This window comes from Xiphophorus hellerii, chromosome 2, assembly GCF_003331165.1.
Source record: "Xiphophorus hellerii strain 12219 chromosome 2, Xiphophorus_hellerii-4.1, whole genome shotgun sequence".
In the NCBI taxonomy this organism is placed as follows: domain Eukaryota; kingdom Metazoa; phylum Chordata; class Actinopteri; order Cyprinodontiformes; family Poeciliidae; genus Xiphophorus; species Xiphophorus hellerii.
Window position 1 is genome coordinate 22,077,332 of NC_045673.1, and position 268,681 is coordinate 22,346,012.

General features: G+C 39.0%; 16 protein-coding genes and 1 long non-coding RNA gene across 43 annotated transcripts; 11 read left to right on the forward strand and 6 right to left on the reverse strand.

Moving 5' to 3' along the window:
* The first annotated feature begins 1,278 nt into the window (after window positions 1-1,278).
* On the forward strand, window positions 1,279-6,327 carry LOC116737622 (shaker-related potassium channel tsha2-like). The gene is made up of 2 exons (XM_032590902.1): window positions 1,279-3,004; window positions 6,214-6,327. The coding sequence occupies exon 1, from the start codon at window positions 1,543-1,545 to the stop codon at window positions 2,980-2,982; it is 1,440 nt and encodes a 479-aa protein (XP_032446793.1). The 5' UTR covers window positions 1,279-1,542; the 3' UTR covers window positions 2,983-3,004; window positions 6,214-6,327.
* Window positions 6,328-6,529: 202 nt separating this feature from the next.
* LOC116737628 (uncharacterized) lies at window positions 6,530-8,943 on the reverse strand. The gene is made up of 2 exons (XR_004342871.1): window positions 8,800-8,943; window positions 6,530-7,285 (listed from the first exon to the last, which is right to left on the reverse strand). It is a non-coding gene; the product is annotated as an uncharacterized LOC116737628 (long non-coding RNA).
* A 232-nt stretch (window positions 8,944-9,175) lies between these two features.
* On the forward strand, window positions 9,176-16,432 carry LOC116737618 (potassium voltage-gated channel subfamily A member 1-like). Its single transcript, XM_032590887.1, has 2 exons — window positions 9,176-9,291; window positions 9,943-16,432. Exon 2 carries the CDS (start codon window positions 10,219-10,221, stop codon window positions 11,692-11,694), a length of 1,476 nt encoding a protein of 491 aa, XP_032446778.1. The 5' UTR covers window positions 9,176-9,291; window positions 9,943-10,218; the 3' UTR covers window positions 11,695-16,432.
* Window positions 16,433-33,738: 17,306 nt separating this feature from the next.
* On the reverse strand, window positions 33,739-47,056 carry cnot4a (CCR4-NOT transcription complex, subunit 4a). Of its 3 annotated transcripts, none has more exons than XM_032588189.1 (13): window positions 46,916-47,056; window positions 43,184-43,409; window positions 42,833-43,030; window positions 41,383-41,469; window positions 41,119-41,220; window positions 40,555-40,680; window positions 40,317-40,441; window positions 40,019-40,225; window positions 39,878-39,935; window positions 39,532-39,787; window positions 37,861-38,364; window positions 37,443-37,676; window positions 33,739-35,763 (listed from the first exon to the last, which is right to left on the reverse strand). In XM_032588189.1, exons 2-13 carry the CDS (start codon window positions 43,355-43,357, stop codon window positions 35,432-35,434), a joined length of 2,403 nt encoding a protein of 800 aa, XP_032444080.1. In that variant the 5' UTR covers window positions 43,358-43,409; window positions 46,916-47,056; the 3' UTR covers window positions 33,739-35,431. The 3 variants fall into 3 exon arrangements, with proteins under 3 accessions (XP_032444080.1, XP_032444070.1, XP_032444087.1); XM_032588179.1 differs by having other exon boundaries at window positions 46,806-47,056; XM_032588196.1 differs by lacking the exon at window positions 33,739-35,763 and adding an exon at window positions 36,305-36,994 and having other exon boundaries at window positions 46,806-47,056.
* Window positions 47,057-47,861: 805 nt separating this feature from the next.
* On the reverse strand, window positions 47,862-56,711 carry LOC116735995 (pseudouridine-metabolizing bifunctional protein C1861.05). 2 transcript variants are annotated; one of them, XM_032588213.1, is made up of 18 exons: window positions 54,962-56,711; window positions 54,754-54,868; window positions 54,478-54,652; window positions 53,935-54,046; window positions 53,543-53,649; window positions 53,279-53,405; window positions 52,851-52,971; window positions 52,313-52,398; window positions 52,014-52,144; window positions 51,872-51,931; window positions 51,725-51,788; window positions 51,539-51,633; window positions 51,321-51,449; window positions 49,490-49,604; window positions 49,264-49,383; window positions 48,952-49,118; window positions 48,783-48,865; window positions 47,862-48,686 (listed from the first exon to the last, which is right to left on the reverse strand). In XM_032588213.1, the coding sequence occupies exons 1-18, from the start codon at window positions 55,038-55,040 to the stop codon at window positions 48,491-48,493; spliced, it is 2,082 nt and encodes a 693-aa protein (XP_032444104.1). In that variant the 5' UTR covers window positions 55,041-56,711; the 3' UTR covers window positions 47,862-48,490. The 2 variants fall into 2 exon arrangements, with proteins under 2 accessions (XP_032444104.1, XP_032444099.1); XM_032588208.1 differs by having other exon boundaries at window positions 48,332-48,686; window positions 49,264-49,401.
* Window positions 56,712-56,741: 30 nt separating this feature from the next.
* Window positions 56,742-62,065, reverse strand: LOC116736010 (interleukin-17 receptor A). The gene is made up of 11 exons (XM_032588223.1): window positions 61,860-62,065; window positions 61,745-61,766; window positions 60,681-60,815; window positions 60,323-60,441; window positions 59,556-59,673; window positions 59,279-59,326; window positions 59,039-59,184; window positions 58,303-58,371; window positions 58,144-58,213; window positions 57,958-58,044; window positions 56,742-57,875 (listed from the first exon to the last, which is right to left on the reverse strand). The coding sequence occupies exons 1-11, from the start codon at window positions 61,980-61,982 to the stop codon at window positions 56,941-56,943; spliced, it is 1,872 nt and encodes a 623-aa protein (XP_032444114.1). The 5' UTR covers window positions 61,983-62,065; the 3' UTR covers window positions 56,742-56,940.
* Window positions 62,066-64,620: 2,555 nt separating this feature from the next.
* LOC116736020 (troponin I, slow skeletal muscle-like) lies at window positions 64,621-69,490 on the forward strand. The gene is made up of 8 exons (XM_032588232.1): window positions 64,621-64,788; window positions 65,666-65,694; window positions 66,776-66,779; window positions 66,882-66,929; window positions 68,431-68,562; window positions 68,642-68,731; window positions 68,820-68,990; window positions 69,079-69,490. The coding sequence occupies exons 2-8, from the start codon at window positions 65,684-65,686 to the stop codon at window positions 69,163-69,165; spliced, it is 543 nt and encodes a 180-aa protein (XP_032444123.1). The 5' UTR covers window positions 64,621-64,788; window positions 65,666-65,683; the 3' UTR covers window positions 69,166-69,490.
* Window positions 69,491-69,840: 350 nt separating this feature from the next.
* LOC116736029 (troponin I, slow skeletal muscle-like) lies at window positions 69,841-72,639 on the forward strand. The gene is made up of 8 exons (XM_032588245.1): window positions 69,841-69,974; window positions 70,618-70,639; window positions 70,764-70,767; window positions 70,848-70,889; window positions 70,990-71,121; window positions 71,351-71,440; window positions 71,648-71,821; window positions 72,188-72,639. Exons 2-8 carry the CDS (start codon window positions 70,629-70,631, stop codon window positions 72,272-72,274), a joined length of 540 nt encoding a protein of 179 aa, XP_032444136.1. The 5' UTR covers window positions 69,841-69,974; window positions 70,618-70,628; the 3' UTR covers window positions 72,275-72,639.
* A 1,119-nt stretch (window positions 72,640-73,758) lies between these two features.
* On the forward strand, window positions 73,759-76,851 carry LOC116708885 (troponin I, slow skeletal muscle-like). 2 transcript variants are annotated; one of them, XM_032547015.1, is made up of 9 exons: window positions 73,759-73,887; window positions 73,982-74,069; window positions 74,535-74,565; window positions 74,677-74,680; window positions 74,764-74,805; window positions 75,163-75,294; window positions 75,389-75,478; window positions 76,134-76,307; window positions 76,389-76,851. In XM_032547015.1, exons 3-9 carry the CDS (start codon window positions 74,555-74,557, stop codon window positions 76,476-76,478), a joined length of 543 nt encoding a protein of 180 aa, XP_032402906.1. In that variant the 5' UTR covers window positions 73,759-73,887; window positions 73,982-74,069; window positions 74,535-74,554; the 3' UTR covers window positions 76,479-76,851. The 2 variants fall into 2 exon arrangements, with proteins under 2 accessions (XP_032402906.1, XP_032402896.1); XM_032547005.1 differs by having other exon boundaries at window positions 73,874-74,069.
* Window positions 76,852-77,395: 544 nt separating this feature from the next.
* On the forward strand, window positions 77,396-81,494 carry LOC116708878 (troponin I, slow skeletal muscle-like). The gene is made up of 8 exons (XM_032546992.1): window positions 77,396-77,783; window positions 78,038-78,079; window positions 78,179-78,185; window positions 78,505-78,549; window positions 78,645-78,776; window positions 79,604-79,693; window positions 80,326-80,499; window positions 80,728-81,494. Exons 2-8 carry the CDS (start codon window positions 78,069-78,071, stop codon window positions 80,812-80,814), a joined length of 546 nt encoding a protein of 181 aa, XP_032402883.1. The 5' UTR covers window positions 77,396-77,783; window positions 78,038-78,068; the 3' UTR covers window positions 80,815-81,494.
* Window positions 81,495-82,807: 1,313 nt separating this feature from the next.
* On the forward strand, window positions 82,808-87,051 carry bpgm (2,3-bisphosphoglycerate mutase). The gene is made up of 3 exons (XM_032546978.1): window positions 82,808-82,920; window positions 83,596-84,204; window positions 85,534-87,051. The coding sequence occupies exons 2-3, from the start codon at window positions 83,604-83,606 to the stop codon at window positions 85,707-85,709; spliced, it is 777 nt and encodes a 258-aa protein (XP_032402869.1). The 5' UTR covers window positions 82,808-82,920; window positions 83,596-83,603; the 3' UTR covers window positions 85,710-87,051.
* A 6,044-nt stretch (window positions 87,052-93,095) lies between these two features.
* Window positions 93,096-108,057, forward strand: cald1b (caldesmon 1b). The gene is made up of 17 exons (XM_032549951.1): window positions 93,096-93,591; window positions 93,850-93,953; window positions 94,928-95,053; window positions 96,547-96,871; window positions 96,990-97,571; window positions 97,689-97,796; window positions 97,922-97,957; window positions 98,854-98,921; window positions 99,049-99,295; window positions 99,407-99,532; window positions 99,893-99,936; window positions 100,034-100,109; window positions 101,925-102,059; window positions 102,146-102,283; window positions 103,503-103,571; window positions 103,855-103,900; window positions 106,609-108,057. The coding sequence occupies exons 2-16, from the start codon at window positions 93,880-93,882 to the stop codon at window positions 103,885-103,887; spliced, it is 2,187 nt and encodes a 728-aa protein (XP_032405842.1). The 5' UTR covers window positions 93,096-93,591; window positions 93,850-93,879; the 3' UTR covers window positions 103,888-103,900; window positions 106,609-108,057.
* A 1,399-nt stretch (window positions 108,058-109,456) lies between these two features.
* tnnt2d (troponin T2d, cardiac) lies at window positions 109,457-115,698 on the forward strand. The gene is made up of 12 exons (XM_032588289.1): window positions 109,457-109,586; window positions 110,174-110,228; window positions 110,370-110,380; window positions 112,132-112,153; window positions 112,248-112,305; window positions 112,402-112,518; window positions 112,622-112,699; window positions 112,810-112,920; window positions 114,737-114,849; window positions 114,974-115,064; window positions 115,183-115,220; window positions 115,395-115,698. The coding sequence occupies exons 2-12, from the start codon at window positions 110,191-110,193 to the stop codon at window positions 115,438-115,440; spliced, it is 723 nt and encodes a 240-aa protein (XP_032444180.1). The 5' UTR covers window positions 109,457-109,586; window positions 110,174-110,190; the 3' UTR covers window positions 115,441-115,698.
* A 124-nt stretch (window positions 115,699-115,822) lies between these two features.
* On the reverse strand, window positions 115,823-128,927 carry dnm1l (dynamin 1-like). 4 transcript variants are annotated; one of them, XM_032588255.1, is made up of 20 exons: window positions 128,548-128,927; window positions 126,189-126,333; window positions 125,878-125,907; window positions 124,447-124,493; window positions 123,915-123,986; window positions 123,738-123,824; window positions 122,302-122,464; window positions 122,040-122,160; window positions 121,795-121,926; window positions 120,665-120,871; window positions 120,453-120,573; window positions 120,207-120,362; window positions 120,020-120,109; window positions 119,847-119,939; window positions 119,683-119,736; window positions 119,435-119,506; window positions 118,661-118,837; window positions 117,925-118,034; window positions 117,654-117,813; window positions 115,823-116,267 (listed from the first exon to the last, which is right to left on the reverse strand). In XM_032588255.1, the coding sequence occupies exons 1-20, from the start codon at window positions 128,647-128,649 to the stop codon at window positions 116,211-116,213; spliced, it is 2,196 nt and encodes a 731-aa protein (XP_032444146.1). In that variant the 5' UTR covers window positions 128,650-128,927; the 3' UTR covers window positions 115,823-116,210. The 4 variants fall into 4 exon arrangements, with proteins under 4 accessions (XP_032444146.1, XP_032444156.1, XP_032444162.1 ...); XM_032588265.1 differs by lacking the exon at window positions 125,878-125,907 and having other exon boundaries at window positions 128,548-128,921; XM_032588271.1 differs by lacking the exon at window positions 119,435-119,506 and having other exon boundaries at window positions 128,548-128,921.
* A 912-nt stretch (window positions 128,928-129,839) lies between these two features.
* dnajb9a (DnaJ heat shock protein family (Hsp40) member B9a) lies at window positions 129,840-132,737 on the reverse strand. Of its 2 annotated transcripts, none has more exons than XM_032588300.1 (3): window positions 132,575-132,737; window positions 132,064-132,294; window positions 129,840-131,154 (listed from the first exon to the last, which is right to left on the reverse strand). In XM_032588300.1, exons 2-3 carry the CDS (start codon window positions 132,278-132,280, stop codon window positions 130,733-130,735), a joined length of 639 nt encoding a protein of 212 aa, XP_032444191.1. In that variant the 5' UTR covers window positions 132,281-132,294; window positions 132,575-132,737; the 3' UTR covers window positions 129,840-130,732. The 2 variants fall into 2 exon arrangements, with proteins under 2 accessions (XP_032444191.1, XP_032444198.1); XM_032588307.1 differs by having other exon boundaries at window positions 132,566-132,735.
* A 337-nt stretch (window positions 132,738-133,074) lies between these two features.
* LOC116736085 (calcium-independent phospholipase A2-gamma) lies at window positions 133,075-156,580 on the forward strand. 3 transcript variants are annotated; one of them, XM_032588319.1, is made up of 10 exons: window positions 133,076-133,257; window positions 133,489-134,737; window positions 135,286-135,435; window positions 136,474-136,625; window positions 136,780-136,874; window positions 137,755-137,926; window positions 138,656-138,713; window positions 138,818-139,012; window positions 150,269-150,464; window positions 154,043-156,580. In XM_032588319.1, the coding sequence occupies exons 2-10, from the start codon at window positions 133,556-133,558 to the stop codon at window positions 154,309-154,311; spliced, it is 2,469 nt and encodes an 822-aa protein (XP_032444210.1). In that variant the 5' UTR covers window positions 133,076-133,257; window positions 133,489-133,555; the 3' UTR covers window positions 154,312-156,580. The 3 variants fall into 3 exon arrangements, with proteins under 3 accessions (XP_032444229.1, XP_032444210.1, XP_032444219.1); XM_032588328.1 differs by having other exon boundaries at window positions 133,077-133,257; window positions 133,675-134,737; XM_032588338.1 differs by lacking the exon at window positions 150,269-150,464 and having other exon boundaries at window positions 133,075-133,257; window positions 154,043-154,242.
* A 6,564-nt stretch (window positions 156,581-163,144) lies between these two features.
* On the forward strand, window positions 163,145-259,826 carry LOC116736101 (neuronal cell adhesion molecule-like). 17 transcript variants are annotated; one of them, XM_032588369.1, is made up of 34 exons: window positions 163,145-163,306; window positions 170,059-170,120; window positions 204,352-204,431; window positions 227,623-227,776; window positions 228,272-228,283; window positions 228,841-228,946; window positions 230,656-230,849; window positions 231,203-231,325; window positions 232,220-232,390; window positions 232,933-232,989; window positions 236,044-236,155; window positions 236,235-236,419; window positions 236,554-236,688; window positions 237,544-237,687; window positions 237,794-237,905; window positions 237,990-238,156; window positions 238,981-239,128; window positions 239,232-239,321; window positions 239,425-239,549; window positions 239,803-239,832; window positions 240,507-240,608; window positions 241,793-241,990; window positions 242,720-242,790; window positions 242,993-243,215; window positions 243,371-243,486; window positions 244,965-245,169; window positions 245,495-245,617; window positions 246,007-246,183; window positions 248,619-248,678; window positions 249,708-249,827; window positions 251,871-252,029; window positions 253,780-253,911; window positions 254,206-254,284; window positions 257,014-259,826. In XM_032588369.1, exons 4-34 carry the CDS (start codon window positions 227,692-227,694, stop codon window positions 257,258-257,260), a joined length of 4,008 nt encoding a protein of 1,335 aa, XP_032444260.1. In that variant the 5' UTR covers window positions 163,145-163,306; window positions 170,059-170,120; window positions 204,352-204,431; window positions 227,623-227,691; the 3' UTR covers window positions 257,261-259,826. The 17 variants fall into 17 exon arrangements, with proteins under 17 accessions (XP_032444260.1, XP_032444241.1, XP_032444324.1 ...); XM_032588350.1 differs by lacking the exon at window positions 170,059-170,120; XM_032588360.1 differs by lacking the exons at window positions 163,145-163,306; window positions 170,059-170,120 and adding an exon at window positions 197,256-197,386.
* Window positions 259,827-268,681: the final 8,855 nt, after the last annotated feature.

Below are 268,681 nucleotides of genomic sequence, written 5' to 3' on the forward strand. Positions count from 1 at the left end.
ATTATGAAGTATTGTTACTTTTACTAGAGGATAAATTGTGGGTATTTAAGGAAGAACAACCTTATTATGACCAAAGATTCACAGACACACACCTGCAGTTTTTGTTAAAGCTTCATATTACACTTTTATATTGAAAGAAATTGATTTGGAAAAATGTTTCTTTTGCCATCTCTTTAGACATATTGTAATTATTATTACATTTTCATCTATAAAATACCAAAATTTCCATACAACTTTACATTTTGGTCCATTTGATGATGTAATGTTTAAATATTAAATGAAGTTTTGATCAGACTTTTTACCAAATACTTCTTTACTCTCACTCGAGTAATTTCTTGGACGACTACACTTTTTACTTTTACTTGAGTGAAAATACGCTGAAGTAGTGCTTCTCTTACTTGAGTACAAATTTTGGGCTCTCTACCCTCCTCTGCACAGAACTACGAAGACCAAGCAAAACATGTGGAAGAAGGTGTTCTGGTCTAATCCAAGCCTCAACGTTTTAGTCTACATGCAAAACACTGTGTGGTGTGAAAACCAAAGTGTAGATGCGAAGACCGATGAAGCTAAAAGCAGAGTATTTTTAGGAGAAAACCTGCTTAAGGCTGCAAAAAAACCCCCATAAAACTGGGTCTAAGGTTCACCTTTCAGCAGAACAACACTAAACATACAGCCATAGGTACGAAGGAATGGTTTAGATCAAAGTACGTTCTCATGTTAGAACGGCCTAGTCAAAGTTCAGAGCTAACAAGATTCTATACATGTCAACATTAATGTTTACAGATGCGCTCCATCTAATTTGGCTGAGCTTGGTCTATTTTGCAAACTTCAATAGGAAAAAGAAAATAATAATAATAATAGCTGTAACAACGTTTTAAAGAGCCATGCGGGATTTCATTTCTTTTTCATGATTTTATTTTTAGCTTGTGTTTGTCACATGACAATATATGGATATAAATACTTTTGCAAGGCACTGTAAACCAGAGGTCTTTGAAGCAAGACACTGTAAAGAAACCGCAAAATAATTTGGAAAATTGTAATCAGTAACCCCCCCCCCCCCCCTCCCTAAAAACAACAACAAACAAACAAAGCATCCTGGTGCATTCACTAAAATGAGACAGAAGGAGAGGGACAGCAGCAGCAGCAGCAGCAGCACCAAGTGTCACCCGGTCCTCCAACACGGGGAGGGCTCTGGAGTTTAAAACGGTGTGAATATGATAGCCCATCTGGAGCCTTTGGTCCTGCTTATGCAAGTGGAGATCTCCGTGCACGATTCAAAGTTGTCAGTTCGGAGGCACTAATCTGACAAGAGGTCGGTGTAAATAAACAACAGACAACGACTTTTGGATATCCTCAAGTAAGTCGATTGGAGAGGAAAGTAAAAAAAGAAAAATGAGAGTTTGATTTTATCTTGGAGTGGAGGCCCCGCATGAGAGATAAGGTTTTGGAGGACAAAAAAAAAAAATCAGGCACCAGGGAGGTGAGTGGCGGATTTACCCTCAGAGGGGGTAAAAAAAACCCCCAACAACAACAAAACAAAACATGACTGTGGTGTCCCAGGACAATAAAGAAGAGGCTGTGACGGTCACTCCTTTGTTACAAGATGCTGCTGACTTGGAACCGGCGGACCAGGAGTGCAGCGAGAGGGTGGTCATCAACGTATCGGGCCTGCGCTTCGAGACGCAGCTGAAAACCCTGTCGCGCTTTCCGGGGACGCTCTTGGGGGATCCGCGTAAAAGGACGCGCTTCTTCGACCCGCTGAGGAACGAGTACTTCTTCGACAGGAACAGACCGAGCTTCGACGCCATTCTCTATTATTATCAATCGGGAGGACGGCTCAGGAGGCCCGTGGGTGTACCTGTGGACATTTTCCTGGAGGAATTAAAGTTTTATGAACTCGGGGAGGAAGCCATAGAGCTGTACAAAGACGACGAGGGCTTGCCGAGAGAGGAGGAGCGGCCGCTGCCGACCAACGAGTTCCAGCGGCAGCTCTGGCTCCTGTTCGAGTACCCGGAGAGCTCGGGACCCGCGCGGTCCATCGCCATCGTGTCCGTTATGGTTATTTTGATATCCATCATCATATTCTGCTTGGAGACTTTACCGGAGTTTAGAGAGGTGCCCCCAGAGCCAGAGCAGCACGCCAACGGAAGCGCAGACAGCAAAGCGCTCAGTCCCTTCACGGATCCCTTCTTCATGGTGGAGACGCTTTGCATCGTGTGGTTCTCCTTTGAGTTCACCATGAGGTTCCTGTCCTGTCCCAGCAAAGCGGCCTTCTTCAAGAACATCATGAACCTGATAGACGTGGTGGCCATCGTGCCCTACTTCATCACCCTAGGCCTGGATCTGGCAGAGCATGAAGGCAGCAGTCAGCAGGCGGCCTCCCTGGCCATCCTGAGGGTCATCAGGCTGGTGCGCGTCTTCCGGATCTTCAAGCTCTCCAGACACTCCAAAGGCCTGCAGATCCTGGGCCAGACTCTCCACGCCAGCCTCAGGGAGCTGGGGTTGCTCATATTCTTCCTGCTCATTGGAATTATCTTGTTCTCCAGCTCGGTGTATTTCGCCGAAGTGGAGGATCCCGAGTCGACGTTTTCGAGCATACCCGACGCGTTCTGGTGGGCCGTGGTGACGATGACCACGGTGGGCTACGGAGACATGTATCCCTCCACCATCGGGGGGAAATTCGTTGGTTCCCTGTGCGCAATCGCCGGAGTGCTGACCATAGCTCTACCTGTTCCCGTCATCGTGTCGAATTTCAATTATTTCTACCACAGAGAGAACGAAGAGGAGGAAAATGTGCAGTACATCCACGTGACCTGCGGGCAGCCGCAGCAACAGAGCTCCTTTGGGGAGACGGATTCCACAAAAAGTAACCAGTCCCTCTCCAAAACCGAGTCCTATCAGGGGAGCGACGACCTTGAGGTCCTGACTCATCCAAACGCGACTCAGCCGGAGGCTTACACAGGAAAGCTGACGGATGTGTAAACAAGACAAGTTTTTGTTTCTGGTGAGTTTTAGTTGCGGAGGGGTTTTTACGATGCACGGCCGGTCCAAGGTTTTATGGGGCCCGAGGGAGAGTTTCATGTGGGGTTCCATTACAAACTCCAAAACACGTAGACTTTTCCAGATCCGTTTTACTGGGGCGCATGTGGCAGCATTTGTCTTTCTTAATCAAATATCAACAACAGAGTCGAGTGTCTGAAGATCAACTTTATGAAATTACAAGACATTAGAGCTGCTTGGATGAAAGGAAGAAAAACAAAGAGAATAAATTATGTATTTTATTTTACAAAGCAGAATGCAATGTGAAGCCACTTGTGCATCTTTAAAATCTACAAAAGTTCAGGATATCTTAGAAATGTTGCATAAAGTCAGCTCCACTCAGTCACTTTATTAGTTACACCGATTGGGCCAGTTTTGCCTTAAGCACTGCTTTCATTATTTATTTGTTTTTATGGTAGAGATTCAACAAGATGTTGAAAACATTCCTCAGAGATTTTGGTCCTTATTGATATGAGGACATCCATGAGTGGCTGCAGATTTTGCAGCTGGACATCTCAGAGATGTAACCTGGTATATCTGGAGGCCAGTGGATACACAGTGAACTCCGTAATAATACTGAGGTAGACTGTGGCCTTTAAATTATTCTCAGTTTGTACTAATAGCGTATTTTCAGGGTGCCCCGAAAATATTGGCCGCAACATTTTGCCACCAGCAGCAGCCCGAACCGCTGACCTAAGGCATTATGGAGAGTTACTTTCGTGCTGTTTATGCCAAATTCTGACCCAATCGCCTTGATTGCTGCAGCTGAAACCAGACCAGGCAATGTTTCTCCAATATGTTGTTTTCCCATTGTCCTGAGCACGTGGAAACTGTTGCCTCGGTTACCGCGTTCACAGCTGACAGGAAACAAACCTAGCATGTCCTTCTGCTGCCTTAGCACATCTGCTTCCAGGTTCAGAGGCGGTAATCTGCATGCGATTGTTGACCAGATTATTTTACCTTCTGACATCCTCAATATTTTTTAGACAGCCTAATAGTGCATGTTGTCAATTACTAATATATAACAAAAAATGTATAGTTTTGAAGCACATTGCAAATGTGAAACCACACCCTTTTATTGGTGCATCTCCATGATTTTGAAAAAAGAAAAAAGTAACAATAATTACTGTAATTGTAATTTTTGGCCTAAATGTTTGTGATTTAAGGGCGGGGCTATGAATGAGTTAAAGAGATTTAGAAAGAAGTACTTTAAAAAAATAAAAGTAGAATACTGGTTTAAATAAATAGATAAATAAATACATAAATACAAAAGCAAGTATTGCGACTCAGAATGTTGTGTTTTTCTCCCTTATGCATAAAAGCTTGTCTGACCAGAAGAGACCAACTTAATTTTTAAATGTGGCGATTCTTCAACCTCACACCTCACATTCTGCATTTAAAATGATTGTATTCGAGTTTCTTTTAAAAACACACCCGTTCTCGCTTGAGTAACTTCTCCCCTTTTCCCACACAGTGGGGTTATTGTTAGAAAAACTACATGACATCATGACAGCGCATATAAATAAGCGTGCCATTTTTGGCACATAGCGCGTGTCATGTCTGTGCCTTTAAGCTTTTCTGGTGTCATTTTACGGTGTTAAGTATCAGGCAGGCCATTTTAAGGCGTTAGAATGACGTTCAGAAAGTTTTCAGGGTGGGGCAAGGCTTTAGGGTGGGCGTCCTTCCTCGAGACTGCAGCGTCAAATATTAACATGAAAAGAAAAAAAAAAGGAAAAGAATGTCGACGAAATCAAATTATGAGACCCAGACTAGTTGGGGAAAAAGTAAAAGCAGAAAATAAACTAATAAAAAATGGATTACTGCTAGCTAAAACTGATAATACTTATTATCCGTTGCTGAAAGTTAGGCAAAAACTATCTTTGCGTGTGTGTGTGTGGGGTGGGGGGGTGTTTGCCCGTCTGTCGTTCCATGTTTGTGAGTAATGCGCGGCTGAATTCTGTCCTTTAACAAAGATAGTTTTTCACCCAGTTGTGTATTTATCACTTGTGGGGACGTCACATTGACTTCCATTAATTTCTACAGCCTATCCCTTATCATAACCCTAAACCTAACCATCACAGACCTAACCACTAACCCAAAAACAACAATTTCCCTCATGGGGACCAAGAAAATGTCCCCACAAGGAGCAATGGTCCCTGTAACCCCACATTGTAGACAGAAATATGTTCCCATAAGGATATGAAAACCTGGTACCACACACACGCACACCCCCACACAGACACACACACTCTACAATGCCAGTGTTGTGTCCTAGCGCTGGCATTGAAGAGTCCACGGCTTATTGGTTTGCGGCCTGCATGGGACTGCAGCTCCCTTGCAGGTTACAGTATGTCGTTTTCCCCTGCATGTCTTCCAGCATCATCACTCTCCCACATGTGACGCGTTCGCCTGTGCAGCATCAAAGGCTTCTAACTTTAGGATGGTGTGAAAGTGTTAACATTTTTCTGACGACGTTTTTGAAGCACGATCATCACATCTAATTCACCCAACCCAAGAAAATGTATTATTTACTTAATTTATTATTTTTTATTTTAAAGTGTTCTCCAAACTTTTTATGCATTTGGCTGACAACATGAAAGAGTTGCAACCCCTCTACTACTGGCCACATGGACATATTTATCCAAAAATAAACAGTAGATTAGTTTATCAATTACAGCATCACGAAAGTAACATGAAAGTAATTAATGCTTGCAATCCTGACGAGATTCACTGACCTGTGTTACACCAACATTTATAATCAAAGAAAACAAAGAATACAGATTATCATTAATCAAATTAACTTTCAATATCTTGTCTGTCAAATGCCACAATTTCAGAAAAACTGCAACTTTATTTTTTGAAAGGTTGACTTTTTTATGTATGTATAATCAATGATGAGTTTCACTGATATTTCCCAATATTTTATGGATATTGCTAAAGAGATCTTGCAGTGAGCAGCCGTAACCCGACCAGTGCTGATCTGATAAGTGGTACTTTAGCGCCACTGTGTGGCCGATTGATGCATCTACAAATAGCAGAACAAACTCTTGAACATCTTTGCATTGTTGAAGCGTTGACTGACTGAATCGCCTGTGTTAGAGACGATCCGCATTGATCTAGAAATTATCTGTCATCTATGCAAAGTTAATTGAATAAACTTTTGCTTATTTGCAGGAGACAGAAGACTACATGAAGCTTTTTTTCCCCCTTCAGTCACAAGACTTACGTGTGGCATTCTCTTTGAAATTTCATGGATTTTATTTTTTAATTTGAACTTTTGTGCACTGCAGAGACTTTAAAGTGGACGATCCTGGGAAAAAAAAGCTCCTGTCAGTTGTCATAAACATCATGTGCATTATTTGTGTAAAGTAACACTATTTTGTTTTGGCATTGTAAATTAATTTATATGAAAATTCTAATGTATATACATTCTAATTTTGTAATATTCAAATGTCACTTTCTTATGCTTGCAATGCAACGTGTACCTTGATTTTTTTATTTCTTTTTTTTTTTTTGTAGGTTTTTGTTGTTGTTTTGCAACCAGCCTTAAACAAAAAACTCCTGGAGCCGTATTGTGCCAACATGCATGGCATGCATTAACTGTAACTTTTTAAATGTAATAAAAGACGTATATTTTTCTAATTTAAACACAGATCCGAATGTATCTCATGTTTTCTTATTTTTTTTAAAGGAATTACTGTGAGTAAGATATCATCATGACTCCAGTTTTATTATTTCTACTGGTGCATCACAGTCTGAACAAGAACCTGACATACAGATCCATTTGAATACATTATAAAAGGTTCATTTACTTCAGTAATTCAATACAGAAAGTGAAACTCACATTGATTAATTACAAGAAGTGACAATTCTGATAATTATGACTTACAATTTACAAAACCCCCCAAAGTGGCTTTCTCAGCAAATAAGAATATCACATAACACAAATACATTACATAGCAAAAATAAAAATATTTTAAATACAGAAATATCAGCCTGCTGATAAGCATGACCGCCTGTTTTGATGCAGTGCAATGTGGAGGTGGTCAGTCTGTGGCTCTGCTGACATGTTCAGGAAGCCCAGCTGATAAAGACTTCAGTTTTGTCTTTATCGTTGGCTCTGGTGTCTCTCATCTTCTCTGTACATTTTCTATGTGGTCAGGTCAGTTTTTGGGTCAAGCAACCTCAGTGAAGCCATGGTTAAAGCAGATGTTGGCGCTTCCTGCAGTTTGGTTCGGTTCAAGTCCTGCCAAAAAAAAAAACAAGAAATCTCCATAAATCATAATGAGGACTTATCATTAATTTCCTGCCTGATGACTGAGTTGACTTTGGGCCTGCGGAAACAAACCAGCAGCACCAAACAGCAGAAACTCCCCACTGGACCCCAACCAATTTGAATTTTGTTCCTCTCCGTTCTTCACCTGCAGTGTAGTACCTTGATTTCCAAAATAAATGCAAAATACACTAAATATGAAAAGAGCACTAAAGTTAAGAAGTGGCTTACTGCGAGGAATGCCACAGTTGCAGCCAATATCCTGTGGTATCAATGAGTCTCTAGTGGGCAAATGTTAAGTCCACAGTTTTCTCTATTATTGAGTGACTCACACCAAATATTTCGGCATTAAAAATACTTTTATTGGTTTTATTCAATAACTTTCAGAGAAGCCGAATTGTGGATTAGCTGTAAGTCACAAGTCTCTCTGTGAAATTAAATAAGTGAATAGAAAATATCAAGTTGTGTAAATTGATTTAATAGATAAAAAATATTTTTGGACTCAATTACTGACATAAATTAACGTTTTGATGATGCTCAAACTGACTGAGATGCTTCTGTATAATGTAAATGTTTGTAACAGCTTTGGTGTCAAATGATAGAAAAGAAAAAAACAACAGAGGAATCGTTTGATTTGCATTACTTTAATAATAAAAAGGAAAGCCCTCAGTGTGATGTCATAGTGTCAGGTGGACATATTTTAGCAAAAATGATCCATAGTGGATTTTTTTGTTTGTTTGTTTGTTTTAAAGCTTCGTTTAGAAAGTTTTGAGTCAGATTTATCTGGGGAACATTTTGTGGTTTTCTGAGTAGGAGCCATGATTTTCGCTCTCCGTGGTCCTGAAAGTCTTTTGTGTCCTCTGCAGAGCGTTTTTCTTTATCCTCTCACGAGAAATGCAACAATATTCTTTCGTTTAAAAAAATACAAAACAAACAAACACTGATATGCTTCAGTCAGTATCAACAAAACCCAACTATGTATAAATGTCAGCTGCAACATCCGCACAGCCAATCAGGATGTTTTATTCCTCCTGACCAGCTTTCTCCGAGCACAGATCTGATCCGAGCTGTCATACTACTGAGACTTCTCGGATGATCTGTGTGTGCTTGCAGTCTGCAGTGCTGGCACACAGGCGTTGGTGTTTTTGTGCTGTGTGGAGAACTTCTGGCGGCGTCCTTTAGTGGAGCCGGTCTGCATTGCGTCGAAACCCTCCAACTCCTCCCCTCCTCCACCCCTTCCTCTTCCTCCTCCTTCCTCCCCCCGCAGCCCCCCCTGCTTCCTCTTACACTTGCATGTTAAATGATCAAGCCAAACATGCTTGACATTGCTGAGAAACCGTGCGGACGTCGATGAAACCGCACTCGTCTGTTTCTCAGCCCTCATTTTTAATTGTGTGTGTGCGTGTGTGCGTGTGTGTGTGTGTGTGTGTGTGTGTTTATTCCTTTCTTTAAAAAATAAAAAAATAAGAAAAAAAAATCGCGTTCACCGTCCTGCGCCGGAGCACATCCTGCCCGTCATCTCGTCTTGTGGCAGATTTCTGCTGATGCAGGGATGTCTGGGAATGCCAAGGGCTCGCTCGTTGCCCCTTAATGCATCTCTCTCCGAACTGCAGCGCAACATCTCCTCCTGCGGTTTGCTCATATGCCGTTTGCTCTGCTCACCACCGTGCCGCTGCCAAAGCAACCTTGGGGCTTTGCAGGATAGCAGTTCCCCCTTTTTTCGCCCTTTTATTTATTTATTTATTTATTTAAAAAAAAAAAAAAAAAATCCACCACCTCTCGTCTTTAAATTACACAGCTTTCCTCTTCGACTCGTCTTATTTTAAGAGTGCAGCTTAGATGACGCGAACTCTCGGGTGCTAGGCTGGTGCAACTTAAAAGTTTCACACCTTAAACGCCTCTGCTGCTGCTGCTGCTGCTGCTCTGCTGTTGGATGATTCTGCTCGAAGCTGATCAGGACCTCTCAAGATCAAACCACGGTAAGTCTCTTAAACTGAATACAAAAGTTTATGTAGAGCTTTAGAGCTGTTTTGTTCCCCAATACCACCCCCCCCACCCTGCAAGACTAACACACTGCTGCAGTGCTGTGCCCCTTGCTTTATCCATTTGCAAATTGCCACTAGCTTTGTAGGGTTAAAGGCATGCAGAAACTGTACAAAAAAGAAAAAAATAAATAAAAGGCTATGCGTCACAGTCCAACTCAGACTGGTGAGTGTGGCGGAGCATAAATTGCTGCCTTAAGACAAGCTAAAACAAACATTCTTGCAGAGACATGATGTGACATGAGGACAATGCTACCTCTCCAACCAAAGCAACAACAAATAGTTTTTTTTTTTTCATTTTTGGCTTGAAAACCTTAGAGAATCGAAGGACAGGCACTCCGAAGTTGCACATAGAGCTAAAAATGTTTTCCCCTCTTTGAAACAGCATTGAGAAATTCTTGTTGAATGAGATGTGTTTGCCATCATTACTAACTGCTCTAATTGCAGCCCCCAGGGAAGAAGATGACTAAATAAATAAATAACTAAACTGCAGAAAGTGCTGAGCCAGCAAAATATCTCGGCTGTTTGATTCCATTATCCCCTCCGTCCCTCCCTCCATCCCTCCCTCCTTCTCTCTTTGGTTGACAGAAGCAGCAGCAGCGACTGCTTCACATGCACTGGGGAGCTGCAATGGTCAAGTCAGCGAGAGCCGCAGTGGAGCCGCACTGAGGCAAAGCAGCCAACCGCCCCCCCCCACTCGCAACGGGGACGCCTCCAACGATCTGTGGGGTGTGGGAAGCTGAGGAGTGGAAAAATTTCTCCCAACCGTGAATGCCTGGCCAGTCAGACTAACGGACACCCCTCCGTGATTCCTGCTCCGTCTCTTGCTCCGCTGCATCCTCCTCCACCTCTTTCCCCCCGAAAATGACCGTTGTAGCGGGGGACAACATGGACGAGACCTCAGCTGTCCCGGGACACCCTCAGGACACCTACCCCCCGGATCACAATGACCACGAGTGTTGCGAGAGAGTGGTCATCAACATAGCCGGCCTCCGGTTCGAGACACAGTTGAAAACTCTGTCACAGTTTCCAGAGACTTTGCTCGGTAACCCCAAAAAGCGGATGCGGTACTTTGATCCCCTGAGAAATGAGTACTTCTTTGACAGGAACCGGCCCAGCTTCGATGCAATCTTGTACTACTACCAGTCAGGGGGCCGGCTAAGACGGCCGGTAAACGTGCCCTTGGATATGTTCTCAGAAGAAATAAAATTTTATGAGCTGGGAGTGGACGCTATGGAGAGGTTTCGTGAGGATGAGGGTTTCATCCGAGAGGAAGAGCGTCCGCTGCCTGAGAAGGAGTTCCAGCGTCAGATCTGGCTTCTTTTTGAGCATCCAGAAAGCTCAGGCACCGCAAGAGGGATCGCCATTGTGTCTGTGATGGTGATCCTCATTTCCATTGTCATATTTTGTTTGGAGACTCTACCACAGCTAAAAGAAGACCCGATGGGTCGAATCGAGACATTCGGGAACATTACAATACGCTACAAACCAAATATTCTTACTGACCCCTTCTTTGTCATTGAGACTCTCTGTATAATCTGGTTCTCGTTTGAGTTGATAGTACGCTTCATGGCATGCCCCAGCAAACCGGCCTTCTTCAAGAACATGATGAACACGATTGACATTGTGGCCATTATCCCATATTTCATTACACTCGGCACCGAGTTGGCAGAAGACCCAGAAAACGAAGGGGTGGGGGAGCAAGCGACTTCTCTGGCCATTCTCAGGGTGATCCGTCTGGTCAGGGTGTTTCGGATCTTCAAGCTGTCGAGACATTCCAAGGGACTTCAGATCCTGGGGCAGACCCTCAAGGCCAGCATGCGAGAGCTGGGATTGCTGATCTTCTTCCTGTTCATTGGAGTCATTCTATTCTCCAGCGCCGTCTACTTCGCCGAAGCCGAGGAGCCGGGTTCTCACTTCGGCAGCATCCCGGACGCCTTCTGGTGGGCTGTCGTGTCCATGACAACTGTGGGTTACGGGGACATGGTCCCAGTCACTATCGGGGGCAAGATTGTCGGATCTCTGTGCGCGATCGCTGGAGTCTTAACAATTGCCCTCCCAGTGCCTGTCATTGTATCCAACTTCAACTACTTCTACCACAGAGAGACGGAGGGAGAGGAGCAGGCCCAGCTTCTCAATGTCAGCAACCCCAACATCCCGTCCGAAACCAACTCCAGCCGCCGTAGCTCCTCCACCGTCAGCAAGTCAGAGTACATGGAGATTGACGGAGACATCAACAATAGCATCGACAACTTTAGGGAGGCGAACCTTAGAACTGGAAATTGCACTATCGCCACTCAGAACTGTGTGAACAAAAGCAAGCTGCTCACAGATGTTTAGGCATCAGCTAGGAACTCTTGGTCATTTGTGTCACACGGGGAGCAGACCATCTGATAGGAATGCTTCATTTAGCTCCCAGAGCGCTCTACTGGCATTAGGCCTACAACTATCCTCAGCCGAAAAAAAAAAGAAAAGAAAAAGATACACAGTTGTTACAGTATATACCAATGTAGATAGAATAATTAATTTTATTGATCCAATAACTATAATGTTAAGGAAACATTGATTACTACACATATACACAGCTCCTTAGAGGACACAGAGCACACCTTGTCTTGTCAGATGATGGTGTGATAACTAAAAATCTTATGCATGCACTACAGATAACTGATCAGCAAGCTGCACAATGCACCAGAAATGACTGCAGACATTCAAGCCTCTAAGCCAGGTGGTTTCCGCCAAGAAGGTAGATGACCCCCCCCACCCCAAACCCTTCGCCTCCCCGCTCCCACAACCCCTTTCCCTCTCCCCCTGCAAAGGATCTGCTACTCAGCAAAGCACCTTATAGTAGGAAGACTGCTCTTCTCTCGTGTTTTTGGATGTAAACAGATGGTGAACTGCTTGCTTCACGGACATCTGCAATGCTGCTGTTCACGCAGCAGCTGCCGTAATTGTGTTATCACCAAGTGATCCGATGCCATGCCCTTTAGATGCATCACAGCACAACTTGTAAAAGTGAGCTTCATGCGAGCATGATTTTAGAGACTTTCCATTTGATACCGGCATGCATGAGGCATATGTCACAAAGTAGGGGAAAGGATGTTCTTTTGGATGTCTGCCTCCATTTCCCACTTCTCCCTATGTTGCCATACAGAGTGCACTGGATGAGTTCTTTTTCTTTTGAACTGCTAATCATTTAGAAGTATACAAACTGAATGTTAACTCTTAAGGGAACAGTACATAAATGAGATCATAGCATGAAAAAAAAGTAACTTGCATCATGGCCTAACCACTAAGGTACTTCTGTATCCTGGTATATCTAATGTACGATGTATACAGCATGATGTATACGGCTTGTTGCGGTTCATGCGTTTCGCAGTTCCCCGTCGTCGGGGAAACTGAAGGAATCGAAAAATCTGGGTCTTTCTGAATTGTGGTCAGATTTACAGAAATCCAACTGTTAGGCTGCGGAGTTTCTCATTTAAAAGTAGACAAAGAAAGTTACTAAGTAATATTGGAAAATGCATATAATCATTATAAGCACCAGTTACAGTATTAGTCAATAGAGGAGTGCATGGACGTTCTTGGAGAACAAAAACAGTTTATATATATTTTCAGTCATTTCTTTTTTTCTGTCTTCAACCACAAAGTTTAGTAGAAAAAGAAAACGAGTCCACAGAAAAGAATCATGTTTCATAGACGTATTCTGAGATTAGTTTCCAGTGCCTTTTATCCCTTCCACCAACAGGATCAGTGAAAGTGCCTCAGTGTACAAACGGTGTTTGGGTAGATCCGGTGTATATCAGTGTCAAACATTGCCAGGTGTGATGTTAGTGAATGCTAGATGAAGTGAGGTTCACACAGCAGGTGACTGTGGTACGTGCACAACCAAATGTTCGTGCTGGCATGCGTTTAATGATGCCATTAAGCAGCAATGGATTGTTCTCTGCATGTTTACCATATTCATTCAGAAAAAAAAAAAAAAAAGAAAGAGTCTTCATCCACTCCTGTTTTACTTCTTTGTGCACCGTGCATCCTTTCAGGGTTTCTACCTCAGCGAGGTCATTGCAAACTTGCGGAGCTGAAGGCTTCAATGCAGGGCTTCCAATACCTATACCTACACATGCACATACACTTACAAAATATATATATATATATATATATAGTTAGATAACAAAAAATAGAACCTTAAGTGTAAACTGCAGTCATGCAATATTGAATGTGAGAGTCCCAAAGCAAAGCCTTTTACACAAGCACTTACATGTATGGGGAAAGTAGGGTGTTGCAATCCTGCTTCTTTTTTTTCTTTTTTTTTCCACTAAAAGCTGCGCACAATCAGCCCGTTTGTTTGTATGGAGTTCGTAGAGACGGCGCGACTCTCTCTCCACTGACTGTTGTAAGTGTAAGTTATATTTGAAACAGTGCCATGTCAAGTGAAGTGTCGTCACAGGGGAAACAGCTGAGTGCGTTTTGTGTAAAAGAAAAGCTGAGAGCTGCCATATTGCAGCAGCAGTCGTGGGGCATTGTAATGCACAGCAAAAAAATAAAAAATAAAAAAATGCAATCCATCTCTTTTGCACAACCGCTTCCTTCCATTGCTGAAAAAGAAAAAAAAAAATTAAAATACTGGTTCTGATTTGTTCTGTCACAGTGCTGGCTCACAGGAGAACAGCAAGCAGATTTGGTACAAAATGTGCTTGAAACTCTGCAGCTACTGTACACCAGTCTGCTCTCCGTACTGGGAGGAGTTCATCCATGGAGTAGTAAGAATCGGTACTGTACTGTAACGCTCCTTCTTCTTATTTAACACTCTCCCAACAAAGATCCTTGGGACAAAAAAAAAAAAAGAAAAAAAGCTGCACTGCAGTGCTACTCGAATGTCTTAGCTGTTTCTGCTGGTGCAGTGGCCATCCTTTGTGGTGCTAGTACAAGACTACCACTGTTGTGTTGTTCCCACAACACAATCTGAAGCAGAAACGCGACGAATTACGCTCTAAATGCCTTTTTTTTCTTTTTGGAAGCAGGAAGGTGGCTCGGTGTAGGAAACTGTCGTTTTGTTTGAAACAGATCTTTGTACTGTACTTTTGAAGAGCGTCCTCCTCAGGCAGAGTGAAAAGTCCTACTTATTACAAGTTTAAAACAGAAAAAACAAACAGAGGACGTGACTCAATTTGTCTTTTCTTTGTAGATTAGGATGACGTATATACCGAATAACATAGAATACACAAGGAAAGTATATCAGCCTCAAATGCAGCTGCAAAGAAACTGTTTGCTGTCATCACATTTTTCACGGGGGGGAACAAAAAGCGCAGCGATGAGGAAAATACTGATGATCTTTCTAGCAGAGAGGACATATACAGATGGTGCTATGCATTCAGTTACCCAATGAAAAGTGCATCCTAACGAGCAATAGGACAACATATAACCTGTTCATGTTAAAGACTGTACCAATCTGTTACCACAACTTGGTACCGACAGGGACTTTTGTCCTCAGATGTAGTTACTATTATTTTATTTAGAGAAACACATACAGGGCTTCATTGAAGCAAACAAACAAAAAAAAGAGAAATAAATAAAAAGCTGCTAAATGGCTCAGTCAAACCTGCAAGGAAGAGCCAACAATGCACTCAGAGAAAAGTTCTTGAGGTCGTTTATGGTGTGAAAATAAGAGAAGGTGCCTGAACATGTGTGTGTTTGATAATATGCTTCTGTAAACAAATGTAATCAGAGCTAAATATAGCCAAATTGAACAAAGAAACAAACGAGAAAGGGAAAAAAAAGCTTTTTTGATGCTAACAAGTTAGAGAAAAGTAACCAACATGTACTGAAATTATGAGAAAAAAGAAGTAAAATGCGTTATTTTCTGGGTTTTTTGTTTATTGTTTTGTGTATGGTGGCACTGTAACATGACTGATTTAGGACAAACAAGCCTTATATATCGGAGAAAAAAAAAGAATGTGTTCCTCCAGCAAGCCATGTTAAATAAAAATCACTGTACAACGATCACTTCCTGTACATCCGATGATGCAGACGGTTATGAAGACACAGCTGATTTTTGTTATTGTAGTTTCAAAACGAAGAAACAAACAAACAGGAAATAAATGAAATCATTCCTGCTGTTCATGTTATTTTGACCAAACTTTACTCCTGCTGTAACGTATCTCTACAAAAATCTACTAAATGCAAAAACATAAAAAAAAAAAAAACAAGCAAACAAAAAAAAAACAAACTGCATGGGCGATGGAAGACTGCATGAGCTTTACCTTTCAAGCTGCGGATTAACTACGACACAGTTGCATCGTTTTTTGGAAAAAGAAACCCTTGCTTTCATCTGCAACCAAACTCAATCGTGAAAGCTGTTGTGATTTCTGAAAAAGCACCTTAGCGCCCGGACGGACGGAGCTTGGCGTCCGATGTGGGATTGATGTGCAGGTCGGTGCTGAATGTGAGCAAGGACAACAAGGGCTAGTTTCTTAGACTCTTAACAGCTCTTCAATGTGACACATTGTCCACTGTTATCTCAGTCAGACTGTATTGTGAGTGTATTATGTTGGGGGGGGGGGACATGTGAAACACACAATCCTCTGTTCAGATTTCAGGGCATTCTGGGTTTTAAAAAGTGTTGATGCTGGACTGCTTTTTATTTATTTATTTATTTATTTTTCACCTGCTGTAGAAACACTGAACTGGATCGATCTGTTGGGGTGTTGTGTACCTTGCTCCAGGAGTTCCCGTTTGTTTTAAGGAGGTACAATGGCTACGAATCTGTGTTTTCTGTCCCGATCGCACATTTACCTGCTCTCAAGGAGCGCAGCGCCGAAGGACTGTCGAAGCATTCTGCTCCTCTTTCCATCCACAAAGCAAACCAAACTCTTAACTGTGTTATTTAATCCAGCTGTCATTGTCATGTTGTGTTTACCAAGGATTATGCTGGAATGTGTTCAGTTTGTCAGATGATGACAAAAGGCATGGTCTGTGATCTATGCAAGGGTTTTATGTTCCTAAGTTCTTATGTTTCTGTTTCCTATATCACCTCTGACTACATCTTCCATTAACCTGAATAAATTTTTAAGGATCAGCTCGTGTAGGCTTCGATCATTTCTGCTTGGGGCTTGGCCGGTGGGGGTAAATTCACTCTCAAATTCATGGATTCAGTTCGGGGTCAGAAGCCTGCATACGCTCATCATCGGCATGAAGGTCGTGTTAAGTTTCACCTCTCGCTTTTGAACCGGTTTGGTGTCGTGGAGTACTGAAGGAGCAAGTTCAAACATTTTAATCTGTTGATTTTTTTTAAGGCCTTCATTTGGGGAATAAAAGAGAGGACAAGTTTAAGCCTTAAAGTCTAAAGTTTTGTGTTGTTTTTATGATTTATCTCTGTAGCAGAAAAATAAATGAATTACATGTAAACATCAAAAGTTAACCCTGTTTTGCTCATTAAGCAAAAGATACAATCAAAGAAGTGTTTTCAAATTCAAGAAATAGTTAGCTCACCCCTAAAAGCAACTATAAAGTTCCCCTTTCTGTCTGTGGAAAGTATTGACAGACTGCTCACTTTCAGCTTTGAGATGTTTGACTTATTTTCATTTCGTGCGCGAGACACAGGCAGCAAAGCAGACCCCTCAGCCTGGTGCTGCCACCGCTACGTCTAACTGTTGCTACGTTTGAAAGCCTCACACTCACTCCTGAGATCAAATGATGATCACTCTCAATCTCCTTTAAAACTCATTTGAGAAAGGCTGTTGTTTCTGTGGGCAGCTGCATGTTTCAGCTATACTTGCAGGTGTTAAATTTGAAAAGAAGGAGAAGAAAAAACCGCTTCTCTCCTGGTTTGCACCCTCTCTTACTCTCTGTGGATGAGTGGAAAGTGGCTGGGGTGTTCCAGTATTTTCCAGTTGAATCCCTGCCTGATTCTTCCTCATAGCTCCAAAACATCCCGACAAACAAGTTTAAGAGTTTGGGTCAGACCTTCGACACGTTTGGGTGTCATCAAAGTGTGTTGGAATAGACAAAGCAGATTTTTAATTGACTAAAGCTTGTTGTGGGATCATATGATCATTAAAAAGTACCATTAATATTACCTCGGAGCTGATGATGAGTGAATGTAAACTTCAGGTCGCCGCCATGTTGTACGCGGCTCTCTCTGCGCGACGCCATAGCAGTAGAAATATGCTGCAGTTCTGCAGAAAGTGTCGGTATCCCTCTACTACAGTTCTCTCTCCTAGGAGCCATTAGCGATGACTGATGTGACTAAGGTAATAGTTTCACTCTAATCGTCCCGTCCCAGCAGGGGATCATTTGCCTCTGTCACCTTTTGCAAGTCGACTCACACCTCTGACGCCTTCAGAGCTTCTGCCTCTGCCCTGGTGTAGCAAAAATCATTAACAAAAAAAATAATTAAATAAAGAGTAGCATCTCAAATCTTAGAAGCTGCAGCAAAATGTTATTTTTGACATCTACTTGTTGGTTACTTTGATTCTTGTTGAGGGTTTGTTTGATTATTTTAGTTTGTGAAAATTGTTTTCAGGAAAGAGCAAATATTGCAATTTTACTGGTGTGAAAAAGGTCATAATTATGCACACACACACACACACAGAGAGAAATTAATGGAGGGGAACCGGTGAGCCATTTCGTGTTCAACACAGAGCCACGGTTCCCCTTTTTGTTTTCAGCGAGAGGGCAAAGTAGTATTTCCTCCGGAAGCCTTCCCAGATTAAAATGCCTGGGAAAACCTTCCCTGATGACCACAGGTTCTCTGTGAAAACCGTTTTACTGGCACCAAAAATTTGTCTTATACTTAATTAGACACTAATGTTTCCTTTCACTGCAGCGTCTTACCTAACAAGCATACAACATTTTGAGATTTCTCAGTCACAGCGGTTTTACTCTGAGGAGAAACAATCGTGAGTGTATTTTGTTTGGCATCGTTTCTTCTCAACATTGAATTATCTACTCAAAGACAATATTCGGTAGGAAATGATATTCAGTGTGCCATGCGTGCAGATTTTACATGGCAGCAGAGTTTATGGCCGGTGGTTTAGATTTTTGGTCAGTCTGTGCCTGATGTATTTATTCAGTAACCATTTAGCTCAGGTGGCAACGTTGTGATAACAGATGTATAGAAAGTAGGAAAATTGTGGTTGATTGTAAATGATATTGCAATATTCTGTAAAGGTATTGCAATGAAATGCTTTCCTCATTTCTGACAGCTCTAATAGCAATGCATTTCTACATTATTATTATTATTATTATTATTATTATTATTATTATACAAAAAACAGACAGGAAATACAAATTACAAAGTATTCACTAAGCTGTAACTTCGTTCGGTTGTATTACATTCACTCTCTTTCTGGTGCTAGGCTAACAGCTAGGCACAGCCTTCATCTTAGCATAGCTAATTATTTAAACTAAATAAATTATGTTGGTATTTGTTGCATACAATGCTGTAATTATGATGGTAGAGTCTATCTCAGGTCTTAACGACTTCATTTCCAAACAACTGCAAGACCAGAAACAGCACAGAAACAGCCCATATTTAATGTTTTAAGTCAAACGTCATTAAAATTCAAACGTTTCTCCCGGTTCTTGTGAACGTCGATTGAAATGATTGACAGCCGGTGCAGTTGGCAACTTGGACTTGTGCAACTCAAGCCTGGTAACAGATTGCTCAGCTGGGAAAACAGCATAAGCTTAACAAAGGTCTCCTGTGACAGTGAAACTGTTTAATATCCAGTATTATAGATTTCAATGTTTGATTAGACTGTGGCTGGTCGACTGAACAGCAATCACTCCGCCCAAAACGTACAGAAAGACATTTATATAAAAAGTACTGCAATATGTTGTTTGTTGCCATATAATCATCTACTACCTGTCAGTCCTTAACAAGCTCTTTTAAACGCACAGATGTTATAATTTTAGGTGGCAGTTCTCACTTGTCTTCACCAATTTTCAATAATTGCAATAATTTTTTTTGTGTTGTTGACTTCTATCCTGAGGGCTGAGATCAGGATATAAAGAAAGAAACTTTTGCTCCGACTGTTTTGTGACATTGAATTTGTTCAAACCTCTCTGTATTTTTTTTTATGTGCCCCTTTGATGCTTAAAGTTCCTTTGTAATATGATGGAAGCGGTCCCACAGCATGATACAGCCTCAACCATGTGTTCTGTATCACTTACAAACAAACAGCTCTATGTTGGTCGTTTCTGTGAATGCTTGATTCATTTAAGGTAAAAATGTCATCTTTTACTTGCACTTATGGGGCTGCAAACTCTGCTCCAAATGGGTCACTATTAGCTCAACGCTCTCGAGATAAAATTGTGTGATTTTTTTTTCACCTTCACATGCAAAAGATAAATGATATTTTTAACAACAATGAAACTTTGTAGTAATGGGAAGGTAGCTATTTCAGCTGGTTTGGTTAAAATACTGTAAAAATGTAACATCTGTTACCAAGAGGATTAAATGAAAGATCACCTCTTGCTCTCATCAGCATATAAAAATAAATACGTAGAAACAAATCAGTAAAATCACCATTCATGTTAAGCACTGGATCCATTTAGCTCAGGTGAGTCCTGTCTGTTGTCTATTGTTCGGCATTAGTTTCACTAAAAACCCTGTCATTTCTTTTTGCAAAATGAGGAGATGGAAACAAGTCGCTTGCCTCCGTCCTTCTCAGGTGGCTGCTTTTGTTTGTTTTATAGAGTGTGGTGACCTGAACAGAAGCGAACCTCTTCCCCCTTCCTCTGCATTGCCCTCAGGAAATGCAGCACTCCTCTCTCTGCAGGCAGCAGCAGCAGCAGCAGTAAGGGTGGGGTAGGTTGGCGCTGGGCCCACTCTTCTTGCACCAACGCTCTCTGTTACTCTAACTCTGTTTATATCTCACTCTCTTCCTCACTTTACATCTATTGAGTGATTTCAGCACCTACTTGCCATCTTCCAGATTCAGATTTTCCATGATACAGCAGAGCAAAGAACATGGAGTACTGATATTTTTCTCCTGCGTTTGTGAGTCGATTGTTGCAGCTGATGAGCTGATCTGCTTTAAAGTCTTTCAAAACGATACTGAGGCTTTCTGTTTATCTAGCGCTAATTAACTTTGTTAGAAAAGAAATGCCCCTTTTTTTGGCAGCAGTTAATCTTTCTGAGTGTTTTAAAACTGTCAACATTACATTAAAGGGGCCGCATTATGTGAAAGGTACTTTTATGAGCTTTACGTCATGTTAGAATGTTATTCCCTCACCAAAAACATACCTGGTGTGATTCTTTCATGCATGCTTGAGAAGTCTTGTAATCTCCCATGGCAACTATTCAGCTGTGCTAAACGCCTGGGAGGACCAAGCGCCGCTTTCGAGGCGCAGTCCCTCCTCGAAGTTTGCAAGCTTCCAAGTTTCCGCCTCACAGAGCAGCCCTCCCACACTCAGCTCCTTGAGACTAGCCAGCAGCAATTAGCAAACACAGCGCCTCTGCTGAGCTCATTTTATGAGCTGCTTCTCTGTGCAACACTGATTAAAATGTTGTTAAAGGGTTAATAGAGGAGCCATGTTGTGATGACTTCCTGAAGGTGGAGTTTCAGAAAGAGCAGGAGTTTTTAAAGAGACAGAGACCCAATTTTAGGGCGTTAAATTACAAAGTAAATTGTTTTTAAGTCACATTTGATATATATAACGTATTTAAAACAACTGAAGAAAACATAGTTACATGATTACGCTATAAAACAGCACTGTGTGCCTGGAAAACGCATAATACTGCCCCTTTAAGAAAAAAGAAATTACACATTTTTGAATTCATTTTCTTCTGGAGCTCCTCCCAGTAGCAGGCTACATATTCAGGACTTGTCCCCAGTTCAACCCAGACTAACAGACACACGTTCACTAACTTTCATTCTGCAACAAAAGGATATATGAGTTTCCAGGTTGCTGGTGGAAAAACCGAAGCACCCAGAGAAAACCTCACGAGGAGAAGATGCCAAATTCAAGGAAAAGCTTCTGTGAGCAGCAACGTCCACAATAACAGCATCCTGCAGACCTGATGAGGTAATAAGTGAGTATTATTTTTTTTGTTACTCTAAGCTGTCATTAAATTGTGAACGTAAGATGCTTTTCAAGCCCCTTAAACTTTTGCATGTTTGTCACACCACAACAGGAAACCTCAGTGTATTTCCTGGCTTTGCCAACACAAAGTAGTGAGTGATTGTGGAGTGTAATAAAAGTGAAGCCCAGTTTTCATTCTAACACAGTAACATGCTTTGCTCTAAATCACAGGTGTCAAACTCCAGTCCTCGAGGGCCGCTGTCCTGCAGTTCTTAGATGTGCCACAGGTACAAAACGCTGGAATAAAATGGCTTAATTACCTCCTCCTTGTGTAGATCAGTTCTCCAGAATCCTGCTAATGACCTAATTATTCTATTCAGGTGTGGTGCAGCAGAGGCACATCTAAAAGTTGCAGGACAGCGGTCCTCCATGACTGGAGTTTGACACCTGTGCTCTAAATCATTTTAATTTATCTCCCCAAGTAACACATCATCTTCCATCTTCCCAACAACTCAGTTTCCCCGTTCCTCGTCTACAGCAAGCATCCCCACAGCATGATGCTGCCACCACCATATTTTTACTTTAGCGTTATGTAGTGTACATTTTCCAATACACGTGAGGTTCTGCATATGTAGTTGAGTTTGAGTCTCATTTGATCCACTTTTTCTAAATGTTTGCTGTGCCCTTCCACAGGGTTTATGGCAAACTTTTCTTTTTAATTTTTCTCAACAAAATAGTTATTTTTGCCGGATTTCCAAATTTATTGCGTTTACGGGAGGGAAGGGAAGTTTATTTATATGGCACATTTTCAGCAACGAGGCAATTCAAAGTGCTTTACATGAATTAAAAGGAAATACAAACAAAATGACAAACCAATGGAAAGAGCAAAAGAAGAAAGATAATCTAATAATATTGATCCATAGTATATTAACTAGATACTCCAGGCATAAGGAAGTATTCCCTGGACTTTCTAAGCAAGCTCTAAATTTGTAAAAATAGAGAGTAGTCCACAGTTTCTAAGTAATGATAAAAACTAAATGTTTCTGTTCTGGAATAATCATCTTTTCTTTTCTGGGTTCTAAGTTCATTCTAATCCCTTTTCTGGGTTTCAGTAATAGGAGTCTCTCTGCATAATAATCTAAAAAGTATAATATTGGTCTAAATAGTGATTCTCTGGATACTAAGCTTGTTCTGATTCCTTTGGGTTAATAGTGACACAGTTTCTAACAAGTAATAAAATAAAAGGAGGAAAGGACAGAGTAGGGAAATATGCACATAGCAACATTCAGACAACAAAAAAGACCCGGATGGAAGACGGTGACAATAATTTACTAATTAAGTGACTTCTGAAACAATTATTTACACCAGAGTTTGAATGACTACAAATAGCATGTTCAGATTTTTATTTGTTAAAAAAAAAAAAAACACATATAAAAAAAAGTAGAAATCATGCCTCCCTTATTTCCACTGGCTTGTGTTGGTTTGTATGCCATGAAATCCCCATTAAGTGAACTGAAGTGAACATGATAATTCAGATAAGGCTGGTCCTGTGTGATCATGGGTTTGTGCAGCTGGCGTCACAGAGTCACCTGCGATGCTGGAGAGCAAAATGTTCTTTGTGGTCATCGTTTTTCTTCTTTTTTCTTTTTTTTCTGTCAACTGCTGGCAAATTTATCCCTCTGTGCTGTTTTGAAAACCGCTGTTGACCGAGGCTCTTGTTTGTTCTCTGAGAATGTTTTTTTCCTAAATGACAGAGAGTTATTTTTTCTCCCAAGGAGCGAATTATTCAGAAACGAACAAACACATCGTCGTTTAGTAAATTCAGGTCTCATTTCCACCAAGTTTAGAGTTAGATTAATGCCTTTTAACGAGTTGCAGAGAAACCACACGTCTTCGTAGCGGTAAGTAAGCTTATGGTTCACTCCAGTTGGTTGATTTCTCTGCATGAACGCAGCCTTTAAGCACAGTTTTTAACAGCACTGAAGTTGGGACCATTTCAAAACCTTAGTCTTAGTCTCCTTTATTCATTCCCAAACCAATTTGTGTGCTTATAATTGTCTGATTGGACCATGCAGTTTTGTCCAAGTTTATGATCCAAGAACCACCATAAATTTGAAGCCGGGAGAACTTCAGTGTCACTTTCCACAGTAAAGGAACTTTACATCACCGTGTGCTGAGCCGGTGCTGATGGCGAAAGAAGCGCTCCACAAACGTAAATATAATTTCAAATCAGTGGCTAGGTGATTAAAACTTGGACACAGATGGGTGTTTCAGCAGGACACTGATCCCACACACATCAGGCTGGGTTTTGGATTAAATGAAGCAGGCTAACACCGAGGCTAAAGACCACAGTCATAATGAAGATTATGGAATTTCAGATTTATGAAGATTTATTTAGATTCTTATCTGTGCCAGGATGCCATGAATAAAATCTGTTAAGACATAGGTCAAATATTCTGAAATGTGTATATTAGATCCTGTACGTCTAACTTTAGCCCCGAGTGTATCAGAGAAAATCCACAATAAATAAAACCTTGTGCATCTTGTGCGAATGTAGATTCTGGCCAAAGTACAAATTGTTGGTATTTTACTTTTTCTCAAATGTTACTCGCAACATAATTTTGCGCTTTGTCTGTTTTTTTTTTTTAATCTTTGTGACACATCAGTTTTATCAGCTAAGCTGGTAAATGTTTTAGTTTGAAAGGCTCCAGCCTGAAGTCGCAGCAGTAATGAAACTTCTTAAGTTGTTTTTGTGCTACATGCAGCTGAATAAGCATTGGTAGCGTTATCTGAAATAATAATTTCTCTCTATTAAAATTTTTTTTTTTAAATCCTTGTATGAGAAACATGACATTCTGTAGTATTTTTATCTAAAAGTTTACAGTTTAATCATTTGGTCCCTGAAGAGGAACATTTGCTTTTTGAATGAGCTGCACATCATCCTTCTTTTTCTTTGTGAATGCCCGTCTCAAAACGTCTCTAACATTTTTTTGTTTTTAATGGAAAGCCACCTATCAGCTGTTGAGCAGGAGTGTTTAAGGAATGAAGGCGCACAGTGAAAATTTTCCATGCCTGCATGTGCAAATCACCTCTCTGACTCACTGTCCAATTTCATTTGCTTTCACCTTTACACACTCGTACAGACCTGAGCACGCACACGCACACCCACCCACACACACACACACACACACCCACCGACACACACACACACACACACACACAAAGAATGGTCAGTTTGCCTGAGTCAGGCTTCTTGATATTCCCAGGTCGATTTCTCTGAAGACAGATGCTCATCCCATATCCTTTGTACAGAAGTGCCACGCCATTCCTGTTGATGTCATCCAAAATGCCACTCAGGAGGCTTTTTTCGCTGCGACCCAATCAGCTGTGCATGCACAGTATCATATGATTATTCTAGATCAAATCACAAGTGTCCTCTGGTTGTGACTTTATAGCCCTGTGAAGCCAAATTGCAGAGTTGCCGGTGCACATTAGTCCTAATCTCCAACAGCTACAAGCATCTTCTGAATGTTAATAACGTCCAAAATAGCTTTGACAGCAATATTGGATCTCCAGCGCTTCATCCCAAATCTCTGGGGTCTAAAGCTACTGTACCCTGAGGTCCGAAACCCACTCTCCTTGCTACACCCTCCGTCCCTAAGGCCTGCTCTCTGCCCCACTTCCTCTTTGCATTACCTCCATCAGGCCAGGCTGCTGACACACTTGTTTAATAATTAAGGGCAGGTCCATAATTTTCTCGTCCTTGTGGAAGTCCACAAATGGTTTCTGCGAAACTCTGGACCTCTTCAGACTACTGACAGCCCTCCGTCTCTGTAGTAAATCACCAAATGGATATGAAACCAAGTGAAGCATTACCTGGTTGACAGAAAGTTTCCATTGTATCACCAAAGCTGATGAGACTCTGGGAACTACGAATGTCTGGATGGACATCTTCAGAAAAAAAACAAAAGACTTTAAAACAATCGAAATATTTGCACCTTAAACCACCAACATAGACGAAATATACATGGCCTTGCAAAAAAGTATTTAAATACCTTGAACACTGTTATATTTTGTTACATCGCGACAAGAAACTTAAGTGTTGTTTAGTGGGATTCAGTGATAGTCCAAACCAGAGTAAATCATATTTGTGGTGGTTTGTGTCATATATTCAGTCTGTGTTTCTTTGATACCCCTAAATAAATTCTGTTGCAATCAGAATTACTGGATCACCTCATTGGTCCAGTAAAAACATTCCACCTACCTATGGCACAACTCCAACCCTATACCAAAACATTGCCATCACCCTGAACTCCCTGACAATGGAGCTGATGCTCTCCATTAAAACTGATTGAGTTTGATTTTCATCAGAATAATGAGCAACGTTGTAATGCCTAGATGTAATAAACCTCAAAAGACCTATAATTGCAGGAAAATGCACATCCCACTTGTTAGATTTTGTATTATTTTCCATTTATGTCACCATGACGCCTACTTTCTGCTCCCTACTTTAGCTACAATAAAATACTCTGTACTTTAAGGTCGTAGCGTAATAAAGACGAAGCTCAAGAGGTGCGAGTCCATTTTGGAAAATACTGTAATTAAAATCAATCCATCCCTAAAACGTTCAACATCGTCTCTCTATGCATCCTGTTGTTTCATCAAAGTTCTTATCCTGAGAACGTCCTTGTAGTTTGGGGACGATGTGGATCTCATCTTACGTGCTTCAGTCGCTCACGGTGCAGAGTCAGCAAGCTTGTCTGGGTGAGAAACTGTAAAAGTTAACATCAACGAATCCGCCGCTGTGACCTTCCTGCTTCAGTTACATCACCGCACGGCGCTCAGGCAGCCTGGCAAACACAAAACCACAAAAGCATATCACAGTGAGGCACGAAGGCCCTGCTGAGATACGGACAACATGAGCACGGTTTCTGCGTGCTGACTGGAGACGTGAGAAGCCCTAGCAAAGGTCACCGGCTTTATTGCTGCAAGTGTGTTTCGACAGAACAAACGTGCTGCCAGACAAAGTGTGAATCTCATGAAATGATCTACCAGTGACGTGTTTATGCAGAAGTGAAATCAGAAGAAGAAGAAAAGTTGTATTAGTCTTCGATACATTAAGGAAGCCTGCATGTAGCATGTGTTAGCATGTGCTAGCAAAGGCTCTCTTTGTGGGACTTCAGTTGCGGCTGATAGAACATGCTCAGTTGGGAAATATTTGTCACTTTATATCAGAGTTGAAGGGAATGATTTGTATATTTAAAGTGAAGTTCAGTGATATTATTTATTATCTTGTTAAAATGCAAATAAACCCTCAGATATACAGCATCTGATTTAGCTAAACCACTATAAAACAGCTCAAAGTGCAAATGTTTGTATCAGTGGGAGAAGATGTAGTGTTTGCAGATAGTAAGTCTACTATTCTTTTTTTTTTTCGCTGAACAACATTTGTGTTGATTAAGCCCGCTGACTTCATCAATACATCTGGTCATCTGCTACGCATCAGTTTGCCCAACTTATAGATTTTGAGTTTGACTTTAAGTTTTTGCCTTAAAGTGCTTTCCCAGCCTCATAGTTGTTTCAAAATGAACAAGACTGACCAGCTGATTAAACCAACCATCTTTTCCCTGATGAATTGTAGACTGCTATAATCTGCCAGCCTTCTTTTCTCATGATATGAACATTTTCAGTAGGAGTTATTTTAAAGTTGAAAGTCAGCTAAAAGGAGACGGAGTAAATCTGACTAGATTGTTAGTTTTCCACCAGTCTAGGGATTTATTTACTTTCCAACAATCTTTCTACTATCTGTAATGAAACTGTTACTGATAATTTCCCAGAACTACTCTTGAAACATCTGAACTGACCAATTGGGGTCACCCATCAAACCCATTTATAACCAAATGCAACAAACAGCTCAGAATGTCAATTCTGCAGCTATTTTGACTTTTTTTTTTTTTTTTTTAAGTGAGTGGAATGCTATTCAACTGCAGAGCTGTGTAACACTGACTGCTCTCTCTAACACACAGAGCCTCCAGTCGCTTTCAGTCCTGAGAAAAAAATAATCATCCCTCTCAAAAATGCTTCTTAAAACTTCTGTAGCGTCACAATAAATTAGCACAATTTTTAAACAATCTAAAACATGAGAGTAGATTTTAGTTTTTCTCTGCTGAGAGGCTGGAGTCGGCTGTTATGATATGAAAAAAGACATTTATGCATTACGGCACGTGTCTACACTTTTAAAGTGTGCAAAAAATAAAGAAAAAAAAGCTAATCAGCTAAAATATACTGCAATTCTCTTTAGCTGTCTTTTATTTATAGACACTGCTGTGTCATAACTTGGAATGTGTTTCTACATTTTCAGCGATAAACAGAGGGACAACTCTATAAATTTGGGTTTTTTTGAAAACGGTTTTCTTTTAGTGCAAACATTTTATTAGCAAGTCAGTCCTATAACATTAGTTTAGGCATCTTCATCTATGAAATGTTTGTAAGTTTGTTTAATGTCCTTCAGGCTGCAGACATCGCAGCTTTCCTGCAAACCTTATGACAAAAACTGAAAGCCTATTGCTCTTTTCGACCGTAAGAATGTGGATATTTTTGCAGCAGATTTCTTTTTGATTTGTTTGTTTTTCAATGTCTTAATAAAGAAACCAACTATGCTTAGGATAACAAATTCAAATCTTGTCAGATAATCTCTTAAACTATTCGCAGAAGAAGAAAAAAATAAAAGCAGCTAAATTTCCTGCCCAAAATCCTTCAAAAGTGAATATGCGACAGGAGTTGTCTCTCTCTTACAGGCAGAACTCATCGTTGGATTTAAAATGCTGTTCATGTTACATTTAAAGGATAGAGTGGTGATGGAGCCGCAGGTCAGTTTTCCTGACCAGGACACATTAACTGGACCGCTGGATGAATTTACAGTAAAGGCTTGTGTGAGCCAGCGGGGGAGGAAGACATCTTCTCAACATCTTGGGTAAGTACAGACTCATCAATGTGAGTCAAAAAATTGCTCCTCAATGGGGGATGGAGGGAATGACAGAGATTTGTTCCCTTCCTTTTTTTTTTTTTATCAACGCCAACAGATTTGAAGAGCTGACAGCCGACGACGGCGAGGTGAGACGTGGAGTCAGATTCCTTCATGGACACGGTAACGGTTGTCATGGTTTTCACAATATCACTCCTGCTTTAAACCATCATTTCTGATCTCTATTAGCTATTAATGCATCTTCCTCTAACCATAAAATCATTGCTCTACTCCAAAGTGAAAATTACGATTGCAAGCTTTCCCATTTTTCTTCCAGAAGAAATCTGAATTTTGTGACCGGAAGCTATGGAGTTCTTTAAGAAAAATACAGAAGCCATTACACCATCATCTGTGCTTCCCAAACTTGTTTAAAGGCATCCTGACTTTGGTGAAGGCTCTGAATTTGAAGAAAGCAAAAACAAATCTCTCACTATTTAGTACATCATTTAGAAAAATATAATTAATTTTGGTCATTTTAAGTGACCTTCGGCGACAAAAACTTACAGTATTTTCACATAATTGCAGATTGAGAAACTTTTTATGTTTTTGCAGTCTATGTAAATACCTGGTTTCAATTGTATAAATATTGTTTTTGATCTAATTTTTCATTACGTCTAAAAATGTCCTAAATCACACCGGCCTCGTTTCTCAAGCTCGCTTTAAGCTACTTTTTTTTTTACATACATTAATCTTGTGGCTTTCACGGTTTGTCAACCATTTTCATTGTTCAGCTGCCAGGTATTGTTTAAACCTGCCTCGTCTTTCCCTTCCTGTAGGCGCAGCTTGCCTTCTACACCAGCCACTGCAGTTCCTGTGCCCTCCAAACATGCCCTCATCCGGTAGCTGCAGTCCTCAAGGAGCGCACAGCTTCAGCAGTTTAGCAGGCCGAAGCCCTGCAGAGGGCATCACAGTGGAAGAGAATGAAAACCCGACGTAGCGCCTCGACGCTGTTTGTACTTGATTTATTGCGCTTTAGTGTAGATCTAATCGCTGGATGTGAGAGGACAGCAATTTAAATATATCTGAAGGCTGTAAATAAATACTCTGTTATTAGTAGAAATTACAAAAAAAAAAAAAAAAAACTCAGCTTATTTTGTTCAGTAATTTATTTGTGTCCTTTAAAAATAATTAAAAAAAAAAAAAAAAAAAAAGCTAAAATACACAGTTTCATTAAAGACGATCAATACTCTAGTCATTATTAAAGGTTGGCTTCTAAAGACATGCTTTGTGCCGGTTCCGATCCCACCAGAACCGAAGCTCTGCTGCTATTTCCTGCAGCTCCATAAATTAACAGATGGCATTTTTTTTGTGTACGTCAGGCATGCATCATCTCCCCGATCACATAATCAACCCCCTACTACTCCACTCCCTCCCCCTCCCTCCCCAAGCCTCCTCCACTGTATTGCTGACTCATTGTCATGGCCCCTGAATCTGCTGCCTGTCTGCATATCTCTGCCTCCGCTGCCGCTGCTGCCTCTTCAGCACCACAGACCCGGACCAGATGGGGCTGCCCCGGCCGTCCTGCGCTGTACGTTTATCTGTGTCTCGTTACGCCGTAAACAGCCGACTGCCCAGCGGGTGTAATTGTTGTAAAAATTGTCATCATGCATTTCTTTTCCTTTTTTTATTTTTTCAGCCGTGTTAGCTATTTCTTTTTCTTTGCTGTAAGGTCTTATAGTTACGGAAGAGGATTAGGGATTAGGGCCACCGAAAAAATAAAAATAATAATTCTGAGTTTAAAGTCAGAATTCCGAGATTAAAGTCAGAATTCTGAGTTTAAAGTCAGAATTCCGAGATTAAAGTCAGAATTCCGAGTTTAAAGTCAGAATTCCGAGATTAAAGTCAGAATTCTGAGATTAAAGTCAGAATTCCGAGTTTAAAGTCAGAATTCTGAGATTAAAGTCAGAATTCTGAGATTAAAGTCAGAATTCTGAGTTTAAAGTCAGAATTCTGAGATTAAAGTCAGAATTCTGAGATTAAAGTCAGAATTCCGAGTTTAAAGTCAGAATTCTGAGTTTAAAGTCAGAATTCTGAGATTAAAGTCAGAATTCTGAGATTAAAGTCAGAATTCTGAGTTTAAAGTCAGAATTCTGAGATTAAAGTCAGAATTCTGAGATTAAAGTCAGAATTCTGAGTTTAAAGTCAGAATTCCGAGATTAAAGTCAGAATTCTGAGATTAAAGTCAGAATTCCGAGTTTAAAGTCAGAATTCTGAGTTTAAAGTCAGAATTCTGAGATTAAAGTCAGAATTCTGAGATTAAAGTCAGAATTCTGAGTTTAAAGTCAGAATTCTGAGTTTAAAGTCAGAATTCTGAGATTAAAGTCAGAATTCTGAGTTTAAAGTCAGAATTCCGAGATTAAAGTCAGAATTCTGAGATTAAAGTCAGAATTCCGAGTTTAAAGTCAGAATTCTGAGTTTAAAGTCAGAATTCTGAGATTAAAGTCAGAATTCTGAGATTAAAGTCAGAATTCTGAGTTTAAAGTCAGAATTCTGAGATTAAAGTCAGAATTCTGAGATTAAAGTCAGAATTCCGAGTTTAAAGTCAGAATTCTGAGTTTAAAGTCAGAATTCTGAGATTAAAGTCAGAATTCTGAGATTAAAGTCAGAATTCTGAGTTTAAAGTCAGAATTCTGAGATTAAAGTCAGAATTCTGAGATTAAAGTCAGAATTCTGAGTTTAAAGTCAGAATTCTGAGATTAAAGTCAGAATTCTGAGTTTAAAGTCAGAATTCTGAGATTAAAGTCAGAATTCCGAGATTAAAGTCAGAATTCTGAGTTTAAAGTCAGAATTCCGAGTTTAAAGTCAGAATTCCGAGTTTAAAGTCAGAATTCTGAGATTAAAGTCAGAATTCCGAGTTTAAAGTCAGAATTCCGAGATTAAAGTCAGAATTCTGAGATTAAAGTCAGAATTCCGAGATTAAAGTCAGAATTCTGAGATTAAAGTCAGAATTCCGAGTTTAAAGTCAGAATTCCGAGATTAAAGTCAGAATTCTGAGATTAAAGTCAGAATTCTGAGAGAATTAAAGTCAGAATTCTGAGAGAATTAAAGTCAGAAAGTCAGAATTCTGACTTTCTGACTTTAATCTCAGAATTCTTTCTTTTTTTTTTTTACGTGGCCCTAATCCTCTCCGTATAAAGTAGCTGTTTGGCTGAAAACTGTTTGCACCAAGGCAAATCTTCAAACACTGTGCAACACTTATTGCTTGAGGAAAAAATATGGTTTGATTATGTAATATGTTTTAGTGAAGTCCAGCTCCACACAGCATGCTGGATCCTCCTCCGTGTTTTAGTGTGGCGTTTTCTGGTCACAGTAGTTTTTGATGCTGGAATCTTGAGACAGCAGGTCAGTGATGACATGAATGGCACCCCAGCAGGTCGACTATTCCTATATTTTTAGAGAAAACTAAAGTTCTATAATTTTGCTTTAAAAAAAAAAAATCAATGTAAAAAAAAGAGAAAAACGACAGCTGCATATTTCTCTGTGTATCCTAGCTGTCGTTCTTTTGAGCAGTTCCTTTTAAGAATGAAGTTTTTGTGAATCTCCAGCGATGTTTTAATGATTCTTAGCCAGTAGAAAACTGACATTTTAATCTTTGAAACTGTGGAAAAGCTTTTGGAAACAGGCACTCAGCTACCAGGATCAGTAAATAGTTATAACTGCTTATGGCACATTTTTTATTGTCTGGACATGAAACTGAGATGTTTTTTTGTTTGTTTGTTTTCTTGAGTGCCAATATTGTCCCATGATTGAATGACACCCTGGGCGGTGAGCCACATTACCCACATTGAACACAGCCACCAGTGCAAGTTCCCTCTGATTATGAAAACATCATTACAGACACTGTTTGATCTACAAATGAATGTGTTTTACTCTTGTGGGGGGTTTTTCTCAGTCTACAAGCAGAGCCGTGTCTTCATCATTTTTGCCATGTATTTTACAACTCTTCACTACATATCTCCTGGTCAGCCTCAACTCTTATAAAACAAAGTTTCAGTCACATTTTAGTGCGACATGTATTAACGTGATCGTCATTGTAACATTGTCCAACCTGATTAAAAGCAAATAAAAAGGGCGAGTTGTCTGGTCATTTGTGTATGTTTTGATGCAATAATTCTGGCGAATGCTGAAGATTAACAGGAATGAATGAATGAATGTAAACTCTGCATTTAAGTAGTTTTTGTTGTAATTAAGTTGAACTTTTAGTCCAATTTTTGCTGTTACAATAAGCAGCATTAAGGAACACATTGTACTCAGTTTCTGTAACATCGGCTTGAAAATTCGTTAGTGATTTATTACTTTCTTCTTGGCATGAAGGGGGGGCAGGCCCTTTTTTTCTCTCTCAGGTGCTGCTCAAAATGGGAAAGACAAGAAAACTTGCCATTGAATTGATGACGTCTACCTGGACTGTGACTGGAACTTGACAGAAGACTGATCGTTTCATCAACACACAAAGTGGTTTTGGTTAGAAACGCAGGATGTAGTTGTGGAAAAGCACCTCCTGCCTGTTGATGTGTAAATGGTTTACGGACCAGTTTCTGTTCCAAAGTCCATAAGAACCCTGTTAGAGTGAACTTTTTGAGATACAGGGGCGTTTTGGAGAGAAATCAAATGGTCTCTGCCAGAAAACCGAAAGAAAACGAGGTACCTGGCCAAAAAGCAATCAGATCCAGAAGGCTGCTGCTCATATTCTCATTAAAACCAGAAAAATAGAGCAGATGACCCAAGTTTCAAAGTCTGGTTCCCTTTAGCTCAGAGAATAGCCTTTAAGATACTGTCTGCTTATTAAAAAAAAAAATCACTGAGCAACTTTGCACCACAATACAGTTTGGGGCAATTGAAGACTATCCATTTTAAGGTTTTAACATGGATGCCACTGTGCAATTACATAATTTTAAAACTATGAACCACCAAATATATCTGATATCATGTCCATAAGATACATTCACCAGGAAGAATGCAGAGCTGCAAACCAAAGTACAGAACATGCTCTTCTTACTGCAGCGCTGCCACCCTGAGGGGAAAACGTCACGTCTAATTAAAAGATAATTCTGATATGCATTTAGGTGAGCAACTAAACAGGACTAGGAAATGCGCCATCTAAAATATCGTACTATTAAAGTCATTCGCCGTCACCTTGTAACTGCTGCAGAGGCTAAAACTATGAAAGGCAACAATTTGCCTCCTAGTGGCAACCAGAAGAAAAACACCAGATTGATCTTAATCTGGATAAACTTCCCCGGATCACCTTCAGATGGTTTCTACCGAGACGGTGCAGCACACTTTAACGGAAAATATTCAGGATTAGAACAAAACATCAGGGAATCACAAGCTCTGAGTTTTCAGTTTTATTTAAGGTTTACTTTTCCAGACCTGCAGAGGACAGTTCATTTCCGTTAAGCGCCTCAAAGTTGTTGGTTTTATTTTTTCCTTGCAACATCATGTTAAAAACCCACTGAATGACGACTGTGTTGATTTCTCCTGGATGAATTTGTTCATCTTTGTGAATACTGTTAAATAGGGAACAGCGAGGGAGAGACGGTGGGAGGTGGGAAGGGTGTGGGGGGGGAGGGAGAGAAATGGGGGCAGGGGGCAAGAGAGAGAAAAGACAGAGCGAACACAAATCAGAATTAAGACTTCAAAAAAGAAGGAAGAAAAAAAAGGCGGCGGTCGGAGAGGTTGATCTCATTTCTAAAGGCTGAGGGCTCCTTGATTTATTACTACGGTACTCGGTACGGTCTTGCAGCACCTCGCTTTGGGATGCGCGCTTGCATACAGCTGCTAAGGGTCGTATGAGAAATTGCGTAACTCTCGGCAGTCGCTCCGCTCTCTCTCCCACTTCTATTTTTAAGGCCTCGTTTGAAAGCCCTCGTGGATCAAACAATGGGACCCGCTGACCTCTTTACTACCCTTGTTTGGATCTCTTGACGTTTCCTCTTCCATCTGGTCACTGGCTGTCCACCCCCATCTTATCTGGTGGCTGTTCGTGTTAGGGCTAGCTATTGTAGGTACCACACAGTGGCACTGTGAGTAAAGAGTCTAACCCTAGTGCTCAGGATGTGTGCCGTGATTTCCCACAGCCCCTGGCTCCCTGCGGTAAGACACTGCTCTATCCTCTGATACAGAGGTTCAGCAAAACTCTCCCTCAAGCAGAACGCGAGGGCCCATGGGAGCCCCTTTACTAAAGAGAGTATGAGCCAAGCGGCCTCTGATGCGGGCCATTTGTGCCCGTACCCAACAGGGAGCCCATGCATAGCCTGTGCCCTAAACTCCTGCAGCATCTGAAAACGCTCTCCAACCCGATCTCTCCTTTTCTCCCTCCCTCCCTGCCCTTAATAGTTTATAAAACCCACTCTCGTTTAATTCATCTCTCTCTCTCACCTCGACCGATCCCCAACGAGGCTGTAAGGTTGAACCGTTTCAGTCTCCTGCTCAGACGGGGCGGGAAGGGGGGAGAGTGAGCTTCTTTGGGGCAAAGCTTCAAAGAGCAGATTCACAGCTTCATTCCTCAAAAAAAACTAGTCATGACTTCGACTTTCCAAAAAACACAAATGTTATCATGCGTAATCATGTTAATTTATTCTTTTTTTTAATATATATGTTTAAGAAGACCTCACTTCTGTTAATTTGTTTCTTTTGCCAGTTTGTGGAGTTAGCTCGTGTGTCACCGCTGGGCACTTTAATGCTCTACTGATTCTTGTGCTTTCTGCTGACGGTAAAGCTACACAACGAATCCCATGTTACGCCCAGAACTAGGTCTAAAGGGGTGGTGATGGCGGCAGACGAAGGGAACTGGATAACTGTGTGCCACAAAAAATCAAACAGGCCTTCAGAGTAGACACAAAGGAAGGAGGAAGAAAAAAAAAAGAAGAAAGCAAGTTTGTTATTTTGTTAATTTTTCATACTCTGCAGATTGGTGTGTATTGCATTGGGAGAGAAGGGAGAGTGGGACAGGATAAGTGGGTATAAAGTGGGGTGGGAGGGTGGGGAGGAAGGGAGGGGGGTGGGATGTCTGCTCCAGTCTATTCAGTGGCGATCCACGGCGGCACTCTGTAGTAGCTCTGTGGCGGGCTGTCCTGGGGGTCTGAAGGCGGTCTGGAAGCCTGGTGGAGGGGAGTGGAACTGACCGGTGGGGTTGGCTGTGGGAGGGGGCAGGTAGGGAGCCCAGCCGCTGGGGGCTCTGTGGTGGAGGGGGAGGTGGCCGTCGAGAAGGCCGCTGTGGAGGGGCTGTGGGGGGGCGGGCGCCGCGGAGCCGGCAGGACCGTCCATCTCTGTTAGCGCCTGCAGGGACTTGAGCCAGTGTGGCGGGTTGTCGTCTTGGAGACAGTCTAAACTGCTGCTGGCCGAGGCGGGGATGCCTGCGGTGGAGACAAGTGACAACGGCGCTTCAGACTTTTGACTGGAACAGAAAAGCCGGTCTTTTCAGTCACGCATTTTGAAGAAAAACAAAAATGGCTGCGCAGTTTTTACACCGTAGAGTCGTCTGGGGTTGATGGCGACTTAAGGAATATGAACATCCAAACGATTGACCGGTAAAACAGGAAAAGATGTAATTTCCTTTAACCACAGATTTTTTATTTTTTAACACCAATTCTGTTTGGAAAAACAAAAGATGAGCAAGTTGTGTGGCTTGTTACACCTTCATCTGAGCATAAAAACCACTATATATATAGATATATAGATATATATATATATCTATATATCTATATATATATATATATATATATGAACTAATCAAATCTGGATCAATTATAGATTTTACGGGAGTTTTCCTCAAAATATTGTTAAACTCTCATCTCCTATTGTGGGTTTATTCTTACAAATACACAACCAATCAAAGCTGTTTCTTGAATCATGAATGAAAAATTTGATTACTGGCAACAAAAAAAACAGCGTTGCTGCAAAGACCAGCAGAACTTTATTAAATCTGTGGCAATGTGTCCATTAATTACAGAGTAAAATCTGTTGTGCTGAGAATGAGATGATAATCACATAAATCAGTTTGCATTTATCTGTTTGTCCATTTACTACATGAAGTGAGACACAACGTTTTATGTGGTCCAATTTGAAAATGGCTTCTGTTCTCAAATCTAAACTTTTACATCTTTTCCATGAATGTCAGGCGACTGGAAATACAGCTGAAACCAGGTTTTTACATACGCCTTTGTAAAATAATAGTAAAAAATAAAAGGCTTATCAGTTTTTTCTCCACTTTCAATCAAGGCTAAAAGTCACCTGCTTAGAGTTGACTTCGATTCGTAACTGGAACATTGATCAATATGTTTAATGTATATTTGCTTAATGATGGAATTTGAAAAAATGTATTGTTTGTTGCTTGTTTCATAATTATTATGTTTTTATGGTGTAAATCACTTTGAACTGCCTTATTGCTGAAATGTGCACTTGACTTATAACGTGACCAGAGTTTAGGTCAAACTGCGAGAGAAAAAGGGTTCGTCTCTTTGTTTGGGTTGTCAATGTTAAAGCATGTGATTCATCGAAAAGATTTTAATATTCAATAATACAGATTAATTGTTTTACCTGCTCTCATCGTACATAGTTCAAAGCAGCGCCTTACACGGTCTTGTACTGCGGTCAAATGCAGTCACAAACACAAGTGATAAGATGAGGAAGGAGAGTCACATGTTGTGCTCAGCGGCACATTTTGCTTTCAAAACCACAGCAATGAACGTTTAGCCCTCCATGCAATGGTGAAATATCCTTCACCAAAGCTCAATCAGTTTATAGTTCACATTTCCAAATGACATCTCAAGCAATTTTGAACCCTATTTTAACCTTACTAAATATGACAACCTGAAAACCCGAGATGTTTGCTTTGAAACAATAAAACACTTTCTTATTGTTTTGAAAAAGCAAGTTTTTACATCTCCAGCTGACAAAGCCAAGCATAGTGATTAATCACAGCCCTAGAGTGTGATTAATTAGATTAAATGTTTTAACAGATTCACAGCACTGTACTTCATACATAATGCATAGGATTATCTGTTCAGAAGTCGAGTCCAGCCGACATTTTTACCTGTGATGATAGCAGGATCCATCCAACTGGCCGTGCTGTCCCAGCTGAGGCTGTGCGAAATGCCTGCCGGCCCCGTTGGCCCGCCGATGTGGTTAACACTGTTGGAGGACGAGGAAGATGAAGAGGAGGAGGAGTTGGGGAGGCCACCGAAGTTGATATTGATGTTGGGCAGGAGAGCTCTCAGTCCGTCCTGCCACTCTTTCACATTTAAGCCGTCTATAGAGCTGCTGTTTTCTGCAGGACGGGACACAGGGACACGGAAAACAATCAATACTCGCTAATCAAAAACACCCATCTTTGTGTTAAGCAGAAGTGTTTGCGTGTTGCGATATTAAATGTCTTTCTAATGTGTCTCGTCTAAATTCTGTCTCAACACGCACTACCTCTGTGGAGCACATTAAAGCGGCCTGGCTGGTACCTGAGATGGGAATCCCGCCCAGCCCTGTGTTGTGCTGAGGGGGCAGATTCAGGTCCAGGATGTTACTGTGTGAGGCAGCACTGGCTGAGTGGTTCAAATGTGCGAGGTTATTTCGTGTGGGGATGCCCATCCAGGGGTGTCTGGTGGCGGGGGGCTGCTGCTGCTGCTGACCGGCCTGGCTGTTGTGGCCGCCGGGGAAACTGAAGGAGCTGTAGATGGCTCTGTGGTGGAGCGGGTGGACGCGCGGCAGGCCACCGGGGAAGTGGTGGGATGTGCTGAGATTGGACGGCGGCAGGCCCGTACTGTGACCGCTCCCATGCGCGAGCGGCCCGGGAGACGAGGGGCTCTGATCCTGAACCGATAGCTCCTTCTCTATCAGGTCGGCTAGAGCCTTGCGTGTGACGTCGAAGGGGTCGAAGCCCAGATCGTCGTCCTGCTGTTTGCTAGAGGAGCCGAAACCGAAGGCCGCTTGCCAGTCTGTTGAGGAAGACACTGGTATTGTGTCTTTCAAAGGAGAAGAAGGTAGTTAGTTTGATTACCAGATGCCAAAACTTTAATCAGAAAGGTACATTTGCATTTCAACAAAAGTAGTTTTGTTTATTTACTGCATCTCCTCTGACAGTCCAACAGCCACTGTGTTAGGAAGACAGAGATGCAAAATAAAGCATTTGCACGACTAGACAGTGTTTTGTAAAAAGACCCTTTTCACATTTCATCACATTATAACTACAAACGTTAAATTTGCCATGTGCTGGGATTTCTTTTCTGGTTGGTCAACACAAACTAGTGTAGCAGAAGAAAATGTGATGGTTTTCAAAGTTTTTGTGCAGCGTATACTTGTATTCACAAAACAATGCCTGCCCATTATTCTCGACAAAACACCAAAAGCTCAAACAAGTCTATCCTTTCTTATTGTCACAGATTCTGCAGATAATTTATATCTGGACTGTGGTATGCTTTGAGCCAAGTTTAACTGTAGCTAGTGTTTAGTGTACTTCTGGAAGGTGAAAATCTGACTGCACTGTGTCAAACCAACCAAACCCTTTGAAAAGCCTGTTCCTCCCCCTCGCCTGTGGAGGCACTGTACTAAGAATCACTGAAGGAAACAACACAAAAACCTCTGATGAAGACACTGAGCAACTTCCTTCTTCACTAAATGTAAACACAAATGGTGTAGTGTCACATTTTAGCGGTGGTACGTTTTCTCGTTTATGTTTGATAAAAGACCATGAGCCATTTCTCTCTCTAGATTAGAAGCTAGACTCACTCTGAACGTCCTTTGTTTTTCTCCACACATTCAGCATGCTGACCACAGAGTTTAATTTTGGTCTCCTGTTACAGGACCAATTTCTTCCTTACAGTTGTCATTTTCTCCAATTGTGGCAAACTGCAGAGTGGGACTTTTTATAGCTTTCCTTCCTTCCAGATTCTTGGAATCCACAAGTAATAGTTAAATACTCCCACCTGAGCTCTGGATCTCTGCAAATTGTTCTATTTTGTGTTGGACAAAATAAAATCCCAACACTGAAGTGTGTGGTTGCCACATAACAAATGTTAACACATTTAAGGACAATTCTGGTTTTGCATAGCTAACAGTAATTTTTAGGATGCAACTTTAATGCCCTCAAAGTTTAATGAAAGAATTTACAAGATATTCAAACTACTCAATACCTGATGTGAAGAGTATCTGTGGTTCTGGTGTCATGGGCCAGTCGGAACTGCCCCGGGAGGAGCTGGGGAAGGGGGGCAGGCCAGCAGGGAGAGGGTTTGGGTGTCTGAAGTTACTGTTGTCTGAAAAAAGTGACTGGGACTCTGCCGCAGCACCCTCAAAGGGCGAACGGGCCGAGAGGTCCGACATGCTGATGGGAACCACCAGGATGGGTTTCGTTAGACCCGGAGGAGGGGAAGGGGAATCGCTTGTGGGCATCTGCAGAATGAGAGGAAGACAAACTGCACATAAGAGATCCGACTCCGTCTGATTCGCTTTGGATCAAAGGAACAAGGCTGCTTGCTTCACCTGTTGTAAAGTTTCTCCATTGACCATACCAATTGATTCTGGAGGTTTGTCATTGGGACTGCAGATAGAAATTGCAAAAACAGATCAGGAAAAAAAAAAAAGTTTACAGCAGAACAGATTGGTTTGAGGTCTCTCCATTACCTATTACTGTCACAGTTGGAGGAGAAGGGGGATAGGGTGGGACGCTGGCCTGGACCCAGCTCTGATTCTAGCCCATCTGAATTACTAGCTTCCTGGTCTAGATAGTCTAACAGCGGAGGGGACTTGCGGTCTTCTGAAAGTCCGTTGACCAGTTTGTTGTGCCCCGACAGCGTCGGCCAGCCTTCTTTACCGTTGCTACTGTTAGTTCTGTTATAAAGCAGGAAAAAAAAAAAAATTCAACCATCAAGCGCTACGCTGGGAGAAAGCGGCACAGAAGATAAATAAAAACAGGACTAACCTCTGTGCCGAGTTGGGTTTACTCTTTGACTTTTCTGTTCCACAAGCTGGAGGTTGTAGAAAACCAGGATTTATTTTGTAGAGGTCTTGGAGGAGTTTCTGCTCATACTCTTGATGTTTCCCCGCCTTAGTACAAGTTTAAACAGATGAATACAACAAACACATAAAAGAGTCACTTTAAGCAAGAAATCTAAAAAAAACACACTTTACATATTTTAATAAGAAAACCTTAATCTCACCTGCATCTCCTCTTTAGTAAAGCTAGCTGCTTCATCTCCCAACTCATGTAGATACATACAATCAGGTTTGGGACATTGCATACTTTTGAGGAAGTAACTGCAGTATTTTGTTGTGCCTAAAGAAGCCTGTAAGGGGGAGAGAGAGAATCAAATCCTACTGTTAATACACAAGCGTTACAATAGAAAAATATATATACAGCTCTGGAAAAAATAAGAGACCACTGCACTGGTCTCTTACACTGGTGGACAAACCTCATGGTTATTCCACCAAATATTGTTTGACCATTGACCATTTCTCATTTTCTGCAAATAAATACTAAAGTTTTGATTGGAATTCCAGAGACATATTGTCAGTAGTTTACAGAATAACAGAACAAGGTTCATTTTACTCAAACATATACCTATAAAAAGTAAAATCTGAGGAACTGATCATTTTAAGTGGTTTCTTAAATTTTTCCAGAGCTGTATATACATATCTGATGGCAATACAACTTCTGATTACATTCAACACACAAAATGAGAATTTATAAAACCACAGTGGGCAGTAGAAAACCCAAGGATTACCTTGAGTGTTCTCCCGTCGACGACCACATTGTTCACACACTGTATTGCTCTTAAAGCGTCTTCGGAACGGATGTAAGTGACATAAGCGCTGGCACTGGGCCCCTGAACGGCAAACAAAATAAAAGCAAACAGATTAATCAAACAGACCATTCACGGCTGTTTTAGGCTCATGTGATGCCAACTATTGGCTCAGTTTGCTTCCAACTGATCACAGATGTGTTCATAAACACTGAAGCTTTAAATAAACCATGATTTATTCCTCACCTGTGAACCTGCGTACGATGTGCTGTTGTTGATGACCACTTTATGGATCTTCCCAAATCGCCCAAAATACTCTGGTCGCTTTAGGACCTGTGAGGAGAAATCAACACAAAATGTGTCAGTTCTTTCATAAACATGCTAATCATTTACAATCCTACAAGAAATTGTGTCCAGTGAGAGGAGAGAAAAGAATCTGACAATTTTCTCTTAACCTTCAAATTGAAAACAGAAAATAAACCAGAATTTTTTTCCATTATTGATTTCTAAATGCATTAACCAGCTGCATTTACTTTCAAGGTTTATACACTTTTCCCACAGTAAAATTCAAGTACTTTTCAAGAATGTCAAAGGTCAGTTTTCAAATGTGTCCAGCAACACAAATGAACTAAAGAAGACAGTTTCAATGCACCATTTTATGATATCATTTATTAATGTTATTAATGCTATTATAAAAATTGAAATGTCTCTCTCACACACACTATACACCTGACTGGTCCAAGAACGAAACACTAACTTAACAAAATAAAATCCCCCAATTTCAATAATGTTATTAAATGTATAAAATATAAGACAATTTTTTATTTCAATGACACAGACACAGCATTGAGCCATTAGGAATAATAAATATTTATCACATTGAAACAATCCAAACAAATTGTGTTAAGGTAAATGACCTTCTTGATCCAATTAAATCTTTTTAAACACAATATACAAAGAAAGTTGCAAAACAAAACTCTAAAAGCTGTTCTCACTAAGTTTTCTGTTATTTAGTAAATATGAATAATTTTGGTAAATCTAACTGACCTGAAACAAGACACGATTGGTCTCATTTAACTTCAAACGGTGAGAAAAAAATGTTTGTGTCTTTTATTCTGCATATGACAATATCTGGTTTCAACTGTAAATAACATTTTTCCAAATTTAGACTTTTAAATCAAGCGTCAGATTGTACTTTATTACAATCTGATGCTTGCACAGTTTGATTATCAATCACTTTCAAGGACTTTATACAGAAATCAAACATTTTCCAAACCTTGAAAACACCTTGAAACTCAAGCCTTTTGACGGATTTCAAGCATTAGTATGAACCCCGTAATTTGATGCATTTTTTCATTTAATTTTATTCAAAATTAGATAAAGGCAATGGACATATATGTTGATTTATGAATTGCCAAATCTTGAAATCCCTTTAATTTCTATTGGATTAAAAATTATGCGAGACTGTTTAAAGGTTCTTGGAAAAAAAAAAATCTGAAATGACAAGAAATCAGTACCAGCAAGAAAGATCCTAATAATGCAGTAGGACGCCACCTAGTGGTGACTATTTTTTTAGTATGTGACAAGTGTAACAGAGAGCAACTTTGGTTTATTACACATCATCTCCCTAATAAAATGTTCAACCCAGCATTAAGGCACAGCATATTCACTTAAGACTGTAAACTGCTGTACTCACTTCAGGATCAGCGAGCCGCTGCGACAGCCCCACCACAAACACCAGGTTCCTCTGGACCACTCTGACACTCGCCAGATGCTTGCGATTTTCTGTCACCTTCTGCTTTTTCTCGTTTTGTTTCTGCTTCTTTTCATTCTTTATCCTCTGGATTTCCTCCTGTGACAGAGGCTTGTACACGGCGGGGTCCTCTGGGTACGGCTGCGCGACAAACAGAAATCAGATAGTGATTTATGGGGAGTGGAGAGTGTATAACATGATGAACTTAGGAGAACAAAAAAAAGAGCGTTTGGGAGCACTAAGCAATCAGTCCTGCAGATGAAATTCTCTTTTGTGATAAATCTCTTTGTGCACCTTTCTGCAGGCGGGGCAGAGGCCGTTCTCGTCTGTGCGGATGCGGTGCCAACAGAAGCGGCAGATCTGGTAGCCACAAGTGCAGGGGAAGAAATTGACGTCATCAATCTCCAGCGGCTCCATGCACAGAGGGCACTCCATGGGGTCGTCCTTCAATTCAGGGCTGTGGGACATCCTATTGCACGGCGACGTTGAGAAGTACTGAAGCTGGTCACAGAGCACAGGGCTACGAGGAGAGAGGAAAAAAAAACGTACAGGAACTCCATCTGGATATAGATTAAAAACAGCCAGTATATGTTGCTTAAAGTGTTTACTTGCAAAGGAAATGTTAGCTACTGGCTAGGTCAGTTTAATAGGTGACGAGATCAGTGCTGCAGTTTCTATTGTGAGATAAATTTGAGGTGAATTTGAATGACTGTGTTCAACCAAAAAAGCTGACTAATCTACAGTCTTCTCCAGAACAGCAGAGTGCATTTAAGCTTTTGTCTTTTCAAACAGGATGCTGTGTAGATGGCATGAAACTTGTCAAAATTTTCATCAAACCTACATGCATAAATTAGATTAAAGTACATTTTTGTACATTCAGCACAAGGACAAATGTTTACAAGGGAAAGCAGACACATTTTGGTCACTCCAACATGCTTAGTAGTAAGCTTTAGCATCCTCAGGAAAATAATAGGACAGAGCAACCAATGTGTGCATTTGCAATTGGGGGGAGAAACCAGCTTTAAACCTTTACACCAGGGGTTTCAAACTCCTGTCCTCGAGGGCCGCAGTACTGCAACTTTTAGATGTGCCTCTGCTGCACCACACCTGAATAGAATAATTAGGTCATTAGCAAGACTGGAAAACTGATCTACACAAGAAGGAGGTAATTAAGCCATTTCATTCCAGTATTTTGTACCTGTGGCACATCTAAAAACTGTAGGACAGTGGCCCTTGAGGACTGGAGTTTGAGACCCCTGCTTTACACCATTTAATTTTTTATTAAAAAAAAACAGACCACCTTGAGTAACATGAAATCAGCAGGTGATGTTGATGTCAAAGTGACAAAGATCTACTCAATTTTCAATTGCTGAAGTGGGAAAAAACCCACACAGGGCTAAATATTTCATGTAGCAGTCTTGATAAAACTGGAGTATCAACTAGGAAACAAACTTCACAAATTAAACTGTTCAGAAACAGAACGTCAGCAGAAGTGGATGCACAAGTATAAAGCGATCTACCAGCAACATTTCAAGGGCGGAGGTCATCAAAAAAAGGGACCGAAATGACAATGAGATTTAATACACGTGGTTTATCGGGTCTTCCCTGGTCCTTTGAGATATTCTGAAACAGAAAACAACACACCGGTCTGCGTGTCTTTGGAAGTGTCAATACGTGCAAGTCACTGAACGCAAGCAGACCCGAACAACAAGTCTTTCTCTCCCTTCTATACGGTATTGCTAATACAACCAAAAGCTTCACATTTACAGATCAGCTAAAAGACAGGACAGGAAGTTGAGAACTAATGTTACCCCAAAAGTAAGAAAAATCAACCTCTATGGATGTTCATTTAAATGTTATTAATTTCTGTTAGCTGCTCTTGAGTGAAGAAATCCTTTAACTGTGAAAATAAGGCAACTTGGAGCGTAAAACATATACTAGGATGCAACTTAAGGAGTACCTTTTTTTAAACTTATATTAGTGGCAGCTCAATCAAGTCTTAAAGTGGTTTTGTCCAGCATTGTTCAGGCTTTTGAATGTTTTTTTAAGCTTCAATTTAGAACTGAAAAGCTAAATTTCAAAACTCTTTCAGCTAAATCACAGCAATCAAACTCAAAGTACAGTTCACCTGGAACTACTTACAAGAGCAGCATTAGCCCTTTCTAACACAACTCTTACTGCCCTACAGACAAATAGTCTTTTCAGACTCAGCAGCCTCTGTTTTATTATTTGGTGTAAAAAAAAAATAAAAATAAAATAATTTAAAAAAATTACCAGAGATGTTACTGTGTTTAGGTTTTCAACTGAGATGCTCATGTAGAGGTTGAATTTTAAAAGTGCTTTGCTATTAACAGCTGGTGCCAAAATAATCACTGCATAAAATAAAATACATATAGAAGAGGAAGAGTGAGAATACGCCCATGTGATTTTACAGATGTTTTTTATAGGCACTTACAAACAATGCTAATATGGGCCAGTTTATAAAAAGTTATGATTTTAAAATGATCCAAGTTTATGTCATGCAGTCACTACAGTTTAAAGTCATTAATCAGATGTGAAGTCCTAGAGTGACCCCAGTAACTGTTGTGTTCCTGTTTCCAATAAAATCAGTATTTTTCTGCAAATACCAATGATGGAGTGGTATTTTTTACTCAATGTTATACGCTGAGAATCTCGCCCATGCCTACTCCAACATTGTGCAAAAATAATGCAACAAGGAGGTTATGTAATAATTATGGTAGGCCTAGCTGACATAAACAGAAGCTCTCCCTAAGAAAGCATTAAATACATCTGAACATGAATTTTATCAGACAACTAAGGCAATCTGAAAGCATTATCTGAGGACGTGAAAATCTGTTATGGGTCTCACTTCACAGCACAGCGACATATATATGTGTATATATCAAGCAAAAGCCATTGTAACGCTGGTGGGGTTAGGATTTGCTGAAGGGACTTCATTTATGCGGGGTGGGTTAAAACGACCGGCTCACATCACCAAAAAACGAGCTAAAAACAGAACTCAAGCATTTAGGTGTTAATGCGGATGTTGTAAACATCTCTCGTGGGTTGACAGTGCCTGACACGTCATAATACACGTTAAAGGGAAACGTATAACAAGAGAGTTCATTTATACAGAGAAGGAGAGAAGGAGAGAGAGAGAGTTTTTAGCAGATGAACACCAGCGGTGGGTTCTTCGTGACAACACCACTGCCAGCAGACGCACTCTGCGACCAACTCGGACCGACAGAAGCTAAACGGGAGGAAGTTAATTTAGACGAAACGCAAACATTTCGGATGCTTTGGCAGCGGTCCGCTAATAAACACATATTTACAAGTGTATCACCATCTCATTGGCTCGATTATAAAGTCAAAAATACACAGATTTAAACCCCCGGTGGGCGACTTTACAGGCTCTGTCAGAGACCGACTCTGTCTTTTGGATCTGACGTTATGACAGATGTTATTTGACTAACGTTGAGCTAAGCTAACATTAGCTACGTATTGGTAAGAGAAGCCGGTCTGCCTGTTGGCGCGTATCCAGCTCGACCGCAACAATAGTCACAAAAACAACTCACAGTAAAATTTAGTCCAACCTAATAAAGACGTTCGCGAATAATGAGAACGTGACATGACGTTACAGAGCGCTGAAAGTGACAGCTTGGGTAATGCTAACCGCTTAGCCTGCGTGCTAACATTATCACCAGAAATGTACGACGCGGCCTATAGAAGCTAACACTGAACCACTGGCCTTATAAACAACTGACATTGGTCTGAGGAAACACAAATTACCTGGACAGTGATTCGCTGGGTTTGGAAAAAAACTCCAATCACTTCTTAAGTTTGAAACGGAGCCACCTATCTTTTATTCACTGGATGTAGGATGAAACCCGACTTGGCTAACGTTAGCGTTACTTACCCTGTCCGTATTTAGCTTAGGATTCCACTCCAAAGGAGTCACACCAAACTGGGCGGGGGCTGCAAGCCAATGTACCTGAAATGGTGAAATTTCTAAATATGGTCACTTACGATAGCGGTAATCGTGGGGTTCTGTTCTAATCGGGAGGCTGTAAAGATGTTTTGCCCTTTCTTTTCTTGGTATTGTTAAGACAAATTACGCTCAAACCACCATCTTAGCTAGCATTATAGTAGGGAGGAGGGAGTGGAGCAAGTATTCGGTGCCATTGAGTCTGCGCCGATACAGGACGGCATTATGGGAACACGAGTTTTTTAGATTTTACACGCCCTTTTACATTCAAAGCAGTAAAATAGTACAGTAGTTATGCAATGTAAGGATTTTATTTTATTTTTTAGCAACAATACATTTCTTTGAAAATAACGTACATGAAAATGAACGTAAATGCATAAAAAATTATTCCAAACAACTGTTCACCTGGACTACTTCCTCATGAAAAGTCAGCACTGGTTAGAATTATTATTCTGTAAAAACATGAGCTCCATACCAAATGTTTATCATTCATGTATTTCTGAGGAACTTTACAATCAAATGTATAGACAATTTAACTGATTCAAGACATTCAGTTACAACAGCTTACACTGTTCTTTGAGTTTCTACAGGAACATGTGGCTCTAAGTGTAATAATAATAATAAATAATAATAATAATACTTTATTGCACATGAGTACAGTTTGCACAACAAAACATTTTGTAACTATATGCTTTCAACCTTGTAGCAAAATATGACTTTGTTTTTATAATTCTGTATCCAAATATGCTTAATCATGTCTGTCTCATTCTTATAAAGTTATCAGTGACATAATAAAATTGTCTTGTTCTCTAACATGTCATTAGGCTGTAAAGAGAGGGATCTTTGACCATTTCTCTACACAATGTGTCTTGGTTATTCAGAGTCCAGAGTCATCTCTGGTCACTCTATTTCTCAGTACTGAGGTGGTTCTATGTTTTGGATCTCTATCTTGCTAAAAAAAAATAAAAAAAATCCACCATATTCAAGGACATTTGTTGTTCCTTTTATTTGTAGAGACAACCAGATTCGTTTTGTTAAAATTTTCTGTAATTTGATGACATAAAATTCAAAGTTTCCAAGGAGTTTTGGTACAGAAATAGGACATTAGTATCACATAACCCTTACTATACTTAAAAGTGGGTTTGATTTTTTATTTTTATTTAATTCAGTCTCCTCCTTTGTTTAACATCAGAAACACCTGGAGTGTTTGTTGCTGAAAAATATCAATCCTCATATTTTCTGCAAAGCACAATTATTCCTGTTAAAGTCCCAAATAAGTTTAGCAAACTGTGTTTATAACTGTGGTGTTAGGTCGGAAAAGTAATTTTTTTCTGGCCTGCCTCCCAAACAAGTGCATTATATGTATACAAATACCCTAAAAGCTAATATTATTAGAAACCAAACTTGAAATTGTGAGGTAACAAAGTTAAAAATAAGAAAGTACAATTCAGTTAAAGTACCTTCAAGTATTTTATTATAGAATAATAAAAAGGTAACATACACATTTGGATGAAAAAGCTTTGAGAAACAGGTTGTCTGGTCAAACGTTATAACAGTTCCTTGAATAATAATTGTGAGACATGAAAAGACACAAAGAAAACTCTGGAATTTAAATCTCAATCGAGCCAAACAAAGCCCGGCGTGGGCCATTTTGGTGCCTGGACTTTGCTGGGATCCACAGAGTCTAAGGTGAGTGTTGGTGAGATGGGATGTGGTGATGACAGGGACATCCTCGCGGCCAGGAGGCCCATCCGAACGCAGCTGTCTGTGTCTTTTTTCTGAAGAATCCCTGCCGTTAAAGCACCTGCAAAACTGCCAACACAGCAGGAACAATAACTAATTATGAATAAAATGAAAACAAAGTTGAAGTGGAAGTACAATAAGTAGGGTTAGGTAGAGTTTTTGCACCTGTCTCCTGCTCCTGACACATTCATTGTCTCCTCTGGAGTCACGGTCAATGCTGGGTAGTGTAGCGCACAAAGCTGCCGCTTCTGCAAATCCAAACCCAATAAATAACATCCTCAGTGTTGATGTTGTAAATATCTTCATTATAAAGTTGCATTTAAAAGGCACATACGCTTTTTTGTTTCCTTGGCTGCAGGTCAACTGAGCCTGCTTCGTGTTGGCCACACAGCAGCACACCATCAGGCCCAAGAGTCACCACCAGACAGTGAAGATTCTCCAGAAGAGGGCGTGAGAGAGCCACGGCAACCGTCAGGATCCCATCAAGAGAGGTAGGCAGCTCTGGCATGAAATCAACCACAACCTTAGCTACCATCAGATAATGTGCCTTCTTCACAAGAACTCTTAGCCGTGACTGGTGTGGGGACTGAGGGAGAAGAAGGGGAACATCTACAACTTTTAATGCTGGTAAAAGATAAAAGGTTACCTTCAGGAACCGTGAGACCCAGAGTTTTGTTCATCATGCACAATTCTGCCAGGTTTGGAGACGAATAGGACAAAGACTTCCAAGCATCTGAGAGGAAAGGCTTACAAGCCTTTTCTGCATCTGTTGGTTCATACCAAACTGTGACAAACACAGAGATCACTGCTTAAATAATGGCAAAAGTGTCCATCTATGATCATTTATTGGGCCACCATCTCTGTATGCTTACTGTTTAAGTTGTGCTTCCCAGCAAGAGAACAGACATAGTTGATGGTGGAGACGGGGATGTTTCCATCAAGGCACACAAGTGAGGCGGATGAAATCTGTTTTTCAAACTGTGAAACCTTTCAAGACACATTTAAGGATAGATAGTAATAGTGCTTACTAAATTTTCCAGGTGAAATAATAATAATAATAATAATAATAATAATAATAATAATAATAATAATAATAATAATAATAATAATAATAATAATAATAATAATAATAAACAATATGGTGTAGAATTACAAGAATTTATCAAACAAAATGCAAATTTAAAGGATAAAAATAAAAATCCCAGATAGAAGACCTGCACTTAATTAAATAAAATGTAGGCAAGTCATTCAAAATACAGGATGAACAAACAGTCCATTTCAGTTTTTAATAAGCCAAATATAGATTTTTAAACATAAATTTTTGTAAAGGACCTAAAAAGGATCACTTGATAATCTGCAACACCCACCACAATAGGACCCTGACTTATGTTTAAAAAGTAGAAAAATAAAACCTTCTTTATTTTGCATTATTATAGCATAATACAATACAGAAAGCTCAAAACTTTGATTTAAGTACATCTACTAAGCAAGAAAAAAAAAATCCTGTCTCATAGTTTAATAAAATTTTTTAGCTAAACAACTAGTGCCATAATTACAGGGAGTGCTACTGTTGATATTTCCCACAACCTCCTTTTTACCCAAAGACACAATTTAATTTCTGCTACAACAATTCACATGGTTGGAGAATTCAGAGAGAATGTTCTTTAACTTTTCCTCTCTGCATAACTTCTCTGGATGCTGCAGACAGACACCTGGTTCTCCATCATTCTCTCTTCAGATCAACCCAAAGATTTTCTAGAGGATTGTTACGGTATGACGGTGGGGGAGAAGGGGTTTATTTTGTCTGTTGAAACATTTCTGTGTTGATTTGCCTACATCTGATCCTCATTATGCCGACAGATCCAATAACAACCCATCTTTAGTTCACCAGATTTTTATTTGAAATCTCTTGGTGTTTCAACGAGTTTATAATGAATAAATGAATATTTAGCTCACGACAAATTATTTGTTGCTGAAAAGCTGAACGTTAAGGACCACATACTCAGGAATAACTGAAAAATCCAGTTTGGGAAATCTCGAAGTTCGTTCTTGACACATAACTGAGAAGACTATTTTCCAGAAATTTCAAGTGGGCGTTATAAGACTGATGTACTGTGCAGTAGAACAGCTCTATGAGGATTCCCAGTTTATTGTGAAGCATGAAATGTCCTGATTAGAAAGAACTTTGTACTTCTTCTGGACTCCTCCAGATAAAGAACGCCTTTCCCTGTTTACATGGCGTATGTGCAGGTCTTTTGTCTGACTAAAGCTCATGATTCCTCTTAGTTTGTGGTGCTAGTATGACAAGAGCCTCCCAAATGACTTCTTTTTGCATTTAAAATGGTTTCTAGGGGAACTTGCTGAACCCAGTTTGTGCTACAATTTACTATCAGAAAGCTTAAGAGACATTTTTCTTTATCACATTTACCGTCCTGCTCTGCTCACCGTGCATGGTGGCAATATGGGGTTCCAACCTGCTGAGTGATCAGTTGCTAAGAAAAAGTTGTAAAAAAGGTTCAAATACATTTAAGAATATTTAGAGGACCCATTACCTAAAAATGATGCTTACCGATCTAATGCTACATCAAAATCTGAGGCAGTTTTCAGGGAATGATGGCAGGTTTCATTAGATTTATTTTTTTTTTGCACGGTCAGTAAGGCACTCAGTCGCACACAAAACCTAATCTGCCAGCAGAAACTCACATAGTGTTCTGTAATTTGCTGATGAATGTCCATGTCTCCCAAGCCAAGACTCAGTTCCCCATTGTCGTTGATAACAGCGCAGTACGTTGCTGTGCTCTGCTTTTCCAGTCTGGCCACACCACTTGTGTTCTAAAAGTAAGTTAAAAACATTGTGTTTTAAATTCGCATTCAAGAGTCCAACAGTACTGACTTTTAACTAGCTGTTAATGTTGCCTTGCCATATGTTTGCAGTGGTTAAAGACTGCATCACTGTTTGCATCAGCTCCAGTGGCGGAGATGAACAGCGGCGTCTTTTCTAGCCTACTCAGAGAGTCTGGGAGGACAACACAGGAGATAATATGTGAGAGACAGTCAGACGTATTGATGAAAACGTTTGCACACACGATCAGATAAGGAGAACCAACCAGCGATGTTCCGTCCCACGCCCCCAAACGACTGACAGACGCTTCCTGGGTTTGTCTGTCCAAACTGTGAGACAAAACAGATTCTTAGAACTTATTTCCCTCCGCTGTTCGGAGGTATTCGAGATAAATGCGTGTCGTGACGCTTACATGAAGTGTTTTTGTTTTCCCTTTGGCAATAAAATCAACATTTATTCCTCCTATAACAACCTGTGCAAGAATGCAGGTCTTTATTTGACTCATTCTTGATTAAAATGTTAAAAATATATACACATAAATTTTTTATACTCACAACTTCTGAGCCATTTGGGGGTTTTCCAGGATGCTGAGCTTGACTTTTTGATCTTTTTTCACTCATCTGCTTTGACAATGCACAGGCTATCTGACTGCCGACTTTAGCATTGTTGTGAATGAGAGCAATGTCTTTAAACATGACATGTCAAGGGGAATATGGCAGTAACCCATGATTTGATCTAGAAAGCTAATAATCTTTGATATTTTTAAGGCCATATTCTTTACGACATCTTACATTTTCCACTGACGTATTTCCGATAGTAACTTCTGAGAGATTTAGAGGCTTCCAAAGGATACTGGCCTGCAGGGACTTTCCTTGAGTCAACTCGTTGACCTTTTGAAGAATAAACGGTGTTACGTCTCTGCCTGTAATACCTTCAGAACTGAGAAAATCAGAGAGACGACACAAAGAGATGAGCAGACATCGATATGCAGGAAACCAAAAATAGACTTTACGTAAGTAAATAAGTAACATTTTATTTGAGTAGAACATTTCCCAAATAAAATTGAAAAACGCTTAACAAAACACAGAAGAAAAGCACATCAAATGTATACATCACATTAATTAAAAGCTTTTCTGTACAAATATATTTTTAGCTGCGTTTTATGATGATCAACATGACGTGAAAATAATGGGAGAGATCCACAAACTGGGTGCAACGACCTGAAACAACCGAGTTTTGCGGGTCTTAAACTGAGTATGTGGGGCCAACAACAAACACTTGATCAGCATTTTGGCAGAAGACTTCGGCTTAACCAAGTCCAAAATATTTTGGGGGTGCTTGTTGATTACCATGCTAGCTGAACGCAAACACATATGAGAGACGTTCTGTACCTGACTGCTGTCACTGCAGCTTGCATGGCTTCCTGTATCTGATGGCCAGTGGCTGCATGCTCCTCTGGGATGGGTACTGCTATCAGGAGGCCACTTTCAAGACCCAGAGACAAAGTGCTTGCTGGAAAAACCAAGCAGACGTACACATAAACAATGTTACTGTATCTGTGTAATATCTGCACACTGGCAGTCAAGTCAAGCTAAGTATACATTTAGGTCAGAAGATTACATCCCGTCATCATCAACATGAATGTGACTTTAATTTTGGTCTTTTAACGATGAACCGCTCTTTTCCCACTGCTGACTGACTATTGGACAAACTCATTTAATTACTTGTAAAAAGCAAGAACACACTTGTGGATATATTTCATCATCATCACGACCCTCAATGTTTAATGAAAAGCCAATTTATTTCTGCAATATATTACCAATAAGTTCTGCAGCCTCGCTAGGATTGCGGACATTACACGCAGAGGTGAATTCACTGTTTGGAGTGAAGAATGCTGGGAAATCTTTAGATTCACCATAAGTTGCAACACACACACCTTGTGTCTCCTGTAGACAAATAAGGAAAGAAGTACAGGCTAACCTTCAGCCACACATTACAACCACAGCTATAAATAAATAGTAGGCATGTTTGACTTTATGCTACAAGTCTGCTGAGCATAACAGAATAATGCATATTTCCTCACAAGGAACTCCAGGGTGCGGCCGATGTCCAGGATAGACTTGACTCCGGCAGAGACGACAGCGACGGGAGTTCTGCCAAGCTCTGTTAGATCTGCGCTGATGTCCAGACCTCAAGAAGCATCATTTAGTCAGCGGGAATAAATGTTTTGAGTTTGATTCGACTTCACAGCTAGACGTCTCAAACACTGCACCAAATCAGACTGGGAGATGTTTTGATAACTTAATCCTTCCAGTTTAACAAACTATCGCGAGGTTTTCTTTTTCTGAAAAGAATTTTAATTTAAACTAAATGACAGGCATGTCAGAAAACAGCATTTCTCCTCAAAAAGAACCCTTGTTAGAGAATATTAAAACCCTACAAGTTTATTTTGCAGTGAAGTATAAGTTAGCTCACTGTTCTGTCCATCTCTGTGGACTCCTCCGATGCCTCCTGTCACAAAAACAGGGATCCCAGCTCTGTGTGCTGCAATCATTGTGGCTGAGACCGTTGTTCCCCCGGAGAGACCCTGAAAAATGGTGACACATGTCTGAACACTTTCAAAATAGCAGTAATTACAATAGATTACAAAGTCAAGATGTTTCCAGAAGCTTATACACACAATGCCTTGCAAATGTATTCATAGCCTTAAACTTTTTTATGTATTTTATAGAATTTTATTGGGATTTTACATCAATCAAAAGTAGCATTTTATGGTGATGTGGAAGGAAACTGGTGTAGTTTTGCAAATGAAAACCTCAAAAGTGCTCAGTGCTGAAATCTTCAGACTTAGTTATAGTTCCTCTGCCACTTCACCATTATGCATTTGTGTTGTTCTTCCACAAAACATCTCTTCAAAATACATCAATGTTCGTTGTTGTAATGTCACAAAACGTGAAAACACTTAGGAGGCCTAAATAGTTGACATTTCTGTTAGGGATTCAAAAGTAGCATCCTCACTTTGCTGACAGCATAAGGCAGATCCCGTCGAGACACCTTCAGGGGGCTTTTGGATCGAGCAAGACGGTCAAGCTCGTCTGACGACAATCCGACACAGATTTCCCCTTCGACGACGCCGATCGTGGCAGGAGTGGCTCCTTCGGCTCGCACAATGGCCTCAACCTCCTTTGCAGTGCTGAACAGAAACAGCAGGCGAGCTTATCGTTGATTTGTGAAACTCACCCTGAAAACTTTAAACATCTGATAGTGTTTTGACCTTGGCGTCATACTGGGTACCTCAGGTTGTGTGGGTAGGGCATGCCATGGGTGATAATTGTACTCTCTAGTGCAACCACCGGCTTGTTTTGTGCCACAGCCTGAGACACAGACGGATGAACGTTGAAGTGGAAATCTGAAAGAGAAGAGACAATCAGCATTACCAGCCTGCAACAAACAATGTGGACCATTTCTCAGTGCTGAAGGTTTAATGAGGAAGTGTGTTCACCTTTGCTCCTCGCAGTGTTTTGATAGAGCCTCACGTCTCTTCTGAGGATGAACTGGAAGGCTCTCTTCAGGTCCTTCATTCTGCTGAGATTTTTGTGATAAAACCTGATAACATGCAGACTTTGAATAAAGCAGTCTAAACTCTCACTCTAGTCAGTTTCATTAAATCAGGTTTTAGGCAGCTGGAACTCAGATTTTAAACCAATTAAACATATCACTCCAACCTATATTGCTACTTTTCCCAAAGAAACAGTTACAAATTTAGCTATTGTTACTGTTGAGAAACAGAGGAAAACGCGTACCAGCTGCTAATTTAGAATTTATGAGACAATACAACTCAAAGATTAATTGATGAAGGAAAAAAATATCAGAGGTCAAGTTTCAAAAGACTATAGCTATCAAAAGTGTAAAGCAGAAGATTTCTGGAAAATGATATTCAGAAAATATCTGCCATTATTAGAATGAAGAACAATTTTACCTCAGATTCTCAAAGAGAAAACGTAGTCCTTGGCTTCTTGCAAGTATTTTTCCAGCTTTCAAAGTGGGTTTGCCACTACAAGGTACAGATCCTATTCAGCCATTGTGGGGGCTTTTTTTTTATCCCAGTTATCTGGCACAAACTCCCATCACCCTTTTCCCCTTTTCTGGGGCCACTCTCACAAATAGACACACAAATACCCAAACAGGAGCGCTTTCATTTTGCTTCTTCTCCATGGCACACAGCAACAGCAACAAAAGGAAATTCTTAAAAACTGCACATTGGAGCAGAGATGTAGTTTAATTGCCACGAAAGAAATCCTCTTTAGCCTCTGTATACAGAACTAGCTTGAAAACAAAACCAGTTCTTTGGGTTTTAATGCACGTTTTAGTTTTGAGGATATTTAAAAACAATAACTTTCCAAAGGGGAAACAAAAAAAACATATTTAATAAAGAAAAACAAGCTGTGAAAAATAACTAATACAAGAAAGATTTTTTGAAAGGAAAACAAAAACTTTGTCCAATAACATGAAATAAATACCTAAATCCAAAGTAGTTATAGAATAATAGGAACATACAGTACATAGCAGGAGACCACATTTTGCAGCTTATTATTATTATTTCCTCAAACCAGACCTTTATCAAAAACAGATTCTCCAGAAAAGTTTGAAGCTTACCTTCTCTTGTCCAACGAAAATGCAACAAACTTTGGCCAGGGAGCTAAACTTTGACCCAAACACTATTTACACAGCCCACAACCGTCAAGCACAGATCTCTACTGTCTGAGCTGTAACCTGCCAAAAAGACTACAATCACTGTGATATGGAAAAACAATGCAAAGAACAATCCAACAACCATGCTCATATAAAAAATGTCCAGTGCTGACTGATCTAGAGAATGAAATTATATTTATTAAACCAACACGTTTCTGGTAATTAGACAAGTGTCTCTCAAGAGATGGAAAATCTATTTTTTATTTACATTTTATTAACAAAAGTAAATAAAACAAAGAAAACACATGTCAAAAATTATTTATGCCCTTCTCAATGATGAGTGAAAAAATCTTTATTGGCTTTTACATCAATTAAAACTTCATAATTGCTGAGCAGCTTACTTGTTTTCAAGACTGGAAGGCTTCCTGGCCATCACCCTAATCTTTAACTTCCTCTACAGATTCTCAGAAAGGTTCAAGTTGGGATTTATGCTTTGTTACTCCAATATATATATATATACTGTATATATGTGTGTGTGTGTGTGTGGGTGTGTGCGTGTGTGCATGGGGGGACGGGGGGGGGGGGGGGGGGGGGGGGGTGTATGGGGGTTTTTAATTCTTCCTGTCACAAGAAACATTTTAGGAAAAAATTTTAGGAAAATTAAAAGTGGACTTTAACCCCAAACCGGCCAAGGATATAAATAGCGTTTACCCTGTAAATATCACACAACAGATTTATATGATTCTCCCTTGAAATAAATGGGGAGGTGAAAACCTCCAGGTAATCTTGTTAAAGCAGCTGAATGCCCTGTACAGTGTGAGAGTTGAACTCCAGCGTTGAGCCCATTTCATGCATTTCAGCCAGCTGAATCTTTGTTTCATTTATTGTTACCACACTGTTTTGGATCTCCATGTCACTGATGAGTTGGACCGAATTGAACACACATGCTAAGTGGTCCGTAATTCTTATTTTCTGTTCATCGCATTCCTCTGTGGCCTCCAGGTCCTCCAGCTCGGAGCGTTCCAGTAACTCCTCCTGGAACCAGTACGGATGCTCCAGCTGATACTTGCGAAAGGCCTCTACGGCATCTTTTAGGGCGCCCCCTGAAGGACACTCGTGGTATTTGTCCTCCGAGAGCCCGTTGATTTGCTTCACTCGGCCCGGTTCGTGTTTTTCTGTGTTCAGGATTCTGAAGAAGACCTCCTCAAATTGCTTCATCAGCTTGTAGCGCACTGTAATCTTGAAGGGCAAGGGGATGTCTTCTTCGGAACAAACGTCATCAAAGTACGCCACGATATACTTTTCAAACGACGCCGACCGGATAAAATATGGCGTCAGGAGCGTGAGGGAGGGAGTGAGCGTGTCACCGATGGGAGAGAGAGCGTCCTCTCTCAGAAAAACCTGTTTGCCTCCGCACATGGCTCTCCATTTAGCTTGGACTCCTCTGGAGCAAAGAATTAATATTTTATCCGATGACCTCTCGATTTGCTCTTTGTGCCACTCAAGCCACTGGATGCTGCCCAGTATTCCCAGTCTGGTTGAATCCAGCAGGTCAACGACCACGTCTGTGCCACATTTTGCCGCTAAGAAGGCGGAAAACTTCAGCACGATGTTCTTATACAACAGATGGTCGAGGGAGTAAATGACGAGGACACGTTTTCTCTCTTGAACGTGAAAAACTTCCGGTTGCTGCTTGTCAGCCGAGGCGGGAGTGACTGGAGCCGCTGAGATACAAACTAAAGTTACCATTTATTTGTTAGAGTCTCCTGTTATACGTTTTTATAAGTGCATTTAAAGGAAACTAACCTTTGCGAGATGCTTTCTGGAGTAAATATACAAGAACACCAACAAAGATTAACATCGTTCCCAAACAGATCTTTATAGATCTGCTGCCTGTCATTAAAGGAATATCAAGAAACGAAGAAAAATATTATTAAAAGAAAAAGATGAGCAAAAATATTACATTTGAAAACTTACAAACATGAAACTTACTTTGACTTCTTGTTATGTTTTTCTTAGCACTCTCACAGTTATTTTTGCAGCCAATGAAATATGGTTGGATCTGTAAAATAAAGTGAGATAAACACTTAAAATGTTCTCACGGCAGAAAGTATTGTTTCATTAATATTTGGCTCTGGAAATCTGACTCACCGTTACTTCATATTGTGACAGCCGAGACGAAACACACTCCAGCGTCACATTCAGACGCGTCCTGTTTTCCTGTTGATTTACCAAACAGAAAATAATTCATCCTACATAAGGAATATAAGAGTTATTACACCAATCTTTTACTTTCATAGACAATATTCTTACAGGGGCATCTAAAATAAAACAAAATAGTTGCTTAAAGTTAATTTATTTCAGCAATTTAATTCCAAAAGAAAGACCTCATACATTGAGTAATAGAAGGACGGCAAAAACAGCAAATATCTCTAAAGGGACCATAGGGATTAAATTTACCTCAGTTGTTGTTAACAACTGAAATAGTCCACATCTACACAAAAGTTTAATCAAATCTGTCAGTAGACCAAGATCAGATTAAAATTTTAATCCTCTGCCTTTTCAGTTTTTCCCCCCAAATGCTAAGATGTTGATTTCAATCAAAATGCAAAATTCACTTTCAACTGAAAAGAGGATTTTGGGCCACTGAGTTTAATTCCAGCTATTTAATCCACAGTCAATTGACTCTCACCAAAATGCCCAAATGGACTTTACTTCACAGTCTTCTCCAGGCTGCAGTTATCTGTGTTGCTTGTGTGGCTTTTACATGTTTTCCTCACACTTAACTTGAGCAGCATTAAGAAGCTACTATTTTTGGATTTAATTATGGGAATGCGTAAACTTTTATAGGATGTATTTTATCAAGATGCGTCTGTGGAGGTGCTACCTTATTGACCAATTTGGAACAATTTACACTTCCACTCTGGATGGAGACCAGGTAGCTCTCTGAATACTCCGCCGAGTCAAACTCCACGATAATCGAATCTTTCTTCTCAGTGAACGCAGCAGCTATCCTGGGAATCCATAGACTACCTAAATTATCCAAAGACAAACAAAATCAGCTGTATTTTAGTCCTTGAGCTCCCCGTGTACCACATTTGAACTCAAGAGAAGATGAAACATTTACCCTTCTCCTGGCACAGTTGGGAGTTTTTGATTCTGGGGTCTTTACATCCTGGAAAATATAACAACTGATTAGAAGATTTTATATTTATTGCTATTATTGATGACATTATTTAACTATTATTAGTTGTAGTAGTGGGAGACAAAATTTTGTGACATCACTGGACTGCAGAATCTTATGTTAATAAAAAATAGGCATTTTTCTCTGTTCTAAATTTGATTCTATTAAAATAAAGCTCATTCAAAATAAATGTCACTGTCTCTATGTAAAGGCGAATCACCTGGTACAGGAGTTTGGTTCACAATCCTGTAATGTCCGATGTCAGGTTCAGGGAAGTGAAACACTGTGATGGTATACGTATGGGTCGGTTCTACCACAACATCCAAGGAAAAAGTCCACTAGCAGCAATAAACAAAAGGAGAAAGAAATAGTGATACGATCAAAATGAATTCTTAAAATTTCAATCAGTTTAATTTGATATGTAACACACAGTCAAAGTTTAAAAAAAATGTTTTTTTCTGAGCCCACGTTCATGAGAGAGAAATATTTCAATAAGACCAGAGACAGAAAACAGTCAAATTACACTCAAAGATTTTCTTTTATTTCTTTTGTTATTTTTGTTGAGTCAATACAATATAGAAACTGGATTATTTCTATAATAAATAAATTATAAATACAGACCTGTATTTCTCTAAAACAATAAAGAAAAAGTAGAGTGCCAGGCCTTCAAATAATTTAAAAAGAGAAGTAAAACATCTGTTCTCATATTTTAAAATATGCCTAAGCGCTGTTTTGCTAAGGAGCCGAACAGAACAGCTTTAAAAGTAATGTTTTATCAGGAAGCCAGACGTTCTATGAGAGTCAATAGATGGCAAAGGACGTTAAATAACCAAATGGTTTGATTATTAAAATAAAAGCTGTGTTTTTGAAATCCTCCTCAAAGAGACCGATAGAATCGCAGGAGAGCATAAACCCGATCGTGGAAACAGAATGGTATAAAACAAAACAGTAAGTTTGATGACAACAGAAACACTTGCTTGCTCTTACCCTTTCCTCCTTTGAATTTTCCATATTCTTAACAGAGAAATGAATCTGCTCACACACACTTTGATTTGTATTTTCATCTCTGATGTTTATCTCTGAGCCACGAATTGCTCTTAAGGACCCTGTGAACACACACACACACAAGTGCACAGCTCATGAGGAAGTTTGTGACTCTTTATTTTGCTCCATCCAAACAGGGTACATAATCAAAAAACAACAACAAAAACTTGTTGTTGTTGTTGTTTTTAACAACACAGATTGTTAAATCTGTGTTGTTAAAAACACAGATTTAACACAGATTTTTTTTTTTGTTTGGACAAAAACACAGATTTTTTTTTTTGTTTGGACAAGACTTACTCACCGTCACTTCGTAGTTTCCAAGCCACATTCACAACAGGAGCTGATCCATCCTTGCTGATTTTTATTTGTACAGAATCCCACTCTGGACCAGTAGAAGCTTTCATCCGAGGAATCTTTTCCATGTCTGAGCAGTTGGCTGACATTGGAGGGTTTTATATTACTATATGTCATCCACTGTGGCTCTTAACAGTGTTACATTTGTTGAGTGAGGGGTTTCTGGATGTTTGTGACCTTTTGCTACTTTACTTACTTTAAAGTAGCAATATAATCCATGTTGTTTACTAATAGAAACAGGGCTGTGTGGCTCCACACAGCCCTGTTGTTGTGTCATATTGTTTTGTGATTTCTAAAAATCTAAAAAAATGACATTTCTGTATATCTTGCTTTAAAAAGCTACAGTCCCATCTGAAGAAAAGAAAAGCCTCATGCTGGTATTCCCCTCCCATTTCACTGAGTTTATATTATAACGTGTCAGTGTTGTGCAGCATTGGTTTTGTGCCATACATACATTTGGAAATATGGTCCCAAAAGTAAGTGCTTTGTCAGGCCATAACACGTTATTATCGGATGGGAGATTTTACCCAAGCCTGGATTATTTCTTTAGAAAAGAAATGCCTCTGTCCCTAACCCTAGCCTCATTTCATCAAGTCCTTGTTGTTCCATCAGTGGAGTTTTTTGGTACCTTTCTCCTGACAGATTAGATGTACGATTACGATGTACGACCCACTTAACATCTCTGCAGCAGTCAGAAAAACCCTAAGATAGTTCAACTTTATCTCACATCAATCAGGTTCACTATTATCAAGTGTGTACTCTCTCAAACATGGTGCAAACTTTTATTTATTTGGGTTATTCCATATTTTTTTCTCTCTGAATTTCTTAACTGAATTGTACAGAATAAATGTCACATTATGGGTGGAAAGGGACAATAATTTAGTATGGTTTCATCTTTTTACATCACAAGAACCTTTATTAACAAAGATGTACAGACGTTTAGGAGGCACTGTACATTTAAGTGACCAGTTTGTCAATGGTTAAACAATTTAAAGCAAAAAATATACTTACAAACTCTGTAATTGTCAAGGCCCTGCAAATAAAAGAAAACATACATGCTTTTGAGTAATGCTTGCTCATTTCAGTAGAACCATCAGTAGATTTGAAGGCAGTATTTAAATCTCACCGTCTGATTGCAGTCCTTTGTCAAAATCCTAAGAGATGACAGTGATGTTGATGATGATGCTTTGAGTCCAGCCATCACACTGAAAATTAAAAAAGACAAACTGATCATTATTATGTAGATCATGTAGCTCCTGAAAACTTTACATTTATATTTTCAAGACAGTGTGGAAAGCTTCAAGTAAGACAAGAGCTCAGAGTTGTCGGCTGTCAGCCTGTGTTATTTGTCTGATTTTTATCACCTTGTGACTTCTGAATAACACAGGAAGGAGGTGTTCGCAGCTGTGGTTAATGACTTCCACTTTCATAGAAAAGAAAGCACTATGTGACTGTCTTGGTTGTTACTCATTTCTGCACATATTTAATTGTTTTTCATCACTGCAGAGTGCACTGTGTAAATTAGTGCCAGAGGGCACATTTAGCTCTGAAGAGGCAGCCCCACTAGAGGGCAGTAACTAACATATTTATACTAAGAAGGTGATCTGATTTTACAGGTCAAAACGATCTTTCTTATTCACACTCTGAGCAAAATCAGAAAAATAACAGCATGACTGAGTTAGGAAGATCAATAAAGACATTTTTCAGAGCTTTTGAGATTATGACAGCTAAATCTATTCATTCTTCCTTCCCAGTGCCTTGCAAAAGTTTTGAGGACCATGACAAGTTTCACAAATTGTCATGGTGCAGCCAAAACCTAACATGTTTTATATTAAGAAGCTTTATGTTGCATCAAACACCAGGAGTCAAACATGTTGCAGTCACAGACAGCCCGAATGCATAGTATTTAGTTAGTTCACGCTTACTGCAGTACAGGAAGTTCCACATATTGCATTGCATCAGCAAGAAACTGGAACGTGATAAACCTACACTACACACACTATCTGATCTTTAGTGAAGAATGGACAGGAGTGAGTTGGTGAAAGAAAACCATAAGAAGTTCTGTCTGAAGTCTGGTACAAGACTTGGAGAACTGAAACATGGTGATGTTAGCATCCCTCTGCAGGGCTGCCTTTCTTCAACAAAGACAAGGAAGCTGGTCAGAGTTTAATGGAAGATGGATGCAACTAAACACAGGGAGCTTATGAAGGAAAACATGTTAGAAGCTGTATATTAGAATGACCCAGTCAAAGTTCAGACCTAAATCCAATTGAGAACGTGCCAAGAGATGTGTTTGGAAGCCATCCATCCATCCATCCATCCATCCATCCATCCATCCATCCATCCATCCATCCATCCATCCATCCATCCATCCATCCATCCATCCATCCATCCACCTCATTTCAAAGCCTTGGGGTCTCCTTCTAGTGAAGCCCTCCAAACGGAGGCACCCACAGGGCATCTTGATGCCTGAACAATTTCAACTGACACCTTTTGATGGGGAGAAGCAGTAGCTCTAGTTTCAGCTCTGAGGTTCCTAGATTCAGGAACTGCAATCTGGAAACTTGTACTTTCGGCATGATCCATATTTCCTGACTAAAGTTGAGGGTTGGAACATTGACCCACTGCAAATCAAGAGATCTCTATCTAATCTGATTAAACTTGAACTATTCTGCAAAAATAAATAAATAAAAATTGATAGTTGCGGTAAATGTGCCTCTGTATATTTTGGGATTAGAGGGACTGATAGTAGGGGTGCACCGATTGCAGTTTTCTGGCCAGTAACCGATTATAGATTATTTCAAAAGCTTAACCTGCCGAATCCGATTTTGGCCAATACCATTTTTTTTTGTCTGAAATGTTGCTCAATATAACAAGGAAGTTGTTGAGTTGGCAACAGTGAGGTCACTATTGTTAAGCTCACAGACACAACTTGGTGGGCCGGTCTGTCATTCAAACCTTTCTCATCGGAGAGCAAAAGAGGACAGGGTTGATTCTTAGACCTTTTCCAACCTAGATAAGAACAGTGGACAAGATCAGCTTCATATGTAAAAATTTCCCAAAATTAAAAAAATCAGCACCAATCAGCTGGCCGATATAAATAGGTGCATCCCTAACTGATAGCAAAATTTTTAAAACTTGTGTCATTTCAATTTTAGAATAGAACATTATTTTGCTCTTGAGAGTAACCACAGGATTTTATTTTATTTTTTTATTTTTTTGGTTGTAACGAGACAAAATACAACGGGTGTGAATAACTTTGCAGGGGACCATGGAGAGGATAGCACTGTGGCTGTGGGAAAGTGTTAATTCTTATCGCCTTGTCTCTGAGTTATTCTGTCTCCTACTGGACTCTGTGGTCAGATGTATCACATGTCACCGGACCGACAGATAGGAAGGTCTTTTGAAACCCTTTCAGAAAAAAGGGTATGGGCTATCTCCCTCTACATAAGAGGTTAATCAAGGCAATTATAAGTTAGATCAGAAGGGAGCATTTAACCAAAACAGTGTTACATTTGTTGAGTGAGGGGTTTCTGGATGTTTGTGACCTTTTGCTACTTTACTTACTTTAAAGTAGCAATATAATCCATGTTGTTTACTAATAGAAAACTGTAGCATTCATACAGCATTTGCCTTTTTTGTTGTATCTTATACTGTACCATTAGCATTAAAAGCTTCCTCAGAACAACAAGTCTTTGAAACAATCCTCTGGCCTCTGCTAGGCAACACCATGCGACCAGTTTAAAAGGAACGCATGCTCCGAGTTCATGGCCTCTGGAAAGAGAGTAGCTCAGCTGTCATTGCAGAGACGTGTGAGGTGTGTCCTTGTGCGAGACAATCACATGAAATAATTGGGTCACGGGTTGAGGGCAAATCAAAAAGGCATTGTGGATTGTGATGTGGGAACTGTCAGGTGGACGGGGGTCTATTTTAATGAGCCAATAGCATCATTGCTTTGAATACGCAGAACTTTCACTATTTATCATAAAGTGCTTTTCCTTCACATGACCTACAGCTAACCTGCTGGCCCGTCTGTTTTTCGCTCATCGTCAAAGGTAAGCGCAGCAATCAAAGACCTTTTGTCAGTAGAAAATAGCAGTCAATTAAGCTTATTGTGAACACTGCTTAGAAAGCTCCAACTAGCATTGTGAGACGGAGAGAAGGCAGTGACTGCAGCCCAGGAATCTACGTAACATTATCTACAATATTTGCCTGGGTCATGTCAAGTCTAACTTTGCTTAAATAATGAAGGCTGCATTCCCTGAAACTTATACTGTGCTGGTATTTATGTATGAGATGCACGCACAGGTCGTTACTTCTGTCAAGGTCTTTATGTGACTTTTTGAACATGGCAGCCTAGTTTTGACTTTCACCTCCAGCTACTTTCTGAATTCTCGATCGCCTAAGTCAGCCAGCGCAATATGAGACTAACAAAATTATGGTTATTGATATGACAGCTGATAATGATTAACCTTTATAAAATGGTTGGCAAAGCTGAAGACTATTTATGGTGCGAGCTCCCTTTAAGTAGTGTGCTTTTTTTGTTAAAATGTGCCCTTCACTGTTAGAAAAACAAGAATAGAAATAGACAAAAAAAAGCAAATATGAAGGCATACATCTTGTTTACATACTGCAGTTCATTTGTATCTTGCCTGGATTCATCAAACCAGCGATAGCATGCAGCACTCAGGAAAGAATGGTGACAATGTGGTCAAATATAGCTGTACAACAGGCTCCAGGCTCCACCTCAACTCTTTTTAACAAGTGCCAGGAAGAGAACTGAAACTTATTTCAAAATTAACAAGATTAAATACTTGCATATAGAATTAACTCACATGAAATACTAAAACATCTGGGCCATAAAATGGTTCTAATTGAGACATAAATGTAGTGAGTTCAAAATGGTTGGTGAAACACTTTGTCTCTTCTCAGGAACGATACACTGCTGTGATGTCTGAGGGGTGAGTAATAACCTCATAATTTCTTCACAATTAATTACAGTGCTCCAAATAATACTAAAAAAAGAAATGCAACCTAATGTGAGTATAAAAAAGTGTTTTCATGCCCAAAAGAGACTCTGAAAAATCACTTCAAACCTTTTTCTACACACAGTGTTAAGTGTATTCTGTACAGTTGAAGTGAATTCAAAGTTAAAATTAAAAAATGAAGAAGCAAAACATAAGAATACCCCACATTTGCAAACCCTTAAAATGAATGATTTGTTGAAGCACCTTTTGAATTAATCTTCTTAAGCACACAGCAAGCATTGCTGTGTGCGCTAAAAATAAAGTTTGGATGTCCTAACATTGTTTCTCTGGCATTTGCATCTTTTAGTTGAAGTTGACAGGTTTAGATAATGACAGGTTAAAAAGGAAGGATAGTACAGCCAATGATAAGGGTACAAAAAAATCCCCAAGTATCAAATAGAAACAACTACCAAAAACTGGAATAAATATGGAACAACATGGATGCCACAAAAAACACGTTTTCTCCTTAACTAACGAATAGGTAAGATTGATAAACTGGCCATTGATGGCAAGAATGAATCAAATTTCAATAAGGCCTGGTTGTGTTGTGCATCTTGCAACTATTTCCGGTGTCTTTCACATGCTTCGACTACAGCACAGGACAGAATTCATGACACTAAAGTCTGGCTAAAATTTTCCCGAACCTTGTGGGGGAACTATGTAGTAAATGTTTTCAAATTAAGATGAGGCAAAGTGAAAGGCTACTACCAAAAGGGCCTTTAGCAGAGTCTTAGTTTAAAGTTGTACAGACTAATGCAAATAGTTTATGGCACTTTTTAGTATTTTGTTCTCAGATTTGATTGTTTTTTAGTTTAATTGAATGTCTTAAATGTATGGAAAAAGTTTTGAAGCAATGAATCATTGTCTCATGTTACTCAATGAAGAGTTACATGAGAATAACTGTTGGCTTCTCTCTTTTTTTATTGCTTTATTACATGTTTAAAATGACTATTTCTGTGGTATTAATTGTTTTTCTTCATTTTGTGATGGTTTTTGATCTTATGTGATGATGAAGACCGGTGAGTCACAATGTTATGAAATGAAATGTACATAAATCACAATGGAAAATAATTCAGAGTAAGTGATGCAGAAACCTGCCATGTTTCTTTTTTTAATCATAGAGAAAGCCAAAAAGGAAATTTGCAGCCACACGTCGACTGCTAATAAAAGTAAGTCTTGTAGCTCTGAAAGCCATATTTTTCCAAAGTGTATAAATGATGCCCCAACACAATCTCAGGTTTGGAGCTCTTGTTTGATGAGTGAAACATGATTTGCTTTGTTGTTTACCTGCAGCTAAATGTCTCTCTTTCCCAGATATAAATAAAAACTGACATTTCCTAATATCTGGAAAAATGCAGCTGAAAGAATAGTCATAATTTTTAAAAATAAACTCTTTGTTTCAGAGATTTGTCCGCATACAAGTCTAGTTTCTTGCGTTTATCAGGTGTTGGGTCGTGGAGTTAGCAGCCTAAGTCAAACCTTAGGCCCAGACTTCCCTCTCCCCAGTCACTGGGACCAGCTCCTCCGGGGGAATCCCAAGGCGTTCCCAGGCCAGCTGAGAAACATAGTCTCTCCTGCGTGTCCTGGGTCTTCCTCTGGGTCTCCTCCTGGTGGGACGTGTCCGGTACACCTCACCAGATGCCTGAGCCACCCCAACTGGCTCCTCTCGATGTGAAGGAGCAGCGGCTCTACTCTGAGTAGATTCTGACTGAGATTCTCACCCTATCTCTAAGGGAGAGCCCAGACACCGTACAGAAAAAAACAATCTTGACCGCTTGTGTCCGTGACCTCAACAAAGCTCACGGGCTGTGACATTATCATGTGGAGGGGTTTGAATGTCCCAGTGATCCTAGGAGCTATGCTGTCAGGGTCTTCATGCCCCTGGTACGGTCACCCAAGACAGACAGGTTCTAGGTGAGGAACCAGACAAAGTGAGGCCCAAAGACCCCTTATCATGCACACAATCACTGCGTACGGATACTCCCTCATCCAGGGATGCCCGATTGACCCCTGGAGCTCAACCGGGCACAGCCCAAAGAGGAGACGTGGGTCTCACCACCTGTGAGAGGGGCCAAAGCAGAGTGAGATAGGTTGTGACCGAGGGCGGGGACCTTGGCAATCTGATCCTCAGCCACAGAAGCTGGCTCTTGGGACATGAATCATATCAACACAGAGATTAAATGTAATACAATTAGGCTGGCACTTCAGCAAGTGCTAAAAAGTGAGTTGCATCTGTGTGAGTTAAATTATGTCCAGTCAAATATTTTGTTGGAAAACAAAAGGGTATGTGTCAGAACATTATAGTAGCTTTGCTAACATAGTTATTGTTGGAGCAGCATATTTAGAATGAATAAATAAATAAATATGCTATTATGAGAAAACTGTTCATGTCGGGGGAAAAAAGCACATCTATGTTAACATTGATAAGTACCATATCCAAATCAGTAAAGTGGAGCTTGTAGCAGCAAGGAACGTGGATTTACTTACTTTGATGCACTTTACAGCTCATGTGATTTTAGAAGTGTGTATTGTTTTGATTCAAGCCCATTTCTAAATGACACAGATTAGTGTCAGCAGGAACAATAATCAAAACATTCCAGTTTTACAATGCTTTCTGAAAGTCCCAGTTACGTTCACCAGCTCTTTAACTGTGGCCTCATTGTATCTTAGGGTAAGCTGCTGAAGAAGGCAGCTTCTATGCTGGTTGCTGAAAGTCAAGAGAAAGAACTGGAGAAAGAAAGAGTTGTGAATGAGAGCGTTCCTCCGCTGAAGCTGTCAGGACTGTCAGTCCAGGAACTCCAGGTAATCTAGCGGAAAATACTGCTAAGCAACGCGTCACTATTTGACATCCTTTTGACTGCATCCTCTCCTTTTTTCACAGGAACTTTGCAAAGACTTACACCAGAAGCTGGACGTCGTTGACGAGACGCGATACGACATGCAAACTAAAGTTGACAAAAATGAGAATGAGGTACACAGAAGGTTTGAGTCACGCTTTAATCGGTAGTCATGCGTGTAGACGTTGCTGTCCTTCCTAAACGGGGTTGTGTGTTTGGTAGATTGTGTCACTGAAACAGAAGATCATCGAGTTGAAGGGGATGAAGAAGCCCAGCCTGAAGAGAGTGAAGAAAACCACAGACGACATGCTGGGCGCATGCACGGACGCTACCAAACTCAAGAAGGCCGACTTCAAGGCAAACCTCAAGACAGTGAAAAAAGAAGACGATAAGGTAAAATGCCAAAAATCCACGCAGATATAAAAAGATGACAAAATTGCCCTCAATCATTTATTTCTGTTTTCTTTTCTTCTTCAAACAGAAGGAAGAAGTGACCGACTGGCGTAAGAATGTGGAGGCCCTCTCTGGGATGGAGGGCAGGAAGAAGCTATTTAATGCAGGACAATGAAACAATGCACATATTAAATAATCAGTAATTTCCTAATGCTAACGTTACAGGATCGCAATCGTTGGGTGAAATCATATTGTGAGCATTTGAAAAGTTTTAAATTTCATGCTGAAATGAAGCGATTATAGCAATGTTTAGTCGTGATTAAATGTAAATTATGATACCACTGCAGAAGTAATAGCCATGGTTTAATGCAAACTGAGAAAAAAAAGAAAAAAAAAAGTTTTATGCTATGGAAGTGCAGTATTTGTAGTGGACAGATGATGGTGCTGTCTCCTTATTTGTAATACACATTAAGCTGAATAAAGCACCATGACCAAATGTTTGAATTCTCTCTTTGTCTTTACTTTTTTAGTTTTGAAAGATTAATCACTCAGTTTGACCATCTAGATGTCCTTTTTTTTTACTAAACCTTTACAACTGCAGTTGTCTTAAGGCACAAAAATAACTTACTGTTCCAAAATATTGAACTTATGTCTTTCAAAATCAAATGCATAACCAGATTCAGAAGATTTTCAAATACGTATGACTTTCTCTGGGGAAAAAGTTTGATATATATGTATATATATATATGTATTTATATCATGTTGAGACTATTGTGCCCTACAGTACAGCCACACACCTGGCATAGGGCGATGGGAGAGAAGTGATATACAGTTTGTCGACTGTCAGGACAGAAGACGCTATTTTAGTTGGCCACTCACAGAAGGCAATAGGAGCTATTAAATTTGAGACTTGAGCTTAGTTCTTGTTATTTAAAGTCAGAGTCATATCATATCAACTTGTTTTCCGCAGAGATTAAATATAAGGTACGTTAATCTCTTTGTTTGTTTAATGATGATGTGGCATAGATGCAATCATTTTCAGATCAATTTCACCTACTGCAGTATGGTTTAAAAAAACAAACCAAAAGTTTGAGTTTAGATTACATTGGCATATTTAGCAGGAAGCTAAAATTTTGTTTACTGTTTATACATTAAAGTGCTGCAAATATACATATTTTTAAACCAAATTTAAATATTTTAGACAGTATTGTGACTTTTTATCCAAGTAATAGCCGAGATTGCAAATTAAAGAAAAAAAAAAAAATCCTAACTTGTGCTATACATTTAGTTTACACAAACTAAATCTGAATGTGATTTTGAGATAGCTGCTCTCCACTTGGACAGAGCCCAGATGGGATTCAAAAAGGAAAATCATTCCAAGTATTCACAGCACTTGAGCATGAAGTGTTACTAATTTAAAGGCTCAGAGTTAGTTAATGACGGAGTTCCAAGGTCTGCATGACAAAACTAATGTCGATAAAATAACTGCAGAAAAACTTCAAAATACATTTTATTTGATCAAATCGACATGCAAATAGACTGATTTTATACTGCGATAACCATCAAGGCAAATGAAGTAACTATCACCTGAACTGATGATAATAATAAAAGTCTAATCTTTCCATAGGAGCAAAAGACATGTCTGAAGCGTAAGTGATAATGCTTTCTAATATCTGTGAAAGAATATTTATTATACAAAAAAATTATAGAAATTGTCCTCACTACCTTTTTCCTTCCTTCCTTTTTTTTCTCACATCATAATGTCCAACACAGACCGGTAAGAAATTAAGATATTTGTTGCAGCTCAAATTAAACCAAAATAAGAATAAAATGACTTTTTTCGTTTTTGTCTTTAAGAGAAAATCAAAGATCTCTGCATCTCGAAGGCTACATCTTAAGGTAGTGTCTCCTTTTATGAAGTGTCTGTATTTTTTTTTTTTATCCAAATGGAAAATTCTTTGATCTATTTTATTTATTTATTTATTTTTTTGCCTGACAGACCAAGCTGCTGAAAACAGCAGCTGTGATGTTGGAGAAGACCAAGGAGGAGAGGATTCAGCAGAAAGAAGTTACTCTCACAGAGAAAGTTCCTCCTCTCCAGCTGTCTGGTTTGTCTGTTCAGGACCTCCAGGTGAGCGCATTGGAGGAAGATTCATTTAGGTGTTTTGCAAACAGTTAAATCACTGTGGCGTAGGTTATATTCGACACTAGCTCTAACTGTAATCATAACATTAGAAATGATCTAAAAAAAGGTTTGTGATAGCCAGTTCCCTGCAGCGTCATGCTAAATGCAATTAATTATACTGAATAATAAACACAGGAACTTTGAGGAAAAGTTGCTGATCTCTGTTTGTTTCCAGACTTTGTGCAAAGAGCTGCACCGCAAGATAGATGTGGCAGATGAAGAACGGTACGACGTCGAAGCTAAGGTGGCCAAAAACATCAAGGAGGTCTGGATTCATTCCTTCATTTCGTCTAGTTTATGTGTCAATAAATTCTGTTTAGTATTTGTTTTTTCACATCAATGATGAATGAATAGATCTGCAAACTTCTTTTACTTGAACTACTGTTTGTCCGATCAACAGAGTCAGTAAAAACATCAGCAGATTGAACTAAACGTGCTCTTTGTACTTGAATTTTTACATTTGAATCCACAGATTGAGGATCTCAATCGGAAGGTCTTTGAGCTGAAGGGTAAGATGAAGCGACCTGCTCTGAAGAGAGTAAAGATCTCTGCTGACGCCATGCTGGGAGCTCTGCTGGGTTCAAAGGTTAAAGAGAGTGTGGACTTTAAAGTCAACCTCAAGACTGTGAAGAAAGAGGAGGAAAAGGTAAATGACCGTATCTTAACAGCTACAGTATCTTCAGTTATGTGAGAGAACTGTTAAGACCCTATCACTGAATCAGTTCATTACTCAGAAATATTCACATGTCAAATTCTAATTATACTTTCAACCTTTGGAAAAGAAAGTAATTTAACTGCACTTAGCAAGAATTCAAATAGTTTTCCCCATTTGTCACAATTGTGGCTAGCAATAATAATGGAGATGTCCTGTTTTATTGCTTGCTTTTTACTCATTTGCAAAAATCATTCTACAATGTTTTACATCCATTATTTTGTCCATACTAATATATGTATAGTGTGTAGTATTTCTCAAAACTGCTGAGACATTTTTTTATGTTCTTTGCCTAATCAGAAGGAGGAAGTGACAGACTGGAGGAAGAACGTGGAAGCCATGTCCGGAATGGAGGGCAGGAAGAAGCTTTTCGATGCCAACCCCTAGATTTGTCTTTGTGGACATTTTGATGATAAATGCAGTTTTACAGGGTAAGAAGTTATAGAAGACCTTGAAGGGATTGTTCTTCCATAGAATTAGCAAACACACGAGACAGGATTCAGCATGCATGACTGTATCTGCAGACTTTACATGCAATATTCAAAGTTACTTAGATTATTCAAGAAAAATAATTGCATCAATCCGTTTTTTTGTTTTTTTTGCATTAGGGTTAATTGAACTGTTTTGTTTTGTGGTTTTTGCTCTTGTAAAACATTTGAACTGCTTGTATGTCCACCCTAAAACAAATGTTTCTTGACCTTAAAATGCCTGAGAATAAGAAAGTTAATAAAATGTTCTGGTGAAAACTTAAAGCTGATGCTGTAGTTCTCTTTTTTATGCCTATTTTATGAGGCTGACAATAACAACGTGGCCACATGAACCAAGAACTTAATGTTCTTGGCTAAAAGAAGAAACAACACTCACCTGCAAATATCTAAATCCTAAACATCACTGCAGCAAAAGACCACAGAGGCAAGAAGAGAAGAGTCTTTCTACATGCAAGGATCTGTGTGTGTGTGTATATATATATATATATATATATATATATGTGTGTGTGTGTGTGTGTATGTACTTATATACATATATGTGTATATATGTGTGTACAAATATACATGTGTGTATATATACAAATATATGATAAATATATATTTATTAAATCACCTTAATAAATAAGGTGATTTATAAGTCACCTTATATTTATGGTACTTATAACAACAATATATGACTTTTTATAAATATAAGGTGACTTATATTTATTGTTAAATTCTTATTCTAAATTCTTAAATGTTCTTAGTTATGTAAACGTGTGTATTCTTTGGTGTGTGTAAAGGGTTGCAGTGTGAATCCAGAGCCAAGCTGAAATCACATTGGCTCAGTTTATAAACCATCAAGCTCCACAGACCACCTGTCCTTGTTCCTCTGCAGGCCAAAATAAAACCGAGTTAACCTTTGGCTTTTGTCTTTCCTCAATGCAGTCTGTGCAAAGTGTCATGAGACTACTGCCATAATATGCAGCTGCAAATATAAACAAACATTGTGACAAAATTTGCTAATGGAAAATGCACGTAATCTATAAATAAATATCTGTTTTACTTTGCACGGCTAGAGAAAGGAAAAAGACATTTTAAGGAAAAAACATGAATCATTTTGAGTCAATTTGAAATATTTGGGAACGAAACACCAGATTTAGTTGATATTAATATCAGACGACTAAATAGACCATCTGGGATAGTCTATGTTACTTCTGGACCTCTTGAACCATGCAGTTTTCCTATAAATAAGAACACTGCCCAAATGAAGGAGGTAACTCTAACTTCTTCCCTTCCGCTCGACTCCCTGACATCTTCATCTAAACTTTTCCAGCTGGCCCCGCTCTGTCACGACTCCGACCTTGACCCTCTCTAAGGACACGCTGCCATTTCCACTAATAGGTGTCGCAGAAATCATGTTTAAACATACCCAAATATCTGAACCCAAGGAGCGGGCTTCATGACGCCCCCTACGCAGCTCAAATATTGTTGTGAACCCCTGCAAATGTCACTGTTGGTGGACGGACAGAGGTAGTAAAACAGAGGCGACTCTATTTTAGTGAGTCATGCTACTTTGGAGGAGACACTATAAATTTGAGACATGTGTTGTTGTTGTTTTTTTCAGAAAGTACAAGGAGCTCCTTGAGGTTGGATCGCTAGGCATTGTGTTGCTTGCTCCTATTGGTACCTGTACTTTCATTGTTTGACTCAGTGTGAGTATACTTCTCTTTATTTCATAGTATCTAACAGCGACTATCACAGTTCTTTACGTCAGAGTAGCATCTTGTTCTCTCAGGCCATTTTAGCGGGCAGCAGAGTTATTGTTTAACATTAGCAGCTGGCTGAACAGAGTCTTCTCACATGCCTGCGGATTATCTGGTCACTGAACTGCTTTGTCACCCGTGGTGAACCTCTCATCAGATATATTAACACTTGCACTGCTTTGACTCTTCAAAGCACATTCGCCTTAAACCTTTCCAAACGTTTTAAAGACTTACAATTCAAAACTATTTAGCTTTAGCGATCAAATACATTTGTAATTTGCAGGAGTTTTTAGACTTGCATTTAGCTTGCAACAATTAATTGATATAAAGCGTGCAGAATGTACTAAAAGGCAGTGAAGCAGCAATGTGTTTAACAACAGATTTATTTTAATGGATTCATTTTCCCCATTCTAGAGCGGTGGTTTAAGTCAGCCATGTCGGACGGGTAAGTGCTATCACCTCTCGTGTGTTTTTCCACTGGTTATTGCACTGAGATATGAGATATAAAATTATAAAATAATAATATGCTTCATTTCTCTTATGAATGTCCCCAAAGACCGGTAAGTATCAGCAATATACATTTTACTTATGTTTTGTGCAAGACAGAAGGTGGAAATAAATATTATTTATGTGTGAATTACAGAAAAAATCTAAGATCTCCTCCTCCAGAAAGCTGGGGTTAAAAGTAAGAGATTTATTTTGTCTGTGTTATTATTATTATTTTTAATGTTTGGCTATTTATTTAGTTGATTTTATCCTCTAAGCTTATTTCATTTTCATTGACGTTAACAACAATGTTGTTAACTTCTCTACAGTGCAGTCTGCACGCTGCAGTGTACAGACTGCAGTATGAGAAATAATAGGTTTATGATTGCCTTGAGACACACTTATTCTTAAAGGCGTACATTGCAAGCAGATTTTTAAAAATGAAAGCTATGCTCTTTTGCATTTGTCATAAGTATTGCGTATACTTACAAGTAAAAAAAAAAAAACTGGGAAAAAAGAGGATAAATGCTGCATTTTTATGGATTTTCACTCTTAGATCAAACTCTTGGCAGTTGCTACTCAAATGCTGGAGGAGGAAAAAAATCAGAAGATGAAGGAGAAAGAAGCCTTGCTAGCAGAGAGACTTCCTCCGCTGAATCTTTCTGGTCTGTCTTTACAGGAACTGCAGGTATTTCTTTTTAATCACCAAAACGTTTACTTTCTGATTAATACCAGTCTCCCTTCAGCAAGTTACTCACAATGTTATTTTCTTTTTATTATAGGATCTGTGCAAAGAATTGCACCGCAAGATTGATATTGTAGACGAGGAGCGCTACGATGTTGACCTGAAAGTTTCCAAAAACGATGTGGAGGTGAGATCATTAAGACAGAACAGCAATGCAAGATGAAGGTCTGTTCACTTGTCCATGTATTTTAAGCATTGAATTAAGCATTAGCCTCCAAAATACCACTAAAATAATTACTTTTAGCCCGATAACACACTAAAGCAAAGCTTGAAATGAAACTTTGTGAAGGCAAAAATCCATGTTCATTAGAGCCCTTAAAGACACACTAGTATTTTTGCACATGCTTTTAAATAATGCCATAAACTATTCCGAAACACAATTTACAGTGGCTAAATAAAATGGCGGCCTTTTTTTTTTCTCCATTTATGCCAACTTGGTTGCAATTTGAGATTTATACCACAAGATGTCTCTACATCCTACATTTTTGAAAGCAGCTGAAAACCACACAAGCATGTTCACAAATCAGACATTACATGATGGAAGCAAAAAAGTAAAAAATTAAAAATAAAGTCAATAACTGAAGTCCATCCCATTAGAACTGCATAGCTCAACTGGAAACATCCTGCAGCCGCACCACGGTGGTATGACGACATCTCACAGATTGATTGTACATTATGTGAATCTTAAATACCACTGAGTAATATACGTATGACAGATGCAAATGACATTATCTTGAGTAATGATGAGGTAGAATGACATAATCATGTGCTCCGTTGGGCAGATTGAAAACATGAAACTGAAGATTACTGAGATGCAGAGCAAGTTCAAGAAGCCTCACCTGCGGAGAGTGAAGATCTCAGCTGAAGCGATGCTGAGCGTTCTGCTGGGCTCCAAACACAAGGAGTCGTTTGACTTCAAGGCAAACCTCAAAACTGTCAAGAAGGAAGAAGAAAAGGTGAATCTGGTTTTTATCCACCTGAATATTGTTTTCTGTCTTTTTAAATGTTTTTGTCCCATTTGTTTTGTTCTCTATCAGAAAGAGGAGGTTACTGACTGGCGTAAGAATGTGGAGGCCATGTCTGGGATGGAGGGCAGGAAGAAGCTCTTTGACGCTTCTGGCAACTGAAGACAAAAACACTAGCTTTTCTGTTTTACAATATTTCCAAATTCTGTAATAGGCGCTATTATGACGTAATATTGTCCCCACATTGTATTGCTGAATGCAAAGAGACACTTCAGGAAGACTCAAGGTTTAGGGAAACTATTGCCGCATCAACAATGCAGCAGAATTGTGCTCTTTGTTCCAGCAGATGGCAGCAGAGCTCTTTAACTTTTAAGCACCTCAAGAAACTTTGGACGTTCAGAAAAGTTTGGTGATTTTAAACAATATTGTTTGCTATTTAGAAACAGTCCTCAGTTGTAACAAACTGATTTGATGTGGTACAGCCATAGAAGTAGCATTGGCCAATAAAAATGCTTTTAAAATTCAAAAAATGATATTACTGTTAGTTTCTGTCTATTTCTATCCTCCACAAAAAAAGGGGGATTATGTGTTATTTTCTATTTATATTTAGAAATCCTCCTTGAAAGCATACTTAATAAGTTTATTTTGACCTATCATGATAAAAAAAAGTAAATAAATAGATAAATTATACGCTTTGTCACTTCTGGGCTATTAATTTAAAAATGATTTGGTGTTTGAAAATTATTTTAATCTAACCATACATATCACACAACTTAAGTTTGCCTTACAGATGCATAAAAATAAATTAAAATACAACTAAAAATCCCATTATTCAGTTGGGAAAAGTGACACTTGCTAAATAGATTAATAATAAGATTGATATATAATGTCATGTTCATTATAAGTATTATGGCCTTCTTCGTTCCCTCAACTTTCCCTTTTATCTGCAAGTTTTCTGCTCTTATATACTTCCTAAACTTTTCCATAAGGTAAGCCATAATAAAGCCATAAATAAAAAATAAATAAACGCGTTGAATAAAATTTAAAAAACAAATATATAGAAAATATTTCTCCTGTATAGGGAACACAGATTCCAAAATGGAAAAAATTGGGGAAATTCTTTAAATAAAAAAAAGAAACCTTTAATTTCTAGATAATTCATAAACCCCAGGAAGTTAAAGAGGATGTACTTTGATTTTCTTTTTTTTGCGTGCCTGTAAACTGAACCATCAGATGTGACCTGCTCCTCTTGAGACAAACTGAGAAAGCATCACAGGTGAACCCTCCTCAGAACCTCTAAGAACTTCACACCTCATACATGTGAAGTACGAGAGATGGAGTCTAAGAATGGAGAATCTATTTCAGTGAGCCACTCACATGAGCCCTGAAATCTATATATCTGCCCTCTTTCATCCCCTTGAGTCACACACCAGGGGACTCTTGAGCATTGAAACCTCACTTTTAAAGGTAAGAAAATCTTTTCATTAAAGAAAATATTGTTTTGTGTATCGGACAAAAGACACATTTTAAAGTAGTTGTAGCAGAAATAGTCTCTATTTCTACCCTGAAAAGTTTGAAGATTAAAGTTTATGTTTTCTTATTTTTCATTATTTGCATTTTAGTTGCAGTTTTAAGCGATCTTCATTTCTAATTTCCAGTGTTTATAGTCGATATGGAGAAAATTACCAATGCTTTTTACCCCATCTGTCTGACATTCACAGACCTAACAAGGAGGAACTAGGAACTTCTATCATGTCTGGAAAGTAAGTTCAACCCCAGAAATCCTATTCTTCACCACTAATTGACAACAATTAATCCATTTTTCTTCTTTGCACTATGGACACAAATTTTCCCCTCAACAGCCCTTCGGTGAGTTTAAATGGTTTCTATGGGTTCATGTTGATTTTCTTTTTTTTTTTTTACAGACATGTCAGCAACTAAAACCAATGTATCCTAACAACTTGGGCCTTTAATTCCACAAATACATTGTGAGAATTAAGAAAGTACATGTACCCAAATAGATGCCAATCTACTGCATTTGGCTATAAGAAAACTGTTTGTTTTATGTTTAGCTTTTGTGCTTTAAAGCTGCGTCTACCGTCACTGCACAGAGATTTTTAGAAGCACACAAAAAGTGATGCACACCTCAAAAAATGTAAACTTAATCTTTTTTTTAATTCTGTCACAGAAACCTAAGCCAAAAATCTCTGCATCCCGCAGATTGTTCTTAAAGGTATGCCCTATATAAATAATGTCCAACTTTGCTAAAGTGTATCCACAACCATTAAGCAGAGAAAACTATGTGTGTGTGTGTTTTTTTTTTTCCAGACCAAACTGTTAAAGAAGGCAATGACTATGCTGGAGAATGAAAAGCAAGCCAGAATAGCTGATAAACAGAGGATCCTTGACGAAAGACACCCAACCCTCCAACTGTCAGGCCTTTCGATGCAGGACCTACAGGTACACTTATCACCTTTAATTTAGTATATGATGATTTTTAAGGTTGAAGATGTAAAGAAAAATTGCATGCATTCCAGCTTGCCAATTTTTTTAATAGATCAGTTGCTCCAAATCAATTGTTGTCTTATATATTTAATACCTGGTCATCAAACCTCAAGGCAATTAGTTATGGGTTTTTATTTATATAGATGATTAAAATGGGCTCTTCTCCAAATCATTGAAAAATGTTCATTTAAAAACTCCCAGGAGAGAAGAATATTTATTAAAAAAAAATAAAATAAAATCCTTAAACCTAAGTTTACTTGATACATCTTCCCAAATATGTCATAAACATCCTTAAAATAGATCCAGTTCATCATATAATAGAAGTCAGAACATAAATTGTTTTCATCATTCTTTAACCTTTTTACATATTGTCCCTTTGCAACTGCATTTTATAATACATTTCATTAGTATGCAATGCGACAGGTCGGAAAATAAAAATAGTGTATAATGGCGAAGTAAAAAAAATATCTGACATAGATTCACAGCTGGCCTTACGTCTGGACTTTGACTGGGCCAGTCTGACATATAAAGATGTTTTGATCTGAGTCATTTTATTGTAGCTCTAGTTGTCAACTAATGGTCATCGTCCTGATGGTCGAGTAAACCTCGGCCACAAATTCAAATCTTTTGCAGCTGCTAAGAGGTTTTGCTCCAGAAAGTTGCTCACATCAACTCTCTTTAGCTTCCACATCTTTAATCTCTATTTTGTTGTTAGTTAACTTATATTCTCTAAGCCTAAAGTCCTTTAATGAGTCTGTTAAACAAAATGTTTCTGTCCACAGAATATTTGCAAAGAGATCCACCAAAAAATTGACAAGGTCGATGAAGAGCGCTACGACATTGCTAGCAAAGTGGCAATAAATGAGAAAGAGGTGAGTGATTCCAGTAAGTACAGCAACATCCACATTTATTGGGCGTTCTGGTAAAGACGTGCAAAATGCTTTGAAATATTTTCATCTTCTATTGAAGAAGCAAAAGATCTAACATATTATTATTTATTCGTTTTGTGAAAAAGAAAAAAAAAGGAAAATAATTGTTGTTAATTAATAAAACTATCCCTGCCACATTTACTCACATTCTAAATAATTATTGTAAAATAAATGCAACTGAAGCATTTTCTTAATTTGGATAATGCATTTTTGATTTTATCAGATAATCTGAATTTTTACACAATAATCCATTTCCTGGGACATGAAATGTAATGTGACAAAGAGGCCCACTATCTTGTTCATGAACTTGTTCATTAACTTTCAGAAATTAGAAAATAGCAACAAGAAAAAGAAAGAAAATCTCCAACACTGGCCATTACGGAACCACAACAAACAGGGACATCACGGTGTCACCAAGGCTCCACAGCAAATTCATTTTGAACACGTTTCCTAGAGACGACTTTCCTTCTCCAAAAGCATACATCTATAAGAGACACATGCGATCGACGTACGGTGGAAATGTGAAACCTTGTGTTTAATTGTAAAGAGGGGTTTGTGGTTTGTTTTCCACAAAGATACAGAACTTGTCTCAAAAGGTCTTTGAGCTGAAGGGCAAGATGAAGAGACCGAACCTGAGGAAGGTGAGGGTGTCTGCAGGAGCCATGCTGGGAGCCTTGCTGGGGGCGAAGGTAAAAGAGTCAGTGGACTTCAAGGCCAACCTAAAGACCGTGAAGAAAGAGGAGGAAAAGGTAAGAGCGCAGGATGTACACTTGTATGCTAGGTCAAATGTTCATTTAAGCCACTCAGAGTAAAAACACAAATGCATGCAGAATATAATACTAATCATGGAGGAATAAAAAATGTTATGTAACGCTGCAACATTAAGCAAGCGATCATCCACATCTCACTGACATTAAAATCATCTCAAGTGTTTAATCAGGATAAACTGATTCAAATTTTCTGCTTTGATGACACAGAAAGAAGAAGTCACTGACTGGCGTAAGAACGTGGACGCCATGTCTGGGATGGAGGGAAGAAAGAAGCTGTTTGATGCTGCCCAGTAGGTTTGTGATCAATGTCACTTTGATCACTGCCGTAAATTAAGAAAAGTATAAATGCTGACACTGCTTGGGTTTGCAAGTGACAAAGGTGACAATGAAAACTTTGGGATCATTTTTGTTGGATACACATGATTGTATCATCTGTCTCTGCTCCACTTAAGTAATATTACCTCACTATTTCACCCCACCTCTTCTTTGTCTTCTTTGTCGTCATTGACTTCAAGAAGAAAAATCTATACATTTAAAACAGTCTTAAGATCGTCCTAAAAATCTTATTCTCCTTTAATTTTGGGGGGGGGACTGAAAGGACAGTGCATATTTATTTTTTATAACAGTTCAGGCTGTGACTAGCCGATCATGTTTCAACACTGAGGTGCTTACCCTTGAAATTATATGGAAAATGATTGTGCATTTTTGGAGATAAACCAATCTTATGATCTCTGTCTAAAAGTACATGTGAAACATATTCAGAATGCTATTGTTTTTATTGAGGACACTTACAAAATATCAGTATATCCTCAAAAATACTTGTAGTACCTTCACTGTATTTTCAAGGAGTCTTACATAAAATGCTTTAATTCACACATTAGAACTGTTTTATAACAATATGTCCAACATTGTTGTAGGAAAACCAGTTTTTTGCTCTCTACAAAAACCTTAATAAATCACATCCTTATTTCTGTCTTTGTCTGCTTCGTTACACAGTTATTTGTAGAAGTTTTCTTGAAGCCTGTAATAAATGGCATTTATGAGACTATCACATACACACAGTACTTTACATACATGCTGCATCCACTAATAGACTAGACTTAAAAGGTCTCATTTCTCATTGCTGTCAGTGATTTTGCATTTTTAGGGGAAATATGGATGTCTTCCAATGACGTGACTAATAAACACTGCAAGACAAACTGCTGTAGGCTAAAAGGTAAGTTGGCAAGTGACATGTAGGCTGGTGTCTTGTTAGCAACTTTTAGTTCAGGACAAAATTCGAAAGGCTATTCCAAGATCTTTTAAAGAGCCTCTGACGTGTGGCAAGCATCTGTTGCTCTCAATTAAATTCAAAAATATTTTATTGATCCCAAAGGAAAATTAAATGTTAATGTTAATATGTTAATGTAAATATTTACTTAGCCAATACAATGTAAAACTACGTTTTGCTGTGACTGCAGCTGCAAATCTTTAACGGTTTGACAGCTTTGGAATTAAATATTTACTTGAAGCCGTTTTATTACAACTTTGATCAACTCCCTTGTCCCTGCTGAAGAACAACCTCCCTACAGATGGTGCCTATCCCCAGCGGTAATCAAGGAGGAGGCATGGTACACCACACAGGATGCCAGTTCATCACAGACATCACAAAATTGATAAATATCAATTCATATATTTTTTCAGTACATGTTGAAAGATTGATTTAACAGTTAAAGAAAAAGAGTTCAGAAATTGGAAACATTTTAGATTTCTGCAACTTCTGAACTAATGTTTATGCGAATCTGAGCACAATTTCTCAGCCTTTTCTGCATGTCACTGTTTTATGCATTAATAAGTTTGGCTATTTTATTTCAAAGGTTATATAAATGTTTGTTCATGTGTTTATATTAAATTAAAAGCCCGATTTCTCCTCCCCCAGCTAAATTTTTCTGAAGTCGGGGTCTGTGTGTTGAATATGTTGGCTTTTCTTCCTTGTAAGTTAAGGAGGGTCTCGCCCAGGGCGCCATTATCGCTAGAACTGCCCATGTCCGCTACTAGTACTGACATGACTATTAATGTACTGTACTTCTACTTCTACGGGCAATATTGTAAATATCTTTACAGAAACGCATTACCCCTCTAACTCATGGAAACACAAACAAATATGTTCACAGTGCGGTAGCTGCGACCTCCTCTTCCTCTTGCTCTCTGTTCTCCTTCCCCTACCGCGAGCTTGCCTGAACCGTTGCTCCCCCTCCTAATATGGGCAATAACAGACACCGGAGGGAACGCCCACAAAGGATTATACAGCTCTCCGATTGGACGACCGCCACATTACTCACCAACGCACCGAGCGGACGTTGCTGCGGCCTGGCGATTCCTGGCCGAACAATTTCTGTCGGGGTTTTTAACTCCACCGGGGTAAGGCGACGCATTTTGCTTAACACAATTCGGCTGTTTCTGGTAAAGATGAGAAATTACATGCATACACCGGCCTTGTTGCTTTCCTGAAGGGCTGTGCAGCATTAACTGTGCCGGTGTTCTGTTTATCTGTGCTACTGACAGAACACCGGGTCACCCATCCTCTTAGCTGCACCATTCATCAGTAATGCTCATGTTATAGACGAGACCGATATTGTTGTTTTGATTCTCTTTTTCAATAAGGATAATTGATGAGCCGATGTCGACCCCTTCGGCAGGTCTCTATTTTATCTAGCATCGACTCTTAAGAAGTTCTCACTACTTTTGAATTGAGATCACCGACCTATGATGTATTTTTATTTTTTTTTAAAACCTTTCTTTCACCAGATAAAAACCCATTGAGATCTCAAGACCTCTTTCTCAAGGGTGACCTGGCCGAGAAGGGGAGCAAATGCATAGAAATACACATTAGAAATATATAAAATACGAACAATCAAAAAATAAAGTGCAGTAGTTGTAACAATAATAATATTAATAATAAAACAATGGCTACTTAAAATTGGAAACACAGGCACTGTTGACAGGATATCCCTTGTCTGTTTCTAAAAAATTGCCAGCCGCACCCAGCTTTGTTTTGTTTCCATTAAGTAATATGCATGACTCCTCTGCTTCTAGTTCTTCGGATGTCTAAGTACAGACTGGTTCTGCTGAGGCATGGCGAAGGGGCCTGGAACAAGGAGAACCGCTTCTGCAGCTGGGTCGACCAGAAGCTGAGCGAGGAAGGGGTGAAGGAAGCCCGGGACTGCGGCAGGCTCCTCAAGGAGCAGGGATACAAGTTCGACTTGGTGTTCACCTCACTACTCAGCCGCTCCATCCACACGGCATGGCTGGTGTTGGAGGCCATGGGCCAGGAGTGGGTCCCCGTCGTTAAGTCGTGGCGGCTTAATGAACGCCACTATGGAGCCCTGATCGGACTCAACCGGGCAGAAATGGCCCTGCAGCACGGAGAGCAGAAGGTGAAGCTGTGGAGAAGGAGCTATGACATCACTCCGCCTCTGATTGATGAGTCCCACCCCTATTATATGGAAATCTACAACGACCGCAGATACGCCACCTGCGACGTGCCGAAGGAGAACCTCCCCCGAGCGGAGAGCCTGAAGGAGGTTCTGGACAGGCTGCTGCCGTACTGGAACAGCACTGTGGTCCCAGAGATCCTGAAAGGCAAGACTATCCTCATTTCTGGTCACGGAAACAGCTGCAGGGCCATCCTCAAACACGTGGAAGGTATGCAGTATGCCACTGTGTTGAGCTTTTCTTTCTTTTTCTTTTTATAGATATAGTGAAATCATCTTTAAATATCCCTGTTGCTCATCAGAGTCACTGAACAAGGAAGTACATAAAATATTTCAGGTCCAAAAATGGAAGCTTGAACTTGTGCGAAAAGGTCAGCAAGTTTATGTTACATTTAAGTGTAATATGAAATCCATGCTGACCTTTTACTACACTTGTAAAGGTTTGAGGGTTTGAGGGGGCCATGTCTCATTCATCAGCTTCAATATTCGTAATCATCATGAATTTTTACAGGACCTTAACATTCCAAAAATATTTAGCATCATTAGTAAGCAGGAATATTCATTGAACGCATGCCAGTGGATATGAGGAGATTCTACGTATTGTGCAAAATGTACTTTTTTTTCGTCATGTTTTCCCATGCAGCCTCTAACTGGTTATCTTCCAGGATTGTCCTGGGGTAGCTTCTTCACCCTGGCTGAAGTATTCCCACAGCATAACACTGCCACTACCATGTGTCACGCTAGAGATCGGGTGTTCAGGGAGATGTGCATTGTTAGATTGCACTCAGCACAAACCAAAACGTTCAAGTTTGAGCTCATCTGATCGTTTGCATTTCAGTTCAGGTGCAGGCTTTGTTTTGGTCTGTGCCGTAACGTCCATGAAAAGGTTTCTGGTTGAAATGTGACAAAATGTCAGAGGAAGTAAAAAGGCGTGTAATTATTTTCTCAAGCCACAGGAGACACTTCCACCTCCCACTTATGAAAATATGAAACTTCCACAACCTGTTATTGCTACCACATTTATTTCAGTTCATACTGTAAGTGATGAGTCTCTTGATCTGGTTTGCCACGTAAGGTTTTGCTTTAAACCACCGTCTCCATGGGAACAGGGGACTTTTCAACCTACATAAGAGTTCACCTGCCCACTGCAGTCATGCTTTCAGTCACTGAGTGTGTAGGGGGAGGGACAAAAAGATATTATTACATAAAACTATTCAATTTGACTCAATTTAGCTTGTTTTTTTTTAATGCTGATGCTAAACAAAAAGATCATCTCACACAGTTTTGATTTATATACAAGAATATAAAGCAAGTCCAATACAGTCGGTAAGCTATATGATTCCTATAGGATAAGCTTTATCAAAATGGAAAGTACAAATTTAAATTTTTACTTTCAATTGTCGATTTACTAAAATGGTCGTTAGTTTGCGTGCAACGTACCTTTGACTATAGTTGACGAAGAAACATTGTGATAGATTAACTGTGAACTGACAACAATTTACTACGTGAACCATTTCAATTAATTGACTTCTTTCAACAGGTGTTTCGGACGACGATATCGCCAACGTGACTTTACCCACCGGGGTACCTGTGCAGCTAGAGCTGGACGAGAACCTCAAACCGGTGAAACCTCGCCAGCTGCTGGGAGACCAGGCCAAGATTCAGGCCGCCATTAAAAAGGTGGAGGACCAGGGCAAGGCTAAACAAGCGACTTGACCACGTGCGCACACACCGCCTTTACTGCCTGCTGCCTGGATTATTACATCCGGCGAATAGCCACAATCTTAAACAGACTTGAATTATTCTGTATAGCAATATTAGCCAATAATAAGAACAACAACAACTCGTTGCAGTTGTGAGGTTCCTAGATCTCAATGTTACACTTGCAACAACGTGGGATTGTTGGCTTAAACAGGATGCACTGGAAATGTGGGAGATCAGGAAAACAATGTGTACTCTAAATGTTTTAGCAAGCTGCTGGACTGTGTGCTGTGTGTAAATGTTGAGGGGGAAACTCTGCTCCTTGTCTTAGCTGCCTATTTGTTGACCTTAATTTATTTACTTATTTTTTTCTACAGAAAGTAATGAAGCAAAAATAAAATCTGTGAAAGCTCATATTAGTCTTTTAAGTACATATCGCTGTTACATTAGGACTCGTTTCCTTTTTTTTAAAAACCTGTGTTTTTGGTATTTAACCTGCTTTTTGTTACTGAGCTTCAGATAGTCTGCTTATTTATGAAATGACGCTTAATATATTGTTAAAATATGCCATTGCAATCCCACATTTGTATGAAATAATCATACATTTGAATTTCACAGTGGTTTATACAGTGTGTTTACCTCTTGTACAGAACAAAGATGTGGATCGCACTCCTGCGGCTCATTGGTATGAACTGGTTGTGATCTGCACTTTTAGTAAGAAGGCTTTCAAATTTAACTTACCTTGCTGAATGTGCCAATTGCGAAAAGTAAGTCTTATTTTGTGTAAATATACGAATTGGTTAATGTAAGCATCGTTAATGGTTTTTTTTAAAAATAGTTTTCAAGTCAAAAATGTGAGTAACGTACAAAGAGTGTATACTCATTGTCATAAAGTAGAACTCTGTTTATTTTATGCTGTCTCACATCTCTTGTTTGTGGGTGTAATTTGTGCAATACCTGTATTTTCATGTTGAGTTTCACCGTCACTGTTACTTTGTGCCCTGAATTGCTTTGCCACAACAGGAAAAAGACAAGTCATGGATTTGCAAATACTTGGGTGTCGGCAGCACTGATGTTTGTAGTTTCAGATCATTTTAATCCTACAGATGTTACTGGATGAGAGGTTATCATGTAATAATATAAAAGTTCTCATTTTCATTAATGTATATTTGTGTGGTTTTTTTTAAATTTATGTTTTTTGCTAAGCTTTGTCACATCAGGAGTATATTTAATTTATGGTGAGGCAAATGATACTGGAAACAGATCAGAAAACAGTTGGATTGTTTGGGTCGTTCATACGTTGGATTCCGGTCGCTTACAGAAGCCTGGAGGCAATAAACGGCAGTGGGATACAACACATGGACCCAGACCAGTGCAATCATTTCTGTGTTAACAAACCTTTTTTTTCCCCGAGGCACAAAGGAAGTCTTCACAGGCTGGTTCAATGTACTGTATGTCCGTCAACTTTAAAAAAAATAAAATAAAAAATTCAATCAATAGTAAAATGAGTGAATGGATAGTTTAGTGTCTCAGAAAACTCCATCTTTATGGACGCAAAGTGATGCAACAGGTTTGATGTTTGGAACAACGAATGTGACGAGTTATTATGCGAAGAGTAACCTTTTACATCTGGACAAGTCAGTCGCATTACTGAATGCAAACTTGAATTTTATGGGATTTTATGTAACAGAGAAACACAAAGTAGTGAATAATTATTAATTGGACAGACTGGGCCTTTGCACAACATAAATATTCTTCGATCTAAGCCATTTGACTGCAGCTCTGGCTCTGGAAAGTGAGCCTGTGCTCCTGTCTCAAGTCTCTGCACCCTCAAACAACTTTCTTTGTGGATTGCACCTTATTTAGCTACATCTATCCTCTCCTCAGCTTTTATAGCATGTGTTTGAGGTGATGAGCAGCATCCAGCATTTTGCTTCCACGTCAAAACATTCCAATTGTGGATCAAATCGTTTTCTTTTACCTGTCTCTGTATCCTCTTTACGCTCTCTTCTTGCCACTCCATCCATTGTCGACGTCCGGGTTACACCCTGCACAGACTCCCAGTCTGTCACTGGACAGCCGCTCTCCCACAAAGTCCAGATCTGTCCTCAGATTCCCAGGTAAACAGACTCAATGATTAGGTAACTTCTGAAAGCAATGGAATGCACTGGCTTGTATTTTGTGGCATCACTCCAAATGGCCAAATTACAAATGTCAGCTAGAGTTTAAAGATTTTTAAAGAAATCATACTTTTCTCTTCACTTCAACTATACACAACTAAAATTAATACAGTTAAGTTTTTTGCTTAAATCTTGACAAAAAAAACATCCAGGAGACATTAATGTTTAATGAATTCATGACAAATGCATCCACAAAACCTCAGATTTAAGCTTGTACAAATAACACCTGCCATATTCCATACATAAACTACTGCAGCTTCAGCAGGCGGAGCTCACCACCTTATGTCCTGCTTATAAACCCTCCAGCTGGTCTTCATCTGCTGATTTCCAGCAGGACCAATCGCTTCGTCTGCACCCTGGTAAGTTTGATTGTTACATTTGGTGCACTAGTGTGTGTTCTGTGTGAATAGTAGCTTTTGCATTTACTATAGTTAAAAAAATATATAATGTTTTCAGTCCAAAAAGGTTTTCAGCTTCTGTGCCTGTTTCTGAGGACAGAGGTCAGAACCTGACTGGTAAACATTACGAATGACAGACGACCTTAAAGAGGATCAGTTATTTAGATAAACTGTTGCATCTAATGAGCTTAAGAAACTTTTTGTCCATCTCATTTATTTTGAAATATACAACTTAGCCATTTCTAAATATCCCACATAAGGAATGTTTTTACATGAACTAAGCAGAGCTAATTCTCGTGTTAGATAATGATGTGGAAACATATCGACGACATCGACAGGAAGAGATGAGATGAGTGAGGAATATTTGTATTGTTTGTGTCAAAAAAGCATTGCATTGAAGCATAAATTATCTTACCATGTTTAGCAGAAGCCTATTAAAAAATGTTACTGGATTATTTTCACTTTGAGAATTCAAAAACATGAAAAGTTGACTTGGGGGGGGGAAAAATAAGTGTGATATATAATTTATAAGGAATAATTCTAACAGCATTAAATGTAACATGTGAAACCTTGAACATGAAAAACCCAAAGTAGTGGCAACATAATTTTTCATTTGCAAAAGCTGCAAAAGTCAACATTTCGTCCCTTCCTCCTCCAGATCTGACTTGTTAGCACGGGTATCTGCTCTGTCCAAAACGGGAGTCAGGACCATCATTTTGTTTTTAAAATCTGTTTCTCATACACTGAGCAGACGTGTGGCTGTGGACACTCAGAGGTGGACATGCCAAGTCTGGTCTGACTTCTATTCCATAGATGGTCTCAATTGGGACTGAAAATGTGTTTGGGCCTCCGGAGCCGACTCTCTCGCTCCTGGTGATCGCTGAAGTCGGATTGTGTGGAAATGTAAACGGCTCTGCGTGTACATAACGGTCGGCGGCTGTTTAGTGAGCCTCGCAAAAGTAGTAAAAGCACACTTTTTGAACTTTCTCACAATGTCAATGTGTGTCATTGGGATGCTGTGTAATAGATCAATACAAAGTAGTGTTTGACAGTGAAGTGGATGGAAACGGATACGTAGTTGTCACAACACTTTGTAATACAAATCAACGCTGTCCGACTGAAACGTTGCATCTCCGAAAATGTAATTTATAAGGAAATGAGAAACACACCTCACTCCTGAATGTAAATTCATAACATTAGGTCAAAGCTACATGTTCTATGATACTTTCCACTGTAAATGCATTCATACAACCACTAACAGAAGCTGAGTAAGATTTTTTTTAGTAAAAAGAAAACCCAAAAATTGAGATTTTAAGGTTTTTGCCCAACAGCAGCAACATCTGAATAGTGTGGCATGTATTTGTAACACGTTCTAGTCTAACCAGGTGAGCTCAGAAATCATGCCATGTCTACACAGAGTTCACCTTTGAGTAACTTATAAACAGGTAGACATCAGCAGTCCTTCAGTGCTTCAACTGAAATTAGAAAAACGTGGCACAACTCCAAACCTACAAAAACCTTGTAGTCTATCTTGATTAACAGATATTAAATAGTCAAGATGAGAGCCATTTGTATATATATATATATATATATATATATATATATATATATATACGATATATACATAACCATGTCAGAGCATGAAGAGGCAGGTGAAGGATCCTCCCTTTGTACCCACAGCGCCCCTACTGGCAGTTAATTTGATGCAACAGGTGTGCTCAGTCATTGACAGCAGGTTTCATTCATCCTGCTACATTTACTATGAACACAAATGAACCGGGTGACACTGAATGGATTGAAGGGCCGGTTTCTCTTAGGACCGGACCCTCTACATGGGAGAGGAAGTGGATTTAGACACTAGCAAACCACGGGAGGTGGTTCGTACTTCACAAGTGGATTCTAGCTAAATCAAATACAGCTAGAATCTGTGCTTTAAATTCCCATTAATATTAAACCAGCTGTTATCAGCCGCTGTGGTCCGTCTATGCACAACATGAAGCCAAACAGCGGCGTTTTGGGGAAACCGATTCCTGGTAAGAACAGGGACAAGTTATTTTCAGGTTGCCACTTTTCACAGCAGCAGGTATTTCCTAAAGTAAACGCCGCTCACGTTCTGTGGCTTTGTGTACCACTAGGATGGGGACTCTACAGCTGACTGTGCCTGTGTGCTTCCATAAAAGGAGGCTAAGCACGCAGCCACCGCATGCCGTTTATTTCCACTCGACCCACTGTTGTGGAGTGAATCACAGCTAACTATAAAATTTTGGTCTTCCCATTTTAAAAAAAATCTACTTTGCATAGTTGTGTCATGAGAAAAGAGATAAACTGTCCCCCCTCGCAAAAAAAAAACAAACAAAAAAAACTGTTGAGAAATACTCCTGTAATTTTAAACATTAAGACAAAAATGCACTGGAGTGTGCAAACAGGAAGAGTCTGAGCGTCTTCTCATGCTCACCGAAGGGCAAGATATCCTTCTTTTTTCTAACTGTACCTGCGCTGCGAAACGAGGCAACAACCTGTACACAAACAATCAGAGACACCGCATAAAAGGTCATCGCTGCAGCAGGCCGCGGCTCATGTACTGTGAGGAATTTCCTACCCTGGTCGGGGACTTTTTCATGCGTGACCATGTTTGGTCAAGTGGAGTAAGGAGCTGCAGCTTCTTGATTGATTGCAAACGCCTCTCTGGCAAGTGTTTATCTACTATATTCATGTTAAAGTGCTTTCCCCATCTATTACTGAGAACCTCATCTGGTAGGGGAGTAGGGTCAGCTGATTAACCACGTACTGAATGTCCCCATGTTTACATCTATAACATATCTGATTAATTACGAGGAGAGTATTAAAACCCTTATCCCTAGAAAATACAAAAACGGCAAGGGGGCGTTCCACTGCATGTTAAGGGGTTAAGAAACCCTTGTATGTTGTAGATTATTATTATTATTTTTTAAATTAGACCATCTTGTGCAATTTAACTGGAAACAAACGTCCTGACATGTCAGTATTTGACCCATCTACCTTGTAAAGCTGAAAGATAGACCCTCTCAATCAGAAACCTTAAGGTCTTCAGTCAAAACTGAAGGTTAAAGTATAAAACTCTTACAGCTTCACCAACGTCTTCCATGAGATCTTTCTGATGCGTTACAACCTCTCAGTTAACGTTGGCTTCAGCTAGTGTAGTGTTAGATTTACTGGCACACAGTTGAGGTTGAAGTCTGAATTAAACTCAGCGTTGTGGCAGTGACTAATAAGTGGAAAAGTCAGAAGTACGAGTGAAGCCATAAAAACTGGAATGCTGTTGTAAACTAACTTGTTAATGAGGTGCCACAGGCAACAACTACATGATTGTGACTACAGCAGTAGACGTCAACAGTCCTTCAGTCCTTCACCTGAAATTAGAAAAAAGTGGCGCAACTCCAAACCTACAAAAACCTTGTAGTCTATCTTGATTAACAGGACCAACACAGAGCAATAAAAGAAAAGCAGTCAAGAGTTTTATCATTGGTTTTGCTCTTGATCTTGTCCTTTTTAGTGTTACGATTAAATGCTGAAGGATTCTCTGGCTGGCTTGACAGAACCAACGGGCCTGAACACACCGTCCTCTCTCTGCCTCAACGCTTTGCAGTAATTATTCACAGCTCACGGTTCTCTATGTTTTTCAGGATTTGCTGTGAAAAGCTATCAAAGCTGTTGGACGTTGATGCTTTCCTTGTTAAATCTGGTGATTGTAACTTTCACTGCATTCTTTGAAACGCCACCGAACGGCAACAGTCCTTTGTGATGAATGCCGCTTTCTTCATAAACATTTACTGCTGATTTTAATCTTTGGTGCCCTGAAAAAGTGTCTTCCGCCTTACAGATTGTTCTTTCTTTTTTTTTTTTTTTTTGCTTTTTTTTGTCAGTATCTGAGCTCATCAATTGAAAAAAAAAAGCTATGCTAACCAACCAGACCCTATGTGGAAAAGTAAACACCCTAAGCCAATAGGTGTGTGTTTGCTATCAAACCTTTGCGACAAGCAGTTGTGAGTCTTTTATCTAGACTTGCCATATGAATTTGAGTTTTCAGTCTTAATTTAACCCTGTGATTAAATGCTTGGTTTAAACAAGATAGCTCTGTACACTGTATGAAATACTGGGCCATCTTTGTTTTTTAACTTTCTTTGATGAATGTGAAGGTGATCTGGCAACAATCTGGACATTTGACCTACATGTTGTGTTTTTATTGTGAATGTTTCAGATTATAAATAAATAGTCTTTTCATAATAATCAAGTCCATTCATGGATATTATTTTAGAATTATATATTTAAAAAAAATATATATTAAGAAAACAATATTTTTCCTATATTTCAGTGTGTGAGGGGCAGCACAGTCACAGCTCCCGTTTTTACTCCAACAAAAATGATAGAGTCAGAGGCAGATTATATCACATGTTTACAGAGTGGAATAAACTCTAAAATCCATCAGAAAAATACATTTTCTTAAACAATTTTTTTTCCAATGTGCATCACAGTTTATAAAATTGCACAGTTCTGAAGTGAAAGTTAATTTTTAGGGTATTTTTTTATTAATTACATCCCTTCATGCCATTCAGGTTTAACTTTATCACTAAAGCATCAAGTTCGAAGAATTAAATTAATACCAACAAACAGGAAATGAACGTTTTTGTTTTTCATTCATCCTCCTAACGGTGAAACGGTGATGACTGATAGTCATCAGTCATCAGTCTCATACGTGTTTCAAGATTATTTTCAGTAGCATCGGTTTTTCTTAACTCGTCTTTATAACTCGTAATTCCACAATATGTGCCTTAAAGGCAATGTGTTTTGGGTTTGTTTTTCATCCTTGGACACATTTTGAACCCTTTTTTATTTGATTTTATTATATTTTTCTTTTACATGGGTAGAAAATCCTCAGATTTGAATGGAGTTTTAACTTTCCCACTAAATATGCTGAATGAAGACCCGTCAGTCATCATGTCAGTTCAGCTTCTGTTGCTTTCCCCACCTTTGAGCGGTAAATGCTGAAATGAAGCATTCCCTTTTACCTCTTCTGCCAGAAAACCCTCTGTAAACACTTGCGAAACGGGGCTTTTGGATTTAGAGCAGGAGTCCGGCTGAGGAGGAGAAGGGAGGATGAGAAAGAAAACGAGGAGAGCGGGGAGGCAGGCTTTGCCTTTTCTGGTAGTTAAAGTCACTGAAAGAGCAAACAGGAATCCTGAGAGCTGCAGAACGGCTGAGATACAAACCAGATTGCGAAGGCTGATTCATGACAAGGGAAGAGTCGCTGTTGCTTATGGACTGAACTTCGTAGTCGCTAAGGTACTGTAAACTAACGTGCACTGTAGTTTTTATCTCTCGCATACATCATCAAGCTGTCTGGAGCCTCATGTGTCACATATAAGAAGCTCCTTGTCTTTGATGCTCTCTTTCAAATGTTTGGACTGTGATGATAATTTCCACAGAACTGCAAAAAAAAAAAAAAGAAAAGAAAAGAAAATAATGTGCTGGTGCAAATACTCAACTGTAAGATCAAGTGACTGACTAGCAACATGTAAGAATCGTGTTTGTGTATTTCAGTGAGTAAGAGAGGAAAATCCTCGGGGCAACATGGATGATGACTTTGACCGCCGCATGGAGCTGAGGAGGCAGAGGAGAGAGCAGATGCGTCAGGATGCAGAGAGGTGAGTGAAGACGTGGACACAAGTCAAAGGTTTCAAGTGCAAACATGAACTCGGTCGTACATGGAGAGTTCTGGTCAGAGGTTTGCAAAAACTCAACACCAGGGGAACGAATGATCTTTTAAGTTGGGGTCTTTTAACGGGAAATCTATTGATGCAACGTACAACCTTTATGTGTATCTAAAAGGAATTGGCTCATATTATATTGTTGAAGTTGTTGTGGGTTTTGTTGTTCCGATCCACACAAAGTCAAGACCGACTTCGACTTAGACTTGATGACAGACTGGAGCTCCTCTGTGTCATCAGAGTCCTGGCAGAAAGACTGTTCCAGCTGTTTTCTCACAGTCTTCCTGCCAGCTGCTGCCAGGCGGGTCAGCCCGGCCCGCCCTCCAGCCCCTCGGCTTCTCGTTTCTCGAAAAATGCCAGACTCTGGAATGTTTTGACTCTCATTCTATTTCAGCACACGATGACTCGCTCTGATGCTCTCGAGCCGTTTTAGTAATGTTTGCTCTCTTCATCTCTTTCTCCTTCTCTCTCGGCAAACAAAAATATAGAAAAATAAAAATCTAGACGTACTTCTGACAGTTGGAGCCCTTCTGTGTCAAAGGGCCTTTACTTTTTTTGTTTTTTAACATCTTACTAAAAGTTTGGAGGAAAGGAAGAAGGACATTAGCAAAATAAAAGAGAAGAAATTGAAAAGATGTAGTGAATTTGCTTCATGTTCAGGTTTTTATTTCTATGTCAAAGAAGATGGTGATACTCATGGTTTTTGTTTTAGGAAAGAATACATTTTGTTTAACTCCACAGAGACTCACTGATCTAAGTAACAGCTCACAAGAGTGAAAGCCCTTCTCTCAATGAAGAGGCACAAATCTTTGCTTTCCGTCCCATGTCTTTTAACTGCCCTCGTTTCAATAAACTACTCTGAAACAAATAGATTTTTATGTAAACATGCTTCATCTGGGGCGTTTTTTCAGGGGCGTTTCCACAAACGATGACGATGAGGAGGAGGCTCGAGAGCGAAGGCGACGTGCCAGGGAAGAAAGGAAGAAAATGAGAGACTCGGACGAGTCTGAAACGACGGACACGGCCAACAGTAACAGGTGCCTGACAGCCACACAAGACGACTGAGGGGATTCACATTCTGAGTGTTTCCAATGCAACTGATGCCCACCGTGACAAAAACACTGTCAACATGTTACAAACAGGCAGGGGAAGTTTTATTGAGGGTGCTTGACAATCGTGTTTGTGAGTGTGACAGGGAACGTTTCTAACCTCCTGTGATTTTAGCCTGTACAAAACAAACAGCAAGCATTTCCCCTGAATTATTTTTGTAGCCCTGTTGCAGCATTACTTTGCAAGGACTGGCTGCAACGTACAGTATGTTTCCAATTGGAGAAAATTTAGAAGTAGTGTTCACAATCCAAATGCTGACAAGATTTTGTCCACACAGGGTGATGCAAAGGCTTAAAAATGACGTTTTTTAATAACTTAAGTTTTGTTAGTTATTAAAAAAAGAAGAAAACTATGCTGGTTTTCAGTGCAGAGACATGAGAACCTCTCAAATACTTTGGAGAAACCTTCACATGACTTTGACTTGTGTTTTCTTTTGTTTTTTTTTCATAGAAAGGTAAATTTCATCTGTTTATTTTAACTCTAACCCAGGCCAAGCACTTGCAGGTTACTTCCCCAGACATTAGAGAGTACTTTCTGGGACATTTCAGGATCTTACAAGGTCCTTTCCCAAACTTACCAGGAATAGTCATTATTCCTGGTAAAATTCCTGGGAAAATTAATGAAACTTAGCAGGTACTTTCAGGAACTTATTCATCTTCCACAACGTCTGTTCGATGTTTGAAGCTCTTAAAATTTCTACTTAAAGGAAGCAACGAGGTATTTTCCAAGAACTTCCATTGCTCTATGGAACTTATCACGTACATTCTGCAAAATTCTGTTTCTGAACTTTCATGAAATTCTCCCAGAGCTTAAATGTTACTTTCCGGAAACTTGGAGGTTATTTTTCAAAACCTTCATGTAACTTACTTGGTATTTTTGGAGATTTCATGACACTGATATGGAGTTTTCTTGGAACTTAAAAAGTTACTTTCCAGCAGCTTAAGACTGCTTTCCAGTACTTTGATGAAACTTTGATGAGGGGTTCCATGAAATATTCATGTATGTTTTGGAAGGTGAATGGTCAGTCGTATAAAAGTCCCTGGTAAGTGTTTGGTAGGATCCAAGAAAGTACCAGGAGATGCCTAGTAAGTTTCACCAAAAGAGTTCATGATAAGGGTTGGGAAAGTATACCTGGTCAGTTGTATGGAAGTTCTGGAAAGTACCTGAAAACCTTCAGTAACATTTCAGAGAAAGTAACATCTGAATTATTGGAAGTTACTGATATTCTTAAAAGCTTTCTCCAAAGAGGTTTTTTATTGTTATTATTTTGGCAATAATAGTTTATTAATGTCAATTTTCTTCCTCCTTTTGACCAAAGCTGACAAAGCATCCACTCATTCATATGAGATTTAATTTTAGTCAAATGTGAGCCTACGTCAAAGTTTCCAAGCCTTGTAAAAAAGATTTCGTGTTTGTTTAGCGCGATGGAGACCGAATCGTCTACGACTGTTCCTGGAGGAGCGGAGGATGACCAGGCTCTGCTGGAGCGCCTGGCCAAGAGGGAGGAGCGCAGGCAGAAGAGGATGATGGAGGCGATGGAGAGGCAGAAGGAGCTCGACCCCTCCATCATCTCCAGCAACGGCACGGACGGCAGCCTGCAGGAGCAGTCCCCCGTTAGCAACGACAGCAAACACACAGAGGAGGAAGAGGAGAAAACAGAGGAGAGGTCTGCTCAGGAGGAAGTCACAAATACTGAAACAAACTCATGGGGGAAGGAGGAGGGAGAAGAAAAGAAAGAGGAACAGGTGAAAAAAAGTGTTTTTTTTTCTTTCTTTTTATTAATAATAACAAAGAAGAAGCAGCTTTTGTCTCTTTGGAGGTGAAAGAACATTCACAGGATGTTGACACACGATTTGTTTTTAGGAGACTGAGGAGAAAACGGCAACGACCGAAGTTGAGCAAGAGGACCCTGATTCAACGATGAACCACAGAGAGGAGGAAGCTGTTCCAGACCAAAACAAGGAGGAGGAAGAAAGGAAGATGAGAGAAGAGGAAGAAAGACAGCACGAAGAAGAAAGAAAGCTGAGGATGGAGGAGGAAGAGAGGCAGAAAAAGGAACTCGAGGAAAAAGCAAAGATGGAAGAGGAAGAAAGAAAACTAAAGGAAGAAGAGAGGAAAAGGGAGGAGGAGGAACAGCAACAGAGAGAGATGGAAGAGAGGCTCAAGAAAGAGGAGGAAGAAAAAGTGAAAAATGAAGAGGAGGGAAAAGAGAGTAGAGAGATTGAGGAAAGACAGAAGAAAGAGGAGGAGGAGAAACAAAAGCGGGAAGAGGAAGAAAAGCTGAAACGGGAAGAGGAGGAAAAGCACAGAAAAGAGATGGAGGAGAAGGCGAGGAAAGAAGAAGAAGAAAAACAGAGGCAGGAAGTTGAGGATAAAAAGAGAAAGGAGGAAGCCGAGAAGCAAAGGAAGATAGAGCAGGAGGAGAAGAAGAAGACAGAAGAGGAGGAGAAGCGGAAAAAAGAGATGGAAGAGAAGAAGAAGGAGGAGGAGAGGAGGAAACGAGAAGAAGAGGAGAAAAAGAAGGAAGAAGAGAAGAAGAAGAGGGAGCTGGAGGAGAAAAAGAAAGAGGAGGATGAGAAGCGGAAAAAGGAGGTGGAAGAGAAGAAGAAAAAGGAGGAGGAGGATAAACGTAAAAAGAGAGAGGCTGAAGAGAAGAAGAAGAAGGAGGAGGTATGACTGTAGTTCTCACTGTGGTCATTGTATTATAACAGTCATCAGATTTATGTAATAATATGATAACATTAATATCATGTTTACATCATTTCCCTCTCTGTCTGACCTTTTTCTGATTGAAGGAGGAGAAACCTAAGAAACTTGGCTTTAAGGAGAAGGTAAAACTCAACTAGCACTTCTTTGCCACCGACGTGTTAAATTTTGACTTTTAAGTACGCCTTTGAAATTTGTCCATTTTCTTCGTGGAATAAATATACCTGAATATATGCTATGAAGATACATTCAGTTATTTTAGAAATTGGTGTGGAAGTTTATTCTGCATTTTCTGTAAACACAAGAGTCCTAAATATTCATACAGGAGGAACTATACACACCTCCAGTGATATCTGCAAAAATGCCCATTAGCAAGTTGCAAAAGGAAACACACACGTCAGCAAGCTTCTGGCATTATTCAGGTCAGGTATGATCACTACTGGGTAGAGCAAAACCGACCCCACAGCGTAATGCTGCCACCACCGTGTCTGGATGCACCTTCACTCCTCCAAGCGTATTTTCTCAGTTTAGGCCAAACATCGTCATAAATCTTTTCTCCAGCGCAGCACTTTTCGACACATGCAAACTTTAACTGAGCTGGAAACGCATCGATTTTATCTGCAACTTGCAGCCGGACATTTATTTAAATGTTGATAAATTTGTAGGTGTAACTTTAAACCAGCGTAAATGAGAGAAAATTCATGGACTCCAATTTGCAAGACAGTTTTTGCCTATTACACTCAGTCAAGTTGTCTTTGCGTCAAAATGATCAAAATAAATAAAATAAGAAATAAATATATTTATATATTAACAATATATGAAGCTCATGCCTATGATGAGTGTATGTTAAATTCTCACTTGTACCGTATTATATATATATATATACATACATATATATATATATATATATATATATATATATATATATATATATATATATATATATATATATATATATATATATATATATTCTCTTTCAGTTAAGGTAATATGTGTAACCTTTTCTTCCTCTCCATTCAAGAATGAACCTGCCAAACAGAATGGAGCCATCTTTGAGAATAAACTGAAGAAAACAGAAAAAACAACAAGGTAAAACTTGAAAAACCTCACCTTGACATAAAACAAAATGAAAGCTAACCAGACAGAAGACCCTCCGCAATCCCATATTCTTCATTGCCAAGTGCTGCTGTAAATAACGGCTTCGCTGTGCGAGCAGGGACGGCGTTCCTTCCAGCAAGGCGGAGGATGCCGAGCGACGGGAGGCCGAGCGCAAGCTGCTGGAGCTGAAACAGCGGCGGAACAACGCCGAGAGCCAGGAGATCGAGAAGATGAAGCAGAAGCAGCAGGATGCGGAGGCTGAGCTGGAGGAGCTCAAGAGGAAGAGGGAGGAGAGGAGGAAAATCCTAGAGGAAGAGGAGCAGCAGAGGAAGAAGGACCAGGAGGAAAAGAAAGCCAAAGAGCAGGTGATCATGTGCTTCTGTTAAAGGAAGTATCTGCAGTTTTAGTTGGAGGCCGAAACGTTTTGCTGTTTCGACAATTCATGCTATTTGGTTGCACTGTTGCGTTTCTAACAGGAGGAGAGAAAGAGGATGAAGGAGGAGATAGAGAGAAGAAGAGCAGAGGCTGCAGAGAAGAAGAAACAAATGGGGGAGGAAGCAGCAAAACCTGATTTCACCATCAGTCCAAAAGGCTCCTCTAAGGTGAGATTTGGAGAAAAAAATGGTTAACTTTAGCACGATTTCAAAACTTACGGCATGTAGTTAATGAAAAAACGTTCCAAATGCTTATCTTGAATACTTTTTAGTACTTTGGTGTCTATCACCTCAGCATATTGTTGGCTATGCTGACTGAAAATGAGTGAAAATGAAAGAAAAGAAGCTCAGAAATTATTACAGTACCATCGGAAAGTCTAAGACGACACTGAAAGATTTCTGGAAGACAATCTCCCTTTCTTTAATAAAATATTGTACAAATATCTAGATTGCTGACTTTCTAACTTCACAGGTCAGGTCAGGTTGACATGTATTGTTAATTTTGAGCAACGCTGTCTCATCCTACAGATTGGGGAAAAGGCAGAGTTTCTGACCAAGTCTGCTCAGAAGAGGTGGGTCAGACGACAAATAGCACATGAACAAATATAAACAATCAAACATTTCCCGCTTTATATCGAACATGCAGAATGTTTTTCATCCACTCAACAGCCCAGCGAGGGTGTCACATACTCCGCTTGTGCCAAAGATTGGGAACAGATTGGAACAGTTTACCTCCGCTATGCAGGTGAGGCTTAATACGATCAAATTCACCCTCAGTAAATGTAAAAAGGGAAAAAGAGGCATTTCCAGAAATGTATGTAGTGAATTCTTGCTGAAATTAAAAGCGGATAGAACAAGGGTCTGCAACAAATCTAAAATTGCTGCACTGTGAATTTTGAAAAAAGTTATTTTCTTTCAAAGACTCACTCTCACGCTCTAAGCAAATTTGTGTCAGCCAGTCGGAAGGCAAGAACGACTCTATTGGCAATAATAGCTTATTCCTGGTCTAGAAAGAAAGCTAGTGGCGGCATGAAGTGCAAAAGTGTGGATATTTACTACAAACTTCAGAATAAAGGAATGCACTACATGTTCACAAATAAAACTGTGGAGAATCTTAAAGCAGAGTAAAGTTATAAAACAAAATCCCAAGCTATAAACATCTCATGGAGCTCTGATCAATCCAACATACATCCACTAATAAAAGGCAAATCTCCTTCAACATGTCCTCCACCTAAACCAATGTTTCTCAGTATCACTGCCCTGCATGTTTTAGGGTGTTTCCTTCCTGACAACAATCGAGACAACAATGCTGAACATGCAGTCAGCTCAAAGCACATGTCAGAGTGTTAATTCCTAAATCCACAGAGAATCAATCTGTGGCAAGACTTTTAAATTCACGCTTCCAGTTGCTCTCCATCCAGCCTGTCTGGGATTGAGGTGCTTTCCAAAAAGGATTGTATGTCAATTTTATTTGTGGAGACAGAAAGCAGCATCCCTCAAAAGAGGGTCAGAAGGTCAGAAGTAAAGTGAATGTAGATAAACTATTGACTCAATGAAGGCTGAATCCAGAGGCATGACTGGCTTTTTAGATTTAGCCTTCTTCTGTAAGAAAGCACACACACGTACTAAACATTTCCTTCACAAGCCAACGAAGGATGGCAATATTCTGTACGGTTGTGCGTTTTCAAAAATGTGGGATAACAGGAAGTGTGGCAATGAGCAACACTGAAAAAACTGTTGTAGGGTCTGATCATACAGGAGGACTTGGGATGCTTGGGAGGAAAAGAAAAACCCCCACTGAGTTTTAAAAAGCAGTTTAATAATCTATGGACTTCAGCAGCAGCAGACGATCTGTCGCCAAGACCTAAACATGCCTATATCTGGAAAATACTGTAGGTCTGTGATAATATTTACTTGGTTTTGATCAGAACCCTATAAAAGAGATGCAGTCCAGCGATTGGGGGAGGATTTCACTACGATTGGGCCAAGATTCCCTCGCGATTTGGTTGTGCTGACTTAGGCTGCAGTTTGTAATAAACCTTTGTTGTTCAATCAAAGTCGTGCATGCAGAGTCTTCTTCCTGAAGCATCACCATGCCAACATCTTGAGGACACTGACAGAAGACTGTCTAAAGTCATCCCATACAACTTCCTTCAAAGCAACATTTTATGAACACGTTGCAGCAATCCTTTTGCCGGCAGAGCAACTACTTTGACTCTAAATACTAAAGTATCGGTTATGGATTTAACTCCTGCTAGGTGGTTGTACAAACCATGTTGATATTTCAATGTCTTAACCAACAAAGCAGCTAGCCCCTTAACAAATCAGCTGATCCTGTGACTGCCTCCCCTGGCGAGTCATTGGAGTAACAAAGTTGGGCTGACTTCAACCCTCCCACCCCCTCACTACATCAATCCTTTAACTAAACACATGGAAACACACACACACAAAAAAAAGCAACCACTGGCTAAATACAATGAAAACGTTTCAAAAACGAACTCTTCAGTGCGTTGCTGTATGTTGACATGAAGGAACTGGACTCCCCTCTTTTGTCCCACAGGGAAACAAAGAGGTCAAATCCCCCAAGTCTCCTTTGGCCGACATCCCCATGGGAGGCACGCGCAACATCAAGAGCATGTGGGAGAAAGGCGCCGTGAGCAGCCCCCCCCCTGAAAGTCCGGCTCCAGCAAACAAGGTGAGACGGGATGCCGGAGAGGATCAGATGCATTATCTGGTATCAGAAGGAACCTCAAAGGTGAGAATCCTTCTCAACTCTTCCAGGATGTGGCTGGTATCAAAGGAAGTGTGGCAGGACGCGGCAACAGCTGGAAGGGAAAGCCTGCAGAAGCAGAGAAGACCCCAGCTCCAGCTCCAGCTCCAGCAGCAGCACCATCACCACCAGCAGCTGCAAAGCCACCAGTAAGACCTGATGAATCCTTCTCTTCATGCAGCCACTATAACAAGACACCAGTGTTGCCTTGTGACAGTAATCTTTTGATATTCTGAGCACGCTAATTTCTTCCCTTGCACGTCGACGTATCAGTCTTTTGTTCACTGGAGCTTTTGTGTCGGAGCTCCATGAATGAACGGTGTGGCCAACAGGAGTCTGGTGACCCCACATGGACTGTTTAACCAACAGCATCTGCCTTCACTTCTCACCTCTCCTTTCATACTTCTCACACTTTTTCTAAAGTTTTAACATGTATTTTTATCTAAACGCCTGAAAGGAACTTGTATTAAGAACTTACTTACGGTGCTGAAATTGGGATGACCGTTAAAATTTTTATTAAAAACATTACAGTGGATATTTATCTTAGTTTTTCATGCTTGGCAACAGTGAGAATTCATCATTCTACATCAACGCAGCAAAAAAAAAAACTAAAACGTAAAAAAAAACTTAACTGTACATACATGAATTGTGTCTCTGCTGAACTGCTACTTGGTGGACATTGTGTTCTTTTCCAGAAGTAGGACACAAGCTGCTAATCCCACCAGCTTCTGTGGAGACATCACACCGTCTCCCCTTACAGCAGCGTTTCTGAATGACGTGTCACATTGTTCTGAAGCACAATTTAAGAGCAAAATGACTTTGGGGTCAAATGTGACTTGTGACTTGTTGGCTCAGCGTGCTGGAACTTTTGCATCAACACCCCCCTCTGATGGAAAAACGCTACACAGCAGTCTAGAGGACCGGCTGCGTCATTTACTATTCCTGGCTTTTCTTTGGTTTATTTCCTGTTTGCTGTGGTTTTTGCCATTTTTTTTTTTGCCTTCATGATGTCCTTGTTATTTGAAGTTATTTCCTGAATTTATTTACTAATATGATGTCAACAAAATCATTTTTTGAGGTTTTTTTAGTGTCTTTATTTTCCCATCAAGCAGATGCTAAATTAAATAGAACTTGTTACTGAACATATTGAAATAAATACTATTGAAATGTAATTTAGACAAAGCACATGCAGCAGGAAAATGTTGGTAAGAAGCAAATGAGCAACGTTAGACATTATCGGGCACAATAGTAATCAAACCAATTTCAGAATCTCGTGAATGTACATTATTCTATTGATTGTTGCAAAACATTGTTTGAAATTACAACACAAGGTCAGACTAACGTGATTCTGTTCCTTTAACGTGACAGGAGGCAAAACCAGGTGAAGTTGGTAAACGCAGCATGTGGGAAGCCAAGAGAGCCTCAGCACCAGCCAAGGTATCAGACGCAGACTCACCAATTGTCTTTAAGGACAATCCACCAGTTCAAAAACTATTAGGCATTAGTTTCTGCATCTATAATTCGGTTAATTTATGCATAGTTCAGCTTCATTAATCAATAAATTCTCTTCACTCTAATCTATATCCATATCCATGTGTATTCTTTATAAATAGGTGTTGCACTATATACAAAACTGAATTAAATTGATTTACTTTATGAAGGTGTCCAAAATAAAGGAGAAGTTTACTTCATTAGTTCCTGCTGTCGTTCTTGTTTCTAGGTGGCAGCTGGAGGGAAAAGCAAGTTCAATTAGAAAGACCCAAACGGTGAGTGATTATTTAGTGCATTTCCTCATTGGATTTATTTATGTTCACTTTGTAGGTTGTTTACATGAGTTTTCTAATTTTATCTGCAAAGAGCATTTTTTATACTATTTTAGAAAACAGGCAAAAATGACAAAACATAAAACAGATGGTCATGTTTACACGTTTGTTACGAATGAGCAAATTAGTATCTTTCTGCACTCAAAGCAGGTTTAGGGTTAGAGTATCTGGTGCAGCTGCAAACCTCCCAAACTGGCAGGCTGGGCAGGGAAAGCATTAACGAGAATTCAAGACCCCCATGGTAACTCTGGAGGATCTGCAGAAATCCACAGCTCAGGTGGGAGAAATTGTCAACAGACCAAATATGAGCTGTGTGACACACAAGTCTGGCCTTTATAGAAAAGTGGAGAAAAGAAATCCACTTTAGATGCAAACATCTGGAAGAAGGCGCACTGGGTCACATACGACCGTCACTAAACGTTTTTGCGAACATGCCAGACAGCCTGAAAAGCGTCAGGCTGTGAGGATGTGTTTCCTTAGCAAGAATCTGCCTGAGCTTGAACTATTTTGCAGAGAAAAACAGGCAAACATTTCCGTCTTCGTATTCATACAGGCACTATAAGCTTTAAAAGAGTTGCAGCTATAATTGTAGTGAAAGGTGATTCTGCAAAGTATTGATTTAGGAGGCTGAATACAAAATGCACCACACACTTTTTTTTTTTTTAAAGAAACAGAAGGTCAAAAACAATAATGGTGAACTTTGTGTCAGTTTGATGTAGTGCACTTCAACTTATAAATGTTGATTTAAAAAAATAAATAAATAAAGTACCTGGCTAATTGAGTCAAATAAAGGACCGGATCAGTTTTAGCTCTTTCTACAAATGTGTAAGACAATTCATGTTAAACCAGCGTTCACCTTTACCAGTCAGGTATGTTTGCTTATATCCTTGGTAAGACGAGGAGGCCCTGACTGATTCATACCCCATGGGGAGCCCATAACTTCCCCAACCCACCTACTGCACTTTGTAGAAGAGTAGTTGCTCTCTGTAAATCAAATCTCCTGCCCGGGATATTTGGGCACAGGCTCAGATCTGCGGCACCGAGGTCTATATTTAAAAACGTCCACCATGACCTTGTTTCCCAGTATAAAGAAAGTTCCAGACTCCTGACGTGTCTGTCGTGTTTTTTGAAGCACACTGTTCACCGAGTGTGCCACCTGGATAGCCCAGTGACGCGCGGAGAGCCAGTAAGCCGTCAGGCATACCGCAGTGCAGCTGCTTGATTTTCACATTAAAAATGAGTGCTGGGAAGGATTACCGACACTTTGAGCTGCGAGTCGGCTTTGTTCGCCAGGCTTATTCAATCTACACAGCATATCCCGTCGTATGGAAACATGTCTTTAGAAAATCATGCAAAATTCTTAAAAATATAAACACACATCATATTTTTGTGAGTGTTCAAGCACTTTGCTATGCCGCTCAGAATGAACCTCATTTGCCTCTGATTTGTGCACACCAGAGCAGAAAACAAGCAATGAGATTAAAACACTTGTTTGTAGACATCCAGTCCTGGATCTGACCTCCAACTATAATATATTTTTTGAGGAAAACACCTTTCAGGCCATGTTTTTTGGTGACAAAAAACCCCAAAGGTCTCTTAGAAAGGGCACCAGTGTTCCCTTGTGGGCAAAAGAGAGCCATCCTGAAGGTCAGGCATTGCGAAGGCACTCCCCATGTCAAGCTTCTGTGCTAGAGTAATCAGACAGACCACAACGCACAACTTGAATTTTAAGAACATAATCTAATGAAACCAAAACAGAATGTCTTGGTCTAAAGAATACTTGCAACGTCTGGAAAAAGCACGCACTGCTCATCTCTTTGACTAACATCTCTACTGTGAAGCACGGTGATGGCTGCATCATGCTAGGGGGGGGATGTTTTTTGCTAGCAGAAACTGGGCGCCTTGTTGAGAGGGCACAGGGTGCATTCCAGCCTGACAGTAACTTCTCTCTTATATCTTTGAGAAGTCTAGCTACAGCCTAAACAAAAATGTCACATATCTGGAAAGACCTAAAAATGGCTGCCTAGCGAAACCGTCTAATTCATCTCGGTTGAGCTTAAGAGTTTATGTGGAGAAAAATGGTAGAAAATACGCCATAACAAGTGTGAAAAGCTTGAAAAGATACATCTAACCATTCTTTTGCTTGTAATTACTGCCACCGGTGTTTCACCAAAGTATTGACTAAAGACTGTGAATCTTTTCACACACGCGGCTCATTTTGTCTATTCTGAATCTAGTCCGTTTGGTGAAAAAGGTTTGAACATGCAAAAATCTGGAGAAAGTTAAGTGGTGCGAATACTTTCTGGATGCGCCGTAAACGGAGAGGTGTCAGCCTCAGCCATAAATAGCGATCCTTGTTTGTTCCCTCCCAGTGTCTTCATGAGAAATGGACAGCTGAGGAATGAAGTGAAGGGCAAATGACCAAGTTTCAACCACAAAGAGGCTTATATTGACGTTGCAGTTGAAGTTTCTAAAGAAAACAAATGCCAGTTTGAGCTAGCCAAGTACATTCATAAAGGAAAAGGGATATAAAGCTTTGGTAAACAACCTTGAGGTTAATGCTGTTTCACACCTACTAAACTATTAGAATCTATATGTAGCAACTTTGACAGATGCAGTGACTAATACATCTGATGTCTTACTCTTTGCAGGCTTAAAAAGTAAAATAAAATAAAAAACTAAAAACAACCGACGACTTCATGGTCAAGCTGTTTCCTGACTGAAAAGGTTTCTGCTCTCCTTCGGGCTCCTTTGCCCTTCACCACACTTCTCATTCCTACCAGAAAGGGAGCCGACGTTCCACGCTGCCAGTCATCTGCACCAGCTAACATCTGCTCGAGTAATTCTGCACTGATGCATATTTGATCACTTTCAACCCCAATCAAGGAGAAGTTGATGCGATTACGCCTAGTTTCGTCTACCTAGATGACTACCGTGAGGACTCGTGATCTGTTAACATTTGTAATATGACATACAAATGTGACAAAAACGTTTAATAACGAAAGAGTTATGCTTTTACAATTATAGTGATCTTTAAATACCAATATCGGAAGTTGTTCTTTGCGATACATGCCCCAAGGAACAAGTGAACTAAGCAATTTCTTAGAGCCTCCAAACCAACAGGGGGCGCCCAACAGCACTGCAACTTTCACACAAAGTCTGGTTTACACATCATTCTTTTTTATTTTATTTTGTTTTTTCTTTTTTTTTGTGTGGGGCAAATATGTTGCAATTGTGTAACACAAACCTTGTTATCCTCTATATTCAAACTTTAGATCAGTGTAGTATGACGGTGAAGAAAATATTTTGTACTTAAATGTTTAAAGGCAGCCACGCTGTGTCATGCTTCTCATTTCTATGCAAAAGTAAGGACTAACAACTTAAATCAATGTGAGTATCAGGGAAAGCATTTCGTCTTTGTTTTTTTAAGTTAAAGTACATTCTCCTACATCATGTCCACCATCTTTTCAGACAGTAGACATTTCTAACTCTAGATGTCAAAACAAAAGAATACAAAGATATTCTGATATTTTTTTAAAAAAACTTTAGTGACATCACTGTGAACAAAAGCAAATGAATATGAATTGAAGGAACATGCAGTTAGTTATTGTGTAGCAGATATTATACCATAATATAATGGTTAATATCATGGATATTATTATTATGGATATTAACCATAATGGTTAATATCCATAATGGTTTGAACATGGAAATATGCTGTAAAGATATGGTAAGATGTGGTTGTTTGAAGGCCCCCAGTCAAAATTAGCTAGAGGCCCTATGTATCTGTGGACCGGCTCTGCCTTAAAATGTTTCCACTTTCAGCTTCTTGAAAATGTACACAAAATGGCAATAAATAAGTACATTTTTAAAAGCAATTCAAATTAGAACCTCACATATTTCTGTTGCTTACTAGTAAATTAGTTTAATAATTTTTTTAGCTCTTCTTCAGGGTTAATATAACACTTTAGAAAGTCCTGGGATTGAAAATATATTTTATGTCATGTCAATTTGTTTCAGATTATGTTGCTAGTGATGTTATGATTAGACATGGGCCTGTATGAACTTCTCACTGTATGGCCTTGAGTAGAACGATTAAAAAAAAAAATTTAAATTTTTTTTTAACATCATCCAAAGCAGAAACCTACAACTTATACCTACTACTGCTGTAATGTAACATATTGTTTGTTACAGTTATGTCTATGTAACGTTTATCATTTTTGAATGAATTTGAATTATTAGTATTTTTATTGCATAAACAACACATTACATTTAGTTGTAGTTGTCCTTATTTTCTTTTCTGTCCTTTGCAGAGTAAGAACCTTGTTAATTAGTCAGGCTATCTGCTCTGCCCGTCGGCTTCTTGATAGATATTACTGTGTTCTTTGCGCATGGGAATATTTTCAGATGTTCAAACTTGTCTTTCATATAAGCAAAAGTAAAGAGTAGCTGCCTCCTTCCTTCCAGCAGTGTGTAGAAAGAGGCGTGGCGTTGCTTCATGCTTCAACTACATGCTCCTCACAGCAGGGAAAAAAAAACCTCTGGGCACATTGACGACGCTTCCTCTGGCACCTCATTAAAAAGACATTAACAGCGTGAAACAGGATGATGAATGATGAAACCGTACGTTTTTAAAACCTCGACATACCTTCATATCAGAAACAGACCCATGCCTAATTATGATTTATGCAATCCTTGTTGTCATCATCACAGAAGGTAACATCAGCGTAACTATTTTGACTTGATCATGACTCTGTTTCTGGAGACAGCACCTGTCAACCGGACATTGAGAGAAAAGCCTGTATATAGTGCCAGTGTTTTACTAAGTTCTTAGTAACTTTTACGGAGATGCTTTATAGATCGGTGAGTGGCCGTCAGCTTAAAGAGTTATAGAGCTTCTAAGGATCCGAAATCTGTTTGTATCACGTAGTTTGTCTACCAGAGAATGTGTTGACCTTTAACACATCAGTTTCTGTTGCAGAACTGATCAGTTTTTCTATCGAGTTTCAAATTGTTCTCACTTTATCAAATGGACCGGTGGGATTATTGTTTTTTTCAAGATTTTCTTTGCTGCCATTCTCACATGCCACCTTATTTTGTGCTGCAATTCAGTCTGTGATACGTTGGATCAACAAGTTAATGATCTGCACCTGTAACCACCTTCTTCTTTTTTTCGTTTTGCACCTTGCCTAAATGTTGTTGCGATGTGATTTGTTTGACAATATTGCTGTTAGCAATAAAAGAAAAAAATTGAAAAAAAAAAAAAGAAGACCTTGTTCTGGTTGTGTTGCGTCACTTTCTACCAGCAAGAAAACAAACCCAGTACCTTCAAACAACTTGTTAAATTATGAGGCCTAGTTGAAACTCGAGGAGGTGGTGAAAGATTAAATGGCTGCATGATATTTTACCAGAGCAGGAATATACCTGCAGAATGTGTGTGTGAGTGTGTGAGTGAAACAGCGCCCTGGTGTCCAGCTTCCTAACAATAGACTGGTTAGCCATAGGGCGCTACGGTCACGTGACTAGGAAGGGTCGGACCATGTCTCCTCGATGCTCAGCCTGCTGGTGAAGCTCAAGGAGTTGAAGTCTGAAGCTGCTCATCTCTGACCTCCCTCTGTCTGGGTCACAGGTAAGAATGATTAGCGAGTTAAATACGAACATAAAAAAGTCCAATTTGTGAATTCAGTTATTTTTACTGCTTCTAAAATGAATTTAAATCTATAGTTTGTTTTCCTTAATAGTGATTCTCAGAGTGAAACGTGCTCATTCGTACTCTGCCTGCTGACTTGTCTTAGACTCGTATTGATTTTCTCAGTTTGAAAGAAAAAAAAGATCTGAATAAAATCCAAATTAATAGAATATGAGTATTGTCTGGCATATTTTTCAGAGTTTGCATGAAAAGCATGTGTATTGATCAGGAAATAGTTTTGCGTTTCCCTAAAAACACATCTGATCTGTAGATTGCCATTGTTTTCTTAACCCACTTTTTTTTTTTTTTTTGTCATTTATCATTTTAGGACATATTTCTGTAACTTTTTCAGGTGACTTATGAGCTCTATGGTTCATTTATTTCAACAGTAGTCTGATGTTTAGTCCAATAACAACAATAACACTCAGCTCTCTGTGAGCCGTTGCCAGTTTCTGTTGTGTTGTTTAATGATCAGAAATATTTGCCAGTGTAAATATAGTCTGATGGGGGGGGGGTCCATTTTGCAGAGCTCAACCAGAACCAAATGTCAGACACAGAGGAAGTAGCGGGCGACGAAGCTCTGTACGTAATCAGTTTTATTGTTTGCGAAACAACTGTCCGAAATAAAATATTTGTTTTGCAAATGTAAATGATTTTTAATTAAGGTGTCTTGTTTGTTTGTTTTTCCTATTTTTTTTTGTCTGTGTTTCTGTCTTGCTGAAGAGAGGGAGAAGGTAAGAAAACTGAGATTTCACATACCTAACCTATTTTATTTAAGTCGCACAAAGCTCAAAATGTCCAGCATATGAATAATTATGCACCAGTATTCGGCTCGCAGTTGATACATTTTTTTTCACCAGTTCCAGTTTTTTTCTTTTTTTAGTATTAGGACACATGTATTGGTCTCGAACTGAGACCATTCAAGAATTGCCCTCTGTTAGCAATGCCTTGGTGGATTTTTGAAATGTTCCTGATTGAAGATCAACCTTTATTATAACCTCAGCTGTTGCAGCTGTTGGAAAGAGGGCCAGACTACGGCTGAAAATAAATGTATATGGGTTATTCGTGGTGCTTTTCTTCCCCGTTTTGGGATGGGTATGAATATCTTTACTGTGCATTTTATTGGGTCTATTCTGTGATTTGATTGTCAGGCCCATAGGAAACTCTGAATGTGGCATAGACAAACATCCGTCTCACCTATCAGAGCTTTATACTCTGGATTTATCTTTTAATAATGTGCAAATGGATGTTTACACAGCTTAAATGGGCTAGAATGTAATTCTGGCACGTATTAGTAGCTTGTTTTTTTAAAAATTATTATTATTATTTCATATATGAATAAAGCTGATATCCAGACAGAAAGAGAAAGTTACTAGTCATTAAATAATAATTATTATTATTTCATATATGAATAAAGCTGATATCCAGACAGAAAGAGAAAGTTACTAGTCATGTACGGGTCAGATGAAAACGTAAAAAGTTTCAAGGCTTTTATTTGTTATACATGAATGAGACGGTTACTTTATCTGAGTTTTGATCTATACACTGTTGAGGTCAGTGTGCTGGAAATCTTTACGGCTCATCTGGACATCGTCTCTAAAGAAAGTTTAACTTTTTAGAACCGTGTGTTCTTACACCAGTCTACACCCATGAGCCGAGTATCCGGAAATACATTAAAACAGAGTAATGACAATAAAACATGTTTAATAAACGGGCCACGTACTTTCTTCCTCCAGCTGTGCCTTTTCAAAAGTATTCACACTCAAGTTTTTTGTTTTTTTTTATGCTTCTTTTCCCATTACAACCACAAACATCAGTGTCTTCTATTGGGATTTTCCCCGGCAGGTCAACTCTGAGCAGCTTATTGCTGTGAAATGAAAGGAAATAACTTCTTAAAGAAACATTTTGAGTCAGTCTCCTGGGTTAGAAATTTGCTGCACAACTTTTTGGGGATTTAAGTCCGGACTTTGACTGGACCGTTCTAACACATGATGCCTTGAACTAAGCCATTGTGTAGTAGTTCTAGCCGTACATTAAGCACTATCGTCTTATTGTAAGGTGAACCTCTGCCTATAGTCTTAGGTTTTTAAAAAAAAAAGCTTTTAACAAGCTGTCTTCTTTCACTGTCCTCTCCTCTGTCTGTCTTCCTCTCTGAAGAAAAGCTTCCCCGCGGCATGCTGCTGCCACCTCTTACGGCTGCAATGCCGTTCTTCTCGCCGCTTTGCCGTTAGAAACGGATTTGTGGAGATCACAACTACTGGTGATCCAGACATGTGAATCCCTTCGGTTTTCTGAAAATATGCTGTTTGTGGTTTGAATGCGACAAAATTTAAAAACTTAAATAAAAATAAATAAGGGCCGTGGTTATATGCTAAAGTGCTTTCAATAACTGACTCACTCACACTGACCTCTATGATTTCATATTTGTCCGGTGGTGGAAAAACACGCCACTTCCTTAATAACTAGACTGTTTTCCTTTCTTTAGATGAGTCCAAGCCCAAACCCAAGTGAGTGTTCGGCTTCTCTTCATTGCAGCAGTCAGCCTTCCACTGCCATCAGGATTCATATTATGCAGTAATAACGCATCTCTACCTTCTGCAGGTTCATGACAAATATTACAGCCCCAAAGATGCCTGATGGGGAAAAAGTGGACTTTGATGTAAGTTCATCTCCTTTTCTTATAGTACTACATCCACTTGGATCCTATTAGATCTTGTCATAAAGGATGGCCCTTCGATTCCTCTTGTGATGCCAGGACATCTACAGGAAGCGGCAAGAGAAAGACCTGGCTGAGCTGCAGGGTTTGATTGAAGCCCACTTCGTCCAGAGGAAGAAGGAGGAAGAGGAGCTCGTCGCCCTGGTCAACAGAATTGTGAGCATTTCTGCTTCAAAGGAGTGAGGTTGATCTGACAAGACTCTATAATAATAATAATAATAATAATAATCTCTAACTTCTGTGTACAAATGTGTTTCAGGAAAATCGTCGAGCCGAGAGAGCCGAGCAGCAGAGGATCAGGGCAGAGAGGGAGAAGGAGAGGCAGGCCAGACTTGCTGTACGGTTTCTCTGCAGAAATACTCACTTCTTCACTGCTCTCTGATAATACCTGGCAGCACAAAGAGAGTTTTTTGTTGTTGCTTTTGTTCCTTTAAATCCCCCCTACAGGAGGAGAAAGAGCGCAAGGAGCAGGAGGAGCAGCGTAAAAAGCAGGATGAGGACGCCAAGAAGAAGAAGGCGCTCTCGAACATGAGCCAACAGTACGGCGCTGGTCAAAAGGTCTTCATTTGGATTCTAATTTGCTAAATCAATTTAGGATCAAAATAGGAAAGTACAGTTTAAAAAAAAATATGGCAATCGTAAGATCTTCTCTAGGAGACGAGTTAAAAACTAGTAGATGTATAAAAAATAAATGAGTTTGTTCCTTACATAACTTGTTTTATTTAATTTAATTAAGTATTTCCATCAATTTAAACACCCATAATCCCACGAAGCAACAATTGACTGTATTTTCAGGTATATGGTTGAAAATAGGGCTGAAACGATTCCTCGCGTGATTCGGGTACCTCGATTCTTAATATTCCTCGAGGAAAATTCATCTGCCTCGAAGCTTCGTTAAATTATATTTTGTTATTTAGCGCACCGTGTTCCGGTCGGGTTATTACTTGCTCTCACTTCCGCCTGAGTTGTTGAGGAAAGCCTAAGTGTTAGCAGCATAAAAGTCCAGTTTTCAACTTCGGCCTGGGAGGATTTTATTGATTCGTGGTAATGTCCGTGTTTTTTTGTCATTTTTCGGCAAAACGACTTAAAATGACTGGCGCGATGCCTGGCGTACGGCAGCTTTTCTCCTTCCAGAGCTGCCGCCTGGTGGCCGGTTCAGAGCGAACAGCGGGGAGGAGCGCTGACAGTATGGTGAGCGGATATTATCACTGCGGGCGGCTGCGCAGTAGATGATTAACGTCAGCGTAGCTTTACGGACGAACCGGAAAATTAATTTCATATCATCCCGGTCGCAACGAATGGGTGGCGGAGCTCATCGTGACGGCACGTAGCTGGTAGATGTTTCTGTGTGTGACGATCAAAGGTGTCACATCCCGTCGCTAACATGCACCCAAATAAAAGCTAGAAATGTCTGGGCACGTTGAGAGTTCGTCTGTTAAAATGACATAAGATGAATACATAAACGAAATGCTGGAGCTTTGTAAGCGTATTTGTGAGCCTGCCTCTTTATTATTAAATTGAATGTAATTTCAGATTTTTGTATAACTTTTCTTCAGGTTAACTTCGAAAGTGAGCTACTATTGTCACGAGTTAATTTTCTAAACTATAGAAAAGTTACTGTTAGGGAAGCTCAAGTGTGAAAAATTGGACTGATGTTGATATGCGATATTAACTCTGCTGTTATGTTAGATTGTTTTATTTTATCTTTTTATTTTATCCTATTACTCAACTAATTGTAAGGATAATCGATAGAATACGCGATTACTAAAATATTTGTTTACAACAGCCCTAGTTGAAAACATAAATAAGTCATTAAATAAACAATTTCATATATGAAAATGTAAAAAAATAAATACATACAATTAAAAAAAATCTATATTTTTTTTTGTATTTATAGTCATTATACGTTAGAAGAATATTTATTTTTAAGTATTTACTTTTGTGCTTTGAATTTATTTAATCGGCTTTAGTTATTAGAATCGGTGGGCGGGGCTAGCACTGTTATAGTCAAAGCTGATTGGTCTGCTGAGATAATCATGTATGTCTTAAGGCATGAATCGAAGTTTTAGTTCATGATCTCAGTCATCGTTTTTAGATTTTTAATATATATATATATATATATATATATATATATATATATATATATATATATATATATATATTAATCACTTTTGAATTATTGGCTTCAGTATGCCTGCAAACCTGAAATTTGCTAAGAAGTGAATGACGTATTTTACGTAAAAAACAAAGTTACTCAAACTGAACCCCTGCCATTATTATTCTAATATTTGGATCTTTTTTTCCCCCTATTTCCTGGTTCATTGTAAGAAGGAAGTTCATCTGGTTAATAGTTTACTTTTCATCTGATAAACAGAGTGACACAAGGAGAGGAGGCAAGAAGCAAACCGAGAGGGAGAAGAAGAAGAAGATCCTCGCTGAACGCAGGAAGCCGCTCACTGTTGATCACCTCAGTGAGGACAAACTCAAGTACGACTCGGCTTGGCTTGTTCTTTTGCTCAATTAGTCCCAGAATATTGGTCTGGTTTTAATACACATGAAAATGTTCCTGTTAGATGTCAATTTAATGAGAAATTACAACAAACGTATTTAGGGAGAAGGCCAAGGAGCTGTGGGATTCACTAAGGGGCCTGGAGGATCAGAAGTTTGATCTCAGCGAAAAACTTAGAAGACAGAAATATGATGTAAGTCTGGCACAGCAAAACAAGCATCGTCAGTGTATTTTGCTTACATGTCAAATGTCATGCTAGCGTCTGTGATTTTCTGCAAGCCACTAGATATTTGAGGTTTGTTTCCTTGCAGATTAACCAGCTTCTCTGCCGAGTTCAAGACCACCAGAGGCAAGTCTTAAAAAGAAAAGAAGTGCATTAGTGTACCATATTTAATTCTCAAGCCATGAAAGAATGACCAGATTGGATCAAAACTAATGATTAGAATCACTCCTTGTGCTGTATCACAATACAAGTTGTACCCTGCACACTGATGTTCTGAGAGTTTTTCTCTCCATGTTTCAGTGCCAAAGGTCGCGGTAAGGGGAAGATGGGCGGCCGTCTGAGGTAAAGCTGCTGCGAGACGGAGACGAGGAAGGCCTTCGCAGCAGTAGCAGACCCGCTCAAATACTCCCAATTCTGTTTATCGTCCCGTTGTCTTAGAGTACATGTCAACCATCATGAGATCAAAACAATAAATAGGTCATTTCATCCAATCCGATTCATTTCTATAAACCATTAATAGCCCATTTGTCCCTATGTGCATTTGTCTCGCATAATCAGACAACACTGTAATAAATAATAATAATAATAAAGATCTGAATGACAACAAATGTGTCTTTTCTAGCTTTAAAAACAAATATTAAAAAGGAACCAAAAGTGTTATTAGATCCAAATGATCATTTAAAGGTAATACATTCTGGTAACTTTTAATAAAGAGTGGACGCTTTTAGTACAGTTTAATCATTTATAGCTTTTATTTAAATCTAAAATAAGAGCAGAAGTTTCCCAGCAAGACTCCACACAGTGGCGACATAAAATTTCTCATGTTTCTGCTTTTGGTTACTTTAAGAAAAATATAATCTGGGACTACAGTATGCGTGTAATGCTGATAAAGAGGGGCTACCACACACCATCCCCTATTTATGGACAGTCCTCGCTGTTCTGTACATTACAATTTTATACTGGTGAGGAACACTTCCAACGTCAGTGCATTTTTCAAGTGGTCTCATAGTTCCGAGGTGCATCGTGATTCAGTCGGAGGGGATGCTGGAGACGGATGGTCTGTGAGGATGACGGTCCCAGAAGCCATGAACGGTACTTGATGAAGAGTGGCGATGCTCACCACATGTGGGTTTCTCTGATCTCTGCAATCACCTGGCTGGCTTTCTGCAAAGCCTGGACACACAGGGACACGACAACAGAGGAGCATTAGACATCCCTAATATCACACACGCGTTGGTGCATGAAACACAGCGTTTTTACATAAAACATTTAAAGTCAACAGTGTTTTTCTTGTTTGGTTTTTTTGGTGTGGGCGTAGGGGAATATGTAAGTCTAAAATTAAAGTATAATATTGTAGAAAACGATTTTATATTTGTAAAAGTGATGCAGCATTTATATAAATTTATTAATTTTAAAGATTATGGTATACAGTTAGGGCTGGACGATGTGACTGAAAAACATATCGTATAAGTGTTTCATCTCAGTCGATGTCGATGATTATTCATTAGTTTTTTTGTTTTAAATATCTGAAATGTCAGGTTGGTGGTAGGACCTTTCCTGATTTATCTACAGTTTTCACTCCACGCCGTTGTTTTTTAAAATTTTTAAGCAGTTATGAGGCATGATGGAGGAACTTTGAAACGCTCCTACACTAGTTGCTCAACAGATTGTTGCTAGGTAACCAAAGAGTGAGTGAGTGAGATGGTGCCACCAACCTTCCTTAGCTAGCCATGAGAGGTTGACTATCTCAAGTCTTTCCTCTACCAACATCCCCGAATGCTGTGTTGGGGTCTGGATTAAAGTTCAGTGAAATTGTTGAATATTCTAAAGGACCCATTTTTACTAATATTGATCACGTGTCTATCACGGTATATATATTGTTATTGATTTATTGACCTGCCCCATATACAGCTACTGAAAACTGAAAATCCCGTCTCAGAAATATGTCGACATATTTCTGAGACATGTAAACATGAAGTGCCAGGGATGAACTTTCAGAAATAACTGCATCATTGTGGTGCAACATGGCTACATGAAGCCTGTGGCTTAAATCAACATCTCCCTAAAGCTTGTTGGCAGAGAGAAGTATGAAGCGCTCAGATTTTCTTAAAGCACCTGTATTGACTTTTGACTCCATGAAACCAAATGCAGCAACCAGCAAATGACAAAACATCAAAATCTTCACTGACTGGAAGCTTCACTTATGAGCTCAAATGCTTGAGGTCTAACATTTGCTTTCACCCGATAAGAAGCCTTCGAACCTTTAAGCCAGTGTTTCCCAACCCTGGTCCTCAAGGCACACTGTATGTTTTAGGTATATCCTTGCTTCAGTCCAGCTGATTTCAATTGATGACTGATTAACAGGCGTTTGTTGAACTGCAATCAGTTGAATCAGGCACATTAAAGCAGGGAAACCTCTAAAACATGTAGGACAGTGTGCCTTGAGGACCACAGTTGGGAAACGGTGCTTTAAGCAACGACCTGTCTTACACTGACCTTTAAAAAAATTATATCAAACCTCTCATCTAATTGACACCAACTGCATAAAGAACGTGTCACCTTTAGCATGTCGGCGGCCTCGTTGCGTCTCTGAGCCATGTCCTCAGACTCTGTCAGCAGGTCATTCAGCAGGGTGGTCTTGTATAACTGACCCACCAGCTCGCTCTGCAGGCAGTCCTTCACATGGTTCACCAGGAAGTGCATCACAGCCTTTGGTACACTGAGTTCAAACAATGATTTAGGTCAGGCAGTAAGTAGATATTGCAATTTTTACCACTTATTTACTATGGTTAGCATATAAATAAAATTTTTAAAAAACCCATCTGTGTACCTGTCTTGGATATTTTTCCGAACAATAAGGAAGTATGACTTGATGAGTCTCTCGATGACCTCGCAGTCTCTCTGCTCCCGAGCAGACAGTTTTCTGGATACTGGCACAGGCTGGTGACAAAAGGATGAAAATTAGCTTCTTGATCCTCTTGACACTTATTCAAAAGCATTTATACAATAAATAAACAAAAAATACACAGACTATTGTCTTTTTCACATTTCAGTGTCACAAATCAAAGGGAAACAATCACAATATACATATTTTACAAAAATGTTTAAACCTTTGTTGCTCATGTGGGGTAACGGAACAAATCTTTGTCAGAATAACAAACTTGTCTGCCGTCCAGTTATTTTATCTCTCTGTTTACAATTCAAGTCAAAACTCTATTTTGGTCTCAAAACACTTTGTAGAAAAGTAGAACAATGTCTCTTTGTTCTTTATTAAGTGGTCACAAAGTAAGGAGACTGCCCACTAATGTCAGCAGCATGCAACAACAAATACATACGGCTTAATTTTATTTCCTCATAGATCCAAAAGTTACCTGTAATTGTGTACAAGGTGCATATATTTTTGGATTCCACAAAGATTTTTCTTTAAAATCAGACATTTATTACAGCAAATTTAGCCAACTTGTGGTTGCTTCAGAATACATATTAACATCTGCAGCCATATTTCATTGCTATGGAAAAAAATAACTTTGAAATTCTGACCAGTTAAGCCAGTTCAGAGAACTTACCACATCCAGCAGGTTGACAGCGTGGCCCCTCTGAGGGCTGATGGAGGGTAGAGGTTGGGGCGTCGTCCTGTCAGTCGGTAGACCCTCCTCTCCTTTCTTGAACATGCCTCTCCAGTTGCCCGTGCCTCCATCTCCCTGCTCACTAACAGAACCGCTCTGAAGGCTAGCAGCTGCTGCCTACGTTGAGAAGACATAAGAGAAGAAACGATTGTCAAAGGCTCAATAGCATGAGGAAGATGGGGGGGAAGAGGGTAAAATACACAACCGATCAAAATCAAACCATGCCAACTTTCAGCATGCCAAAAGTTCTCCTGACAACAAAAAAAGTTCAAGATATCTACTTTCAAGAGGCACAAAAAAAAACAGGCTGAAAAAAATAAATGCAATAGTAAAGCAAATATCCTTTGGTCAGATTCATGCTTTTTTATGTTCACATTATTGGTCACATGTCAGTTCAGAATAGATTCAAGAGGAAAGATAAGGATGAAATGTTATGCTGTGATCGTTGCAGCATGCTCTCTGTGGACAAATTTAACATTTAGAGTGACCCGCCAACGTATTCACGAACCTATTAGCGTCTTAGCAGGCTAGAACTTGAAAATGTAGTATTTGACTTTTACATTGTAAACCAACACAAATCTGCCGCATTTCTCAACACCTGAATTCACTAATAAATCTTAAAAATGGCTGCATGAGTTTGAAAGCAAATAAAAGCACAGTTTTCAGTTTACGGGAAAACAGATGCAAAGTATGCAGCAACTGAAAATGACACACCTTCGTGGCCTCTCCTTCCAGGGCAAGAGGCTCAGAGGGGGACACAGACTGCCCAACGGGACTTTTAAAGGACTAAAAGCAAACCAGAGGAAGAACAGAGCGAATAGAAAACAGGCTAAAGCTACAACGATCAGGAGCTACAGATATCAGACAGAAGCCATTAGAAATTGGCAAAATAAAGAACATTAAACTGTACGAATGACAAATCCTATCGAGCTTTTAAGAAAACGTTCACAGGCAGAGTGTACCTTATCTCTGGGAACGGAGGGAGGCAAGTCTCTCATTCTGCTGCGTCTCTGCTCCTAAAAAAGTTAAATTATATTAGAAGCATTGCTCTAGAAGCACAAACAAAGTGCTGCCACCACCATTAAAGAATCCTACAGACAAAAAAATTTAAATCTAATTTTCTTACATCTAGATTATTGTTCATGAGGCCAATGGCATCTGCAAAGTCGGGGTGTTTGGTGTTGATGTAGGATAGCTCAATGGCAACCAGGTTATGAACCTGAAGAGAAATTCGAAAATAAAACTGATCAGATTTAAAACTCCAATAGAATGCTCACCGGTGATCAATAAGACTCTGACCATGTCATTTGTGACTGGAAGTCTCCTTCTGAGGAGGGATGTGACCACCTCCACGATGGCATCATGGAGTTTTGGAAATCTTAATAATTCCTGCAAAGAGGAAAGGAAGTCAGGAAGGTTAGCACGCATGTTTTATTGTTTGTGCATTCCCAGCATGCCTTTGGGTGTTTCTGAGGGTATTCCTCGCCTGTGTGCTGTAATTGCTGCAGTGCTGGATGATCCTCTGCATCTCCTCGTGAACCAGCTCGACACAACGCAGACTGGGCTCCTCCAGGCGTTTGATCTGCCGCTTCACCAGCAGCTCAAACGAAACCTCGGGCACGAACAAAGCGGGCCTCGGCCCCTGTCAAGAGAGATTCAAACCGTGACCCGTCCTGCAGACCCCGCTTGAGACGAAGATCATGACAGAAAAATGCAGCGAAAAACCCCCCACCGTTGCATTCCTGATTGCCGTCAGCACGTCGATGGTGGTCAGGCCGCCCAGTGGATCCACAGACTCCAAAGTGCGACCGAACGTCTCGTGGAAAATATAACAGATTCTTGCGCCGCCACATCTGAAAAAATATATATATTTTAAACTTTAAAGATTCGTTTAAAATTTAAGAATCCATTTGTGAATTTCCCAGACTTAGAAGTGCAACTCACAGCTCGGCTGTCTCGATGTACTTGGCCGTGCCCTCTATGGTGTTGCAGTACTCTGCAGCAAACTTGGTGATGAGCTGCAGCAAGGTGGCGCTCTTGTCCTCGACGGGCTCACCGTAGCTGTTCAGCAGAGACTGGTACTGCGCCGCCAGAACGTTGATCCTCGTCTTCAGCTCGGGAAGGCAGTCTCTGATGTGATGCATCAGCAACCTACGATGACAAAACACGTGAGTACAGCCAGGTTAGCAAGCTGCAATTTAACTGTTCATAATTAAAATGTAGAAGTTAAGCAGTTGAAAGAGAACAAACACTCCTCATTGGTCATTTTATCCCTTAAAGCATGTGCGTCAAACTCCAGGAAATATCGCAAATATTTACAAATCCAGTTGGCCATAGCTTTTTATGTAACCCTCTAAGATCTAGACAAAACATTAAGAGTGCTTAGATATTATTTTATCAATCGAATCAATGCCCAATTATATCAATCAGTCCCTCCAGTTTCTTGAAAATTATTGTGGAAGTTTGTGCAAAAACAACAAGTCCCCGCACTTTTCGCATTAATAGGTAATTGGGAGTTTATTGCAGTTTTTCTCATAAATTCTTACTTGGATCAAACAGCTGCCTCAGCCTTAATTAATGTCAGATTATAGTCCATGAGCTATACAGCGAGTAATAAAAAGTTGCATTTACCGACATAAATAAGCACAAATATTGCAAATATTTCCAAATTAGCACCACAAACATTTAAATTTTTATTGCAAAAAAAAAAAAAAAACATCACAAAACATTCATGAAATCCTGGAGGGACTGAAAAGATCTTCAATATTATTTGATTTTAAGAATTCATTGAGATTTTAACAGTTTGTGAACATGTTTTATCAATACATCCTGGTACAAGTGGCCCTTTAAGGGCATTCATAATCTTGATCTGGCCCAAAACAAAAATGAGTTTGACACCCCTGCCTTAAAAGGATTAATTGAATCACCTTTCTTGGATCGTTCAAACCAGTTTGGTTTTTTTGGGCAATAATAATCCAGATTAGTTCAAATGTTTTAAAACACACCCAATTGAACAGAACACTGTTAACCATTGCGTGTATATGTAATCTATCACTGGATTTTAAGTTGTATACCTGTTTAATGTTCTAGCCAGAAACTTATTTCCATTTCTGTTTGCGAGAGACGGGTACTTCTTTTGTAGGAAGCCATGTTCATCACGAATGGAATCCGCCACTAATTTCTTTTGATTGATGTCCAACTGACTCCTGGGGAAAAGCACAAAAGCAGCCATCAGAATGTGTTGAGTTGTTTGTTTCTGTTTTCTACTATTATTGCCGGGAATAGAGCTGTATATGAGCGCGAGATGTTCCGGTAATACCTGTTAACTACTCCAATAATACCCAGTTTGACAGGGATGACTCTGCCCATCAGAACATCCATGGCATCTGTGCCGGCATCCATAAGATCCAGCTTGGTCACCACAGCGAGGGTCCTCCTTCCTGAACATAAAAGACACACCCATGAAGTTCAAACACAGCAGGGAATTCAGACCCGCATGACTCAGAGGGGGAAAAAAAAAAACCACAACGCGACGTCAAAACAGACGGGGGACAGGAAAACAAAACAAAGATGGCATTTACCGTCTGGGTCGACCTCTCGGGCCACCTTTAGAGCCTCTGACGTCGCCATGTCGGTGTTGGCAGCAGTCACAGCCAGGATTATGGAGTTAGGGTTGGAGATGTGTCTTAGAATCAGCTCCCTGATCTGGATCTCTATGTCATTAGGTTGGTCCCCCACTGGTACCTATATAAAGAAATAAAGGTTTGAAACCAAAAGGCAGTGAAATGGCCCCGTTAGACCTAAGCTAACATGTTCCAATTGATCATAAGTTATTTATTTGTATTTGATCTTTTTTTGAATAAGACCAAACTTAAAATGTTATTAATTTTCTTATATTTTGACTAAGTATGTTCAATAAATCCTAGCTTGCAAGATATGTTTTCTATTGTTGTCTGTGCCTTTAAGTGGAAACAAATTTAAATGGAAGCATACATGCACAGCAGAATACAGCAGAATAATAAATGAAAATAGATTACATGTTTGCTGTATTTATAAAGAAAATTTGTAAGGAAAAATCTAAATTGAGCAACAAATTTGTATAATTACACAGTCGTAACTGATTAAATTAGACTAATGTTGAAAAACTTAAATTAACCTGCAAATACTAATTTATTGCAGTAAATTAAACTGCAATAATCAACAGGTCATGAAAAGCTGTGTTGCTGCAGTAAACTAAAAATTGTTGGAAGCCTTAAGCAAGACGTAGTAAAATGCAATAGAAATGTACTAAACATAGGGATCACTTTTAAAATTTGTCTTTTAATTTAAGTTGCAAATATCTATTATGAATTTATCCATTTGTAGGATTTGGGGATTTTCTTTTAAAAATGTAAAAGTGCATAATAAACAGAACTTCTTTGGAATGTCTTATTTGACAGGACAGAGGATAATGAACAAAAAACACTTTTAGCATCCAGAAGAGAAAATGCTTTCGAAAAATCTGTGAGAGCTTTCTGAGGTACATGGTTGTTGTAAAATGTATATTTTACAACAAGGCTATCAGTCCTCGATGCAGCCGTTCAGGGATCAATACCAACCTTAGAACTGTTGCTGTGTATTTTTTCAGCATCCATTGTGATGCTTTCAGTTTAGCATTTTAAGGAAATGCATCTTTCATTCCTCCTCGTCAGACATTTTGTGGGTACAGCTAATGAAACTATAACTAAACAGGGGAGGGGCTTGTATATGACCGTGGTGTCCATCAACCAGATATTTTATTAATGTGTAATTGTGGATACTCTGAGATGGGAACCTGCACACAAGATTTCATTAATGGTACATGAAATCTTTTCTACAATCATTTCTGCACCCAAATCTATACCTGTTTTTGAAAAATAAGACTAAATTGCCCAATTAAAAAGGCAACTAAAGGAATTTTACAATTTCCATACACTACATAAAAAAAATTACACATCTATGCTGGAGATTTTCAAAGCGAGACCAAAACTTATCTTACTTTTGTGATGCCAGGAAGGTCCACTAGTGTGAGGTTCACAACATGTGGAGAGAAGATTTTCAGGTGAATGGGTTCATCACTAATACCCTGAAACAAAAATGCCAAGATTAATCATTTTCAATGAAAATGTTCAAGCGATGTGGCTTTTTTAAAATTTTTATTCCTTTCTAAGCCTACCTTGTTATTACCCGTAATTCTTTCCGTCTCTGCTTCAATCTCTTTCCTCATCTCCTCAAAGTCTGCGTAGATCTGAAAGTGAATGTTAACCACAGGATGTAAGGACAGCAGAAACAGACGGCATCCATTCAAGTAGAATTTTTAAACAAAGATGAAGGAAAGGAGCAAAAATGAAAACACAATATTAAAAAAGAAACCCCCTAATATCTTTATTATTAGGCTGTGAGTGCATTAAGAACCACCTTTTATGGAACTTAACCATGAAGGACATTTACTGTCCAGCCAAATATATTTTTAGCAGTTAAAAGGAGACCATCGACTCTTATTACAGGTTATAGATCTTGTGCTACACTTGTAGAAGTACCACAAATAGCCTGATGTAGCTAATCATTAAGTAGTATGGTATTAATAGAAGACAGGGACTATATTCAGATGTAATAATATAATATTCAGACATGTATACACAGCAGACTACTAACAGAAACTTAATAAAGAGGAAAGGAAAGCAAGGAGAAACGTTGGTAAATTCTACCTTGTTTTTGGTGTGCAAGAATTTACCCCATTCATCTCCCTCGATGCCTGAAGAAACACAAAGATAAGATCGGATATGGTCATGAAAACATGGCTGCCGCTATGGCAACAGTCCCCTTGTGAATGTCCTCTGGGAGGATTTTTCTCACAGCAAAGACGGAATGGAAAAACTAAAACTAAACATGGACAGCTGCAAAGCTCACAACAAAAAAACTTGGATGTGTTTACACAATGAAGGCATAACAAAAAAAAATGCTGTCAAAGGGAAGAAAAAAGAAGAAGAAATGAAACAGACACGAGACACAGGAGCACAATACATAGAGCTATTTACATTTATTGGCACCTCTAACAATTCTTTTATTAGAATTGTAACTGAACCAGTTTCTAATTTATACTTTTTTTAAGTTGATCAATGTATTATGTATTAATTCATACAATTCTAGAGCATAAATGTGATGCTCACTTTTTTGTTACTCGCCCTTATGATGGGAAAAGATCCAAATTTATCTTGCTATCACGCTCAGAGGGCAGAATGGTAAGAAACACGAATAAAACTCCTCATTAGACTCATCTTGGAATCACCAACTTCCACAGAAAACGTTAGACACTATAGCTGTGTAGGAGTAAAGGCAAAACAAAAAAAAGATAAATGTAAACAAATGGAGTTTACTGAACTAATGTGACATACACTTTGGTCAAATGAGAATAAGTTTGAACCTTTAAGTAACAAACACTCGAGGTTGGTCTGACAGCAGACAGTTAGGTATGGATGAGGATCTGTAATGCTGTGGGTTGTTTTACTTCTAAAAGGTAAAACTAGAGTGGGAGCCTTGGTGGAGAGCATATCACGTCACAAAACAGGAGGAATTTTTTAATAATCTGGTACAATCTGCCAGGAAACTAACCAGTGGTTGTCACATTACTGCTGAATAATGATCCAAAACATAAGGCCAAATTAATACAGAAATGGTTCATCAGAGATAGAAATCAATCTTCTTCTTCTACCGCATTCTCAGTCCCCAGACGGCAAAGCGATTGAAAACCTGTGTGTCATGCTGAAGAATGACACAGGTTCCTAAGAAGGAACCTGCGATCTGCAAGATCCAGCAGGATTGTGCAACAAGCAATGATCAAAGAGACCCTCCATCTGTATGCACCAACTTTGCAAAAAGTTCGAGGAAAAGCCAAAGTGCAAAAGAGGGCTGTACAAAGTATTTTTTTAAAGCAATTATTTCTTGATATTGGATTTGTTTTACCCATTGAATAGATAGATGTATTTTACTGAAATTAAAAGGTAGAATTATTTGCAATAAATGTATTACTTTAAACAGCTACAAAAATAGGAGGGAGGGTGAAGCAAAAAGGGCAAACAGCTGAGCAAGTGGGATGGGTTCACAGGTGGGGGTGTAATCTAGAAAACAGAAAAGGAGACCTTTGTAAAGGCGGCCATTTTTCTTGGTTGCTGTGGTTAAAGAGAGACAGAAAGGTTAGGCTTTCTGCAGCATCTGAGTGATAGTGAAGCAATGCAGCATCACTCTGAGGCAAATCCCAGAGGAACAGGAAAGCATTAAAGACTAAATGTAGCTGTTCAAAGAGCTTTCAGACAGTTAAAAAAATCAAAGCCACCTACAGAAAGACAGGCATACCAGTATTCTGGCCATAAAATATATTTAAATAAATAGCACATAACTAACTGAAATCAGTCAAGTTTTAAAAAGGAGGAAGAGGTGACGGTTATGTTACCATTCTCTTCATTGGTTTTCCTGCGATCCTCTGCGTCAATGTGTACAAGCTGGAGGATGAGAGGCCGACGCGTCACGACGCCGGTTCCGCGCGGTAGGATGTCCCGGCCGACTAGGCTCTCTAAAACAGAGCTCTTCCCACTGCTCTGTGGACAACAGCAACAACATTATAAAGACTGGTAAACAGCAGCATCTAGACGTGACTAATGGGACACACAAATCATTTCTTGACAGGAAAGACCAGTCCCAACATGCAAATAATAAAAGAGAACATATGTGGCTGCTGGTTACACCTACGGTGGCATTTCATTCCATCTTTCAGGACACTTCTACTGCACAGAGGAGATAGGGCTAAAAATGAACCCATTATTCGTGTAGAGATTCCTAAATGAGTCATTACTTGAGGGTTGGACTAGTAAGTGATTCAAGACATTTAGCTGTAATCACATAAGAAAAGCACTGCAGACAATAAGTGTGAGCATAAGGGTGGAGTTGCCCTAAAATGTTCCACTAGGTTTATGACAAAGTCCAGCAAAGATGAGAAGCATCTCTTTCCTTGTTGGTTTCATTAATTTTAGGCCTTAAAAAGTTTTAAATACATGAAAATTTCCCACAAAATGCCTCAAAATATATCTTAAATTTGATTGCTTTTACCATCATCTTTTTAAAAATGGTATTAGTTTTTGGGAGGGGAAAATAAATGAATTAATTGCACTTATTCCCTGGGGACATCAGGAGTCATCAAGCAGCTACAGAGCCACAGGTCCATTGTTATGGACGCATCAATAAATCAGACGGTTTCCCTATGATTGGCTCTAATCAGAACGTCTAATACAAAAAACATCTGACATTTTTCACACGTTCCATTTTTACATCGACACTAAGAACTCTGCATAAAAACACATCAGCATGCACATTATTAAGTAGAGAAAAAACCTCAGTGATAATGATATTTTGTTCATTTTCTCTTGGATTCAAAGCTATAACCACTATGAAAGGACAATTATCACATGTTCTCCTTTACGTATTACGGCCCTAATAAACGTCGGAACTAATCAAAATCTCAATCAGTGTGGCTGAAAAACTGAAAATGTAATTAGCTGGGAAAAGCCCTTATTGGTGCATCTTTATGCTGATATACAGTACACACCTTCTCATTGAATTCAATGAGAAAGTGTGTCCAAACTTTTGGTCTGTACTGTACTTTCCTCATATCTTCAGGATTCCTTAATAATAATAATAATAATAATAGCAAAAATAATTTCACTTCTAAAACTAGCTAACTTTCTTATTTAAGCAATTAAATTCAAACCATTTTGTTATATTCTCATTGAGACACTTGTTTATAAATAACTGTTATGAAGTGCACTTGTACACTGCAGGAAGTTGCTGAAGTAAGGCAGGTAATCTGGTTGTACAAGCCCACATATCGAATATCAGGACAGAAAAATACCAACTTGAGTTGGTAAAGTCACATTTAACTTCAAGTTAGCACGGAAGTGAAATGTAAATTATTATGTTACTTATTCTTGTTACTTATTATTAATGCAGGTCCTGAACAAAAATTACTACGGTGACAAAAGGTGAGTTTACGGAAACCCTGTCTTATTTACTTTGTAGAAGAGGAACAAATGAGATAGTGGCCGTTCAGGTAATGTTCTTTAGAGAACATTGATTACACCAAGCAAACATTACAAACTCTTTCACCTAGCCTTCTCTCCATGACAACCTAGGATAGAAGCCAAACTGTCTTAGGGTATTACATCCTATTAGCAACCAAGTGAAGGTAAATCTCTTAGACAAAACCTGCCACTTTAAACCAATTAGCCTCTAATGTTGACACACGTTAGCTACTACCACATTCTAAACTATAATAGCTTACTTAGTTGATAAATAGGGTACTCTAAAATGCATTTATTGTTGTTTGACGTACCCTGAACTCTCAAATGAACAAAAAGTATCATTAATGCGAACGGTGAATGAAAACAAACAGAGCTTGTACCTAGCTAAACTAGTACGGGAGTAAAACGGTAAAAAAAAACAAAAAACAAAAAAAAAACAGCAGTTTTAATGCTAATGACTGGTAACGTAAATACACGTTCAGGCCAACTGTCAATAACAGTTCACAATAAGCAAAGGCAGCTAATGCTAACCTAGCTCTAGCGGCAATTATTCAAATAGAACATGTAACAACAGTGTACAGTCAAGTGAGTTAGTTTATTGATACGGTGTATGGCTGAAAATGAAAGGGGGAAAAAAATCAGCCAAACAGCTGAAAAATGTAACACCAAACAGCCACAACAATTAGTTTACGCAGGCTGGAAAACTTGCTAGCCTTTAAGCACAGAGACGTTTCTCACCTGGGTTCCAACAACAACTATCTGGGGCAGCTGAATGATATCCGCACCGACTGTGTTAAATACGTCTTGCAGCTTATTAATGACGGGTATAAGGGCCTCCATTAGCGCCGATCCCAGAACCGAACTGTCTTCCAAAGAACTTTTCTTCACATGAAACCACACGGGGACAAAGTCATTCAATGCCCCCTTCGCTAATGCTACGTTCGACTGTTGGATTTGGCAGCAACTGCGCAAACAGTTTGACGGAGCTGCATTGTGGGAGTTGCAGTTCAGGAAGTACCGTTCAACGTTCGGGGGATAATGGAGGGCTTGTTTGAAGAAGGCTAAACTACAACTCCAACGGTTGATTTCGTCACATGTACCGCACCAATCAAAAAGCAAATCGCCTCTCCGTCACCTCCTATCCCCCACCCATTCACCAAGCGACGGTCTCTATGCATCAAAATATTTACCTAAACGTAAATATTGCGTTTTTAATCACATACTGCCAGTGTGATTAAAAAATATATAACATTTTTTAAAAATTCCATTCAACAAGCTTAAGAGAAATATGCAAATACAACAATAGATTTGAAGTTGTAATTTCTGTGTAACTGTAATAACTGTGGCTTATGGAAAATGTTCATATCATGATCACCAAACTAATAGTTGTAATCAGCTTCTCAATAAAGCTTGTCAACAGGGGTAAGCATAAAATGACTAGGTAGTTGATTTTGGACTTGATAAAACACAATGGATCAATGTGAGCAGGTGACATGGTTTCCAGAATCCTCACCGACTGCACTAACTTTAAACTAAGACCTGTTCATCTGTTGTCTTCTTCCAGACTCTTGGACCTTAATTTTCAAATTAAATACAAAATTTACTCTAATCTGAACAGAAGAAGAGTTTTGGACTAATGGGTAACAGTCTTCAGCTTAGAGGTTTCATATCCTGGCAAAGAAAGTCCCAGCTGTAACATGTCCAACATGTCCCGTTGGTAGGAAGTGATTGATTAGTTTCCTCAGAAAGTGGAGTCTCTGTTGTACAATTTTCACAGTCACAGTGGATGATTGACAATTACCAATAACAGTATAATCCCTGCTGTCAGGTATTTATGGTAAAATGTTTTTTAAAAAAACTAATCAGTTTTTAAATTTAATTAGTCACTCATCTCATCTGTGATTAAAACTTAACTCTAAACCAATAAATAGTTTTGCTCTTACAATTGATTTATATTTATAGTGTCTTCAGATATTTTACAGTAACAAACCAATATATGAAAAGCAGAAATTTATCAACACTGGACAAGCTGGGATTGAAACTAAGAATTTACTTGGCCCCAATAGTTTTATTAGTCAGCATAGATGTTAGGATATACAGCTCATATTCAAGTGACTCAAAAAAAAGAGCAGTTGGACATGCTTTCCAGGTTTTCAACAACATTTCTCCCGATTCAAACAAGCTCTCTGTGGATCTGTCTGATAAGAAGATTAAAGTTAAAAGGAAATAAAGCAATCCCTTGGAAGAAGAGTTTTCAAGAACCGAGACAGGAGGTCCTGCTGTCTACGAATTGAGAATTCATCTTTAGGGTGCATTGTTTTACAGTTCCACTGCCCACAACTTGATGTAAACTCTGACACACAAACATATCTCTGACACTAGAGTTTTCTGTTTCACAGATATTCAAATTACTTTGCACCAAGTGCACTGGAAAAAAAACAACCAAAAAAAAAAAACCGTTGACCATAAACATTGCAATAAAAACATATTTAAAAAAAACCCCATTACTGGCACCATACAATGTAGGAGCGTTTCAAACGGATGTGGAAAAAATGCTGAAACAAAAGTTTAAATAACCAACATGTAGAGGCAGGTAGGTTATTGTGATTCCCGTTTTCCATTTAAAAAACTTCAGGCGTAATGGAAGCCAAAGTGGATCCTAGACTAAAAATAAATGATGTGAGACATGAATTCTTGTCAAAACACCTAGGTGCTTGCTTCATGAAAAAAAAAAGAAAGAAAAACTTTCAACTTACACAAACAGTAAGCAAAACTCACTACATTCATTCACAATAAAGCTTATTTGAATTTAGAGCAAAGCTATCTCTAAAGTGAGGGTAAGCTTGCAACCCACTTTCTGCTGAATAATCCTGACAACAGCTCATTACCAATCTTGTTGAAGCAATTTAGGTCATAAATTATTTTATGATGCGGTGCAGTCCGTGTAAGTAGTCACCATGTTTCCTCTGCGCTGGGTTACAGTTCTGCAGTGCTGCTTCGTTGTACCGTGAAACCTGCCTTCAGTCTGTTTGGCGTGCCTATCGAAAGTAAACATTCTGTCCATGTCGTCAAACATGTCGTCGAGGATCCCTGCCCCGAAGCCGCCCTGAAAGTGTCTCCTGCGTCTGCTGTGGGACTCTTTGTGGGACTTGGAGTGTTCTTCGAAGTGTCGCCTGTGGCGAGAATGTCTGTTCTGGCTGTAGATGTTGAAGTCCTTAAACATGTCATCAAAGTTGAAGGTGAAAGGTTGGTGGGTGCCTGCTCTTTGCGTCTGCCCTGTGTACATGTCGTCGCCGAACTGATCATACTCTCTTCTTCTGCTCTCATCGGACAGAACTTCATAAGCTGCACCAAACAAAGTGACAAATAATTCAGTCAATGAGGTTGAGAAAAAAACAAAGGTTAATATTACAGGATTCTGTTATATCAACAGGAAGAAAAAAAGTGCATCGGGCACATTTTATATCAACCCACAAAGATGCTTCTCTAACAGTGCCTTGCAAAAAGTATTCATGCTCCATGAACTTTTTCACATTATCATATTACAAACACAAATGTCAAGTGGCACATGATTGTGAAAAGAAACATAGTTTTCAAAGTTATTTTTTAGAAACAGAAATGACGGGCAAGCATTTCGTGTTCAACTCCTGCTACCACCAATATAGGATCCAATTTTTCTCTTGGGAAACATTTTATGCTGGATTAAACAACTAGTGTCACCAAACATTACAAACATGCAAACCCTGAATGCAGAAGTTAAATAATTTGCTAACATTTATTGGAGACCAGGTGGGTCTTCACGATATGGATATTGCGTTGACAATAAAATCACAGTATATTGTGCAGCCCAATCTACTAAGGTTGGAGAACATGTCAACAGGATTGTTATTAGTTGCACACTTAATAAATCTGTAAAAGGAACACAATTATTTACAGAAATACATAAGACATTCCATTAAAGTCTACCTCAAGTCATGTAGGGGAAACAATAAACATGTGGAAGAAAATGTTAAAAGGTTGAAAAGTTACTGCAAGAAACTGCAGCTTGACCTGCAAAGGTTTTAAAACTGCAAACAACCAGTTTGTGGCAAATTTGACGTTAAACAATTGATTGAACAATTAATATAAATAGATATAGATATATATCTATATCTATCTATATATATAGATATATATGTCTGTCTATATGTCATATAGACAGACATATAGATCTGTCTATATCTGTCTATATGTCTGGCTTCACAAACTGCTTACCTTCAGCGATTTCTCTGAATCTTACTTCAGCATCTGGACTCTTGTTCTTGTCGGGGTGAAATTTCATTGCAAGCCTGTGGAAAGCCTTCTTTATCTGGCGTTCTGTTGCACCTTTGGGCACTCCCAGTATATCGTAGTAGTCCTTCTTGGCGAGAATCAGCTCTGTTATCACGAGGACGCACACTGCAAACATCAGGACAGACTGTACAGCTGCCATGGCTACACTGTGCCCTGCATTCAAGAGAAAAAAACGATGATATAATAACAACAATAATAGATATTTGTCATTTTGAACCTGATACCCAGGCAAACATGGTGCAATTATTATTTTTAATGAGAAACTGACAGCTTTATTTTTCGAAATTGGTCCACGTAAAAATAGGACCAACGTGAACAAAAACACCCCAAAATTATTTTCTCTTGGTGATGTAATACAGACTCTCCTAGCATAACCTGCTAACATTAGCTACTGTTCTCACGGACTCCTTCAGGTTAGGCTCACCTCACTCACCTTTCTGCAAGCCAAGTGGCGTCCTCTTTCACAAAATCTTTAGATATCTAACCAAAACATAATGTTGATGTGATGGTATTAATGAACACTACAGACGGAGAGCATTCAAAACCCGGTTACTTCCTTCTTCTTCTTCGCTGGTTTTCTATTCCTCACATCTTTTTGCGACTCCTAGTGGTCATTGCTATCATTACTTCCAGTTCAACTGTTGAAAATATTACCTTTGCGTATATTCAAATTATTAAAAAATTGTGCACTACGAGGACTACTTGTCTTTATGACAAGTAGTTCATTTTATGGTTAGAGGACGCAAAGGCACATCCTCTGAGATTAATCACCAAAACTACAATCCTTATACTGTAACTAAGGTTTTAGCCCCTATACCCCTCCGTCCCCACCACTCACCACTAAATAATGTGGGACAATTTTCTCAACCAATCAGTGACTTCCTTTTATGGGCCAAGTTTTATACAGCCAATAGAGAAGCAGATAGAGCGTCACGTGAACGTTGTTTTTCTTTCGACGGTCACCCCGTAGTCATTCTGGAAATAGTCCGGTTAAATAACGTCTAATGTAGTCGGACGGTGGTTATGTTTTAGTGTTAAAGCTAAACAAGCGAGGGCGACACAAAGAAATAATTATGGGATGTTTTACCTCATTGAGACGACAGCATAAGAAAACAGGTATGAGTTGTTATGGCTCGAATGGCCTCTATGAAACTAGCAAGTTGCGCTAAGCTAGTATCTGATCTGCAGTTGATTTCAACTGTTAGATTTAATCTATTTCTCCCGATAAAAGCGACAAATTCTCAAACATGAGTTTCATTATCTTACCGTTTCGTCATTATTTGCCTCATTTCTGTTTTCGTTTTGTGCTTTTTTTCCCCATCTGTGCTTCTTTGTTGCCATTTGCAGGTTAATGACAGTACGTGTAGCTCTAATATTTCATCGGAAGGTGTCTGTCTTCTTCCTCTGACACAATATGAATCATAGATGGGGCCCAAATATCTGGGTGAAAATAGACAGAGCATCTTCTATATGTCAGACTCCTTCTCGCAGGTCGGCGGCTTTACTGCTCTTGTTTGGTACCTCCTCCTGTAGGATCCATGTGCAACAACCTGTTGGCTACCTCAGCTTGAGGCACTTCCATCATCTGAAAACTAGAGGCAGGAAGGCATGGATCTTTAAAGCCAGCCAGGTTAGGCAGCGACTTGGACTTCACACCAGCTCCCTGTGTTTGAATACTTCAGCTTCCAGGTGGCCTGCGGGTCTGAGCCAGCACATGTCGCGGGTCAAGAGTACTTTGGACACAGTTTCAAAGGCTGTAAGTGGGACGCATACACAGCTTCTGTCCAAAATCTCTCGCCTCAAACCAAAGGAACAGACACAGCTCCTGGCCAGTGTTGAATCTACAGCAAAACCTGAGGAAAAGGCAATCACCCCCACTCCTGCTCCCACTGTATCCACTACACCCAGTTCTTCTGCACACGCTGGCCTCTCTATTTCTGCAGCTGCATTTGATGGGAGGACCACTGCTTCCACTACTCCCGCTGGTTCTGCTCAAGTGATTGTCACTGTGCGTAACGTTAGTAATAAAAAGCTGAGACGAGTTGCTCCCACTGTCAAAGCTACTAAGAAACAGCAGGAGGAGGAGCTTCCTGCACCTCAGAGTAACAATGGGAACAAAACCACTACTTCCAAAGAAACTCCAGGACTTTTCCATCCTAGCACATTTTCAGCCAACCTAGATGAGACCTACAGCTACTTGTCTCATCACATCAACTCTTACTTTGGCAGCGGAGCAAAGACTCAGGACAAGAAAGGCGACAATGTCGACAACAGTCCACCTGCCTCTCAGCCTCAGCAACCCTCCGACCTCGTACCTGTGTCCGATAAAGCCGACCCCGCCGCTTCGGTCACCCCGCCTTCCTCCAAGAAGAGTTTGGGACAGTACTTGTCCTATTCTGCTCCCACTGTGCAGGCATTTGTTGGGAACTATATTGCTCCTCTTGTCCCTAAATTCAGAGCGGGAGAGTCTAAAAGCACCACAGTGGAGGAGAAGAAACCTGAGGCTGTGACGGTGAAACCGACTGAAAGCCCGATTAGCAGAGAGCAGACTGCTGCAGAGGAGAAAGCTAAGAAACTTCTGCTCCAACGGGAGAAGGTAGGTCAGCAACAAACGTGTGTTTTATGTACGGACTGTTACGTGAGTAGGGTACTATTGTTAAACTTTTGTGTGTTTGGAGTCAAGGTTGAGATGCTGTGTGTGTGTTAGGTTGGATATTTACCTATAGTTAAGTAGAATATGATGCCCATGCATGATGGTTGCGAGTATATTATTGCTGTTTACACTGTGTCTCAATCCTCCACCCCATCCCATCGCTCTGTATGTCAGCTGATGGTGTGCTTACATCGTCTCTCAGTTCTGAGAATCTGTTTTCAAAAATAACCCCTCCCAGACATTCTGTACACATGCTGTAGATGTGAAAACACTAAACATCTAGTTATAGCAAAGTGAAGTTAAAAAGCTGTGAATACGTAGATGAAATTGTTCATATATTCATTTAAATGTTTTCTACTGAAAACAAAAACCAAACTTCTTGGTAAACAATAATAAAAAAAAGTAATTTATTACAGGCCACAATTTTAATTCATGTGTTGTGATATCTAAACACACCACAAAATTGAACAGTTTCCCCCCCCCCCTCTCAGATCATAGCCAGGGTGAGTGTGGACAACCGCACCCGGGCTCTGGTCCAGGCTCTCCAGAGAGCATCAGACGTCAGGGTCTACATCAGCAGGGTGGAGGACTTAAGTTACCATCTGCTGGAGTTTCCAGAGACCCGTGGTGTAGCAGTCAAGGTGAGGGATCAACAGTCCGTCTTCTTTTCCCCTTGTTAGGGCCTGTTGATGCTTTCGCAAATGTTTGTCTAGCAAAGATTAGTCTGATTTGCTTTTAGGCTTAGTGAATGAATTCACTCGTTCTGTGTAATGTGACATTTATCTGTTCATCGTTTTGTGATTAAAGTGTAAATGAATATTATAACACTCACTATAGCTTTTTCGTATTAAACACAGATTTACTCTATTTTAATGTTAGTCTTGAAAGACAATAAGAAATGCCCAACTGATCTAAAATTGTATTGATTTAAAAAAAAAAAACTGACATGAACTCTACTGAAATTTTTTTTTCTTCTATCTGCACAGCTGGATGAGCAGTATTTTGTGCAGGTTGTTTCTGTTATTTATTATTCTGCTGCTATGTGAAGAGTTCCACTTGTTTAGATTGAATTCACTGCTTTGTGTTGTTTGCTGAACTGCAGTGTGTCAAAATAAGTTTACTGTCGTTTTATATGTATACAATAATCATTAATGTTATCAGTTAGTTCAGGATATCATTGGGAGAATATAAGAAACCGTCTATGGATATTGTGATCTGTCATTGTAATTTAAATGGAATCTTTGGGTGTACGGCAGGCTGTACAAACATAAAATTGGCTTCACCACAATTTCTTGAACTGTAATTACAGATGTAGGGACATTTCAAATGATAAATCCAGTGACACCATTTGAGATATGAAGCTGATTTTTGTTTTTTAAACAGCCTGCCATACTGGGTACACATTGCTAGTATATTTGTTTGGCCTTTAGAAGTGACTTAATTCTTCCTGGTGTAGATTTAACAAGGCGTCAACATTTTAGTCTAAATTTACGTGATAGCACCACACAGATCTGGGATTATCATGATGTGGCTGTCCTGTTCCTCCACCTGTTCCTTCTTCTGGGCATCTCTATATTTGATTTTGTATAGCTTGTCCATCCATTTCTGTTCATATAACACCAAAGTTGATAAGCAGCATCTTTTTGCTCTCTCTTCTTCTCCCCTTTCATGTTTGCCAGGAGAAGGTCATTCCCTGTCTGCTGCGTTTAGAGCAGGCCAACGACCCGGGCTTAAGGGCTGCAGTCAGAGAAGCTCTTGCCTTGGTTGGCTATAATAAACCTGTAAAAGGCCGTGGGATACGAATCCTGTCCATAGACGGAGGAGGTTTACGGTACAGATTTAGCTCTTTTTCTCCTTCTCTTTGCTGCTGAATATGTGTCATGCATCAAATAGTGTCCTGAATCGCTAAATATTCAACTGTCCAGTCAGTGCTTTCCTGTTTGAATAGACCTTCTGCTCCTGTGTGTCTGACATTATTCCTTCAGGGGAGTTCTTGCCCTTCAGACCTTGCAGAAGCTGGAAGCCCTGACTGGCAAACCCATCCATGAACTGTTTGACTACATTTGTGGTGTCAGCACAGGTATGTTGTCCTTCTGCCCTATTTCACCGTGTGCAGACTGAAAGCATGTTGGTGGATTATGAAAGCAGAGTGCGACACTAAGAAGGGTACTGGCTGAACTGGCAGTGCAGATCACTAAGTGACCTATTTGTGGCTCGGCTTTTGTTTAGACCTAAGTTTCCCTGACAGCAATGGCCTCGATGTTTAAACGTGTTCAAACATTACATAAAGCAGTGAAGTGACGTTTTGCCACACAGTTGGATGTTAGGCCAGTGTCAGCATTATCTTGTTTGATGAATTGTAGTTCACACAGATAATTTGACAGGCGTATATTCTGTAAGCAAATCTCCAGAATGTTATTAAAATTTACTGGAAAGATCAAAATTGTAAAATGTTGAAACCATTTTTAAATTGATCTCCAGTACTATTGAGATAGTTTTACTCTGCGATAGTAACTGAAAATGCCACAAGAGGGCGCTGTGGACCTTTTCAGACTTCTTCTATGTAACGCAGCAGATTGAACACAAGCGTTTTATAAGCTGAGCACTGTTTTTAAGGTTCTTTCAGCCTTAATCTCCAACAGTTGGAGGAGTTATTGTACTTGAAGACTTAATGCATGTTGACAAATAATAATGCGGTCTGTGTGCTAGATAAACTATGCTCATTTAAAGCTCATCTCAACCACATCTGCCCAGTTTGATTCCCCACATTATTCTTGTAGATCTAAATCTCTTCTCTCAAAGTTACAATGTGCAATTTTAGCTGTGTAAGTGAACATTTAGCTTGGCTGTTGTTCTTTATTTAGGATTAAATGCAGAAGCTTTTTTTATTATATACCGGTCCAGCATCATATTTCAGTCTAGTCCTCTTTATTTAATGGTTTTATGTGTTTTTACCTCAGGAGCTGTCATAGGGTTCATGCTGGGCGTGATCCAGATCCCTGTGAAAGAGTGCGATGATCTGTACCGGAGGCTGGGTTCAGACGTTTTCAAGCAGAACGTGATTTTAGGCACCGTGAAGATGGGCTGGAGCCACGCTTTCTATGACAGCGAAGCGTGGGAGAACATCCTCAAGTCAGTTTCACTGCTGTCGTTCATCGTTGAATAAATATTGTTAGAGTTATTTAGAGTTAAAATGGCATGGCAAACATTTTGTTTTTCTTTTAAATCTTTGCAGGTCTTATTGATTGACACTGAAGAGCTGTGTTGTTATTATTGATTGGCCATAAAATAAAATAAAAAATGGTGGGATGATTCCTGAATGAGTCGCCGTAAAATTAGGTCTATAAGCCAGTAAAAAAAAATAATTATTTTAATTATAATTCTTATAATTCTTTGTGCTGTACAAAGGGCTAGAGGCACCGATAACCTTGTATTTTTTTAACTCAAGAAGTCAAAATTGATCAAAAGTTCCCCTGACTTTCTGAAGTTATTTTAAAGTTTTTCTTTGACACCTGCAACTTTGTGAAGCATTTTCAGACTGCGTATTAAGACTATTCAAACTCTTCTATAATGTAACGTTTGATCGGTGAAGTATCTAAAGTGAGCTGACCCTATGTAGAAAGTTATTTTTCCCCTAACCCCATATCTGGTTATGTCACACTTTACACAAACAGCTGTTAGCTGTAACTGGCTAACAGTTACAGCTAAGTGGCAATCTCATTACTTTCCTACATGGTTTGGTTTGAACACCTCTTTTCCTGGGGGATAAAAAGCAAAAAACAGACAAAATCTATAATATAATAGTTTTGTATGTAACAAGCTGAATCTGAAGAAAATTGACATGCTGTCATCCCTCTGTAGGGAGAAAGTGGGCTCCCACATCTTAGTGGAGACGTCAAGAAATCCTGATTGCCCCAAGGTGAGCGCTAGATCTTTGTATTCTTCTCTCCTGTTAGTCCTGCCTTCTTTTTATTAGCTTCACACTCAAAGAGCCACATCTGTTGATGTTTTCTAAACCTACAGGTGGCAGCTGTGAGTACCATTGTGAACCAGGGGCTTCCTCTGAAGGCGCACGTCTTCAGAAACTACAACCTGCTGCCCGGGGTGCGCTCCCACTACCTGGGGGGCTGCCAGCACCAGCTGTGGCAGGCCATCCGTGCCACGTCAGCAGCCCCCGGATACTTCCAGGAGTTCAAACTGGGAAATGATCTCCACCAGGTCAGACACATTAGCTAGCAGAGCAAATACTGGGCATTTATCTCTCGTGTTCCTTACAAGAAATCTACGATTACAGACATTCAGTTCTTTATTACCTGCACATTTGAGATGATTTCACATTTAATTGGCTCTACATTCACTCGGCGTGCATACATTTAGTGGTCCCAGACAGTTTTAGCTGCTCGTAATTAGAAAGAACATATTGCAACCTGAGGAACCACTTATGCTACTTTTTATGCAAAGCAAATAATTACAGAAGCTGTTAAAAATGTGCATGCATTAAGGCAGAGACGTCTCTTTCCTCACTGTGCACCACATCCTCTGCCGGCTGACCTTTTCTTGGTTTCTTCCACTTCTTGTTCCTATGAAGGTTCAATTTTAGCAATCCTTCATTTCAAATTCATCCTGTATACAGTATTTTTCATCTGTGCGACAACACAGCAGCAGTCCTCTGCTACACACTACAGAATTTATTGTTTTGCTGCCGAATTAAAATGCTTTGAGCATTCACGGCTGAGGATGAAGAAACGGGAGGATTTCAAGCAGCCTAATGAGAAAAATCCTCTGCACAGTAAGAGGGAAGCAGGAACTTTTTTTTATTTTTCCAACAGTGTTTATTTCCAGTCAGCTGCATTTTTACTGGAGAGTGAGGCAGCAGAGTCGTTGTGAGGAACACTTAAATCCATCATCTGCAGCAAAGTGGGATGCATTAGCCAACAGAAACCTAACGAAGCACCTTTCTACTTTAGTATTTTACTGATCAATATGCGCTCCTCCTTCACTCTGAGCTCAGACAGAACACAAGAATGATGTTTGTTAAAAAAAAAAAAAAAAACACCAGAAAGGACTAGTAAAGCTACTCCCTTAATGTGTTCAAAATTGTACTCATAAGTTGTTGCAATTAGAGATAAAAAGCACACAGAGGCAAAATCACTGTTTTCAGCTCCTCTTTTGGCACCTCATCCGACTGTCATTCACAGTATAGATGTAATTGTTGCATCAAAGGCCATAACGAGCTTCAGCAAGCTGCGACACTTCTAATTGGAAGCCAGGTTCGCCGTATATGTGAATTGGCAAGTGCAGGGTGAGAGAATGAAAGAGACTCGTTGATGAAAACCCACCTATAGCGGGAGATTTCCCCAGCACGCCATCTTCCAGGTTTTCCTCTACTTTGAGCTGCATAATTTATCCCGACCACTGCGTCCCCCTGCTCACACACCAGCAATTTGCCTGCTGCATTTGCTTTGTTGGAACGAAGAGACAGACTGTCTAATTATGGAATCGCTTTTACAAACTCTGTTCGTTTACAGATGCCAAGAAACCTCACACTGAGTGAGGTTGAGGCGGCGTTGGCAGTTTAGACCATGTGCAACAAATCTGACATGTAAAATTAGTTCATTGGTTATCACCCATAAATGATAAGAAAATACTTTAAAGTTCCAATTCACATTCTCTGTGTGTAGGTTTGTAATTGAAGCATATGCTATTTTATGTCGGCTTTGTCCTTGTTTTGTTTTAACGCTTTTTCAATGACTCACTATTGAGTCATCAAAATTGGCCAACTTTTTCAAAATGGAAACCGTTGCGATTTGCAAATGCCTGTCCATTGAGCGTTTTGTTATGAGTTTTCTAAAAGAAAAATCAGATCAAGATTAAGGTAGAGATACACCAAGCAACAGCTGTGAGTGATTGCTGACTTGATGGGCAAATATGAAAAACAAATTATTTTTCTGTTCAATCAATGCAGCAACTTTAAGAGCTCCCTCCATTTTCAGCCTACAAACACATCAATCAACTTCATATACACTACTGCTCTTTTTTGGGGGGTTGAATAAAATCCCCCCCAAAATTAGAGAAAATTAGAGTCAGTTCCTGACGTATTATGGCAGGTAAATTTTCTGGTGGTCTCAGAACTACTGCCTCTATCAAACAACAATTTTTAAGTTGGATTTTAATGGTTAGACCAATAAGATGGTTGCAAATTTGTATTGACAAGGAAAAGTCCGATTGATACACCTCCAGGTTCGGGACGTATGCTTTGATGAATAAATAGGGACGGATTCAAAACCAGTTCATCTGTCATTTTGTCATTTGTTGGTTAATGTTTGTACAATCAAATTTATAATTAATAGAAATGTTAAGGTGTTGTAGTCCATACCAGACATTTGACCTCAAAGTGCTCTTATTTTTTTATATAGAGCACTTTGAACTTCCTTGTTGCTTAAATATGCTATGCAAATAAGCTTTATTCATTGACTGAAAGAAAACCAGAAAGAGGCATGGACACTTTTGTAAGGTACTTTACATGAGTGCTAATCTGATGCAAAAGCTACAGAGGCTTAGCTATTTGTAAAATAGCTTTCTCATTAATGCTGTGATTGTTTTTGATGAGTAAATAGGGATTTATCTTTCCCCCCCCCATCTGAAAACAAATTTTGTTCATTAAAGCAAAGAAGCTAAGAGAGGGTTTTACTGCAGGTAAGATAAAATGTCATTTCCTTTTAACAGCACACAGCCTTGAAACTATAAACCACCTCTTTAAATTTTAGATTTAATACTAGTCAGAGAATAACATTCTCAGAATAAAGTGAATTTGTAGTTATATCAATGGTTTCCACAGTTTAGTATCCATATTCATGTCTGTCCAGTTTTAAATGCCATCCAGTCGGATGACTTTATTTACTGGCTACTTGAAGCCATTGACGAACACAACATGCTTTCAGTATGATGTCAGGATTCCCTAGAGAGACAGTCATCTCAGTCTTTCCCATTACCACCCACAGACTTTTTCTTCTAATTCAAGCCCCAAACAATCACCCTGTTGTGCGGGCGAGCGCTGGAGTCGGTATGCCATGTGCAGACGACCAACCATTGGAAATCTCACCCTGCGTCTGAAGCGAGTCGACTGTTTGTTGGCGTTTCTGTGAGCCTGCAGGCTCGTATGTAAATCTGACGGAGCCTCAGCTGTAGTTTCCGATCAGTGACGTTGGAGAAATTGTAACTTGGGGCGAGACTTTTGAAGCAGAGCAGCTGTGGCTTTATCAAAGCCTCACCCTCAGATGCCGTTTCTTTAGAAGGGATGCTTTCTGTAGGGATAAGGACGAAAAAGAGTGATGAAAACGAGGTGATGAAAGGAAGGAGGAGGACTATGTTCCACATCAAGTCTTTCAGTTATCGCAGCCCTAAATAACAGAGAAGTACAAGACCTCAGGCGCTTCACAAAGGATGCTACGGCATGCGTGGAATGGCGAGAAGGACCCAGTCGTTCCGCCTAGTTACCATGGTATCTGTTGAGGCGATGGAAAGGAATGGGGGAAGATTGTTTTGTGCCCATCTCTGCCAGCATCTGGCAAAAAAGGCATTAAACAAGTGACCACTGACACCCCCCAGTGTGACCTGATGAGAGCCCCAGCAGGCCACCATCCTCAGCAGAAAGACTTACACAGCTGTAAATGGACTAGGTCAGATCGCCGCTCTCATTCTTTTCCACTAATGAAGAGCAAATTTTAAACATTAGCTCAAGAAGACATTAAATCTGGCTGCTTGGAGCAGAAAGAAGAGAGTGTTACATAATCAACTTTTCTAAAAGGCCAGCTGAAGAAATCGCAACCTTTTTGGAGCTCTGTTTTCACTTTTTTCTCTCTCTCTGTCTCTCTCTCTCTCTCTTTAAGACCTTTCAGTGTGAATCTTTTGTTAACAAATTACACATTCAGTCCCACAGTGAAGAGAGCAGGGATGTAAAATTCAGGAACAGTAACACGGGATCCTTCTGGAAGCTGTTATGTCTTAGCTGTCCTTCTGTAATTATCTTTAAAAGCTTGGCTTTGAGGGTAGAGCTTAAACATTTTAGCCCTGCTGCAGAGAACTTTCTCTTTATGTTTTTGCCCAAAGGAAAAAAAAACGGACTTGCAGAAAAAGCTATAGGAGGTTTTAATGCTATCAAGCAGACCTTTATCTGATTAAATTTCACACAGAGTGCTTTTGGATTATGTTGTTAATTACAGATGAACCTTTGGGATATATGGGGTGAATGTACAGTTCATTGCAAAAATATTTCCAGCCCTTAAATCCTGTCACATTTCAACTACAAGCTTCATTGTGTTTTATTAGGATTTTATTTGTTAGATCAATATAGAGTTAGATAGATTTATGGCCCAAGTCTGACTCAAAATTTGGGCTGGGCGGACCAACGTTATTTGTTTGATGGTCGGGTCGGGCTACACTACATACAGCACAGAGAAGCTAAACGACAATATATAAACGAAAATATAAAGATGGAAACATGGGCTTAAATCATTTCAACTAATAATCTAAAAGGTGTGCCACGCATATGTATGTATTCAGATACCTTCAATTAAAATTCAGTGCAAACAATTACCTTCAGAAAGCACTAATGGTAAATAGTGCTCACCGGTGTGTAATTAGATCTCAGTATAAATCCACCTGTTTTCTAATGATCTCTGAGGTTTGCTGGAGCACATCAGTGACCAAACAGCATTGTGAAGACCAAACAGAGAGGTTCTGGGTAAATTGATGGGGAATTGGTTTTGTTATGAAACAATATTGAAAACTTTTAACGTTTCCTGGAGTGCAGTTCAATCTTTCGTAGTGAAATCTACCAAGACATGATTGTCCACATAAACTGACAGGCTGGACAAGGACATATCTACACCTCAGGTCAATTATATAACAGCTAGCTGTACTCTACAAATCTGGCTACAATGGAAGAGTGGATATAAATACATGTGGATGTTTTTGCTTGTGTTCAGACACGTTTGTGGATTAGACTGGTCGGCTGATTATGCAGACTCTGCTTTTTAATAGCTCTCGCAAATCTTCTACTCTGATAGTACATCAAGCAATGAGGAGAGAGAATTTTTTTTTTTTCACAGCTGCGCCTCCAGATGTAATTCTCCAGGATAGTCCACAGCTTTAAATCTTCAATTTGAAGTTTATTGAGATCCAAGTCTGTGCTCAATATGAGAAGAGCATGGAATTAAATTCATATTGTAAAGTAGGCAATCATTACATGAGCTCCATGCTGTTATGCAGTGAGGACATAAAGGAGTAACTGAGCCAAATCAATCTGAATCACTCCACAGATTTTCAGTTCAAGCTGAACGAGCACAGCCAGCAAATCTGATTAATCGTTTAATCAGAAGGTGTTTGTGAATTCAGAGTATGTCTAGGGAAGAGCCTGTCTCACTTATTGTGTCTCCCTGAGGCAAAGTTGAAACATCTACAAATGGATTCCTCCTCTGTTTAGAGCTTGAGAGAATGATTTGAACCTTACCATGACCTTTGGCGTCTGTGAAGCTAAAGGCCAAATGGAGAACTGGTCGGCGTAATTATATAATATGGCATGAAGACCTCTCACTTGACCTGTCCACCACATTGGAATGATACTCTCATAGATTCTGCTCTCATTTTTGCTTTTCACAATGGAGTCTTTCATTGTGGTTTGGATTCCACTTGACCAGGGGAATTTCCTAAAGTCTCAGGTTTTTTTTCTGATTACATACAAAATACACCAGGATTGGGAATCTTAAGAAACCTTATGATTCAGTTACCACTCGGAGGGCTACGATGAGATTATAAATGGATTATTAACGTAACAATAATCCTTCCCCCTCCTTACCCCGAAATAACACAACAACCAACAATCACATTCTGTTTATCTCTAATAATGTAGAGCCAAAGACACTTTAGTTAAGCAAAAAAGAACAATAAATACTTCAGACAATAAAATTTAAACAATAAAATCCACGAAATGTTTGTACCAGCAGCTCCGACAGAAATGCTTATGGACCTCAGCCCATTTCAAACTAACATCGACGGCTGACCTTCTTCACAGCTAAACAGCGAAGCCTACTTCTCTTTCCTTATCTGACATTCCTCTGCTACTTGCACTTATAATTCATTTATAGCTGTATTTGTTGGACTCTCAATCACTTTTCTCTATTGGAGCATGCAACATTTTGTTCGTAGTGATTGTCATGACTTTGTTTTCATCTTTAAGTGTGAGGGGCCGTTAGCACTCTGAGTCTTCCAAAGAGCGCCTTCCGCAGTTCTGAACAATCCTAGAGGGTCACTGTTTTAATCCTCTCCTGGGTTATGGTGAAGCCTTGAAATCATTTGCTCAATTGTCCTTTTCTCGAAAGGTAGCAAGCTACTGCTAACTGTTGTTTTATTTCCACCTGTGGGACGAACCGTGAAAAATAGTTTCTGATGTATGTTGTAATTCTGAATATTTCATATTTGTTTTGCAAAGCTTGAATTTGGCTCAAGACATATTTTCCTCTTCAGTGGGCATTGGGTGAGAGGTGGAGCACTTCCTTGATAGGTTGTTCATCTATGACAGGGCAACATAGACAGCCATGAACGCACCAGCTCTAGGGTCAATTTTAAGTAACCAATTACCCAACATGCATATTTCGGGACTGTGAGTACCTGGAGAAACCCCACAAGGGAGAACATGTAAACTCCATTTAAAAAGACCCCCAGCCGTGACTTGAGTCATGGATCTTGTTGCTTATTAGTTTTATGACCCAACAGTAATTTTAATAACAGGTTTGAGAGACAGGAGAAGTTTATAAAACACTAGAGGCCTCCACCAGCGTGCCAGAGAACCCACTCAGGACATAAAGGGAAAGTGCCCACTGGTTCTGATTTGTGGTTGCTTCTTCAGCTCAACTGTGTCTTTGACTCAGAAACGTATCTGGACAGCACTGCTTTAGTCAGCCTACGGGGGTCAGTTACAGACCGGACTGCGGTGGTCATTTTGTCATCTTGTTCAATTTTAGCAGGGCTCCTGAAGTCTGAGGGTAAGCAGGGTGTCATTGGAAATAAAACAGTCAAAGGTAAAGGGTCAGTTCACATTAGAACAACTATTTTATTACTAAGCCACATGTAATGACATTGACGATTTCTTGCACAATAAAGTACAATAGAGACTATTTTGAATACTTAATTATCTACTATGAAATGAAAAAAAGCCTTTTGTGCACAACAGCCAGGTTGTGAAAGATATCAGTGGATGTCCAAGGCTTATGTAACGCTTCTCTAATAATCCCCTAATTAACTATGAAAAAGGACTCTCATTTGTGGAGCTTCATTGTAAATCATGGCAGAGCTCAGTGGCCTGTCCTGTCCCTGTCAAAGAAGCCCAGAGGAGGAAGTATAATGACCACAGCTCATTTTAGTGGAGCTGTGACAAGAATGCCACACCAGACACACAATGTAGTTTCACTTCATTAAGGCTTAAACAAAAGGTGTCTTCATCTTTCTCTTTTGGCTGGTAAGACAGGAGTTTACCCACACTTTAGAGTGAGCAAGATATTGAGAAATAGAAGCTGAGTGGAGAGGATAAAGTTTTCTGTCCCAGTTAATGTGAGTTGACATACTCTGGGCCATGAAATTACTTTTTCTGATCCTGAAGATAGCACCTCTTTCCCATTCAGCTCAGGCCTTCAACTCTGAGGCAGCTTAAACAGGCACAATGAAGATAAGCTGTACAAAATTAATGAGAACTGATAGATTTTTAACAGGAGTGCATGCGACATCATGCAAATGTTCAGGCATTGCTTGTGGACATCTTAGCAGGGCAGGGCTACAGATTTAACTGAGCTGATCTCCAAAAGGCATAAAGCTCAAAATGAAACATTATTTTCACAAACTGACTATCTGCGGATTATTGAACTAGCCTTGCTGCTGTTTGGGTTCCCACAGACACTTTGTCTCTTTATTAGATTGTAAGAACTACAGCTTTCACACAGTCACAGCATGAAAAGGTCATAGAATGCAAATTTGTAGGTTTTATGAATTATCCTAAAACCTTATTCCAACATTCAACAGCCATTAACTTCTCTAAAAAGAAACAATAATACTAGAAAAAATCATACTGGCAAATGAAATTTTGTAAGTTAGTAAACTTTATTTATATAGCACTTTTTACAGGTCAGAAACCCCAAGGCGCTTTAGAAGACGACTTGGTAAACTTCACATTGACATGCGGAACCAAACTTTTTGTTTGTGAACAGCTTGTTGGAGCATAGTTATACTTGAGACTCTATAAATATTGCCTTTGTCTACTTGTCTTCTTCTACTGCCGTAGCAGTAGTGTCCATTTTGAAATCTTATATTTGCTGCAATTGTTGATAAATGAAACATAGTCTCCTAAGTGTAGACCTCCCACTTAAGACAAGAAAAATGTATGTGCAGTTTTAGTTATTTGTTGATATTTGTTAATACGTCCATTGAACAAGCAGTGGAGAAAATAGTAAAACTAACATTCCCTACCATACAGACAGTTTTGGTAGGTTTAAAACATCATTAATTATTGTGCCAACGATGAATCTAAGTTTTTATCATGATTAGACATTTAAAATGATAAATGATACGTTGTACGATAAATGCCCCCCTCTGCCTTTAGAAGGCCACAGGATAATACCAGGCTTGCTTTGATCCTCTTGAACAATAATTGCCAACTTCCTACAAAAAGCAAGATATGCAATCAAAACAAAGCACTGGGTGTTTCAAGAAGTTGCATTTCAAAGTTGGAATTTCTCTCGATTTGATAGAAATTGAACCTCAAAGGGGCAACACATCCATCAGAGAGCAACGTCTGACAGGAATGAACCCTCCGAGGACTTCTATCTTGTGACACATGGCAAATTGCAGTTTGAGCAGCTTTAGTCCCGCAAATCCGTATAGATGGAAGCAACTTCTGCCTCGCGTCACGTTGCTGTTTTGACAGGCAGCTGGAGTTTGAAAATTTTGCATGCATGGCTCATCTGCAGATCACTGTGATAAAATGCATCGTTTCTAAATTCAATGCAGCAAATCCAGCAAACAGATTTTTCTGCATCTTCCATGGTGGTTTGGTATCCTTAAAGCTGACTTGTTACTTCATGGTACAGTTTTTAAAAAAATGCAAGATTTGAATCTACTGTATGTGTAATCGATAAGTTAGAAAATAAAAAAGAAGATGCTCTGAATTGTTCAAGCAGGTGTTTTGCAATGGCGGCAACATTCGACCATGAATGCTGTAATGTTGCTTGCCTTGGCGCACGGTGTGAAACGAGCCACTGTTCCTCTGAAGCTGCCCTCCGGCCATCAGCACGGAGAGGCCATAACTGGACCCGGGCTGCTGCCTTAATTGACACAGAGTTCAGAAAATGGAGCCTCACACAGCGCGAGTTAGTGATAAGAAAACTGCTTAGTTGTTTTGTTTCCAGCTGGGTTTGCCTGGTGCCCGCTGCAGTAAGTCACGCTTTAGTCTCCATCAGGAGCATTTCCAATCCAAGCATTTTCCCCCTTTTCTCCAATTTCTTTCTGTCTTTCTTTGCCAGGCGAGCTGCCGCTGCTGCATAATGATGTGCTTTGGACAAATGTCCACCTCAGCAGTTCTGCTGTGCTTTGTGACAGAGTTAAGCCCTCTTTGTGGGACTTTTCTATATCAGCCTGTTAGACCAATTCTCTGTCACACTGGTTTGCTTTAGAAGTGTTAACTAATGTGTAGGTTTATTTAGAAATGACTCATGCAGTATGTTTTGAAAGGAATGATTTCTATCAACTTCTAAGATGTTAGATGATGCAATTTAAATTCAGAAAAAGAGACATACTCATCCTTAGTCTATTTTTGAACGTCTTTTTTGTACAAAGACCAGAATATCATGAAACTAAGCAAATTACAATTCATAGGTTACATTTGAAGAAAAAGGAGCACATTTTGACTCGCATAGGGACTGAAATAAATACAGATTCCATTGTCCTCTGTATTTACAGTATTTGCATCCCTGGTAAATATGTTAGGTCCTTAAAAATAAATTAACTTTTATGGCATAATCAGCATAATCTCACACTAACAAATTTACTGCAGCCACATGACCTCACTAGTTTTCCTCCTCATTGTGCATGGATTTACTTGAGCCTAGTCCCTTCCCAACTTCTGAAGATCAGCATCTACTTTGCTTTATTAGCATTCTCTTTTGTGAACATCTTAAGGTATAAAAATTGGCCCCTGTGGCACACGTTTAGACCAAGGGAAACAGGAAGTTTTGTGTATCATTTCCTATTACAAGATTAGAGTTTTTTCATGTTGACTCAATGTAATATTACAATGCAGTAATGTAGAAAGAGATGCTCCATCATTACAAACGTAAAGGCTAAATCTCTGCAACATTTATAAGTGATGCTACAACACTGATACTAATATATTGTATTTAAATAAATCTTTACAAGGAGTGGCAATAACGGCAGAGTGAGCTCTAAAAGAATTTTCATGTTTTATATTGATTGGCTTAATGCAGGGTGTTGAATGTACACTGTAAGTCCATGATAAATCAAAGCAGACATCATTATGATGCATTATCTGTAATCATTATGAAAATGTTAACATGCAAACAGTAGCAAATAATCCAAGACCCTTGTGTCTGGGCCATGTTGACCATCCCCCGTCTGCTATGCTGTTGCATGTGTATTTGATACTGTGTCCAATCTTAATGATATCTGTGCCGTCGTTGCTGGTTTCCTGATATTTGTACAAATACAAGTGTCTTTTCAGGCAGTTCAAATATTCTTTTCTACTTTCTATACTCTCACATTTTCTGCAAATGTGTAAGTGTGTTTTTGTTAGACCTTTAAACAACCTATGTTGACACACCCACATAATTATACACATCGACTCAAAGCAAGAATGCTCTTTCGATCAGACATCCACGTATACCAAGTCACATGAGCAAGCACTCTTCCCTTTGCTGTGTCCCAAGACACTAGGGGGCCCCTGCGGCTCCCCACTGCCCCCCGCCGGGCCTCTTTAATGAGGACTGGCCCTGGTGTGTTTGATCCCGCTGCCAGTTCGCAGCCCTGTGGCCCCATCAGCCTCATGCCTATTCAACAATCCCCACAGCCTCTACAGTGACTCCCCCATTGCCTTGGGTACAGTATGGATCCAAAGCAAAAGCTCTCCTGGGCGCCTGTTTGATATCAAAGCTAGCTGAGATGAAAATGTGGAGAAGGAAGGGTTGGAAAAAAAAAAAAAACCTCAACAGTTTAGCTCTGTTTTTTGTAGATTTGCAAGCAGCTCCTCAGCTGTACAATGGAGCTTTTTTTTAAGTGGTTAAATAAAAACCAAGTCTCTTGACTTCAAGAATTTGTTCAGGCTTTTGAATCTTTACCACTGATTAATTGGGTTTTGCTTCTGATCGTCTTGTGATATCCGGTCTCAAACACAGGACTTCTTGTGTTTTTGCTTAGGATGGAGGTCTGCTGATTAACAACCCAACCGCGCTCGCAATCCACGAGTGTAAGTGTTTGTGGCCCGACACGCCGCTGCAGTGTGTCGTTTCGCTCGGCACAGGACGCATCGAAACCGCCGGCAAGACCAGCGTTACTTATACGAGCCTCAAAACGAAACTTGCCAACGTCATCAGCAGTGCCACAGATACCGAGGGTAGGTGACACAAAATGTCAGAAAAACAAATCTTAAGTCTGACAAAAATTTGAATGTGTCGTAGCTTTATTGTCCACACATTACATGCTCTAGAATAAGATACATTATTTATTTTTGTTTGTTTTTTTGTATTGCAAAATTCAAAGACAAATGAATATTACAATGAGACATCTTCAATTTTTTCTGTTTCCAAATAAATACAACAAAACCAAAATATTAAAGATTTTAAAAGTTCTTTAGATTAACATTTTAAAGCAAGCTTTAAAGGGAACCTATTGCCATACTGTTTTACATTATATTTATGTACTGACTTGGGGGAGGTGAGTTGAAAATGAATTTTGAACACTGTATGGTTTCCCTTCCACTTTCCAATTATGCACTTCTCTGCTTTGCCCTGTCAACATGTCAACTAAAGGATCCTGAGAAACATCTGGCCCACGATACAATTTCATAAATACAATTAATAGATTATTAATGGGTCACCAGAAGCTTTGTAGCATTTACACCAATCACACTACATATCCCATTATTCACCGCAACAGTCGCTCACAGCTCAAGCTGCACCTGATGTGTCAAATGACACTGTCCCGCGTTGCCAAATAGTGACAAACCCAGTCAGCCTTGCGAGGTTCCCAAGTGCACATTTTGCTGATGAGGAGTTTACTGAGTTTGCACAGCACCGCTGACTTTAACACAATCTGAAACTGTTGTGCAGTGGGTTTTATAGAACCGCAGTGCAACAAGGTAAAGTGAGACTCTGAGCCTTCCACGTAGCTTTAACCCTTTATGCCTGAGACGATACCCCATCTCCACATTCAACCTGCTCAAAAACGCGACATGCTTGGCAGCATGATATGCCTCTGAGAGCAACTATTCTCTGTAAGGAAGGCGAAGCAGATGTGCACTTCCAATGTATTCTAAGTGATTCCACACCACGACATAAAAAAAAAAATCAATAAATGACGCCAAGCATGCTTCTCGGAGGAAGCAAAACATCTCTGTGTTGAGACATTGCTGGCATTGTCATGTTTTTGTCAGGTTTTTCATAGATGAAATATATGTGGCACTTGCTTGAATCGATTTATGTGTGTGACATTTCTTCCATCTGTTCAGATTTATTATTCTTGTTAAAACACATTTATTTTACATTTTTGAGTGAATGTTAATCCTGTTTGACCAGGACGTAGCCCATGTTTAATGTTTTCTTCGCCCCTTTAACAGATTTTATTTTTGGTATAGCCCATAAAACCTCAAAAAAATACATTGAAGTTTGAGGTTGTATTGGGACAAAAAGTGAAAACATTCAAGGGGCCTGAATCCTTTTGTAGCACACTACATTTTGTAGTTTTGTGGTTGTAGTGTCTAAAATTGTCTAAAATTGAAAATAGAAGACCTTCAGGACATATGCACAAAACTCTTTTTCCCCTACAAATTTTGGTTTCTATGAGTTTAGTGCTGAAAAAGGACTGCAGTTTATCTTTGTCCAAGATGGATCCCACTGTGGCCCTGTGAGGCTGCAGCCTCTTAATGTCCTTATCACCTCTCGACATGGGTACTTCTGCCGTGCCTAAATTTGGCTCACCCCGTCCCTGTTGATGCTGTGGTGCAGTGTGTGACCCAGTTGCTTCATTGCACTTTTTTTCCCCTCTATATCATCTTGTCAGCTGGCTCTTTTTTTGCCCTGAAACCAGCCAATAAATTACAAAATATATAATCTGTCACAGATTTTTATTTATTTCTCTCTTTTTTTAGGGTTTGTCTTCAAGGCCCCTGCTTAGTCAGATAAAACTAAACATGGTGTGATTACAGCCTTTTATGGAGCAGACTTTAACTTAATGGACAGCACAGTTCTGAGCGCAGTGTGGCATCGCTCTGAATGTTAAACATGTCTTGGAAAGCTGACCTTGGGTCAGATTTCTCCTGAGACCACTGGCCACTCTTAACCCTTTGCAAATTCTTTGTTGTGGTACTGGGAAGTGAAGCTAGGCTGTTTGTGAACTCATTAGGATGCTCAGAGTGTCCTCAGCTCCGCATAAGGAATCCTGGCTTGGATCCAGTTGTAATGTTTATGGAAACTCTTTGTATTTTGTGACCGATGCTTTTGTTAAAAACGTGCCATGTTGTTTCTTAAAGGTCCCGATCCTTGACTGCAGATGAAAACTTATACTTTTTAGAGCTAGTGGATGCGTGTTTATATATTAAATAAGTAATATGCCACAGTGTTTACCTTTGAACTTTTTCTGCTGATGGGAAACCTTGGTTGCTCTGTACTGTTTCACACAGCACTGTCTGATAAAATGTCAGCTTTGGTCTCATCTGGTCAGAGCACCTTTTTTCACACCTCTGTTGTGGCACCTACACGGCTTGTGGTAAACTGCACACAAGATTTCTCCTGACTCATTTCAGTGATGGTATTCTCCTAGACACTTCCCATAAAGAACAGCTTTGTGGCCTGCACAACCCCAAACCTGTCTGTTACCAATACCCTTCCTTGTGCCCTTATTTCTTTCCCCATTTGTCTTTGTTTTCTTCCCATCTTTGTATACTATCGCCATTCCTTTCTTGTGTCACTCAATATGGCTTGTATCAGTTTCTCCCTTCCTTGTGCCTTTCCTATCTTTACTTTCCATTGTCCCCTTTCCTTTCTTGTCCTTCCCTTTTCATTCTCTTTGTCCTTATTTTCTTCCTTGTGTCCTTCCTTTGTTCGTTCTTTCCTTCCTGCCTTCCTGAAATGATTTGGATTTGGTCAGCTTTAATTTTGCTAGAGCTTTTGGAGAGTCTGTTGATGCTTAGGATGTACAGACCACCAACTCAACCTCACAATTTCAGATCCATTCATGATTAAAGATTCTGTTTAAGGGCGTCGATAATCACACAGTGTGAACCCGACTTAAGCAGCGCTAATCCTTATAATATAACTGTATCCATTTGAACCTTTTAATGATTGTTCTTGTTGACATGTTCCAACCTGTCAGTGTAAGGTACTAATCAGTTCAAACTAATATACTTTGACCTAGCGAGCTGAAATGTTTGCTGATATTATTTTGTCAGGGTTAGACTTTTTAAGACTCTTTGGTTTTGACAACTAAAATAAAGTCAAGAAAACTTTCCGCATGTTTTCCCAATGAAATGCTAGACTTTTGCAAAACCTCGGAGGAGAGCGGTTTCGATAATGGTTTCCTGACATTTGGGGGGAACATGTACAGAAAAACGAACACAAATCTTTCTGGATCCATTAGGTGTGTTTACACAGTTCCCCCCCCCACTGCTTGTTCGCTTGAACTGAAAAGCTGTTGATTTTAAAACCAGTCATGCAGTGCAGATGGAGACAGCTATGGCAGATAAGTCGAGCATTTTCTCTTGGACCTACCTCAGGCTTTCAGCTCCAAGTGCTCACTGAGTGGCACATCTAATTCTGTCACAGTCCTGACAGACAGAATTTGGCTTCGCTTGCACTTTTCGCACCAAACACAGCTGTTGAATGTTTGTACATACTGAAGCTATTACCAGGTTAATTAGTGTGTACTTACTAGCCTGTTAACTTGTGAGGCCTCGCTCTGTGTGCTTCTGTCCCCCAGAGGTTCACGCCATGCTGGACGCCTTCCTTCCTCCCGACACCTACTTCCGCTTCAACCCCTTCGTGAACGAGGAAGTCCCCATGGACGAAAGCCGGCTTGAGAAGCTCAACCTGCTGCAGGCTGAGGGCCTCCGTTACCTGGAGAGGAATGAGGAAAAGCTGAGGAAGGTCGCTCGCATTCTCACCCGAGAGAAAAGCTCCATCCAGAGGGCGACCGAGTGGGCCAGGCTCAGGGCTGACATGTACAACGGCCTCTCCTCAAAGCTGTAGAAACAAAGGGAAGTGACTTTTCCCAACCCAAATCCTCCACACAATCTACATTTAACATTACGTCATGTTACCGTGGTTACTGTAGCATAGTTAATGTCTTTTTTTTTTACCAGTAGCTGTAAAAAAAAAAAGGAAAGAAAAGGTAAACAGTGTGAGATGCATATAAAATGCCAAACGCCTTCTCTACTCACCAATACTTTGATAGATATTTTTACTGTTGATGTGCCAACAGCTCTAGCACGTCCCACATAAGTAATTTTTACTGCCAACAACTTTGGCAGGGAGCATTTATCTGGTTACTACTTGTGTATCACTGATGAAGCGTGATTTTTAAATAAAAAATTTGAAGTTTGAGGAAATCCTCAAATATAAATCAGAGCAACACTGTCAAGATTTAGATTTAGAGGCGCTGTGCCTGTTGACTTCCCTCCTTAAATTAGTGTAAGTGATATGAAGCCAAGGCCACTAGAGAATTGGCTTCAATTAAAATAAAAACTTGATTACATTTAAAGCATAGAAATTACAAAGCTTGATAGTTTTATGCCTTTTGGGTGTTATTGCTAAATTACACTAATATCCCTTGTTGCAAATTTGCAAAAGAATAATTAAGCTACTTCTACACTGTCTCATGTTACAGTTGAATAAAGCAGCTAAAGCAAATGTTTAAAAAATATTTACAGCTTCATATAATTTTAGCAGTTATAATATTTTTTAATTATTAGCTTTCTTTTAAAATGTCCCGTTTTTCAAAAGTAACCTGCCAATACTGATTTTTACTCCAGTTTCTCTTCCAATAGCTTAATTACCACCATTTAAAGTATTTTTTTAGGCTTCCAGCAATGAGCAGTTATTAAATATTGATATTTCAGCAGCAGAGGTTTCTTTAAAGTATACAAGCTGGGGAGCAGTTGCTATAAAGTAGGGTCATACTAATTTAAAACAAAGACAACATTGATTTAGGTTGTCAAACGTTGGTTAGCATCATTTATTAGCGACTACTGTGGTAACCATTAGTAAACCAGCACTTTCTGTGTGTACTTCCTAAAAATAAAATATATGGTTTCTTTAAAGTTTCCAAAAGGCTGCTAACATTTCCAAACGCACCATGTTCCACGACAGAGGCCGAGAGCTCAAAGGGATAAAACCGAGCACCTCTGTTGGTTGAGCACAACTAACCAACATCAACCGTGGCAGCAGCCTCCCCAGAAACTTTCCTTTCCTTCTGAACACCTTTTGTGCTTCATCTGACTTTATTCTTCCCTCTGTAACAACTTCAACACCGAAGAGTGTTGCCGTTGGCGCAAACTAGCAGCATGTGGTGCCGCTCAGAAAAACATTGGAATTTGGATTTTCTTGATTAAAGTAGGCCAATTCTGGTAACTAGCCAATTTCCTGGTGCAGCTGTATTTCAGATAACCCTTTATGACGGTAAATACACAAATCTGTGTTGGTGATCACTCAGAATGTTTTGTGTGATGTTTCATGTGTCAAGAAACGGCTCGTTTTGTTATAACTGTAACTGTCTTTCATTTTTGTGAAAGACAGTTGGTCAGGGTCAAGCTGAGGTCCTGTGCTGCAGGTGACATTTCCCACTTGAAATGACTAAAATTTGCACAATGCAGCTATGGGTAAATCGTGTGTGTGACACAAATAGTAGATGAGGGTCAACTTCAGGCATTACAAGTATTACAAATGTGTTTCTAATATAAATAAGATGTTGTATAGAGAATAAAAATCACAGATATGTTATTTAACAGAGATCCAAAGCAAGTCTAACTGTCATATTGTTGTCGTGTTGTTTTAACTTTAGAGTATTTAAAGTTGTTTCAAACACTTTTCTGTTGACTGGGTGTTTGGTTCTGCTTACATGTTGTGCTGTCTTCAGCTTGCCCTTTTTTTTTTTTGATGCCTCTCTCGCTTCTCATCTAGCTTCTCTCCCGTACTGTAATGTTTTCTGAAATGATGCAGCTTGTATCTGAAGGATTGTATTAAAACAGATGTTTTTTTTGTTGTTGTTGTTCTGCTGTAATTGATTTGCCACAGTGGAAAAATGGGTCTCTTCTGTTTGCCGCTGTATAAGCAGCAGTCGTCCATTTCCAGACCCAACCAGGTCAAGCACTGTGTAACCGACAGAGTCACTCCCTGAGGGACCCTGAAGTAAGATGGCTACTGATACTGTCCTAATTGTTTTAATTTTACCGTCCATCTCGTGTTGGTCCAGTGTAAATGCTGTTTGAGAATATAATTAAAACACATCGCTGAACCATAATGCATCCCGCCTCCTCTAATTATTTGAAGATAAGCCGATTCTGATCTGAGTAAAGCTGCAGTTTCACCCTCAGCTTGTGGATCATCTCAGGAGAAATTTACGTATTAAGACTGTAATGTAGGTTCATAACATCGCCCTTTTGACTCAAGATTCAATGCACTTCTGATTCTGATTTGTCCAAACGACACCGCAGTTGCATTCTGGTCCAAATAGGTTTTTTTTTTGCTTTTTGTTTCCTGCCTTAACTCAAATGTGTGTTGTAGAGGCACGGGTGTGTTTGTCAGGGGAATGTAATTTCACTGCTCATCCCTGAGCTACCTGTCATAAAATGGAGAAAGGTGAGGCGTGTTGTCTGCAAGGCTTTGCTCAGGCAACTGGATAACAGCTCGACCCAGTGATGGATCGCGTTTCACCCCCCAGCATAAACTCTGCTCTCCACCAACTGCTTACACTCATGGAAACACAAGGACGGCCTCAGAAAGAAGTGGATGCAAGAAACTGCTTCAACGACGCTCATAGGAGGGAACGTCCACAAACTTTTTGTCTGAAATTTGGTAACGGTGAAAAGAGGGGAAAATAGTGTTGACTCTTATTTTTGTTGTAACTTTACTTTAAAGGCCCATTACGGTTATAGGATTCCCAAATAAGAGGCACTTTAAAGAAGCAATATGTGACTTTTACTTAAAAATAAATATTTTTTACATATTTTTTTAATACTATTTTGCTATGTAATGACAGTCTGAGACATATATAATCTTCTGTTTTCTCCCTGTGGACCTGCTGTGAACTGAAAAAAATATGCTGCCCCATCAGAAACAACCGGTCAGAGCCAGGTGAGGGTCTTAGCACTGTCAATCATCCTCGTGTACACAGCTCACATCCTCCCCCTTTGCTTTCTGCTAGGCGACAGATGGTTCACCACAACAGAGGCTGCCAATAGCACGGCCACCAATGACAACGGATAAACTGTAAGTTATTTTTCCACCACCATCCCATTGAGCTGCTGCTAAATATGTTGATAAACGTACAAATAAGGAAACTTTGAATACAATCTTTTTCTGTCTGTACTGCAGGAGGACACTATCTCTGAAGCTCTCTTTCCATTTGCTCTCCACACATAGAGTATCTACCTTTCTTCTCCCCATAACTTCTGCCAGCTCCCCACAGGACCAACCTGTCCTGTCTGTTTAATTTATTATGTGGTTTTTTTTTGTGGTTTTGTGAATCCTGCACAGTTAATAGCTGTTTTAAAAGAGCTTTAGAAATAATATTGACATTTACATTAGCATTGACCTTTGTCCCCTTATTCAGAGTCTTCACTCTTAACTGCTCCACTCCACTTTCTACCTCCTAACATGCTTTCTCGCTAGTTCACCAACAGTAATCCAATATCCTTCCTTTCATCCTTGGCCAACAGCACTGGAAGCGGTCATTGTTCAACCGGGCCTCGACCGAGGCAGTTATTTTGGCGATCCACAAATTTGTTTTGGCTCCAGCTCTATGTCGGATGCCCTTCTCGATACAAATTCCTTGCGCGAGAGGTGGGGCCCACTCAGACCGACGACTACCATACACAAACTCATACCTAAGGACAATTTAGAGATGCCAGTTCACCGACAGTCATGTTTTTGAGCTGTGGGACGAAGCTGTAGTACTAAGAGAGAGCCCACTCGCTGCAAGGCAACAATGCAGCCAACTGCTCTACCGTGCAATAAGTAAATACCTGTATCTACAAGCACAAATTAAAATCCAGCCTTCAGGATTCCTACACGTTTTTTTTACTTTCCTGGCTCCCAGAGACACAAAAAAAAAAGACAGTTAAGATTTGGTTTCTGCATGTTGCAACAATCAAGAAACAACACAACGCAGATCTTGGCTGGTAGTTGAGCATTTTGATCATGGGCAGTTTAATTTATTTATTTGCAAGTTCAATCAACTCTGCTGCAAAAGATGTCAAATCTGGACAGAATTTAAGATTTAGGACATTTATCCTGTTTGGAAATGTTCGAAAGTTAGGAGTTGAAGTGCTTTGTTTAACCTCTAAACTAGACCCCGTTTTAAAACCACACAGAGCTCCACTTTTTCATCCAAAGAAGTCTAGATGTCAAAACAGAGTACATGTATATATTTTTTTATGTCCTAATAAAAGCTTTTTTTTGGGTTCTCTCACTTAATAACTAATAACTAGATTCAAGGATGAAGGATTTAAATTAAATAGGGCCATATTGTTTAGAAATTGAGATTTGATTTTGTGCCTTCAGAATAAGAAATTTAATTTGGGAACGCAAACATTCTTATGTCCAAGACTGTGTAGAAACCCTAATAAAATAGATATTCAGCCACCTTACTGTATGTAAATGCAAGAAGCAGTCAGATGTTCAGAAGTTAAGGGGAATTTAATTTCCGTCATAACTAAATATGTTTATGGAAAATGTTGATCTTTGTTTTGTAAGCTTGAAACACAAAGATTACTTACATTTAATAAGAAAAACGAGTACATGTATTCAATTGAGGTTTTAATGATGAGAAGACTAACGCAGGACCTTTACCAGTAGTTTTTTCTGCATTAACTTTTTAATTGAGAAAGCATGTGGAACATTGCACTAGTTTGACTATTTACAGTATGTTGCTTTTGCTTTCACACATTTTAACTTTTAATTTCAAAAACATTGGAACTTGGGTGGAGGTGCCGGAGTAGCCAAGTTACAATCACATTGTTGAAATGAGCGTTCAAATCACTGCAGCATAATATAAACCAGAAGGGTATCCGGAAAAATCAGACCTAGCAGGAGTATGTTATATTCCATCCACTAAGACCATTTTCTGTTGAAAGTATCCCTCTGCACTTAGAGAACGACAGATTTTCTCCCCTGCAGCTTTAAAGGAATTTTACATTTACTTTTACATTTTCCTGCTAAAAGAAATAAATTCAGAACTCTTATAGAAATCTGGCCCCAATCCTCTCACTGATATTAATAAATACACCCTCCACCCACGACATTGATGCAGTTGATCCACCAATTGTAGAAAATAAATCCTGGTTGAGTTAGTGGCCCCTGTAGCTAACATTATTATCGAGACGCTAAACGCTGCCCCCACTCAATACAAAGAACTCATAATGTAATTACAGACCCCACCCTGTGAGAGGAAATGCATCTCCTCTCTGACGTAAACAGGTTTGACTCATGAACCTGTCCCGCAGCAGTAATCACATCACTAATTTCATTTCTTTTGCACCTTCGGCAAAACATCCCCTCTGCGAATCCCAACGTGTCAGCTTCATTTAAGCCCAGGACTGTGCATGTCAAGGAGTCGTTCTCTCACCTTTGTTTTCGTGTAGCAACTGCTTGTCCTCAGGGTGGATGCGTCCCGATCACAGCGGAGGTTTAACTGCAGCAAAGAAACCCAACTCATTACCACCTAATTGGTTTTGGAGAGCCCCGGACTGATAATAGGATCATATATAAAAGATTTCATTCCCACAGTACTATTGCAACATAATTTACAGTTCCTTCGAAACCTGTTCATACCGGGTGAACTTTTTCTCGTTTTGTTTTGTTACAACCACAAACTTTAAAAACTTTTTTTTTGATATATCACATAGCTGTGAAGTGGATGGATAAAAACAATTATATTGATAATATATATAGGCTATATTAATTTTTCCTTTTAAGAAAAAGAAAAAAATGCGCCATTGATTTTAGCTGAATGTTCTTAAAGGGCCGGTTGTGCCAGAATATATAGATAAAACCAATTCAATTGTTGAAATATCAATAAATACCTTTTCCGCCAGGATTTTTAAAATTGTTTTAGTGTATTTTTTGCAATCAAAATTACAAATTTTGTGGTGCCAATCTAGAAATGTTTGTAAAGAATTTTTACGATATTCGCACTAATGTATGATGTTAAATGTGACTGCTTATTACTCATATCAATTACGGACTATGAAATCAATTAAGACTGAGGCAGCAGTCACTTAAACTCAAAGTTTTTGACCAGTTTTGAGAAAATTTGCAGTAAAATCTGAAAAAATGTGAAAATTTGTTGATTTTGTGTGCTTTTTGCAGATTTGTGAAAAACTGGAGCAACTTATTGATGTAATTTGGAGTATAGAGGGCCGCATAAAAAGTCACATAAAAGTCACATTTGGCCCCGGGTCTTGAGTTTCACGCCTGTGTGTTGGATGCAGCAAACTTGAGGTGGAGCATAACAGCAGCACAACATACAACTAGAATTACAACAGAATCAAAGTGAAATTCATTCCACTTCGGGCTTGAAAACTTTTGCAAACTTTTAGACTGAATTGCTATTTTTCTTTCTAAATCAAAAACTCCACTTTAATACCATCCAAACCATCCAAAGCAAATCTGAAATGTGAGCATCGGACTGTGTTTTGTTTCTCAGTCTGTCTCAAGTCTCTTGGATTTAACCATCACTCCTAATGAGAGTTAATTAATTTCACTGCTTAGTATTTTCAGCAAGTTGTCACCAAAGTAACGGCACAAAAATGGGTAGCAGAAGAAGAAATCACGGCAAAAGATGAAGCTGAGCTGATGACTTATAGCACTCAGCGCGATAATGGGCTCCATAATTGACAGTGCACCAATCTAGAGACACCAACCTCTCTAAATGTTGTTTTTTTTTTTTTTTCACGATAATGCCCTGATGATTTTCGGTATGCAATTTGGAAACTGCTCTACTTAATCCCCTTGCTGTTGTCCTTCAAGCTAATAAAATCCCTCAGAGTATTTTACAAATAAATTGCAAAGGAAACATTACGAGGCTCTTTTAATGGTATTCAAGACACATCCAGATATATCTGGAGGGCAATCTGAAAACAGAGGAGAGGACATTTTACAACATTTCTCAATCTGGTGGCGAGAAGGCAAACATGCAGGAGAAGCAAGGTTTGGCTGATGAATTTAGTCGAATTATTCTTTCCCTCTGCTTACTGTCGCTGTTTGACAGTTTTAATGAAAATAGGCTAAACACCCAGATGTGGATTAATGCCATGTACTCTAGGTCAGAGAATGGGAAGGAGTGGTTTGAACCTTCTATTTTATTATCCTTAAAATGTCTTGTTATCTGCCCCTTTGCTCTGCTCCCAGATGAATCCTCATCCAGAACATAAGCCTTTTCTCCTCTTGCTTCATATCTCGTCCTAATTTGTTTATCTCAGTGAACCAGCTTCTGCAAGGAATCTCAAACCACAAACCTTGTTTCCATGCCAAACCAGGCTTATCCTTACAGTAATAACTGAGTCACTTGCTCTCTTTGTTTCAAGCTATGGCTGCTAATGGTTCCCAGTGCTGTGCCTGAGATAATGGAGGAGCGTGAGGTACATGCTGTAAAAGAACAGGGTATGGCTTGCTGGAAGATGATTTAACTATAGGAGGAAATGTGCCTTTAAGGTCGCGTGACCCTATGTACCAGAACCTGACTGATCCCAGAGGCTGATATGTGATAATTGATGCTATCAGTGAGACATTATATAAGAATCTCTGAGAAAATTACTTTTAGAGAGATGAAACCACATGACTAAAGATACATGAATTTTTAAAGATATTTTTCCTTTGCTAAATACTACTGTCATTTTAGACTAAGATTAAACAAAAGTAAAAACAAAAAGTAAAACAAAGGTTGAATATATGGACGAGTATCTCATGACCACTGTTGGATAAAGCAGAGGAAAACAGCAGCAACATGCAGAATTTGATCTGGATGATCCTAGAGACTACGCAAAGTGGAGTGTGCATCAATCACTCTTCTTAACATGCTCCAACCCAGCGCTGTTAAACGTTGAGGCTGCTAAGGGTGCGCTGTGATGCCGTAGCTCGGCTGGGGACTGCAGCTCTGAGGACAAGCTTTGTGGAAATAGGTGGAGCTTTGGGAGAGCAAGCGTTTAGGCACCCCCAAATTGCTGCCACAAGAGATTGAAGGGTTTCTCAAAGCAACACTCCGGGTATGTTTTTGATGAAGGAGTAACATTATAACATGATGTGAAGCAAAAATAAAACAACGATTTTATATAATTCTTTCTCTTTAACAAAAGGGTCCAGATGGGCCAGTAAGCATTTTGCGTGATTTCATGTGTGCATCAAGCATTTCTTTTTTTAAAATCTTAGGTTCTTAGCCTCCTGAATAAATGTGGTAGGATTTTCCTTACATTTTTATTGTGAGATTATACCAATGTCATAGATTAATTTCTTATGTTTTATACACATCTTCAGCTGGCATAGTGACGGCTGCTCCTGTATACTTAAAAAGCGGCTCCCTGCTGCTGCATTACAGGCAGCTGACATTGCTCAGCTTTGAAAGGGGAACTTTTGGCCCGTTTCATGCTAAAAACCGGCCCAGCTGTTCTCCAGCTGTTATGTTCGGAACACGAGGGAAGCTGAAGCACTAATAGCTTGTATATTTCTGTAACAATTTGCTGCCTCGAGGCCACCGCGCGTCAGTAGCGGCGCTGCAGTGCATGCGCACACCCTGGAGGATATAGCTGCCGCGCGCCCCCGCCCGCGTGTGTGACGGCGCGCGTGTGAACTGGTGGGAGAGGAGGAGAGGACCAGTGAGGCAGAGGAGGAGGAGGAGGCAAGTGCAGGAGGCTCGGCACTGAACGGGACTCCGCGTAAATAAACAGCACAGCAGCAAAGCGCTCCGTGGAGGGGGAGCTGAAGAGACGGAGCACACCGGGCTTCGCGTGTCGCGTCGAAGAGGAACAGTCAGGTAAGCAACGCTAAATTACACAATTTGTAGCACCAACACGCGCGCTCGCGCGTGTGGTGCAGTTTACAGTTCACTGTCCCGAGTTAGTGGACGAAGAAGCCGCTCGAGCACTCTGAGCTGAATACTGGGTTTCTGCAAACACAAACCTCTTGACAGCTGCCTCGCTGGGCTTCAGGGGCCATCTGAAAGCCGAATGTACTTTTCTGGTATTCACATTTATGTTCTGCTGGAGAAAATTACTTGGAGTCATCTCAACTGCAAAAGCGACGTGTTGTTGTAGTTGTACGTTGCTCAAAAGATGCCCAGAAGACTGATTGCCACTTATTTAGTCCTACCCTCACATATGATAAAAAAAAAAAATAGTAACAATTATCATTTCTTATGAATAGATTTTAATCTATATCTCTGAGTAGATATTATGTTAAATTATTCCCACTGATTGTACTTACTCAGCCAAATTCCAACTAAATAGTTGGTTAATTTTTCCTACCCATTTTTTCCAATCATATCAAAATGAAAAAAAAGTGATTAAGTCCCAAACGTTACTGAAATTATAAAGCACATTTTAAATATATTCGATTAAAGTATTTGGTTATGTTGACCTTATTAAGCGTATGTGTGGCAGACTTGGTGATATTTTTGGACTTTGGGGAATTTAAGCCAGTTTAAAACATTTAAGCCTGTTTCTGAACATTATAATAGGAGTCCCCCAAGGTTTTGTGTTATTTTCTGTCTTTATCTCTAAAATGGAAAACAATATGCCTGTAGCTAAAGTGCAACGTACAGAGATTAGACAATACTATACATAGATTTCTGTTCTTTCAAGCAGTCTGTTGACAAACTTCTAATGTCTTTTTCAGCATTTGTTGGTTCTTAGAATAAAGAAATTAAATTAAGGTTGTTTTCCAGAAATATTTCCCGTATTTCAAGTCATATTACTTCTGCACTAGGCTGAGACCTTATTGAGAGACTATCATCATAGATATATTTAAATATTTGTTTGGATGGTAACCATTATTTTAGAATGCATATTGAGAATTTAGGTTAAATATAACTGAAAATTATAATATAATTGTTTGCATGTTATTTTTTGGAATTTGGTAGAGGTGCTTCCTTTTGCTTTACATTGTGATGATGCCAAATCTTTAGAGTGTTCTTATGTCTGATGTTTTTGTGTCTTTGGGGAGTTTAAAGCTCCTTTAAGCTTTCTGTAACAGAAGGATACTGCAGTTATTCCTAGACTAGATTTGTACCTGTATTATGTTGAGTCAGATTTTTTTATTTTTCTTGTGTTTATGTCGAATTTTCAAAGTTAACTTGGAACTTGTGCTGGTGTGCCTTCTGGACCAGGTCTTTCTCTGAAAAGAGGAGTTAATGGCAACCACTGCCTTAAGGTTAAGAAACTTTGCTTGCTAGCAGTTAGTTTGACTTTTGGACAAGTGTTGTTGCTGAACTTGTTAAAGCGGAGAACAAAAGTAAATTGTTGCATCAAAACACAATGACTGGATTCTGGCAAATGTTTCTTCCTGTTGAAAGAGAGTTGATACTGTCTTCTGTCACCACCTGTAGTGTGCAGTACTGCTGGAAAGTCGGCTTAACTTCCTGAATGCTTACATTGAATCTTATTTTTCTACAGAATTGTATTGCGTTTTTATTAATTGATTGGTGTCAATATTTTTGTGTAATAGAAATAAAGTGACCCTATTTTTTTTGTAAAGTGCTTTTACATTTTAATGGCTCTAAATATATGAGCTGAATTGAAAACTACTTCCAGATTTAGGTAAAGTTTAGTCTATATATTTCTTTAAAAAAGTATAATAAATAATGATATATTTTAAAGATAATATTATGATACCTATACGGTTAATGTGGTTGTTTTTTATTTTTATTTTGCCGTAAAACAAACACAGAGAAGCTGTGAAATTTTTGGTCACATCTGTGATGATGTGGAAGTCTTTTAATCAGTCCACACCTCGTCAAGATGTGTGATTTTTAAAGAATAAAAGTACCTAATGATAAAGTAAGCAATTATTGAGCAATATGATACATTTCACTATGTCTGATAAAAATGTAGATAGTTTTAGTGACTAATATTTTTTAATGTCCAGAGTTATTATTTTTTTAATTGTATTGTAGCTGAGTTCCTGTGTGGATGAAATTGCTGCCTGAATACAGAAAATCCCTCATATCCTAAGCTGATTTGCTGCCCACATGTTTAATTCCTGTCATGCTCATATCACAACTCTATCTTGGCTTTCACTGACCAGCCTGTTTGGTCTAATTTTCCCCACAATATCCGCCTCCCATCGAGACTTCACCAGTTGCATCTCTCAGCCATCATTTCACAAGTCAAACAATTGTTGCACTGAGAAAAATCCAATTCTCACCCAATCCTTTGCTTTCTACCCCCTCCTCTTTCTTCTGTCTAGCCTCCCCCACCCTTCGCCCCCAATCAAAGCTTTGGCCAGGGGGGAGCGCGCCATCATCCAACATCTCAACAACACCCCTCTTTCCCCTTCTCCTCGTCATCCTCCCAGACGCTCTCACTCATACACACATGCCTCGACTGCACACTTTCACTCTCTGCTCTGTTGGCCAAATTAATACAATGCTAATGACCTCTGCTTTATTGTCTGAAGCCTCAGTGCTTTCTGAAAAGGCTGACACACTTTCCAATGATGTTTATTCACTCCACACAGACTACAGTTAATCTGTCTAAGAAGATAACAATATCCCTCTATCCTTGTTAGCATTAATGCAGAAACAGGAGGTTAAGACTGGAGATATCTCTGCATTGCTGGATTTTTTGGTGGTCTCTTGAGCAGGCATTGCTCTGCAGCTGCCTGGAGATCTGCTAACAGGGAACATTTCAGGCCCACTTGACAAATAAGGAGAAATCGGGACAAGATAGTGACCTACATTGTGCTGCCATCTTTTACTCTTAGCATCGGCGCAAACGGCACCAAGGCGGGGGGAGATTTGCATAACTAAGGGATTACGATGACACACGTTGGCCGGAGTTATTGAGAGAGCGCCAGTCTAAGTCACACTCCTGACCTAAAACCAGCAATGGCGCTATTTCTCTGCTCTGGGGGCTGTGGGAAAAGCTTGGGTGTTTGGAGGGAAAATGCCACCAATTCCACCCTGTGGGCTGAAGAAGTACGCAGACTATGCTCTGAGAAACGATTGAGGCTCTTTCTGTGACCGGCTGTCTGTGGAATGGTGAATGCTGCAGGATGGAACAAAGTGCCCCACTGACAGAGAGTGTTCTTCTGTGTCACTTTGAGCTGATGATTACATCATCGCTGTGAGGAACTGGACTAAACCTGGGAGCCTTTCAGTTGGCGATTATCTCAACAAGGGCACTCATTTATGTAGCAGACAGACTCATGTCAGTCATTCTCAGATGGAACTGATTAAACAAGCCAGCTGACTGATGCTGCAGTCAGTGAGAAAAACGTTCATTATGGATGACATTTACAGTACCTTGCTAAAGTACTGACACCTCTTAAACTCTTTCTCACATTTCCTCACTTTGCAACTGCAAACATCAATATATTTCACTGGTTCTTGCAATAGCCCAACTAAACATGGAGCGTAATTAAGAAGTAGAAGGCAAACAATTTTCCCTTTTTAATTAAAAATCTGAAGAGTGTGCATTTGTATTTAGTTCTCCAGAGTAAATACGGCCTAGAACTGGATTTAATTTCTTCAAGCTGCAAATATTTTAGTGCTTGAACATCTAGAGAGTGAAATTTCCTGCCTTGTCTTCTTTCCAAAACAGCTCCAGTTCAGTCATATTATATGGAAAGTGTCTGCGAGCAGAAAGTTTCAGGTTTTACCACAGATTCTCATTTGGACTTAGGTCTGGACTTTGACTGGACCACTCAGAAACATAATTCTTTATTAATATTAAAACTTAATGTTTATTAATTAAAGTGCTTTAAAAATATCCGACTCAGCTAAAATGTATGAACAGGTCAAACCTTTACAAAAACTGGAAATCAGAATATCAAAATTCAACTATAAAGCTGATTGGCACATATCTTACAAATAACCTATCACCCTTTACATTGCAAATTTTCACACACAGTTTAACAAGTAGTTTTTTTATAAAGTGTTACACTGTCACTTTGTCATTAGCTGTCAGACTGTGTTGGAACACAGTCCACGGTACATGCCAGCATCTTTGTGTTTGCAAAATGATCTGTGTTAGCCAAACATGTTTCAGTAACTTTTATACTTGAATCAACACAGATTTTCCTTAAATAACTCCAAAATGTTTAAGGTTTTGTTTTTTAAATGGTAGAAATTAGCTATTAGATGCTCTAATACGTTGTTGGTTTGACTCACCCATGAAAGGTGCTCCGATTCCCCAAACTGAGATTAATGTGACTGCTGTCTACTGCAAAATAGATACTGACTGCTCCACAAATTCACACTTTATAAATTTTACCTATCTTTTACTGGATATTAATTTATGGTATGCATGCTCTGGATACTTTTTCAGATCTTCTACCTTGAAATAAAACTAAGGTGACAATAACCGAATGACTAAGAGGAAGAAAAAAAAAAAGATCAGACAGAGTCCTTATTTTCCTTAATGTCTCTGAAGGAAAACCACATTCAGCACTCATCAATGAGCCATGATGTTTTACTTGTCATAAAAAATTGCACAGGCAAAATTCAATAATTCACCATCATGTGTCAGCCCTGCTGATTGACCGGATGATTGAGTGTGCTCTGGGGACCCATATATGATCCAGTCGTTGCTGTGAGAACCGCGAGTGTGCAGCTCAGCTGAGATGAGGCCAAATCTCCAGGGACTGATGGAAGCCCGTGCCTATCCATTAGTGTCACTTCGGCCTGGGTGTTTCTTCCCAGCAGAGCAGTCACACACGTCAGCGCAGCACACTGACATTGCCTGGACCCCCTTGTCACAAACATTTTTGGCTCTCTTTGGGACCGATGTGCACCTCATTAAGGGAAGTGACACTCTCACCTTCTTCACGGATGCTTGAATACTTGGTTGTAATTCAGATATATGTATGCAGAGTCAGAGGAATGCATCACAAAAGAGTGTTTTACAGACATGTTCATCATGTAAAGATGAAAACACATCTCTCTTTCCGTCTGTCTCTGTATATGGTACGTGTAGGCAAGGTGGTGGATGCAATTACAGTTTCACAGGCAGTTAGGCAGCAGCTCTAATAGGGACTGACACTTTCCTGTGAATCCACTTAATGCAGCTGCAACTGTTGATGTTTACAGCTTAGACTTTTATTGTTCTGTTCAAATGGAATTGTGACGTATAGCTTGGAAAAACGGATGAATGAGGGGATTTATGTGTTGCTCACAGCACCCCTCCTGACTAATTAGCTGAAAAGATGTGAAGTCTTGTTGCTTTATTCCACTTTTTAATCTTTTGCAGAGCTTTTCAAGGATGTTCATTAAATATTGTACACTTAAAGTAACTCCTTGCTCAAGTTATTTTAATTTCTGATGCTTTTACTTGCAAACATTCTCAAAAATCCAACCTTGAATCTTAGAACATTAAATAATTTTTATTATTGCTGGTATTGTATTACTTTTGCAGAGATATAGACATTTTAATTTAGCGATTTTAGGTACTAGAAATTTCTGAAAGAAAGTTGAACATCCTGAGCATGGCTAAGGCAGTGGTAGGTCAAAGATTTTGTAAGATTGGATCCAAAAAATTTGAGATCTTGCAACTGTTTACCTTTTCCTCTCAGTCATACGAGATTCTGAGCTAATATTTAAAGTTTAATGGAAACTGAATCAGGAATTGGTATAGATGGGTATGAGTAAAATGTATTAATTTTGTTTATACTGTATTATTAATAAAATGATTCTAAAACAAATTGAATAACATTTTCTGATTGCTTTTATCTGAACAGCTTGCCAACAAGCTGATAGCTTGCCAATGTTGTTTTAATAAGAATGATTGGTGGGAGTCCTCTGCTTAGCATTAATGTCGTTTTTTTTATTGGGGATATTTGCAAGCTGCTGATTTTTTTTTCTTTAACTAGCCTATTTTCAACCAACTCTCCAGCAGTGTGCAGCAACAGGTGGAGTTGGGACACTGTGGCTTTACCATAAAGCTGTAGAAAATGACGATCACTGCATAGCTTTCCTTCGTGTCGCTTTAGATACAATATATTAAGGAACTTTGAGCTGTAGGGAATTGCTAATGAACAATTTTAGCAGTTTTTGAAAACTTTTAAACTTGATATAAAAAAAGTTTAAAAACTCCGATGTGTGAAGCTGTTGTGTGTGCAGGAAGCTAAATGTTAATTAAATGCCACCAAGTTTTAGATCCAGTATTAGCAGAGGCAGGACAAACACTGCTCAACAGGTAAATGCTTAATTGTTTAAAATCTTCTAGCTTTAGGTCATTAATTAGAAATAATAACTGGAGTTTTTATGTTCTAAATGAGTTATCAAGCTCCTGTTCAGTAAGGCCTCTCCCTCTAAAATTAGTGTGTTATTTTTGGCCAATAGGGGCCTTGACAGATGGTGGATGTGTAAAGGTCAGTGTAGATGTCCCGTGACGGCCCACTGTGACCACAATATTGCACCAGAGCTTTACAGCATGACAGTCATCAAGCCTAATCACTCAGGGTTGCCAAGGGAACACTATTATCAGATGTGTCATGTTATTTCACCCTGTTACAGAGTAAAGGGGTGTAATAACACGTAGACATGGTCTTTTTTGTTGTTGTTGTGACCAGCTGCTGGGGGGAGCGACATCAATCGAGCCATCTTTTGAACTGGGTCACCAGGATAATGGAAGGTAATGGTGTTGGTGTTATGCTTATGTTCTCTGGCCCCTGCAGGTCATGTCATCTTGCTTTTATTCATGTCTCAATCTAATGTAATCTCATTTAGATTTACAAAATAGAGAATGAGGAACTGGACATGAGACAAAAATGTGCATCCAGGGTGTATTTCTTGAGAAACAGTGAAGCAAGGGGGGATCAGGGGGAGTGTTTTGATGCTTTCAGGGTGTTCCAGGGAGGAGGGGCGGATCATGTACCACCAGCGATGTTGAGAAGGGGCAAGGGGAACAAAAGGGGCCTGTTTTCTCTGTCTGTACTGGTGGAGCGGCTTTTCTCGCCCCTTCCTTGCTGTGTGTGCGTATATATGAGGGTGTGTGTGTGTGAGTAGAAGGGTGACGTAGGGGTTACATTGGAGAAGATACACAATAAAAAGTCGGGTGCTGTGCCTCTCTTTGAACACATTGTTATTGCTGTAGAAGAGGGGACAGAAAGGCAGATTTCATCACAGAGAAGCATTGGGTCTACTAAATCTCCTGCCAGCTTTGGAAGGGCAGCAGATGTTTAGAGAGGTTGTTGGAGCCCCAGCAGCAGGACATAACAACACTCGGTGCTTCCCTTTCCTGCCCTTAGAGCAACAGGAGGTGGGCATTACTTCACTGGCAGGGTCATGGGCTGTCCAAAATTCAGGGACATTAAAGACGAGTGTGTTCTGGAATGGCCTGCTCTCAAGCCTCCATCCTTCCTTTAATCTGAAGGGAGATTACAAAAAACTTCACCCCATATCTCACTCCAAGTTGGCACAGGCATCGATATCATTTGCATTGTGAATAGCTAAGTAAATACAAAAGAAGATTAATTTGTCGGCAGCCTTGTATTGTAGTTACGCAGTCTCATTTGAGAAATGCAGAAAAAATCTAACATTAATTTAAATACCTTTATTTGAGAGGAAAGATATCTATATTAATAAATGATTGCCTTTTACAAAATAACTGGTGGCACAATTTTTGGCACCCTTACTGTTAATACTACAATATTTTTTTAACAAAAGAACAAGACTTACTCTTTGACAACATCTTAGAAGGTTACACTATTCAGATGGAGCAATCTTTGACTATTCATCTTTGCACAATCGTCCAGACTCCGTCCAGACTCCTGGTTTTGTTCTTATGCTCTCTTCCTGTCAGCTGACCCCATAAGTTTTTGGTGTGGGGAAAAGGATGACCAGGGAACAAGGTAGATTTTGTGTCTGGGTAAACATTTCTGTGTTGATTTATTTGTATACATGCTTGTACATTATTTTAATCTTTATCCTGTTAAGAGAGCCATTGGGATTTTCTTGCAGAGGTACAGTAGATAGATCTATGTTTGAAATCTCCTGGTATTTCATGGGATTAAAAAGGTGCCTAATGCCTTTGAAACAGAACCTCAGTTACAGTTTCACACATCCTCCAACACACGTTCCTCTGTTGTTTCTCACCAAATTCACCTAGAATATTACTTGCTGAATTTTAAACTCATCTGACTAAACACAACTTTGTTAGAGTTTAGCACCACATGTTTATATTTGTGATTGTAGGACATTAAAGATTTTTTCTCGGCATCACACCCAAACAACTGGTTGCCATGTAGCGGTTGTTACGTTTTCTAACACGCAATATTTTTTAAATCTCCTTCCTCGACACTAACCTCTTTCCCGAAACATTTCCGTCCCTAACCTGCAAAGACAAGCTGCCTCTGAGCTGCCTCTTATCTATTCATAGATCTCAAGGGGAGGTGGTGATATCCCGCACAGCTTTGAGATTTCAATTATGAAGTTGGTAGTGTCGGACCACTGCAGATGTGATGCAGCATTGACACCAGCACTATGCATACAATTTGTATTTCAGTTTCCCCAAGCCATGTCTTTTTAAACTTGTAATGTGAGGATAACTCAGAGTATCCTATTGTTGGCTTTTAATTTAAAATATATATCTCATTTTCTTTCTCTTCTCATCAAAAATTATTTCTAAGTCTTTCTTACACTTTTAAATCCTGTGGTTGACTGATCACTTAAATCATTTTTCATCAACCTCTTCATCATTCTTTTGACTCCCGAAGCCGACTTGCCTTTATAAAAGTTAATTATGGACCTGTGACTACCTCACTTGGTGTTACTGATTACTGATTAAACAATTGTAGAAACTTTTAATAACTGGAAAACATTTAGTACAATCAGTAGTGGAATATATCTATATTTACTGTATATATATCTCTCTATATATGTATATATATATATATATATATATATATATATATATATATATATATATATATATATATTCATAGATCTCAATATATCTATGAATATCTTTTATTGAGATATTCATAGATCTCAATATATTACGTTATAATGTGATAGTGCTCGGAATTTTTTTTTTCCTGCATGATAGCAATGCGCTTCTGTAGCAATGCGCTTCCATACAATCACACTGATGAAATGAAACAAGATACAATATATTTTTAAATGAGGCCTACCTTATTTAAAGAGAAGCTCACTCTGATGACTTTTCTGGGACGCAAAAAGGCTAAATAATCCACCTTGTTTATGCTAATATTTCTCGCCATCACTCCTTCTCAGTCTACGCCAAACCACTCCCACACACACTCGAGCTCGAGACAAGTCCATCCTGATTGGATGAATTCTGTGGCCGTGGGCTGACCCTGGACTGACCCCCAAGTAGCCACAAACCGAGGGGGCGTGGCTAGATGCCTGTCAATCATTCTGAATGGTGCTGTCAGAAGTTAGCCCTTCGGAAAGACCCCGGGATTTTCCCCAGGTGGTTTGACACCAGGTTTGTTGAAAATTTAACAAAATGTGATACATTACTTATAAAATGTAGTTCTTTTTAGGTATTTAATTTTAAGTTGTTTATTTTAACAACTTTATTGTAAATGTCAGGGAGGGCTTAGCCCACTTATACCAGCCGTCCCTGAGTACAATTCATTTACTTTAAAAGAATTGTTAGGATACAACAAACTGTACAAAGTGAATAATTAGCAACCAGCAGAGTTAGCATTAGCATCTATTAGTATCTTTTTCCCTACTGAATTAATGCACAGTTTCTTTTCTAAATATTTCAATGTTATTTTATTCTTCTTCAATAAAACAATCAATTTATTTTCAGGCTTTTTGCACATTTGCATCAGAGGTGACTACAAATTTGTGTACGTTTTTGTATCACTGAGAGCTGAAATTGTGCTTATGACAAATTTAGTGTTTCTACTATAAGCATCTGTGTTCTTGTCCAACCGTTGGTGAATGTTACATCGTGTAAAGTCATAGGAGAAGGGAATTTTAGATATAAGCAAATCCAAGGTGTAGATTATGCCCACACAAGATATGACCATGAATCAACTGGAAAGAGGAAGACTTTTAGCTGTCAAGTCATGAATGAAGTTGAGTTGGAAACAAATTTGCCATGGTTCATGTGTCTCTCTGACCCCGAGATCTTATTTAGGCCAGGCTTTTCTAATGCCCTCGGCCTCTGATCCATCCTCTAACCCCGCCCACAGCCCAGCCCCGGCTAAAAGAACATGCTAGCAGTTCAGTAGCCACCAATGAAGGGCCCTTAATCCAAGCGGGATGACAGCTTGGCTCTGGAGACTGTTTCTGTGGAGCTGAGACCAATGGGCTTTTCTTTCCCTCTTTTTCATCCCTTAAACCCCCCCAAACACAGCCATGGGATTCCTAGGGTAGAAAAAACATGTCCCAGAGGAGACAGAATAACATCTCAGATTCCCTCCGTCCACCAGAAGATATACAGAAACATTCTTTAAAAATAAAATGCATAAATAACAAAGATATATATATTTTTATCTCTGATGCCACATGTTGTAAAAAACATAATCTGTACCCACATAATCTTTTTCCAGGCTGCAAAATGATTAGGTAGGATTGAGGTCAGAAAACCATTTGAATCATAAAATTTAGTGCTGCTGTCACACCAAATCCCTTTTTCCTTCCTTTAAACCAATCAGCTGTTCCGTTCTGAGCTCATGTGTTTACAGAGATTCAAATGGAGCATTAGTTAATGTTAATGTGAAATAACAATGATCACCACACATGTTTACTAGCAGAGTGAGTCACCCTCCCAGGCTACTACTGCATATTCTTCCTTTTTTATGAGGATTATGTTGCAGCACTGACGTTTGTCCTACACAGGACAAACATCCTATAGTGTTTTTCAAATGCAGTTTTTTATATATTGCTAGATATGTATTTTCTTACATGCACATTTACTGGGAACCCTTGTTAAAGATGCCTTAATACGAACTAAATCCAACCTTTAATTTGAATACATTTATTCAGTGAGAAGAGAAATACAATGTTAAGAAGTGTTTTAGATCAGATCACTAATTTCACACCAATGGCACTTAAAACAGTTTCTTTAATGTAAATGTACGTTTTTACGTTGATTAGTGTGTGTGGGAACATTTAGTTAGTAATCCATCACTGTTTCTCCAGGGTATACATTTTTGACATTAAAACCCAATTCTTTTACCCACTCATCAAAATTGGAAGGACAGTATAATATGCCATTTTGACTATTTATCTCAGAAATGGCTCCTAGAAAACAACTACTTGCAAAACCTTTCCACACCAAACCAATAATAAAAACATTTAAAAGAGCCAAAACTGTAGCACGCATGCCTTGCCATTAAGATTTTATTAAAATCGTCAATCATTTCAAACTGCATTGCTACTAACAAACATAGATTTCATTCTCTTATCCTATAGTATATGTATGTGAATATATATAATCATGTTTTTTATCCTCTCTTCATCAAAACTTTATTTTTAAATAGTCTTTTAAAATATTTTGATTTGTAGGCAGGACACCCTCTGTATGTGTTAGGGATTTGCACTGAAGCAATTTGGAATCAAGCAAAGGAATAACAATCAGCATAATCTCCCTGTGGTCAGTCCTTTTGCCGGCTTCTCACTTGGCATCTTTAGAGGCTGGAAGACAGTAATTGTCCTGGAGATAATTTTCTCTCTGTGAACTGGGTTTGCTGTGATGAAGGGCAAACAGACAAATGGCAGCTTCATTTGTTCAGGATTTCCTCTGAGGCTGGTCAGACTGATAACCCAATCAAATGTCTGAAAGCTGTCTGTGGTAACACTGGGCGTTTTCACTACTATGTTTGTCTCTATTTATGTGGAAATATCAATAAGTCCGTGTGGAAATATCCATGATTCGATGTCAGTGTGCCTCTGGTGATCGCCAAATCCCTGTGGAGTTAAAAGCATATGGGAATGATTCATAAAAAAAAAGTTACTTATCTTTGTTTAACATTGTCTTCACATTCTCACACTATTGCACCATTGTATATTGGGAAGTTGGCAATGAATGGCTTTCATTCTTTTGAATTTAGTCAGTATTGTGTTGTTGGAAGCTGAAAAGACTGGAGTCTGGAGCAGACCTAAAGCTTGGGTCTTCAAGGTTGGCTGGTTTTGGGCCTCTGAGGCTCACTGCACAATGACCACATCTCTCCATGAGTGGAATCATGGTGGATGTGTTACTCAGAGGGCTCGCTGCGTGCCATGGCACACGCCTCCACAGTTCCTGGGAGAGAAAAATAGGACGCATTTACTCATGGTCATTTGTAATATATCACTGAGGTGGAATTTATATAGCTCCCAGTTTTGATGTTAGCGCCATCATTGTAGTTGACATTTTGGGATTTGCAGGAGGCAAAGGGCATTTTTTAGATGTTCCCACTGCTTTCAAGAAATGTGTTTGGCTTGGTTTAAAGGATAAAAATTTGTTATGCATTTTATCAGCTGCCCAATGTATTCACTATTAAGGAGGTTCAGAGGTTTACATACAGTTATCGTGACATAGTAATTCGGATATTTTAATGGTACTTTTGGAGATTTAAATTATTATACATCAAATAAATATTCAGTAGATTTTGAATGAAATAACAGAATGTACAGGTCAGAAAACCAACAAATAAAACTAAGGCCTTTTAATACAAAGTGAGGTCAAACATACAATCTGAATTATGCCAGAGGCAAAAATCATTGGAGTTGTTTTTTTGAATTGCCATTTCAGCCAGAAAACAACAACAAAAACTATTCAAATAAATAATAAAAGCGCCCAAAGTAACATTACATTCAAGTCCATAGCAAGTGTGAAACCCTCATACCCGACTTGTACCGAGCATTTGGACTTGGCCTGACTGAAGTGTGATGATTAAAACAATAGTTTCATTCCCACATCTGTCTGCGAGATCCTGAAGTGCTCAGAGCTTAAGGAATTATTTAAACCTCCGGGACTTTAAAAAGGATCCTTCGCTGCCCTGGGAACAGATTACACTCTGATCTCTACCACTTGCCATCAGGCTCCCAATCTCAAACCTGTTTCTGTTCCTCACATCGTTTCATTTTCTGTCTGACTCTCTTGTTTCCACATCACTTTTAACATTTTTCATAAGCACAGATGCTAACTCTTGTTGAGCACCAGTATTGTTCCCGTGATTATCATTTATTATGAACATTTTAATTCAAAATTAGGGTTAGTGATGATAGTAGTAATTTTTCCTCAGTTGCAGTGACAAAATATTTAATTATTCAGAAAAATAGCTACATAGAAATAAGATTGAATAGATTTTTTTAGTTGTGCATTGTCAAAAAAAATCTAATTAAGCCTCTGGTGTCACAAGTCATACTCTTCAGGATTATGCTGGTTGTGCACCTAAAAACCAACTCTGGGAGAGAGTGATAACCAGGCTCCCATAATCTGGATCTGGGGAAGACGTAAGGAGGGGGTAGTGATGATGAAATCCATTCAAACTGAACCCACCCACCCACCCAAACCACACCACAGGTTTAAAATGTCAGTCATGCCATCCTACACACAGTCCAAACTAAATCGGAGTGAAGGTCAAATGAAATATTTTAGGTTTTAAAGTTGGAGTGTGTGAAACAGTTCAGGAGGAGGAGGTTTTTGAGAAGACATAATGAGAGAAGGACTGATTTTTATGTAGTTTTATCTAAGTCATACATAACCTCGAGGCTTTGAAACCAATTCATAAGTCTGTCCTCACTGTTTGAAACATAGACAGATCGGTATATGGTGAATGATCAGAAAGAATAAGTGCCCAGGACTTGGTCCATCTCAGTCTGATAAACCCCAAATACATATGTCTCCTTTCAGTGCTCTAAACAATGTACCTGTTGGGGGCCTGAGGATAAGTCTTCTCCCCCTGGTACTTTTGTCTTCATTGTGTCCCTGCCTATGTGGGAAAGCTTATGGGATTCTACTATCAATACCCAACCCACTTTCTTCTCTTCTGTTTCACTACAAAAGTTAAGAAGTTGCAAGGGTTTGTCATGTCTGTTTCCTTTCTCAGGGGATTTTATTGTTTGCAAGCTGTTTTCCCCCGCCTAGCATGAAAATGCAGCCAAAGCACAAGCTGACGATTTGGCTGCAGAACAAAAACCTCTGAGTTTGTTCAACTAGGGCTGTTTATCTAAGCTGTGACTCAGCTGAAATTGGATTTTGGACATGAATTTTGAAGCGAACCATAACATGGCTGATATGATGTCCTTGACAGTCCTGATTTAAGAGTACGTCCCAAATGACGAGAATGAAAAGAAGCTTTTTGAATAAAACTTTTAAAAACACTAAATTATCTCTGGAACCGAGGTCCATCTTTTTCTATGACGCCTTGTTGCGACACATATTGTGCGACACATAATGGAGTAGGTGGCAATAGAAAACCTATCCAGGACAACTCGCCACAGAGCTTCAGTCTGACTGACACACCTCCTCTTTTTCACCATCAGACATGGTAAGCTGGTAAAAAAGTGGCTATTTTACATAACATTGGACAACTGCACAGTTAACCTCCTTTATTCACCACTTAGCCCCTGCTGAACTAGAACAACCTTAGCATGGCTGTGTTTCTGATGGTAAAGCAGAATGTGAGGCATGTGCCTGACAAGGTTATGAGAGATAAATGGTGAAATGAAAATTAGGGTTTTGTAAGTTTGGACATAAATCCAATTGAGATGCTGTAGCATGACTTTAAAAGGGGCTGTTCATACTCATAAATCCATTACATTTTTTTTTTATGGATTTGTAACGTACATCAGTGTGTGGGAAGCATAAAGGCAAAGCCATTGATTATTGATAAAAGCAGAGAGTTATGTAACTACTTGAAGCCCTTGCCTTGAATATGATTTCACATTGTTGTGCCGATAAACAGAATTAAAATAATATGTAAACCTTTTAGGAGGGTTGAATAATGACAACATTTTGGTGAAATGTTGAGCTTTGTTGATATTTATTTTTAATTTTACATTTTAAATTTCCAAGTTACGTACTTGGAGAATTACGGAAGACAGCTTAGAGTGTGTAAAATTTACTCTGGCGGGTGTATTCAAAAAAAATGTAATTATGAGCTACATACAGTATAAGAGTGAGATTCCAATTAAACTTCAAGCTCTCAGATAAAAAGTTAAGTTCCAAGAAAAAACTGAGGACCCAGCAGGCTTTTTTCAAGGATATTAGGATTGTTATCTTTACTGTGTTTTTGCCAGTTAAATTCAAGTAACCTCTGAATTTACATTGTGTGGGTTCAAACATTTGAAAGAACATTCACAACAAACTTTACCGATTTAACAAATAAAGAAAATTAGAATAATTATTCCAACCCTCTTAAGATGTTTACAATACTTGCAGTCACAGTCAGTTGCAGCACAGCAGAGGCAACGTTCAGACCTAACAACATTCCTGAAAGCTTTGTATTATAAAATATTAATGAAACAAATTTGTAAGGCTCTGGTTTTCTTTTTTGTAGCACTGGCACTACACTTATCTAGGCTTCCACTTATCGAGAATTGCTTCCATTTTTTTCTATTGCTTTCACCCGCACTTCATAGTGTCATAAAAGTGTGTCATAGCATTGTTATTTATTATCTGTCGCTGTAAGAAGACTTGTTTTGTGTACAGTATTCCAAACAGCAAAGTGTTGCACTCCTCCCTACATTGTATTTGATGGCCCTTGAAGTGAACACCTCTATCTCCACTGTCACTGGCTTTGCTGATATAGTGGCAGGTACAGGAGAAGCAGGGAAAACACAACACAGGACACACGACGCCCATCTACAACTAAGCCCAAAGCTATTTAAACCTCAGGCAGATTCAGATCTAAAAGTAGTTCCATTTAACAAAGAATTTGTTTCTGAAAAGAAATAAAAAGAGCAATCGAATCTTTCAACCTTTCTTATATTTATTGACCAGTATTTTCATGTTTCCACTGGTATCTTAATGTTTTTATCTGTTGTGATGAGCTCAAAATCTTTCATGTAGGAGGGCCTCCTTGCCTTTAGCTTAGCTCCAACAGATTTTCTATCAGTTTCTCTTCTGACTGGGACACTTCAAAACACTGAAATTACTTCCACTCAGAAGAAGAACTTCTCAATGAAATTTGTGAATGCATTAACTGGATAGAAATGCTCTATGATTAGCTTTTATCGCTAATAGTGTTTAGCATAAAAACAAATAGCAATCCCACTTTTTTCCTTGCAAGCAGAGCACTCCTAAGTCAGCTGTGACATCATTCCCAGTTTCGTGCTAACTTGTTGAGAAAAGTTTGTTTGAAATAACGTTATTAGTGGAGAAGCCACAACTTTCATAAGCAAGCCATGACTTGTTTTTTTTTTTGCAAGTAGAAAAAAGTGAGTTTTATGTATCTATTTAGCTGTTAAAGAGAAGAAAGTTCAGGAAGCTTTGTCTATTTTAACAGTCGGGGAAGAAGGAATGATACTCTATTTTTTTTCATCCTATGACAAGGAGCTTAGTCCACAGCCCACATATATAACACTTTTTTTTTTATTTTTAGGTGTGGACTTATATTAACTCCTACATCATTTCAGAAAAGGAAACTCATTTGCTCAAGTGTAATCATAGCTTATTATTTGTCTCTTCCTACTCAAATTTGTTCGCAGTGTGGATTAAATATAACTCAAGATAACATCTTATTCCCTGAGGTCAGATTTAAATAGCTTCAGTTATGATGCTGTCCTGTTTCTTTATTCTCTGCTTCAGTCACCTTATATTTTTCCAAGGAAATATAAAGTGTGTAACTACTCAACACAAATGTGCATTATTAGGTATGATTTATGTTGGCATAATGTTGGTAGAAATGACCAGTCCTAACATTTCTGTGATCCAGATAAGTTTTATTTTTTCAACAAAAGCAGAAGTAGCAGCTTTCAGTGAAGGAGAATGCAGGAGTGGTGCTCTAAATGTTTAATGGAGAGTTAAGGGATAAGGGGCATCTTCTGTCTCTGGCTGCATAGTGTCTCATTCCAGTCTGGCCAAGGTCCAGTGCTCACTGCAGTACTCTGACCCGCTATGCTGCTGCATTGAGAACGGATGTATTCATTGGAGAGGGTTTTAGCTTCACTGAAGTTATGTGGGGTATTGACTAGTTTGCACTGTGCAGTCTTCTCAAACACGGCCAGACTACAAAGATCTTCTGTCTCTGGAGTCGTCTGCACCTAAATTTCAGTTTTTTGGCCTGGCCGATTGCTCTGCAGCAGCGGCTTCCAACCAGAATGCAGGCCGCTCGACCACCACCCACCAGCCCGTGTCACTGTCAAAGCCTTAGCGTTTTGGTGAGGCCCTGGCAGCCCCTGAATGGCTCTTTCAATGCCACTTGGTGACAATGCATTTTTTCCATGCCATAAAGCAGATGCTGTATTATAGCCGCACAATACCGGGCCCATTTGAAACTGTTTACCATGTGAAAGGCACACCGGGATCAGGATGCCTGCCACTCTGTGGGGCTATTTAACTTGCCACTCAATAATGAGTACACAGTGGAAGGAAAAGAAGCAGACAGCTTTAACTGGCATTGTGATCTCTGCATGAGGAGAGGAAATGTGGAATAAAGTGTTGATCCAGGCCATTCTTCTGTTGCTGGGACTTTTCATACTTTCTGAATACAGTGATTACTGTGACACCAGATGAGCTCGTCAGCAGCTGCACCTGTAGCAGGGGAAATTTGTAGTTTAATTCCTTGCATACCTTTATAAAAAAAAGTAGGATTTCTGCTTTACATTGCCTTGCAAGATAAACTCTTAATCGTTCAACTTTTTCTCGTTTTTCTGTTACAACCATTAACTTCATGTAACCATGCTATGAAGTGAAAAAATAAAAGTTACATGGTCTTAATTTTTTTCATCTGCTAAGACCTGAGATGTTTGTCACATTAGTGAACACATGTCATCATGAAGACTAAAGAACATGACAGGTCAGGGAGAAAATGTAGACAGGTTTAAAGCAGGGGTAAGTTATAAAACATTATCCCAAGCTCTGAAAAGCTCAAAAAGCACTGTTCAATCCATTCTCTGAAATTTTAATCAGCATGGCATAAGTGTAATTACAGTCAAGAGTGCTATAATAACTCTGAAGGAGCTGCAGAGATCCCCAGCAGAGGTGGGAGAATCTGAGGAAATAATATCTATTAGTTGCGCCTCCACAATGCTAACTTTTACGGAACAGCAGTAAGGAAAAAGCTATTGTGGAAAAAAATACAAGAAAGGCACATAGGAATCACTGTGAACATGTGGTAGAAAAGGTGCTCTGGTCAAATGAGACCAAATTTAAACTAAATCTAAGAAGGTTGGCTTATACACAGTTTTCTGCTTCTACATGATACATTCACTACAGTTTGGGAGCCTTATTTTAGAATATTTCAGCTAAAGTTTTGTTGGTCTGTCCTTTAATTCTTTATTTTGTGACTAAACACTCAAGAAGCACTTTGAAAGGTCAGATGTACCCAGACAGACAGAAGTGCTGGTCAGCCACTCCTCACTGTCCTCTCAGATTAGATATGAGAAGTAGATCCTGAAGATAGAGACCACTCAGGCCCTCTCCTGAACCCAAGCTGTCTTTGGCCCCTCAGCACCACTCAGAGGGATAATCCTCCCTGACAAGAGCTCTGTGTGGCTGTCGAACGGTCATCAGTTTTGTCAAGTGCCTGACAAACAAACACCAATGCTCGAACACACACACACACACACACACGTAGAAGCCCAGACGGACATTTTTAGATAAATACAATTCCCACCTCAGAAGACAAATATCACTGTAGAAAATAATGATGTAAACTTAGATATGACGCTGTTGACTGAACCAATTTAATTTCAGCAGTGGTTACAGTTGAGTGAACAAGAAGCTGAGCTCATTTATTTATTACTGCTGTTTGGAGTTCAAATATATATAAGCAAGCTTTGAGGTTCAGAAAGTGCAGTATCTTTCTGGCTGTGCAGCTGTGCTACCTTCGTATTCACACGGACGGTGTGTTTCATAGATATAGCTCAGAGAAAGTCAGTTTGGGAAGAGATAAAAAGACTTTTTGATGAAGAGAAAGTGAAAATGGAGAAGGAAGGTGTGGAGTGAAGGTAGTGGAATGGGCAAAGAAAAATCCTGGTCCACTTTTCTTCTGTTGATAGAGTTCTTGCATGGTTTTACTTTTCTACCTTCCTTTTATTCCTTTATCTTCCTCCAATCCTGTAATAAACAATAGATGTGAGCTATAAAGGACTTCACTTGAAATTTATAAAGAAGATGCTGCTTTAACCCAGCTTTACATTAATGGTGGATGAATCTGGCTCTGGTGAAACAGCAAATTCATCTAACATTGGTAGTATAAGGCAGTTGACCTGTAGCTGAGTTTACAGAAGCTCAATTGGTTTTACAAGTTAAAAGGAAAAGGTTTTAGTTTTACAAAAGGAACTTACCTCTTTATGGATCTGCCACATTTTCTGTGAAACACTAGTTCAAAAACATGAACTGCTAGTGCTACTCTTTGTCCCTATAGGTTTGAAGAATTGTTTTCCTACATTGGTTCATGAGAGAGCAACAGGCTTTGTAGTGTCATTTGCTCACATTATTGGCATTGGCAGGAACAAAAGTAGAGCATATGAGGCATTATTTTATCTATACAGGCCAGGGAAAGTCAAGGGCTCTGTGCCAGCATGCCAGTGACTGAAGGTGGCGACTGATCTTTAGTTCAAAGCACCATTATTATAAACAGCTTCAAGTAGCTTCTAGTGTGGGTTTAGACTTTGACACGTTCAGTCCCAAGACATCCAGTTGACTTTTGTATAAAAAAAATTCAGCAATTTTTATATTTAACTTTGAATTTAGTCACTGAAAAGGCAACAAAAAGAAAAAGGTTGACTAGCTTAAATCCAACAGCTAAGATTTATTTTTCTGTCTTTCTTTCTTGTTTTCTAGTTTACATTTAATGGACAACAAATGTAGATTCAAAACACCCCTCTCTCACCATTTGAAAGTGTGTTCATTCATTTACCTTCAAAAATATTACATCCCATATGCAGCAGACAGGCTGCCTGAAACTTCTCTATGTTGTAAGTACCTGTGCATGTTTCACAGATACCAAAGAAATCACATCAGTGAGAAAAACCCAGGCCCAAATGCCTGTAAATGACAAAGCTGTTGTCTCCAGAAAATCAAACTAAAGGGTTCCCCCCCACAAAGCTTCTTCTTATCCTTGGAGGCAGTCTCTCTGACATTGTGCATTGAGGCACAGCTTGTCTGTTTGCTTTGTTTTGTCACTAATTTATTCATTTAAGCGGTGGCAGCTATATTCAAAGACAATAGTGCACAAGCTCCGAGTTGAATTAACCTCAATAATTATGCAGTTCTGACGAAATAAAAGCCCAATTGTTACTCTCTCCTTAAAATTCCAGCCCCCCTTCTGTGCTTGGCATCCAAGTGAAGAAATGACTCCTTCCAAGAAGATACCAAACTCAAATCTTTTAAAAGATTGGACAATGCTCTATTCTGTTTGTGCCAGGGTTTCTTGATTGTATCCTCCAAACTTACATTCTTGTTTACGCTTGCATGTTTAGGCAGTGGAAAGCGAGTATCCACTATAAGTGCAATTGTTATGAGTTGACCTGCTGTCAGAGCAAAGATTTGTCTTCTCAAAACATCTTAAAGCTAGATTCTTAACATGTCTCCAATAAAAACACAGATCAAAAGGCTAATGGAGTCCTTTGATCAATACATAAGCTTTTGACTGTATACCTTATAACACCAGAGGCTGAACATATATAGGGCATTTGAATCCATTAAGGGTGCATTCCAATAAACAGGGCTATTTGATTCACAGTTAAGTGTTTACAAGTACTACATCCTGAAATACTTGCTCAGGTAGTTTCATATTAAAGGATCTTGCTTGGTTATATGCATTGCTCTCACTATGTGGTCAGCTAAGCTTACTTTGCAAAGCTAATCTCTTATGAGACTGAAAATAAGTCACCCTCCAAGCTTCAAAATATTCAAACAACATCTTCCTTTCTGGTAGCTTTGGGCTTGAATTTGCTATGATGATAAATTATAAACCGCTCTGTCGCCGCATGCTCCATTTCTATTCTGTTCTGCTTATTTCATTGATTTGATTAAGCCTCACTAAGTTAGAGAGATGCCTTATTCTTTTTTTTTCATCAAGTATTTTTTAGAGAACAGTAACCTTTTTCAGAAAGGTTTTTACACTGAGCTGCTTCCAGATGGTTCTTTGCAACAAACCATCTGGTATTATATAAAGACCATATACTAATGGTGAGCGAGTGAGAGGCAGCACACATAATAAGTTGATTTACATCCATTTACCTCCTCTCAAAAATAACTGACTGACTGGATTTTGTGGTTATGCTACTTTTGCTTCCAAATAATGTTCCTAGGGGTGAGATGGACTGAACTCTCAGAAATGAAGGAAGGTGGGTCTAAAATGTAGCAATTAAATCTCACATCTATTTTTAGGTTATTTGTTTTGTTTTTTTAAAAACCAAAGTAACCAAAACTTTATGAAGTTAATTATTCAGGTCACAGGATTTATATTTTGAGTCAAAGCTAAAATGGGGCTCCAGTTGTTCCATTTGCTCCATTGTTAATGTGCTTGTAGGTACACTGGGGTTATAAAGGGATGGACATGGACTGCAACCTACACCAAATAGGATGTAAATATTAAACAAAGATCAGTTACTAAGAGTTTGGGAAAAATAACTTATCACAATCAGTTTGAATCACAAGACAGGATGATTTTGTTCTTTTTCAGCAAAAATTCAGACTCTATCATTTGATTCTTGCCTCAGTTTCCTGTTCCCAGCTGAATTTGCTAGGAACAGGTCATCTGCTGCTGTAGCCCATCTGCTGCACAGAGATGGTTTACCACAATTTGGTTGTAACAAATAGCTATTTGAGTAATTGTTACTTTTTAGCCAATCTGCTGCTTCTCCTCTGACCTCTGACATTAACAAAAGATTTCGCCCACAAAGCTGACGACCACTAGAAAATTTCCTTTTTTGGACTGTTTTCTGTGAGAGTTGTTAGTATGAGAAAATTTGAGGGCAAGCAACATTTAAAGACACATCAATGCCTAAATACACAGAGCCACTGCCATGTGTTTGGTGGATTAACAAGCAATTTAACTATAAAGATGTAAGATGTGCATGCTAAACAAGAAAACATCACAAACCCTCCACCTGCTTGTATTATGGGTTTGTTTTTTTCATTCACCAAAATACTTGTTCAAATGCAACTTTGAAAGTCTAAGTTTTACTCCCTTTTCTAGCTAGTGAGATGAAATATGTTCAAGCAAGTAATTTTTAATTAAACCACGGCTGCTTGAAAAAATCCAACACACTAACCAATACCTAATATCTAGGCGATGTCTCCAGGGTATTTTTTGCAATTTCTCTGACAATCACAAAGTCTAACCTTGCAGTGAACCTGTGAGTTCCCCGTGTTACTTCAGAAGATTTAGCGCAGCCATAAATATCTTTTATGAATATTTATTCTCTCTGTGGAAAAAAAAAAATCCCAGATTGGTTATAAATGGCACTGCGCCTGCTTTATTTACAACTTTAACATGGAGTTAAAAATACTCGACATGTCCTTACATTGTTATTCTACCACAGATCAACATCCCTGTGGCTGAGTCTGTATTTATTTTTAATCTGTTTTACAAATACATTACATCCATTTGAAACAGTAACTTTAAAAACCTCATATTTACTTCAAGCTGTAATGTAAATCCTATTAAAGCCTCATCAGTCTCAAAAGTTGTAGAGTGAAGAGGTAACATTTATTTGTGATTGTGAGTATTTTACTTCGATACATTTCACTGAACCTCTAAAATCTGTTTGGGGCTAAAACTAGCAAAACAATATTCAAAACAATAGTTTTGCACAGCTTAAAGTCAGAAAGCACAAGCATGATGGATTCCTTACTAATGGCATCTGGCCGCAATAAATCACCCATCTAAGGAATAAGTATTAGCTGACTGGAGAAAAACAAAACAACAGCAGCTTAAAACAACACCAGAAGCACATTTGCATCCTGCATTTGGCTGCTACACGAAGGACGGTGAAAATTTTGGCTCATACATAACGCAGTTGTTGAGATAAAAGCCTGCCTTCGTCAGTGTTCCCAGTGAGCAGTGAGAGGTTTGGGAATTGGATGCCAAGAAATGTTTTTTTTTTTTTTAAGTCAGGTGTTTCTAAAAATAGAAAACTGCCAGAAGCCTTCTTCTTGTTTGTATTTGCACAGCTTAAACTAGTTTGTTTGCTTAGTTTGGCCAGTGATCGGTCAATGAAAGGACTTTCTGCTTATTTCAGCATCATTATGGGGCTCTGCAGTTTTTTGGCCATTCTGGAGAAACCCAGACTCTCTGTGTGTTTTCTGTGTTCAGGGGGGGGTGAATTATTGATGCTGTGTAAATCTAATCTTCCTCATGGCAGGTGTGGCATGTACTGTTTGTTGTGTGTGTGTCTGCATGTCACACAGTGGAGGAGGAAGAAAAAGAGGGAGCAATAGTGTAATTAAAAGGAAGCCCAGTTTGCAGTCCAACCCACACTCACACAGCCACACAGACTATCTCTGAATACCTTCCTTACAGATATAATGACCATACTACATCCTTCACCTTCCTTTTTTCCATCAGTCTGACTATGGTGCATGTTGGTCTTCTCTCCTCCTCCCACCTCCTTCTTCCCTTCTTCTTTCTTATCCTTTCTACTCTTTGTCCAACTAACTAAGCAGCGTGCCTGAGTCAGACTGCAGCCGTCTGCTGTTGTGCAGCACGCAGACAAGCTGCTCGGGTTTGACCAGTGATATCATCTCATTGTGTCTGAGCTGTCACCTGCACCATGGATCAGGGGCTCCTTGAAGGAAAGGAGAGATGAGGGGCAAAGGAGAAATAGGTGAAGAAGAAAGGGAGAAGGAGACAGGAATGCCAGGAGGGAGGAAGAACTGTGTGGTCTTCCTCCACTGAGTGAAGCAAACACTGGGCAAACTTAGACAAATATTTACTGTGACACTTTTAGAGATCACAATCTCCTATTTTACCTATAGATGTGTTTTTGTTTTAGTGTTTTGCTCTGGTGCAATTCATGTTAGATGCCTTGATTTTGTTGACATCTAACTGATGTTAGATGTTCATTGATCTCTCCAGCTTCTACTTCTGTTTTCTTTATGCAATACTATTTATATAGTATAATTTACTATACTTTCACTTAATTAAAAAAACTAATGTAAAATAAAATAGTGACTTTAAAATGAAATTGTTCTCCAGATTGTTTTATAAAGGTATTTTTGATTCCAAAATGTGTTAAAGCACATTGTATTTATACTTACAGACAAAATCCAGCTTACATTATATGTATATATGAATATATTTAATTTTGACCTGCCAATCACTAGTCAGAGCCAATAAGAGGAAATATTTTGGTTATCCATCATTGTTTTATGGTCTGTTAGCAGTTTGATGTGTGATGATGTGGGCATTATTTGATGGTAATCCATGACAGCATAAATTTAAGATAATATCCTTCTGATATATGTGAGGTTTTCCGTACATCCTAAATGAGGAATCACATTAAGCAAGTAATAAAATAGTTACAATGAAAAGCAATACCTGCTTGTGAAAAACAGTAGCTGATGGGAACCAACACTCAGCTTAATATATGGGTGTGATAACGTTAGATTGAATTTCAACAATAGCTGAAGGCTGTTGGAAACTTTCTCTGGTTCCTGCTGGTTTACCTGCCTGCCTTCCAGTCGAGTCTCCAGCAGGTTAGGCCTTTGATCTTAAACATTTTGTTCATTTTTCCTAGGAGGTTCTTGAAAAGTGCATGTCCACTTTTAACGGAGATGAAACTATTTGAACAGACGAGCCATTTACAAGGAACTCTGCAAAATTAAATAAAGTCAAGTTATTTTAGAGGTGATTTAATTTCAGTGTTTACCTAGCTTTATTTGTTTGTGTGACTCATTCATTTCACTCTGAACATACATGCATACACACAAAGAAGGTATTTATGTATCGTGATATTATGACAAACAGACATACAGCTTCCCATATAAATGTCCTTCCTTAGATATGCATGCCATCATGTACATCTTATCATTTACTTCACTTTTTCACTGTTCTTTTAACTTTCATTAGCTTTTTTTTTCCTCTATATTTCTCATCTATCAGCCTCCCTGCATTTATTCTCTTCACCTGCTGCTACATGAAGTGTGTGTGTGTGTGCGTTTGCGTGTTCATGCGTAAGTCTGCCTCAAACAGGCTGATTCATGCTCTCTCCTTTACCGCAGAGCACCGTAACATACCGTCACTCATAGCCCGCCATCTGCAGCTTGGATCAGATTTGTTTATTTTTAGCAATATGTGTATTAACAGAGCGCGCGGAAGTTATTTTCTTTTTGTCTTTTTTGTATTTCTATTGAGTTATTAAGCACAGTGTGGACTTTCTTTTGAAAGAAAGAGCAGGAAGCAAAGGATCACACTGACAGTTTTTTGGACTGACTAAGAATGTGCTTATTTCTGCTTTGTGCTCATCAAAAAACTGTCCACGTATTTGCTTCAAGGCAGATAGTTTGATGTTTTTCACTAGGCCTTTTCTTTGCCATCTGTTTTTCTTTTTATTTGAACAGGTGTGTGCTTGTTCAAAGCTTTTAGCCAGAGTTTAGAAACCATTTTGTGGTTAACTTTCTGTGTCCATTCACTGGAGGCGGCCAATGCAATATGAAGTCAGAAGGCCCATGCACTCAATGTAAGAGATGCACATATGTCCTAAGATAAATATTTATGCAATTTTTCTCCTTTACTGTTGCTTTGGTGTTAGGAATTCCTAACATCCCATATAATAGAATAAAAAGGCTTTTATGAGCCTTTCATTCTATTGTGTATAAAACATGTTTGCATCAAATAAACCTCTCTTTAAATGTTTTATCTGATTGACAGTGCTTTTCAAAAGTACTTGCATCCTCTGAACATTTCTCAGTTTTTTTGTATAAGGACACCATGTGTTGTTTTCCTTCTGCTTTGTGTTTGACACAAAAAATAAATAAAAATAAATTATGTTAAACCTTCAGGTTGCAATATGACATATTGAGAAGTTGATAATATACCCAGATTTTTCGGAATCAAACCACCATCAAAAAATTGTTTGGTTCAGTTTTTTGATGGCATTTTTAGTGACTATAGTTCACCACAGGTAAACTTTAGTCACTCAAGTTTCACCTTTGGAAATTAGCCTTACCTTAAACCTCTCCCTTATGAAAAATGACATAAGAGAGAGATGTTTTCTCAAACATGGCATGTCAAACATGACTTCCACCCACTTTTACATCAATCATACAAATGGATCCACTGTGCGAACAAACTTCCTGAGCTTCATACTTGTAGTTCTGACCTTAAAGCAGGAAATTTGTTTTAAACAAGAAGCAGGTGAGAAATAGAAACATAATTACGAACTGATTTGTGTTGACCTACCTCTTAAGACTATAATTAAAACTAGTAATGAAAATGTCAGGACCTGTGGATGTAACATGACAGCGTGGGTGCTGCATGGTGACCTGCTCGCTTGTTCTGTAGAGGCTGGTTTGAGGAGGCAGGTGGTTTGGTAGTCAGCCTCACAGCATGGGTGAGGATGAGGATGAGAGAAAGTATGGAAGAAGAAATATCTCATTGCCCTCCTGCTGCCACAAACATGCACATCAAAGATAGCTGCTGGTGACACCCAGCTGCCTCAGCTGTTGTTGGGGTAGGCTAATGAAACTAATGAGAACTAATGAAAGTTAAATTTCAAACAATACTTCAGCAGCGACTTCTGCTCTTCCTGCCGCTGCTTGTGAAGTAAAGGCTTGATGCTGAAGAGCTGTGTAAAGTAAAACTATCATTCACCCGCCCAGCTCTAGCTGGTGTGTTATGCATCAGCAGGCCGGGTTGTTTTTGCTTATGGCCATAGCATTTCCAGCAGTAATGAACAGCCTGGATGGCGCGCCCCGTGCAGCATCGATCTTGCTCTCTCACACAGACGGCGGATGGAAATTGGTCCTGGTGGGGAGGCATAGGCGGCGCACACATGCCTATGCCGTCTGTGGATGCATATGGACATAGGGATCAGAGCCCATTCACATACAGAGAGAATGAGTGCGTGGAAGACAGTGTGTGTTTGTTATCACCCGCGGACGCTCGATGCTCACTGGGCCGGAGATTATCTTCTTATGGGTGACAGTATGGGCCATATAAGAGGAAGAAACCTGCTCAGCGGAGCTCTCCCTCCTTGTGCCGCGGAGTGCTCCTGGAAATCTTCCACCTCCCCTCGTGTCGTCAGCTGGTGTGCTCTGCAGTTGGAGGCGAGCCCCTTCCAGACTCTGTGTCAAAGCAGGCTGCAATGCTTCCTCTCCTGCTTCATCAGCACATGAATGGCTGCCATATTGCTGTGTATGTTTTGGCATCTTCTGGCAGGCCAGCCAGGGTCGCTGGTTAGTTAGCAATACATAAAAGGAGCTGGACTTTCATAAAAAGACGCATAAAAAGTAGAATAATAGTACTTTAAAGTCTCTTGGCTTCATGATTAGACGAGTCATGGAGAACAAAACCATTTAGTGAGGTTATCTCAGATGGAAAGATTCACTCTGGAAATATCGACATAATATCTGAATATCCTCAGGGAGATTGTGGAGCAAATAAAATAAGAATTGAGTATAAAACCCATAAAGAAAAGGTTTCCGGAATTAAATCTATAAACCAGCATAATTGCCGGTCATAATAACATTGTGATTGCCTATTTAGAAAAAGTATTAGCAGTAATAAAGATGTTGATAAAAACATCTAGGATCACATTAAGAACAAAAATACATACATAAAAGAAGGTAGATTGGTGGAAATTGTCGATCAGCAGATATGCATGTAAATAGCCTCTGATCAGAGAATTCACCATGCATTGAAAACACTTTTCAATCTGAATGCCGTTCCTGAGTAAAGAACATTTAAAGTTAGCTATTTCCATCATCAGTGAGGTGGAATTAGACCAAATCAGAGATAGTAAATATGTGACATGGTTACTAAAAAGAATATTTTGTACAACATGTCAAGATGGTTTAATCAGGCTGGAAGACAGAGACAGATTTGAGGAGATAACAGAAAGGCTGAACAGAGTATAGCAAAGGAGCTACTGTTCACCTCAAAATTATTCATATACCCAGCAGATTTTGGTTTAAAGAAGTAGTTTTAACTTTACAGTCATGTTTCTTTATATCGTCCTCTAATGATAAAACATTCTGCGGTTTGGAAAAAAGGCTTTTAAGATCCCTGATCTTGATCTTAACTGTTTGAAAGATTGAGATGAAATTTAAAGCTATAGTTTTCTTCAACAATTTGAAAGGACATCTCAGTGACCTTTAGATGGAAATATCTGATATTTATCAGAATTATTTGAAAGAAAATGCAAATTACGATTCATGTGTATTTATTATTAAGTCGCTTGATTGTTGTCACGTGTTTTCACCTGCACATTTTTTGCACTGGACAATTTTAGAAGAGATTTTTATGTCCTTGAATTTGTGTTTTTAAGTTGATAAAAGAAAAAAAAGATATATAATTTAATTTCTCTCTATTATAATGACTGCATTTTTTCAGTTAAGGAATACAGAAGTAATTCTGTGTAAGCACATATATGGGAGAATAAAAGGGTTTCAAGGCTGTTTTTGATGCAGCTTCTTACTAAAACTTATTCTTCATAGTTTTTTTTGTAAATGTATGTTTGGTTTTTAGAAATCCCTGTAATCATCTGATTTATTTTTGCACTGAATTTTAGGGGTGGCATATTTATGGTTGACCATTGATGACATGGCTTATATAAAACCTGCAGATGAACAACCCAATTTTAAAATAAACAAATTTCTGCGATATATGTTCACATTATAAAGACTTTGCAAGGTGTAAATACGTAGGAGATTAAAAGAAGTGCTTGCTGCTGCTCTGACTTCTTGCTGCTTGAAGTGTTGTGTGTGTTTTGGATTGTGTCTGTGAGGCTCTTTAAGTCAAAAAAGAAATACGATATCCACCGGTCCTTAACCTCGGGGATGGTCTGCTGACTGCGTGTGGTAAATCTCTTCTATACCACACTTGCCTTGTTTTTTTTACTGCTCTCTCTGTGGCACCCTCTCTCTCTCTCCGTCTGTCTTGTGTTCCTCCGTGTTAACACTTCAGTCCTGTCAGTGAGTCTCATGGTGCCATGGAAACCAGTAGCAACGCTCTCCACCAACAGTGTGTCACTGTAGGGTGTGTGCGTGTCGATGGGCGGGACCAGGGTGTTGTTTAGTTTCAAATAGCTGGGGAGAGGTCACGGCCGTCTCGCTGGGGGTCTTCGTGTAATTCATGTACATAAATTCTCTAACTAACCCGACCATTTTGTTTTCAGTTCTGGTTGCATGATTGGCTGGCTTAAAACAAAATTTATATATATTTTTTCTAGTTCTTTTAGCTGGAGAATTGGTCAGACGTTTGCATTGAATAATGCATTTAAACAGATTTTTTCTTCCAAATTAGAACTAAAACACAAAGTGGGTGTGCAAGTATGAATGTGTTGTGGATTTTATTCAAACCACATGGATTTATAATTACACAAGCAGGCCCAAATATACACAAACTGCTCTACTCATATTTAGTTTAATGTGTTTCAGTAAGCAGCAGAGAAGTCAGATATGTGTAATAGGCATCAACAAGATGCTGGCTTAAGTCTGGTTGGACATTTGATCACACTTGTTGTCAGCAATTGTAGGTTTCCTGGCAAGGACTGAACTTTTAATCATATTTCATAAATTTTTATAGGAATGCGATGGGTAGAGTTGCGTTCAGGCCTAATGTAGTTCTTCCAGAACTAGTTTTGATGTGTCATTGAGATCCTTCTGGAGAGATATTTTACTTTCAAGATAAACAACAATTGAGCCGTTTGTCGGCAATGAAATTTTTTTAAAAAAAAGTCAAGGTGAAGCTTTAAAACCTAAGAACATCACGGCAAATGTTAAGCATGGCAATAACATCTTGCTTTTTTAATGCCCGACTTCTTTGAAATTCTTCACCATCTCAGGATAATCGTCCAACATTAGATGTGGAATTTCCCAACCCTGCAGAAAATGTCCATATTATGTTTAAAATCTGGCTACCTGACAGGAAACCAATCAATGTTAATAAACTAGAGGAACAGTCAAAAGTCCAGTCAGAGTTATGCCAGAAACGTATTCATAGCAAAAACAAATATTGCAGTTGTTAATAGTATCCTGAAAAAATAAACAAAACAGTTCCAAAAGTTCAGAATAATTCTGATTATCATGGCCACGATGAGTGTATGCAAACTTCTGGCCAGACCTGGACATATTGCTCCTTTAATAAATTACCAGTCACCTCGGCAACCTCAACCCCTTCCTTCTCTTTGTTTTGTTACTTGTTAATCTAGAGTTAACAGGACCTAAATTGATAGAGACATGGATGAGGACAATGGAAAGCAGTTGCCTGAGGACAGTGCTTTCTATTCCTATCATGTCATTGTCATGCTTTATCAGTTCATACAGGAGAGCATCTAAACATTTGTCTCCTCGACGTGACCTGGAAACACAACGGAGAGCCTTATTGTATGATGGGTTCAAACCGACAAGTGTTGAGGATTACTAGTAGGAGCAAACATTAGAGAACCAAATCACCCATGCTTCTCTTCTCATTCTGATGCTGAGAGGAGTGAAGTAGCTCACAAGTGTCCCTCTGCCCCGCCTTGATAGCCTTGTGAACTCGGACCCTTGTTCTCACCCCCGAGCCAATCATATTTCTTCCCCATTCACATTTCTGACAAGGAAATTCAAAAGACGCCCTCACTATGGACACCCACGTACTCACCCCCACAAACACACACACTCTGGTTAAGACTTCATAGTTTTACTGCAGCACGAACTTTGCTCCGGTAAAAATATCCATTGAAATATTGGTAATCTATTGGTGTCATGGCAAAGAGCAAGAAGGGCTGCGCTCCTATCTCAGTGTGTTGTCTAAAGGAGCAATGGGCCGGCGGGGATCGCCCAGTGTCTCCGCTCTACAGAGTCAGTGTGCAGAAATAATGCCCATTAGACTTGGTCAATCACGCCCCTCGCTCGGAGAAATATGGCTCTTTCTCCCGTTTCATACAATAATCCATACACTTTGGTACTATTCATCATCTATGAAAAGTGTCTGCTCCTATGAATGCCTTTATTTACATTTTCTAAATTAATGGCATTTCACACGGCGACGTCAGAGCCGAGAAATGTTTGCATGCTGAGTAGTTTACATATAAAAGGCTACAAGCAGTTCATTAGGAAATTAAAAGTAAAACCGCAGCATCGGGGAGCTCTGACAGTGTGCAGGCTGCAAGTAGGTGGAAGTGAAATGTGTGCAGTGCAACAATAAGCGTTTTGTGAGATTCAAATCACATTTGAACATCTTGGTTTTTTAAAATGTCAGGTTTTAAATTCGCACCCAGTGGAAACAGTGGGATGCTCATTGCAGATGCACCTCGAGATTATTGCATCAGTTCAGAAGCACAAAAATATATAAAAATCATGCAAATAATGGAAGGAAAACTTTTAGCACTCATTAATTTGTTTTTTTTTTTAATTATAATTTGTCATACTCACACATTTTTCACTCTTTGGACTCTTAAACAGTATAGGCAGTAATGTCCACAACATCAGACATACAAATAAGTTGATGTCTTACCTTAGAAGGAACCAGTTATTAACATAGTATCTTTGCAGCAACAAAATTTAATGCCAGCCAGAGAAGAAGTTAGAATTGAATAGAGTTAATATCCACAGTGAAATGAATCCTAAGCCAACATGGACAGAAAGGTCACTCAGCAGGAAGAAACCATCGCTTCACAGCAACATAGAGAGCTAGATTACATTTTGCAAGACCCTCATTATAACTGTAATCATGTGAAATTAAAATTTAAGTCATTAAAACCCATTGTTAAATTTCAATTTGTTTTGCTGCAAGAGGGACTGATGTACTTCACAATAATAGACTGGGTCAACTGGAACGAAAATTTTCACAATTTTTCACGTAAAATTGTGAAAATAAAGCAACATCAATTAGGAAGTAAATTTTGAGCACATATTGGTTTTCCAAATAGACATAAAGGATAGTGCTAAGTTACATATAAGGTTGCTTAAGGACAAAGTCAGAGTTTTTGGGTGTTTTATGAAGTGTTTAAAAATGTTGGAAGATTTATCTAAAATAATGCTTTGTTATTGCTCTAGTATTTTGTTACTAGAACAATAAAAATAGAAAAGCTAATAAGTTAATAAAAATAGAAAAGCTTTTATTAAGTTTAACATACAGGAACATTTTAATTTGACTTAATGTCAGATCAAGAGAGAAAAAATAAATTTGTATGTATGTAAATACCTGCACCATATCCTCAGTGGTGCATTGATTCCAAATCCTGTGGATCAGGCTGTTTGCTAGAGTAACAACCTGGTAAGGGTTTCGTGACATGATTTATTGGGTTACATAGATTTTTTTTTTTAAATTAAGCTGCAACACAAAACATATTTTATTCTATAGGATTTCCTCTTTCTTTTCTTTTTTTTTGTGACTCGTTTAAACACCTCCAAGTGCTAAACCAACCAGAGGCGGGACTCATTAGTTCCAGGTTTAGCTGAGTTTCCTGTCATTGTGTTTTTCTTCTTCTAGGTTTTAAGTTATTACTTAGGTTGTAAACTTAATGCAGGATTGTAGTGGGAAGTAAAGAACAAAATTACCTTAAAACTCTTTAGTTACATGTCGGGAGTAAAAGTGTTGAATGCAGTTAAAACGGGTCCAAAGATTTGGTGCAAAGGGCTTTTTGGACAAAGGGCTCTAAGTGACTGTTCAATGGGATGGACATTGCTCTTTGATGCAGATAATGTTACATTTTCTTTGCTTTTGTCTTGAGAGCAGTGTTATTTAAGGCTGGGTGCAGAGAAAAGCTATTCTCTCAAACCATTGTTGCCCTCTGCAACCATAGCTAACTGACGTCAAAAGACTTTTCACATCCATTCTTTTAAAATGGGCCACAATAATGCTGGTGAGGAGTCGGCAATAAATAAGCTTCCCCTCACAGAGTCAACTAGATTAGATTGCATGGGGACATCTGCCGGGCGTAGGTGAGCACTTTCTGTGGTGTCTAACTGTATGGGAAAGGAAGTCTTTAGGATGTGCCTCCAGGCTTTTTTTCCCTCTTTTTTTAATTTAAGTTGCTGCTCCATTTCTCCTCCACCCTCTATTGAACATTGAGGAGGCTCCATTGACTTGAGCACAATCAGCACAGCTGACAGTTGTTTTCCTTTTTGCACTATGCGGCGTTTGACTTAACATGAAATTAAAGTGTCAGGTCGGCTTTAATCTTCTGTCAAATTCATATGGCCCAATGTTACGCTCTGTCTTCCCCTTGTTCTCCTTGACGTTTGTCTCTGATGCAAAACAAATAACTTTCTTTAAAAAAAAAAAAAAAAAAAAGTCTGATGCTCCCACACGAACATGCCTCCAAACCCAACCTGGCAACTTTGTGGATTCGGGTAGGTGATTCATTCGATAGCAGGAAATATTTAACCCGTATTGTGGATAGACAAAAGGTTGTTTTAATCCCAGCGTGAGAGGGGAGGGGTGGGTTTCGTAGGAGGAGGAGGGGGATGAGGAGGGCTGGTGGGTGTGTTAGTGGAGGCTGATTTTGTGAGGGGAAACAGCTCCTCACTCTACTGTCACTCAGTCACAGCAGATACATCGAGGAATACACAGCCGCTGGGATTTTGAGCAACGAACTTCCCTCTCATGCAGCAAAAGCACAAGCTGACAGGATCTGACCCAACTGATATATACAGACATAAAGGTGAGGTTTCCTGTTTGTTACTCAAAGGTCAAGCAGTCGCTGTTATGTAAATAGTAAAAGTGTTGATGCTCCGTAGGATCTGCAGGTGGCGTACAAAAGTACTTTCTTCTTGCATGAAGTAGTAAGATGGTTAATTGATACTTACTGGTTTTAGAAGAAAAATGTCCATATGTTTACTTTAAAAAGGTACTAACAGGGTCTAATCTTAAAGATGTTTCATGTTTATTATAGATTAAACCTGTAAAATTTAAGACTAAACTTTGAGGCAGAAAGAATTGTAGTAGTTGATTTTCTAGATAATTTCTATATTAAAACAGAAGGAGATAATGAGCCACTGAAGAAGTCTGTCTTTAGTCTCATCCTGATTATTCCCTACATCTAATACCACGCAGAACCCTTCTGTGTCTCTAAATGTCGGCTCTTCTGAAGTCCTCGCTGTGGAAGAAAGAGTGTTCTCATTCTAATTATTTCACTCATTTTTGGCATTAATGATGCTTCTTCTGTGTCCACACTCTGCCTCTCATTAGTCAAGACTAAATTTAAACACACAGTCTGCTGATATGGCTGGTGTTGAACCCCCTTCACTTATTTGACTTACACACACACCCCCACACACACACCTATCTACACACACAATTTTCCTAACTTCGAACGATCAGACCTATATGACCTTCAACCTAACCACACACACACTTATTCTAACCATAACCATTTCCCTGACACACACACCATTTACACATACAATTTCTAAATTTTAGCCATCGGACACATATGACCTTTAACCTACCACACACACATGATCACCCCTGTACATACATTTACCTTAATTTAACCAATCTCCTCACATACACACACACACACACCCACGCACCCACGCACACACCCACCCCCACACACACACCAACACACCCCCACACACACACACCCCCACACACACACCCACATATGTTTGCGCAGCTAACTTTGCGGGGACTTTCCATTGACTTCCATTCATTTCTACAGCCTAAACCTTACCCTTACCTTTACCCTAACTCTAACCATTACATACCTAACCCTAACCAAAACTCAATTCACACCTTAGTCCTAAAACTGACCCCTGACCCAAAAACAGCGTTTCCCCTTGTGGGGACCAGGCTTCGGTCCCCACAAGGAGCAGTGTGTCCCCACAACGTAGTATATGTCAGGTAAATGGTCCCCACAAGGTATTAGAAACAAATGCACACCCACGCACACACCCACCCCCACACACACACCAACACACCCCCACACACACACACCCCCACACCCGCACACCCACCCACACACACACACCCCCACACACACATCCTTAACATCTAAAAACTTAACCACTCCACCTTTCCTAATCTCTTTCTAACTTCTCTTCTCCTCTAACTTTTTCCACTATCTCTCTTCCACTCTTTCTCTTACTAAGCACAGCACATAACAAAACACTCAAGCTCGACTTGGGCCTAGCTCAACAGAGCACCTGCACTCACCGGAATCTTCCAGCCAGAATCCAGCACCTTACACAGTACATACAAACCAAGAGGTTGCCACTTAGGCAGCCGTGACCACATACATCTCCATAAGATAGTGCCCAGTGACTCAAGATAGATGTATGATCTCGAATGAGCGTGCAATATCTTGGGGAGACCAGAATGAATAAGGGCCAGATGGGGGTGTTTGGTGAATCCAAGAGTGTAAACCCAAAAAGCCTAACCCCGGCCAGATCCTCGGTCACCTATCTGTTGGAGTCTCAGGGAGTCGCAAGATGTAACAACTATCTACACCCACCCACAAACAACAAAACCCACTCATTCCGCACTATAACATCTACAAATCTAACAAACCTCTGCTATATCTTTCCCTACTCTTTATCCAACCTCTTTCTCAATTGTTCCTCAATGCTTAAAATTAATAAATCTAAAAGTTAATAAACTGAAAAAGCTTAAAAATCGGTAACTCTTAATTAACACCTAGGTTTTTAACACATCTCTCCCAACTCAAAACAAAAATGAGTACATAAAATAAAAACCCAATATAAATATGTACCCCTCCTCCTAATTCAAGAAAAAAAATACATTTTTTTTCCCCAAACTGCATCTTTCAGTAATAAAAAATCAACAAATTAATCTACACAACGGATACAGGTACAAAAAATTTCAAACAGAAAACACAACTAAAATTATAGTTTTTTCAATTTTTTGAAAAGAGTATCCTAAAGAAAGGGAGGACACCAGCCCTCCATTTTGGAATTCCTAATACGCCATGTTGTATTTCCTATCTGCCATTTTAAAGTCTCATCAAACACAATTCATTACTAGCTCTAAACACTCATCTTCAATATTTAAGAGTCTTTCGGGCTCCTAAAACTTTGAATTCCCTTATTCCTGACAGGATTAAAAGTATTTTAATGTTTTAATCTTTAACTCTTAATCGTTAACTTATTATTTTGGAGTAAACTTGAAATAACTTATAATTATTTTAATTTAAAAAACTTTAACCTTAATGTACAAGCAATTAAATTTAATTCCTAAATCAATTATAGAATTTTTTATTTTTTATAAGGATTTAATCATTACAATTTTACTTAATTTTAATCTGATAATTCTTAATTCCTTAATTTTATTGTGGAAAAATCTTTTATTATTATTTTTAGTATCATTTTTTAACTACTATTATTTTTTAACCATATTTTAACTGTTATTATTATTATTATCCTTAACAATAATTATTATATTTTCCAGCTTTGAAAGAGAAATGTGTAGAACTTCATTTAGATTTTTTCTAGATCTGGGCAAGAATAGGAATAAAAAATACTATGGTTGGTAAGAAGAAGTTAGATCCATCCATCTGTCCGTCCAGTTTGAGTATGTAAAAGTTTTGGATTTTGACTTGAAATATGCGAAGGAAGCAAACATCATTACAAAACAAACCACATGGCGTCATCTGCAGTGAGTCATGAATGAAACACTTGTTGACATTGGATATTGAGTGGTTACCAGTATCAGGTCTACAGGGATTTTAAAAAGTTCTGATTTTAACAGGGTTTAATCTTAGACGTGATGAAGTGATGACAGAGAAAACATCAGAGTGACCAAACTAAGAAAGAAATATACAGAAATATACATTCCTCCAGCTACAATGGAGAGTCTGAAGTAATAAAGAACCATCTCTGTTATATGTAGAAACTATGGTATCTTCACCTGAAGATTCTGAAAAAAATAAATAGAAAACTCTTCAGAATGAAGGTTTGAACAATTTACAAAGAAGTGATAAGTGCTTTGATAGTAGAGTGGACCCCTGATATTTTACAGGGGTAGGGAACACAGCCACCTGGGAATAACTAAAGTTTTTAAATACAAAACCCCCCTCTAAGAATGCTTAAAATTTCTTATTTTAACAGTTAAATACCAAATACGCATCCATACGCAATGGAAACTGTCTTGGCACTACCGTAAATAATCTACAATCCTTATCTCCATCCTGGGGATACAGCCAATCAGCGCCAAGGAAGATAAATGGCACTCCTTGATTGGCTGTTTTGCAAAGCATGTCACGTGGCATTGCACCTACGTATTTCTGCTTCTCACACTGCGTATTTTTTTCAAATATATCAGACATGTGCTACAATACAATGGGACAGGCAGATTTTCCTTGAATAAGTACAAAAAATCCACAAATACTGAATATTAAGTGTTAAACTGTAAAGTTGTTTTTATTTTTTATGAAACAACTTCAACATCAAACAAATTTTTATATCTTTCAAAGATTACTTTTGTTTCTAATCTGTTCTTTATTTTCTTTAGATCAGGGCACGGTGTGTTTGACATCTTTGAGACTAATTTAGCTACGTATCCCAAACGAATCCCAAATTCATAAATGGATTACCAATCTGATCTAGTTGTGATTTTGGGATTGTTGAAGCGACATCAAAATACCGAAAATGAGACCAAAATAAAGTTGTCAGAAGAAAGATGATAAGCAGCAGTATCCAATTGGCACCAGTCATTCAGTTTGTGTTGATCTTTCTATTAACTTGATTGAGATGTGTTTTTACTCTCAGCCTGCTAAAGCCTGTTAATTCTGGCATTACTCACGGCATGAGCGTGATCTCAGAGGTATTGAGGAATACTGTGTCTCTTGCTGTGAGGTGTTTTGTAGTCTGGCCACTGTCAGCACATGGTCTGGCTATTTTCAGTCCCACTACCACATCGCCTTCTTCTTATCTCCATGGCAGCAGATCTGGACTGAACTCTGCCCGGCTCTGTGGGGTCCGAGGGCAGAGGTGGGGCAGTGGGACGGCGGGCCCGACGTCGTGGGGCGAGGCTGCTTTTGATGGGATCAGGATTTGGATCGCTCCAACACGATGTAGAAAGGTCATTTCATTGCTGTGTCTTATTTAAAGGCTTCAGCAGCAGTAAGCCTTTCACAACGATCCAACAAATCAATCGGAGAAGAACGGATGATCAATTAGGTTTGGTACAAGAACACCACGGTGTGCGTCTGTACTTCTACTGCTGCGAAGTCAGCAATGGTGTCAGCAATAATAAAAGAGGATATTTGAGGAGAAAAGCATCTATGTCAGTGTTTTTAAAATCTGGGTGAGAAACCTCTTAAATCCAAGTCTATGAGAACGTCCTTTTATATTTGTTGTTTTTTTCCTGTCTTTTTGTAAGCAGAAATGTATTAACTTACACCTAAGCTCTTGAAGTCAGGGAATTGCACAGTTGGTTGAAATAAATAATGTAAGGTTTTGGGAATGGAAAATGGAAAAAAAAAATCTGATAAGTTTTGGACGCGCAGCGAACTAAAGCAAAGGAAACCTGCAAACCTGCAGATGATAATAGCATCTGTGTGACAGCACAGAAAGCAGTGTTTGTATTAAACCATGTGGAAACGCTGGTTCTCTCTCTGTTGGGCCTCCAGACTCTTATTTTGAGCGGCAGACTGAAGTCGATAAGCTTTTTTTCTAGAATTAAATTGGATTGGGCTCTTCAATCATTTTGCCAGTCAATCTCTTGGAGCATGTCTGCGTTCACCATGAAATACTGTAAGGAAAAGATGCTAGAGGATTGGGCATAACAAATAGCAACGCAATAAAAATTTTCTCCAGATTGTTTTGAAAGAAACTTTATTTTATGAACTGCTCTTGTAGTTTATTTTGTTTGCTGTGGTGTATGAAAGGTCAAGACAAATCTCCCACAGTCGACTGTGCAGGAAGCTGGAATGAAGAGGACAGATAAAAGCATGACAATGTGGGCGAGACGTGACAGAAGGAGATCAAAGAGATGATGCAGTCCTTTTTATAACTCCGTGCTTACAAGTCTTTTGATAACTGGCTTGACATTTGCAGTGCTTTCCAAAAGTATTCATACACCACTGAAAGTTTGAACTTTTTGTCAACCAAAAATAACTTTACCACAGCAGTGTACTGTTTTTGAACTTGATAAGATTCACCAAGTCAAAGTTAAGGGAATTTTTTTTGTACTTGGCCCCCACATCACTTTATATGCCTAAATAAAATCCACTGCATCTGTTCAACTCATAGAAGAAAGCCATAAGTCCACTTCAAAGTCAAAAACAAACATGTGGCAGACAAGAGCAAAATTGACTGCTGGAGTCTCCACCACTATGGACTTTTATTCTTCATCAGGAAAGCTGGTCAGAACAAATGGAAAGATGAATGGAGTTAAATACAAGACAACTCTAGCAGAAAACCTTCTAGAGGTTGTAAAAAATCTGTTGACAGATTCATCTTCAAGCAGAACAACAACTGTAAGCTGTTTTATCTCAAAATATGTTCAAGCTATGGAATGATCTATTCAATTTCAGTTTTATTTGCAAAAAAACTTAAAAGCATGTAGGTTTTTTTCTCTCTAGAGTCAAAGTGTGTGCTACCTTTTATTTGATCTATCACGTAAAATACCAATAGAATATGTGAAGGTATGTGGTTGTATTGAGAAATGGTGAATTACATGTTATGAGTATGTATACTTTCGCAAAGCACTTAAAACATATAGTATAATTCTGTCAATTTCAAATTGTCATCATTGAAGAATCTCTATTTCTTGCACAATAACTTTTTATGAAATTACGTAAATAGGTGTGTAATGGAAAAAAAATAATTAACTTGATTTTAGACATGCCAACATATCTTTACAGTGATCTTAAATGTGCACTCCACTCTCTGAACACACTCATGTCCCTGCATGTAGTCCTTACCTCAAAGCAGCGAAAGTGACGAGACGCAGGTGAGGAAATGAAAAAGATGGCATCAAGTGAGAGAAGAGGATCTGTATGGAGGGCTGGTAGCACTGGGGGAGAAGGCGTTAGGAGGGAAAATTAAGACAGTAGGAGTGTTTCGAATTGAAAACGAGTTTAAGAGAAAAAAAAAGATTGGTTCAAGACTGCAGTAAAGGATGAGAAATAGGTGGAAGAAAGAGGAGATCAGTGATATAAGAGAACAACAGGAGTAAGAGATGTCTGCCAGCTGTGGGCCTTTGTCAGCTTGGACTACACACTGTTTGTGTCTGAGAGTCTAAAATCACACAGGTTTACACAGGTTGGGTGTTTGCTTTCTTTTCACCTACAAATCTTTTCACAGTCAGGTATGTTTTTAGTACATTTCTAAAGACCTAACACACCCACAGCAGTTTACATGCGTTCTTTAAAAAAGGCAGAGCCTTTGATGAGGGAAGATTTCATGTTGGAGGAGCCCTTGATGTGACAAAGGGCTGAATAGATTTCCAATGTGAAAGGGATTTTTCTTGCAGATTGTAATAAAACCAAATAGAGAGAAGTAAGCCCATTGTATAAAGAAGAAGATGTACAAAACTTCCTACTGAGAAATCTTTTAAGAGAGGTTGGAATTTCCTTTCTGGCTGCTTTGAAGTCCTGATAATAAAAAAAAATCTGAATGTTGTGAGTTAAAGTGAAATTTTTTATTCTCTTGAATTTACCAGACTGAAGAAAAACCCCATAGGAGGAAGAAGCAGACATCTACCCAGAGAGGAAGCGGAGCGAGGGTATTTGGGTTCCTCTGGTAAGCTGAAAACATTTTTTTCACTCTTTTTTTCTGTATCACATCACTCTTCTCTGATATTATCATTTTCTAAAACTGTATGAACCTCCGTCCTTTTTAAACATTAAACTCTCTCCTTAAAGTCAACTCTAATCCCGCAGGATGTAAACACACAGATGTCACTCGGCTGTGACACTGTGAAGCTCTCCCCAGCCTCAGTGTCTTCAGCTGTGATGCTGGAAGCCTGGAAAAGATATTAATACCAACACCATTCTGTGGAGCTTATGAGTCATCATACATCTATTCAACCTTTCTTATTCTCTTTTAAAAGTCTGCTGGGATGCCTGCTTTTTTTCACCTAGCCGTGAGGCAAAGGTCACTGCTTGCTTGACTGCCATTTGTCTGCTGGCGGAGAGTTTTGGCAGTGAGGATTAGCATGAAATCACAATGGTTTCGACTGTGTTTTTGGCGCATTTTGGTTCTCAGTGTAACAAACCCTGTCACCACTCGCCCACTGCTGAGATAGTGGGCATTAGTACTTATAAATCTTAAGATATCCCTAAGAGCCTGAACTTTGCCTTGTTCCTCTCCTATTACCAACATAATGGCTCACAGTGGAGTGTGCGGAGGTGGGAAAGGCTATGCACTCTCAGATGTGGAAAAGGTTTTTGTAAATTTCAAACATTTACTTATTATGTGTCACATTACAGCCACAAACCTCAACGTATTTTATTGGAGTTTTACGTTAACGACCAACACAAAGTAGTCTGTGGTAAGGAAGTGGAAGAGAAAACACATTTAAGTTAGGACAGGAAAATGCATAGCAAATGTATTGTCATCACTGACTTAGCATATGCAAAATTAATATCACAACAGACTGAAATGCAATAATTCTTTGCAAAGATTTAATGAAATATTCAGCCATTAGGGTGGACCCTGGAGAACATTATAGTTCCAATGATGCTACTGTAGAGTGTTGGAAGCAGATAGAGGAAAATGTGGATCTATATATGCTATTGCACTTTTCTAATATTGTGTAGCCCTAAATTAATCTGTTTTACAAATGATAATCTGAGGAGAGGGGTGTTCAGATGTTCAGCCGTCTTTAAATTACACCCCATTATTACATTTCAATAGAACCATCTGCTCAGAAGTCACCTATTTATTAGAGAAAGTCAACCTGTGTAGAAGTTGAGCTCAGTGTAAATACAGCTGTTCTGGAAGGACATCACAGGTCTGTTACATAACATAAGCAAACAAGCAGCATCATTATAACCAAGGAAACTCATCTTGCAAAGTGCCAGAGTTGGGGATATTTAGAGCAGGTTTGGGTTACAGAGTTGTATATCAAGCTTTGAACATCTCACAACGCAGTATTTGAACTCTTATCGGGGACCAAAGCTGGACATACCATTCCTGTTGTGAAACATAGGGTGACAGTTTTGGGCAAGGAAAGTTGGGAAGTGTTATTAAGAAGCTGGATGGGGGCCGCATAAGACTTGAGAGTGGGGCTACGAGTCTGAACATGCAGAGTTAATGTGTTGGAATGGCCAAGTCAAAGTCCAGATCTAAATCCAATTCACATTATGTGGCAAGATGTTAAGCTTGCAATTTGTAATCCTACAAGTTTTGACTCAGGAGGCCTGAACACAAATGCACTCCACACAATCCACAAGTCTACTTAAAAACTTGTGGATAAAAAAAACTTTTTCAAAAATGTATAATTTTTTTCCCACTTTATACTTATTTGCTACTTTGTTCTGGTCTTTTGCATAAAAATCCCAATAAAATACATCAGAGTTTGTGGCTTTCCATGACATAATGAAAACATTTTCCCTGAAGCTTAAGATGTTACAGAGAACTGGTTTCAACCCTTTCTGACCTTTGGCTTTCCCCCTCTCATTGTGCTGCTCTGAAAGTGTGTCTATGATCCAGCGGGGAGTTGATCTGATGCTCTTTGAGTGAGGTGACATGGAGTGATGTGTGTCCACCGTCCAGCAGGTTGTGAAGGAGGGATCCCACGTCAGCCTCGCAGCTCGCTGCGTCAGGCGGGGAGCCCTGCACAGCAGAGCTCAGTGCCGAGGGACTCAGTTGGCTCGAAGCTAATCTGCCTCTTGTGTTGGTGCTACACTTGTTTTATTTATGCTGGTGGGGGCTCACTCCGGGCCCATCCATTTACATGCCTGTTGCTGCGCTCCTCTCTGCCTCTGCTTTCCTCTCCGTCGTTCCGTTTGTCTCTGAATTCTTTCCATTTCACCCGTGTCATTGCGCTGTGGCAGTGTGAATGTGTGCTGTGGGCCAGAGAGGCTGAGTCTACAGTTTTCAATGGCCGAGTCACAGAGGACCACACTCGGGAGCGGCACACTGAATTTTGTGGTTTGAAACACAGTGAGGCGTGAAGCGTCTATTGTGAACAGCTGCATTCAGGGCCAGAGCCCTCCATTAGAAGGCCGCAGAGGTTTCTGTTTACCTCCGAGCTGCTGTCTTTCAACCAGTTTCTCTCACATGCTCGTTCGGGAGTGTGGCATCCGTATTTCTGTGTTTGGATGCCAAATAGGGATGGGTGGGAAAAAGAAAAAAAAAAAAACCTCTCTGATACAAGAGATAATTTAACATCAGAATAGTATTGGACTCTTAGTCGTTCTAATTCTTACATTTTATTTTAGTAAATTTAGGTAACTTAAACAAAAATGAATAATAGATTTATTTCTAAACATTATGTTGAGAATCTGAGGTGTGGGGATATGTACAAACACCAAGTACTATCTGACAGTGAAGAGGCCTTAAAATATTGGTTTAAGTTTTTTGAACTGGGGTCTTGTGGAGTTATTATCTGCAGTTAGTATCTTATAAGCAGTGGACAGCGTTTAAAATCTAAATTTATACCACAGAGCTGAAATAATGGATAGTCCGAGTGGAAGCAGCTGTTTTATGGTTTATCACAGATAACCTCTATATATGCTGCATAATGTAATCTATCTAAAACAGAAATGGTAAACTTAGTGCTTTTCCAGTCACACTGACCACTCAAAGCACTTTACACCAGAGCCACATTCACCCCTTCACACTCACCCCTGCCCACCCATTTAAACACAGATGTGTAGCTCAGTAGGCAATTTGGGGTAAAGTGCCTTGTGCACATCAATATGCGACTGGAGGAAGCTGGAATCGTTCAATCATTCCGTTTTAAATTACCTCAAAGATGATACAAATGTTAATGCAAATGCTGCTTTTCTTATACTTCCATTACTTTCACATTTGAATTCGACTACATTATAATAGAATCAAAACTGAGTGGGAGTGCATGTAAACATATCAGAATTTAAATATATATTTGAATTGTGTTGGATTGATATAAACTGATTTTGGATGCAATTATTACAGATTTGGATATAAATGGAAACTTTTTGTCTTGCTAAACTCCCTCAAGATGAAATTTGCTACGAACTGGTGCGATATACATTAACCAAATTAAACTGGACTATGAATGATCAAAGTAAATAATTATTTACTCAAAGACTGAGATCACCTTGATCATTGTCTGTTGCTCATAACAGCTGCAACATATCCAAGCTAACGTTTTGATATTTTGGACTATTTAAGAGGAAGGGGGTCTCTGAAAAGACAGACAAGCATTAAATAATTCCTAAAGTTGTTTTAGGGACAGATATTTAACCTAAATAAAAAAACAAAACAGATGCTTCATAGTTAATTTGAATGAGCTTGAAAATTAGAAATATGGATACACACTGAAACTTTGATGATGGACACATCAAAGATGTAAATGCTCACAGATTTTCATTATAAATCTGAAAAATGTCCAAGAGATCAAGAATCTGGAGAATGAAAAGATGTTCATCACAGAGAAATTAAGATGCAGCATGTGGAAGAAGTAGTAGAAAACTGAGCCAGAGTAATGGTGAATTCCAAAGTTTCAAAGATAACCAGTCAAATTTTTACATGAGTCAAAGAAAACCAGAGGAAATACAAAAAAACATTTTTCAAATAATGATTACAAGTACTAAGGAAACAAAGCTACACAAACCAATCTTGCCATAAGGGGGAAAGTAATTGCATAACTGTTTCAGTTCATCACATTGGAAGGTTTTTGGTCCAGAATAGCCTTTCAAGTCATGCTACAGCATCTCAGTCCGATTTATGTCCAGACTTTGACTAGGCCACTCCAACACCTTCAATGTGGTCTCACTGGTATGACTTAGATGGTTGTGCAGCTGCATAAAACTTCCAGTGCACAAGAGCTGAAGTTTGCTGGTGACTGAACTCTCCATTCATGGTTACATCAGTCACTGCAAGTTATCCGGGTTCTGAAGAAGCAAAACACTTCCAGACTACCAACTTGATGTTTATTTGTAGAATATTTTTCTGAAATGCTGTGTCATTTGAACGTCAGACATAACAGACACATACCTCTCAAAAAGGTTGACTTTTGCGTCAAAGGTACAGCTATTGGGGATCAGTCAAGTCCTGCTTAAGGAGTTTCTTGACTCTGCAGTAATCAGACCTGGGTGTGGCTACTGAAATTGAAATCAGCCACCCAAAAAAATTATGTTAATCATAGTTAATTCCAAAAAGGTCATTATTGCTTTTCTGCCCTTTTATCAAAGGGTAATTTACATTTTAATATAGGGCTAGATTGATTTGGATAGCAGGTTATTGCCTGACATGCAGTGTTTAATCTGAAACATGAAAGTCTGACCAAAAAGCAAATATGGGAGACATCTGTTTCAGGTCAAATACTTTTTTCATGCTACTGTATATCTTAACAACTGATTACTGGAAAAAAATAAATTAGAGACCACTGGTCTATTACTGTATTCTCCAAAAACTTCACCTGTTAGGGGAAGTTTTTGAAGACCATAAAGCACCAAACCTCGTTTTGTGGTTTATAAACGAGGTTTGGTGGTTTATGGTCTTTTCATAAATGGAAAGGCCATTTATGAGCCTTGGTAGTACTCTTATTATATTTCACTTGTGACTATATGAAATTGCTTTTTGCTAAGAGAAGATGAGATTTCATGTGTCCTTTTGAAGCAATTACCATTCATTTTAGTTGCAAGTTGAATATTTAATATAACAAAAAGAGAACATGCTTTCTGATTTTATTCAACTGAGAAGGAGGTTAGGTATTTCTCCAACTAACCATGTCTTTCACGTACTAAAGATAAAACTGAAAGCAGAGAGACTCTGGAAGGCCAAAGGTGTATCTACAGAAGGCATGTTAGAAGAATGTGAGATTTGGGAATTTCAATTTTTTTCTTTTTTACTTCTACTAAAAGAAGCGTCCATGCTGAGAACAATACTGACCTTGAGTTGCAACATGCCTCCATCAAATCTTGGCAGGCTTTTTGTTGCATCATGTCCCTCCCTCTTTTCTAGCATTTCTCCAGTGTTTTCAGTCAAACAAAAACGTCCACTGACCCTCCCCTAAAGAGATAATGTGTGAGAATACACAATGGATTATAATGAAGCAAAACAAAGCTTTTTACATCACTGAAATATTCGGTTTATAGGCAGTGGTAGATGAATTCTGCGGAGAGCTTCATTTGAGTACATATGTGAAGTGCCAAAAAAGTCGAAATAATTTGCGTAGCACATTTCAGCAGCAAGGCAGTTCAAAGCGCTTTACGTTATAAAAACATCATACAGTCACCAATTATGAGACAAGCAATAAACATTGCTAATCAAATCAAAATCATCAAGCAAACACACATAAAATATATTGAGCAATGTTCCATTTACTACTAATCAGAGGAACTCAGTGTTTTGGCTGTTTTGTAGTTTTCCGGCAGCTTGTTTCAGATTTGTGGTGCATAAAGACTGAAAGCTGCTTCTCCATGTTTGGTTCTTTCTCAATCTGTCTGGAGTTTTACATTTTCAGACTGGGTCCTTCTTTTGCTACCGGCCATCTTCTCTCACACATTTGGCGGTAAAGCAGCTGAATTTCAGAGATCAAGATGATCGGTGGGATTCACACAGTCACGTCGGGCCCCTGGGCCGCTCCTAGCACACGTCGTTTTGGCCGAGCGCACCAAGATTTTTCCGAGGTGTCTTTTTGATGAGAGCCTGGCAATTCTCTGACTGTAAACTGATTCAGCAGGCCTCCCCTTGCAGTTTGTGTCTACTGCCAAGGAGAAAGAAGGTGTCAGTGGATGTGCTTGTTTTTCTGTCTCTGCGGTTGTGTGAGAAGCAGAATCAGGACAGGGACACGCAGGGACGAGACAACTGGTTTTAGAAAGAGGGACATGAATAAACAAACAGATGAATGGGTGAATACAAAGACAGCTTTAGACGAAAACAGGCGAAGTGGTGAGAAAGTGGTTGTGGAGGCCCCTCTCGACGGGGAATCTGCTCTTCTTCACAGTTTTTCAGGGATGCTGGAGAAGGTTGGCTTTGTGTGATGCTTACTCAAACTTGACAGCCTGGGGATGTCTGTTTTGTTTCTGAGGTCGTATCTCCATCCTCTTAGTTCCTCTCATCTGCTCAATCTTCCTCAGTGCTTAGTTTTAACTTCCATTCTCGCCTTCTGTGCAATAATCTGAAACATAGTTGATTATCCAAATTTAATGGAGTGTTTGGATTTAGCTGCTTTTTCAGCTCAGACTTTGTAATTGTTTTAAAAACCGATGGTGATTTTAGACTATTTCTATTTTAGAGCTTCTTTTTACAAATCATAAGAAAAGTTTTCAAAAATATTTTCTTGCCAATTGAAAGCAGAGCAGATGACACACAGTGTTTGAGAGTAGCTATCGTGATTAGCATAGCAAGCGTTACTAAAAGAGCATTCCTATTTATTCCTGAGATTTTCACAAAGTTGCCAACATTTCCAACTCCAACATGTTCCAAAACACTTTCCAAAACTCAATATCAATATCCTCTGCCTTTCTCTTATCTGCAGCTCATCCCTGTCTTTCTTTGCAGCCTAAATTAAACAGATATATGTGATAAAATGTCACAGAGGACAGCTTCTTTTTGATAGGTTTCTCTGATCTCCCTCTGACATTTAAACACCTCGTTGATATTAAATATGTTTAACTTTGAGTCTTTTTTTTTCTCTCTTTAACTGCTTACAGTTTGAAAAGTGTTGTTGTTTCTGCAATCTGGTAATACTAATGACCTTTTCAGATTTTTAAATTTACGACTGACTAGTTTAAAGGATGAAAATGCATGCATAATCAAAATGAGTATTTTCATTTATCTCTGTAATGAAAGGTTTAAGACAACATTTAGAATGAAATTGTGCTTCATATGGGTAATCTATTTCTTGATCTTTTTCTCTTTTTAATTTCCAATTAAGACAATAGAAAAGGAAATGTTAAGACAGGTGAATATTTCACTTAAACATAACAGATAATAATTAAACAGATTAGCTTAGATGAGGGCATCCTTTTCCTTTTTGTAAGGAAGAATGTCTATTTATGCGGAAAGTGAAAAATAGTTTTCATCAAAGTGCCTTGGAGTCTTGTTTTTCTTCAGTCCTGAAGTCTGATTTGTCTGTGCATGGGTACGACTTGGCTTCGGGACAGAGATGATTGTCCTGCTGCTGTCTGAAGCTGGTTGGATCTGGGTGTTTGGAATGGCCTTCTAAGAAACCAAATGATTTATGAGAGTCTCGGTGGAAGGCCAAGCCTATATGCTCATCACTGTAAACAGGCGGCTCCCCGGGTGTCGGCGTGGAATACAAATGCCTGAATTTAGATGTAACCGCTGGCTCACCTGCTTCTCAGCCGACTCTAATGAGAAATCTCTTCTGCTGGGAAAGTAGAAGAAGAGTAAATGATGCAATGTGACAGCACGCCGAAAAAGCAAGCAGCACGCAGACGTTTGTATTTAGATTTCTTCTGCGTGGTAAATTACATCAAGTAGTATGCTATTTTTCCATTTATTTTGTGTTATTGGTTCATTTCGCAATGACATGGATCAGCACATCGCATCTAAGTCACCGAGAGGATTCACATTTCTTGTTTTATTATAAAGGTATTTCAGGTTTTTATGACATTTGACAGGCACTGTTATATCTGCACATGTGTTTTTCGTCATTGTTTTCTATAAATCAATTATGAATAAGTAACACAGGTACTTTTACCTTTAGTGCTGCAATTTTCGCCAAAGTCTCAAGTCGTATTTATGTGTGCAAGGCTGCTAATAACAAATTAAACATCGGATTGATCAGTTCATGTCTGTATATATTAATATTGATTCTTCTCAGCTGTAGAACTGCTAAGGACACAGCAGACTTTAAAACATGACGCTGGTCTAAAGGAGCCCTGTGCCTTCAAATGTATTACTTTATTGAAGAGAAATTAAATGAAATTATTTGAAAAGCTGTCTAAGAAAATCACTTAGAGTAAATTAACTTGCCTTCCTGAACTGTTTCTTTCTAAAGGATTGTCTCCTCAAGAAATCACGTCTTCCTCAACCTTATTTGACTCACTTATGGACAAGCAGAATCTCCTCTGATCACCCGGACCAACAGGACTTTTGGACCTGATTGTGTCAGCATGTTTATGTACTGTACATTATCTGACTCCTAGAGGCAGTCTGAATAAGCCCCTCCACAGCCTCACCCAACCATTAGCCGACACTCAGAGAAGGCTTCCTCTGCATTAGAGACTGGCCTCATCCCTCTGAACGCCGGACGGAGGCTATTAGCGGAAGCTGGGTGAACTGTTAGTGTTAAATGAGAGCAATATATATATATATATATATTTCTTTTTTTTCTGGAATCACTATTTAACTTACGAGGGCTGATGGAGCAGTTTGTATTGGGGCCATTACTTCTGATGGGGTCAGATGATCCTTAGTGATGGAGCTGTGTTTGTCTGAGCTGCAACGCCCCCTGGGCAAAGCACCGCTCACTCAAACTCTCAGTGATAGATAAATTGGAGAAAAGCTGATACAACCTGAAGCCTTTTTTATACTTTAGGTCCCTGGCGTGTTTTTTTTTATTGTGTAAACTTACAAAAAGAGTTTCACAGAACGTAAAGAGAGTTCTTTTGTGGGAACTCTTTGTCTAGCATTAGTGTCTCCAGTGCTCAATTTCTTCAATCATTCATACCCATGAGACGTACAGAAACGGGTCTCTGTGAGGCGCCAGCAGTTGGTTTCAACTACTTCCCACCAGAGATTTCCTGTTTTATTCTTTAATCTCCAAAACCCTTTTTAATTTCATGAATCCAGCAACTCAAATGAAATGGGGTCATCTGCTTGCTGCTTAAGGGAGGCAATATTTTCCCTGTTGTTTCATTTTTGTTTAGCAGTCGCAGGTTTCTACATCCCCTCAAAAACTGTTGGAAGGGACATCTAAAGTGAAGAGGACTTTTTTCTTTGATGCGTTTGGTTGTTTGTCTGCTTCACCTGGAGTTGTAAAGCAGATAAATGTGTTTGTTGAGAATGCATCCCTACTGAAAATAGGCTGATAAAGGTTAAAGCTAATATAATCAAAGCTCCTTCAGACTTTCCCAAATGGTTGGATCAGTGCAGGAGATACACATTAACATAATAGGTGGCATGCTGTATTTCTTCTTGTGTGTTTGGGCGAATCCTGGTTCTAATGTGGATTTGATTGTGTATAATTGACCCTTTTGTCAGGCTAACCATCTAAGAAAACCTGCAAAAAGCCCAGCATGAGATATTTGGTCAGCATCCTTTACCTTATAAGTCTTTTTCAATATGTTGCTAATGTGACATAGTAACTTTTAGGTATTTTCTGACTGAACCCTCACTGGTCCAGGCCAATCAAGCTTAAAATTGCCAGATTTTGAGCACCATGTAATTTATCAGTGCATTTCTAGGAAATACAAAATGGACACTTCACCTAATATTGCTGAGAAAATTAGATTCAGGGCTTTTAAAATACTTTGTTGCAATTTAGCAGTTATACAAACTATTTTATGTCATTTGCAGATATAAAACACAAATGTATAACATATTAGGGGGGAAAAACATCTCTTCCATTTCTCACCACTGGTATTATTCCTGATTGTTTCCTTCAACAATAGTAAAAAAAAAAAACTACAATTTGATTTGCTCACAGTTTGAAAGGACTATTGTTTGTCTAAAATTGGATGGTGAGTCCTTTTGGAAAGCAGCGAAGGGAAAATAATTTGTATTCACCTGCTGTATCTGAAAAGAGCTGGGGAGGGGCCAGGGGAAAGAGAAGAGGGCTGTTACATAGTGCTTCCTTTATGTGATAATGGATTGCTCTGACATTCACCCACATTGTGGTGTGGTGTGTCCATCAGGAAGTGCTCTAACTTGTGGGATGAAGGGGAAATTAGCAACAAATGCCTTTAAAGACACCTATATTGCCAAATCAGATTTCAAACAACAGTTTCAATTGGTTTTGTTTTTTGACATCAGAAGACCAAGGTGGATCTCACATTCCACAAATGCATCTTGTCATTCCTGTTGCTAGCAAATTAATTACCTTTTTCTATTTTTCTCTCTTTTTTCCATACCCTTGTGGTCTCTTTTATTGGCCCAGCTGGGCAACTGGATTCTTCAGGCAGGAATACAAAAGACACAAAGTAAAACCCAGGACAGGCAGTAATGAGCAACTCCTCTTACAGTGTTACATATGGACCTGCCGTGGTGTGGGGAAACCTTCTGGAGACAATGGAGGGGTTTAAGAGGTCTCTAGTTCTCTGAAGCCCGCTTTGATTGAGTTTCCTGGGACCAAGCTCCAGTGTTTGGGATGATTGTGGAGTGGGAGCTATAGGTCTGGAGGATTGGAGGGAGGGGAGGTGAAGACCCTCCTCCACGCTGACCTTTCACAGACACAGGTGGGGTGGAGTGGAAGGAGCTGTTGGAGGATGATGAGGAAGAGAGAACTGTAGGAGAGGCCTATTGTGCGGCGTGAATGTCGAGGTGCCACTCATCAGCCGTAAACAATGCTGGCTCCATACACCTGCAGCAGATTTTCTCACAGCTTACTTTCTCCTCAGCTTTGTGACACTTTCAGATTGCATGTTCTGGAACCGTGAGGGGGTGGCAGATTGCCTGAGCACGCAGTTACTTTTCTTTTCTGATTTTGTAGCTGGATTTTGATTGACATCACTTAGTGCAATTTAGCTCTTTTTTTGGCTGGAATCTGGACAGATCTAAGCTGATATACAATAAATAAGTACATAATATTCATTATATTTTGTGCTGATATAGCACCTTACATAATTTTAAGGATTTTCTTATCTGATTACTTCCTTAACATATAGCAAACAGAAAACATTGTGCATTGCCGATTTTAAGGTGTTGTGCAAAAATGTTTTTTTATTATGATTGTTTGAATACTATTGTATATTTTTATAAAGTCTGCAGTGAAAACACAAAGTCTGTCATACAACTGACTCTGTATAAGTTTCCTCACTCTTTTGAACTCACCCATAATCATTTTATTACAACTCACTTCCATTTCATACCAATGTTTCCCCAAAAAAACTTGCTAAGCCTAGTGGTTGGGGTTCTAGTGCAGTCATTCATCCAGCGGCCCGTCATGTTTTTGAGTTAATTTTTTTTTAAAGTTGACAGGAAATTTGAAAATATCACTTGATAATTATGTGTTATTGAAAGATTGGAAGATTAATACCTGAACACCAACTAAAAGGTCCTAAAAAATGTTAACATTTTAAAAAGACTTGAATAAATGAGTAATCTTAGCCTGGTGGGGAAGCAAGTAAAGCCTGGTGGCCCACCAGGCTTATAATGCACTGGGGGAAGCTATACATACCTATGAATAACAATATATATATTTTTTAATGAAATTAAAGGGTTTGTTATCAAGATGGCTGATTAAACTCTCTGCAGCATGCTTTTTATAAAATTGTAATTTTTACATTACATAGATTGAAAGCAGAATTCCAGTTTTATCCCAGGTTCCTGTAATTATTGTAGAATTAAAAACAAAAAACTTTAAACTATATTAAAATTAAAAAGAATCACTGCTTTGTATAAAGTTTAAAACCATTTTGATTTAATTATTTTACTTCATTTCACACAAAAGTTTCCATGAATATGGAAAGTAGCTTGTGTGCATGAGGAACCCAAAGGCCTCTCACTTACTTGTTTTCCCCACAACAACAAGGGAATAACTTCCACTGTCAAACATTGTGTTTTTTTCTGAAGCAAGACTTCAATAGAACGTTTGCTGAGGAGTGTAGAATGTTCTGCGGAGATGTGTCGAGGGAAAGAACAATAGCTGAGAAAAACAAGCAAACAAAAAAGCAATAAGGTGTTGAGTTGAATTAAAACTAATTGTGAAGCTTGCTGGAAATAATGGTTTTGCTGTTGCTCGTTGTCGGTTCCGAATGAGACCATATAGTTAAAAACCAATTAAAGAACTAAACTAAACTGTATGAGAAATAAATATTTAAAAATATAATCAAAAGCTTATTTCAGCTTATTTCAATCCCACAGTGTTTTGTATCTCTTTTTACATTTCATCCAGATGACCAGTTATACAAATTAACTTTTAGTACAGCCAATTGTTGCTTTCCTTTCTGAGGCATTGGGAGCAGTGGTTGCCATGGCTGTTGGAATAAAATCAGTATTGTTTAATGGACAATGATTAAAAAAATACATGAGATATTATTTTTCTGATACTTTCTTCAAGACATTCAACAGCCAGGAATTCATGTTGTTGCATATTCCTAATTTCTTCTTTAACCGTGTGATATCAGCCATCTTAGTAGAAGGATGTTGGGTTCTGAAATTGCCAACATATATGTTCTGTAAAGGTAAAGCAGTAGCTACTAATTTCTCACCGGTGAACTAAATGTTGCAGTTTGCACAGTTACTCCACAGTCACTGTTCATGCAGTGTTACTTCACGTTGCTGGCAGCTTTTGAAACAACACAAAGTGCAGACAGCTATAATAGCCAATCATTCACTGCCTACACACTGGATCAGCACAATTCATCAGCCAATATACAATTGTGTTGTTCCAGAAAGACTTTTTTTTTCCCATTTACTGGTAACTCATATGATTCCCATAGACAGCTTTGTTGTGTCTCTCTTCCTGACATGGCCCACAGGAGTCTGGTTGCAACAAAAACCTCACAGCTTCTAGTTTGCTTGAGTCTGTGGTGAGCACGTCCTGCACTTCCTGTATAACAGACTCTTTTTGTATCACCCTGACTTTAAGCTCCGTATAAACTCCACATGTTGGCCCCTGTGTGGCAAGACCTTTCAGACGGAGAGTAAGCCATGTGGTAAAGATATGGTGCCAAACTGAGATTCTAATCATACATCTTTTGTTAGACGAAGAGGAGGTAGGGAGAGGGTTTTTTTTCCTTTTTTTTTTGACCAAGCAGATAAAAACAGAAGAGTTTCTGTTCTGTGTTAATCCTTTGCTGAAAATGGTTTTGTTTCTTTGTCCCTCTTTTTTTTACATATGTGTATTTGGTGACAGAGTTGACATCTTTTTGTGTGGGTATGGCTCTAAAAGCATTAGGAGAATTGCCATGGATACAGAGTGCCCTTTGGAGTGTAATTTTGCACTCATCCAGCTTGCCAAAATTGGATTGGAGTATCTATGTTTAGCTTGCAAACACTTTCTACCATTTGCCGATCTGTTAAACCAAAGAAATGGATCGCAAATTAGATTGCATATTATGCATGGAAGTTTCTTTCTGTTGTCTTAAAGGATTTGCATGTTTTCTAAGAGGAGATTAGTTTTATGTAAACTTTTAGATTTTTGAAATTGTTAGATTTCAGTAGCTGAAGTGTGTCTTGCGATATTGTGTGCAGAGGATTTTGAGAGTTCTTTTAGCTATTCAAGAAGCCAGTCACCATGCATCCCTCTCACTCTCCTGCATTTGTTTAGCACAATGAATGTCTGCTCAGCATATGAATGGCTTCGCCCATAACAGTCATGTGAGAGGGCAAGCAAACTTGAGCTCTGTCCATAATGTCGTCCTCTGGTTTAGTGTGAGAAAAACTATGATGAATGTCAAAATGTGGATGCCTATGCAAATACAGAAGATGAAAGCATACACAAACTATGACAAGCAAAAAGCTTTGGGCATACCAAATAATACCATAAAAAAACAAACAAAGAAAGTATTGGCTAATTAGCTTGGTGGTTTGACAGCCTTCCTATGTTTTGAATTATAAGGCAGTGAAAGAATTAAAAGACCAATGAATATCATAGAAAGACAAAGTTAGACTGTCATACAATACTGATATAAAATCAGGGATCTGAAATTTCCCCTGTTCATTTAATGCTTTGCTTCTAAGGTTCTTAGAAGCAAAGCTTAGAACTTAGGTTGCTTCTTTCTTTTAATCTGTAAAGTTGTGTTGATCAGCAGTTCCTCAGGCTTTCAGAAGGTCTTTTGAAGTTTTTCTTTGAGCTTTGGCTGCATTTTTATTGATCTCTGTCCAAGACCTACACCTGCAGTGTTTACTTAATCAAAAAAAGAAAAGACGACAAATAAAAGACAACATTTTTGAGAAACTTTTAAGCAGACTCAATTTGTGAAGTCATGTCTTAGTTGAGTGAATGCCAAGTTTCAGCTAACAGCTATGGCCATTATAATTCTGATGCAGAAACTATTTTTAATCTTTCAAATACAATATAAGTGGCACTGTAATATACCATTTAATAATTGTTTGCCAATAGTATATTATGGCACTTGGACAGACCTGTTCTGTTTTTACCTGCACACCTGACATAGATGTTAGTTTTTAAGAAGCTAAAGCATCCGGAAGAGTGATCATGAAGACGAAAAATCTGAAGAAAAGTGAAGAAATCCCTGTTATTGTCATCACAACCTTCCATAATATCACAGCTTCCGATTTAACATAAGAAATAAGAACAAATTCTCTCTTTCTTATAGGCTCTTAAATAAATGAGTAATCTTAGCCTGGTGTAAGTGGTATGCCAAACAACAAGCCTTTATTTGAAAATCGTGAGGTACTGGAGTTAGAGTTAAAAATAAAATGAAAAATATATGGGGAAGTGTCAAAAAATAGGCCACTGTTAATTTCTATGAAACAGCACACACTGATCGGTTTCTGACCCTCTGAATCTATTACATTCAGAAGCATTGACAATTATGATAAAATTATCCACAGGTAAAGTCTTGTAATCCATTGCACTGCCTCTCAGAAAACCTGGATAACTGTTGCTCAACAACACCAGGACGGCAATAATGTCTAGCGACTTGAAAACAAAATGTAAGTTTCTGATGACTTTCAAACAATTCTGGCAACCAGATTGCAGAAAACTTCAGTGGGAATGTCAGTGCAACCTCAAGAAATTACTTTGCAGTGACATGATCTTTTTCTCCGCCAATCATAAGATGAAAGCATAATTCCTCTTCTCCCAAGAAGTCGAACAGGCCAGCATCCCTCTGTTAACACCATCTCATGTAGAGCTGCTGCACCCATCTGCATGCTAAAAAGAGACCCTCTCAGAAGCACCGGCGCCATTGCTGATTAGCATTTGGACACAGGGGACAGGGAGCAAATCCTGGAGTGTTGTTGCTGTGTATGTGGAGGCAGCTCTGTGAATGCCAATGGGCAGTGCGCTGAAAGGAGGGGAACTAAACAAATTGCCGGACATGTTGCATTAGCACCAGATGTCAAACAGAGCCAAGAGATGTTTTGTGTCAAAATCTGGGGAGGTTCTGTAGTGCTTCTACGAAGCTCGTGTGTGACAGTTTTGAAGATGCCACGTTGTCTTCATGTTTGGTTTGCAGTAGCTTGAAATAAAAAAAAAAAACACTAGAGCATGCGGTTCCCATGATGACAGCCAATTTTCATTGGCAGCAAGAATACTGGGGAAAGAAATAGTGATGCATAAATTATGGTTGCCTTGCCTTGAAGGCTCCCAGCAAGTATACAGCTGTGTGCCTGCAATACCTCTTCCACCAGAACTCTACCATTCTTAATACACCTGTGTTCAGGGGGGAAAAGTTTTTTTTTACTGCTTGTTAAAGGCTTGAGAAGCTTTTATTATCATCAAAGTGCATATTGGATTTTGTATTTACTCTGTTTGACTGATGGAGCCCACATCACGGGCAAAAATTAAATGCTGATCATGTTGTTCTCAGACAAAAGCTTTGATGTACAAACAAAGTGTATGGGATCTCTTTACATAAAAGCCCTTGCTGCTTTGAACTGCATTGTTCACCTAAAATGAAAAAGCTGAAAGAGGAGAACAGAAACAAAGTACAGTATTTAAAGAGGAGCCAATGGCTGATGTCTCATTGTCTCGCATTGTACAGTGCCGATAAAAGGTCCGGCTTCATTTCTGAACTGTGAGGTCTGCCCTGAACAACAGGATGTCAGTTCATATGTTAACCACACCAATTATTTGCATATGGTTTCCCAATTATAAAGGCTAATGAGAAGATTAGGGGAAACCCGCACCAAAGCCGGCTTGTGGAATTTCCATTGTGATCAAGCAGTGGCTCATAGAAGGGCGTACGAGAGCCAATGAATGCCAAGCTTCTTGCGTCCTCCACCATAATTCACAATCCTGCTCATAAAGAAAACCTCAGCGTACATTTCACCACCTGTTTTTGTTTTTTTTTCATGATCAGCAAAGAACCTTCCAGAGCCAAACATTTTAAGAAACCTTCCTCTTCCTCCTCCTCTTGGCTGCTTAATGGCACAGAAAACTATGTGCGGTACTTGGCATGAATAGGCACATCCTCGGAAAAAATAAACTCTTCCAGGCGTTTCCATTTTCTCCTCTTCACTTTCCAGCGTATATGAAGCCATTCTAGTCATTATAACCTCCCCATTCAGACGCCTGTAGGGGATCCCTGCTGCTCCATTAAGGCCATACCAAGCTTCACAAACTCTGATTGCAGGAGCCATCAATAGTGCTGATTATGGGAGTTAATTAGGATGCCTGGCATGAGAGAATGTCACGTTTTTTTCTTTTTGTTTTTAAATCAGAGATGTTAAATTTATGGACCGCTGATGCTGCAGTAGTAAGTCTGGTAAGGTTGCGTCACTGCTGTGTGGCGCAGATAATAGCGGCATCTTTGCTAGAGGTTAGCATATAGCACAAATATATTGTATTAGCTGTGTGTTCTTGCAGGATCAAAGTTGGGACTTTTCCCTGATGACTGCTTTTCCTTTACACTGCCATTCTCAGTCCTTGAGCCCCTGACACCTCCATTTGTGTGTTCAAACGAGTGTGTGTACTTTTGAGACGTGCACAAAACCAATTAGTTTTGGGATGTTGAAGTAGTTGGCTGTGGCAAAATGACAATGGAGTAACTGAAGAGGCCGACAGAATGAGAGGCCAGGCAGCTGAATGCAGCTTTGGCAGAAGAGAGTGTTTCCTTCACTGGCAAAATAAGTCAGGCCTGTATGAAGGTGTTTTCACATAGCGCTATACAGTAATGAACATGGCAGTCTTTCAGTTGTCTGACATTAATTATAATTAGGTTTTTGGTTGCTGAGTGTTATTTAGGTTTACCTTACTTCAGATCTTGTCAGTTTGTAAATTATGAACATGTTTAGATTTTAATCCTGCAGCTTTTCCATTCAGTTAGTGATTAATATTTTGTACTCTTTTTTTTGTCCCTAATAGCAGACAGTCTAAGTCAGTTACGAATATTAGGCTAATCTGAAGTTAAACAAATATTATCATGCTTGTATAGCTCTAAGTTCAGTAAAATAACAAACTATTTAATTAGTGCCATGAATCAGTTACCGATGAAGAACTCTGTTCCTACTTTACAGTGATATAATTAATCCAAACCAAACTTTTTGAAGGTCGGCCTCAATATGCTGCTTGTTAATACAATTTCAACATGTTAATTTTAATTTAACTCAACCCAAAAAGATGCATATCTGTGCCATTTGTTAAACACACACTTATCAGTCAAATTTTACTTATTCTTTTATTCAAACCTTCTTTAACTTGATAATCAATCGAAAGGTGTAGTTAGCATTTCTAAGAGATTTTATTTTATTGAAACGATAATCTCCCACTTCTTCTTGTTCCAAATAGCCAACCCTGAGTCAATGTTTAACATTGGATCAAGATGTTCTTGTTTTAAACTACCTAAGAAATTTAACAGTAAATCAATGTGATCTGTTGCTGTGAACCTCAAGTGCAAATGACTGCAAAAGGGATTGAGTTTAAACCCAAACTTCTTAAAAGCAGTGCAATGTCCAGATTTATATAAAGGATATCCAGGTTTATTGGAAATAAAATGAATACCAAAGCAATCCACAAACAGTAAAAACATTCAATGCTAATTAGTCCCAGAAGCTGTGTTGTTTAAACGCGGTGCATGCATGTGTGGGATTTGAAAACAAAACAGCATCTGTGATGACTAAAAAAAAAAATCCTTGTTTCATTCACTCATGTGGAAAAAGAAGCTTTGGAATGAGACAGTTTCCACTTTAATGAAGAATATAAACTTAAGTAGCAGAAGTTCATTCGAAGGAGCATTTAGCTGTTACATTTTTTTTTGACAAAACAGAAAAGTTTATAAAGGCATTGTGTGTGCAGACTTTGACCTGGAATCTGTCAGAATTACCTTTTTGTTTTCACTGTATTGAACTTTCCAAGTGACTTAATAGCTGGGTTTATCATGATCTAAGCCTAATCTATTTGATAGATAGCTTTTAAAAAAACATCAGCGAATCTGTCATTACTAACCTATCATGCTTCTTTCTAAGAGGCCATTTCCTGTTCGATTTTATCAGTCGCCTGACAGCTTTTGGCACACCACCCTAAACAGTACTTTAGATTTATCTTTGCCTCAGCAAGAGCGTTATTGACTTTGGCTTTCCTGTCTGTCAGCAAGGGATGCTTATGAGCTTTTAACAATAGAGGCAGATATTTGTGTCTCCTATAAGAAGCATATATCTAGCTTTTGTCTTTTGTCTTGCTCTAATTTACTGCAAACTGTATTGGTGGAGTGAAGGTGTAAGAATTAACAACACGAATCCTTTATGATTTCATGTGAACAGCGTAAAGTCGGGCTCTTTTTCTTCTGGCTGCTCTGTTGGTCTTAAGAGCCCCACTAGAATTTCCACTGCTGTCCCACTGTGACAGGGATGTGAATGGTTGGCTCCATATCACTGCAGCTCACAGGGATAATTATATCACACACACACAAACTGTACGAGGACAGTCACACGCTCCTGGAAGTACAGACTCTGCACATGAAGACTAAAACATGCTGACCGGCTGAAGCTGACTGCTACACCTCATTAAATTGGGAAATGAATCCTGGACAAAGTGCTGGCTCCATTTCAGATAAGCTTGAGGTGTTTTAGGATTCAACACATAAGTTACTATGGCTGATTTTTGTTGCCAATTCTGATTTCCGATTTATCACTGTATATCAAATCTACATACAGATGCAATGGGTGCAACATCAGAAATCACAAATCTTTGATGACATTTTCGGGGCATATATTTAAGCTGAATGTGAACATCAGTTGAGTGGACTCTCATTGCCCTTGATACCCAAACATAAAACAGATGTGGGTGGCTTAAATACTTAATGGTAGTGGTAGGGAATCATGATGATGAAAACAAAAGAAAACTAAGCAAAATGTGGGCGCTGCTAATACTGTCACTGCTACATAAACTAACAATGTCTTAATTGGGTATTTTCCTAATACGGTGCAGCTTTAATGAGATCATAAACTAAAGTCATGTGGCCAAACCAACATTTTGAACTTCTTCTACTTGTTTTTGTCTGTTCCTTTGAGAAAGTACATCCTCACTGAAACCTTTGGATTTCAAACAGGCTGCTGATGTTTGCAAATCCAGCATGTTCAATAGAGGGCAGAGTTAAAACACAGCAACTTTGCTACATCTGTTCAACTTTGCTATATGATGAAAGATATGCTCTTTCTTGCTCTTTTGAAGCCTGAATATGTCTTGACAGAAAATGCATGTTTTCTTTAAAAAGCTTCCTACAACTTTCATGCTTCCTCTGACTTTGCTTTTAAGCAGTTAATTTGGATCCCTTTTCTCTCAGCTATAGTGCATTCACTGATCATAAAAAGATTGGATTTTTGAGTTCCTGGAACAGCCAGTCACCAGCCAGGACCAGTAAGGCTGAAAACCATTTCATTCCAGGAACCAGCAGATTTTCTTGTTTATTTATGTAGTTTTTCTTACAATTTTTACAGAAATAATTGCTCACACCCAAGTCCGACTTTTAACCATCTTCATTAATGAAATACTTGTAAATCACCTCTGATTTTAACTTTCTCACGGCACATTGAAAATAAATATTGAAGGATGGAGTGTGTTCAGGTTGTGCAATCCTGCCTGCAGCCTTCAAAAGGGGCTGGATGAAAAGCTGCTCCTTATCTTTGTGTGTGAAATCCCAAGCCAGACCTACCTTTTTGTGAACACAGCGCTGTGATTGGCTGAGCTGGGCGAATAATACACAGCTTCCCAAGAGAGTTGTAGTGGAAGCCCAAGGTAACAAGTTACCAGACACACGCTTTGGGGGCCATAACTGTATCATGACCCTGGGGCAGCGCTAACGAGCACATTCACTCCCCAGGGAGGACCATTCCCAAATCCAGGTCTGACTGACTTACTGTGTTGCCTCTGGTACCAGACTCAACTTCCACCACCTCCTCATCTAAAACCTTGTTCTGTCAGCCCGGAGGGCAAGACAGCTACACACATCTACAGCTCTGCCTCTAAAAGGCTCTATTAGATTCTTTCATGTTGTAACCATCATTAAAATCCCAAATTTGCTAATGTGCTTTTGTGATAGTTGAGAAAATGAGCCTGCCCGAGATCTAATTGAAGCTGTGACATTTTAATACCAGACTAGTGAATGCCTTGGGTGCGACATGCAGGAAGGAAAGATTAAAAACAGGTCTCTCTGCAGTCATTAAAAGATAGAAAATGACTCCTTTTTACGCGCTTTCTTTATTCTCCTCTGAGAACAGCACCCTTACTCATACAAAATACTGATGAGCTCCTTGCAATAACTTTGAATAAAATTAGAGATGTACTGTTCAAAATTTGATAGCCAATTTCCTATCTCCGGTTTTTGTAAAGCTTTGACCTGATGATTAACTTTCAATAGCTATGATATTAGAAGATGTAAGACTAGCATTCAAAATATATTTGTTCAGCCTTAAATGCAAGGACTAATTGATTTCACATTTTAAATGACTAATCTATTTCACCTATTTGTTATGTTAGTGCTTAGCATCCTAAATTCTAGTGTTGCTAAAATAGCTGCAATTATTGATCCTTACCTCAAATCAGATTTCCAAAATACTGCAAGTTTCATGACACACTGTGGTTGATAGTTCAAAGAACAAAACAACTTGCTGCACCCATTTCACCCTTCCTGTTATCTGCTGAAATTCTTGCTCTCTTTTGCAGCCTGAATAAACTGTAAACATGTCCTCATACAGTTCAGTCCAAGGTTATGAATGTCTTTATCCACTTTTGTTTTTTTAATAGTAAATTAGATGAGCAGCTTTCAAAAGATAACATCATAAAACCACATCATAAAAGGAGAATCAATATTGAAATTTTTTTGTTGTGCTTACAATTGAATGGAAAAATATGTTATTATGTAATTGTTTCACCCTTTTCAATAATAAGTGAAAAGAAATATAAAAAATTTTCTTTAGTGTTTAAATCCAAGTCTTTCAGGTTTGATACCTTCCTTGCCATCAAACTAATCCTTAGTTCCTTCCAATGACTCTCTATCTGATTCAATTCTGGATTGACTAGAACATTGCCCAATGTTAATGCCACTTCCAGTCAGAAGCAACATGGTAAATTTGAAAGCTCACTTTAAGCCCAAATCTGCCAGGGGTGTGAATAATTTGAGGATTAACTGCGTATTACAGTTTCCTTCCACTTAGCTTCTTACGTCTCTCTACTTCCTCTGACTTTACTGTTGAACACCTCACTAGCATTGAAACTTGCTGACTTTGAGTCGAAATTGAAGCGAGTTGTTGTCAGCTCGGTCCCGTAGAGCTTAAGTATGATACATTCACAGATTACGGGAATTGTCTAGTTCCCGACCAGCCGATCACAGTTAAAGTCCATTGAAAATCATCCAATTCTGGTCACCAACCAATTTCTCTGTCGTGCTTTTATAATAGCTTAGAAAATGAGTGTGTCTGTGCTGTAATTAAACCTGTAACATTTCAGTACTGGGCTGCCTTGCGTGAGACATGCAGGACGGAAAGATTAAAAAAAAACTGGTATTATCACTTTCATTAAAAGATAGAAAATTAATCTTTTTATTTTTTATCCAGTTAAATTGCAGCCACAGAGACTAAAGTCAACACAAGTGCAGTCAGGTCTACTTTACTGCCTACTTGTTACCAATGCTTGTCTCGCACTCGTTTTTTCATTCTCTTATTCTTTTGTGTGTTTTGCTGTTATTCTTTTTTTGCTTTGTCTCAAAGAACAATAGCATTTTTTGAAAGCTAATGTGACACCTTAACACCGCGTCTGTCTGCTAACAATAAAAAACATAGAGAGAACATCAGTGTTGCTGTTTCTTTCTCCGTAGTTACAGTAAATGTATTATCTTGTCCAAAGGTTGTGTTGAAAGAAATTCATGTAAATAACGATTTATTAATCTCTTATTGCTTTGTTTAAAAGAAATTCAAACAAGTCACCCCGGCTGAACCTGTGATATCCGCACCATCTGTCTCCATTAAACAGCTATCAAACAGTCGTACCTGACATTTGCTGCTACAGCTGCTGTCTCACGAAAGACTGATGGTCCAGTGTCAGAAATCTGACCTCGCCGCAGATCAATTTGCCTCAAGCCTAATCTGCCAGTCACTCACATTGATAAAACTGAGGGTGAAATGTGTTGGAATGAAAAGTATGTCCCCCTGTTCTGAACTTTAGCCGCGCCATCCGCTGGCGTTTGTAAATCGAAGCAGAGGCAAAGCCCTAATGGCGCAGCGTGATGAGTGCAGCGAGATGAGCCCGCATGGCTTCCTGTCGATCCCTATTGGAATGCTCTACATCAAAAAGATAGCTCCCAGCAAAACACTGCACACACCAAGAGACATCGATCTGTAACCACAGAGTCAGTGTATGTAACTAGCTCGCTTGTTCCACCTCTGACCCTCCTGTGGATGCAGAGTAGAACAAATTCAGTGTTATGATTAATAGCTTCTGTCACTGGATGTGCTGTGAAATTCTTAGCTTTCATTTGATGTCTGAGATTCTCTTTTTCTGCTTTTCTTTTTCGCCTTGCAGTTGTGGAAGTGCCCTCAGTCTGTGATTGAGCAGCAGAGGGGCAAGGGCAGATCACAGTGACCCACAATAATGATGGAGATGAGGAGTTTGGAAGCAGCGCTGCTGGTGTTGATCCTGGGACACCTCGTCTCTGCTCTGGAGGTCCCATTAGACCGTAAGGGAACATATCATACCACACATCAGAAACCAGGAAAATGCTTAGGGTCTAAACCAGGGGTCTGCAACCTGCGGCTCCGGAGCCACATGTGTCTCTTTGGACCTTCAACAATGGCTCGTAATGCCTTAGGCTAAAAATGTTAAAGAACCAATTTATTTTTTAGGTTTTTATGGAAAACTGCACTACATTTTGTCAACAGAATTGCACTAAAAGGACCAGTAAGGTCTTTTAAAAAAAAAAAATTTATTTGACCTTTTTTCTGTGTTTGTCAACTTATTAACTCACATGAAAAACAAAAATAAAAAGTGATTTTCAGCCCTTCAGGTTAAGACAAGTTTTGTTTCCAATACATCTGGTTTGAAATGTGACCATCACAGATGGCCCTTGTCCAACCAAGGGACAACCTCTTTTTCTCTAATCACTAATGTCTGCATCTCTTTACTGTCAAATTGTTTTTCTTGTTCGCTGATTCATTGGGGGAACCCACAAAAGTTCTTCCAGGATGTAAGTCACAAATAAATGCTTTGCTATTAATAAGTTTGCAGTTTTTTTTTCTCTGTCCACATTTTGAGGATTTGTTTTGTTTTTAACCTGCTCAGTATTTATGCCTAGTTTATATTAGAAAGTTTGGAGTGTGATTTGGAGTGAAATTTTGCATGTATTTATTGCTGTGCTTGCTTTCTTTTGTTTTGTGTGTTTCTACAGATGTGGAAGATTTTACATAGAAAAAGGCCACAAACAGCATGAGTTGTTCAGTTATTTGTTTTGTCATAGTCCTTTAGTTGTCTCCCCAGCAGTGACAGGAATTCAGTAAGCATCACTAAAGAGAAACGCATCTTGGTGTTCTGCATGCTTTTGTGATTTTTTTGCTATTGCACAGATAAAAAGAGCTTTTTGTGTGTATGTCAGCACAAGCCCCTGTGTGGTTTTGGACACTGGTCAGTTTCAGTGTGTTTGGTAATGACTGCTTGTGTGGTCGACACACAAGAAGAAAAATGGCTTCAGATAAAGCAGCAAAGGCCATGGTTAAACATTTTTCCTTCTTTCTGATCTCCATGTAGTGGCACAGCCTCCAACAATAACTCACCAGTCCCCAAAGGACTACATCGTGGATCCTCGAGAGAATATTATAATTCACTGTGAGGCGAAGGGGAAGCCGCATCCCAGGTAGGAAAAAGCCAAGTGCAGTTTAAAATTCAAGAAGTGTAAATACTCCTTTAGCTCTCAGACGTAAACAGTTCAAGCTCAAATAATTTTTCATTTTATTCCATCTCAATTTATTTGTAAGCACGCTGCCCTTGCCACAGGCTAATTGTTACTAAGGCTTCTGATTTCTCCAACTGCTTTACTGCCTCTTACACAAACATTTATGCTTTTTTTTGTTCCTTAGTTCTAGTTCCTTAGCCTTTGGTAATCTTAAGAAGGCAAACCAAAAGCAAGCACAGGGGCTTAGGAGTTTTAGTTTCTTGTTATTCAATTTAGACACTGATGTTTTACGTTTGGTTTCCACAAGTTAAAACCAAATGAGTTCATGTTCATAGTTCACTACTTCAACAACTTAAAATAATACCAGAGTCACAACATGAACCAGTTCTCATTTATTCATCATATGTGTGCTGATTAGCAAACTGATTATCAGCCTGATCTTCAATAGCTTATTTACCTCTTTGCTTAATCCTGTCATGTTGTGTTATTTAGTGTCAATAAACATGACAATTACATATTTGTTGAGTCATATTTACTGACTCTTTTCATTGTCAGTAAATTAAAGAAAGATGAATTTTTGATTGGATAATTTCTCTATTGATACCATGTCTGTAGCTACGGCTACTTAAATTGCACTTCAAGCTCTTTGATCAAATTTTGATTTGCTAAAACATGTCTGCTGACAAAATCTTCACTTGCATAAATCAAAGATAACACCCATACTGTTACCTCGTTTATACTTACCAGTAAAATGGGTTGGAAACAAAAGTTAGAAGTGACTGAATGTCTTAAACTTTATCTACGTTCAACATTTCATATCTGCTTTGCCTTTATAGTTTCATTGATGCTTAGGGCATGAGCGTTCAGTTTATATTAAATCTAAAGCGAACAAGTTTCCCCAGAGTCAGATATGTGTGTGTAGTAGACAGAAGCTCCACCACACACACACACACACACACCCGCACGCATACACGTAGCAGTCACCAAGTTCATGTCTTTGGAGGGAAATGTCAAGATGCTGCTCTGCATACAGAAGAAAATGTTTGTCCTAAAAGTCTGTAAGTTGACTGTTGTTGATGCCCAGGTTGAGTACAGTGCACTACATCGGGGACCGCTGTGCTCAGTTCCAGTTTGTCTATGAACATTGTTGTTAGGTTGAATCTTAGCCGCATTAGTACACAACACTGTACATATGGAGGTAGGGAATGAACCAGCATATAGACAGACATTTAAAGATAAAGTAAAGAGGCTGCACTAGATCCATAAATATCCAAATAAATAAATGTTATATTCATGTTCAAAATGTTCTTTCCTTTTAAATTAATTTTAAGAAAATATTTTAAGTATATTACACTTTTTAGCCATTGAGGTGCCAGTAGAAATCTGGCAGAATTACCCCCTAAATAAGCCCCTATTCCTGCACCCTATCATAACTAAACTGGAAATAAATAGTTTCTTTATGGCCCTTATGTGTAATATTTAATTTATATATTTAACATTAAAGACTGTATTTTGGTATTGGTACCTATTTTCTATTTATTTTAATTTTATTTTTGTACAAATTAGTGATTGTGATTTAGGTGTTACTGATTGCGCCTCACTGGAAAGGTAGTCCTATTCATTTAAACATCCGTTCATTCACAAAAACTACACTGGTTTTTCCTCACCAGCTTCTCCTGGACGAGAAATGGGACCCACTTTGACATTGAACAGGACGAAAGTGTCACCATGAGGCCTCACTCAGGGACTCTGGTGGTGGACATCAGCAGAGCAAGACCCGAACATTATGAGGGAGTGTTTCAGTGCACGGCGAGGAACAAACACGGATCTGCTGTGTCCAACAACATCGTCGTCAGACAGTCAAGTAAGTGTGGTATTCTGCTTCATTTCATTTAAGCCATTTTCTTGTCTTTCATTTCAAACATTAAATTCATAAAACATTCTGGATCATTTCCTCCTTTCTTTTCTTTTCTGTAAATTAAGTTGCGTTTTTCTTCCTAAGACGGCTTATCGAAGGTAAAGCTTGCAAGTAGAGAAAATGCATGTTAGATTATAGATTGAAATGCCCCGTTGTATTTTTCCTCTTAGCTTTTCCACTATTTAGACATCATCCTCTCATCTTGCCTCATTGCTTCTGTCCATTATTAGCCAGCATTTTATGTCCAAATTGTGACAATACTCACCCTGTCATGTGCATGTCCATTTTCAACAATCCAGAGTCCCCCTTGTGGTCAAAGGAGAAAAACAAACCAATCGTGGTTCAGGAGGGTGTCTCCTTGGTGCTGCCATGCCGACCTCCAGCAGGACTTCCACCTCCCATCATATTCTGGATGGACAATAGTGAGCTGATACCAGTCATTTTGATTCATTTGGAATTTTCTTGGCTTAACGTGGGTTTTGTTTGTAATTGTTGTAGGTATAGTGCAGAGTTTGTGTTCTTACCATTATAGATTAACATCTACGTCAAGAAAAAAAAACTTGTCACAAAGACTGTGAAATGTACAAGAAACATGTAACGAAACACAATTTTGGGAGATCAGTGATCGGTGGATTTTTACATGTGAAGCTGATCTTATCCACCGATATTGTCAACCTCGGCAAAGGTCTAAAAATCAACCACTGTTTTTTTCTTTTCTCCTGTGAGAGAGGTTTTTCTGACAAACCGGCCGACCAGGTCATGTCTGCACATTTACAGTTAACAATAGTCAGCCCATTGTTGCCAATTCAGCAACTTTCTTGATATATTGAGCAACATTTCAGACAAAAAATGGTATCGGCCAAAATCGGGATCGGTAAGTTAGGCTTTTTAAAAGATCAGTATTTGGCGTCAGCCAGAAAACTGCAGTTAGGCACCCCTAACTATAACTGTAGCCAATAGTCAGTTGAAGAAACCAAATTTGTAAAGTCTTAAATTGAGCTCTTAATGACAAATTCTGATTGGTATTGATGCCAAAATGCTTTTGAAATGTCACCATTTCAGTTTCAACAACTTCAAAAATATTAATTTTACTGAGCCTAGTTAACTCTGCTAGTTAATAATATTAATAACCATTTTTTTATTGCATATATGGACCAAGAACTTAAGTTGTGCTAATTTGAACTGAAGATCATATCCAAACTGGTGAAATTCAAAATGAGAATAGGGATCCTAAAATTCAGCCCTGAGGGATTTATTTAGTGTATACTTCCTGAAGTCATAATGGATGTATATTTATATTGATATAATTTTCTCAGACTTCCAGAAGTTACCTCAGGGCAAGAGGGTGTCCCAGTCCTTGAATGGCGACCTGTACTTCTCCAACATTCGCCGAGAGGATTCCAGGAACGACTACATCTGCTACGCTCGCTTCACACACACACAAACCATCCAGCAGAAACAGCCCATCACTGTCAAAGTGCTCAACCGTAAGTCTCTTCCTCCGTCTGTGATTCTCAGATTTAAAGATGTGGTTAAGATTTGCATGACTGGAAAAAAAAGGACAACAGAGTTTATGTAATGCACGTGCACAAGAGGCGGTTATTTTTCAGCAGGACAGTATGTGCCAGGATGGCAGCGTGGGAGGGAAACCCTGCTTCCCGTCACAGATCCGATCCTCGGAGATGCTACTGTTGTCTGACTCAAAGACATATTGTCTGAGTTCTGGTTGTTCTCTAAGCTGTCTGCTAAGCAGCTTTTTACTGTCACTTCTGTGTGTTGTTTTTTTCTATACACTTTCTCCTCCAGCAACAAAGATTGCTCTGATCATTTTAACCTTTACAGCTGACATCATCAGAGACTGCATTACATATTCTGGCGATCCCCATAAAAATATTTCATGTTTTTTATGTTAGTTTTCATATTGCCCTCTGTTAGAAAAAGGATGTCCAAACATGTTTTTGTAATTGTCATGATTTAAAATCGTTGCATGTGTGATTTCTTTTGTTTTGTTTTGTTTGTTGTGTTACAGTGGATGCAATCAATGAAACACTGGCAGAATATTATAATGACACTGAATTGTTAAATGGTGAGTTTTTGGCACTCTCCAGTGTTTAATTCCTCCCAACCCAGAGCTCCAGACTCTAGCTTTCACCCACTAACACCAACCAACCCTTCAACCCATTCATTCTTGGGGCTTTTTTTGTCCAGAGGTTTGCTGGTTTCTTCCAGGGTGAGATCTAGCACCCCCTTGTGGTTATTCTTAAAGTAGAGCTCAAAACTGTAGCTTCCTCACTAACACTCACCCACCTCAACCCCAAAAGTCACTCCTGCTTTATCCAACTGAACACTGTTTCAAATGTACCTTTCCTTTGATTTCCTTCAACTACAGATGCATGCTGATTTCATTTTAGACTGAACTTAGTATTTAACATGTAACATCAACATTTATACAATTTACTTTTCAATAGTTTGAACTTGTAACTCACTATCTGAAATCAAGAAATATGTTGAAAATCGGCACCATGGGTGAGAACATGATCTCGGGAACTGTGCACTCTGTCTTTGCAGAACACAATATTTGTCCGCTATGAAAATAGTGATAGCAGTGTCTCAAGTTGGGATGTGTGTTCATAATTGAAATATGGTGATTTGTGTAGAAGGGGGAAGGATAGATGCTGTCTGAGAGGGGATCAGTTTGTAGACCTAACAGAGTAGCAACCTATCCATTAAAATGGTTTTACCTGTGACTCACCATGGTGGTGAATGACTGACTTGTGTCAAGAACTGTAATTCAGAAAACTCAAAATCTGGAAACACTCAGTTCAGAGAAGCATTCTTACTCCTGACACTCACGTTTTTCAAATCATCTGTCACCAGAATAGAGCCATTTAGTTTATTTTTTGTGAAACATTTTGACAGTGAATGGAAGCAGCTGAAAGTCTTTCTTTTCTTCACATAGACAGTCAGTGCTTCTGTGGATTTATGAGGAGCTGCGATCCACTAATGTTAAAAAAAATTATCATTAACATTATTTTATGGTAATGCTATTAGGGCATTACCATGTAAAAGAATATTTTAGCAATCAAGTACTCTATAGAATATTTTTACAATTAACACTAGGAGGGCCGAAGGTAGTCCATTTGGTGTTTCTACCTATTCAGTCTAGAGACAGGCCAAATGACCTGAAGGATTTTATCTAGCAGGTGCTTTTGTTCAGTAAATAGGGCCATTACCTTATCAGTACCCTGTTAATGGCCTCAACGCATCTCACAGTTGCACAATTGTTCCTTAGACTTCGACTTCGACTGACTTTGTTGTCATTTTGCATGCACAGGGTGTATACAGAACGAAATTTCGTTGCATACGGCTCAGGACAATGTTTGAGGTTCCAATGTTGTGAGTAAAATAAAATACAGTATAAAATATGAATATAAATCTAAATATAAAATATAAAGTGCAGGACTGACAGTAAAATAGAAGTCCACCCGTCTCTCCTGCACCCCAATGCATGCCTGATAAAGCACATGTGCATTCAGTGCTGCCATGTCAATCATGTTTGCCAGGTTTGCTGACCAGCTGTCACATAGTGATGGAACCTTGGTCACCCCCCGCAAGATTATGACTGAAATAAATGCCATTAGTTCTTGTGAACTAAATAGGTGAAGCAGTCACCTATTTATCCTCCACAGCACAAAAGGCTGCATGCAAATTTGCAGGTGCAAAGTCTCCCAGATCTCTTTTGCTTACACTTTTTGCATGATTTTTTTGAGGTGGATCAACACAATTAATTTGGTTAGTTTATTTCTAAACTGTCATTTTATACCCTCTTAGCTTTATTTCAAAGAGAAACATTACTCATTTCTTTTAGAAAAACCTTTGCATACTTTTTGAAACAGATTGTATGTTTTGCAAACTCTATGTACATTTGGCAAAATGACCTGGATAATGCAGCACAACATCATGGATCAGCTGCAAAAAGTCACATCTCTCCAAAAACATCGCTTCAAAACTAAACCGACTAGTGTTAGGTATCATAGATACCCACTCCCAACATGGACTATTCACATCCCTACCTTCTGGCCTGACGGTCAACGACCACATGTACAATAGAACAATAGATGAATAGAAGAATGGATGAATGGAGGCTAATTTGAGCCATCAGAGTCGTCAGTTTGGACAGGGTCTTAAAAACCCTGCCAGGTTTTTAAGACCGGGTCTTAAAAACCTGGCCCTCCTAGTGTTTTTCAAGGAATCGGATCTCTCTCTCTCTTTCATTCCTACCGTTCGCTCCAAAACCGTGACGCGGTTCCATCAGCACAAAAGCTGTCATACTCAAGCCATCGCGCCGCAAAATTCAACAATCCTTATTTGTCCCCAAACTCTCATAAAGCGCCGCACAATTCACCACCATGCTACTAGCACTTCACAACAACTCATAGGCAGAAGTAAAAGCGCTGCCCCCCACAGATCGTGATTCGGGCGGAATCGAGGTACTCGAATCACTCGAGGAATCGTTTCAGCCCTAAACTCTACACGAGTGGCTGAATTTTACTTGCTACTTCATAGAAGATCTGTGACAAAAGTCAGAGCACTCATCCTTTCTTTAGCTAATCCTGCTGCTTCTATTTCCAGTAAACCTTTTCATTCTCTCATTGCTGATTTAATTCAAACTTTTTAATATTTCTATTGACATTATTTCCACCTTATTTCACTTGCTTATAAGTAGTGTAAACTCTTTGAATGATGTAAATACTAAATCTGTTTTCATGTATTTATTTTCCTTAAAACAATCTTGGTAACTAACAGATTCTATTTTATGTTTATATTAGCTTATGTCAATTTTAGACATTAATTTACATAGTTATGCATGTTTGTTTTTTTGCCTATAAGCACCTTCAATACACGTAATAAAGAACCTGGAAATAAAAGCCACATTTACCAATAAAACATGAGTATTTTTGTGCAGAGATGGATACATTTCCAAGCAGATGGTTTGATTACACCACAGTATTGAAAGGTGAAGGCTTAGAGAACATGAAGGGCATGATTTGCCTAAGTTCCTCTCTTTATTCTTGGCTGATGCCAGAGAGTTATTTTTTTCCTCATTTTTGACTCGGTATATCTGTGTGTGTAACTGCAGAGGCCCCAGTGGATGATAGGAAACCAACCTTCCTCATCCCATCTGGCCACTCAAGCTACAAGATGGTGCTGAGGGGACACGTACTGGAGATGGAGTGCATTGCCGAAGGACTGTAAGTCAGAGAATGCGCCAGAATTAAATGTCTCAGCGCCTCGAGTAGCCGCCTGCTTGATCACAACTCTCAAATCCAGGCCCACCCCTGAGGTATCCTGGACCAAAGTGAGCAGAGACCTACCCAGCAGGCGCACGTCCTTCCTTCACTTCAACAAGACCCTGCGGATTGTGAACGTGTCTGAATCGGATGAGGGAGATTACAGTTGCACAGCCAAGAACCAGCTCGGCTCTGCGCACCACATCATCACTGTCGAGGTCAAAGGTGTGTCTGCGTCTGCTGTTCCCTGCTTTCTCTCTCTCCTTCTTCCTCTACCTTCCTTTCCTAATTGATTTATGCACAGATGCCATCAGGATTGTCTGTTCGGTAATTAATTCTCCGCTCTGTACTCCTTGCAGCTGCCCCTTATTGGATCAGTGGACCTCCAAAGAATCTTGTTCTGGCTCCAGGAGAGAATGGAGCGCTGACCTGCAGGGCCAGCGGCACACCCAAACCCTCCATCATATGGTCAATGAATGGTGACCGCATAGAGAGTAAGAGCAATTTGCTCCACTGTCAGAGATATATCCACTCTAACATCAAATATTCATCACAGCCTACATAAAGTTTGCTATATTCTATAAGAACCCTGAAGATTTTCAGATAGTAAAAGTACAAACTTCTAGTGATTTTCTCTTTTGTGTGAAAATTCAGAGATTGCAAAGGATTTAACTTTTTTCTTGAAAAGGCTACTTAAAGATATTTGATAATATATTTTCTTTTTTATAAAAGTTGAATCTTGTGATTTTTAAGATAAAGAACTTTATTATTTAACTGCAGGCAGGCAGGAAACAGGACTTTTATTTGAAACACTTTAATGAAAAGTTATGTTTTGCACACCTAACCCACACACTACTAATATTTTTTTCAATCAATCAAATTAGTCTGTTAATTGTCACCCTTACCTATTAGTCAATGGTTCCATGAAGATACAGGGGCACTCATGACAAATTAGTGGCTTTTATAAGCATTATTTGTTTAGCAAATTGTATATGGCATTATACCAATGTACAGTGGATGACAGGATTAAAATCAAGTTTCAAACCTTACTAAAAATAGACCATTAAGAATACAAGTATAAAAATGATGATGGTCACTAGTAATGGTGACATGGGTAGAGCTGCTATAGATTAATCTGGTTTATATATATATGCTTTATCAGCAGGAAAATGCTTACAATTTGTAAAGTATTTTCAAAAGTAAAGTTATGCATAAAAAAATGCAAAAAGGTAGAAAAAAAATCATTTTATCATGTTTTTCATTGACTGCTAGGAATATCATAAATCCCTACAGATGTCTCTCAATCATCTTACCACTCACTTCTGAAACACTACCTTTTGCTTTGACAGATTTACCTACAGATATCAGCAGAAAAGTGGAGGACGACACGATCATCTTCACTGACGTTCAGGTTGGATCCAGCGCTGTGTACCAGTGCAACATCTCAAACCCATATGGTTACCTCCTCTCCAACGCTTTCGTCAACGTCCTCCGTGAGTTTAGAACTCAACATCCATAATGGATTTTAATGCTATTTCCCATCCCTGGCATTTTGTGGACAGTAATAATCCATAAATACTCTGTGCTGACTCACTGCAGATGAGTCACCCAGAGTGCTGACGCCAGCCAACAAGATCTACCAGGTCATCGAAAATCGCCCAGCCCTCATGGACTGCTCCTCTTTTGGGTCACCCATTCCCAAAATTGAGTGGTGAGTTAAGAAACACTCAACAAAACTTTGCCATGTAATCTTTCCTGTAGCATAATACAAAGTTATTAACTCTTTGTGTCTTAGGTTTAAAGACAGCAGAGCCAGCACCCTGAATGGAGACCCTTACATCCTGCATGACAATGGTACTTTGGAGATTCAAGTAGCTCAGTCGCAGCACAAAGGCAAATACACCTGCATTGCCAGGAACTCGCTCGGAGCCTCTGAGAACCATGTTTACCTGCATATAAAAGGTGAGTTTGTACATTTGTTTGAAGATCTCTTAAATGATTACCCTACTATATATATCGGCTATATGCTTGCATTCTATTGGATTGATTCAATTAAATATTTCTGAATATTATTTGGACATGCTTGTCTTTAAAATTTATTGAGACGATTGTTGTGACTTTCTGCTACATAATAAACTGAATTAAATGGAATTTAATAATTCCAGACAAACTAATCTGGTATAAAAGCAAACCTATGACCTGTGATTTAAAGCTAGCACTTTACAACATCCTAACCGCATCATCTCTCTGATTAATATGGCGGTGGCGGCATTATACTGTGGGGTTGTGCCTCTACACAGGTCAGAATTTGTGCCAAGTTTTGGAAGTCGATGTTCAGAGATGCTACCTCTACAATTTTATTGAGCTTGAGCCATATTGCACAAATGGCAACCTCTACATGGTGTCTATCCTCATAGATGTGACGTTCTGATTGTAAAAAAGTATGATTCAACAAAGTATTGAGACAGGGACCCAGAAATCAAATGTATGCATAATTTTTAGATGTGTAAAACAAATAGTAATTCATTCTTTTATGTTCCTTCAAATTCACAATCATGATATTTTTGTTGGTTGGACTGTAACAAAACGGAAACGTAATGAAAATACTTCAAACATAATAATTGTAACATGCACAGAATAACTAACACACTGAATGTTTCTTAGCCAAAGATTTCTATGTTGGTTCCTCTGACCTTTTATTGACTAAAGTATTTACCAACCTTTGCATGTGAAACTCTACTGAGGTTCAGATTTTTTATTAATCTTTGGCTTTCCTGTTCCATCAGAGCCTACCCGTATCCTAAAGCAACCGGTTGACACGGTGGTCCAAAGAGGCCGATCTGTGACGTTCGAGTGTACAATAAAACACGACAAGGATCTCTTACCCACTTTGATTTGGCTTAAAGATGATGAAGAGCTTCCTGACGATGAGCGGTTGGAGCTTTTTTAAATACCTGTGTTCAGTTCTTAAAATTAGTCAAATATCTGCAGTTCTACATAACTGAATGGATATTTTATTTTTATTTTATTTTTGCAGATTCATTGTAGAGTCCAACAGCCTGTCTACTTCTGATGTGTCAGAGAGAGAATGGCTCAGAGATCATGGGGAGCTGCCAAACGATGATCGGTTGGAGCTTTTTTAAGTTACCTGTATTTAGTTCTCAAGACTAGACAAAATATCTGAACTTGTACATAACTGAATGGAGTTTTAATTTATTTATTTATTGCAGATTCATCGTAGAATTCAACAGCCTGTACATCACTGATGTGTCGGAGAGAGATGCAGGGGTGTACACATGCTACGTAAACACCACTCTGGACCAAGACTCGGTCACCGCTGAGCTGACTGTTGTCGGTATGCGACTCTAAACTTAATATTACAAGTTTAAAACATGAACGTTAAGAAAATGTCAGAGAGCTAGGTCTGCAGGATCATTTGATTCAACAGCCAGCTCTTTAGGACTAAGTGTGTCGGACAGAATTTAATCAGTGATCATGCTCTGTAGGTTGATGACCTTCTCTTAAGAAGCCTAATTATCATTCCTGTTTACTTATGGCTGATTTGACCACCAAACTTCTTATTTCAATGCCGCCCTCCAACCTCACAGAGACCACACCAGCTCCGGCTGTCATCCACGGTAAACCTGCAGCACGCACAAGCACCCAGACGTGCTTAGCTAGCATGCGTTTGTGTTGTTCGCTCGATGGTTTCAGTTTAATGCAGCATGCTTTGGCCCAGAAGAAGCCATTTGGATCGAACAGTCACAAAGTGTTGACTTTTTCTTTATTTACATCTACCAGTTTGAGTTGCCTCATTATTTTTTGTGTGTGTTTTTCCGATCTGTCATTTTTGCAGAATCAATCGCATTGACGCCGTTTGTCTGCCGGCGTAAACATTTGGGAAAGGAGGAGCAACTTCCTCTTGTTTTTGTATCAAAGCTAATTTCAGAGCAGATATAGTCCCTGAGCGTTTCTTGTGATATTTCATCATTGCTCATTCATTTGAAGCATGCGTTTCTTATCACTGCAACTTCACAATATGAGCATCTGTTCATTTTGTCTGATGAGCTCAAGATGAAGTGAAGACTGAACATCAGTCATTTCATCGCATGATGCAGTGTCTGCATGTGTTATTGTCATCAGTGGACCAAGCAAAAGAAATACAGTACATGAAAACATGCAAATAAATTGTTCTGCAACAGAGAGGCTTGCTTGAATAAAGCATCATGCCACAATCACCTGATTGTGGTGTTACTGTTAAATGTTCAAACTATAAATATATGTCTCTTCCTTTTGCTGTTTTTTCTTCCAGGGCGACCCGATCCCCCCACAGACCTGGAGTTGACAGACCAGAAAAAGAGGAGCATTCAGCTTACTTGGATCCCTGGGGAGGAACATAACAGCCCTATTCAGGGTATGTGTGGGTCTATGTCTTTATCAGTGATGTCAGTAACGCGTCGGTAACTGACGTCGGACCACTTATTTCAGTAACGAGTAATCTAACTCGTTGCTATTTCAAATCCAGTAGTCAAACTACAGTTACTTATCGAAATCACTTTGCGTTACTATTTTTTTGTAATTCAATTTTATTTCCTCTATGTGTCTTGGGGAGTGACCCCCGTTTCTATGCGACAGTTATCAGCAGGGACAGAAACATAAACAATGGAGGGAGATACGCATTTTGTTGCTAGAAAACAGGAACTATTTTGAGTTTCGCTCGCCAAGTCCGATTATTACAAGCAGCTTTGGGCTTGTTTTTTTCTAAAGTCACTTGCAGATTTAATGAGTCGCAGCTGCTGAAAGTATCTAAAAACATAACTTTTAATGTAACTTAGTTACTTTCCAAATCAAGTAATCAGTAATCTAACTAAGTTACTTTTTCAAGGAGTAATCAGCAATCCGATTAAAGTTGCTTTTTCAAAGTAACTACGCCATCACTGGTCTTTATACAGCTGTCTGTGTGTGTTTTATTTAACCTGCTTTTAATATTTGTTATGCTTATTGACTAGTCCCAGACTCCTTTTTTTCATAAACATCAGATAAATGTATAGGCTGAGGGACATTGGCTAAGTGTGGATCAGATTTACTAGTTATAAAGTAATAATGTTTTTAGTGTTTTGTTACTCACAAGTTTGTTTTATTGGTTGGATGAAGCCATTTTGCCTTGTTACTTTGTTCCCTTTTTCTGTTTTTCTGAGTAAGATAAAATAGCTTTCACTGATTTATAACTAATTGTAAATTGAATTTTGTAAATAAAATAGAAAAAAATATTGAAATTGTACCAAATGGCTATCAATTAATATTCATCCCTTGAAGTCAGTGAAAAAATCCCTTTCCCAAATCTGTTCACTGAACTGAACATAACAATCTTGTAATACACGGGCTGGTGTTTGACCTTGTTTACTGTGTTAAAATGCTCAGCATGTTGCAAACACTCATCTTTAATGAAAACCTTGCCAAAATCCACAGTTTAATTGCAGATTCAGTGTGCTTGGTGGCTTTTTGAGTTCAAGTGGCATGAGAGTATTAATCCCATTATGCAAATATGTGGCCAAGCACGGTTAAAAAGTGTAAAATGATTGTCTTTTTGAAATGCAGAATTTGTAATCCAGTATGAAGACTCGCTGCACCACCAAGGTCACTGGCATGACATTGCACGGGTTCCCGGGACCAAGACAACGGCTCACCTCAAGCTTTCACCATATGTCCACTACACATTCAGAGTGTTGGCCCGTAACGCTGTGGGTCTGAGCGAGCCTAGCAGCACATCTCGAATGTATAAAACTGAGCCTGCAGGTACGGAGCCAGCTGTTATAAATGCTATTCAGTTTTGCACCAAAACATTAATAATTGAAACCATGACAACAGGTTGCTTCCCCTAAACTTATATATAGCTTTCCCCAAACTTAGAGGTTTGGGAAATGTTTCTGAGTACTTTCTTGGAATCTGAAATTACTTTCTGGGTTCTATTAGGTACTATTATTTCACCTAATAGAACCCAGATTGTGGATTTGTTTATTAACTTTTTGATAACTTGCCAGATACGTTACTCAAATGTAGAAATTATTTTCTATAACAAAACCATTTTTTCCCCAGAATGTATATGTTTATCTAAATAATTTACCAAATAACTTTCATGAAACTTGCTGGTTACAGTTCAAGACGCTATAGGTTACTTTCTCAAGTAACCTATAGAGTTCAGGGTTCCCAGAACTCTGAAGTCTTTTTTTCTGCTTAATGCCATTCTGTAAGTTCCATAAAACTTAGCTACCAGGAAGTACAAGGAAAGTACCACATACACTTTGGAAAGTAAACTGATTAAGTAAAAGTTGTGTTATGTATAATTTGTTAGTGTAACCAACACATGAGTTCAGTTACAATTTAGTTCCTCTATTTCAAAAGTCTCCAAAATCAACAAATAAAGAAATTATTATTGTCAAAATAATAATAACAAAATAACCAGTTTAAATGTAAAATTGCCTGTTTTTCTGGAATTTGTTGATTTTTCTTTTATTCTGTCTTCAGCTCCTGACCAGAACCCAAAAAATGTACGTGGATCTGGAAATAAACATAACAATCTTGTTATCACCTGGGAGGTAATCTCTATATGTTTAACCATTCTGAATTTGATCAATTACAGATGTGTTATTGCAAAGAGTACCATAACCAGCATTTGTGCATCAGAGCTTAATTAGATTGTTGTTCATACTTATTTACTTCAGTGTAATGTAGTGCAGTACACCTCCAAAGAAGCAGCATCTAAAAAATATGTTATGTCTTAAATTTTTCTTTCTCCAGCCTCTATCAGGCCTTCAGTCCAACGGTCCTGGGCTTTATTATAAAGTGAGTTGGAGGCAGAAGAGGCCAGGCAGCGACTGGATAACAGCCACTACCAACAACTCCATGTATACTGTATCTGAAATACCCACATTTAGTCCATTTGAGATAAAGGTTCAGGCTGTAAACAACCACGGAGATGGACCAGACCCCGCTGTTGCTATCGGCTACTCAGGAGAAGATTGTGAGTCCACCTTAACCTTTTAAGGCCTTTAAGTTCTTACAAAAAAGACTGTTAGAGCCGGAGGCGATGTATTTGGTTGCAGACCCTGTAACATTTCACTCTGGCCTTTTGGTTGTAGCCTGTTCTAATGTTATGTATCTTTTTTAACTCTACAGTGCCAGCAGCAGCTCCAGCAAATGTTCAGGCTGTAGTGCTAAACAGCACCTTGGCTCGGGTACGCTGGGACCCTGTGCCTCCTCATTTAATACGAGGGCAGATCCAAGGATACAAGGTACAGAATTTTGATAAGCATGTTGAATAACAAGCCGATTCATCTAATGAAAAGTAAATGGTAATCTACACATCTTTGGGTGAAAGATACGTGTGTAATTCCTCTCCTGTTGACAAATACAAAGTTGTCCCAGTTGAAGCTTCAAGGTGTACAATATTGTTACTTTAATGATAAAATGTCCATTTAACACACAAGTGAATTTGTGCTGAAATTAATGTCATCAAAGTTGCAGTTGGTGACTTTTATAGAAAGTCTTTTGTACATATTGTTAAAACTGTCACTATGTTGTGACAATATAATATGAGTCTTTAAAAAAATCAATCTTACTTCAGGTCAGTTGACTCCTTTTCAAAGTTGACAAAACATCCCCAAGGTGAGTAAGTTGACAACTGTGCCACTGAGTTCCACAAAAAAAAAAATAAATCAAACACCAAATGACCGTAACTTCTAAATTACAAATACTGAATTATCAAAATGACCAGAAATTGGCAAAATAATAATAATAATAATAATAATAATAATAATAATAATAATAATAGTAATAATAATAATAATAATAATAATAGTAATAATAATAATTATAAAGAGTGGAATTTATTTCTAAACACTTCAATGATACGACTTACAGACAACTTTAATCTTGAGCCTTTGACAAGATATTTGTTCAGTGCAGAGCCCCTTATGGGATATGTTTTTTTTATTATTGTTTTATTTTGTGTTGCCGCATTGCATTCCTTCACAAGAAACATTGGTTTCCCTCACAATCTATATGGAAAATAGACACCTTAGTCTATTTTCCATATAGCCATAGTGATAACAAACTTCAGTTTAAAATTGCAGCTATACAATATGAAAATGGCTACCAACACAAAAAAACTCCACAATCTATACTGTCACATGGTGATATTACCTCATGAAAATATGTTTAAATTTGTTTATGTTTATGTCATGTAGAGTATTAGTAGGTAGTAGGGTAGGGTAGAGTAGTAGCCCATAGGTTTGTGGTGTGCTTGTATCCTAAGGAAAAAGATATAACATCTCACAAATGAAATATAAAGATACATGGAAAAACCTTACTAAAACCTTATATTGTAGCAGCAACACTTTCAGTTCTCAAGGTCTCATCAATTGGCTAGTAAATACATTATTGCAAGGGGACGTAAAAGTGTTGAGTGGGAATGCAAATTTTTTGTGAGGGAATGCAACATAGATAAATTAGTTTATGTCCCCTTGGGGGCTTTGTAGTTAGAAACCACACCTTAGTGTGATATTTGTGGACAAATGACAGATCTCGCTTATTATATTTTTTTATTCACTAGTCCATTCATCCATTGTCTACACCCGATTATCTGTAGAGTCTTAACTTTTAAAAACAAAGTGTATTTTGGATACAAAAATTACAGGAATAACACCTTTGCTCAACATGTATGCACAAATGACACAGATGAAGCTTCTGCATTTGACGCTGTTTGTTGCAGGTTCATTACTCGAGGACACACAGCCTTCATAAACACAACCCCCATCACACAGAGAAGCGCATGCTCACCTTTAGTGGGAACCACAGCCAAGGCCTGCTGCCCGGGTTGCACCCATTCAGCCACTATTCTTTCTATGTAAGCGTCTTCAATAAGAAAGGAGAGGGTCCCAAAAGTGAAAAGCAGGAGTTTAAGACACCTGAAGGAGGTATGACATTAAACTTTAAAACTCTTATATGTACATTTTTAAGTCTTATGAGAAAATGTCAAATGCATGACTATGCTAATGTTTTACCTCCTGAATTTAAAGGAACAGAAAGGAGAGTTTAGTACCATCTAGTGGGGAATTATGAAATTGCATTTGTACAAGATGGTTGGAGAAATTTATTTATATTTATGTTAACCTTTTGCTATTCTGTCTGACATAAACTGGACATCATCTCATTGCCTCTTTCCCTTCATTGGTTTCTCTTACATTAATCAGATTTTCTGTCACTGACTTGTGTTCACTCATTGTTGATGCTTTTCTGCAGAGCCTGGGCCACCCGCCTCGCTGTCTGTCACAAACCCAAGCCTAGATTCTCTAACCCTCGAATGGAGTCCTCCTCATGAACATAATGGGCACATCACTGGCTACAACCTTAAATATCAGCCAGGTGAGAGGTTTTGTTTTTCTTGACAGACAGCAAGCAAGATTTTAAATCTATGTTATGTGAACATCATCCTCTGTCATCTAGTGCATAGCCTTGTAAGCCATTCTTTTTCATGGCTTAATCAGTAATATAGGAGAAGCTTAAAGTAGTTTAACTGCATTTAAATGTTCTTACAATTACAACAACATAAGTTAACAAATCAACTCTGGTCACTCCCAACTTCTGTTTCTGAACCCTACTCCTCTGTTATCCAAATCTTTCCATTTTCACCCTTTTTATTATTGATACTCCATCTGCAACCCCTCACCCTCCTCCTATTGCTACACAACTTCCTGTTTTCCGACTTCCTTCTCCATCCCATCGTTGTCGTCATCCGTCCCTCACCCCTGTAGTCAATAACTCCAATGAACTTGGCCCAGAAGAGGAACTGGCCCTGGCTTCCAATGAGACCTCAGTCACTTTGCAAAACCTCAAGTACAGCCCACGCTACAAGTTTTATTTGAATGCGAGAACAAGCGTTGGAGCGGGCCCAGCCATTTCTCAGGAAGCTGTCGTCAAGCAGGATGAAGGTAAGTCATCAAAGGCAGACAAGTGTAAAACATGGAGCGTGTGGTATTTAAGATGACTAATAGCTAACATTTCTAAATTGTTCTTGGATGACCTTTAAACGAGACATCAAAAAGCATTAAAAATAATCCCTATTTAAAAGAAACGGTTGATTATATATATAGATATCGGTCAAATAGAAACCTGCAGACACATCTCCTATGTAATTGTACTTATTTAAGATAAATATGTCTGGAAGTTTCGTAATCTGCATTATCTTTAATCTGGAGCAGGGGAACTAAAAAAAGAAGCTGCATATAAGGAATGTGATGGCACCCACAAACTTCAGACCTTTGTTTTGAAGCACGTTGCCATGGAAACGGTGATCAATTTAGAGGGGAATTGTAAATTACTTGGAGGCTATGCCCTGGAGCACAAACTAATTAGATTATAATTCATGAAATAAACATTGTGCGTTATTGAAAATATCGACTGAAACAAACACATTAGGAAAATGTTTCTAAAGGTCATCAATTATGTGAGATGAAAGACCATTCAGTCTCGGTCTACTTTTGACACGTAAGCTTTTTTTAATTCACAATCTCCTTCAGAAAACAGCTGAATTCAAAAAATAATGTTTTCTAAATCAAGACTGGAAGAGTTTCCCGACATGATTTAATGGTAACTGCTTTGCTATTGAAGCTTGTGTCCTCTGTTATGTGTACATTTAGTTTTAATATTTTTTTCATTGTGAAGGAGCTTTCGTTCTATTGCTTGGCGTTTTGTCTGACAGAAAAGGTTACCTTGTTCAGGTTAAAGTCAATTGGCAAGACAGCAGCAACTTGCAGAAAAAAAACTTCCTTCTGAAATGTGAAAATGTTTGACTTTTGCCCTTAAAAATCTTAAACAGCTCAGCTAGAAGTAAAACATCTCATTTACAGTTGTGATCAGAAGTTTATATCTGCTAATTCTGGCCAGGAGTTTTATGTTTATTTTGAGCTTTTAATTAGTTATTTGACATTTTTCAAGGATTGCACAACAATGAAATTTTTCAAGGATTGCACAACAATGGTCTATTATTAAAGAAATGCATGTTCCATTATTCTTTATAGCAAGAGTTACAATTTATTTAAAATTTCTACTTTACACAGGATCAGAATTACACATATAGGGTTAAATATATACACACATTTACCTAAATCTTTAAGTAAGGTGTGTCGAAGGTTGCCAATGCCAGGGGCTGTTAACCTCTGGTTTGTAATAGTAATTGATTGCAGTTGGTGTTTTTCCTTGTTAGCGTAAGATGGATTTGTTTGCAGTCATTTGACTAACGAGAGCTCAATATTTATTGAACATCACCATAGACTGAGAAGATGCTGACCAGGAAACAAGTACATCAAGTAAAATGGCCACTTGCTTGACTTAAATTTGCAGCTGTCTAAATCGGCAAGTTAAATAACTTCTGCAGGAAAGTTTTATGGTCATATGGGAGTGTTTTGATACTGTGACACAATATGTGTTTAGAAAAACTTTTACGCACGTAGGTGGTTAACAACTAGGATATGACTGGGTGACATTTACTTGATAGTCATGAATGGATCATGGATGTAAACATTTGATCACAGCTGTGCAAACATTTTAAATGATTGGCTTTTTTTCATATACCGAAGATTTATATTGTATATTCATATAAAATAATTACCTCAATGATACAAGTGAACGGACCCTTCTCGACCCGTTGCCTCATCATATTTTTGTTGGTTCAAAGAAAGAAAGAAATCAACATCTAAGTATTTTACTTTAATTTTAGGTGTCTGCATTGCACTGTTGGTTCTACTTGTTTCCATGTTTTTCTCCTTAGATTCAGTTTCACATTTATCCAATAAAACTCATGTTGATACCCTTGAATTGAAGATATTTCTCTGATACAAAAGTAAGAAAAGCAGAGTGATGAGTGGTGAGCTTATTGTAGCTCACCTGTTATTTTCTGTGTGTATTTGTTTCTTCAACCTGTAGCATCAAATGTTAGCAGATGTGTATATCTAGGTGGAGAACATACTGCATGCATGCTGCTTATTTCTGAGGACTTCCACCTTTTCTGTTCTCTGTCCTTTATCCACGTAAATGTTTAAGTTCACAGCCACATAGACAAAGATGCTGTTTGACAGGTGCCTTTTCAGTTTCACCTGATAAAACAGGATCAGACTTTATTAGAGTGGCATGCTGCTTTTCTTCTCCTTTGCTGTCAACAACTTTGACCCTCTTGTACTTTTTGCACGGTGGATGCTGGTTGTGCTTCCTGCTGCATGGCGAGGTTTTTCCTTGCATGCTAATGAACTCTGTGCTTTGTGGATAATGACTGTGTGTCTGCTGTGTCTCCCTGTTTTTGTTTCCTTTGCATGTGTATGACAGTGTTTGGGTGTGGGTCCGTATTTTATCCTCTTGGTGTTGTTTGCAGGAGGCACCCAAACCTCTCATCCCGTTGCAGGGTTTCCTTCACGCCGTCCGATCCACAAGGGTACAGACTATGCTGAGATCTTAGTAAACTACATGTTGGATTAGATGATTATGAGTTTGATTGTGAACTCCGTTTTTGATGGTTTATTGCCCCAGCCAGTGCTGTTGTGCACTTCTGTATGGGTCAAGGCATGCATATCACAGAATTACAAGTGCCTCTTCAAAAATGAGAAAACCATCAACAAGTTAAATCTATTTGAGCCATTTATTCCAAGTGAAACTCCTGTATACAAGTGGTATCAGACATGTACATGTTATGTACAGAGAGAAACATATTCCACACATTTTTTGGGGATTAAGATCAGGGATTAGTGATTGCCACTTTACACATTGACATTGTTGTTCTTAATTTAACGGACTGCTTAGGGTCATCAAAAATGCGTAATTCCAGCTGGCATCTAATGTTTAACTTCTGAGGCAATGCGTTCTGATGCTGCCTAAATAATTGTACACGATATTATCACCTCATGATGTCAAACATGTCGTTAAGTGAGCTACGCCCTTCTGCAGCAAAATACTCTACAGTAAAGCTGCAACTCCAGTTTGGATTATGTTCTCAATCTATCAAGCTTCTCCCTAGTTCCTCAAAGTGCAACCATAATTGTTTTGTCTAACATTTCAACTTTAGTTGAATCACTTTGAGACATTTTTCCAACAATGAAAAGTGCATGATCACAGTATGTCGAAGCGTTAACAGTCTCCTACTTGATTGTGCACTTGACATTTCTGTATTGATAACCCTTTTTTATGTGTCTTGTGTAATATTCTGATTTTCTAAGAATAAACATTTTTCATTAGCTCTAAGTTTCCAGAAATAAACACTAGACATGGATCAGTCTATGTTTAGTAAATCTATGCAACACATGAGTTTTGTTTTTTAACTCCATTGTGGAAATAGACTTGTTGATGATATTCTAATTTATTAAGATGAACTTGTATAATCAGGACAGAGCAATTGATTGCCATTTGTTGGATTTCCCATTGCCCCACAGGCCAGCTTTGATGTTTGTCTCTTTTCTTGTGTGCTCAGCCCGGCCTGTGAGTCTTTTTGCGAATGTTAGCTCCTCGGTTGAAGAAGATGGTGCCCTGATCACTTGGGAGTACTGGGGCCCAGAGAAAAATGTTTATGTAGAGTACATTGCAGAAAACAGTAAGAAAAATCACCTCATTGATATTTCTCTCAGCTTCAAGCATGGGTGGCAAGAGACTCCTACTTCATTACTGGCTTCAGCAGGTGATTAAAAATATCGGCAGTCATGTTAACGCTGGGTTCTGCCAGGGAAGACTCTGATTTAATAAATTAAGTTTCCCGTGATTGGATTCTGAATTGCTCAATGCTGGAATTGGCTGGAGTTCTCATTTCCAGTCATAACACTGACAGAATTTATGAGTAAAATCTGACAAAAAGCAGCACTTCCTGTCATCTTTATACCCACAGAGGTTGACTAAAGTGCTTTCAATTGCTTATTTCTACCTGCGGTGAGGTTAAAAGCTCTGTGGTATGACTCTCTCACACCTATTGTTTCAATCATTCAGTTAGGAAATGTCATCATAATAATATCCACCTAATTCAAAAAACTCAATTCAGTGATCATCAGTCATGACACATTTCACTTTTAGCTCATTCCCACTTGTTTGGTGGCCCTGACAGCTCATATGCAGGTAAACAGATAAAACACTGCAACACTTCTGAGGCTTTCAGTGGACAAGTCAGAGTGAGATTTCTATCTCAGCGACAGCATAGCTGTGAAATCACTGCACAGAGTGACATAGAAATAGATCTTTTATTTCTTTATCTGAAGGTCTGAACATTAAGTGTTTTCTCTAGTGGGTGTTTTTATGTGTCAGATCATAGGATTGCCACATCATTTTTTGTGGCTTGGAGTGCAGAATAGCCTTAAAAAAAGAGTAATAACAAAATACCTTTTGAGCCTAGAAGTACTTTTGTAACCTTCAAAAGCGCGTGAATACCTCTTGAACTTTTTAATATTTTGTCATAATATGATACCCGTGGAGTGAAAGGAAAGTGAAAGGCTTTTTTTCACATTTTTCTAAAACTATAAATCTGAAAAGCATGTTGTCCATTTTTATTCAGCTCCCTGAATAATTACTTTTTAAAACAGCCTTTGGCTGTAAGTCATTTGTGGTATGTCTACCACCTTGGTAAGGTACATGCACAATATTTGCACATTAGCAGTATAGTTAATTGTCAGTGAGATTGTATGCAGATTGTCTTCGAACGCCACTTTTCACATATTGCTGTGATTTTAATTGAATTCATGCCTGGATTGACTGGGTCATTTCAACAGATGATTGTGCTTAAAGCAGTCCATTGTACCTCTGGGTTGTTGCCTTACTGTAGGGCAAATCGCCACTCTTTTCTCAGGTCTTTTGCCGTCTCCAATAGGTTTTCTCCCAGACCTTTCCTGTGTTTATCATCAAGCAAACAGCATGAGGCGGTCACCCCTATGTTTAGGGTGATGTGCACCTTTTTCGGCCACACGAGGTATTTAGCATGTCGGCCAAAGATTAGGGTGAATTTTGGTGTCATCTGGCCAGAGCACCTTCTTCCACATGCTTGTTTTGCCTCTGATGTGGCTTTTCTATGAGTATTTCTAATTGCCACTGTGTACAGCTGTGATAACAAAAAAATGGCATATTGTGACAGTTTGGTTCGATTCTGCAGTGTGTGGTCCAGAGGGGATTTGGGTGGTTTTGACCAAATTTTGGAGCAGATAAACAAGACCAAATGATCATGGGTATTATGACAATTTATCATAAATGAAAGCAAATGAATACCAGAATATGTTTGAATATTTTCTATGTGGCAGACATCTTTGCTGTTTATGTCTCCCTAGACTATTGTGTTTTTCTAATTAAAATATGTTCTGAGCAACAAGCAGCTGTTCTGAACCAAGCTGGTTTCCTTTTAGTTATTTTTAGGCAGCACTAATTGTCAACAGTTTTCTTTCAGTATGCATGGGCTTGTTGAAGTGCATTGAGCTATCAGGGTCACCGCAATCATTTATTCAAAGCCTAAATTGATTTTTTTCCCTTACTCCTGGATTATATAAAATTGCCTGCAGAGTAAGGCCGTATAAGTAGTTCCCATTGTTTCACCATCTCCATGGACCACTGAAAGCTCTGTTCGCTCCCTCAAACATACCTCTCTCCGTCGACGTCCCTCCTGCAGGTGAAGGTGAAGAGGAGTGGCAAAAAGAGCTTGTGAACGGCTCTCAGAACGTTAAGCTGAAAGGTCTAAAGGTGGGCCTCTCCTATAGGGTGCGTGTAGTGGCCAAGGGTCACCACGAGCAGCCGCTCCAGTCCGAGGAGCTGTTTGTCACGGTCCCAGGTGAGGCGCGTCCTGGGGAGTAGCCTCCGTCTTGACCTGGCCGAGTCAGGCCTCATAACGTCACTTGTGTAAAGTATCTAGTAGTTTGTACCATTCTACCATTGCAAAGTTGAGTTTGGTTTAGCTGAAATGTTGCTATTAGGGGTGTAACGAGATCTTGTGGTATTAAAACACCGCAATCCTTCTCATAAAGTTGAAATCATTTTTGCAAAGTACAATGTAGCTGTCAGTGCTTTCCCTGGTGAAGTAAATATAAGCTGTTTTATCAGACAGGAAGCTGGGTGCCTTAAACTTGACTACAATGAAGCCCAAAATTCTCCTGGCGGATTTAGAGTCAAGTGATCTTGCAATTTTACCTACGCGTTCTTTCTCACTAGAAGAAATATTAATGTTGAGCCAACCGGAGTCTTGACTTGACTCTGATAGAGAATCTGTAGAGGCAGTTAAAGATTAGGGTGATGGTAAGGAGGCCATCCAACCTCAAAGACAAAATAAATCCTCAAAATCAAAGTGGAAACATGCAAAAAATCTTTCAACGATCATAAGACGGATTTGATGCCAGAATTAATCTATTCATTATTCAAAAGGGTTTACATAGTTTTCAAAATCCTAATTTTGTTAACCTTCCTACAGTGGCTTACTACTTCTACTTACTTTTTTAGCAGAAAGAAACTTCTTGGTTGAGTGAGAGGGATTTTAAATCTAAATCTGCCTGACTTGTGAATAATTTTTGGGCTTAGCTGTTGGTTTGAGATTCAGAAGAAGTGCTTCTTGATTTGCTTTGCTTTGTTGAAGGAGTCAACTAATAAAGACCTCTCTGGCTGCCATACAACTATTTGTAAAAATAAAAAAAAGGCCTCTCTGCATTTTAATTGTTTATCTGTCATTCTTTTCCTTTTAGCTGGTAGACAAAAGAAACAGTGATAGGACTGACAGAGTAACTATGAACTATTTTTAACATGATTCGAAATCTGAGTCTAGCTAACAATTAGCTGCTGGCAACTCAGCTAATTGCAAATCTAACTACCTATTTCAGGTTTTTGATGTTTTCAAAATGCTTAATCTGAATAAATTTGAGCTGACTTTATAATAATCTCAACAGAGATCTTTTATGATATGTGAAACTTTAGCTCGATTCGTAAAAATAAGAAAATGTGGATTCTTAGGTTTACCAGAAGTTTTGACTAAAGTTTCTTCTTTTTTTCATTGTGAATCTCCTGAACTGGATGTATCGTTACACCCCTAGTCGCTGCAGTGTAACAAACATGCAGAGATATAATGTTTAAGAGTTTGCATGACCTTTGGGTTTAAAATTTTTGCACTTTGTATATTAATCTCATTCTGTAGATATGCAGATAACAAAAAACAAACAATATTCTAATATAGATTATTTTGAGTATAGCGTTATAATTTCCAACCTAGACTAGAACAAAACTTGTATGATGGTCAGTGATTGTAGCTGCGTGTGTTTGTGTGCGCGTAATTGTCACTAAATGTAAAATTATTTTGCAACATTTCTAATGCAGTTCATCTTATTCTTAAATTAATACAGAAGATTTCCTGCTCATCTAACACAATTTGTAAAAAGTGATATTATGGTTCACTCATAAACTGAAATGACTAACTGATGGCTGCCAAAACAATGTAAGGCATTTCAGCACATCATCGGAGGAAGACTTTCATCATCACTGAAAAGCCTGTAGAAATATTGCATTTACAATTATCGCATTATCTCTCCATCTCTGGCTAGCTGTGACGAGCAGACAGGTAGACATCGCCACTCAGGGATGGTTCATTGGCCTCATGTGCGCCATCGCCCTGCTCATCCTGATTCTTCTCATTATCTGCTTCATTCAGAGGAATAAAGGAGGAAAATACCCCGGTGAGTCACTGCACAAACAAACCCAATGCGCAGTGTTTTCAGCTATCTTTGGAAGCTGTCAGAAATAACTTTTTTTTGGAGAGTTTTGCTCTCAAAATGTGGGGTATTTCTACTGTTGTGTGAATGTTGGTTACTGTATTATGTTACTGATTCCTTTTTCTGTTTGGAAATTATTTCATATTGGCACATTTTTCTACATTTCACAACAAGCATTCAGCTAAAGAACATGACACAAGTACAGAAGTGTTATTGCAAATATTGAGAAAGCCTACATTTCTTTGTTTATGTCCCCAGTCAAAGAAAAGGAGGATGCACACACAGACCCGGAGTTCCAGCCAATGAAAGATGATGACTGTACTTTTGTGGAATACAGGTGAGAGAACGTGCTCTTGCTGCTGGATCCCTCATGCCCCCAAAGTCCACTTCTGGCCCACTTCCTTCCTCTTCCCAGCCCTTACAGCTGACAATAACCCATTCAAACCCACCAATATCAGTCACAGCATCAAGAGGAAGGCAACCGGTTTGAGCTTCTGCCAAGATTCTTAATGGGTCGGAGACGTCTTGGAGGCGTCTCGTGTTGGACTGGTGTGTCTGCTGGACATCACATTGTGATGCCATGTAGGGATCAGGAATCTTCAGGTTTAATTGATTTTAAATTTTATTATGTCAAAAGGTTTAGAAATGACTGTTACAAGAGATGCATAGTACAAGCAATCATTAACTCTCATCCCAACTAATAAGCTAATCACAAGCATTTTGCCGACAGTAAATATAGTGTTAACACTTTGCCTAACCTTCTGGATGTTCTCCAGCTATGTTTGTTAGCCTCCTTCATCTGGGCTGCATCTCCAATAGCATGCTGAAAAAAAAGACAAAAAAGAAGCACTTTAAATCTGTACATGTAACGTTTTTGAATATTGTTTTTTAAAAGTCAATTTATAAGATAGTCTTGATTTTATATTTTGTATTCTATTCCTTTTTGTATGTAGATATAAATATGTTTGATGGATTTTATGCATGGGTATTCAACATTTTGCTCCAGGGAATAATATGTTGAATGGATTTATCGATTATATATAGATATAGTATATTGTATAACTGCATATGGATCTGATGTGGCATTTTAAGCATGTCTGAAGACTGAATAGGCTGTTTAATTGTGCTACTGACAGATTGTTGCCCGGTTTTTAAATTGTATTACATTTTAAGCCTAAAGTTGTTGGTTCCCCATTTCTTATTTATTAAATTCATGAAAAGATCAAAATCAACAGTACTGGAGGCAATGTTTAAGTTGATCCCAATACTTTTTTGCTATCTTGATGACAAAGTTACATCAATCTCTGAAACACGTCAAGATATTATTTCTTTTTGTACTTGTTACATCTTTTTGAACTACACAGTATATCACATTACCTTTACAACAACTGCTTGTGGGAATTATAATGTTCAATAGAGATAGTTGAGAAGACTCTAGCTTTGGTGTGAGTTCATTCGGCAAAAATCTTGCATCCAAATATCTCCCGTAAGAAGAGGTAAATCAGGTGTAATGCTGTCTAAGAGCAGTATTTTGGAGACATAACAACCGGGCACATTGGTCAGACATTTAAAAGCAATGGGGAGTCCTGACTCTAATTTGAGTGACTGCTAGTGACAACACTGGAACTGAAAAATCAAAAATGTAAGTGTTTATATTAAACTTACAAACAGTTGCTTCATGGAAATGTTAACATTATTGATCTGCTTTAATAAAAGTAAAATAGGACTGAAAGTTATTTATGTTTTATGCTTTCAAGATGTTTAGGTTTTATGAAATAGAAATATAATCAAATATAACGTCCAAGCTCTATAATTTGTAGTGCCACCAGTACAAGATGGTTTTGAACTTTTTATTGCTAAAGAAAAATGCCAACTGTCCATTGTATTAATAGAGAAAGAGGAACACAACAATGGATGCAAACGAAAAGAGAGATTTATTGGACAAACCACGTTGCAAAGTAACATAGTGCCTTTGTTAGAGAACTTTTTCCTTTCATCCTGTTTTGTTTTATTCAGCGGAAACCTTACAGTATGTCAATAAAAGGCATAACCTAACTCACCCGAGCTGTTTTTGGTTGTAGAACAACTAATTTCTGTTTAAGACATCATTTCGTTCCTCACTAATGTGAAAATAGTAAACTCTCCTAAGTGTGTGTGTGTGTGTGTGTTGAGTAGTGAACCAGTGTGTAGGAATGTCTGTCTATGTGGGATTTCAGTGAGATGTCCTGATTTGATCTCCGGGGTTGTGGGTCTCAGTGAAGGTAAGAGTGGTGATGGTGTCGGTGGGGGTTGTTTGAGGTCAGTGGAAGTCACTGTGGAGAAAAGCGCCTGCTGTCATCAATTTTAATATTCATTCATAAAGCCTTGATCATGCTCAGCGTGGCAAGTTTTCTTCATCAATATGGCCTCTGCTCTGACACTGTAAATGTTTTATGCTTACAGATTATAATGTGCTGTGTTAAATTTGAAGAACATCGCGGCATTATGATGGCTTTATGAACGCATCTCATTGACGTTCAGCTCATTTAACCATGGAACGTTTCTGATGATCTGATTTCCAAAGAAAGCTTTCTTTGCAGATGTTTCATACATTGTGCCCGGGTTGGGGTTATTCTCATGCTCGCTTTGCAGGACGTGCATCTGAAGTCTTTGCTTTTCAAGTTTTATTCACCTCATCGCGCCGGAGCTTCTTGTTTTTCATCACAGGCTCTTGTCTTGGGATGGGGAATGCTCTCTTTGTCCCTCAGCACATTCACCACCTCACATTTGGTTTCAAGGGGAATTTAGATAGAGTGTGTCGGCTCGAGCTTTATTCCCTGTTGCCTGGTAGAAACCAATCAATCATAGCTTCTGTTTTTTTGTTGTTTTTTTTAGACGTGGAGCAAATCAAAATCAAAACTAAATCCAAATTGCTGCTTATTTTTTAAAAACTTTTGGCTTTTCACTCCTCAGGTGTGAGTCACAATTGGCCGTCCCATGCTCCATCTAAAAAAAAGTGACCACTAATCTTCTTGCATCTGCCACCTCATCTCACCTGTAACATTTGCATGTTATTTTCTCCTTCAGTGACAATGAGGACCATAAACTGGTAAAAGAGAGCCGCACGCCGTCTAACGGGACGGTTAAGAGAGACGACAGTGACGACAGCTTAGTTGACTACGGGGAAGGAGGAGACGGACAGTTCAACGAGGACGGCTCCTTTATTGGCCAGTATAGTGGAAAGAGTTCCAGCAGGGACAATGCCGAGGGCCCTGAGAGCTCAGGGGCCCCATCCCCGATTAACGCCATGAACTCCTTGAACTCTTTTGTGTAGCGGTGTAGTGTGCTCGCTGCATCCCGACAATCGCAGAATCTCCATTTAGCATGGGGCTTGGGGTTTGGGGGGTCTCACGACTCTGCATGGCTTCATAATCACACACCTCTGAGGCACAAGAAACATAGAAAGACTGATTTTTTTTTTTCACTTGGAAATCTTCCTGACAACGTTGGGCTTAGTAGTTGAATTGTATGATACTGATTTGACAATACATGCTTTTACTTTAAGACATATATTATTAATACTTTGACATTAACTCATATTGCATCTTTCAATAGGCCTTACATGAGCAATGCAGTGCTTTTCTGGAATCCATATATTATGTTGGGTTTGACATTTTTTTTCACTGAAGCGGTGTTAAATGTCAACAGTAAGCAGCTAACATGCATATTTCCAACTGAGAACAGGACGTTGCCATGACATAGTGCACTGATATAATGCATGTGCTACAATAATTCAGTTTCTAAATGCATTTACAATCCCACTGGCAGGACATACACACCTGCTAGGCGATATAACCGAACCATACAGAGGGTGCATTTCCTTGCAAAAGTATTCATATCCCCCAGTTGTTTTTACGTTTTGTCACATTACAATGTCAAACTTATGTGCATTTTATTGGGATTTTATGTTACACAAAAAAACTGGTACTTGTGAGTGTATATAGTTGATAGGGACACGTTCATGATTTTCTCACTTTTTTTGCATTTTTGAGTCCGTGCTTTTTTGGATCAGCTTTGGATCATCCGCAAGTATTTTGGGGCATGTCTGTATTAGAGGAAACTCAGATTAAATTGAGAGCATCTGTAAACAGCAATTCGTAAGGTCTGGATATAGTTCTTTATTTGGATCCATCTTCCATCAGCTTCACTGTTCGTACAGTATGATACTGCCAGAGCTGTGGATCTCTGGGATTCCTTAAGAGTTTGTATGTTCCTCTTGGCTCATTTTCTGATCAGTAGCTGCCTTGCCTACATTGTAGGTTGATGGCAATGAGAAGATGGAAGTATGAAGGTGTGCTATATTCTTTTTTTTTCAAGTGATGTATTGAACAGTTCTCCAGGAAATGTTCAAAGCTTTGGATATTGTTTTCTGACCTAACCGTGCTTTAAGCTTCTCCATGCCTTTATCCCAGGCCTTTCTGCTCTGTTCCTTGTATTTTATGATCCTGTTTGTTCATTAATATTCTCTAGAAAACATGCAAACAGTTAGATTTGTACAGAAATTAAATCTTCCTGAGATTTGGTGACGTGTAAAAGTTGTACTGGTTTTTAATTGAGAACAAATGAACGCCACAGCCTTTTCCGTCAACTTCTCAATGATACATAGCTGTATGTTGATATATCATAAAATCTCCATAAAACATACTCAGGTCTGTGATTGTAAGATGAGAAGCAGCTCAAGGGGGGTGAATACTTTTTCAAATTGGGTGCTGACAGGTTCTCCTTTGTCACCTCTTTAATCTGCCCCTGCAAATGTAGAAATTGAAATGCAGCTTTGGATGTGTCATGCCATCTTTATATTATTTTTTTCCCCCTGCATGTGACCTCCTGTTTTTTTTTAGCTCAATCTGAAGATCAGATGTCAATGCTGAAGGTCCAGCAGCTTGGAGGGGTTCCTTCAGCAGGTAGTGCCTTTCTAAAGCAGAGACTCAGTTCTGAAAACTCTCATTGGAGTTCAATTACTACAGTGAAGACAATAATGGGATTTGTAAGAGTCAGGTCCAAGGACAAAATACGACACGTCATAAATTCACTCCTAATGATGCTTTGACATGCAGCTTTGTTTCTTTATTGGGATCGGATCGAAAGATTGTTAAAGCTTGTTGTGGTGCATCAGAGATGCTATTGATTGTATTTCTTCAATGTTTAAATGTATATGGATTTGTGTGTGACGGGGTGTGTGTGAGTGTTTGTGGATGCCTGACATTCAGTTTCATTGAGACAAGCGTTGTTCAAATGTACTAATTACACTTGAGGGCCTTTGGATGGAATCAAGATTTTCTTTTTCTTAACTTGCATCAAGTTTTATTTTTAAAACATTTAGTTGATGAGTATTTGACGACTGTGTAAATACATGAATTGATTGTACAGGGACAAGCAGAATATGAGTGGCAATATTGTGCATGATGTGGTTTTATTCGTTAATTTGACTATAATAAATATAGACAACTATAGACTTGTAGAGAATATATATACAGCCTCAAATGTTTCATTTTTTTATTATTATTATTATTGTTTCTGTGCAACTTGTAAATTGTAATTAACTAACGGGACTGAAATTTTCTTATGAATAATGTGTTTTTTTGTTCTAATACTCATGGCATCATAATGCACAGGCTGATATTCTGATTTAAACTGGTTGTAATGGTTTCTATTGTACTCCTGTAGGAATTGATTCACTTTGTTTTCAAGCATCTCAGATGTTTTGTATTTTAGAGCCAGATTTGTACTAACAAATTATTTCATTTCAGCTATTTAAGTTTTTATTCTCTTCATTGCTGGTTTGACTTTCAGTCTACGGGAAATATGATGCATAAATAAATCATCTGATTTAAATTGTCTGACTGAAACTTCCTTGAGTGAAGTGAACAACTTTAATCGATCTAGAGACACATATTATATCCATAAATAATCCATTCTGTAAAACATGATTTTGCTCTATTCATTACTACCACAGAAACTGCTTAGTTTTCAATAGCTATGAATAAAGAAAGTATATGATAATCAAACAACTTTGCAGCCTGGCAATAGCACATTTATTTTAGAATCATAATTTGTTTTTGTTCATAAGGACCCAGAAATGTTGCCAAGTACCATTACTCACAACTACTACAGTAGAGAACTTGTTGAGCTTTAAAAATATTAATTATACAGCCAAGAAGACATTTTTCGGAACCTTTCTATGACAGCATAAAAACCCACCTATCTGAAATAACTTCAGACAGTTTTTGGCAACTATGATTGTTCTTTTTATATGCTTTTGATCATTGATTCAGTTGAATTGTGGATTAAAAAAAGACGGACGTTTTTGGCAACATATTTTGCAGCAATCCTTGCCAACAAGTGATATCTTCAATCTTTTACATTTGTTAACAGCTAATCAGCTTTTCCTGATCAAAGGGTCTCAAAAGTAAAATTTTTACAGAATTATAACTTTTAAAGCTGCAGTATGTATGGTAACTCTCATAAAAACTTTTTTTTTTTTGCATATGTGTTAAAACTGTCAACATGTCATGGCGGTGTAACATGACACAGATGGTCTGTGAAAAGATTGACCTCCTCCACCTCCTCCCAGTGCTGCTACACGTCGCTCCTGGTCAAAAGCAACCAATCAGAGCCAGGACGCCACTGCCCCTCCTTGGAAAGACTCCACTGAAGACCAAGAACAACCCGTAAGACCTGATGTTTGCTCTGAGTCAGTCACCGAGCGGGCATAATTTTCACTAACTGAGGGCAAAATGTTCCCTTGTTTCCTAATTAATTTCACCAACTAACAGGTAACATGATGAAGAGATGATGTATTATTCACTTCCCCTGTCAGCGGTCATCATGTTACGTCTGGTGGGTGTATATGGTACTTCAGGGCTCCTCTTTCTTCTGCTTTCTCTGATCCATGTTGAGTGTAGTGCGCGCACTGATCGCAGCAATGTTTGTGTTCTCTTCAAACGGGCTGATAAAACACTTGCAGACACATGAGACACCAATTAAGTTTCAACACTTGGTTGGACACTGGACTGTAATGCAGGGATCAATCGTGTCCTTAGAGGCGCCGCCAACAAGACCGCCCATCTTCTTTGAGCGGACTTTCGTTAAATAAACATCGTATCATCTTTTATCACATTTCGATTCGTCTACTCTGTTGCATGCTAAAGAGACGCAGGATAGCTCTGGAAATGCGTTTCAAACTGGACCACTTTTCAGGAGAAAAGGCGACTTATTTAAGTGAACAGCAGAGGAGACACTATTTTTCTTCATGTCTGTATGTGAAAGAAATAATTTTGTCCTCCACTGTAGCAAAGCCAAATAAATCATCTGCTTTTCGTCCACGTTAGCGCTGATAAGTCTTGTCCCCTTCCAGGAATAATTGAAACGCCTTCCGACACAAAACTTTTAAGACTGGATGCTTCAAACGTACCCACATGAACATAATGCATCTTCTCTAGATGAAAGAACTTGGAGCATTTGTAAATATGGATGACTGCATCTGCCTCAGTCTGAGGCGTCCCTGTGAAGGCTTTATGGAACATGGCAGTCGGGGCTCCATCTTTGTGGCGCTTGCTTGTGGCACTTCGACCTGCATTACAGTCACGTTGTCACAGTAATGCGGAGAGAACGGGCTGCCATCTGTTGCATTGTCACACAGTGATGGTGTCAGGAAGCAAAGAAGTCTGTTGCATTAAATACCCTGTGGCAGCGGGGTAACGTCTGCTTGAACATTTACTGACGTCAAGGACTGACTGAAATCACATTTTTGCTTACAATACCAAAAGTATTCATACCGCATCTTTGCAGCACAACCTCAAACCTCAGTTAATTTTATTGGGAGTTTATTGTGCTAATTGCGAATCTCTGACAGGACACTGAAGCTGATGTTCGCAGTAATTCTCTCCATTCAGTCTAAGTGAGCTTCAGCTATTTTACAAAGAAGGACCCCAAACTGCAAAGAGTTGTATCAAATAAAATATTTAAAAAAAATACAACTAGGTAAAATGCAATCCAAGTTTGATGATAAAACATGATTGAATGCAAGAAACAGCAATTAAACAAAAACAACAAATGCAGAGTCGACCTATTTGCGAGGCACTGTGAACAATTAACCCATATACTGACGTCAGAAAATCTTTCAGCTCATGCAACAGTATATTGTGTTTAACTGACTTCATCTCTTGACTTTACTGCCATCTAGTGAAACAGGGCAGCTGGACCGACCAACAGGCTTTTGAAGTCTAGATGCTGCTTGATGCAAAAAAAGTTGATCAAGTAGATAATATTACAACAGAATAATTCCATAATAAACATCACCATGCGGATTTTAGTCTGTGCAGTCTAAAATATCCACAATATGCACAGTGTTTGCATAACAAGTGGGGTGAGTTTGTTGGCGTTTGGGTTTCTCTCCCTGCAGGTCATTCTCAGTTCTCAGTGGCGTTGGCCTTCCCTCTCAGGCTTTGCTGTTTATTTCCAAAGCAGCAAAATGCCATTTATCTGTCAGTTGTTGATCATTGCCACCCAACAAGCAGCTGCCCCATTACCCTTCTGAACTCTACCCCTCCCCCCACACACCCCTGCCGACCCCCTCCAGCCACCTCCTCCATCCTCTCTCACTCGTCGGTGAATTCATCCTGCACCGACCGAACGTCTGCCACGGCATCCATTAACCGCTCCCAACTCCTTCGCGTCCTGCTCTTTGATTTACTGCCGGGGTGGGAAGGCCCACTCTGAATTGATCCACAGCTGCTTTTAAGCGTGCTTATGCAACGGAGGAAGAAGCTCAATACCTGCGCCTGTTGCGACTGTCATTCAAAAACATTGCGGGAAAAAATAATCAAAAATTCTGACAAAGTGTGAGTTAAAGATGCAAAAACAGGTATTAGAGAATCTTTATGATTAATTTGGAGTGTAAATGTGTGCTGAGCTGCAGGGAATTTATACTTGAATGCACCCAGATAAGCCCTAGTGTCTATTTTTATGTAAATTTGACCTATTCTTGTGCTACGGAAGCTTGGGAGGATAATTGTTTATGATTACTCAGTGACATTTCCATACGGCGGGCGAATGGTTTGCACACACAAACCAGTTTGCGATGACATACGATGCCACAAACATACATGGTTTTATTTTGATTTGAACACTTCCTTGGCCAAATAAAATGCGTCCAAACCCTTGACCTTTACAGTTTAAATCAGTGGAGTTCAGACTTTCTTCTATGTGGCACATTAGGCTCAAGATTTATTTATTTATTTTTTTCAAAATTAAAACGGCTATTCTGGATATCGTTTTCATCTGCTCCACTTGCTGTATTTATCCAATAATTATATGGAAAGTTGCTGGATATTTGTTGTCATTTTAATCATGAAGTCAGAATAAAATCAAAAAGCGCAAAAAATACAGAAAAAACACAAAAACACAGTTTGTGACAGTGGAAATCTGGTGTGGGTATGCACTTGTATTGTGGTTGAGGCCCAGAAAATCAGTATTCCAAAGCTGCATTTGGACCCAGAGCATCAGTTTGAGAAGTTCTAGTCAAACTGAAAGGCTAAAGCTACTGTTTACCTAAACCAAGCATTGGGAATTATCAAGTACCAATTTATTGATATCAACTCAGCTAAACTAAAACTGGTTTAACAAAAACCAAGAACTTTGAAATTACTTGCGGGAAGGAAAGTTAAACATAGAAAGATGCAATCTGAAACAAATAATTAAAGCGTGTTCACTTCAGTTTCAATATTAGACGTTTTTTTCACATAAGAATGTTGGACACGTTCACAGAAGTGGATTGTGTTCCAGAACAAGAACAGAACAGGACAGAGAATCCAGCGGTGAAGACAAAAAAACAAAACAAAACAGGAATTTGATTAGTTGGTGAAACAGGTGAGTGGCATAAATAAGATGGACTTGATTGCTGGAGCAAAGTGCTGAGGATCCAAAAGAAGAAACTGTCAGGATCTCGGGTTGTTTTGCTTGATTTAATTGTAGTTTTGTTACTATTTGGTGTTAGTTTCAGTTTTTGATTGTATTCGTCTTGTTTCCGTTTCACTTTAGTGTTTCAATTTATGTGTATTTATTATTTATAGTTATTCTTTGTTACTCTAGTTTTAATATTTTTATTCAGTCTAGTTATTCTTTGGAGTTAGATTTATTTCTGTTCCCTTGTGTACTCTCCCTCGCCCCCTGTGCCACTCTCTCTCCTCACTCTGCTTCCTCTACACACCTGCAACCTGTTAGCTCATCAGCCTAGGTCTTTTGTTTCAGCAATCAGTACTTAAGCTCCTCTCTTTCAGTCTCTCCTTGTTGGTTCCTTCTGTTTCTCCTTATTTCTCATCATGTCTCTTGTCCTTGGATTTAACTTCTCTTTTTTTTGCACTGGACTTTTGTGGATTTTGTACATTTTTGTTCTTCGACTCTAAATCTCCATTTTCTGCATTTAGATCCTCCATCAATCTAACAAAAAATCATGACAGAAACAGGCCTGACAATAATCAATAAAAATGAATACAAATAGTCAAAGAGTGTAACACTAAGGGAACAAAAGGGAACATAGCAAGAGAAACAAACAGCAAACTGGAATAGCACTATTGAAACTAATAAAAAGAAAACCAAGACATCATCACTAAATGGAGACGATATTACTGTTGGGGGAGAATTTATTTCTTTTATAGGGAGTCTATGATTTTTCTTACTAGTGTTTCCATTAACCCAAGTACCCTATGTCTCCTCAGGAGGTCAATATGCTCATATGAAGGCTTTCTGCATTCTTAATGCAAACCCCCCTCCCACTGCTATAGAGTTTGAGTTGATGGGTAACGGCGTTATACCTTTTTGCATGAGGCCCATGAAGATTACTGGGGCTAAATCACATTTACTCTCCCTCCTTCACGCCCGTGCCTCCATGTCCCTCCTCCTCCTCCTTTGCTGCCAGACAGATACATGACAGCCACCTATTCTTTCCCTCAAACAGCAGGGTGTTTGCTGTTCCTCTTATCCACCCCAGAGACCGACCTTGTAACAATGTTGTTTTTTTTTAACCAGCAGGATCCATCTCTATTTGCACTGCCTAGAAGGAAGGGGAACAAAAGTGTTGTATCTGGGTTATTTCAGATGCATTCAACTCTCAGATAAACATAATATCCTTTTGTGCTGCGCGTTACGCCGCTCGTTTTATGATTCCACGAATTTGCTTGGTCTTACTGATGTACTTTGACTCGTTTTTTTTTTCTTTTTCTCATGAGCCCCTCGGGGCTTCTTTTCTTTTCTTTTTTTTTTTTGCTTTTGCAATAACAACAGCTCCTATCTCAGAGGACAAAAAACAAAAGTCAGAATAATACCTTCAAAGGAACAAAGCTGTCACTCCCGCCTTGAAACAAGGCTGTAGCCCGAATGTAAAGTCAGCTTTGGATCACATTAAGAAGAACTTTTGCAACACCACTCCCCCAACACAAACCACACCAAAATTCATCCTATAAGGTTAAGTCCTTCAATTAATTCCACTCCGGCTCCGTCTCAAAGACTCTTGAATTATTTATGGGGGCGTGCGTCTGCCAGAGCAGATTATGATTTGGCTGTTTGGTGTTTACATCCAAGATTTGAATCTAATCCCGGGGGATTGAGGTGGTTCTACGTTTGGTCTGATGCACACACAAGGCGTTGTAATTAGTAAGAGGTGCCCTTTTGATATCCATCACATGAAAAGCAGAGCATCGGCTAATAACGCACACTTATGTCTCATCGGCGGCCGGTGACGGGCAGACACGAGGATCAATTTATTTGTCTGGGGTTGAAAGTAATTGGAAACCTTAAACCGTGTTGCTGATTCACCAACTCAGGGGAGGGAGGGGGAATTTAGATTGAGACATCTCTGAATATATAGCTACGCAAATATTTGTACCCAAGATTTTCACAATTTGTCAGAAAGCAGGCACAGATGTCAATCTGATTTATTTTGGATTTGATAGGCCAACACTAAAGGTTCATATATGGGAGGTGACAGAAAAATTATAGATGTTTTTTTTTTTTTACATTTCTTGCAAGTAAAAACCTAAAACTTTAGCAGGCGATTATTCCAACCTACTAAAAGCCATGTAGGGATTACATCAAATATGCAAAAACAAACAAAAAAAAAGAATTTCTTAGTCATATCCCACCAAAATCTATATGCAAAAAACAAGTGTGTCACAGAAAATAATCCTGCGCTGTGGTTTTAGTGTTTGACACCATTATTAAAGATGCTGCACAAAAATCAAAGTGTAGATCCTCACGCTGCAGCTTTTGCTTCCATATCACTTCCTTCAGTAAGGCTTGGCAGCTTTTACTCTCATAGCCAGACAGAAAGTGCTGTGTTATGTCTACCCAACACCTCAAGCCCACAGAATCTGATTAAACTAAAATATTATCTATACTATAAAGCTGGGATAGGTAGAGTTATTTTTGAAAATTATAGGTGACTGACAGGTCTAAAGATTGTCTCCTCGAGGGACAAAAAACATAAGTATTATCCTTTTGGTTCAACAAATGCTAGACAAATAAACTGAATTCAGACGCGTTTGGTTAAGTTACAACCACAAACTCTTATATGTTACTGGGATTTTATTCAACAGACCAAAAATAAAGTAAAACAAACATGGGAGCAAAAGTTTTATGGTCTCGTTATTTTATACAAATAAAGATGTGAAAAGTGTGGCGTGCCCCATTTATTCTGATACCCCAAGTAAACTGCAGTGCAATCAGTTGGAGGGGAATAAGTGCGTTGTTTGTGCAGTTTTAGTCAGGAAAGAGGCAAAGTTGAACTTTTTCACCAGCAACAATGACAGTGAAAAGTCAAACTGAACACATCATTCACACAAAGGACGGCAGCACCCTGCTCTGTAGATGGTCTTAGTTAGTTGGTTAGGAAAGTTGATTTAAAAAAAAGGCGGTTAACCCAAACAACAATTCTATATGAAGCTTACTGAAAATTTCAAGATAAAAGCCTCAATATCCCTCTGAGGATAGTCACAGATTGACTTCCATGCATTTCTGAAAAATTTCTGAGCTCAGCGCACACCATCTTTCTCTCATCGCTGTTATTACTGTGAGTGAGGTAGAGAATATGAATCGTGGTACTATCGGAGACGACAAATAGCCCTCTCAGATGCTTCAAACGGTTTTCAAGTACGTATCACGGTTCGCGAACGGGAAGGAGTTGTTAGGACTGCTTTTTTCTGTCAAACTGGCTGACTCAAAGAAATAGAATTCTGTCAGCCCTGAGTGTCTGACAGACAAGCTTCATTACCATAGCAACAGAACAAAGAACAGGACAGGGCAGAGCAGCTGATTAGGACTACAAAAACGCATCACTGTAGTTCTAACTATGGCAGAACATGCAGGTTAGGACTACAACATGGCGGAACTGTCAGTTACTACAGAGGAGGACTGAGCTGGCCTTTAGAATTACTTGTGTTTTGGGCATTTTATAATTGATTTTACCCAACCATTGTTACACAGGGTTAGTGTTTCAATTTTAAATTAATCTTAATAAAAATGTCAAAATAAAAGCCTTGACAGTTTTTACATCAGGTAATTGCTCTTTCGGGCATTATATAACTGATTTCTTTTTTTTTAAATGTAAGTGATGGTCTATTTTGTACCGTTAGACTACACCACCTCGCCTTCTTTAGCTGGCTGCTCGTCCTGAAGCGGATGGATTATTTAAGTGTTAGAAATTCAAATTTTAGAGGGTGAGCCCCCCTCCCCCAATTAATTTGTACTATAATCTTTAAAAGAACACTCATGAATGTGAAGCGTAGCAATTATCAGAGGCAGAGCTGTGAATATTACAAGACACTAGAGTTTTGCCTGCTGCATTTATGTTTAATATATGCACTCTGTGACTCAATCAGAAACCAAAAGAGAGATCTGATTCACTTACAACAGTAGTTCTTTAGGGCAAGATGACGAATAAAAAAAAGTCTCAAGATAATTGGGGCCTGCCCATAGCAATGCATAAGGAGAGCAGTAACTGACTTGCGAAGGGACAAGGGAGCACTGGGACCACCAGGGGGCGATGAGGGAGGACTGGGAGACACGACATAAAAATGAATGACAGGAGTTTGAACCTCCCGTAGTTCTAAGAGCGGTCGTTTGGATCCCGGCAGAGCTTTTTACCGTGTGCGGTTCTGGTGGGTCGTCGGTTTATGAGCTTCTTTGATGTTTGCCGAACTAGTCCATAAATTTATGCAAAACTGTAAGCTTGAATACAATAACTTAAACTTACTACCTGTCTCTTGGTGTTTTATTCACACTTGGGCTCCTTAGCCCCCACACCCAACAGACTTCTTGTGGCTATGATGTTGAACTGTGATGTCACACATCCTGTTTGTGACATCACTGGTGACTGTCTTTGTATTCCCAGATTCCACAGAGAAATTCATTTGCAGTTAAAGGTTCGAACGAGAAAGAAACAATGGCGGAGAAAGATTTCATATTAAGAAAGTTAGAGATTCTCCAGAATAACCAGATGAAGCTGAAAAGGGAAAACGAACAGCTTCAGAAAACAGAACAGCTTCTGAAGAGGAAACTAGAGAGACTGAACAGGACCAACGACCCAACAAATTGGCATGTAGAGAATAACCTACTCAGAAATTCGAATGAGTTTTATAAAAAACAAATTGTTAAAATTAATTTGGAATTGGACGAAAAAAGGACGACAATTAAAGAAATG

Coding starts and splice junctions, on each gene's coding strand:
- LOC116737622 (XM_032590902.1), top strand. CDS start 1,543: ATGACTGTGGTGTCCCAGGACAATAAAGAAGAGGCTGTGACGGTCACT.
- LOC116737618 (XM_032590887.1), top strand. CDS start 10,219: ATGACCGTTGTAGCGGGGGACAACATGGACGAGACCTCAGCTGTCCCG.
- cnot4a (XM_032588189.1), bottom strand. CDS start 43,357: ATGTCCCACAGCCCTGAATTGAAGGACGACCCCATGGAGTGCCCTCTG. Junction 43,031..43,183: donor TCTGCCCCGCCTGCAGAAAG/GTGCACAAAGAG, acceptor TTTGTCGCGCAG/CCGTACCCAGAGGACCCCGC. Junction 38,365..39,531: donor ACAGATACTCTTCACATCAG/GTATTGAGTAGT, acceptor CTCCTTTGAAAG/ACACAATACCAGTGTCTTCC.
- LOC116735995 (XM_032588208.1), bottom strand. CDS start 55,040: ATGAAGGACCTGAAGAGAGCCTTCCAGTTCATCCTCAGAAGAGACGTG. Junction 54,047..54,477: donor TGCCTTATGCTGTCAGCAAA/GTGAGGATGCTA, acceptor ACCATTTTTCAG/GGTCTCTCCGGGGGAACAAC. Junction 51,634..51,724: donor CGTGGGACGGAACATCGCTG/GTTGGTTCTCCT, acceptor TTGTCCTCCCAG/ACTCTCTGAGTAGGCTAGAA.
- LOC116736010 (XM_032588223.1), bottom strand. CDS start 61,982: ATGATCTACATAATAATGATCAGTTTGTCTTTTTTAATTTTCAGTGTG. Junction 59,185..59,278: donor CCAACTGTGCCAGGAGAAGG/GTAAATGTTTCA, acceptor TGGATAATTTAG/GTAGTCTATGGATTCCCAGG. Junction 57,876..57,957: donor CCAGAAAGCATCTCGCAAAG/GTTAGTTTCCTT, acceptor TTTGTATCTCAG/CGGCTCCAGTCACTCCCGCC.
- LOC116736020 (XM_032588232.1), top strand. Junction 68,732..68,819: donor TTGACAAAAATGAGAATGAG/GTACACAGAAGG, acceptor TGTGTTTGGTAG/ATTGTGTCACTGAAACAGAA. Junction 68,991..69,078: donor TGAAAAAAGAAGACGATAAG/GTAAAATGCCAA, acceptor TTCTTCAAACAG/AAGGAAGAAGTGACCGACTG.
- LOC116736029 (XM_032588245.1), top strand. Junction 70,890..70,989: donor CTCGAAGGCTACATCTTAAG/GTAGTGTCTCCT, acceptor TTTGCCTGACAG/ACCAAGCTGCTGAAAACAGC. Junction 71,822..72,187: donor TGAAGAAAGAGGAGGAAAAG/GTAAATGACCGT, acceptor TTGCCTAATCAG/AAGGAGGAAGTGACAGACTG.
- LOC116708885 (XM_032547015.1), top strand. Junction 74,806..75,162: donor CCAGAAAGCTGGGGTTAAAA/GTAAGAGATTTA, acceptor TTTCACTCTTAG/ATCAAACTCTTGGCAGTTGC. Junction 75,479..76,133: donor TTTCCAAAAACGATGTGGAG/GTGAGATCATTA, acceptor TCCGTTGGGCAG/ATTGAAAACATGAAACTGAA.
- LOC116708878 (XM_032546992.1), top strand. Junction 78,550..78,644: donor CCCGCAGATTGTTCTTAAAG/GTATGCCCTATA, acceptor TTTTTTTTCCAG/ACCAAACTGTTAAAGAAGGC. Junction 80,500..80,727: donor TGAAGAAAGAGGAGGAAAAG/GTAAGAGCGCAG, acceptor TTGATGACACAG/AAAGAAGAAGTCACTGACTG.
- bpgm (XM_032546978.1), top strand. CDS start 83,604: ATGTCTAAGTACAGACTGGTTCTGCTGAGGCATGGCGAAGGGGCCTGG. Junction 84,205..85,533: donor CATCCTCAAACACGTGGAAG/GTATGCAGTATG, acceptor TTCTTTCAACAG/GTGTTTCGGACGACGATATC.
- cald1b (XM_032549951.1), top strand. CDS start 93,880: ATGGATGATGACTTTGACCGCCGCATGGAGCTGAGGAGGCAGAGGAGA. Junction 95,054..96,546: donor GACACGGCCAACAGTAACAG/GTGCCTGACAGC, acceptor GTGTTTGTTTAG/CGCGATGGAGACCGAATCGT. Junction 96,872..96,989: donor AAGAAAAGAAAGAGGAACAG/GTGAAAAAAAGT, acceptor ATTTGTTTTTAG/GAGACTGAGGAGAAAACGGC.
- tnnt2d (XM_032588289.1), top strand. CDS start 110,191: ATGTCAGACACAGAGGAAGTAGCGGGCGACGAAGCTCT. Junction 112,519..112,621: donor TCGCCCTGGTCAACAGAATT/GTGAGCATTTCT, acceptor AATGTGTTTCAG/GAAAATCGTCGAGCCGAGAG. Junction 112,700..112,809: donor AGAGGCAGGCCAGACTTGCT/GTACGGTTTCTC, acceptor TCCCCCCTACAG/GAGGAGAAAGAGCGCAAGGA.
- dnm1l (XM_032588255.1), bottom strand. CDS start 128,649: ATGGAGGCCCTTATACCCGTCATTAATAAGCTGCAAGACGTATTTAAC. Junction 123,987..124,446: donor TCTTGCACACCAAAAACAAG/GTAGAATTTACC, acceptor ATTCACTTTCAG/ATCTACGCAGACTTTGAGGA. Junction 116,268..117,653: donor AGGCCGCCGACATGCTAAAG/GTGACACGTTCT, acceptor CTGTGTGTCCAG/GCTTTGCAGAAAGCCAGCCA.
- dnajb9a (XM_032588300.1), bottom strand. CDS start 132,280: ATGGCAGCTGTACAGTCTGTCCTGATGTTTGCAGTGTGCGTCCTCGTG. Junction 131,155..132,063: donor ATTCAGAGAAATCGCTGAAG/GTAAGCAGTTTG, acceptor TGTTTGGTGCAG/CTTATGAAGTTCTGTCCGAT.
- LOC116736085 (XM_032588319.1), top strand. CDS start 133,556: ATGAATCATAGATGGGGCCCAAATATCTGGGTGAAAATAGACAGAGCA. Junction 134,738..135,285: donor TTCTGCTCCAACGGGAGAAG/GTAGGTCAGCAA, acceptor CCCCCCTCTCAG/ATCATAGCCAGGGTGAGTGT. Junction 135,436..136,473: donor CCCGTGGTGTAGCAGTCAAG/GTGAGGGATCAA, acceptor CATGTTTGCCAG/GAGAAGGTCATTCCCTGTCT.
- LOC116736101 (XM_032588369.1), top strand. CDS start 227,692: ATGATGGAGATGAGGAGTTTGGAAGCAGCGCTGCTGGTGTTGATCCTG. Junction 237,906..237,989: donor CCCATTCCCAAAATTGAGTG/GTGAGTTAAGAA, acceptor TTTGTGTCTTAG/GTTTAAAGACAGCAGAGCCA. Junction 252,030..253,779: donor GCTGTTTGTCACGGTCCCAG/GTGAGGCGCGTC, acceptor ATCTCTGGCTAG/CTGTGACGAGCAGACAGGTA.